Here is a 241,260-nt window from a genome sequence, read left to right on the forward strand (position 1 = left end):
GCATATAGAAATCTAGCAAGTCAGGGGAAAGTATGTTAGGGCCAAATTAATGCTACTGCTTGTGGGCGTCTTCCCACAGGCTTCTGGTTGGCCACGGTGAGAACTGCATGGGCCATTGGCCTAATCCAGTAGGCTCTCCTTGAGTTCTTATGCCCAGCTTCCATAATTCAGTTTGGGCTAAAGTGTTGATGAAGGTGAGATTCAAACCCACATGCATGAGAAGCAATGGATGAGCCAGTCATCACCTTCACCTTGTGATCATGAGGGTAAGGGACCCAAACCTGTACCTGGATGGACTCGAACCACCATTCTTCTGGTTAACAACCAGACACACTAACCAGCAGAGCCACAGAGAGCTGAAGCTGAATAGATGACAAACAGACTGATGGTTCGAGAGGCCGAACAATTTAATGTCTGAGCAAACTTGGTCACTACATTTTCACCCTGAAGCCCACATCATTTCTGAACAGAGGATTCGTTCTTTTTTAATTTAAACATTCTTCTTAGTTTAACATAGAAAAATATTACCGATTAAAATCTACTTGTGGTTCTAAAAAATTGTTTCTCTCATTGATGCAGTCTGCATTCAATTCCTGGTCAAGGAATACAGTGGTGCCTCGCAAGACAAAATTAATTCGTTCCGCGAGTTTTTTTGTCTTGTGATTTTTTTCATCTTGCGAAGCACGGTGTCGGGAAAGTTTTGGAAAAGCTTCAAAAATCACCAAAGTCTTTAAAAACCTCAAAAAAGGCTACCACACCGCGTTCTATGAGTTGCTCCTCGAAGTCAAGTCGCAACTGTATTAACGGTGTTAAGAAAAAGGAAACAAACTTGCAAGACGTTTCTGTCTTGCGAAGCAAGCCCATAGGGAAAATCGTCTTGCGAAGCAGCTCAAAAAACAAAAAACCCTTTCGTCTAGCGAGTTTTTTGTCTTGCGAGGCATTCGTCTTGCGAGGTACCACTGTATGTTTTTCTCTTTATTTACTTATTACTTGCAAATGCTTAATATAGATAGATAACAGCAATCAAGACTTCCAGCTCACCACCCATGACGCCCACAGTCTTCCCTTTTCCCTTCTTGGAGAGCGCAGCTGAACACACCCCTTGGCAAAAAGGAAGCGAGAGGAGGAAGTTGCCTTCTTAGAGGCTCCAACTCAGGACCTTCAGATTATGAAACTGACTGGCTGCTTCATACGCTAAGAAGGGGGCAGAGAGTGGCATCTCCTCCCCATTTGGGATGTGAGTATGGCAGCTCATGGAAATTCTGTTCACAAGAGGCAGAGCCAGATTTGTTAACAAATCAGGAAACCTGCTAGCGTGGCAGTTGAAGAAAAGTGAACAAAGAAACTCCATAAACAAAATTAATATAAATGGAAAGATAACAGATATGATGAAGGAAATAAGAGCAGCATTTGTAAAATATTTCTCAGAATTGTATAGGAAAGGGAAGGAAAAAGCTTTTAAAATAGAGGAATATATTAAAGGTAGTAATCTGCCAAAAATAAAAGAGGAACAAATGGTGATCTTAAACACACAAATAACTGCTCAAGAAGTGTTAGAGGCAATAAAGTGGACAAAAAAATGGCAAGTCCCCGGGTCCAGATGGATGAATGGCAAAGTATTATAAAAAATTAAGTGAACAATTGGTAAACCCATTGAAAGATGTCATGAATGAGATATTAAATACAGGTGAAATCCCAGAAACATGGAAAGAGGCTTACATTACAGTAATTCCAAAACAAGATTCAGATTTGCTGCAAATTAAAAATTAAAGGCCTATCTCATTGTTAAACAATGATTATAAATTATTTGCAAACATCTTAGCTAATAGAATGAAAAAAATATTAAATGAGTATATACATCAAGATCAGGCAGGATTTCTTCCAGGTAGACAAATGAAAGAAAATATAAGAAATATATTAAATGTGATAGAATATCTGGAGGTCAAAAATGAAAAGAAAGCAGCAATGATGTTTATAGATGCTGAAAAAGCCTTTGACAATGTTTCTTGGAATTTCATGACAAAAGTACTTGAATAAATTATTGTGGATTCAAATTTTTAAAGGGAATACAAGCAATATATTCCGAACAAAAAGCTAAATTAATTGTAAATCAGGTGATAACGGACAACTGTAAGATACAAAAAGGAACTAGACAAGGATGCCCATTATCGCCGCTGTTGTTCATTCTGGTCCTGGAAGTATTTGCTAGAAACAGAAGAGCAGACAAAGAGATCACTGGGATAAAAACGGAAAAGTGAGTTTAAATTGAAAGCATATGCTGATGATTTAGTAATTACAGTGGAAGATCCAAAAAATTCTCTCCCTAGAGTTATAGAAAAAATTCAAAAATTTGGGGAAGTGGCAGGATCTAAATTAAATAGAAACAAAACTAAGTTATGAGTAAAAAAAATCTTTCACACTGTGAACTGAATGATTGTGAGTAAACTACTTTTATATAGATTTTAATAAGACTGTTGTGTCTATTATTTTTAAGAGGGACAAGGGATCTTACCAGGAATCTTATACTGAGAGGCTCAGATGAGCCTGCAACAAGCATACCTCTGTGTGTTTAAAGGGGAATGCTACTCTGATAAGATATAGAACTTGCTAACGCAAGTTAGGAAGGATATCATCAAACAATATGTCCTCTCCTGCATCCCTGAACATTCCCACATTTTTTACCAGTCTTCTCAATCTATTTCCTGTCAGGGAATCCTTTCGCTGGACTAGGGAGTTCAACCAGGCTTTTCTCAACCATGGTTTAGTGGTCAGGATTCTGTGCCACAATTGGTGCTGAGGTCAGATTCCTAGCTGGGTTTTCTTTCTTTTTTGCTCCCTCTCCCCCTTCCAGGAGCTGAAGGTCTTTCATGTAGGGATATCGCGGAGTGGGGAGTGGGGTCCGGACGGAGCACACTTCCCCACCGGCAGGCAGCCACGTCTGCCTGCACGCGTGACCTTGGGGTGCAGGGCAAGCCCCCCCCCCCCGACAAGCCACAGCTGTCTGGTACATCGTTCCACCTATGTCTGACCTATTGCGGTCTCAAAAGTCAGCGGTGTCCTGTCTGTAAGTTTTTCCCTGAGACCTTTTGTCTCCTACGTCATACACTGTGCAAGGAGAAAATGACGCTGTGGAAACAGGTGCCAAAATAGCTTTGTACCACCCCACGATTTCGGGACGGAAGATGTGTAAAGGTCACAGCCCCAAAATGTATTTGCCTAGCTTGCATGTTTGTCTCAATAAAAAGAGGCTCCACAGGAATGGTGGTAGCTCGCTTCAGCCCACCTGTGCGCAGCTCACATTATGATCAACACCTGTATTGGGCCTTCACTTCATTTCAGGTGTATGCTCTTCATTTCAGGTGTATGCTCTTCTCCTCACACACAGGTGGAGAGGCGCATTTTCATCTGAGGGATGGAAACAAGTCCAGAGGCCAGGGCACAGTTTCTCTACTCTGGTGGTTACTGCGATCACCTCACACGCAAAAGGTCTGAAGCAGCCAGCAAATGTGATGCCCTCTGGAAGTTACTGGACTACAATCCCATCATCTCTGACCAGATGCTGGACAAGGCTGATGGGAATTGGAGTCCAGCCCCATCCAAAGGACACCACATTGGCTGTAATCCTAAACACATCTAAACAGCCGAAAGCCCCACTGAAGTCAGTGCATTCCTATTCAGGAACATAATATTTACTGGGACTGTTAAAGTGATATTGTCTCTTTAATAAATAACCTGCAGAGGGAATTCCGGGAAAGGGAAGGAAAAAGCAAATAAAACAAAATAAAACAAAATTTAAAAAACTAGCCCCATTTTTTGTCTGTTTTCTTGCTTCTGCTGATTGTGACTAGAGTGAGTCATCTCAAAAGGCCTTTGCAAAGCTGTCAAAAGAGCTCTTGAGGTGTTTGGTTTTATATCTGTCATTTTCATTTGGAGAGAAACTCCCAACTGTTCCTGTGAGGCAGATTTAGCCTCCTTAGGAGATCCTGAGGTGGATTTTATCTCCCCTCAGATAAAAGAAAGGGAGGAAGGTCTCTCCAGAGAACGAGGCTCCTGAGAACGTGTAGAGTTCAGCTCCTGAGTCAGCACAAGAAAAAGACATCTCCCCTGCTTCACAGTCCAGAGTCACCCGGATCCTCCTGGGCTCCTCACTGAGGGACAAAGGAGAGGAATCAGGGGAGGTGCAGGCTCTGTACTTACCTCTCAATTTTCCCACAGCCCAGATCCCTTCCTCATAACTTAACTCACAGAAGGTATTAATTATTCTCATGAGAAAGTCATCCTTTCTCCTCAGAGACTTCCTGGCAACCCCTACAGCCCATTCTCCCTCACTTCCCACAGTGACTTCCCAGAAATGTCTGCCTGCTGTGAATCCCTCACGTCCCAACACAGAAGGCCAGTCACTGAATCTCTCGGGATTGTCAGGCAGGGCTTGCTCTTCGTCTCCATATATCACACTTTTCCGATCCTCAGACAGGATGAGCCTGGGATGGGCTGTGTCTGGATCCAGAGTGACATTTGCTGTTGGAAAAAGAAGAGAGTCAGAATCAGCTGAGAGTCAGAGATGAACATCCTGATCCAAGAAACAGCCCAGGAACCAGATTCCCTCTCAAAGAAATGGGATTTCTTTGTATTGCATACAGAACTGGGATACTTCTCTCTTTCTTCCATACTTTTCCCACAATAAATACTTTCCTTGTTGGTTTTAAATCTTTTTTTTTAATTGCTCATAATGATATTATGAGCCTTGCCAACAAAGGTCCGTATAGTAAAAGCCATGGTTTTCCCAGTAGTGATGTATGGAAGTGAGAGCTGGACCATAAAGAAGGCTGATCGCCGAAGAATTGATGCTTTTGAATTATGGTGCTGGAGGAGACTCTTGAGAGTCCCATGGACTGCAAGAAGATCAAACCTCTCCATTCTGAAGGAAATCAGCCCTGAGCGCTCACTGGAAGGACAGATTGTGAAGCTGAGGCTCCAATACTTTGGCCACCTCATGAGAAGAGAAGACTCCCTGGAAAAGACCCTGATGTTGGGAAAGATGGAGGGCACAAGGAGAAGGGGACGACAGAGAATGAGATGGTTGGATGGTGTTCTTGAAGCTACTAGCATGAGTTTGATCAAACTGTGGGAGGCAGTGGAGGACAGAAGTGCCTGGCGTGCTCTGGTCCATGGGGTCACGAAGAGTCGGACACGACTAAACGACTAAACAACAATGATATCTTTACATCATAACTTTACATCATAAAAATATCTATCCAAAAAATGTTTGTGATTATTGTTCTTGTCCATTTTAGATCATCAAACATTACATGTACACAAAAAAGAAAAGAGGTGTAATTCAAATCATAATATTCTTCATAAATAAATGACTTCCCATCTCTTCCATTTTATTATAATAAACTTGTTGCCTGTATTTATCTATTTTCTTTTTCTTTGAAGTACTATTATTTCTATCTATCTTCATTTTAATATTGGTTATCTACAGACATTACTCAAAGGCCATTACCGTTTTCAGATTGCAGCCCTTGTTGGTTTTTAATCAGTTGTTTTCTTCTTTCTGTATTCAATGTACCAGTATTTACAATGAAACAAAACCACCTAGTGAACCTTTACTCAGCTCTTCTGTGTTTGTGAATGGGAGGGGGGAGTAGGAGAGAAGGGGACTTGCCCTCCTTAGGCATCTCTGTATGATATGGCCATTTGGGGCTCTCAGTGGGTGGGTGATGAGGGCCCCCCAGTTCAGATAAGCAGAGAACAGGCATTCACTCTTAGATGCCCTCATTATGCTTAGAGTTGGGGAGAGTGTCAGTGCAGAGACCCATCAACCTATTCTACCCAGAAGTGGATCTGCTATAAACTAAGGAAGATTAAGCTTCAGGGCCCAAAACCCCATAAAGTCCCCAGAAGTGACTTGATTCATGCATGTATATAACGTTTCTCTAATTTTCATCCCCCCCCCCAACTTGAAAACTATAAGACATAGGAAATATTTATTCACTTTTGACACTGACCTGAGATAATCCAGTACAGCAATTTTAGTCGTGTCCGACTCTTCGTGACCCCATGGACCAGAGCATGCCAGGCACTTCTGTCCTCCACTGCCTCCCGCAGTGGAGAGTTTTGACCAAACGTGATCCACCTGGAGTAGGAACCGGCAAGCCACTCCAGTATCCCTGCCAAGAAAACTCCATGGACAAAGAGATGTAGTAGCTGATAATAATTTGAAAAATTGTGGTGATCTGTCATGGAACGACCCCACTGAAGAATATAACAGTGGTTACTCAGACCTTTGCTTTGTGGTTGTCAGGTTGAATTTTACTTTTTGAAATATGGCAATCCTAGATCAAGCAGGATTGCAGAAGTTGTGCCCACACTCTGGGATGATCACTGGATCCTTGGAATACTCAGATTGGAGTATTCCAGATGGAGATGGAGCAAGTGGCTTCAGCACAAAGAGTGGCTTCCTCACTCCAGAGAAGGAGTTAAGTTTCACTTTCTCAGTTTTCAGTAACTGGGTGTTTCCCTTTCTGTAACTGATTCAGGAAGAAACTCAGTGCTGACGTGCTTTTTTAAACCTGCAGTTGCTCAACAAATCAGCTTGAAAATAAGCTGGTTAAACTGGTTCTGTTCTCTCTTTCTGTCAAGGTCATGCTGTTTATAATCAATAATAAGGCCAGAAGGAGCCTGGGTTTCGCTTCCTATCTCCTTCCTTCTGGTGTGGTGTTCTGTATATACTGTTACGGTTTAGACTTATTATAAGTTATTGTAAGTTTAAGTTAAGTCTGCTGCAACTGGATTTCTTATGGACAGTGCCAATCCTGACAAACCCCCTACTGAATGCCTGCCCCCCCCAAAAAAAATTCCTGGCTACGCCCATGTGCTTAGAGACTCAAAGAGTGAAAAACACATGGAAGAGAATGAATTTGAAGATGAACTAGAAATCATTCAAGACAAAATTAATTCACTGTCAGTGATTGGGGCCCTACACCCACCTCGGCTAGTTAGGACTCTGGAGCTAAGCAGCCAACCAATGTCCAGGCCAGGAGGCAGAGCCATAGCTGGGGTGTGTGTAGCCAGTACTTTTGCCCCGGGTGAAGCTCCCAGAGGGCACCAGTGAGGGTCGCAGCCTGTTGGCCATTTACTGTATGTGTACATAAATGTGCGTGGCAGGGTAACCAACTTGGTCTTTGACCTGGGTGACAGAAAGCCTAGTTTCACCCCTGCCAGGAGTGGAGAGCATCATCCAGTCCCCATCCTTCATATGAATTTGGGCCTCAGTCAGAAATTTACCTTTCTGAAGCTGTTGTCTGAATAAAAGAGAGTCTGAGGAAGCAAAACGATATGGAGTTTAAACGTTATACTCTTGTACAGCAATAATAATAATAGTAATTATATTTGTACCCTGCCTGTGATGGGATGGTGAGCTGCTTGTGCGTAAAATCGTAGTCCCTCAGAGTTTGTGCAACTCCACAAACCTCTGTGTGTGACAGAGCTCCTCAGACATGTCTGCTCTAGTCACTTGCAGATTCCGACAGTGGTTGTTTTCGGAAGCGCTTCCAGCATAAAAGCTCCTTAACGGAAACACGTCTTCGGGACTCACGGTGAGACAGCTTCCGGCGAGGAATGGGTCTCCCTATGGGAGCTTCTGACACCTCCCCACTGTTCTCGCTGGACGTGTCCCTGAGCCCTCCCTCTTGCTCGCTTTCCCTCAGAGATCCTCCTCTCTCCCTGCTAGTTCCTGCCTTAGCTGCTGCGTCTCTCTCAGCCTCCATGAGACTTTCCTCCAGATACCCATATCTCCCCCTGCTGGTCCCTTCTTCAGCTGTTGAGTCCCTCCCAGCCTCCGTGAGCCTCTTCCCCACCTGTTCCTCCGATGGCAGTTCCCTGACATCCACCTCCCCTCCAGGACCCCCTTCACCGCGCCCGTTCCCTCTCCTCTGGGCGGTGAGGAGGTAAAACCCCGAAAAGAATCCTCTTCATCTTCAGACGTCTCGAACACTTCCCTCCATCGGTCGCCGTTCCGGCTCGCTGAATCCTCCTCCTCCTCGGAATCTGTGAACCCCTCCAACTCTTCTTCTTCGTCGGTGGTGGCAAAGTATTCCCTCCGGAACCTCGCCACAGGCTGAGGTTTACGTGGGAACCTCTGATGAAAAGTTTCTATTAAAACCTCGTCATTGACATCCTCTGCCATGACCCAGGTGTTTTCCGACTCCGGTTCCCCTTCCCACGTTACCAAATACTCTACTTGATCTCCCTTCCACCTGGAATCGAGGATCTCCGCTACATGGTAGCTGTGTTCCCTTTCCTCCATCGCTGGTCCCCGAGTGACCCTCCCTTCTCTGTCCCCTTTATACGGTGACAGCAACGACCTGTGGAAAACTGGGTGCAGCTTCATGTGGTTCGGTAACCGGAGTCTGAAAGCCACTGGGTTGACCTGTTGCGTGACTTCAAATGGGCCCAATCTTTTGGGTCTTAACTTCTTACAACCCCCTTTGAATGGTAACCCTTGGGTTGACAGCCACACCTGGTCCCCCACCCTAATGGTTTCACCTTCTCTTCTGTTTTTGTCTGCCTGCCTCTTATATTCCTACTTGGCCCTGTCTAAGTTGAGTTGGAGCTGGCGATGGATCGCTTCCATTTCTTCTACGAACTGTTCGGCAGCTGGAACGCTCCAGTTCTCCCCTTCCCCCCCTGGGAAAGCCCGGGGATGGCACCCGTAATTAGCCAAAAAGGGGCTCATCCCCGTGGACACGTTCTCCGCATTGTTGTAGGCAAATTCCGCCAACGCCAGCTTCTCCACCCAATCATTCTCTCTGTCATTGACATAACACCTCAAATATTGCTGGAGGATGCCATTGGCTCTTTCCGCCTGCCCGTTGGTTTCAGGATGCCGGGCAGTCGAAAAATTGACCTCTACATGCAGTAAGCTCATGAGCTTCCTCCAGAACCTGTAAGTAAATTGTTTCCCTCGGTCTGAAACCACCCTCAAGGGGGCGCCATGCAACCTAAACACATTTTCTACAAACAATTTAGCGGTTTCTTCTGCCGTGACAGCATGTGAGCAGGCTATAAAGTGGGCCATGTTGGTTAACAGGTCTACCACAACCATGATGGCTGTTTTCCCTCTGGACTTTGGCAGATCAGTCATGAAATCTATTGCCACTGCTTCCCATGGTCTTTCAGGTGTGGGTAGCGGTTCTAATAACCCTGCCGGTGCCCGCCTCTCCCCCTTGGCTCGCTGGCATTGGTCACACCCTCTTACATACTCCCGCACATCTTCCCTGACCTTGGGCCACCAAAATTCCCTGGTAACCAGCCACATGGTTTTGTGTTGCCCAAAATGCCCTGCTGTGGGGCTATCGTGCAGCTGCTTGAGTACCTTCTCCCTCAAATCACCTTCAGGTATATATAACGCTCCCTTGTAATACAACGCCCCGTTTCTCTCCTCAAAACCCCCGGGTTTATCTCCCTCCCTCCTGAGACCCCTGAGTTTCTACTGGGCGTATTCATCATTCACCGTTCCCTCTACCAGTTCCCTTTGCCCCACCAATGCCGCCCCACACACCCAGCGGTCCTCTGGAATGACATGTCTTTCTTCGGGTGCTCCCTCCCCCTCCAAATATTCAGGTTTGCGTGAGAGAGCGTCCGCCCTAACGTTCTCTGGGCCTGGCACGTAACAAATCTCAAAGTTAAATTTGGAGAACTCCTGGGCCCATCTCAACTGCCGTTGGTTGAGCACTCGTGCCGTTCTCCAATACTCTAGGTTCTTGTGGTCAGTGCACACTTGCACCTTATGTTGTGCCCCAATTAGCAGGTGCCTCCATCTCCGGAAAGCCTCATGAATAGCAAGAAGTTCTCGGTCGTACACCGTGTAGTTCCTCTCGGATTTGTTCAGCTTTCGCGAAAAAAAAGCACACTGTCTCCACTCTGACTCCTCCTTCCCTGGCTGCAGAAGAAGCACCACCCCTATGGCTCTGTCTGAGGCGTCTGTTTCGACTCTCATCTTTTTTTGTAAATCCACATGCAGAAGTTGTTCCTCAGAGGCGAAGGCCCTCTTCAGTTCCTCAAAAGCTCGCTCCGCCTCCTCAGTCCAAACAAATTTCTTCTTACTGCTGAGACAGTCCGTAATGGGCGCCGTCAGGTGTGCAAAGTTTCGGATGAACTTACGATAAAAGTTCCCAAACCCTAGGAACCTCTGCACATCCTTCTTGGTTTTGGGTGTTTTCCATTCCAGCACTGCCTGGACCTTGCCGGGATCCATGGCCAATCCCTTGTCTGACAGGCGGTACCCCAGGAACTCCACCTCCTTGGTATGAAACTGACACTTCTCCAGTTTCACCCACAGCCGGTTGGCTTGCAGCCTGCTCAACACTTCTCTGACGTCTCTCACATGCTGCTCCTCATTCTCAGAATACACCAACACGTCATCTAGGAAGGCCACACAATTCTTGTAAAGCAAAGGCCCCAGTACGTGGTTCATAAACGATTGGAAGCACGCCGAGCCTGCTTGTAAGCCAAATGGCATCACGAGATATTCAAATGCCCCCAAAGGGGTGAACATGGTGGTTTTCCATTCATCCCCTTTCCTTATACGTATCAGGTTGTACGCCCCCCTTAGGTCCAGCTTTGTAAAAATCTTTCCCTTCCGCACCCTGGTCAAAATGTCGTCAATCCTGGGCATAGGGAAAGCCAAGGGTTCTGACACTGCGTTTAACCCCCTAAAGTCACACACAAGTCTCGGCTTGTCCGTGTTTATTTTATCCACAAAAAACACTGGGCTACCTCCCACTGCTCTGGACTCTCTGATGAAGCCTCTCTTCAGGTTCTTGTCAATGAACTCTCTTAGCTCCTGCATTTCTCTGTCTGACATGGCATACAACTTGCCTACTGGAAGCTGTGCCCCAGGGAGTAAATTGATTTGACAGTCAAAGGGTCTATGCGGGGGTAGTTGGTCAGCTTCCTTCTCGCTGAACACGTCGCTGAGATCTGCGTATTGTGGTGGTACCTTCACTTTCTCCATTACTTCCGTCCCTGCTAGGGTGGCTTGGGCCCCTGCTGAACCCTTTCCCCCTTTGCAGTGTTCTAAGCAATGTGCTGAACCAAAGGAAACCACTCTCTGATGCCAGCCCACCAGCGGATCATGTAACGCTAGCCAGCTCATTCCCAAAATAATAGGAGCTCCTCCCAAGGTGGCCACATTAAACGCTATCAGTTCTGTGTGCCTTGCCACCTTCATTATCATTGGGACGGTCTGCAAGCTGACTTCTCCTCCCAACAACTCCCTGCCATCAATCATGGTCACCTGCAGGGGGTTGCTTAAAGGGATAGTCTGTATCTGGTGTTCAGCTGCAAACTCTTTGCTCATGAAATTGCAGGAGCTGCCTGAGTCCAACAGCGCCTTTATCTTTAGGGGGTGTCCATTTTGCAGCTCTAGCGACACCTCTATCACTAGGGCAGGTAGAGGAGCTTCTGGCATGGGCACTTTCACTGCTCTTTGGCCTGGCTGCTGTGCCCCGACGCTGGCAACCAGGCGTTGGCTTTTACCTGCTCCGGTTTTTCCTCCTCTCTTCCCTCAACAGCTCCCACCATCCCTTGCCATTCCTTCCTCTGGGGGCAGACTCTGGCAAAGTGACCTGGCTGTTGGCAGAGATAGCATTTCCGGGCGCCTTTTCCCTCCTTCTTTCCCCCCTCACTGGGCTTTGAAACTGCGCGCGCGCGCGCTGTTCCGATTTCCATCAGCTCTGCCGGCGGGAAAGTTGTCTCTGGAATGTCTGGAATGCGGACCTCCTTCCAACGTTCCCCCTTCCCTTCCCGCCTCTCCAAAGCTCTCGCCTCCTGGCGCGCTCCTATGGTCAGCGCAGATTTAGTCAGCTGATCCATGGAATCCACCCTAGGACCCCGGGAAAGTTCGTCTTTCACAGCCGAAGCAAGGCCTTCTTCAAATAGCATTTGAATGGGTGCCGCCGATAAGTCCCACCCCAATCTGTGAACCAGCATGGTGAACTCAGTCCAGTACTCACGGACAGATCGGCTTCCCTGCTTGCAAGCCATTAGCTGTCTGCGCACCACTCCCTCCTCAATATCGCTGGAAAACATGAGATCCATTGCACGAAAGAACTTCATGGTGTCCTTTAGGACGTCATTATGCGTTGCCATCAGGGGTCTAACCCAGTCCCTCGCCCCCCTTTCCAGATGCCCAATCACAAAAGCCACTCGCGATTCCTCGTCAGGGAATTCATCAAACTGCACATTGAGGGCATATTGCATCTCTTTTCTAAAGGCATGGTAGTCCTTGGGGTCTCCCCCAAACTTCTGCACCAATCCTGGTACCTTTCTGGTGAACTGGGTGGCTCTCCCCTTCTTGTCTGCATCCTGAGCCCTTCTCTCCTCAAGCCTCGCCGTCTGCAGCGCCAGTTGGATTTCCAACGCTCGGTACCTTTCTTCCAAGCTTGGACCCGCTCCAACTCCTGCTTCTCCGGTTCCGGCTGGGTCGCTCATGATGCCTTCTCCTGCACAGGCAGCTTACAGAGACTGTCGGAATGCTGTGATGGGATGGTGAGCTGCTTGTGCGTAAAATCGTAGTCCCTCAGAGTTTGTGCAACTCCACAAACCTCTGTGTGTGACAGAGCTCCTCAGACATGTCTGCCCTAGTCACTTGCAGATTCCGACAGTGGTTGTTTTCGGAAGCGCTTCCAGCATAAAAGCTCCTTAACGGAAACACGTCTTTGGGACTCACGGTGAGACAGCTTCCGGCGAGGAATGGGTCTCCCTATGGGAGCTTCTGACACCTCCCCACTGTTCTCGCTGGACGTGTCCCTGAGCCCTCCCTCTTGCTCGCTTTCCCTCAGAGATCCTCCTCTCTCCCTGCTAGTTCCTGCCTTAGCTGCTGCGTCTCTCTCAGCCTCCATGAGACTTTCCTCCAGATACCCATATCTCCCCCTGCTGGTCCCTTCTTCAGCTGTTGAGTCCCTCCCAGCCTCCGTGAGCCTCTTCCCCACCTGTTCCTCCGATGGCAGTTCCCTGACACTGCCCATCTGACTGGGTGGCCCCACTCACTCTGGGTGGCTTCCAACATATATAAAAACATAAAACATTACAATAAATAATTACACTTCATAATGTAGCTATAGTTTCCTTAAATCAAGTAAAATATTTGGAAGTAGAACAAATATTTTAAAACAAGGAAATAATAGAAAGAACCAATGAAAATAAGTAGAACTTTAAAACTCAGCAGTGATAAACTAGACTTAAAAGCAGCAGAATAAAAATATTCAGCAAAAAAACTGATGGTCTATGAATGTAGATTCAGGTAGGTAGCCATGTTGGTCTGACGCAGTCGAAATAAATAAAATAAATAAAAAATTGTCCAGTAGCACCTTAGAGACCAACTAAGTTTGTTCTGGGTATAAGCTTTCATGTGTGTGTATCTGAAGACGTGTGCATGAACACGAAACTTATACCCAGAACAAACTTAGTTGGTCTCTAAAGTGCTACTGGACAATTCTTTAATTTTTTGGTCTATGAATGCTGTCACTAAATTTGGGGTCTATAGTGGAGGACTGGAGGGGAGGCAGCGTAACAGCAATCCTGTAAAAGGATGCAGAGGGGAGATAGAGGCAGCCTTGATAACTCCCCAAAGTAAAGTGATGAGGGATTTTGTTTAAGCCAGAATCATTAAATCTTATGAGAAACTCAGCTTGTAGAGGGAGGAATGGCAGAGCTCTCGTGCAAAAGGAATTCCTCCCCTCAAACCTTTTAAAAATCTTCCATGCTATTAAGAAACATAATTGTGCCCTTTGGGGCTCATGTGCACTTGATTTCATAATTAATTTGTGAACTCTCAGGAGATTGTGTTTGTGGCAGCCCTAGATAGGGCAGCTGTGGGTGGGTGTCTGAGGACACAGATCAGGGCTTTGCTTCACTGCTGGGAGACAAGCCTAAGGAGGAGGAGGCAAAGAGGGGAACAGGGTGGTTCAAAATGCCCTTTCACACTGCCCTTCAGAGTTTGAGAACCTCCAAAACCTCCAGCCCAGATGTACATTGAGGGGGAAAATCTTGACTTTGCACTCTGGTTCAGGCTCTTTCTCTTTGTGGCAGCCACCATTTCTTTCCTCTAACCCCCCATGCACCAGAGTGACAATGTACCGTATTTTTTGCTCTATAAGACTCACTTTTTCCCTCCTAAAAAGTAAGGGGAAATGTGTGTGCGTCTTATGGAGCGAATGCAGGCTGCGCAGCTATCCCAGAAGCCAGAACAGCAAGAGGGATTGCTGCTTTCACCGCGCAGCAATCCCTCTTGCTGTTCTGGCTTCTGAGATTCAGAATATTTTTTTTCTTGTTTTCCTCCTCCAAAAACTAGGTGCGTCTTGTGGTCTGGTGCGTCTTATAGAGCGAAAAATACGGTATATAGGGCATTCTGAGGAAAATAAGATGATGGCTGGACCACTAAGAAGGAAGGTATTATGGGAACATCCCTGTCTGCAGCAAAAACAAAATACAAGACAATGCAATACATTAAGAGACTGGCATACCCAGTTTTGGACTAATAAAATGCCCAGAATAAAATCCTCGCAGCCATTTCTCATTACTTTTGAATTGCTTCATCACATCCTCGAGCATACTATTTATATCACAGAGTTTGGAGAGCCTCTCATTCAGCTGTGGAGGGAAAGCACATGGAGCCTCCAATCTCTCTCTTTTCTCATACCTGGTCAGAAAAAAAATAATGTTAGCCCATTCAAAACCACAATTCCTAGCACAGTAAAAGAAAGGAAATGAGAAAGAGAGTTGAAAAAAGCCTATAGGGTCAGGCAGGCACAGAGGGGCTCAATTCTTCCTCACTACAGGCTCCACAGTCAGATATCTGAGGGCCAAAGCAGCAACCCCAGGCCTCTGAGTTTGCCCGCTGATGCAAAATCACAACAATCCCACCTGAGGAAAAAAACCAATCAACTTATTCCAGATTCACTAACCTCCCCTCCAAAAATACCTAAGAGAGAGAGAGTTAACAGAGGTGGGCACCTTTCTGTTGCTCACCATAGTTTGAGGAAAAACTAGTTGGACATTGAAACAGGTACTGAGCTATTCACAAGCATCTTTGAGCCACTTTCTTTTATATGCTTGACACTATGTATTGCAGAGTCAGTGAATGCAACGTGCAAGAGGCAGAGAAGAGTCTCCAGCCCTATGTGACGGGGAAGGAGGAGGCCGTGCTCTGGCCTTGATCTTTGGAAGAAGAATTAGATTGCTACAATAGCAAAGGAGAGGGCCCTATTTTTACATGTGAGAAGCTGTAGGGCAGGGGTGTCAAACTCAAATTCATCGGGGGCCACATCAACAGTTTGGTCACCCTCAAAGGGCCAGTTGTATCTGTAGGACTTTATCAAAGTTATTTTTCCTTAGGCACTGGTGTGTGTTGTCTTGAACCTATACACTATTTAATATACCTATTCCAGTACGATTTTAAATAAGAATAGAAGAAGAAATAATAATGATTTTTTTAAAAAAGATGACGAGATGGGCTTCCAGGCAGACTGGAGCTCCAACGGGGAGGAGACAGGAGCCTGTCCCAACAGAGCAGAGCAGAAGCAAATGTTGCCTCCCCCAGCCCTGCCGCCGCACTCAGGAGTCGGAGGATACGGAGCTGCAGTTTGGGCAGCAGCAGTTTCTTCCTTGCAAGGGAGCCCCAGCGCACTGCGGGCGCAGGTGGCCAGGATGTCCTGCTGGGGCCCCGAGCTGCTGCAGTTGCTCCCGGGGAGGGGGCTATCTGCCAAGTCCTCCGGCCCGGAGAAAGCCGATGTGTTGGCGTGGGGAGGGGGCGGTGTTTCGTAGCCAGGCTCCCGCAGCCAAGTTGCTGGCAGGCTCCCACTTTGCTCCAGCCGCCCAGATGCTGGCGCGGTCCTCTTCGGGGTGGGAGGCGCCCCTGCTTTGCGGTGTGGCACACCGCCCGCCCGCCCGCCTCCCTCCACCCCACTCTGCGCAGCTGAACCGGCAGCAGCTTCGCCTCTTCCAGCCCAGCGGGGGCGTGCCGCCTGCGGCAAGACCTGCGCTGGGTCCCCGCTCTCCAGTCGCCTCCGCCGTTCCCTTCCCCGCCTGCCGGCCCCGCTACTTATCCACCAGGGCGACCCCCAGCCAGCCCCTGGCCCCGCCGCCCGTGCCCCCAGCCATCTCCTCGCCAGCTGCAGCGCCGCAGTGGCCTCTTCTTGCGGCCCGAGCGAGTGAGCGAGCGGCGTCCCAAGCGTGGCTCTCGCTCCCTGCCCTCGCTGCCAGCCTCTGCGGCTCCCTCGCGGTCCAAAAGTTGCCGCGCGCGCAACCCGCCCCCTCAAGCAGCCGCGCCTGGGAGGCTTCGAGGGGCGGAGGCAGCCGGCTCCGAGCTCGGCTTCGCGGGACCGCCTCCTCCGCAGCGAGCCCCGGACTGGACCGAGCGAGCAGAAAGCCTCTTTGCCCGGTCCGCGAGGAGGCGAAAGTTGCGGGACCGGCCGGTAGGCAGCGCCGACGGGGCGCTTCGGTTGGAGCCCTGTCTGCAAGCAGGCAGGGAAGGCTGTTTGCGTGGGTCACTTTTTAGAAAGGCAGAGAGCCTCCGCCGGAGTGCGGACCCTAAAATCTGGGTCGGGACCAGTAAAAAGGATGAGAAGCTCGCTTCCTCGCCCTTGATGCCACGGGCCACATGACGAGGTCTGGCGGGCCGGATTTGGCCCGCGGGCCTTGTGTTTGACACCCGTGCTGTAGGGCATGGATAGGCAAACTAAGGCCCAGGGGCCGGATCCAGCCCAGTCGCCTTCTAAATCTGGCCCACAGACAGTCCGGGAATCAGCATGTATTTACATGAGTAGAATATGTCCTTTTATTTAAAATGCATCTCTGGGTTATTTGTGGGGCATAGGAATTCATTCTTTGTTTCCCTTCCAAAATATAGTCTGGCCCCCCACAAGGCCTGAGGGACTGTGGACTGGCCCCCTGCTGAAAAAGTTCGCTGACCCCTGCTGTAGAGTGTGGAGTCCTACCGTCTCTCCCCCAGGAGCCCCTTCTGTACCAGGTTTTATGTGTTGGGGTCCTGGACCCTTCCTGACCTCAGAGAGATGCTAATGGAAATGAGCAGGATCCACTTACTTCTGCAAGGTGCTTCTCACATCCTAGAGGGGAAAAGATAACAGCAATCACTGCCTATAAAAGGCCACACTTTGAAGGCACTTCAGACCCTGGAATGGATGCAGCCTGGTCCTCTAATCTCAGTCTGCCTGGCACACATCAAAGATTTGAGCAAGAATGGCTAAATCTTTTTTTAAAAAAATGATATTTATTAAGAGTTTAAAAATTACAGAAAAAAAGAAAAAAATAACAATAAAAAAGAAAAGAAAAAACAATAACAAAACATATAAAACATATAAAAGCAATACAATAATACAACAAAAAAGAAAAACAAAGAACAAACTAAAACAAGCATCCAATATTCCATATCTTTACCTTTCCTTTACTTGTTTCATCGACCTCCTCACATCTCCCTTTTTTTGTATTCTAGTTCAATTCACTATTCAGCAAGTTCTTCCCATCTTTCTCAATCTTTATTCTATAATTTATCTTAACGATCTAACCTTGAATTTTTTCATTTTAACCCATTATCAATCAGCTTTTACTTAATTCTTTGTTACATTTCTACTAAAACCATGTAACTTCATTCCAGCATCCTTCTAACACAAGAATGGCTAAATCAGCCAATATTGGTTTCAGTCAGTTTTTAATTTTACAATCTGAAGTTCAGTTCTCCACAATTCCACACCAGCATTTTAGTGCGAATTTCTCCCCAAAGACACCTTTGTAGCCAATTCTGTATGCAAGTTCAGATTACTTGGCTTGAGAATTTCACTAGAAAATCTAGAGAATTGCAAATGCTGGTGGATGGCTATGATTCAGTTTGCATATTGCATAAATGGCAAACAAAGCAGGTCTGAGGCAGTTTTAACTTATCAACCTGCGTTTAATTTTGTGTGCAAAAAAATCCCTCCCAACACACTTCTCATTGTGCAATTTAGACATCAGGAGGCCTACAGTTTAGTCCTTCTAGAACATTTCCCCCCAAAGCCATTTGTAGAACATCACCAAATTTCAGCCAGCCAGCTGAAACCACCTGCAGTATAAGATGCAATGAATTTTTGTGTTCAGCTGAGTTTCTTACCCCAGCAAATGTCGGTGGATTGGGGCATTACAACCCCTCATTGTTTCTTTCACAGAAAAATGTTCAGGAAAAGGTCAAGGAATTGTGAGGTGGTTGGTAGAGACCATATAATGATGGGCGATATTTCTCAAACCAATGACAGGTTTCTCAGTGGGCTTACATAAACACCCCGACCACCACAGACCATTTACATTTGTGCCAAGTTGTAAAGCTATTGCATTTTTTTATGACACTTTCATAACATTTATCATGACTGAAGTTGGCCTCAATGTCTGTCTGGAGGGCAGAAATTGAAAATCTGAATGCAGAAAGGTGGGAGTGTCAATTTGGATTAAAAATGTGATTGTGCTCAATGTTAAGGCTCACTTCTCCTTTGCTTAATTTTAATTTTGCTTAGCTCTAAGGCAGCCAGAGCAGCCTCTGGGAAGCCCACAACAGGACATGAAGGCAGCACTGCAAAAATAGAAGGCATTAGGAGAAAATCTTTGGCTAAGCACAGAACACCACATTCTATTAACAATGAGTAAGCATCTCCAGTCTGCATTAAGGGGAATAATAAACCACACCAGTTTTCTTGGCAGCTCCTGTGAAAAAGCTGAGTTCCTTTACTGCTTGTATAGAGGCACAAAAAGATTTGGAGGAAGCCCTTCTCCTGGAGTGGAGCCTTGTGCTGTTCCTCCTGAGATCTTACCTGCAGGAGTTCACTTGCTGGCTTCTGTCGTTTCTCTTCCATCTCCTGAATGATCCTCTCAAGAGAGGAGAGTTCCCTGGAGAGTCTGGCCAGCTGCTCATCCCTTCTTCTTGCAACCTCCAGCTCCACCTCTTCTATCTCCTGCAGCAGATGTTTTTCTTTCTCTTCCAGAAACTGGCGCAGTTGCCTAAACTTCTCCTCTGTCCCCTGCTTCTCTGTTTTTGTTAATTTCTGCAAGAAGCAGGTAGAAGTAAGAAACATGGAGCCCTGACTCAGGAACACACTTGCTCTGACCTCTCCACTGCTATTCCTGCTTGCTGCCTTCCAGTTTGCCTAAAGCAATGAGCTTTTTTTTCCTAGCCATGGAGGTTCCTTGCACATATTTGGACCTGGCATAATCACAGTTCTAAAATATTCAGGGAGCCTCCACGGACATTAAATGCTGCTCACTTTAGACTGAACACTTCCATAAATAGGAAGGCAACAGAAACAGAGGAAGAGGGCATAGCTAGCCTGCTCATCCCCAGAGCACCCCTATTTACTTTAAGGCTTCAGGAGGCCTGACTTTGCTAAAGATTAACAACAGAGTGCACATTTCAAAAGACCGTTCATTAACCACTTGTATGGTCCTTCAGGATATCCCAAGTACTTTATATTCAATAGAGCTGGGCTGCCTCAGGGGGAAGAAATTCAATCCAGTTTGCATTCAAAGGTGAACTTAGCTGATAGTCACTCTCCAAAAGAATACGCAGGCGGAAAAACAGCATTCATTTCAAATTAACACTCCTCTGAATGTTACTCTGGTCAGATAATGTGCACAAAAATGCACATTCGAGGGTAAAGTAGGCATTAAAATTGTTTATGAATGCAAATAACACAGAAAGGACTTTTTAAAATTCAAAATTGCATGCTGATGTGGAAAAACGGGGAGAAGCTGGTATGGGACAGATTTGCCAGTGCTTTTTCAGTCCTGACTTGATTACAGTGGTACCTTGGGTTATATATGCTTCAGGTTACAGACGCTTCAGGTTACAGACTCTGCTAACCCAGAAATAGCACCTCGGGTTAAGAACTTTGCTTCAGGATGAGAACAGAAATCGTGCTCTAGCGGTGCAACGGCAGCGGGAGGCCCCATTAGCTAAAGTGGTGCTTCAGGTTAAGAACAGTTTCAGGTTAAGACAGGACCTCCGGAATGAATTAAGTACCGTATTTTGCGCCCCATAAGACGCTCCGGCCCATAAGACGCACCTAGTTTTTTTTGGGGGGGGGGAAATAAAGAAAAAAAATTTTATTCCCCCCCCCCCCCGGTGCGGGGCTGGAAGAACCAGGTCGGGGAACAGTGGGAAGGCACGCTCTGCCTCCCCGCTGTCCCCCGAGCTTGTGGGGCTGGCGATGGGGAGAAGTGCACCAGTCCCGGGAGGGCAGGCAGCTCTGTGCCGCCATCCCGAGCGGGGTGGGACTTAGCGCCCCGCTCGGGATGGCGGCGCAGACCTGCCTGCAGTCCCGGACGGCAGGCAGCTCTGTGCCGCCATCCAGAGCGGGGCGGGACTTAGCGCCCCGCTCGGGATGGTGGCGCAGAGCTGTGCTGGTCCCAGGACCGCAGGCAGCTCTGCACGGCCACCGGGAGCGGGGCGGAGCTTAGCGCCCCGCTCCGGATGGCTGCGCAGAGCTGCGCTGGTCCCAGGACCGCAGGCAGCTCTGCCCGACCACCGGGAGCGGGGCGGAGCTTCTCCCCCGGCTCCCGGTGGCCGGGCAGAGCTGCGCTGGTCCCAGGACCGCAGGCAGCTCTGCACGGCCACCGGGAGCGGGGCGGAGCTTCTCCCCCGGCTCCCGGTGGCCGGGCAGAGCTGCGCTGGTCCCAGGACCGCAGGCAGCTCTGCGCAACCCTCGGAGCCGGTCTCCCGAGGGTTGCGCAGAGCTTCCTGAAGCCTGGAGAGCGAGAGGGGTCGGTGCGCACCGACCCCCCTCGCTCTCCAGGCTTCAGCGAAAGCCTGCATTTGCCCCATAAGACGCAGGCACATTTCCCCTTCATTTTTGGAGGGGAAAAAGTGTGTCTTATGGGGCGAAAAATACGGTACTTAACCCGAGGTACCAGTGTATTCAAATGCTTGTTCCCATCCTAGTAACAACAGGGACACCTACAAGGAGGTCTTGACTTTGCTTTTCCAGGTCTTCTCGATAGGCCAGCATTTTCTCTCTCTCTCTCCTCACAGCCTCCAGGCGGCTGCAGATCAGTCTCTAAAGAGGAAACAAAATCCCAGGTTTGATTAAGACCAAGAAAAAGAGCGGGAGGAAGGGAGTGAGGGAGGGGGAGAGAGAGAGAGAGGGAGAGGGAGAGAGAGAGAGAGAGGGAGAGGAGTCCACTTTAGAAGGCATCTGAAAGCAGCCCTGTATTGGGGTGGGGATTATGTTAAATGTTTTATTATGTTTTTATGTGTATTGAAAGCTGGGTGGGGCATAAATATCATTATTATTATGGTGGAATAGGATGACCCTATTTTCATCATAGAAATCTTGGAGGGTATGCAAGCTCCCTTTGGAACCTACCCCCACACTACTCAGGTTTCTCCTTTGCTGCCTTTTACATAATAAACAACTGATGTTTGGGCAATTGATTTAATGCAGTTTGGACTTAAGTGCTACGGAAAACGGCCCAGGAAGAATCCACCACTCTTCCCCTCATCAAGATCCACAGTGATTTCCTACCTTGTACTCTTCAGAGGCCTCCTCCAGAGGAATCACCTTGTGGTTTTCATGTTCCTTGGATCTGTCACAAACCACACAGATGGGGGCTTCATGGACTTTGCAGAAGAGTTTCAGGGTCTCCTGGTGCTTCTCACAGACCTTCCCTTCCTGAAGGGGAAGGCTGAGCTTCTTGGCTATTTCTACCACGTTGGCCAGTTGCCGGTTGGAGATGAGGCTCCTTGGCTGGACAGTTATTCTGCACTGTGGGCAGGAAGCCTCTGCCTCCAGTTTCCCCCAGCACTGGACCAAGCAAGATCGGCAGAAGTTGTGCCCACACTCTGGGATGGTCACTGGATCCTTGAAATATTCCAGGCAGATGGAGCAAGTGGCTTCATCGCACAGAGTCTGGACGGGACCACCAGAAACAGCCATACCTGCCAAAGTCCCAGTTAAGTTTTACTTTCTCAGTTTTCAGTCACTGGCTGTTCCCCTTGCTGTAAATGATTCATGAACAACTCAAGGCTGATGGGGCCTTCTTTTTAAAAAGACAGACAGGCCTCTGCAATTGCTTAACATTTTGTTGAGAAGCTTTGGTTGTCCTTTCATTGCTTTGGATTGCTTTTTAATTGTGTGTTTGTTGTTGTGCAGTGGTACCTCGGGTTACATACGCTTCAGGTTACAGACTCCGCTAACCCAGAAATAGTGCTTCAGGTTAAGAACTTTGCTTCAGGATGAGAACAGAAATCGTTCTCCAGCGGTGCAGCAGCAGCGGGAGGCCCCATTAGCCAAAGTGGTGCTTCAGGTTAAGAACAGTTTCAGGTTAAGTACGGACCTCCAGAACGAATTAAGTCCTTAACCCGAGGTACCACTGTACATTGCACTGAGGCGGCTTCCTGAACTCAGCTAAATCCTTGGCATTGTGGCGGTGCAGTCTTTGCTTCAAAAAAAATCCAAGGGTAGAGCTTTATAGCAGTTGGAGCTGCCCTGGGCTCCCCGCTTGGTCATCTTCACCAGCTGCTCAATTCCAGGGAATGGTCTAGTGGTGTTGGGCCTTCAGGTGAGGGCTGCATTTTATCCAGCGCTTGGCATCAATTAGTTTGAATAAATTTTAATGAATTTGTTCAAATCCTGGGCTCGTCCACACTTCCGCTTGTCTAATTGGTTTTCTGTTTGACCTGCAGTTTCTATCCACACATCCAAATAGTTTCCGGAAAACCTGCTCCTTATTTTTAAATAGGAGCAAATGTCAATCTGGAGGAAACCCACATTGCCATTTGCTCCGATTGAGAGCTAAAGAGCAGTTTTCCCCAGGAGAAACCAGCAGGATAACAGGCAGTGTGGGTAAGGCCATGATCTCTGAACTGCACCTGAAAGTAGCCCCCATAACTGAGGGTGAATTAATTTTGTCTTGAATGATTTCTAGTTTGCCATCAAGTTCATTCTCTTCCATGTGTTTTCACTCATAGGGACTTTTAAGTGTGAAGATCATAATTGTTTGTGGAAATAAAATGCTTTATAAAATGCTTTGATCCATGAAACTGTCACAGTTACGAGTGCCAAATAACAGAACTTCTGCACTTGGAAGCAATGAACACCTGAACTTTGGAACTCCCTTCCTGTTGATATCGGGTAGTGCCCTCTTTTTTTTTGTTTTTGTTTAGGCAATTCTAACCTGACACGTAGAAATTGAAATTAGGCTACCGCTGGATTTAATTATCATTTGAATGTTTTTGAATTCCTGTTTTCATAAATAATTTCTTTAGTATTTTAATGTTTATATTTGGGCTGTGGGTGCATGTAAACGGATTAGTTTTCTTATAATCAAGCAGTACATAAAGCTTGTAAAATCAAATGAATCATATGGACAATTCCCTTTCCCCTGTGTGTGTTTCGCTTTACTGTATATGTTTTATTGGGGCTGGATTCCACAAAGTAGGATACTGGTAGGGTTGCCATATTCCAAAGCGCAAAATCCGGGACACATTTGGGGCACCTCCCCCATCCCGCATCTCCATGGTTCACCCCCTTCCTGTTCGCCCCCTCCTCCCCTCCCCTCCCTTTGCTGTCCTTGGCCTCCTGCTCACTAGATGCTGAGTCTCTGGACAATAGGAGGCCAGAAGCCCGGTGCAAGGCCTGGTGGCCAGTGGAATTGCCACCAGACCTAGTGCGGCCAATAATAATAATAAAAGTAAAATAAACCCAAACCCAGACACTTCATGTAAACTGCAAAAATCTGCCCAGAGGGGCATGCTGCCCCCCCCCCAACAGAGGACATGTCCTGGAAAACCCAGACATATGGCAACCCTAGGTACTGGAAGAGAGGCAGTGCCATGAGTCTCACTAGCATAACAGGACTTCAGCACCTCTTCTCCCCACTGAGAGAACCACCCCCCCCCCCCCAGGGATGGTGAGGCGCATCTGTTTTGCAGGCTTTCCTTTGCCAGGCCAAATCCTCAGCTGCTGGGAAGGTGGAAGAATGAAAGTAGGACTGAAGGTGATGGAAGCTGAACCCTTTTGAGGAATATGTTCTTTATTGGGAAAGTTAAAGTGTTACTGTCTCTTTAAAAAAATAAGCTGCAGGGGGAATTCTGGGAAAGGGAAGAAAAACAATACAAAGTCTTATTTTTGTTTTATTATTTATGCTGATTGTGACTGGAATGAATCCTCCCAAAGGACCCCTCAAAAGCTGCCCAAAGGGCTCTTGAGAGGGATGTGTGTGTGTGTGTGTGTGTGTGAACACCACCCTGAGACCCCCAAGTATAGGGCGATATATAAATTCAATTACACGTGTGTGTTGTGTGTCATTCTGGTGAGGCAGATTTAGTCTCCTCAGCAGATCTCAAGGTGGGTAGAAACTGTATCCACCCGAAAGAAAGGGAGAAGGGTCTCTCCATAGAACCAGGCTCCTGAGAAAGTGTAGAGTTTGGTTCCCGAGTCAGCATTATAAAAAGACACACATCCGCCTTCATAGTCCAGAGTCACCCGGATCCTCTTGAGCTTCCCATTCAGGGACAGACGAAGGGGATTAAAGGAACTGCAGGTCTTGTGCTGACCATCTTTCAATTGTACAGCCCAGATCCCTCCCTCGGGACTTAGGGGAGATCCATTCTTGCTCACAGACTTCACAGCAACCCCTACAACCCATCCCCATCCATTTTCCACATTGACTTCCCAGAAATGTTTGCCTGCTGTGAATCCCTCACGTCCTAACACAGGAAGATAGTGGCTGCCATATGTGTCACGAGGTTTTTCTCCCAGTCTCATACTTTTCCGATCCTCAGACAGGATGTAGCTGGTTTCGGCTGTGTCTGGATCCAGAGTGACATTTGCTGTTGGGGAGATGATGAGGGAAAGAGAAGAGAGGCAGAGTCAGCTGAGAGTTGGAGATGAATATCCTGATCCAACAAGTGCCCAGACTAGATCCCTTCTCAAATAATTGGGAGTTTTTTGCATTGCATTCAGGATTGGGACCCTCCTACCCTCAACCAAGCACGTACATAGATATATATACAGTGGTGCCTCGCAAGACGAAATTAATTCGTTCCGCAAGTTTTTTCGTCTTGCGAGTTTTTCGTCTTGCGAAGCACGGTTTCCCATAGGAATGCATTGAAAATCAATCAATGCGTTCCTATGGAGACCGTCCGGGGACAGAGGGGAAGTGCCGCTCTGTCCCCTCTTTTGAAGCAAGGGGCTGCGGGGAGAAGATAGCTTCTCCCCGCCGCCCCTTGCTTCAAAAGAGGTCTGGGGACAGCGGGGAAGAAGCGCTGCACTTCCCGCTGTCCCCGGACCTGGGGCTGCGGGGAGATGATCGCTTCTCCCCGCCGCCCCTTGCTTCAAAAGAGGTCCGGGGACAGCGGGGAAGACCCGCTGTCCCCGGAGCTTGCGGGGCAAGCTTCGTTTTGCGAAGCAAGCCCATAGGGAAATTCGTCTTGCGAGGCAACTCGAAAACGAAAAAACCTTTCGTTTTGCGAGTTTTTCGTCTCGCGAGGCGTTCGTCTTGCGGGGCACCACTGTAAACCACATGTCTGAAATCCCACAGAAAAAGTCCTGAAACCATTTTGTCCCTCCCAAATTGACCTCTCATTTCTCTGCAAGGTCAAAGGAAAATGGAAAAGCCTCCCCATTGTCTTCTCCTTCACAAATCCTGTCTGAAGGGTATGTCTGTGTATGAATAGGGTGAGCCTGTGACCTGGCTCAGGAAGTATTTATCATTACAAAAGACTGGCCAGGCTCCCCAGGTAATCCAATCAAGTGACCATCAACAGGTAACCTGCCAGACAGGAGATAAACAACGCACTCAGATTTCTGTTGTGGACTGCCCTTTCTGTGATGTAGGTATGATATATCTGGGGTGGTGGTCTTGGGCTACACCCCTTCTGTGATGTAAGTATGATGTTTCTGGGGGTGGTCTTGGGACTCCAGGGCTGCCAATTTAAAATATCTATAGAAGGGCAGGCACACCTTGGTTCTGGGTCCCCCTCCTTCTCCTGCGTGTGAAGGGGGCACCCTGTTGCAGCAATTCAATAAAGATCAGGCTTACTAGCTGCTTTGCTTCTCAATATTCTCTGGTTGGCCTCTGTTATTTTCTCCTACTGATGGAGAACCTACAAAGGACTCTATAAGGGCTCTTGTGTCCCCCATAAGGGAGTAAGTGCAGATTTTTGTTTATTACACAGGCATATAAATTATTATTATGAATTATTAATCATTATTCTTTTAAAAATCATGAAAAGTGTGATTTCCAGTATATTTGGGCAGATACACTGACCAGATGTCTGGAAGCTGTGGCTGGATGGTTACGTGGGAGCCGGTTGAAGTTAAATCCTTCGAAGACAGAGGTCCTCTGGCTGGGACAGAGCGATATGGGATTGAGGGGGCAACTCCCATCTCTTGCGGGGGTGCAATTAGTGCCAGCATCGTCCGTTAAGAGTTTGGGTGTAATCTTCGATACCTCCCTCTCTATGGAGGCGCAGATTACAGCTATAACAAAGGCGGCATTTTTTCATCTCCGCCAAGCTAAGCAGTTGGCCCCTTATCTCTCTCGCCCTGACCTAGCCACTGTGATCCACGCGACGGTCACCTCCAGACTGGATTATTGTAACTCGCTCTACGTGGGGCTGCCCTTGAGACTGACCCAGAAACTCCAGCGGGTGCAGAATGCCGTGGCGAGACTCCTTATGGGGTCTTCGCTGCGAGATCACATTCATCCGGTATTATACCAGCTGCACTGGCTCCCGGTGGAGTACAGGATCAGGTTTAAGGTGCTGGTTTTAACCTTTAAAGCCCTTCACGGCCTAGGACCCTCGTACCTACGGGACCGCCTCTCCTGGTATGTCCCACAGAGAAATTTACGGTCTGCAAATAAAAACATCCTAAAGATCCCAGGCCTCAGAGAGGTTAGGCTGGCCTCAACTAGAGCCAGGGCCTTCTCAGCCGCGGCTCCAATCTGGTGGAACGCTCTGTCACAAGAGACTAGGGCCCTGCAGGACCTGACATCCTTCCGCAGGGCCTGCAAGACAGAGCTGTTCCACCAGGCCTTTGGTCAGGGCGCAGCCTGACTCCCTCCTCTGGCAATCTGCACAAAATTTTGCTTAACGGTTGCCATTAATTTGATTTAATTAATTTTATAATGAATGTTTTAGAATGTTGGACTATTTTGATTGTTGTTAGCCGCCCTGAGCCCAGCTTCGGCTGGGGAGGGCGGGATATAAATAAAATTTATTATTATTATTATTATTTATTATATGGAGGGTGTCAGCTGAGCTGGGGGTTAGGGTTGAGTTAGGAAATCCCTAACTCTGTGAGCCAGATAGAGAGGCTGAAAAGAGTGTCTCTTTTTATGCATTTTTTGCTCTTGCCTGCTTGTGATCCTAAAATTTTCTTATGCTGCTGGGCCCCACTTTTGCATGCAGACAAAGGGCTTCTTCACACCACAGTTTATGCTGTGTTTGTGGCTGCTTCTGACCCCATTTCATTTGCGTGGTCCAGGTGATATTACCCTCAAACAACATCACTTGGGGGCCATATTCGGGCCTCCATCATGTTATTGAATTGCACACGTGTATTTCTAAAGAACAGCCACTGAAATTGTTTAGCTCGTTTCTGATGCTAGTCCTACACAGAGTAGACATGTTTAAATTAATAAACCCAAGTTACGCATTTTCACTCTGTCTATACTTTGCAGCAACATAAACGAGTTCTCTCCCTCAACTGTTCCTCCTTATTGCAATTGTGCTCTTCCACAACAGGAATCTTTTTTTTAAAGATAATTAATGGCTCTTCCTCCCTTTGCTGTCCTATTTCAGACTGAAGATTTCTCCCTGACCAGCTAATTGACAAACTCTGATGACCAGCTAATTGGCAGCATTTGCAAAGCTAAGATAAGGCCTGCATATTCATGTAGTTTTGGAATGGAGTCTTTGTTTAATGCTTCTCTCTTGGATTTAATCTACTCAATAAGGCTAGTTACCTGGGGAAAACAGGAGACAATAAAAATGTAGCCAGTTACAGGCTGAGTGTGTCATGATAACTACTACTGTAACTGAAGCCTCTGTGTTCAGAGGGAGTCTCTCTCAAAGCAGGAACAGAAGTCTGTAAAGGTTGTATTTAGTAGCCAACAGACTTCACATATCTCCCTCTGTGATTTGTTTTCTAAAAGAAAACTGAATTAACCATTCTAAAGTTTTTGAGTCCTGATATCTGGAGGAGATTGTTAATGGAAGTTACAGTCATATCTCATGTTACGTCCGCTTCATGTTACGTTTTTTCAGGTTACATCCTGCGGTGACCTGGAAGTACTGGAAAGGGCTACTTCTGGGTTTCGCAGCTCGCGCATATGCACAAATTGATGTCACGCGCATGCGCAGAAGCGGTGAATCACAACCCATGTGTGTGCAGACACGTCGCTGCGGGTTGCACTCTTTTCATGTTGTGAACGGGCCTCTGGAACAGATCCCATTCGCAACCAGAGGTACCACTGTAAAACAAAAAAGTATGGCTACTCGCAAGCCTGTCCCTGAATCTCAGGTGAAGGGAGCCCGAAAGTGGCGGGAGCCATTGCCTTCCTGCCATGAATGTGGGATCCCTGGAGGCATCAGACCATCTCCAGGCAGGAACAGAATTCCTCCATCATTAGTCTCACTTTTGGGTAGTTCCTTTGTAAGTGGAGGCACTCTCCAAACACCCAGTTCTGCACTCTCAAGCCCACCACCCTCTGTTTTACATATGAGGAACCCAAACAGCAAGACTAAAGCTATTGATGGTTCCGAACTCTGCAGAACAGACTCCTTAACTCCAATGAAACACCAGACCCCTCCCGTGAAGGTGGGCCTCCAATGGAAATTTACCTTTCTGAAACTGTTGTCCGAATGACCAATTATCTGAGGAAGAAAAAGATATAAAGTTTAAGGGCTGTATCTCACAAAATTGTAGTTACAAATAATCACTTCATAAAAAAGCATATGTTGGTTCTTCATTTCACATCAAAGATTAAGTCGTAGAACAAGTAACTGGAAACAAGAAAGTTGTAGTCAGGTGAAATTAAAGTAACAGGTAAAAATCAGACATTGTAAACCATACTAGACAACAACAGAATAAAGTCATTCCAAATCCATCAATGAAATGGGGATCCATAGCAGAGGATGGGAGGGCCGGCACTGCGGTAACAGTATTTTTAAAGGATCCAGAGGAGAGCTGGAGGCAGGTTCAAAGCTGCCCCAAGTAAACAGGTGGGGGAAAGCTATTGAAACCAGAATTGTTAAAAATACTGACAGAGCAAATTTGCAGAGGAAGAATTGGCAGAAATTTGAAATCTAATTCCAAGGGTCTTGTGCAACAGGAAGTCCTGCCTCATTAAACTTCTAAAATTCTTTCAGAATGTTAACAAAATTTTTGGTAGAGGCTTTCTGGAAAAGTGTCCTTAGCTTCCCATGTGGGGCTGGATCTAATAAGAATTGCAGGATTGTGTGATGGTTGAAGCACTATGCACGGCAGCTGTGGGTGGATGTCTGAGCAGACGGCTCAGGCCTTTGTTCCACTGCTGGACCAGCCTGGGCAAGACACTGTTGGCTATTGGCCCACTCGGCAAAGGCTGACTCCTCTTCCCAAGCACTGGGGCCTGCTGCTGGTGATCTGCTCCTGGCTGGTCTTCGGTCAGTCCAGGGAGATCAATAATAAGCGACACCTCCCTCTCGAGAGATGCACACTCCCTTTCCCCTTGCATCTCAGCAGAAGAAAGACGACAGTCTGAAAGTTGTCTGACTCATTCTACTTTATTCCCGGACTGTACACTGTAGACGAGCTAGTACAAAACATGTCTGCTCTCTCAGAAACCTCTGTACAACTCACTCACTCCTCCCTTGCAGCAACAACAGGAAGGTCTCAAGTTACACTTGGTACACAGCCCTGAGAATAGCGTTGAATATCCTGTCTCACGCTCAGTCACATCATAAGAATCACATGATGTAAACAATGAGCTGCTGGTTCGCAGCTGGTGAGCACTCATATCCCAACATCCTCCCCCATATGAGGAGAATCAACAGACACTGGGTGCTTGCTGATGCCCTTTTTAATGACCTTCAGGACATTGAAACCCAAGGAAAGGCTGGGAACCTCCAAAAGGACCTCCAGATTGTGTAGACGGGAAACAAAACGTAAGGAAGGTTCCATGTAAATGAAAACTGGATGTTAGGGCTGACCCAGTGGGATTTCGTAAGGGGAAAAGTCCATGAAATAGTTTATAGGTAGGAACCAAACTCCTAAGTCATTGGTCCCAGAATGGCATGCAAGTTCTTCGCAGGGATGCCAGCACCCCCACAAAAATCTACCCCACACCTGTACCTTCAAACCCATCCTCTGGTCATTCATTGTCCATATAAAGAAACTAAATGCTACTATAGACCCAGAGCTAAGCTATTGAATGTGCTTCCAAAGTCTGCAGAACTGACTGTTTAACCACAAAGATGTACCTGTCCCCCACCCCTCCTGTGAATTGGGGTTCCTCATTGGAAATTACCTTGCTGAAGCTGTTCTCTGAATGAAAGGGAGTCTAGGGAAGAAAAAAAGATAAGAAGTGTAAGTACCACATTCTTTCATTTCAAATATGTGTTCTTGCCAAATAACACTTCATACTGCAGCATCTATCTAACCCATGATCTTTTCTCTGCCATGGTTTCTTCCTAAAACGGGTGCAGCCAACCAGCTAAAAAGCGACAGATTATCCTGATCTCTCTCCCCTCACCCTCCCTCCATGGCCTCTGCCCGAAAATGGCACCAAAGTACAAACGAGTAAAGAAGTGGGCAAACTTCAGCTGTTCAGACATCTAAATCAGGTGTGTGTGCAGCGAGATTTGACTATAATTCTTTGTGTTTGTCTAACTGAGTGTTCACGTAACAAGCAGACAGATAACGGGACTTGTGTGTACAATATAATATGAGCCTGGTGTGCTCAGGTTTTGACTTATATAACGCCCAGAATAAAATCATTGTAGTCATTATTTTATTACCTTGGAATTTCTTCATGGCAGAATCCAGAAGTTGGTCTATATCACAGAATCTGGAGGTCTTTCTCTTCAGCTTGGGAGGGAAAGTTGGCGGATTCTCCAATTTCTGTCTTTTGTCATACCTGGTGAAAGGAAACAAAATATTAGTCCGGTCAATTCCACAATTCCTGGTAAAGGAAAGAAAGCTGAGAGGAGGAAGAGAATGGTAGAGAGCCTAGAAGGACAGGCAGACACAGAGGGGAGAGATACTTCCTCGCTATGGGGTCCAAAACAGCCAAACCCCAAGCCTCCAGAAGGTGGCCAGGCCAGACAGAGAGGTAGCCTAACTCAAGAAGGAAGAAGCCTTGCCACTGCTGAGGTGTTTGTTCAGGAAGATGGTAGCCACCTATTCTGGCCCCTGCTGCCTGAGGCAACCAACACCCTCTTTGTTCCATAGCTTAGTGCAAAATCCATATTTGCCTTTTGTGTGTGTGTGTGTGCGCACACACACACTCTTTTGTTGACCACCAGCATTACGCTTTCCAATATATAACTACCTCTGTCGTAAAGGTATATATGAAAGTATTGAAAAGGTAATTCCAAAGCCTGGAAATATGAAAACCTTTCGGCCTGCCATCAAAACGTTATTGTTATTATTAAGGGAAGTGCTCAGCGGCTCCATGTGGATGTTAAAAAGCAATGGGGACAAGAAGGAAGCCTGTGGGACAACCCTGGAATGCTCCCATGGCCCTGAAATATGTCCCCCATAGAAATTCTCTTTCAGATGTTTGAAACTATTGCAGAGTGAGTAGGATGTGCAGGAGGCAGAGAAGAGCTTCCAGACCTGTTTGATAGTGGGGAGTTAGGTGCTGCTCTAAGCCTGATTCTTGGAGGGAGAACTGGGGCACAAGAAGGTCAAAAAAGAGGGCCCTGGTTTTACTTGTGAAATGCTGTAGGTCTAGTCTCTCCCACAGGAGGCAGATCTTACATACTCTCCTCTTTAATCCCTCCCGGCATGCTAACAGAAATGAGCAGGATCCACTTACCTCTGCAAGGTGCTCCTCACATCCTAGAGGGGAAAAGAGAAGGGAAATCACTGCACACCACAGGCCACACTATGAAGACCCCTCAGACCTTGGAATGGAGGAACACTCCTGCCCTTTGATGTCAGTCTCATAGCACACACACCAAAGTTTTGGGTAGGGATGGCTGAATAGTCCAATTTTCAGCAGTTGGGTAAATTGTACACTTTGCTTGGCTGGAGAACTGCCTTAGAAAGTCCAGAGAACTGCAAATGCTGACAGGTGTTTGTAATTCAGTTTGCATATCGATTTGTAAAGTGCAAATGAGGAATGATCCATCCCACGTCTATTGGATGCACAAGAGACCTGGCTTGAGGCTCCACCAATTGAGCCCCTTTATGTGCCTACTTCATGGGTAGGCAAACTAAGGCCCGGGGGCCGGATCCAGCCCAATCGCCTTCTCAATATGGCCCGTGGGCAGTCCGGGAATCAGCGTGTTTTTACGTGAGTAGAATGTGTGCTTTTATTTAAAATGCATCTCTGGATTATTTGCGGGGCATAGGAATTCGTTCATATTTTTTTTTTCAAAATATGGTCTGGCCCCCCATAATGTCTGAGGGACAGTGGACCGGCCCCCTGCTGAAAAAGTTTGCTGACCCCTGGCCTGCTTCATCTATACAAGCAGCAAAGGTCTGCAGCCATCCTTTTCCTGACGTGGAGCCTTGTGCTCTTCCTGCCACTGTCTTACCTGCAGGAATTCACTCTCTGGCTGCTGGCGTTTCTCCTGCATCTCCTGGATGAGCCTTTTCACATAGGAGAGTTCCCTGGAGAGACTGGCCAGGTGCTCTTCCCTTTTCCTTGCAATCTCCTTCTCCACCTTTTCTATCTCATTCAGCAGACATTTTTCTTGTTCGTCGATAAACTGGTGCAGTTGTCTGAACTTCTCCGCTGTCTTCTGCCTCTCAGCTTCTGTTAATTTCTACAAGGTGCGGGAAGAGAAGAAAAGCAGAGCCCTAAGTGGGGAATATGGGAACTCACGAAAACAGACGTGAGACTTCCACTTCTGACTTTTCACGGTCACAACTTCCTGCTGGTGAAGAAGCTCCCTTCAGGCATTAAAGGAAACATGGTGCTTTAGACTGGCACCTTAAACAAGTAGGAACAGGAGGTCAGAGGTGGCATGTTCATCCCCAGCACTCCCCATTTACTTTAAAGCGCCAAGATGGCTTGAGTTTCCTAAAAATTAGTAATGTGTCCATTTTTGTGGAGCGTTAGGTCAGCTGTCAGCTCAGAACTAGCAGGACAGATGGTAGAGAGGTAACTTCAGGAGGCAGAAAATGCCAGTACAGGCCTGGAAAGTGCCCAGCTTCTCCTATACCAGTGAATGAGAGCTCATGCTCATCTCAAGCCTGGTGAATTTGCCAAATAGCTCTACCTGAAAAAAATATGCAGTGAAATACAGCAATCTTCTGAAATTCACACGTCTCCAAATTTAGCCAGGTTACCCCAGTCACGTAACATTTACAAGAATAAGGGTGAAGTATGATTACAGATGAATTTATCGTTCCAAAATAAATTTATTGATATGCATTGATTAAGCTCGTAAAGTTAAGAATAAACATCGTAAGATTGTTCATGGGGTAAAAGTAACTAATATATATAACACAGTGTTAAGTTATAAAAAAAGAACAAAGGATTTTGAGCTGTGGTGGAGGGAAGTCCCAATAGTAGAAACAAGGAAAGTAGATATGAAATAGATATAACATAAAACGTACTGTTAAAAATGGAAACTTATAATTGATATTTATATAATTGATATTAATATTTCATATTCTGTATATTCTAAAATAAAAAATAGCATTAAGTTCTAAACAAAAGTTATAAGAATTCTAATGTCTCAAATATAGAATATTCATAAATGCATATATATCTAATTATATAAACCATGTGTCTGAAATAGTACAGGAGAGCAGTCCTGAAGCCATTTTGACTCTCCCAATGACCTCAAATATTCCTCTGCCCTAAGGGAGGCAAATGGAGAAAGCCTTCCCATTGTCCTTTCGCTTATAAATCCTGTCTTAAGAGCATATTTGTACATGAATAGGGTGAGCCTTTGACCTGGATTCAGGAGCTAAAGTATTAACCATCACAAAAGAATGGCCAGGCTGCCCACGTAACGCAAAACGCAACCATTATCAGGTATCCTGGCAGACAGGATTTCTGCTGTAGACCGCCTCCTATGATGTATGTATGATTTTGGGGTGGTCTTTGGCTAAGGGGGTTGGGCAATGTCAAAAGTCTTTAAAGATTCCTGCACACTTGTTCAGGGTCTTTCTGTCCTTGGGAGGAGGGGAGGGAACTCTCTTGCAAAAAATAAATAAAATATCTGCCTTGCTTTCCATTGGATCCTGCCTTCATCCATTCTCTGACCGATCAAAAGCCAAACCCCAATTTTTACATCACTAGTAACAACAGTGACACTTACAAGGAGGTCCTCACATTCCTTTTTCACGTCTTCTTGATAGGCCAGAATTCTTTCTCTCTCTCTCCTCAGAATCTCCAGGCGTCTACACATCAGTCCCTAAAAACAAACAAACCCAAAAGCTCAGGTTTGAATCAGAGAAGCAGAAGTGTTGATTGTTTATTTATTTTATTTATCACACTGATATACCATTATCTTCCAAGAATCTCAAGGTGGTATCCATGGTTCTCTTCCTCCCCATTTCATCCGCACAACAACCCTGTTGTGGCTAAGAGATGGTGACTGGCCAAGGTCACCCAGCGAGCTCCATGGCTGAGGCGGGATTTGAACCCTGTCCTCCCAGGCCAGGCGTAGGCAAACTTGGCCCTCCAGATGTTTGGGGACTACAATTCCCATCATCCCTGACCACTGGTCCTGTTAGCTAGGGATCATGGGAGTTGTAGTCCCAAAACATCTGGAGGGCCGAATTTGCCTATGCCTGTCCCAGGCTCTAGTGTAACACTCTAACCATTACGCCACACAGTTAAGCTGACCTCTTGGTGGCCTTGCTATTAGCTCTTTATCACATAAAGTGCTCTGGAACATTCTAGAATTTTTTCGAATTTAATTCATTTTATTGAGAATAAGCAGTGGTTAATGATTTTTTTTGATATATTATTATAGAAATGGTGTAGAAACTTGCATAAAATCAGTATTTATTCAGGGGGATGGACAGCCCCGTGTTTTTATAAGCAAAAATAATAATCAACGTTACAAAAGGTAGGAGCAGTGTGCAAGTTGTATTTTCCAACTAAGCTGAGAGAAGGTGATGTAGAAAAATAAAAGCAGCAAAACACATATTGAAAGCCAAATTTTGCAATTTGGTGGGGGGGGGGGGAAAGAGTTTTGCATATCTGAATTTGACACAAAATTGAAGTCCCTCCATCCCGTGTAAGCTAAGAGTTACAGAAAAGCTCCCAAGAAGAATAAAAAAAACCCAAAATCCAGAATGATTTCTTACCTTGTACTCCTTGGAAGCCTCTTTCAGAGGAATCGTCTCGTGACACACGTGCTCTTTGGATCTGTCGCACACAAGACAAATGGGGGCTCCGTCCTCCTTGCAGAAGAGTTTCAGGGGCTCCTGGTGCTTCTCACAAACCTTTTCTTTCCCTCCTTCCTCCTTCCCCTCTTCAAGACTCAGCTTCTTGGCTATATCTACCACGTTTTGCAACGGCCAGTTTGGGAGGAGGCGCCTTTCCTGAACCGTTTCTCTGCAGTGAGGGCAGAAAGCCTCTGCCTCCGACTCCCCCCAGGACTGGATCAAGCAGGACCGGCAGAAGTTGTGCCCACACTCTGGGATCATCACCGGATCCTTGAAATAATCCAGGCAGATGGAGCAAGTGGCTTCATCGCAAAGACTCTGCACGGGACTACCTCCTGCAGCAGCAGCAGCAGCCATGGCTCCCTCGCGCCAAAAAGGAAGCAAACTTCCACTTTCGCGGTTTTCAGCCAATGGGCGTTTCCCTTCCTGCAGGATCTCGGTGCTGATGGGACTTTTTTAAAAAGAAGCAGCAGACCCGCCTCTGCAGCTGCTTAATGTTTTCTCAAATAGCCTTGATTGCTTCATCATTGCCATGATTGCTTCTCTCTCCCTCCCCCCCCTTCATTAGAACTATATAGACACATAGATTTAAACATATCGTTGCGCATTGTCCTGAAATAATAAATGCTTTTATAAATAACTAAACTAAATCCTTGTCATTGTGGAGAAACAGCCTCTGCTTCAAGGCAATCCACTTCCCTGAGGGCAGTGTAGCAGTCTAGCCAGTCCAGGAACCTCTCTCTTTTTAATTTTTATTTATGCTTTTCAACTTTATACATTTCATTAATTTTACAATCATTTTAATTAACATTTCCCAATTTGACTTCCTTCGCCCTTTCTGCGGTTCCATATCTTTCTTTTTAATATCTTCTGCATATCCAAATTCACTTAATTTCCTCCTTTTAAAAATATCTACTTTAAATATATACTCTTATAAAACTGCAGGCCATTACAATCAACCTGCCAATGTTTTTACTGTTTACAATTTTATCTGTACATACTCCACAAACCATTTCCATTCTTTTATAAAAAGCTTGTTGCCTTGATTTTTTATTCTCCTGGTAAGTTTTGCCGTTTCTGCATATTCCATAAGTTTTTGTATCCATTCTTCTTTCGCTGGGACTACTTCTATTTTTGGGCAAGTAACATTCTTGCTGATGTAGTAGCATATATTAATAAGTTTGTGTACTGTTTACGCAGTTTGTACTGATGTTAGGTAACCCAACATCATGTGATGTTTTCAAGCTAGCAGCTCGCAGCTGCATTGCTTCTATATCGTAACAGTTTTTACCCTGTAATTCCTAAGAGAAAAGCTTCTGGTTCCCCCCGCAGGATTTTTTAAACATCTTTTTCAATTCATTATACAGTGGTGCCTCGCAAGACGAAATTAATTCGTTCCGCAAGTTTTTTCTTCTTGCGAGTTTTTCGTCTTGCGATGCACGGTTTCCCATAGGAATGCATTGAAAATCAATTAATGCGTTCCTAGGGAAACCGACTTCAGACCAGGTCCAGGGACAATCTGTCCCCCGACCTCTTCTGAAGGCTGGGGGGGGGGGCGAAAGTCTTTGCTCCCCCCCCCCACGGCAGCATTTTAAAATCGCCCCGGACAGCGGAGGACTTCTCCGCTGTCCGGGGCGATTTAAAAGCCCTCCCGGGAAGGCAGCCAGGGGGGGCAAAGATTTTCGCCCCCCGCCAGCCTTCCCCTCTTTTGAAGCAAGGGGCGGAGGGAAGAAGATCGCTTCTCCCCTTTGCCGCCCCTTGCTTCAAGAGGGGTCCGGGGAGAGAGAGGAAGGCGCACGCTTTTCCCTCTGTCCCCTCTTTTGAAGCAAGGGCGGCAATGGGGAGAAGATCGCTTCTCCCCTTTGCCGCCCCTTGCTGCAAGAGGGGTCCGGGGAGAGAGAGGAAGGCGCACGCTTTTCCCTCTGTCCCCTCTTTTGAAGCAAGGGGCGGCAACGGGGAGAAGATCGCTTCTCCCCTTTGCCGCCCCTTGCTTCAAAAGGGGTCGGGGGGGAGAGAGAGGAAGGCGCACGCTTTTCCCTCTGTCCCCTCTTTTGAAGCAAGGGGCGGCAACGGGGAGAAGATCGCTTCTCCCCTTTGCCGCCCCTTGCTTCAAAAGGGGTCGGGGGGGAGAGAGAGGAAGGCGCACGCTTTTCCCTCTGTCCCCTCTTTTGAAGCAAGGGGCGGCAACGGGGAGAAGATCGCTTCTCCCCTTTGCCGCCCCTTGCTTCAAAAGGGGTCGGGGGGGAGAGAGAGGAAGGCGCACGCTTTTCCCTCTGTCCCCTCTTTTGAAGCAAGGGGCGGCAACGGGGAGAAGATCGCTTCTCCCCTTTGCCGCCCCTTGCTTCAAAAGGGGTCGGGGGGGAGAGAGAGGAAGGCGCACGCTTTTCCCTCTGTCCCCTCTTTTGAAGCAAGGGGCGGCAAAGGGGAGAAGCGATCTTCTCCCCGTTGCCGCCCCTTGCTTCAAAAGAGGTCCGGGGAGAAAGGGGAAGATGCCAGCATTTTAAAAAACCTCGGGACAGCGGGGGACTTCTCCGCTGTCCGGGGCGAATTTAAAATGCTGGCGGGCGGCAGCAAAGCCTTCGCTGCCGCCCGCCAGCATTTTAAAAAACCTCGGGACAAAGGAGAAGTCCTCCGCTGTCCCGGGGTTTTTAAAAAACCTCTCCGCCCCCCGCCAGGCTTCGGAGCAGCCTTCCGAAGCCTGGCGGCGGGAGGAGGTCCGAGGACAGTGGGCAAGACGCCCTGTCCCGGAGATTTCCCTATGGGCTTTCGTCTTGCGAAGCAAGCCCATAGGGAAATTCGTTTTGCGAAGCGTCTCCAAAACGGAAAACCCTTTCGTCTAGCGGGTTTTCCGTCTTGCGAGGCGTTCGTCTTGCGGGGTACCACTGTATATCATTTCCCAGTAAGCTTTATCCTTACTACAAGACCACCACATATGATAAAAAGAAACTTGTTTCTCTTTACATTTCCACAGTCCAGGAACCTCTCTCAGCCAGCAGGGCATCTCTCTGAAGCCCACAGGTTTTCTCTTCTAGACCAGGCAGAGATCTATGTTGCTTTCCCTCAGATCTCATAGCGAGTGACACAAGGAGAGCCAGCCCAACTCAAGCACCAAAGACAACCTTGGGAGCAGTGGAAAGGAAATGGGGGAGGAGAGAAACAGTGTTCAAAATCGAAACTATTTTGCAAAAAAAAACACAGAAAAGGGGAAGCATCACTTCCTCTCATTTGCAACGAATTCATGGTGGATGCCATTGCTCTGCAGTCCAAGGTCAGTACATTTCTAGCTTAAATTGTGGGAAATGGCTGCATCCAACTTAACATGTTGGGAGTGGGCCTGCTCTGAATCACACCAGCCAGGACCAGACCCCAGGAAACCCCTCCTCATTTCCTGCCTTGGGTTGGGAAGAGATCAGCAGCCTCTCCTGTTCACTGAGAGGCCACTGCAGAGGAGGCACTGGGATGGGGGGGGGCTGTCGAGGAGGTACCAGATCTGACCTCCAAGGATGTACCACAATCATGCATTCCTTGGAGGCCAGATTTGCTGCCCCATGGATCCTGCCACCAAAGGCAGTCACCTCACCTAATATAGATCTATTAACAGAGACTTTCTGTCTCATTTCTCCTTACTGACAAAGAGAAGCTTTCACCAAAGCTGGGCTTTGTAAAATTTGACAATGTGTTTTGAAAAAGAGAAAAAGGGAAGCATGAAGTGTGTTTGCATTCTCACCCACCCTGTCAGACCTGCAGCTGAAAGGGCAGAGAGGAAATGGGTGTTATACTTGCAGGACACACCATCCTGCGGGGTGACTGTTGGCGTTTATGGCGTGAAGTCTGCCATAAACAGATTTTCCTGGCACACTTCCGACCAGATTTTGAGCAGAGGTGAAATACAGTTTGCAGCTAAGAGTGAGGCAATCGGACCTGAGTCTGGATTGATGAGCAACACATAGTTGTCTAAGCAGATTGCTTTATTGCCTGTCATTTTGCTTAATGGTTGCTATTTACAGAGACTGCTGTGGATCCCCACAGCGGAAGATCCGCTTGTATCCTCTCAGCAGATCAAAACCAAAACTCTCTCTTACTCGCACTCACATAAAGCGCTGCGAACGTCCATGACTTTGCTGTCTGATCTTTGCACCTGTGTGAACAATCCAGCTTCCCAGCCAGTGTCATCTTGCATGAAGAAACTCAGGAAGACAGTTTTCTGAAAATGAATGGCCCCAACAGTGACGGAAATCAAGCTCATCCAGGAGCAGAGTGTAAACTCTAGTTGTGGTTACATCTGTAACATAAAATAACTGTGCAGTGCTTTGGAGTCACAAGACTTGTTTTGTATTCCAGAGATCCCAGGCTGTTGGAAGTCTCACGGAAGGCAGGAGACGGATGTGACGTTACTGGTTTCCTGTTCCTTGGTTTTTCAGTTGCTCTCTGCTTTCACAGTGAGTTTAGAGTGCCAGCATCGTGCACTTTGCTTGAGACTGTATAGGGACGTTTTCAGAAAACAAACAAATCCGACATATATTAGCGCCATTTGAGTGTTAGGCAAAGGGTGGTCTTGGGCTACACCCCTTCTGTGATGTATGTATGATCTTTCTGGGGGTGGTCTTGAGCTACGGGGTAGGCAATTTCAAAGTCTATATAAGGGCTTGCACACCTTTGTCCTGGGTCCTCCTCCTCTCTTCTGCGTGTGGGGGAGCACCCTGTTGCAACAGCTTTAATAAAGATCAGGCTTATAGCCGTTTGCTTTTGTATATCTTGGTCTGGTCTCTGTTCATTTTCCAGCCAGTTTGAGCCTTAAAGGTACGCTCTCTCTGAAGGTCCAGTCTTCCTTAAGAAGGTGAACCCCTTGAAGGGACCTCTCAATATTCTTATTTCAGCCACAGTGAGCCACACTCACTCCCACAAGAGAGATTTGGAAATCTTTATTGCCCAGTGGTTTTTGCAGGTTTCTGCCCTGCTCAAGCTGCTTCTCTTTACTTTGTCATATTACAGCTTCCCTTTCTATCAACAAAGCCGCAAACTCTTCACCCACTATGGCCTCAGCACCACCATCCGTGGACATGGACCAGGACGCCTTGTGTCCCATCTGCAAGGACTACCTCACAGATCCAGTGACGTTGGACTGTGGGCACAACTATTGTCAGGGCTGCGTCACCAATTATTGCAAGATACGGGAAGAACAGGCTATGGGGCACTTGGAGTGTCCCATCTGCAGAGCCCAAATGCAGAGAGGGAGTTTCCGCCCCAATTGGCAGCTGGCAAGTATAGTAGAAAAAATTAAACTCCTGCAGTTAAATAAAGGGGGAAAGGATATGTGTGTGAAACACAAGAAGTACCTTGAACTGTTCTGCAAAGAAGATGAAAAATTGGTTTGTGTGGCTTGTGAACGATCCCCAGAACACAAATCGCACACTGTGGTACTTGAGGAAGAGGCTGCCCAGGAATACAAGGTAGGAAGTTATCTTGACACTTAGTAATGCAATCCTTTCAATTTTTTTGTGAAATATTGCAGTGTGGCTGGAAAGCAATTCCCGTGGCAATTAGATATGTTATTGTGTACAGTTAAACAGCCTGGAAACACACAGAACAACTGTAAGTTTTAAGGAGAACCCCACCACCAATAAAATGTGGTAAATTATTAAAATCCTTAATCCTGAGCTAGGTTGAAGTGATGGACATGAGGCAGGAGTTGATAAAGCAGGTGAACTGCGCACAGGTGAGCTGCATGCAAGCTGCCGGCCAGCCCTGTGGAGCCTCCTTTTATTGAGACAAATATGCAAACCAGGCAGATACATTTTGGGCTGTGACCTTTACACATCTTCCGGTCCCGAGATTGTGGGGTGGTACAAAGTTATTTTGGCACCTGTTTCCACCGCGTCATTTTCCCCTTGCACAGTGTATGACAAAGGAGACAAAAGGTCTCAGAGACAAAGGTTACAGACAGGACACCGCAGACTACTGAGACCACAAAAGGTTAGACAGTGGCAACGATGTTCAGACAGCCATGGCTTTGTCTGTGAGGGGTGTGTGTGCTCCGCACCCCAAGGTCACGCATGCAGGCAGGCTGAGGCTGCCTGCGGGTGGGGAGTGTGCTCCCTCCGGACCCCACTCCCCACTCCGCGATCATCCCTACACTAGGTGACAATGTTTTTAAAAAAGAAAGAAAGAAAAATATGCTACTAAAGAGTCAGATACCAGCCACCAGCTGGCATGGAGAGAAGACAGCACTCAAATTTCTTAAAAATACAAAAGTATATGCTGGATACAGATGTGTTAGTAAACAATCTCATTATGATTAGCAGTGAGGCCATTGGCATTTAATCCAGGACTTTCCAAAAGCTAACACATGCTGGATGAAACCTCCGAAACCTCAAGTTTCATATCCTTCCAGATCAAGCACCATAATATAAGGAGAGTCAGGCTGGGTCAGGTCAAAGGCCCATCTAGACCAGCATCCTCTTATCACAGTGGTCAGACAGCCAGGTAAGCCTTCTGGGAAGCCATTAGGTGGGACCTGAGCACAACAGCACTGCCCCCTCCTGAGGTTTCCAGTATTCAAAAGCAAATACTCTACCACACTGGAGAGTCACTGGTGTATTTACTTCTGACCCTTCAAATGAAAACCTTTTCTCCACAACATAGCAGCAACTGGGGATCAGGGGTTAGATCAGGGTGAGGAGACACAGTTCTTAGTTCTCATTAAAAAGTGTGCTTTTATGGTGCTGGAGGAGACTCTTGAGAGTCCCATGGACTGCAAGAAGATCAAACCTCTCCATTCTGCAGGAAATCAGCCCTGAGTGCTCACTGGAAGGACAGATCATGAAGCTGAGGCTCCAATACCTTGGCCACCTCATGAGAAGAGAAGACTCCCTGGAAAAGACCCTGATGTTGGGAAAGATGGAGGGCACAAGGAGAAGGGGACAACAGAGGACGAGATGGTTGGACAGTGTTGTCGAAGCTACCAGCATGAGTTTGACCAAACTGTGGGATGCAGTGGAAGACAGTAGGGCCTGGTGTGCTCTGGTCCACGGGGTCACGAAGAGTCGGACACGACTAAATGACTAAACAACAACAGCAGCCTTTGCAGATGCTACTCTCAGTCGCAATCACAATCTGAGCTTTTGTTTCCTCTTTAGGGACTGATCTGCAGCCATCTGGAGATTCTGAGGAAAGAGAGAGAAACAATTCTGGCCTATCAAGCAGACACGGAAAAAGAAAGTCAAGATCTCCTTGTAAGTGTCACTAGGAAGGGAACTTGACAAATCAAGTCAGGACTGAATAGGGATGGGCAAATCTGTTTCTCTCAGTTTCATACATTTTCATCTTAAATTCACTTCTCCACATTTCCACTTGTGTGTAGTTATTATTATTTTTAAGTCCTCATGAAAATCAATCAGCATCTTAGTGCAATTTCTGCTAACATGTTTTAAACAACTATATATAGCTTTATAAAGAGTTATATAACTTTTTGTAGACATCTGAAGGCAGATTTTCATGTTTGATGTGGCCCCCCATTTTTTGCTGGAAGCCACACAGAGTGGCTGGGGCAACTCAGTCAGATGGGTGGGGTATAAGAAAATAGTAGTATTAGTAGTAGTTGTGTGCAATTTTGCCTAGTATACACATTTTTTGCAAAGCAATTTCCCATAATATTATTCCTTTTTCTATGCCTTAATAAATGCATTTTAATGCACACTTTACCTTAGTATGTGCATTTCTGTAGTTATTACTTGGCCGAAGAACTGCATTTCAAAATTCAAAGAAATGTGAATTTCAAAAGATTGTGGAGTTTCTCTCTGCATGTTTTTCCCCATAAACTGCTAATGAGGTAATTTTGCATTTGAAGCCAAGCTGAACTGAATCTCTTCCCCATGCTCAGATCCACAGAACATAAATTAGTTGCAACCTTCTGATTAGCCTTATTGATTCTAAAAGAAATGTCTTTCTAAATGTGCACTATCTTTAATCTTTAGGAAGCTCAAGACTTTAAAGTAAGCAGAGCAGTGCTGGGGATGTGCAGGCTAGATCCGCCCCGCTTCTCCTCTGTTTCTAATAATTTACTAGTCATGAAAGAAAGGTAAAGGTAAAGGACCCCTGGACAGTTAAGTCCAGTCAAATGCGACTATCGGGTTTTGGCACTCATCTCACTTTCAGGCCGAGGGAGCTGGCGTTTGTCCACAGATAGTTTTCTGGGTCATGTGGCCAGCATGACTAAACCGTTTCTGATGCAATGGGACACCGTGATGGAAACCAGAGCGCACGAAAATGCCGTTTACCTTCCTGCCGCAGTGGTACCTATTTATCTACTTGCACTGGTGTGCTTTTGAACTGCTAGGTTGGCAGGAGCTGGGACAGAGCAACAGGAGCTCACCCTGTTGCACGGAACTTCTGATTGGCAATCCCAAGAGGCTTAGTAGCCAGTGTGAAGTGAGGGCTATTTTAGGTCTATGGAAACTCTCTGAACAATGTAGAAACCAAATTATGCCAAGTTCAGAACTGTACCAGGAACCTCCATAGATAGAAAAAAGCTCATTGCTTCCACAAGGTGGACGGCAACAGAAAGAAAGATAGATAGACTTTATTCGCATTAGCCAACGGCCATAGCAACATAAAACAAGCAATATATACAATTAAAAATACAACAATGGGTAAAAAGGACAATCATATGGCCAAGATTATCGTTCAGATAGTTGCCCTTAATCTCATTGCACCCTTGATAAACCTAGCAACCTTTGCTGTTGTCTGATCATTTTGATCTGATAAAAGAAAGAACAATGTGGCCACAGATGGGTGGCCTGGGATGGTAAGTAAGAGTGGGGTGATGATCTTATTCCTCAGATCTTTATAAAGGGGACAGGACAGGAGAACATGAGCCACTGTTTCCAGACTGCCATCTCCACAGGGGCAGAGTCGTTTCTCAGTTGGAATCTTTTGGTGTCTGCCCTCAAGTACGGCAGAGGGCATCACATCCAATCTGGCCAGTGTGAAGGCACGTCTGTATTTTGGGGTAGTTAATTGATACAAATATGCTGCCAGGAAATCAAACTGAGAAAGGGGGGGGGGGAGGAGGCATACCAGGGACAGAGTTTCTTTATAATGGCCAGATTGCTCTGTTGTTCTAAGTCCTTCAGACGCTGTCCAATTAGCCTTTTTGCTTTAAAAAAGCCCATCGTGAGAAGCTGATGTGGGTGGAGTCCGCAGGAGAGGAATTTTTGGTGCACAATTTTAGACCACACACTTTTATGGCAACAGAAATGGCAAGGAATAGGGCAGAGCCAATGTGTTCATGCCTGCTGCCTCCCCACTGTGTTTACTTTAAAACCTGAAGAAGGTGGCTTCCTTAGCAACTGAGGGCTCGTCCACACTTCCACTTGTCCTGAGTCTAGAAAGCACGAGTCCAAGCAGTTCCCCACTTGCCCCACACCTTTCCCAGTGAAAACTGCTGCTTGCTTCTAAATTCAAGCAAATGTCCAGAGAAAACCCAAATTTTAGAGGAAATGTGGATAAGCCCTTAGCATTGGTTTCATGTCTTTGAAAAAAATCAAGTGTCCTCCCAGTGGAATTTTCATAACTCTCCTCCTGATGTTGTAAAGACCGAGACCATATTCCAGACTCTTGTTGTCTTTCTTCCTGCTTCTTGCAGAAATTAACAGAAACTGAGAGGCAGAAGATAGTGGAGAAGTTCAGAAAACTGTACCGGTTTCTTGAAGAACAAGAAGTACACCTGCTGAATCAGATTGAAGAAGTGGAGAAGGAGATTGAAGGGAGAAGAGATGAGCAGCTGGCCAGACTCTCCAGGGAACACTCCTCTCTTAAAAAGCTCATCCAGGAGATGGAGGACAAGAGTCAGCAGGCAGCAAGTGAACTCCTGCAGGTAAGATGGTGGCAGGAACAGCACAAGGCTCAACTTGGGGACGAGGCTTTCTCCAAACCTTTATGTCTCTCTTGCATCTATACAAGTAGTAAAGGGACTCAGCTGATGGAGGCAGATGCACCTCCCTAGGGAGGGCCTTCCACAACTAGGGAAGACCCTGTCACAGGGCAGTGCCAACGGAGCATGCCAAGTACTGAGGGGGAAATGAAACTTATACCCATGAAGCTTTAACATTTTGTAATACATTCCTCGCCCCCCACCCATTCAGCCAGTATCATACACATCACTTTCTGTCCTTTGTGTTGCCAGGCTCATTTTGCTTTGCAAAGTACATCAACAGCTTTAATTATGCTTTCTCATATCCAGTTGTAACCCGTATTCTCCATTCTAGAGTCTTATCCACAGGTCTGGGGTGAGAACAGAGTAGTCCCTGGGGAACCTTTGCAATAACACAGCTCTGTCCCTTCCCTTTAATCAAACAACTTTGCAAGTGCATGCAACAAAGTTAATACATCTTTTTGACCTTCACGCCACATTCAATCAATCTCCTGCAGCTTTGTTGACATCTTGTCAACAAGGGTGCCCCTTCACTTGGATCCGATTGTCCAGATTTAAGGGGAATCTGCAGCGTTAAGCAGTTGTAGATCAAGGATGTCTCATGATGGAGTCTCGGAGCCCGGAGCCCTGCCTCATCAGCCACCAAACAACGATTTCCACCCCTGTCAGCCACCAGCTTGGGCATGAAAGGGCTTCTGCACCTCCTTTACATTGTAAGGGTCAAAGGGGCTCACTCCCCCCCCAACCATAAACATTTGTGTGTGCTAGGCAGACTGATACCAGAGGGCCAGAGTCCATCCATCCCAGGGCTGAAGGGGTCTCATAATGTGGCCTGTGGTGTGCAGTGAATTCCTTTCTCTTTCCCCCTCTAGGATGTGAGAAGCACCTTGCAGAGGTGAGTGGATCCTGCTCATTTATGTTAGCATCACTGGGAAAGTCCAGAAGGACAAAAAACTTGGCCCTCTGGGCTCCCAACAAAGAGACAGTAGGACTCCACCCTCTGTATCATTTCACTGGCGCACATAGGGGCCTCTCTTTTGAACTTGTAGCACTCCTATTCTCAACCCAAGAATAAGGACCAAACACTGCTTCCTCCCTCCCCCAACCACACATTGCTGGAGGCTCCTGTTGGATGTTGTATTCATTGCCTTGCTCTTCAAAAGCCATAAGGAAGGCAAAGTTGGATTTTGTTTTGAGCAATGGAACAAAGGCCTCAGGTGCTGGAGTGAGTGGTTCCCATCTTCCTGAGCCAGCACCTCAGCAGTGGGAAGGCTTAATTCTGGTTGGCCTGGGCTGCCTGCCTGTCTCACGTCGTCACCTTCTCCCCACCTGCAATGTGTCATAACCAAGGACACTGGGAACGGCCACTGACTGAAGGAATAGGCATCTCAGAGGCATACCCTTGACCACACCAGGCATGGAGAGGGGCCATGAACTGCTCTGCTTCCATGACAGACCCTGACTACCAGTGCCTCGGCGTGGCAGCATTTGCCTGAGAGGGCAGGAAGCCGTTTCTCATGAGGGCCTTTTCACCTGCTATACTTAAAACTCTTTCACTGAAGACTCTTGTGGGAGAGATAGAACAAGGCTTGCAGACACACCAGGGTCTCTGTGGGCGAGGGTCCTGGAGGATGCCCCTCAGTTTCTCCTCTGTTACCCCTTGCACAGAGCTCCTTGGAATTCCTTCCCTACTGGAAAATTTGATTTTGTTGTACATCTGTGGAAGAACTACCTCAGCCTCTGAGACCATCTGGTGCTAGAGCAAAAGTAATCTAAGCTGTCCAACCATGATACCAGCAACCTCAAGAAACAAATATTTTAACCTTGCTCAAGTCTTGCTAAGAAAGTGGCTACACTATACTTCCACACAACAGGAGAAAGTTACATTCTTTGGAGCAACCAGTGTTTTAGTTGTTCCCCTCAAGATATACCAGTTCAGTCACACTCCAGCAAACCCCCATGTACCACTCAAGTTCAGATTAAAGGTCACAGCAGCCATCTTTTTCTTCTCCACACCTTCACTGGTGACATCTAGAGAAAGGAAATGTGTGTTGTGATGTCATCGCACCCAGGATATTTCGTTCCGCTTCCTTGTAGAAATCAATGAAGTGAAGTTCGGGCAGAGAAACTGAGTATTACAATATTACCTGATGGTGTTGAATAGATGTATGTGGCCTGGGGTAGCTATTCTGGCCCTCCAGTGTTTGGCTATGAAGTCTGTAGTGACCGGAAATCTCTTCCTCTGTGCCTGCCTGCCCCTCTAGGCTTTCTACCATTTTCTTCCTCCTCTTTTTTCTTTTCCTTTACTAGGAATTATGGCTTTGAAAGTTTAACATTCTTTTTCATCAGATATGAGAGAAGAGAGAGACTGCAGAATCTACTGGCTTTCCCTCTAAAGCTAAAATGGAAGGCCTCCAGATTTTGTGATGTGAATCTCCATCTGGAGGACGTGATAAAGCAGTTCAAAGGTATTGAAGAATGGTTGCAAGGAGTTTATGCTCAGCATTATATTAGACCAACATAGAGCTTGCCAGGCGCTTACTGTATTGTATTTTGCTCTTGCTGTAGACAAGGGTAGGACCATCATACTTGTGGTCAGGCATCCCCAAACTCGGCCCTCCAGATGTTTTGGGAGTACAACTCTGATCATCCCTGACCACTGGTCCTTTTAGCTAGGGATGATGGGAGTTGTAGTCCCAAAACATCTGAAGGGCCAAGTTTGGGGGTGCCTGCTCTTGGTGGTCCAGCCATCATTGGATTTTCCTCAGAAAAAAATTATGGGGTATAAGAAATTGTGACTGCCACAAATAAAGAAAACCCACACTAGGCTGTATATTAAGGCAGGATTTCCCCCTTCTATTGTGCATCTGTTTACAATTCCTTTGAAATGAGAGCTCTGCCAGTCCTTCCTCAGCAAGCTTAGTTTCTCATGGCGTTTAACAATTCTGGCTTTAATAATTTCCCCTACCACTAAGGCTGCCTCCATCTCCCCCCTGCATCCTGTTATAGGATTGCTATTGCTTGGGCTACCCTCTGCTACGGACCCCAATTTCAGGGAGAACATTCATAGACAATCAGATTTAATGTGGGATTTTTTTTATTCTCCTGTTTTGAAGTCTCGTTTACCATTGCTGAGTTTTACAGTTTTCTTCTTAAGTTGTTAATTCTTTGTTCTACCACTTGAAATAAGGATACGACAGATTCTGTGTTGCTTTTCTATCAATACTTTATCGAGGTATAGCAGTGCAGTGTTTAAACTTGATATATTTCTTCTTCTTCTTCAGATGCTGTGTTATTCAAACTACAGTTTCAGAAAGGTAAATTTCCAATGGCGACCCAAATGCACAGGAAGGAGGGGCACTGGTATTTCTTTGGGGGTTAGATCATCTTTTCTTTAGACTTTGGAACCATCAATAGGTTAATAGCCTTATAGCAGCATTTGAGTTCTTCATATGTACATTGAATGACCAGAGGTTGGGTTTATTTTATTTTATTTTATTTTATTTTATTTATTTCATTTCATTTCACTTCATAAAATTTATACACTGCTTGTTTGTAAAACAAAAAACCAAAACCGTCTGAAACCTAGCGTGGAAATGGCCTTTTTCTGCACACTGGGTCAACATCATCATCAAGCTATCTTACTATGAGCCCAAGGTTTCATGCATCACTTTTGTTGAATTGCATTTGCCATTTTACTGCCCATTCACTCAGTTTCTGAAGCTCTTCAGTGTCTCTTTTTTGGTTCAATACAGTCATCATAACTAAAATCAGGGAGCAGCAGCATCTAAAATTACAATCATCATAATAAAATGTCTTGAGCTCCTTTTTGTAATCTCTTGGCAGTCACAACTTTGCATTCTGTCCCTGTGCACAGTTTCATTCAGGATGACATTTTGCTGGGTGCTCCACCTCTACCCTGTATGCAAATATGCTATGTTATGAGAGCAAAATCATGCATTTGCTTTTATACATATATGTTCACGGTTTACCAATTATGATTATTATTTATACAAATATTGAAGAATAGTTTCCAAACTGCTCTGGGGATGGGAGGAGGAGGAGGATGTGTGTGTGATGATACTGGCACTAGCCAATAGGCACCCACCACAGCCAAGTTTCACTAGATAAGCTACAAACTGGCAGATCCAGTTTAGGCACATCTTGTTTCAAGGCATGCGGAAATACAAATGCAGGTGTGCTTTCAGTACAATATCTGAGCTTTAAAACAACAACTGTCGAACCCAGGGAAACTTTGGCAGGCTTCAGGATAGCAAATGTGCACATAAGAAAACAACATGGAAGGAAAGTTCAGAAGTTCACAAGGCAAGAAAATCTTCTTGGTTGCTTAATTTTGCTTCTTTCCCAGATTGAAATGTGACCCTTGAGCCAGAATTAGTCATACCTCCAACTGAAGCAGAAATAGGTACAGTGGCACCTTGGTTCTTGAACGGCTTAGTTGCTGAACAAATTGGCTCCTGAAAACTACAAACTCGGAAGTAAGTGTTCCAGTTTGCGAACATTTTTTGGAAGCTGGACATCCGATGCAGCTTCCGCTTGACTGCAGGAAGCTCCTGCAGCCAATCAGAAGCCGCGCCTTGGTTTTCAAATGGTTTCGGGAGTCAAATGGACTCCCAAAATGGATTAAGTTCGAGAACCAAAGTACCACTGTAATGGGTTTGCCTCCCCAACTGTAACCTTAGTGAGGGCATTAAAGATTTTGTGGTGGTTCTCTCCTTACCTGAACTGGGGGGGGGGGCTCTCACCCCTCACATCCTTGAAGCCCCAAATGACCAATTCACACAGAGATTGTCAGATGAGGGCAAATTCCTTCCTCCCCTGCCCCTTCCAATTCCTTTCTCCTTCTCCTTCACTTAGAGCTGAATAAAGGTTTACTGGGTTATTTTGCTTCTTGGAAGATGCCTGGATTGACAACAGGGGCCCAATCCTGATTTAAAAGCCAACAAGGAATATATTTATTCTGATAAGAGTCTGGAAGAAGGGGGGAGGGTCTCAATCCTGCATGTGATGCAAAGAGGTCCCACTTCTTTGAGAGGGGTTTATTAGATCAGGATGCCCATCTCTGACTCTCGGCTGATTCTGCCTCTCTTCTCTTTTCCTTATCTTCCCTCAACAGCAAATGTCACTCTGGATCCAGACACAGCCCATGCCAGGCTCATCCTGTCCGAGGATGGGAAAAGCGTGAGAAGGAGAAACAAAAAGCCACGCCTGCCTAACAATCCTGAGAGGTTCAGCAACGGGCCTTGTGTGTTGGGATGTGAGGGATTCACAGCAGGCAGACATTTCTGGGAAGTCACTGTGGGAAGTGAGGGAGAATGGGTTGTGGGGATCGCTAGGGAGTCTGTGAGGAGAAAGGACAACTTTGCCTTTTGTCCTGAGGGAGGGATCTGGGCTGTGGAGAAGTGGGGAGGGAAGTACTTGGCCTGCACCTCCCCTGTTTCCCATCTCTCCCTGAGTGAGGAGCCCAGGAGGATCCGGGTAACTCTGGACTATGAAGGGGAACGTGTGTCTTTTTTTGACACTGCCTCAGGAGCTGAACTCTACACATTTTCAGGAGGCTCTTTTTCCGGAGAAACCCTCCTCCCTTTCTTTTATCTGTGGGGAAATAAAACCCACCTCAGGATCTCCTGAAGAAACTAAATCTGCCTCACAGGCCCAGTTGAAGTTGGGGGTGATAGGAGTTGAAGTCCAGCATCATCTCAAGAGCCACAGACCTCTCTCCCCTCTCTAACCAAAGTGAGATACCTGAACAAAGAAACGACCTTCTTTCCCCACTGTATGTATGAATGGAAAACCTAATTGTTATGTACTGAAGTTCTCACCCTGGGCCAGCAGGGGGATACTGTAGATAGTTTTCACTCAGGTCCACGTCAGTTATTTTAGGCAGGAAACCCTGGGTTGTTGTTGCTACAATGTTGACAGCCAGCTGCCTATAAAAGCAGGCCGGTTGAGCTGTTTGCTGCTCAGTTCTGTTCCAGCTTACAAAATAAAGAGCTGCTTTGGAGAAATCGCTGCGTCGTCTGCTATGTCAACCCACAACTTAACACTAATGAGAACTTATTTAATTGGTCCCCCCGCAAAAAAATACTCACACACCAGCAGCATTTTGTTTAATGATAACAACAAATTATTGAGCGCTTACCCTTATCACTTCAAATTTCTCACATCACCCCAAAGAAAAAGCCCACATCTTCCTAGTGCATAATTTAGAAATGTGGAAGCCTTGAACCCAAGTAGCAACCCTGAAATGAAAAAGCAGCTACGTTCGTGGGGGGGGGGGCACCATGGCTTTTGTTGAGATGCCTGCCCTGTTCGTGATCTGAGCTCCAGCCTCCAAGGCTTTGCTATTTCTTCAAAAATAAAACAAAATAATCATAGTGTTTTTCTTTCTTCACTCAACACACTGCTTCATGAACCTTTCTAGAAAGGAGAGCATCCCTAGGATGTAATTCCTAGTGTGGGTTTTTTTTTTTTTTTTTTTGGATGCTTACCAAAAGGAATGCAGAAGAGGGAAATCTATTTTCATAGGTTTGACCTTGGAAACTTTAGCTTAGGCACCTAGTGCACTTTACCGCTTCAGACTGCAGCAAGGAAAATCCATTTTTTGAAACGTTCCTTTATGTTAAAAAAGGCCCTGCACATAGAAACCTAGTACAATAGAGAGCAAGCTTGGCCAGAATCATTCTTCCTGATGTGCTAGATTTTTACTTGCATTGAGAGAATCAAAAAGGGCATTCCCTACCTTCAGTTTGCCCAGGACGTGGGTAGCGCTGTGGTCTAAACCACTGAATGTCTTGGGCTTGTAAGTTTGGCAGTTTGAGTCTTTTCACTGAGGGCATCCTTCCCATCCATGATAACTTCAACCTGGACCAATTTTTGAAATCTTTCTTTTTCAGCACAATCTTTATTGGTTTTTCTATTACATACTACACATCCACATATTGTATTACATTTTACATTTATACTTGTTCCTAGGAGCTGACTTCCCTCCTTCCTTCTTCTGGCTTTTTTATATCACCTCTAAATTTTTCGCATTGTCTTTATCCATTTTGTATATTGTTGTTCTTCCACATTTGTCCATAAAGTGTCTGTAAACAAATAAATCCTTCTAGATATACAATTATTATTGTTGTCTGTCTATATTCATTTACAACTACTATTAGTTACATCGGTCACATTATACGTTTTACTTCAGCCCACTCCAACAGACCCTTGAGCAGAGTAAGAGACTAGACATCCTGGCCAGGAGGACAGGGGAAGCCCCTTTTACACGGCTCTTCCTTCAGGGAGGTGCGTTTCCTTTAAACCGGGTGTATTCCTGCACAATGACAGTATTTTATTTGTTTATCACAGTATTTATAGTACTGCCAGCATTAAGAAAAATTCTTGAGTCATTTCTAGGTAGGGAAACACCCAGTGACTGAAAACTGAGAAAGTGAAACTTAGCTCGGTTCTTTGGCCCAAGGGAGCCATGGCTGCTGCTGAGAGACCCGTAAAGGATCTCTGCGATGAATCCACTTGCTCCATCTGCCTGGAGTATTTCAAGGATCCAGTGACCATCCCAGAGTGTGGGCACAACTTCTGCCGAGGCTGCCTGATCCAGTGCTGGGTGGAATCGGAGGCAGAGGCTTCCTGCCCTCAGTGCAGAAGAGCAGTCCAGCAAAATAATCTCATCCCCAACCGGCAACTGGCTAACTTTGTGGAAATAACCAAGAAGTTCAGTCTCCAAAGCGGGGAGGAGGACCAAGGAAAGGGGAGAGTTTGTCAGAAGCACCAGGAGCCCCTGAAACTTTTTTGTAAGGAGGAAGAAACCCCCATCTGCGTGGTGTGTGACAGGTCCAAGGAGCACAGACATCACGAGGTGATCCCTCTGGAGGAGGCTTCTCAAGAGTACAAGGTAGGAAATCACTCGGGATCTTGATGGGGTAAAGAGCTGTGGGTTTTCTTGGGAGGTTTTCTGTAATTCTTAGGTACAACTAGACGTGACATTAACACACCCTCCAACTGTCCCTATTTTCTAGGGACAGTCCCAGATTTACAGAAGCCATCCCAGTATCTGATTTGATCCTGGAGTGTGCTTTTTTCCTTACGACATCCCTATTTTCATTAGAAAATGGATTTTTCTGCTTTGTCCTGGATCTTAGGCAAGTGAGAAAGGAAAACGCTCAACAACCTTTTGGATGTCCTGGTTTTTGAAATATGGCATTCCTACTGGAGGGTATGCAAAAATTTCCTGAAAGCTTGTTTAAATAGCCATTGAGAAGCTTGGGGTCTCATGGGAGGTGGGTGGCACAAGTGTAATTCTTTTCTCTGTGTGCCAAAGGGGGCTTCACTTGAAATCCATATGAGGGTGCCAAAATACCAAAGATTACCAAAGTCCGTCCCTGATGCCATCCACTATTACAAAAGCTGCCCCAAGTCTTGTGAAGTTTTGTCTGACTGCCCCCACACTTGCACACTGAGGCAAAGTGATGGTAGAAAAAGGTTTATATTTCTTAACAAGTCAAAAATCTGCAAACTAAATATAGAATTTGCAGGCAGGCCTAAAACTACGCACAAATTTGTGGTTTAAAATGCAGTGACGTCACTTCAAATCACATTTGCACCTTGGTAGGCTCAGCTGGTGGAACTAGTAACCAGAGTAGGACCTGACTGCATGGGCGTAGCAGGCTAGAGAGGGAAGAAGTACACTTTTTAATGAGCTATGCTATTATGTGCTCTGTGCTATTATGAATAAAAACAAAATTCTGATTTTGTTTCAGGAGCATCTTTTTAAAAGGCCTTTTACTTTCTTTTAAAAAAACCCACTACACTTGTTTTTCTACACTAGTGCAAATATGCTCTTGTGCAATGTAATAATAACAATTCAAAGTAAAAGTAATAATAATGAAATGAAACTTCTCATAACAGCCTTGCTTTTAAAAATGTCTATCTAGAAACCTGAGGAGAAAACCCAGTTTTGGGGAGGGGGGAGCCGCTAAACCTTAAGACTCTTAATTTCAGGGTCGTGGGCTCAAGCCCCATGTTTGGCAAAAGATTCCTGCTTTTCAGGGGATTGGGCTAAAGAATGATGATGATGTTGATGATGATTTACACCCTGCCCATCTGGCTGGGTTTCCCCACACACTCTGGGTGGCTTAAAGGTAAAGGTAAAGGACCCCTGACAGTTAAGTCCAGTCGCGAATGACTCTGGGGTTGTGGCGCTCATCTCGCTTTATTGGCGGAGGGAGCCGACGTTGGTCCGCAGACAGTTTTTCCGGGTCAGGTGGCCAGCATGACTAAGCTGCTTCTGGCGAACCAGAGCAGCACACAGAAATGCCATTTACCTTCCTGCCGGAGTGGTACCTATTTATCTACTTGCACTTTGACGTGCTTTCGAACTCCTAGGTTGTGAGAAGCTAGGACCAAGCAACGGGAGCTCACCCTGTTGCAGGGATTCGAACCACCAACCTTCCGATTGATAAGCCCTAGGTTCAGTAGTTTAGACCACAGCACCACCTACGTCCCTATATAAAAGCATAGTAAAACATCAAACTTTAAAAACTTCCCGATACAGGGCTGTCCTCAGATGTCTTCTTTATCTCCTTGACATCTGACGGGAGGGTGTTCCATAGGGAGAGTGGAACCAGGAGAAGACCCTCAGAGGAGGACCTCAGTCTGGGCTGAATGATGGGGTTGGAGATGCTCCTTCAGGTATACTGGGCTGAGGCCATTTAGGGCTTTAAAGGTCAGCACCAACACTGAATTGTGCTTGGAAACGTACTGGGAGCCACTGAAGATCCTTTAGGATCTTGCATGGTCTTGGCAGCCACTCCAAGTCATCAGTCTAGCTGGATTAGTTGTAGTTTTCGAGTCACCTTCAAAGGTAGCCCCAAGTAGTGTGCATTGCAGCAGTCTAAGCGGGAGATAACCAGGGTATGCACCACTCTAGCAAGACAGTGCACAGGCAGGTAGGGTCTCAGCTGGCGTACCACATGGAGCTGGTAGACAGCTGCCCTGGACACAGAATTGACCTGTGTCTCCATGGACAGCAGTGAGTCCAAAATGACTCCCAGGCTGTGCACCTGGCTCTTCAGGGGCACTGTTACCCCACACCCACCTGTCCCCCCAAAACAGTACTTCTTAATCCTTGTGGTCTCTTCCAACTACAGTTCTATGATTCTGTGAATCTCCCAGAGCAAGTGTCAGAAACTAAAATGTACCAGAGAGATTATCAGTTAAAAAGCTAAGAGCAGAGCCACTGGGCAATAGAATGGAACATAGTGCTTGACTTCTCTTTATCTCTCTTTATTGGTCTTAGTCACAATCTGAGATTTTGTTTTCTCTTTAGGGAATAATAGGTAACTGCCTGGAGATTCTGAGGAAAGAGAAAGAAACAATTCTGAAATATGACGCAGACCTGGAGAAGGAAAGCCAAGACCTCCTTGTAAGTGTCACTATTGTTAGTAGGAAGGGAACAACTACTTGACGAATCAAGTAGGGGCTGAGGGGGGATGGGGAAATCTACTTTTGTTTCTCTCAGTTTCATATATTTCTGTCTTAAATTCACTTCTCCACATCTCCACTTCACTTATTATTTTTTTAAGTCCTCATGAAAATCCATCAGTATTTTAGTACCATTTTCTGCTAATATACATATTTTTACAGGAGGTTTTGCCCAGTATACACATATTTTGCAAAGCAGTATCCCCAAATTCCTTTTTCTAGACCATTTACCTTAATAAATACATTGTCATGCACACTTTAACCTTAGTATCTGCATTTTGTAGGCATTACCCGGCCTCTTCTTTTCTTCTTTCTATCTGCTTCTTGCAGAAATTAACAGAAACTGAGAGGCAGCAGACAGTGGAGAAATTCAGACAACTGCGCCAAATTATGGAAAAACAAGAAAAATGTCTGCTGGATGAGACAGAAGAGATGGAGAAGGAGATTGCAATGAGATGGGATGAGCACCTGGCCACACTCTTTGGAAATCTCTCCTCTCTTGAAAGTATCATCGAGGAAATGGAGGAGAAGCGCCAGAAGCCAGCGAGTGAACTCCTGCAGGTAGGATGGTGGCAGGAACAGCACAAGGCTGGAAAAGGGTGCCTGCAAACTTTTATGTGCCTCAAGTGGTAGAGAGGCTGTTTACTGAGCCTCTAGCTAGGTCTGTTCTGTACAGGAACATCTCAGAGAACAGGGATGGTTTATTTACTGGAGATTCTTGTTCAGTGCTGATTGATTAATTAATTAATTTATTATATAATATTATATTATTTATTGAATTGATATCATACCCTTCCTCCCCAAGACAGAGGCATAGGAACGTCAGGTGGTACCTGGTGCGGAAAATTTCTTGTCACCCCCCCATTGTCACCCCCCCTCCCTGCTCCACTGAATTGAATTTTCAGCCTTCACGACATAGGAAAACGGCCATTTTCGTGGAGGAGGGTCAAGATATTAACTGATATGCATGAAATTTAATATATAGCTATATAATCCCTAGTGTAGTAAGATAACACCTTTGGAGCAAGCATTTTTTAAAAAAAAGTTTTTATGAACCAACCACCCTAGTAGGGCAGTAATTGTTTCTTGATAATTTGTCACCCCCCTCCATGATGGCACCTGGGGTGACCCACCCCCGCCCCCTTCCTACGCCCCTGCCCCAAGGGGCCTCTGGCAGCAGATTACAATACAAAATCGAAAACAAAGCAAAAAGCATTTTAAAAACCATTTCAATTAAAAGCATTGAGAACAACTGCAGTTAAAGGCATTCTAAAAGCAATTACAATTTTAAAACAGACTTCCATGTCATGATGTCAAGGTTGCCAGGAGCAGTATTCTTCAGCTATCAGATGCCTGGCATATTCACATTCCTCCTGTAAGTTTTCATGCTACGGGTTCCCCCCCCATAGAATTGTAGAGTTGGAAGGGATCCCAAGGGTCATCTAGCCAACCCCCTGCAATGCAGAAATCTCAACTAAACCATGCAAACTTCTGCTTAAAAACCTCCAATGAAGGAGAGTCCACCACTGTCAGAGGGAGTCCATTCCACTGTCAAACTGCTCTTACTGTCAGGAAGTTTTTCTTGATGTTTAGTCTGAATCTCCTTTCTTCTAACTTGAAGCTATTGGTTTGAGTTCTGCCCTCCTGAGCAGAGGAAAACAAGCTTGCTCTATCTTCCATGGCATAGCCCTTTAGATATTTGAAGATGGCTACCACATCTCCTCTCAGTCTCCTTGCTTTTCTTTTTTAAATGTTTCCAGAATCAAAATGGTAAGCAGTAACTGGCTGAGATGTGAGGTTGCTGTAGGGGTATTTATGACAATATCCCAGAAAGACTACACCATGTTGGCTTATGTGTCTACTGTACAATGAAAATTATACCGGAAAAGGGTGGGACGCCACCATTTTTTGGTGAATAAAATCAGATGAATGTTCAGAAGTTAAAACCCAAAACTAGCAATGGTAAAGAAATTCCATTGGCTTTGCACTTAAAGGTGAAACCACCAAATGGGTAATAAATAGTTACAAAAATTCATACAGTATTATAAAATGAAAATAACGTAGGGGGAAAAATTAAATTGCAGAAAATTGCTTTGCAAAATGTGTGTTTAATGCAAAACCGCACATAAAAATATGTATATGTACTAAGAGAACTTGACACTAAAGTGCCAGTAACTTTTCAGAAGGGACTTTTATAAATTTCAAACTGAGAGATAACAACATTGGCTGATTCCGCCATCCCTCCCCAAAACCTTGGCATGTGCCAGGCAGACTGACATCCAAGGGCCAGGGTCTGAGGGGGTCTTCCTAGTGTGGCCTGTGGTGTGCAGTGAATTCCTTTCTCTTTTCCCCTCTAGGATGTGAGAAGCACCTTGCAGAGGTGAGTGGATCCTGCTCATTTCCATTAGCATCACTCTGTAAGGTTGGGAAAAGACCAGAAAGACAGTATATAAAACCTGGCCCTCCAACCTCCTGTTGGAGAGACTGTTGGACAAACTCCATCATTTCACTAGCACAGATAGGGGCCTCTCTTTTGAACTTGTAGCACCCCTATTCTCAACCCAAGGATCAGGCCCAAAACACTCCCTCCCCTCATCATACATGGCTGGAGGTTCTTCTCTGCCTGCCTGAAGTTCTGTTCATTGACTCTGGAAACATTTCAAACATTTAACAAATGATTTGCTCCTCCAAAGCCATAATAAAGGCAAGGCTGGATTTTCTACTGAGTGACGGAACAGAGAGGGCAAGCATGGCCCTACCAATGGGCAGAGTGTGTCTGTCGCCTCAGGCAGCAAGTGCTGCGGTGGGTGGTTCCCATTTTCCTGAGACAGCACCTCAGCAGCAGGAGGGCTTAACTCTTATTGGCCTGGGCTACCTGTTCATCTCACATAGTCACCTTCTCATCATCTACAATGCGTCACAGCCAAGGACACTGGGAAAGGGCCCTGACTGAGGGAGCAGGCAGAGAAGCAGGCACCTCAGGCCCACACCCTTGACCACACCAGGCATGGTGAGGGCCCATCCACTGCTCTGCTCCCATGACAGACCCTGACTACCACCATGGCAGCATCTGCTTGAGATGGTAGGAAGCCTCTTCTCATGAGGGCTTTTACACCTGCTATACTATATTTTGCTGAAGACTATTGTGGGGGAGATAGAACAAGGCTTGGAGACACACCAGGGGTCTATGTGGGTGAGGGTCCTGGAGGATCAGTTTCTTCTCTGTTGTCCCTTGCACAGAGCTCCTTGGATAACTTGAACTGGTTGTACACCTGTGGAAGATCTGCCTCTTTCTCTGAGAGCATGTGGTTCTACAGCAGAGGTTATCTAAATTGTCCAAGCAGGATACCAGCAGATATTATGACCTTACTCAAGTGTTGCTAAGGGAAAGTTGCAATAATTCCACGCAACCAGTGCCTTAGTTGATCCCATCAAAAACTGCCAGTCAGCAGCAAATGCTAATGTACCACTCAGGTTCAGATTAGAAGTTACAGCAGCAACCATCTTGTTTTTCTCTATACCTTCTCTGGAGACATCTAGAGAAGGGAAATGTATGTTGTGCTATCATTGCACTCAGGATAATTCGTGGCCCTCACCTGTGGAAGGCAATAAAGTGAAGTTGGAGGAGAGACATCTTGAGCATTACGATAGTACATTGTTATGTACTGAAGTTTTCACCCTGGGCCAAAAGGGGGATACTGTAGATAGTTTTCACTCATGTCCACATATGCAGATAAGGGATTGAAAGTGACGTACAGTGATTGGACAGTTACAGAAAATGGTTACTGTTGAGTTGTAGTGGAGCTCTATATAAGCAGGCTGGCTGAACCCTTCAGTTCAGTTCTGTTCTGGCCTGTGAATAAACAAGAGCTGTTTGAAGAATCGCTGTGTCATCTGATATGTTCACCCACAACTTAACATACATAATGTTTCTTATTTGAATAGAAATAAGTGGGGAGACTCAGGGATCTGCAGTTGCCTTTCTGGTCCTCAGGTGTCTGGCTGTGAAGTCTATAGTGAGGGGAAATCTCTGCCTCTGTGCCTGCCTGTCTCTCTAGAGTCTAGACATTCTACCATTTTCTCTCTCCTCTTACTTTTAAAATTTAAAATTTTAAAATTTTGCTTTTACTAGGAATTCTGGAATTGGGGGGTTAACATTCTTTTCCCCATCAGGTATGAGAGAAGAGAGAGACTGGCGAATGCACTTTCTTTCCCTCTAAAGCTAAAATGGAAGACCTGCAGATTCTGTGATACAAATCTCCTTCTGGAGGACATCGTGAAGGAATTCAAAGGTAATGAAGAATGGCGGCAAGGATTTTGTGCTGGGCATTATATTAGTCCAACACAGAGCATGCCAGGCTCTTAGGCTTTGTATTTTGCTTTTGCTGTGGACATGGGGTGGCACTATCGTACCTTCCCTCTTGGTGCTCCAGCCATCATTGTCTTTTCTCCAAAATGCCTCATATGCATTGGCACCCTGGGGCATGAGAAATTGTGCCTGTCACATGTAAAGAAAGCCTGCACCAGACTGTACAGTAAAGTCAGGATTTTTTCCTCCAATGTGCATCTGTTTACAATTACCTTTGGATGAGAGGTCTGCCTTCCTCAGCAAGCTTAGTTTCTCATTATGTTTAATCATTCTGACTTTAATTATTTCCCACACCATTTTACTTGGGGCAGATGTTAAGGCTGGGTCCATCTCCCCCCTGCATCCTGTTCCATGATTGCTATTGCTTTGGCTACCCTCTGTGCCTCCATTATGGACCCCAGTTTCAGGGAGAACATTCAGATTCAATGCTGAATATTTTTATTCTGCTATTTTTAAGTCCCATTTACCAATGTGGAGTTGTAGTTTTCTTTAATCGGTTCATCTTACATTTTTAATAATTTGTTACACAAACTCATCTTTTACCTGAAATAAGGATACAACAGATGGCATGTTAATAAATAATATTATTCTAACAATGTTTATTTGAGGTACAGCAATCTTGTGCTTAAACATTTTATCTTTTATCTTCCTCAGATGCGATGTTCTTCAAACTACAGTTTCAGAAAGGTAAATTTTTTATGGAGACCCATATTCACAGGAGGGCTGGAGAATAGTTTTCAAACTGCTCTGGGGATGGGAGGAGGAGGATATGTGTGTGGTGGTATTGGCACTAGTCAATAGGCACCCACCACAGCCAAGTTTCACTAGATACCGTATTTTTCGCTCCATAGGGCGCACCTAGTTTTTAGGGGGGGGAAATAAAGGGGGAAAATTTTATCCCCCCCCCCAGCCCCAAAGAGCAAAGCAGCCAAGGCAGCCAGCGGAATCCATCCCGCTGGCTGTCTTGGCTTCCTCTTTAGCCACGCGCAACCTCTCCAGCCGGGAGAGGCTGCGCGCGGCTTCGTTTTTAGCCGTGGGAGCTGGGGCGGGGGAAGCCCGAGCTTCCCCCGACCCCAGCCCCCAGAACAGGCAGCTATCCGCAAGCCTTCCGAGCACAGCGGGAGTTCCCACCGGGCTCCAAAGGCTTGCGGATAGCTGCCTGAAGCCCGGGGAGCACAGCGGGAGTTGGCGCTGTGCTCGCCGGGCTTCAGGCTGCAGGCTTCTATCTGCAAGCCTTCAGAGCGCTCCGAAGGCTTGCGGATTGCTGCCTGAAGCCTGGAGAGCGAGAGGGGCCGGTGCGCACCGACCCCTCTCGCTCTCCAGGCTTCAGCGAAAGCCTGCATTCGCTCCATAGGATGCACACACAGTTCCCCTTCATTTTTGGAGGGGGAAAAGTGCGTCCTATAGAGCGAAAAATGCGGTAAGCTATAAACTGGCAGATCCAGTTTAGGCACAACTTGTGAATATACAAATGCAGGTGTGTATAAAAAGGAGAAAATAACTGATTTAAAAACCAACAAGGAAGGTATTCACTGCAGGGAAAGTCTGGAAGAAGGAGAGCAGTGTCCCAAGCCTAAATGCAAGACAAGGAACCCCATTTATTTGAGAGGGAATCTGGTTCTTCCGCGTATTTCTTGGATTAGGATGTCCGTCTCTGACTCTCAGCTGATTCTACATCTTTCCCCCAACAGCAAATGTCACTCTGGATCCAGACACAGCCCATCCCAGCCTCATCCTGTCCAAGGATCGGAAAAATGTGACATTGGGAGGCAAAAAGCAAAAGCTTCCTGACAATCCTGAGAGATTCAATACCTTTCAATCTGTGTTGGGACATGAGGGATTCACAGAAGGCAGACATTTCTGGGAAGTCACTGTGGAAAGTGGTGATTGGTGGGATGTTGGGGTCGCCAGGAAGTATGTGAGACGAAGGAGTTGCTTCTCCTTAAGCCCTGAGGGAGGGTTCTGGGCTTTGGGGAATTGGGGAGGCGAGTACTGGACCCATACCTCCCTTGATTCTTCTCCTCTGTCCCTGAGTGATAAGCCCAGGAGGATCCGAGTGACTCTGGACTATGAAGGGAAGGAGGTGTCTTTTTATGATGCTGACTCAGGAGCCGAACTCTACGTGTTCTCAGGAGTCTTGTTCTATGGTGAGACCCTCATCCCTTTCTTTCGTCTGAGGGGAAATAAAACCCACCTCAGGATCTCCTGAGGAGACTAAATCTCCCTCACAGGCCCAGTTGGAGTTTGTCTCCAGACTGGACTGACTGATATAAAAATAAGCATTTACCTCTCAAGAGTAGTTTTGGCAGCAGAAATAACAAAACTGACATAAACCTCCATTTCCCAGGATCCCCTCTGCAGCTGACAGAGACAGAAACACTTTCAAGAGTCTCAATAAATAATCTTTTCCTCAAAAGGATAGCTTCCATCACCGTCAATCCTGGTTTAATTTTCTACCCTCTTTATCCCCACAAGAAATCCAGCAGCTGTTAAAATACAAACATTAATAGATGGCTAAGCACCTTGTTGTGTAGACCTCAGGAGGAAGAAAACGTTAATAATGTGTGTGAGGCAATAACTTCCAGCCCCATCTGCAAATGCAGCCTCTCCATCTCCACACTTTATCAGAGATGAATCTCACTGAATTCAGTGGGGCTTTTGGACAATTCAATATGTTTAGGGTTGCTGCATTAATCTTTTCTATATAAATGTTGGATTCCGTATATTGGGACAGCCAATTAAATGTCCTTTGGACGATGTCGAACTATAACTCCCATCCAGCAAGGCCAACAAGTCAAAGATGATGGGAGTTGTAGTCCAGCAACTTTTGAAAGGCACCAGCTTGGCTCTGCCTGCCCTATATAATTCCCATTCAGATTTCCCTCTGATTCTAAACCCCATCCTGGTTATGGGGTGCTCCCCCAAAGAGGGTCCTTTCACTACCAGGGGGATGTTACTTTTCTCGCAGGCTTTTAATAGCTATCATTTAATGCAGTTTAATTCTTATAACTATTTTGTTTCTACTCTTTCTTGTTTTTAGTGCTGCATTTATTGGTCATGATATTACGCTGCCTTTTAGGGTTCAGTGCCAGGGTTACACTAATTCTTTTGTGCCGATACAGATTTCCTGCTGATTTGCTTTTAATGAATTGCATTTGTAGTTTAATTTGTGAACTGATCAGAGTATGTGGCTAGTTAGGAGGCATAGAAATGTCAAGAAATAAAGTAAAATAAAAGCTCTGTAACTCCTTCTCAGCCTGTCAAGGGCCTCCTTCTGGACTGCTGCTGTTTTGCAGGAATATTCTGCAAGATGCCATCGATGCAATAATACTGCATTAAAAAAAGGTAAAGGACCCCTGACAGAAGTCCAGTCACGAACGACTCTGGGGTTGCAGTGTTCATCTCGCTTTACTGGCCGAGGGAGCTGACATTTGTCCACAGACAGTTTTTCCGGGTCATGTGGCCAGCATGACTTAGCCGCTTCTGGCGAAACCAGAGCAGTGCACGGAAACACCATTTACCTTCCCGCCAGAGCATTACCTATTTATCTACTTGCACTTTGATGTGCTTTCAAACTGCTAGGTTGGCAGGAGCTGGGACAGAGCAACAGGAGCTCACCCCGTCGCGGGGATATGAACCGCCGACCTTCCAATTGGCAAGCCCAAGAGGCTCAGTGGTTTACCACAGCGCCACCCACATCCCTAATACTGCATTAGTAGCAGATTTATAAGGGACCATTCTGCTTTGGGGGTTATTCTGCAATGCTTCCCCAATAATAATGAATTGTTGCCATCGGTGGGGGGGGGGCTCCCATATCCTATAATGGAGCAAATATCGTACTGTCCATCTGGCTGGGTTTCTCCAGCACTCTGGGCAGCTCCCAACAGAATATTAAAAACACGATAAAACATCAAACATTAAAAACTTCTCTAAACAGGGCTGAGATTAGTGGGGCAGAGCACCAGTCTCCCTAACAGACCGGCCCCAGTGCAGTCTGCATGGATTTCCTGATGGAGCAAGAAGGGAAGAGCAGTGATGGGCACCAGCTCCCCGACAGTCAGTGTTCATATACAGTGGTACCTTGGTTGTTGAACTTAATCCGTTCTGGGAGTCCGTTCGACTCCTGGAACCGTTCGAAAACCAAGGCACGGCTTCTGAATCGCTGCAGGAGCTTCCTGCACTCAATCGGAAGCTGCACCAGACATCTGGCTTCCAAAGAACGTTCGAAAACCAGAACACTTTGGGGGGTTTCAGTGTTCAAGAGCCAAAACCTATGAGTACCAAGGCGTTTGAGAAGCAAGGTACGACTATACTTTCAATGCTAAACAAAATGGGGGTTCTGTGGCTGGAGGTTTTCCTGCAGCCTGAGCGTTGGGTAGGTTCTGTCCCCTTCTTCCACGACCTTTGCCATCCTTGCACAAGAACCCACCCTGAAGCTGGCCCTACTCTCAAGAGTGTTGCTCTCACTGGGTCTCTCCTAGCTGAGAACTGTCTTGCTTCTCTCCCAAGCTTGATTGGATGACAGAACCGTTTCTCAGAATGGGAGCATTTGTAGATCGGCTCATCCTCATCTTTATTTGTATGCCACCTTTCCATAGCTGAAACCGTGCTCAAGGTGGCTTACAGGATGAAAACATTTACATAATTACAAACACAAGAACTGTAATTATAAACAATAGATAAGACACATCAAAAAGCACAAAAAAATTTGAACAGTTTTCACATAGTTCATAATAAGACCTGAAAATAAAGAGACAAAAGACTGATATCCATATCCAGCAGCAAAAAACCTTTCAGCACTTTGTTTGTGGTTCTTTCAGTTGGATGTGACTTTGTAAGACTTGACACAAGTCACAGTCTCCTGCTAGAGACAGACAGAATGAAATCATCAGGATAATGGAGGAATCTTGTTCCTGTGATGTTGAACCCTCCACATCTCTGCCCGCCCAGCATCCCAACAAGCACCGCTCTTATTTCCCTGCTGCAGGAATCATTTCTACAATCACAATTTCACAGTGAAGGAGGGAAATCTGCACATCACTTCCTATGTAGCCACTCGCTTTCATTATACCAAGACCAAATTGGATGCATTTTTTCCCCAGCTGACCAGCAGATGTCAGAGTTTCTCTTAAAACAAATGTCTGCCCATTCCATCTGTATTACCTGAAGAGGAATGAGGCAAAGGTCACCATTTATTGGGGGGGGGGGACGACAAGTTCAGGGCATTATCAGAAAAGCCACATGGCGGTGTGAGCTAATCTCTTTGCACACCTATGGTGTCTCCATAAAAGCTATAGGGCTACAATTCTAATCATTTATGACCACCGGTCATGATATCTTGAGCTGATAGGAATTGCCCTCTAGCAACACCTGGAAGGCAGCAGGTTGGCTGACCCTGGATTAATCCCTATCTGCTGTGACCATGTAAATAGGGGTATTTTCATCTGAGGGATGTTGGAGGGAATGGAAGCAACTCCTATTTTCCTCTTCACATGCAGCATCCCAAAAAGGGCAAATGGTGTTGGTGGTAGGAATAAGACAAGGACTCCTAGATTAAAATCCTCTCATGGTCAGAGGAATTAATGGACTGGCAACTTATCTTGTTCTTCGTTGCTTCTTCTGAACAACTCTCTGCAATAGGTGTCAATAATCACAACTGTTAGGCTTGCATAACAATCTGCCTCTGGCGTTACAAGGGTTGAGAGATAAAAACTTTAGATTTATTGCTAGGTCCTGCTTGGAAGGGACTTTAATCACACGGATGTTCTACAAACAGCATTAATGATTCCTATAAATGCCAGGTGGTTTTTTTCAGCAGATGAAACTGAAATTGCTACTCTATTTACAGGATGAATAAACAGCTGATTACCCAATTGGCCACAATACTTTTCCTTTCTTATATTTTTTGATAACTTCACATACCTCTCAAATAGTTATAGCAGGGGTCAGCAGGGCATATGTGGCCCACGAGGACCGTTTTACTGGCCCCCAAGCTGCCCCTGAACTGAACCGCCCGCTTGGTGAGTCCCCCACCCGCTGCACTAAACCAGCGCAGCGTGGCGGGGGACTTGCCAAGTGGCGCCAGAAATCGCGTCTGTGCACGCACAGATACTGGAAATCATGTCTGCGCATGTCCAGACGCCGAAAATCGCTTCTGCAAAGGCACAATTTTCAGAGTCTGGGCATGCGCAGACGCAATTTCTGGCATCGCGCTGCAGCAGTCCAGTCCATGGACAATCTCTGTGGGAGTGATCTGGCCCATGGCCGGTAAACCTTGCTGACCCCTGAGTTATAGGGCCATTCGTAATTTGTCTTTGATAAGAATCTGAAATGTTTGGTAGATGTCTTTGCACATGATCTATTTTTTTCCAGAAGACAAATGGTTTTACTGTCTTCAGTCCCTCTCCCTCCAAGATGGCAATATCACCTTCAGTGACCTCGAGAAGGTCTGCAAAAAGCTCAATTTCACAAGCAGACTGAACATGGATGAGCTGTATGATGAGAACACTACTGTACAGCCAACAGCCTTTTGAAGCATCTTCAGAAAGATGATCAATGGAAACTGCAAGGTGGGTGGCTGAATTTACAGCATCTGATCTACCAAATAAGCTGACTGCCATCTCCTACACTGTGAGCTTTCCAGCCTCAACAGGGTATGTGGAGAGCATCTTCTCCACAATGGAAAGCAATTGGACCAATGTCTGGAACCAGTGCTCTGTGAAACTGATAAAAAGTGAGCTCCTGATTTCACTCAACTGTCACCTGCTGACTTCCACTCAATTATTTTGAAGGACAGGCCACAAGGAGTGACAGAAAGTACTTGTGAGAAGGTTGAGTAGAGAGAGAGAAATATTGTTGGCTCAACACAGAGTGACTTGCTGAAGCTTTCAACAGCAACAAAGATTTCTATTATTATTATTATTAATTTCCTTTCAGTATTGTTGGAATGTTTGCAGTTACCAGTAGTTACCATCTGATTGGGATAGACACCATGTTATCATAATGTTTGGCATTACAAAGCCAAGCTATGATGTGATATTATTATTTCCTTTCAGTATTGTTGGAATGTTTGCAGTTACCAATAGTTACCATCTGATTGGGATAGACACCATGTTATCATAATTACAATGTTATCACATTACAAAGCCAAGCTATAATGTGATGTGCAATATTTTTCTTACACTTGTAAATTATAATGCTTTTGTTATTTTTTTAATTGAAGAAAGTCTTGTAAACCATGTATGTCATTGTAATTGATTGCTTTGAACTCATTTCAGAACCGGGCAAAAAACAATTTCAGTCCCCAATCCCACCCTCCATCCTGTCCTGTATTTTGCCAGAACAAAGGTGGTAACCCTGTGCCCAGATCAGGTGAACAGGAAAGCTCTTGGTACATAGCTCTTACTCCAGGGAGGAAGGTTTTCTTCAAGAAGGGTTGTTCCTCCACAATGTCAACATTTTATTTGTTTATAACAGTATTTGCACATTGATTTCTCAGGGCAGCGTTGAGGCAAACAAGAAAGGCGTGTCAGCATAAAATATATGCATTTCAGCACTGAGATCCTTAACCATTTACAGGATGAGAAACACCCAGGATATATAAACAAAGAAAGTGAAATTGACTGTGTCTTTGGTGTGAGGGAGCCATGGCTGCTTCTAGGGGTCCCGTAAACAAGAAAATCCGTCTCCAAAGCAGGGAGGGAGGAGGAATGGGGAGATATTGTGAGAAGCACCAGGAGTCCCTAAAACTCTTCTGTATGGAGGATGAAACTGTAGTCTGCCTGGTGTGTGACAAATCCAGGAAGCACAGAGATCATGAGGTGATTCCTGTGGATGAGGCTTCGGAGGACTACAAGGTAGGAAATCATTCTGGCCCTTGATGGGGAGCAGGGAAGTCTTCTTAATTCTTCTTGGGAGGTTTTCTGTAATTCTTAGGTTCAAACTAGGCATGGCATTAATTGCCAGAATGCAATTTAAATGCTTGTTGATTAAATAGCCAAGGAGAAGCCTGAGGTTTTTTTGGAGGTGGGTGGCATGAGTCTAATTCTTTCTCTCTCTGCCAGAATGCCAAAGGGGCTTCCCTTGAAATGCAAGCAGCAGGTTCAGTAACTGTTGGGACCATGACAGCGAAAGAAATTATTAAATCTTGGGGCCCCGTGGTCTCCAAGCTATGTACATAATAAAAATCTTAATTTCACTTACACAATCTCCTGTCTCTTTTTTTATGATTTTCAATTTTATACATTTCAATAATTTTACAATCATTTTAACATTTCTATACTTGACTTCCCCCTTTTTCTGCATTTCTTTAAATTTATTTTTAAATATTTTCTGCATATCCAAATTAACTTAATTTGCTCATTCATTCATTCATCTACTTTAAATATATACTCTTATAAAGCTGCAGGTTATTACAATAATCATGCCAATGCTCTTATCTGTTTACAGTTTATTTGTAAATATTCAATAAACCATTTCCATTCTGTAAAAAGTTTGTTATCTTGATTTCTTATTTTTCCAGTAAGTTATGCCATTTCTGCATGTCCCATAAGTTTTTGTATCCATTCCTTCTTTACTGGGACTTCTTTCCTGTCTTGTTTGGGCTTAGGCTGTGTACAGACTCTTTTTTTTTTAAATGATATTTATTAAAAGTTTAAAAATTACAGAAAAAAGAAAAAAGACAACAATAAGGAAGAAAAACACACACATAGGAAAGCAATACAACAATACAACAAAAAGAAACAAAGAAAAAACTAAAACACACATCCAATATTCCATATCTTTACCTTTCCTTTACTTGTTTCATCGACCTCCTCACACCTCCCTTTTTTTTTGTATTCTAGTTCAATTCACTATTTCAGCAAATTCTTCCCATCTTTCTCAATTTTTATTCTATAATTTATCTTAACAGTCTAACCTTAATTTTTTTCGTTTTAACCCATTATCAATCAGCTTTTACTTAATTCTTTGTTGCATTTCTACTAAACCCATATAGCTTCATTCTAGCATCCTTCTAACACTCATTAATTTTACAATGTTTCTGTAAGTATACTTTAATTTTTTTCCAATCTTCTTCCACCGACTCTTCTCCCTGGTCTCGGATTCTGCCAGTCATTTCCGCCAGTTCCATGTAGTCCATCAGCTTCATCTGCCATTCTTCCCTGGTGGGTAGATCTTGTGTCTTCCAATGCTTTGCAATAAGTATTCTTGCTGCTGTTGTAGCGTACATAAATAAAGTTCTATCCTTCTTTGGCACCAATTGGCCGACCATGCCCAGGAGAAAGGCCTCTGGTTTCTTCAGGAAGGTATATTTAAATACCTTTTTCATTTCATTATAGATCATCTCCCAGAATGCCCTAATCTTTGGGCATGTCCACCAAAGGTGAAAGAATGTACCTTCAGTTTCATTACATTTCCAACATTTGTTATTGGGCAGATGGTAGATTTTTGCAAGCTTGACTAGTGTTATGTACCACCTATAAATCATTTTCATTAAATTCTCTTTTAAGGCATTACATGCCGTAAACTTCATACCAGTGGTCCATAACTGTTCCCAGTCGGCCATCATAATATTATGTCCAACATCTTGTGCCCATTTAATCATAGCAGATTTCACCATTTCATCTTGAGTATTCCATTTCAACAGCAAGTTATACATTCTTGACAAATTCTTAACTTTAGGGTCTAACAATTCTGTTTCCAACTTTAATTTTTTCCACCTGGAAGCCTAGTTTTTTATCCAAGTTATATGCCTCCATTATTTGATAATAATAGAGCCACTCTCGTACTCTGTTTTTTAATTTTTCAAAGCGCTGCAGTTTTAATCTGTCACCCTCTTGTTCCAAAATTTCCCAATACTTCGGCCATTTGGCCTCCATATTGAGTTTTTTTCTGAGCCTTTCCTTCCATTGGTGACAACCATCTTGGAGTTTTATTTTCTAACAAATCCTTATATCTTATCCAGACATTAAACAGTGCTTTTCTTACAATATGGTTTTTGAACGCTTTGTGTGCTTTAACCTTATCATACCACAAATATGCATGCCGGCTGTGTACAGACTCTTGTTTACTCAGCACCCAGTGTGCTTCCACTATTGGTTTGGGAAGCTGTGCACACATGACATTAGCCCCAACCCATTGGGACCATGACACAGAAATAATGGGTTAACGGTAACCCTTGGGGACCTTCTCCTCACCCCTCAAGGCTGCTGTAATTGCTGGCCTCCAGGACAAAGTCATACTGCCAGAGAGCCACAGTGTCTCCTGTGGCTGCAGAAAGCTGTAACTCATAACTGCTGCCTGTTGTTTTTGCTGTGTTAGCAGCACTGAAGTGACCTCTCCAGAACACAAGTATGGGTCTTGTTTGTGTGGAGGTCCTGGGCTGCCCAGATAACAAGACCCACCCCTCGGCCTCATGGATGTGGTCCAAAGGAAGGCAGTACAATACTTTTGGCACCAGCTGGGCTGCAGGATTTGCTGGAAAGAGGATGTAGAAGGCGCCATCTAATCGCCTTAAGGGACTCCTGTTATGTACTGAACTTCTCACCCTGGGCCAGCAGGGGGATACTGTAGATAGTTCAGGTCCACATATGCAAATAAGGGATTGAAAGTGACGTTCAGTGATTGGATAGTTACAGAAAATGGTTACTGTTGCGTTCTCGTGGAGCTCTATATAAGCAGGCTGCCTGAACCCGTCAGTTCAGTTCTGTTCTGGCCTGTGAATAAACAAGAGCTGTTTGAAGAATCGCTGTGTCGTCTGATATGTTCACCCACAACTTAACTGCAGATTTTATTTAGGGTTTACGCCTTAGCCTTTTCTTTTCCTGAATACATCCCACAAGGTGGCGGGTACGGATTTTTGCTCAGGGTCTACCTCCAAAGGCTTTCTCACAAATGAGTATAGCTGCAAAGCAGTGGAGGTTTAGGATCAGAGTTTTCCTTCTGCTGGATGGGCTATTTTCCCTGGTTGATAAGGAAGGCTGCTGTGTAAATAATAAAAAATACTATACACATTAATTCCATGTAAACAACCTCATGTCTACTTTGGGCTTGGCTGTGTACAGATGCCTCCACTGCTGCTTTGGCAAGATATCCTGTATTTACCTTGTATCTATCACGCTGTGTTAAACATGTCACTGCAAGAGGGAGAGACAATACGCTTCTGCCCTCCGTATTGTTAATCTTGGCCCCATACAGACCACACCCAGAAGTTTGGATAGTTTTTATGTGCACAGTAGAGCAGCCATGATGGATCAAAGTGGATTACACTATGACATGTCAATAGAAGCTCCTTGGACTTTTGTTCACATTGCTCATAGAGACCTTGTCAATGTGATAAGAGCAGCCATAAAGCCAAAACAAAACTGAAAGGATTACATTTTTTACTAACTAGCACTGGAATTTACAAAGTTCCATTGGGTCGGGCACCAGTGACACATTTGGGATCAAAGCTGTTCATCACCCCACCCCAATATAGTCATTCAGAGTCTACATTTTATGTGGGTCCACCAAAAGAACAGTAAAATTAAAGGAAAACTCAATGAAAAGGTGCAGCCCCTAGATCCTGTTCAATCAATCAATCAATCAATCAATCAATCAATATTGCTATGAATTTATGGGTGCCAGATTCCCCTAAATTCCTGGATTCTGATGTGTTAAGAACCTGGGGTGATGAGTCATTAAGAAAACAAAGGAAAGGTGATGGAGTTTTAAGAAAGCAAAAGAGAGGGGGCTCTGTGCCAGACAGCAAACATTTCTCCCACATACTTGCAATGAAGGCTCATGAAGCAAAGTGGTGGTAGAAAAAGGGCTATATTTCTTAAGTGAAAAAATGTGCGAACTAAATTCATAACATACAGGTAGGCAAAAGGCTATGCACACATTTGTGGCGTAAAACACAGTGAAGTTGTTTTGAATCACATTTGCACATTTCTGGGCTCAGTTGGTAGAACTAGCAACCAGGCTCTGATCTGACTACAGGGGGTGTGTGGGTCCATCCCCCCCCCCCATACAACAAGGCAGCAGGCAGTGGGAAAAACACACATGGTCTGGTTGTGGGATGGGGGCTTGCACAATAAGGTGGCAGGGTGGTGGCCCAGGTGATCTCCCCCCAGAGGCTATGTGGAGTTTGGAACTAACAGGGTTAAAACTCACTGGTGTCCTGTATCTGGAACTGGGAGGAGCTGGGAGGAGCTCCATGCAGAGAAGTGCGTCACAGGATGTTGTTCTGACGCTCTTCAGATCTGTCTCTGCAACGGACAGAGAAGCAGCTCAACTTAGGCTGCTGTGAGAGTGCTTTTGGAAAGCACGGAGAATGGCTGAAGTTTCTGATGGTGTCTGATGGAAATTTATTGCTCTGTAAATAAAGCTACTAGAGATAAGGACGGACTGTCTCTGGACTGATTTATCCCTTTTCCTCACACGGAAGCAGGACCGCTGCTACTCTGCAATTTCTTTGGCCAGGTCAGGGTGATAGCAGAGCCTACGCCAAGGGAGCGCTGCCTGGACCCAAAGATTTATTTCTCCAAAGGTTATGGATGGTCCGCGTTTCCTGATAAGTGTGAGAAGGGAGGAAGGCTGCCAGCTGTGAGTTGCTGTGATCTCCTGCCAGGAAGGGCAGTGGGAGAATGCTGGTGATCGGAGCCAAGAGCCCAGAGAGACGGCTGCTTCGGAGGACCAGTTTGCTTGCTGGCAACTTGTGAGTACGCTTGAAGCCCTGGGGGGAGGAGATGGCTGCTCAGGCACAGCAAGGCCATGAGAGCTACCCCGGTGAAAGGCTGCATGGGGCCAATTGGGAGGCCTGGAGTAAGAGCATGCACCGCTGGCTGGCAGAAAGGAAGCTGTGGGACTGCTCCCAGGCCGATCCAGTCTTTGCCCAGTCCAGTGAGAGGTCTGCAAAAGCTTCTGAAGCAGACGTGGCTGCTCTGGAGAGAGAGCAAAGGGTGCTAGCCATTCTAAGGGCCAGCGTTGATACTTGGCTGTTGCCAAAGCTCCAAGGGAGGAAGCCCTGGGTCGCGTGGCAGGCACTGAAGATGGCATGTCAAGCCTTAGTGGGAGCCACACCAGAGGGGGCTGAGAGTTGCCCAGAGAATGCCCTATGTTTAGAGGGGGCTGGAGCTGTTTTGGGAAGCTGTGTCCGTGCTTCGACACATCTGTGTGATGGACTGTGTGCTGGAGAGGGGCTGAGAGCTGGGAAGAGGAAGGCAGTGGCAGGCTGTTCCTTAGGCAGCAGAGCACCCAAGAGTGGGGGTGCAGGCCAGACAAGCCGTTCCAAGAGCTCTGCGAAAGCCAAAGTCTCCAAGAGTTGTTTGTGCTTTGAGGCGTCGTCCAACAGCGCTGGGAAGCATCTGCTGGAAGCCCAGGCTGCCAAGGACACCAGCTGGCGTGGAATGTCAACAAAGCAGGTTCCCAGAGCCGGTTCTCAGCAGAGGCGTGAGAAAGCAGCAGGCCAGGAGGAAGACAAGGCGTCTTATCATCTCACAGCTGCGTTGGTCTGTCTGGGAAGCAGCGAAAGCCCTAGTCGGGGGGAGCCTGTGGCCATGGCAACCAGGAAGGACACTGACAGTGGGGGTGCAACCAACGCCATGGCATCTTTGGAAAACAGCCAAAGCAACAGTTTTTCTTTTGTTGTCGACAGTGGAGCTTCGCATTGCCTCGTTAACTCCAGAAAGCTCCTGAGGAACTGCAAGACAGTTAAAACTGGACGCTATGTTACGTTAGCTGATGGGTCGAAAAAACCTCTGACTGAATCTGGGTCTTTGTTTTGCTCTTTTCTAGGTTGTGAAGTGCCAGCTTATTTTGTCCCAGAACTTGCCCATTCTCTTTTGAGTGTGTCAGCATTATTGGCTATTGGAATTGATGTTCTGTTCTCAAATAATTTGTGCTCTTTTTACAGGGATGGGAAGAAGATCTACAGCGTTGAGAGGAAAGACAGGCTCTTTCTGGTGGAGCTGCCCATTGAAAATGGGGCTGGTGGGAAAATGGGGCTGGTGGAAAATGTGGCTAGTGGAGAGTCCATTGATGATGCCCAAGTGCAGTGTGCTAATGTCCCACCACACAATGATTGTATTCATCTGTGGCACAGGAAATTTGGGCACGCAGCGTGGTCGTATGTGCGGAAAGCCGCAGAGAACACAATTGGGTGTAGGTTCAAGGCATGTGACAAATACCTAGATTGTCAAGCCTGTAAGCAATCAAAGGTCACAACATGCACATACCCCAGGTCAGAGAGGAGGACCAGCAAACCCTTTGAACTGGTCCATGCAGATTTGTCAGGGCCCATGCCAACACCTTCTTTAGCTGGGTCTAAATGGGTTCTGATTCTGATTGATGATTTTTCGAAGCACACCTGGCTATTTACGCTTAAATGTAAATCAGAAGCAGCTGCACTGATCAGAGATTGGATCACAGCGGTAGAGCTGCGTTTCTCTACCAGGGTGATTTCCTTTCAATCTGATCGCGGGGGGGGGAGTTCACAGGTTCTGCGCTGCAATCGTTTTTCAAGCAGAAAGGTATCAGTCATCGTTTGACTGCCCCCTACTCTCCGCAACAGAACGGGGTGGCGGAGAGGAAGTTTCGCACTTTACAGGAATCAGCACATGCTATGTTGGCAGACTCGGGTTTGCCACAGCGCTTTTGGGCTGAAAGTTATAAGACAGCATGCTTTGTGCAGAACAGGGTGTTCAATTCAAGTGTAGGAGACACACCGTACTTTCTGCTTCATGGGAAGAAACCGAAGGTGGATTTTTTCCACATTTTCGGTTCGCAGGCTTATGTTTTGGTTCCAAAGGCCATGCGCAGAAAGGGTGAGCCAAGGTCTAGGAAGATGATCTTTGTAGGCTATGAGCCGGGTTCAAAAGCGTGGCGTTTCGCATACCCTACTGGCAACCAGTCTAAGCTGCTTATTAGCGGCAGTGCTGAGTTTTGCGAGCAGAGTGGGTGGAAACGTCTTCACGGGAACCCAGATGTTCTGTTAGACTCAGGTGATGAGGAGGAGGAGGACGAGGCTGAACCTGTTGCTGAGGCGCACGGTCAACAGCCACAGAGTCCAGAGCAGGGATCTCCAAGGCAGAGGCCCCAAACCTCTCCAAAAGGGAGTCCCAAGACCCCTCCACAGGTCTCTGTCAAGTCTGAGCCGAGGAATGAGCCATCCTCACCAGCAGAACCAGCTGTACGCCCGAAACGGCGCAGCAGGTCAGAGGGGGAGGTTTCTGACACAGGAGATGGTAGAGCTGATCCAGGTGAATCAGGCGCAGGTCCAGAATTCACGCTGAGGAGGTCAGCTAGGTCAACCAAAGGTAAGCCTCCTGAAAGGTATGAAGCCACTAGTGTTTGGGTTGGTGTGGCTAGGTGTGAGCCTGAATCCTTTGAGGATGTTCAGAAGTTGCCTCAGGAAGAAGCTAGCAAATGGCGTGAGGCGATGCAGAAGGAGATGAACTCAATGGAGTCTCTTGGTGTGTTCTCACTCACGCAGCTACCGGCTAACCAGCGAGCTGTTAGTTGTAGGTGGATTTACCGCTTGAAACCCACAGAAACGGGAGAACCACAGTACAAAGCGAGATTAGTGGCACGTGGGTTCACACAGAAAAAGGGTGTCCACTTCACAGAGGTCTATTCGCCGACCTCAAGAGCGGAGACTTTGAGAATGCTTTTAGCGATAGCAGCACAGAGAGGTTGGAAGGTGAACCATTTTGATGTAGATGTTGCCTACCTGAATTCAGATCTCCAGGAGGAGTTGTACATGCTTCCTCCTCCAGGGTTTGAAGTCAGTGAGCAAGGAGTCGTGTGGCGGTTGCACAAATCCATCTATGGATTACGCCAATCTGCCAGGAATTGGAATATGTGCCTACATGAAGCCTTAGAAGAGCTAGGTTTTAAGAGGTCTGTTGCAGACAGTTGCCTGTACCTGAAGGGGTCAGGAGAGACACAGGAAGTGATTCTTGTTTTTGTTGATGATATCTTAATGATGTCACAGACTAGTGAGCAGGTGAAGAAGTTTGCTAGGGAGCTTGGAAAGCGGTTTAAGCTGAAGCAGCTTGGGGATGTCAAATCCTACTTAGGTGTTCAAATAGCGAAGACTGAGGATGGTAGCTTTTTGCTTTGCCAGAAAGGTAAGATTGAACAGTTGCTTGAGAAGTTCAGGATGAGTGATTGTGCAGGAGTGAGAAGTCCTATGGAGATTAGTTTTGTGAAGGACAGCCAGCAAGTAGAACGCGCTGCGTTCGAAAATACTGAAGTGTTTCAGTCAGCCCTAGGGAGTTTGTTGTACTTGTCTCAGTGGAGCAGACCAGACATTGCGTTTGCTGTCAATCTGCTCAGCAGAGAAGCCTCAAACCCTAGTGTGCAAGCCTGGAATGGCATCAAGAGAGTTCTGAGGTATTTGCAGGAAACCAAAGACTTTTGTCTTAGGCTGCCAGCTCAAGGAGAAGTAAAGCTGACTTGCTTTGTGGACTCGGATTGGGCTAACTCTGAAGACCGCAAGTCAGTGTCAGGCCTAGTGGTGAAGTATGGGGACTCAGTAGTTGGGTGGAGGTCCCGGAAGCAAAGTCTCATAGCGCTTTCATCTACTGAAGCCGAGTTCAGTGCGCTATCAGATGCTTGCAGAGAGCTGGAGTTCTATGTGTGTTTGGTCAAGGAAATCTGTGGAGAGAATTGTCTACCTGTTGTGGTGCATGAAGACAATCAACCTTGCCTCAAATTGGCTGAGACGGGGCAATTCAAGGCGAGGACCAAACATTTGGACATACGTTTCCGGAATGTATGTCAGAGCGTTCATGAGGGGCTAGTTGCTCTGAAATACTGTCCCTCAACAAAGAACCTCGCTGATGGTTTCACAAAACCATTAACCTTCCAGAAGCACGAGGAGTTCTGTGAGGGTCTGTGTATGGGGAAAGAATTGTTGACTGTTGTCTCCAGATGCAGGACAAGAGGGGGTGTGGAGTTTGGAACTAACAGGGTTAAAACTCACTGGTGTCCTGTATCTGGAACTGGGAGGAGCTGGGAGGAGCTCCATGCAGAGAAGTGCGTCACAGGATGTTGTTCTGACGCTCTTCAGATCTGTCTCTGCAACGGACAGAGAAGCAGCTCAACTTAGGCTGCTGTGAGAGTGCTTTTGGAAAGCACGGAGAATGGCTGAAGTTTCTGATGGTGTCTGATGGAAATTTATTGCTCTGTAAATAAAGCTACTAGAGATAAGGACGGACTGTCTCTGGACTGATTTATCCCTTTTCCTCACACGGAAGCAGGACCGCTGCTACTCTGCAATTTCTTTGGCCAGGTCAGGGTGATAGCAGAGCCTACGCCAAGGGAGCGCTGCCTGGACCCAAAGATTTATTTCTCCAAAGGCTAGGGTGGAGGTACACACTTTTAAAAGAGAACTAAGAACTGACTCTCCTCTCCTCTGTACTATTACGATTAAAGCAAAATCCTGATTCAGCTTCCAGATAATTTTTTTTAATGCTTCTAAATTTCTTTTTAAAAAACAAAAATTAGCACAAAGAAGCTCCTATGCAATTTAATAATAATGAAAAGTAAAATAAATAATAATGAAATGAAACTCTTCATTAAAGCCTTGATTTTAAAATTTTGAGCTAAAAGCCTAGAAATTTATAGAGCATATTTCAAAAACTAGCAATTATCAGGTAAAACACTTAAGAGCAGCGACGCACCAGGAAGTAGAAGGGAGCATAACAGCCAACCAAATTCTCCCTTTCTATGTCTGTCTCAGTCACTATCTGAACTTTTTATTTTCTCTTTAGGAAAAGATCAATAGCTACCTGGAGAACCTTAGGAAAGAAAGAAAGAAAATTCTGGCCTATGAAGCAGAACTGGAAAAGGAAAGCCAAGACCTCCTTGTAAGTGTTCACTTGTAGTGTTCACTGGAAGGGAACAAGTGCTTGATGAATCACATCAGGACTGAATAGAAATGGGGAAATCTGTCGATTTCTGTTCATCTCAGTTTCATACATTTCCATCTTAAAGTCGTTTCTCCCAGTTTTGCCTTTGAATCCAAACTGAACTGAATCTTCTTCCCATGTGGCAGCTCAGATGCACAGAAGATAAGATAGTTGCAACATTCTGATTTGCTATACAGACTGTTGAAGAAATATCTCTCTAAATGTGCACTATTTTATATCTATAGGAAATTCAAGTTGACTCAGTGTATTAAAGTAAACAGAGGACTGTTGGGGATGAGCAGGCCAGCTCTGCCCTGCTTCTCTGTTTCTGTTGATTTCCTACTCATGGAAGTGTGAGGTGAGGACTCTTTTATGTCCATGGAGGCTTTCTGAACATCTTAGAAACTAAATTATGCTGGGTTCAAAAATGTACAGGCAACCTCCATGGATAGAAAAAAAATCTCCTGGCTTTAGGTTGCCACCTTCCACAAGATGGAAACAGAGCTCTTTTTTTGCAGCTGGAACTTGCCAGATCTCAGTTCCAGCACCTCTCAGGCAGGTGCCATTGCCGTTGTAATAGTAATAGTAATAACAGTAATAGTAATTAGAACAAGGGATGCATTCGTGGTGAGTTCCGGCACCTCTTTTTCTAGAAAAATAGCACTAGGTACGGAAGGCAGGAGAAATGGCAACAGAGAAGGCAGAGCCACTGTGTTCATGCCTGCTGCCTCCCTGCCATGTTTACTTTAAATTCTGAAGAAGAGGGTCTTCCTTAGCCACTGAGGGCTTGTCCACACCTCCGCTTGTTCTGAGCCTAGAAATCATGGGTCAAAGCAGTTTCCCTTTGCCCCGCTCCTTTCCCAGGGAAAACCCACTGTTTAGTTCTCAGTCAGAACCAATGTCAATCCAGAGAAAACCCAAATTTCCTGTGCAATTTCCACAACTCTCCTCCTGGTGTTGTAAAGACTGACCACACTCCAGACTCTGGTCTCCTCGTTTCCTATTTCTATCTACTGCTTGCAGAAATGTACAGCAACTGAGATGCAGAAGGCAGAGGAGAAGTTCAGAGAACTGCACCAATTTCTGCTGAATCAGATCAAAGAGGTGGAGAAAGAGATTGCAGGGAGAAGGGATGAGCACCGGGCTAGACTCTCCAGGAAACTCTCCTCTCTTGAAAGGATCATCCAGGAGATGGAGGAAAAGAGTCAGCAGCCAGCAAGTGAACTCCTGCAGGTAAGATGGTGGCAGGAATAGCCCAAGGCTCCACTCCAGGAAGATGCTGCCTTGAAATCTGAAGTGCAAGTTGTGTGAGAAGGAAAATGATAAATGGTTACTGGCTTATACAGATGCTTCAGGTTACAGACTCCACTAACCCAGAAATAGTACCTCGGGTTAAGAACTTTGCTTCAGGATGAGAACAGAAATCGTGCTCTGGTGGCGCGGCAGCAGCGGGAGGCCCCATTAGCTAAAGTGGTGCTTCAGGTTAAGAATAGTTTCAGGTTAAGAACGGACCTCCGGAACGAATTATGTTCTTAACCCAAGGTACCACTGTACTTGGGCCTGTGTTAGGGGTGAGTATGTATGAAAATATCCTAGAAAAACTACCCAATAGTTCAACTTACGTGCACATGACAAGTGCACCGGGAAGGGGTGGGATACCACAAAATTTTTTTGTGCAGCAAATTGGATGAAATTTAAGAAGTTATGGCCCAAAACTATCAATGGTGGAAAAAGTCCTTAACTTTGCACTTGAAGGTGAATCCACCAAATGGGCACTTTATAAATCAATATGCAAACAGAATCACAGACATCTGTCAACATTTGCACTTCTCTGAAATTTCCAAACAGTTCTCCAATAATGCTTACAAAAAATTCATACAAGTTCATAAAGTGAAACTAACATAAAAAGTCATTATATTACAGAAAATTGCTTTGCAAAATGTGTGTTTCAGGCAAAATTGGATATAAAAATATCTATATTAGGAGAAAGCCACACTAAAAGGCTGGTGAATTTTCAGAAGGACTTTAAAAAAATTGCAGACTGATGTGGAAATGTGGAGAGCTGAAGAGGGGGAAATAAAAAACCTGAAAGATTCAAAAATTGCCTGGCTAGGCCCTCCCTACCAAGAATATTTGTGCGTGTTGGGCAAACTGACACCAGACACCAAGAGTCCCTCCATTTCAGGGTCTGAAGGGGCTTCTTACTGTGGCCTGTGTTGTGCATTGAATTCCATTCTCTTTTTCCCTCTAGGATGTGGGAAGCACCTTGCAGAGGTGAGTGGATCCAGCTTATTTCCATTAGCATCAGTACTTAAAACCTGGCCCTCCAAGCTCCTGATGGAAAGACTTTAGGACTCCACACTCTGTAATTTCACCCACAAAGATTGGGACCTTCCTTTTGAACTTGTGGCACCCCTATTCTCCTTCCAAAGATGATTTTACTTTTGTTCCTTTTCCTTTACTAGGAATTAGTGATTTGAAAGGTTAACCTTTTCCCTCCTCAGGTGTGAGAGAACAGAGAGATCGGAGAATCAACGGGCTTTTCCTCCAGAGCTGAAGGAGGAGGCCTCCAGATTCTGTGATATGAATCTCCGTCTGGAGGAAGTCATGAAGGAATTCAAAGGTAATGACGAAAGGCTGCAAGGATTTTATGCTGGGCATTACATTAGTCTAACACAGAACATGTTAGGCTCTTACTGTATTTTGCTCTTGCTGCAGACAGGAGTGGCACCATCATACCTCCCCCCCCCCTTGGTGGTCCAGCCGTCAACTACCGTATTTTTCGCCCCATAGGACGCACTTTTTCCCCTCCAAAAATGAAGCATCGGTGCGCACCGACCCCTCTCGCTCTCCAGGCTTCAGGAAGCTATCCGCAAGCCTTGCAAGCCCGGTGGGAGTACCAGCGGGCTCACAAGGCTTGTGGGCAGCAGCCTGCAGCCCCCGCGAGTGTCTGCAAGCCTTGCGCGCCCAGCAGGAGGTCCCACCGGGTGCGCGAGGCTTAGGGCGGCAGCCTGTCGCCTGAAGCACGGGGAGCCCTCCGGAGGGCTTCCCCTGCTTCGGGCAGGTGAGTGCAAGGCTTGGGGCGGCAGCCAGGGCTGGGGGGGGGAATAATTTTTTAAAATTCATTTCCCCCCCAAAAAATGAGGTGCGTCCTATGGGCCGGTGCGCCTTATAGGACGAAAAATACGGTAATTCCCCCCAGAATGTCCCATGTACATTGGCACGCTGCAGCATTAGAAATGGTGGCTGCCACAAATAAAGAAAGTCTACACCAGACTCTATCGTAAAGTCTGGTTTTTTCCTCCAATTTTATTCGGGGGGGGGGTATTGTTTTGCTGTTTTGTTTTACTTATTTTCATGTTTTTATCCTGTATCTTACTCTGTGTACCACCCTGAGATCTTATGAAGAGCAATATATAAACCTAAGAAATAAATAATAAAATAATGTGCATCTGTTTACAATTCCCTTTGCATGAGAGCTCTGGAATCCTTCTTCAGCAAGCTTAGTTTCTCATTTTGTTTAACCATTCTGGGTTTAATTATTTTCCCCACCACTTTATTTGGTGCAGATTTGGTTGCATCCATCCGATTTAATGTTGAATATTTTTATTCTGCTTTTTAAAAGTCTTGTTTACCATTGCTGAGTTTTACAGTTTTCTTTAACTGGTTTTCCCCCTAAGTTCTTAATCATTTGTTCTACTGATTAATCTTTTACTTGAAATAAAGATAGAACAGGTGCTGTGTTACTAAGTGATATTTTTCTAACAAAATTAATTTCAGGTAGAGCAGCGTAGTGCTTAAACTTGTTATCTTTTTTCTTTCTCAGATGCTATGCTATTCAGACAACAGTTTCAGAAAGGTAAATTTCCAATGGTGACCCAAATTCACAGGAGGGATGGGGACTGGCATTTAATTGGGGTTGTACAATCTTTTCTGAAGACTTTGGAACCCTTAATACAGTGGTACCTCGGGTTACATACGCTTCAGGTTACAGACTCCACTAACCCAGAAATAGTGCTTCAGGTTAAGAACTTTGCTTCAGGATGAGAACAGAAATCGTGCTCCGGCGGCCCCATTAGCTAAAGTGGTGCTTCAGGTTAAGAACAGTTTCAGGTTAAGCATGGACCTCCGGAACGAATTAAGTACTTAACCTGAGGTACCACTGTAAGTTATTAGCCCTAAAATGGCATTTATGTTCTTCATATGTATTGTCAAATCCCCGTTTTTTCGGGCGTCGTGTTCCAGGTTAAAATACACATAAACCTGCCCCATTGCATGTCAGTTTCTGTCTCAGCTGATTTTGCCGCTCTTTTCTTCATCTTCCCCCAATAGCAAATGTCACTCTGGATCCAGACACAGCCCATTCCTGCCTCATCTTGTCCAAGGATCGGAAAAGCGTGAGATTGGCAGACAGAAAGCGAGTTGTGCCCAATAATCCTGAGAGATTCAACAACTGGCATTGTGTGCTGGGACTTGAGGAATTCACAGCAGGCGGACATTTCTGGGAGGTCAATGTGGGAAGTGGGGAAGAATGGGCTGTGGGGCTCGCCAGGAAGTCTATAGGGAGAAAGGGCCGTTTTCCCTTCAGTCCTGAGGGAGGGCTCTGGGCTCTGGAAAAGATGGAAAATGGGTACTGGGCCTGGAACCCCCCTCATAACACTCCTCTGTCCCTGAGGGAGAAGCCCAGGAGGATCCGGGTGACTCTGGACTATGAAGGGGGACGTGTGTCTTTTTCTGACGCTGACTCAGGAGCCGAACTCTACACGTTCTCAGGAGCCTCGTTCTCTGGAGAGACCCTCCTGCCTTTCTTTCGCCTGTGGGGAAATGAAACCCACCTCAAGATCTCCTGAGGAGACTAAATCTGCCTCTCAGGCCCAGCAGGAGTTTCTCTCCAGAAAAGAAGGGCTGAGATAAAACCCAACATTTACCTTAGTTGCACTTTGGGCAGCTTTTTAGGGGCCGTGTGAGAAGATAACTCTACAATCAGCAGAAATAACAAAACAGACAAAAATGGTTGCCTTTCCCTGCTTTTTATTTCCCCTTTCCAGAATTCTCTCTGCAGATTATTTCTTAAAGAGACGGTAACACTTTTAACACTCCCAATATATAATGAGTTCCTCAAAAGGGCTCAGCCTCCATCATCTGGTTTCATTTTGCCACCTTCCTTTCCCCACAAGACCCCCAGCAGCTGTTAAAATGCAAACATTCATGGATTACTAGAAATTAACTCTTTTACCCACCTCAGGAGGGAAAGCTCCTTGCTGTGTAGACCTCAGACCGGAAGAAAACACAAATAATGTCTGTGCAGCACGAACTTCAAGCCTCGTCTGCAAATACAGCCTCACCATGTCCGCTGTTCCTCAGAGTTTATCTCGCTGGATTCAGTGGGGCTTCCGGACAATTAAATTTATTTACAGTTGCTGCATTAATCTTCTATAAATGTTGGATTCTGTATATCAGAGGCAGCCAACACAATGTCCTCTGGATGGTGTTGGGCTCCCATCAGCCCCGTCCAGCAAGGCCAACTAGTCAGAGATGGTGGGAGTTGTAGTCCAGTGACTTTTGGAAGGAACCAGCTTGGCTCTGTCTGCCCTATATAATTCCCACTGAGCTTTCCCTCTGATCCCAAGCCCCACCCTGGTTATGGGATGTTTCCCCAAAGAGGGCCTTTTCAACTAGCAGGTAGATCTTCGTTTTCGCCGAGGTTTTTAAAGGCTATCATTCAATGCTGTTTAATTCTTAGAACTATTTTGTTTCCACTGTTGCCATTTTTAGCGCTGCATTTATGGTTCAAGATCTTATGCTGATTTCTATGGTTTTTGTGCCGATACAGATTTTATGCTGATTGTTTTTAATGAATTGCATTTGTTTTTAAATCTGTGAACTGACCAGATCATGTGGTTAATTAGGAGGTATAGGAATGGAGTGAAATAAAAATAAAGTGAAATAAAAGCTCCAAAACTCCCTCCCAGGCTGTCAAGGGTCTCCCTCGATTGCTGCTGTTTTGCAGGAGTATTCAGCAAGATGTCACTGACGCAATAATAGTGCATTAGTGCTGTATTTATATGGGACAATCCACATATCATTCTGCTTTAGGGGTTATTCTGCGATTCTTCCCCAATGTTAATGGTTCATTGCCATATGAAGGGGCTCCCATGTCTTTTCTGTGAACCGCCCTGAGACCTCTGGGTATAGGGCGGTATATAAATTCAAATAATAAGAATAAGAATAAGAATGGAACAAAAGCAGACACTCTGCTCTAATATTCCTGACACAGAAAGCTCTGCAACTTCTGCCTTGGACTGATAAGAAATGAAGAAATTATGAGTGTTGCACCAACAACCAGATCCCCTCTTGTGCCGCTAGACCTCTGGCCCAGAGAACCCTAGTAAAGAAAACCACATAGAGCCGGAAGCCGAACTGTCGCCTTCAGTCAGGCACACGACCGAGAAAGGGAACTAGATTTGAGGATGGCAGGATGTGGGGAGCAGGGCTTGAATAGAAATAGTGTCAGTACTTAATACCCTAACCTAACCTCTGGTTTGACAGTCAAAGTAAAGAAAGCAGGCTATGTACTGGTTGTAGGTGAAAGGCTACAATTGGATCACATCTCTCACTATCCCTGACCACTGGGGGTGATGGAGTCCAGCAATGTCTGGAATGCCACCGATTTCCCATCCCTGACCTAACAGGACAAAAGAAAGGAAAGTGGAGGTTGTTTGTCTGGAACTCACTCATACACTCCATACAGTGGTGCCTCGCAAGACGAAATTAATTCGTTCTGCAAGTTTTTTCTTCTTGCGAGTTTTTCGTCTTGTGAAGCACCATTTCCCATAGGAATGCATTGAAAATCAATTAATGCGTTCCTATGGAAACCGCTTGCCAGGCTGGCGGTGCGGAGAAGGGTTTTCTCCCCACCGCAAGCCTTCAGGACAGGTACGGGAACAGAGGGGAAGGGGCGCAGCGCTTCTCCTCTGTTCCCGGGGCTTGCGGTGAGAGGAGGGTTTTTCCTCCCCACCGCCAACATTCAGAACAGCATTCTGAATGTTGGCGGTGGGAAGGAAAACCCTCCTCCCACCGCAAGTCTTCAGGACAGCCATCCGAAGGCTGGCGTGGGGAGAAGGGCTTTCCGCCCCACCGCCAACCTTCGGAGCAGCCTTCCGAAGGCTGGCGCGGGAAGAAGGGCTTTCCGCCCCACCGCCAACCTTCGGAGCAGCCTTCCGAAGGCTGGCGCGGGGAGAAGGGCTTTCCGCCCCACCGCCAGCCTTCGGAGGAGCCTTCCGAAGGCTGGCGCGGGGAGAAGGGCTTTCCGCCCCACCGCCAACCTTCGGAGCAGCCTTCCGAAGGCTGGCGCGGGGAGAAGGGCTTTCCACCCCACCGCCAGCCTTCGGAGGAGCCTTCCGAAGGCTGGCGCGGGGAGAAGGGCTTTCCGCCCCACCGCCAGCCTTCGGAGCAGCCTTCCGAAGGCTGGCGCGGGGAGAAGGGCTTTTCTCCCCACCGCCAGCCTTCGGAGGAGCCTTCCAAAGGCTGGCGCGGGGAGAAGGGCTTTCCGCCCCACCGCCAGCCTTCGGAGGAGGTCCAAGGACAGTGGGGAAGAAGCGCTGCGCTTCCCCGCTGTCCCGGAGATTTCCCTATGGGCTTTCGTCTTGCGAAGGAAGCCCATAGGGAAATTCGTTTTGCGAAGCGCCTCCAAAACGGAAAACCCTTTCGTCTAGCGGGTTTTCCGTCTTGTGAGGCGTTCGTCTTGCGGGGTACCACTGTACTCCAAAACACCGCTTGAGGTTGGGGCGAAATGGGAGTTTTATGTCTTGGAAAGAAGGGCTTTAGGGCTCATTTTTAAGTCAGACTTGCAGTTCCTCACAGGCTGCTACTCATTTCTGAGGAGGAATTGTGTGTGGAATTGACAAGAACCATGTGGATGGTACACATCTTGAAACACTGAGTGAGAGAAGAAGAAAAAGCCAAGAAATCGCAAGCATGCATTATATACAAAATTTATTACTCATTCACACTCCCAGCTAATTTCACCCATCAGCTCTTAGTAAGTTTTAAAAAATAAATGAATTTTATTAGTATTTTCCACACAGCAACAACACGAAAGATATCAAAAAATAACAATACACAACACACAAAAATCAACATTCGGAAACAAAAACAAACAAACAACAAAACAACAAAAATAAACATCCATACCTTACAAGTTAATATTATAAACACTAAAATAACAACAAGACATTGACTTCCACCAATCCCACAGCACCTCCTTTATCTCTCATTGTGTCTTCCTGTCTTCTTTATTCTCTCTATCCTAACATCTAGATATAAATCCTTCTTTCATATCCTTTCACTTCACAAGGTTATTCCAGACTCAGCCAGATTTCTGCCCTCGAACCTTGACTTTTGAGGTATTCATTTAGGCACTCCCATTCTTTTTTTACTTCACATTTTGGTTTTTGTCTTCTTATATCTGTCAATTTGGCTAATTCTAGGTATTCTGAGAGCTTACATAGCCACTCTCCCCTAGTGGGTAACTGATTCCATTTCCAGTACTTAGCCACCAGGATTCTTGCTGCAGACGTTGCGTATAAGAAAAAATTAGTTTTTTCTTTTGGAATATCGTCATTTAAAATTCCTAAAAGGAATGCCTCTGGCCTTTTACTATATGATATTCTTAATATTTTCTTTATTTCTTCGTGGATCATGCTCCAAAATTTCCCAATTTCAGAGCATGTCCACCACATATGGTAGAAGGTTCCTTTTTGTATCTTGCATCTCCAGCACTTATTATTGTATGTTTTATTCATTTTTGCAAGCCTTTCTGGTGCCAGGTACCACCTGTGATACATTTTCATATAGTTCTCTCTTATTAGGCAACATGCTGTAAAATTTATATTTTTTGTCCATAGTCTTTCCCATACATTATATTCAATTGGGTGTCCCAGATCTTGTTCCCATTTTTAAATAGCGTCTCCTTTTTTCCTCCTTTTCTACCTTCCCATTTTGTAACAGTTTATATATTTTTGAAAGAGTCTGTTGGTTATTATATAAAATTTCTTTTTCCCATACCGAGATTTTTTTATCAAACCCCTTAAGCTTACTATCCTTCTCAAATATTGTTTTTAATTGGAAATATTCTAACCAATTCACCCCCTCTCTTTTAATTCTTCAAATTTCTTTACTGTTGGGCAATCTTTTATCTCTTCTATGAGTTCCCTATATGTTTGCCAGCTATCTTTCATGTTGCTTCTATGCAAGGCTGATGACTCTATAGGTGATAGACACCAGGGAGTTTTGGCTGTTACTATTGTTTTATTTCTTTCCCAGACTTCGAATAGGGCCTTTCTCACCAAATGATTAGTGAATCCTCTATGTGCTTTTATTTTATCGTGACCCAGGCAGCCATGCCACCCGAAAACTTTATAATGTACAGTCGTACTTCTGCTTACGTATCCCTCTGGATACATAAACTTCGGGATGCGAACGGAGCAAACCCAGAAGTATTTTTCCGGGTTCCCCTGCACATGCATGCGCAAAAGCACTCTACATGCCGTGCGCATGCACAGAAGCAATCCTCTGGTTGCGAATTCCTTGGGATGCGGCCAGACCCCTGGAACAGATCCCGTTCACAACCGGAGGTACCACTGTACAGGTTTTTTAAGCAGCATATTCAAAATTATTATTTTTTTAAGTACAGGAGAAGCACTTTTACTCCCCCTTCTTGGAAAATAATGGAGATCTTGCTAAAGGAAGGATACAGAACCTGTGGTTCTCCAGGTGCTGCTGAACTACAACTCCCATCATCCCTGACCATTAGCCATCGTGGCTGGGGGTGATGGGAGTTGAAGTCCAGCAACATCTTGAGGGCCACAGACTTCTCTCTCCTGCCTAACCAAAGAGCTACACACAATGGGATACCCAAACGAAGAAATGAGCTTTCTTTCCCTGCCATATGTATTAATGGAAAACCTAATGAAAACTTGATTAATGGAGAGGAGTTTTTCAAATGCTCATACAGTGGTACCTTGGTAGCCGAATGGAATACGTTCCGGAAGTCCGTTCGACTTCCAAAATGTTCGGGAACCAAGGCACGGCTTCTGATTGGCTGCAGGCGGAATCTGCGGAAGCCGCATTGGACGTTCGGGTTCCAAAGAACGTTCAAAAACTGGAACAATCACTTCCAGTTTTCAATCATCGGGAGCCAAAACGTTCGACTCCCAAGGCGTTTGAAAACCAAGGTATGACTGTACATTGGCAGCATTGTTCTAAATGAGAACAAATTCTTGAGCATCTACCCTTATGAAAGAGCTGTTTTCTTTTCAAATTTCACACATCACCCCAAAACAAAAGCCCACGTGGCACTATCTTCCTAGTGCAGAGTTTATAAAGGTGAAAAAGCCTTGAGCCAAGTAACAACCCTTATGGAAAACTGCACCAGATTCTATGGGGAACTAGTGTGCTAGAGGAGTCTTGGAAGGCCTATCCGCATTCACACTGTCTCATAAGAGCAGCAGGGGTACGGAATGTGTGGCCCCTCCAACTCCCATTAGCCCCAGCCAGCCAGGATAACTAATGGTCAAGGATGATAGGAGCTGGTCGTCTGACTGTATCTAGAAGGCAAAGAGGTTCCCAATCCCTGCTCCAATACTTCTGATAGAAGCTATGATCGTGGGAGGGGCTGCAACACAACTTTTGTTGAGATGCCTGCCCTGTTCATAATCCGCACTCTAGTTAGTCTCCAAGATCTTGCTACTTCTTTAAAAATGAAATAATAATAGTAGTGTTTTCCTCCCTTCGCTCGACACCCTGCACTCCCTGAAGCCTTCTAGAAAGGAGAGCATCCCTACAATATTATTCCAAGTGTGGTGCAGAAGAGGGAAATCCATTTTCATAAGCCTAAACTCTGAAACTTTAGTTTGGGTACCTGGCCTTATATATAGGCAACTCCCCATTTGCGTGTGATCGGAACATGTGTGACCACTGACATACATGCAGTTTTCAGCACTGAAAAGGGGATGGAATGGGGGCAGAGCAGACTTACACACATCCCACTGATGCACATGGGGACCAGGAACACAACTCCCACACAAACGGAGAGTTGCTTGTATACAATCATATTGAAGGAATGGGTTTCCCAAACCCAAAACTGACTGTGAAGGCAGTTTGAAACTGCACCAAAATCCCTATTTTTCCTTAGCTAAAATCCATTAAGTTGAGCTCTGAGTCAATGTATAAACAGAAACCCGGCTGTGCTCAGAGCCCTCTCCTTTATCAGCTTGTGACGGCAGGGATGACCCTGACTGCACCAGTAGAACAGAAAAGACACATTTGTACCTTATCTTAAGTGCTGACCACAAAAGACGCACAGACCTAAGTCTGGAACAAGGCCAAAGCGTGTTCTCGGAGATGACAACCTCTTCCTCCCTGATAAGAGTAGGAAGAGGAAGATCCTTTTATGGTCAGAAGTACAGGAAGGAATTCCCTTTTACGGTTAAGAATACCAGAGCAAGAACATATGTGATGTCAACCTGCGTACATAGGCTGACGTGGTTGGATTCATATGGGAAGGAGGGAGAGGGTGCCTGGAGGATATATATACTGAATGAAACTTGTCATTTCTTTGGACTTGCTGTGGACTTGATCACACAAGTGCCTTCTGCTATCCGGAGAGCAGAATAAACTCTTTCTTTGAACCAACCTTGGTGTCATTTGACTTCCTTCCTCCTGTTCCGGAGCAACGCAGACCCAATTGATGAACTCCAATAAGGCTACAATATAAGGTGGCAGAGTCTATAGGCAGCATAGAGTGCATTGTACTGCTGCCGACTGTAGCAAGAAAAAACTATTTTTCAAAATGTTCCTCCATGTTAAAAAGGCCCTGCACACAGAAACCTAGTGCATCAGGGAGCAAGCTGGGCTAGAACCATTCTTCCGCATGTGCTAGATTTTTACTTGCCCAGAGTGTTCTCATTTTAAAAAATTAAAAATGAATCTGGGAAATTAAAAATGGCAGGTCCTGCACCTTCAGTTTGAAAAGGTGCAGGCCAGTCTTTCACCACACCCAGCCACGTGCATAAGGCAGGCTATGCGCTCAGGACCACTTACCACTGCTCCTCTGCTGCGTATGTGGTTTTTAAAAACGCTGCCCAGAAAATCTTCCCATCCACGAAAAATGTTCAGCGATTCGTCAACCCATGTGGAATCCAGAAGACGCTTGCCACAGTTGTGAACCACTTCCGTGTTTTCTCTCTCTATCGGCGGTGGCTTGTTTCCACTGGCAATAATGGGGCGGAAGGCGGGGAGCCCAACAGTAGGTGGTGCCAGAGAGTCAATGACAGGCAGATCCAACTAGAATGCTAGTTCTCCCCTCTTCCTTCCTGCTGAACTCTACAAGGGACATTCTAAGACGATGGAGGCAGCCTACCGGCTGGGCCACTCCTCAGATTGGTGGCAAGTTGAGGGCAGGTGAGGTAGGGCAAACCAAAGTTGAGTCACCTCTTCTGCCAACTCTTACACCAGGAGAACCCACACTGAAGCTGGCCCTAAGCTCGGAGCACTGCTGTCACAGGGTCTCTCCCCACCATGAACCTTCTTGTGTCTATTCAGGGCGGTATTACGCGTGTAGCTTTTCCCGCACTCAGCGCAGTGATAGGGCTTCTCTCCCGTGTGGGTCCTCCGGTGCCTGATGAGGTTGGACTTCCAGCTGAAGCTCTCCCCGCACACAGAGCACCGACAGGCTTTCTCCCCGGAGTGGGCAATCTGGTGCCCCATCAGGAAAGCTCGCTGCTCGAAGCACTTCACGCAGTCTGAATCACACCGGTGTGGGTTCTCTCCCTTGTGGTTCTTCTTGTGCGTCAGGAGGTCGATCCGGTGAGAGAACCGTTTCTCGCATTGCGGACACTTGTAGATCTTCTCGCCAATGTGGGTCCTCTCGTGGGCAACCAAGTCCAAACTATCGCCAAAAGACTTCCCACAATAGGAGCACTTATACACTTTCTCTGCTTCCGGGGGCATTGTCCGGTCTTCCGGGAGGCTGATCCCGTTCTCTTGGCCTCCCTTCCTCCCCTCAGTGCTCAGGAGGTTCTCAGGAAAGGTCCTCCTGGGTGCATTTTTAGCATCTTCCCCACAAAGCAGAGCTAGGTTAGGCTTGATCTCTTGGAAGCTGTCAACCTGCTGCCGAGTCTCAGGAGCCTCCTCTACTTTGGGATCCCAAAAACACTCCCCCATGGCGATTTCCAGGGATGTCCTCCTGTGGCTCATTCGCTTAGGTGCTCCTTGCCAAAAGGTCTCCTCAGACTTGAGCGCTCCATTTCCGTTTCCTGAAACAAACAAGAGAAATGACATGAGAAGGAGAGAATGGGAAGGAGCCTTCAATTTTTGAAAAATAATAATAATTTAAAATAGTGTTCAGCTGATCAGTTGGTAAGATCAGGGGTAAGGAAACTGTGGTCCTTGTGGTAAGGTTAAAAAGCTTACTGGGAAATGATATATAATGAATTGAAAAGGATGTTTAAAATAATGTTTGTAAAAAAACAAACAACCAGAAGCTTTTCTTTTGGGAATTATAGGACAGAACTACCTAAATTGTATAGAAACTTATTCATGTATGCTACTACAGTGGCAAGAATGTTACTCGCCTCTAAATGGAAAGAAGCAGAAGTCCCAGCAAAGGAAGAGATCCCTGGCCTCTTAATTTTCCCACAATTCCCTGGAATGGGAATTGCCTCCCCTCTTGTACAGGAGTGGTCTTCTTCTCTCCTGCCCCACAATGGTAGGCGAAACCAGGGCCAATAGATGCTCGCTTAGAATCATAGAATCATAGAGTTGGAAGAGACCACAAGGGCCATCGAGTCCAACCCACTGTCTCCCACTGAGTTACAATGGCTCTTTCCCAAAGTGGTTTGTATTAAGTTTCAGTAACATAGGAGAAAAACTATTTAAACAAAACAACAATAACATTTTTTTAAAAAACCCTACCAGAGTACATATCAGTTATTGTGGGCATTACAAGAAATGTCTATTATGATATTTATGGTATCTGAAGAAGTGTGCATGCACACGAAAGCTTATACCCAGAACAAACTTAGTTGGTCTCTAAGGTGCTAATGGACAATTTTTAAATTTATTTTATCTATTATGAGCAAACCATAGGTTGTTTATGGGAATCATTTCCTCCCCGTAACAATTCCTTGACTGCCAGTTAGGAAGAGGGTGCGCTTGGTACATATCCTCTCCACAGATGGCAGGGTATTGGCCTTCTGGCTATGCGTGGACTCTTATTCAGAAAACGAGTTCACTATTAATATTTATAGGATACAAATAGCATTCCAGCAACCAATTTGTGGAATTTGCTGTCAGAAGATGTGGCAATAGCAATCAGTTTAATGACTTTAAAGGCGATCAGATAGATTAATGGAGGGAAGGACGGTTACCAAAAATCGCTATATGGAGCCTCCATGTTCAGGGACAGTGTAGCAGCAGGTGGGGGAGCAACGACAGGGAAGGACTATGGACCTGGTGCCTCCAGATAGGCCTCTGGTTGGCCACTCTGGGAAACAGGATGCCAGGCTTAGATAAGGTTTGGATCCAGCAAGGCTTTTCCAATACTCTTAAAACTTAGCATAAAGGTATGGTTTTTCGTTTTGAAAAAGGAACTGCTTCAAATAACAGCCTGGTAGCATCCCTGGAGTCACCCCTGACAACACTTACCCAATAGTAGATAGGTAGCCGTGTTGGTCTGCCATAGTCAAAATAAAAAAATTCCTTCCAGTAGCACCTTAAAGACCAACTAAGTTAGTTCTTGGTATGAGCTTTCGTGTGCATGCACACTTCTTCAGATACACTGAAACACAAGTTGCCAGATCCTTCTATATAGTGAGAAGGTGGGGAGGGGTATTACTCAGAAGGGTGGTGGGAATGGGAGATAGGCAGATAGCTGGGAGAGCCTGTTGACGACTCTTAACGACTGTAATAGGTCTTACAGGAGAAGGCAAGGGGTGAGGAGGTGAGAAATGGTTTAGTCATGTATAGTGAGATAAGAATCCAATGTCTTTGTTCAGCCCAGGTTTTTCCATATATAGAAGGATCTGGCAACTTCTGTTTCAGTGTATCTGAAGAAGTGTGCATGCACACGAAAGCTCATACCAAGAACTAACTTAGTTGGTCTTTAAGGTGCTACTGGAAGGAATTTTTTTATTTTAACACTTACCCAAGAGATTGTCCTCTCGCATCTTCACTGAGTCCATCAGATCCTTCTCCAACAAGGAGGGATTATTGTCTCCTGTAGGCCTCAATGCCTAAAAGAGAAAGAGTGCAACTCAGTACGAAGCATAGCACCTAAAAGTGGGTCTTCTCCAACATCAATCATCTCTGACACTACGAGCGGCAGGTGAAGCCTTGGTGGGAGTATCACCAAACACCACTGGGGGGTTTCTGGTTGGCCCATGACAGGGCCTTTATAGTGGTGGTTCCCTATTTGTGGACCTAGCGAGGTGCATTTGTCTCCTTCGTTATTGACTTTGGGGGGGGGGATTAAAAACACTGATATTTAACCATGCCTTCGGTGGCTGAAATGGCACACAATGAGATCTACGTTTTTTTGAATGTTTTAAATTGCTTTTAAAATCTTTTTTCTCCCCGTTATAATTGATGTGTTTTCCATCCTGGGTGTCTTCAGGAGGAAGCGTGGGATAGAGAATGAAATAATTATATTAGTAATTTCATGTGGTGTGTGCCACAAGACAAGGGAAGACCTGTTCTTTGCCATTACCCCCCCCCAATCCACACAAAGCCCTTGACTGCCCTTCACATGATCGCACCACCAGTGTAAGCAGGAGGACCTGGGATTGGGTTCTCTCTCCATCCTTCTTTAATATACAAACAGAGTAGAAGAGTAAAGGATGATTAGAAATGTAGTTCAGCAATATCCAGAGGACCACAGATTCTCCTCATCTCTGCTCAGACAAAACAGGAGTTTAGAGATCATCTCACTTTTTCTTCCGGCCTCCCTTGCATCTCCACACCAGCACTCTCCTCCTCAGACAAAACCTCTTCTTTCACATTCACAAAATACTTCGGGCTCCCTGGAGTTTCACAGCCAAGGCCTGGCAGGGTGTGATCAACGCCTTCTCCACTATGTCCATGGCTGTGGTTCATGATCCCCTTCAAAGAAGCCTGGGATTCCCTTATATCAGACACCAACGAGGACTGGGGGCAGGGAAGCCCAGAGGGAGAGGATGCTGCTATCTTCAGGAAATTCAGGAACTGGTCTTCCCATTCCAGCTGGGACCTAGAAGCGGGAGTCTGTTTGGCCTGCGGCAGACTTGCCCCACACAGAAACTGTCTCTCAGTCCCAAGTTGGACAGCAGGAGTCTCATTTTCTCCTCTTTCCATTCTCTCCCCGGGTTCATGGGCTGCTGCCAACTCCCATGCTTCCACATTCATTCCTGGCTGCAGCTCCTGGACTGGAAAAAAAGAGAGTGTAAGAGCCTGGCATCTGGATCAGGCCAATGGCCCATCGAGTTCCAACATTCTGTTCTCGCAACAACCTTCTGAGTGCAATATTGCTGTCCTCACTTATGACTGCCAGCAACTGGCATTCAGAGGCATCCTGCCTCTAACCGTGGCAGACACTGGGGTCTCAAATTTCAGTGGAGGCCTGTGCAACACCCAAAATCGGTGGCCCCCTAGCCTTCCATTCTACATCATAGCTGCAGCGCCCCTAAATCCACCTTTCCAGTAGAGGTGGAACGTAGCCAGCCTAGCTGGCAGATATTGATAGCCTTGTCTTACATGACTTTGTCTAAGCAACTTTTAAAGAAATCTAAGCTCCTTTTGTGCTCCTTTTGCCTCTCCTGAACCTTCCAACATTTGGCTTCCATTGGATGGTTCACTAATTTGGGCAATACTACCCTCCCCACCCATCATAGTATAACTTCACTGAGGAAAGTGAGCCCAGACTCTTGAGGGCTAGTACAGTCGTACCTTGGAAGTCGAATGAAATACGTTCCAGAAGTCCATTCAACTTCCAAAGTGTTCGGAAACCAAAGTGCGGCTTCTGATTGGCTGCAGGAAGCTCCTGCAGCCAATTGGAAGCTGCAGAAGCCACATTGGATGTTTGGCTTCCAAAGAATGTTCGAAAACCAAAACAATCACTTCTGGGTTTCAATAGTTTGGGAGCCGATTTGTTCAGGAGTCAAGGTGTTCGACTTCCAAGGTACAACTATACACAAACACACACACACACAATCTACACACTCTTAGCCCAATATATCCCTGTCTCTCACTCTCTATGGATCATGTCTGACCACTCTGTTTTTTTCCATTTTCCCAGTGTGGTTTTACAGTCAATTCTTCTTCCCAGGGAACCCTCAGAATTGCAGCTGTGAAAGGAACAGGTGTCTCCTAACAACTCAGAACCCTTCAAAATCACATTCTTGGGGACTCTGTGGGGGAAGCCATGACTGTTTCAAGTGGCAGGATACTGTACTGTATAGTGCATATGGGGCCAGACAGAAGGGATGGCATAGAGCCTTCTGCAGTCCTGCAACTCTGCCCACCATTGGCTGTGCCCCACACTGGCTTTTCCTATGGTGAACAAACTTTCATAGGAAAAAGATTGCCCCACCCTAGCACAGATGCATACATTTTCATTTATCTTACTCAGGTTAGGAGGGAAAGCTTGAGGGCTGAGAGGGTAGTCCACTAATCAGATCTATCATGCTTCTTTGGTCAGGTGCGACAGATGCCCACCTTGCATTTGGCCATTGAAGAGAGAATTAAAGTCTCCAAGAACAGCCCAAGAAAAGCCATTCTGATGAACTAGTGACGAGAATCAATATAACGAGAATGGCTGGAGAATGCTAAGGCTGAGTGTTATCTTGACACTTGATATGGAAAACCACAAGCTCAACCTGGCCTTGTTGACATCCTTGAGTTCCTGGCTGAGATGCAAAAGTACAGAGTGGCCCATCTAGTCTAGCATCCTATTCTCACAGTGGCCAACAGATGCCCATGGGAAGCCTGCAAGCAGGACCTAAGTGTGGCTGCACTCTTCCCTCCTGCAGTTTTCAGCAGCTGGAATACAGAAGTAAGACAATGTAGTCTTATCCTCCAGGAACTGATCTCATCCTCTTTTAAAGTCATCCAAGTTCATGGCTATTACTGCCTCTTGCAAGCTCCACAGTTTGTGTAAAGAAGTATTGGTTTGAGGTGTGTACTTAGGATGTGACATGGAAGGAAGAAGCTGGAGATCCTAGGAATGGGAACCAGCTAGAGGGGGTCTTAAGCAATAGGAACATTAGGGTTAGCACACCTTCAAAGATACTTACCCAGGGAGGCTACCATCCCATAGTTCTCTGCCATGACTTCCCAGTAGAGCACTCTTTGGCCTGGATCTAGCAGAACCCATTCCTCCTCAGTGAAACACAGGGCCACCTCTTTGAAAATCATAAGCCCCTGTTAAGAAGAAGGGCATGGAGGGAGATTCTCATTCCTCTGAAGCCGCCTTCTATCACATCACATCAATGACATGATTGAAATTATACATGGTACGGAGAGAGAAAAAGTTTCCCTCCCTCTCTCATAGCGCAAAAAATCCTGGGCAGTACCCAGGTGGGTATGGGGTGCTAGGGAAAGGGTAGCACCTCTGGTGGGGTATACATTGTGCTCCCTGTACCTAGTTCTCAAACATGACTCCTAGAAGCTGTCAGCACAAGACAGTCACTACTCCCTGGGAATGGCTTCAACTGGTCAGCTAATCCAGGTGAGGGTAGCCAATGGGTCTCAAACCCTTGGTAAGGGACTTCCCTTGCATGCGAAGACAGGCTCTGACAGGTTGAATGGATGAGACCAATAGTGAGTCCAATGGTCAAGAGGGTGGTTTCCATACGTGCTGTAGAGCGAAATGAGAGTGAGATGGGGCTTGTCAACCTGGGAAGGGAGCCCATGTAGGAGAAGGAAATCTCTGGTCCTAAACCTCCACTGCCTTGTGGGTTATCTTCAGAAGAAAAGGCTAAAGAGAAAATCCGACACAAATCCAGAGTGGAGTCTCTAAGGAGGTTGCATGGCACCTTTTATGCCTCCTTCTGAGCAACTCCCGCAGCCAAGCTGGTGCCAAACATATTGTTCTGATTTCCCTTGGACCATACCAGCAAGGTTGAGAATGGAGTCTTGTCCTAAGGGCAGCCAAGGCCTTCACACGGCCCACACTTGCACTCTGGAGATGTCACAACAAGGGACATAGCAGCCAGGAGCTCCTTTGGTGCTGCTAACGCGGTAGTTTCGAATTCACCCCCGGAGGCACACTCCATTGTCTCTCTCATGACAGCCAGATGCCAACAACAACCCCGCCCACCTAACTGCGTTGCCCCAGCCACTCTGGGCGGCTTCCAACAGGCTATAAAAACCCAGCATAGCACAGAGAACTTCGCGCTGCAGGTCTGCCTTCAACTTAGGGTGATTTGGGTGGTGGGGGGGACATTCACTCCTCTGAACTCCTTGGAGGAAAGAAGAATTAACAGCGCGAGAGAAGCAGGACCAACCCCAACCCCGCAACCCTCACAAACCTCGCAGGGCTGCAAGGAGCAAGAGCCAAACAATGCGCGCCCAGCCAGCAGCCCAACCCGGAGACCCTTGCTCCTCGTGCTAAGCCTCTGCCGAGCTTCCCGAGCAGCCCATTCTCCTGACCTGCCTTTGGCTCTCCATCTCCAGCAGCCAGACGTCATCCTCTGCCCGGGGGGGTGGGGGTGGGATTCACAATCCCAGCTCGGCAGCAAACCGGAAGGAAGAGACCGGCTGTCGTCGACGCTTCCGGCCATAAACCGCCCACCAGCTAAAGCAGAGACCACCATAGAGGCTGCTCTGGGTAGAGCGACGTCCCTATCAGGGTTGCCATGGTGAGCCGCTCTACCCTCGTTCTATCTTTATGGGTGGTTATTAAAGATACTTCCGGCTTTCCGCTCCTCCGATGCAAAATGCCGGGGGGGGGGGGAAAGCGGCTTCACCAGAGAGATGCCATGGCCTAGAGCAATTTGATTTTACGTCACGTGCTGTTGTGTTTCCAGGTCAGGAGGAGTCGGAGCTGGGCGGGGTGAGGGGAGAGCGAGATGCTTTTATACGACACTGGAGGGCCTTATGGTGGCCGAGTGGGGAAAGCTCCTGGAGTTGAAGAAGTGGGCATTTTAGCAAGTGTGGCATGGAAGACACGCTGTCCCTATTGCAATTTTCTTTTCTGCACAGATACTAAAGGTGGAGGAGCCTTTGGCAATAAGCTTTATTTTGCCTGTTTATGAATGCATATCATTGTTTTTCGCTTTTGTTTGTTTCAGCGTTATTGTTGGTTTTAATTTTCGTTGTGAGTTTGCCGGTTTGTTTTGAAAAGCGACTCATAAGTCCTAATAATATTAAAAAGTCCTGTCTTTCAACAGCGGTCAACAAGATGCCTATGAGAACCCACAAATCAAGAAACTCAGTAACAACAGCACTGTTCTCTCTACCTTTGTGTCCATAGGGAACTCGTATTCAGAGGCATACTGAGCCCCACAAACTCCCAAAATCTGCCCCAAAGGGTATGTGGGGTAAACATAGGACAGGTTTAGGGGAGTACATGGAGGGAGAAGGGCACGTTCTGTTGCACTAGTATAAATCCTTCCACTAATGTAATGAGAGACTATGCTGGATATACAAGCCATAACATTTATTGAATGTTTTTCTGTTTAGAGGCAGCAAAGGGGCTAGAACTGTTCGGAAGAAAAGTGTGGCAGTGAATTGGGCAAAACGTTTCTTTGCATGAGAGGAAAAGGACACATTCAGATTCAGGTTTTTGTCGGGAGGCAGAGAGGAAATGGTCCTAATTTGAGAAGGGAGCAACTTGGTTCTTTATTTGCATACAATTATTCAGGCTTGTTGGAAATAATGGGATTTGAATTAATCACAGCTAAATTGCCCCACTACATTTGGATGCATCTCAATACGAGTTGGATTTGAGCTGATGTACTGTGGTTGAAGGCAGCTGATTCAGGCTTCAGAATGGAAAAGCTTGGAATTAACCTTCATTTTTACGAACTTAAATAGTTTAATTATTAAAATTTAATTTCTTTGTTCATAAGTGTACAGTTATGAATACTTTATGACGTTTATAGTAGATATGTCTCCAGCTCTTATTATTAATGGAAATTGTTATGTAAGTAGATTTATGAATTTTATTTTTTTGTCTTCAAGTGTCTTTTGGTGTTCTGAATTATATGTTTAATAAGCTGGGTTTAACTTGCTTGCATTCAATTTTATTTTAACCATTTAGAAATAAAAATTGTGTGGTGCAGCTGTAAGCATTTTTACTCCAAAGCAAACTGTCCTGAGTTTAATGGGATACAGGCCTAGCAGCATGCTCTGCTATTCTCACTCTGAAACAGTTTCAGAGATCACTTTAGCTCTGCTGCTGACTTCTAGACTTAAAAAAAAAAGGTAGGTAAATTTAGAACCAGAGGACAGGTGAGACCCTCACTTCTGCCCCTAGTCTTCTACTACATCCATCCATGAACTCACGTTTGTACCTAAGTAGGGTGCTGCTCATTTGAGCAACTTGAACACTGCAAGCTTCAGAGAAAGGCAGAGATGGGGAACCTGTGGCTTTTCAGGTGCTGTTGGATTCCCAGCTCTCCTCAACCCCAGCCAGCATGCCCAATGGTCAGGGATGGTGGGAGTCATACACCTAGAGTGCCACAGGTTCCCCTGCTCTGGGTGTTGGGGACACAACTTCATAAAAGCTGCAGCAAGGAGAGCTCGGGGCATTTCCAGACTGTCACTATTTGAATGGGATTCAATTACACTGGGAGTTATTCTGCAACAAACATGCTTCCCCCCACAAAAGACCAGACTTTTTGCAGTAAGGAAAGTGACAGGGAAATGTACTGGAAAGTGTGGGATAACATTTGCTGTGGTGCAGCATTGACGAGCCAATCCACATTGCACATTTAAAGCCAGCCAAAGCTCATGATTTCCCTCAAAAAAATATTGGGAATGGTAGTTTCCACTCACAGATGTGCAATTTCTGGCACCCTTAACCAACTATGGTTCCTGGGATTTTTTTGGGCAAGTGATATGCTTTAGTTAAGATTCGTGGACTAGATGACCGTCAGGGTCTCTTCCAACTCTACAATTCTATGAAAAGCACATGGGATGCTTTAAATGTGTGGTGTTGATGTGCCTATTATCCAATCTCCCACAAACAAATCAGGATGAATGCTCAATAAACAGGCTGTCTCGAAGTGCCCTTGATTTAGCCCCACATTTTTAACTTAAAACTGCCTGGTTACAACACAGTTATTTTATGCAAGCATTTCATTAGCCCAGACGTTCTTCTGGCTGACACTATTGTTTCATCTTGGTTTTTTTGTTTTGTTTTTTAAACCCGCTGCACCGCTGCCTGTGTTTATGTTTGTTTTTATTGCATTGTTTTATATGCTGTGAGCCGGCTCTGAGCGCTGTGTTTTGTGGGGGAAGGGCGGGATATGCATTTCCCTCCTAAATAAATAAAATCAATAAAAGCCTCTCCGCTCGTTCTGCTGTAGTCATTTCTGCTGCAACAGCTTCTCCCCCAGAGATTTAAAAGCCGAGAGGGTGTTTCCTCCTCCCCCCTCCTCCTCTGGGCTTCAGACCTACTAGGAAACTATAATGGTCTGCAATATGTAATCAATAGTAAAAAAGAAATGTTCCTTAGCAGCTGCAGTCTCTGAAATGGCAGCCTCTGCACAGTGATTAACAAAAGATGTTGCTGAGCTGGAAAGGACATGGAAAAGGGCAATCAAAATTATCAAACCACTAGAGCAACTTCCCTATGAGGAAAGGTTAAGTGTGTATATGTGTGTGTGTGTGTGTGTGTATATATATATATATATATATATATGACAATTTTCTCCAAATTCCCCCTGCTTCAGATTGTTGGAAATTATTGAGGCCCACCAGTCACAAAATGGAGGCAACATTTGACATAATAATCTGGCAATTACTGTCCTCTTTTTTTTTTTTTTACTGAAATATAATCCATCTTTGAAAATGGTTGAATTCTATGCTGCACTATTTTCCTTGTGGCAAGGCGTTCCAGAGCTCACCTTTCCTCAAGTTCAGTGCAGCTGCTGGAAGTGGTAAGAGAGGAAGAGTGTTCTTGCAGTTGGGTCCTGCTTGTCAGTCTCCCAGAGGCATCAAGCCGGCCCCTATCTGGGTGCTGAAATGCACTTAGGCAGGGAGAACCAGCTGCACAAATATAGAATGGGGGGCACCTGGCTTGCCAGAAGTACCGTATTTTTTGCTCTATAAGACTCACTTTTTCCCTCCTAAAAAGTAAGGGGAAATGTGTGTGCGTCTTATGGAGCGAATGCAGGCTGCGCAGCTATCCCAGAAGCCAGAACAGCAAGAGGGATTGCTGCTTTCACTGCGCAGTGATCCCTCTTGCTGTTCTGGCTTCTGAGATTCAGAATATTTTTTTTCTTGTTTTCCTCCTCCAAAAACTAGGTGCGTCTTGTGGTCTGGTGCGTCTTATGGAGCGAAAAATACGGTACATATGAAAAGGACCTAGGAGTCTTGGTAGACCACAACTGTGATGTAGCAGCAAAAATGCTGCCGCTATTCTAGGCTGTATAAGTAACAGGACTGCACTAGTGGACGTTCGGGTTGCAAATGTGATCCGTGCGGGATGCATGTTCGCAACCTGCAGCATTCGCAACCCGCAGTGGTGTGTCTGCGCGGGTTGCGATTCGGTGCTTCTGCGCATGTGCGACCACTGAAACCTGGAAGTAACCCATTCCAGTACTTCCGGGTTTCAGTGGTCCGTAACCCAAAAAAACACAACCTGAAGCGGGTGTAACCTGAGGTATGACTGAATTACGCCTTGGTCAGACCCCACCTGGAGTCCTGTGTCCAGTTCTGAGCATCATGATTTAAGGATATTGACAAGCTGGAACATGTGGTTAACTAAGATAACCAGGGACGTGGGTGGCGCTGTGGGTTAAACCACAGAGCCTAGGACTTGCCGATCAGAAGGTCGGCGGTGCGAATCCCCACGACGGGGTGAGCTCCCGTTGCTCGGTCCCAGTTCCTGCCCACCTAGCAGTTCGAAAGCACGTCAAAGTGCAAGTAAATAGGTACCGCTCTGGCGGGAAGGTAAACAGCATTTCCATTCGCTGCTCTGGTTTGCCAGAAGCGGCTTAGTCACATGACCTGGAAGCTGTACGCCGGCTCCCTCGGCCAATAAAGCGAGATGAGCGCCGCAAGCCCAGAGTCGGTCACGACTGGACCTAATGGTCAGGGGGCCCTTTACCTTAAGATAATCAAGGGTCTGGAAATCAATTCTTATGAAGAATGGTTCAGGTGGTTGGATATGTTTAACCTGGTAAAGAGGAGACTGAAAGGAGATATAATAGCCATCTTCAAATCTCTAAAAGGTTATCATCACATGGGAGATGGAGCAAGTTTGTTTTCTCCTCTGGAGGGTAAGACCCAAACCAATTGCTTCAGGGAAGGAGATTTCGACCCTGCATTGTGGAGGACAACCCCAACACAAGTTTTAGCTAAGCCTGCGGATGGTACCAATTCTGCCACTTCATTCTGCCATCTTAAGTCTGCAAATTCATGTTTAACAACTGTGTTTTGTTACACTTTTTTTTTTTTTTTAAAGGATCAACCTCCAGCCATTTCACAGAACAAGAATGCTAGAGAAAAGAACAGTCCTAGGCAGAATTTCAGAGGCGGCCAAAAGAGAAACAGAAAATAAAACCCGTAATTCACCTTGCAACTTGAAACTGGAGCTTCTTCTCAATATGGAACAAGTCATCTTGAGATATAAAAAATAAATGGCAAAAAAGGAGGGGGAGAATTTAATGTAAAATCTACAAGTAATGCATATCCCTAATAAATTGAATTTAAGGGGTTTTTTTAATGCATTTTTACAACTACAGATTCACAAACATTCATAGGAAGGAAGCAGTGTTCACCTCTCCCCGTGCCTCTTCATGTGAACAGCAAACATGCAGACACGTCGAAGGATATAAACGGACGTGAAAGGTGGATTTAAGAATAAGTGAGGTCAAGGGAAGCTGGAGGAGGGCGGTGGGCTGATAATTTCAGGAGAGATGGTGCCGCTCAGTTTCTCCCAGCAGTACAGGCAGATTCCAAGAAAGGCGTCCATTTCATGATGCCCCATCTTTGAGAAAGGCGTCCATTTTCTGACCCCTCTTACTTCTTGTAGAAAGATGGAAGTGCGGCCATTTTCTTCTTGTGGAGGCTTGGGCAAGACCTTGTTCTGAAGTCCTAGAGAGGATGATACAGTCCCCATGCCCTTCCAGGCACTGTGTCCCCTGTTGTCATGGTACAGCAAAGCCAGGGGAGCCAGGTTCAAATGTCCCCTCATCCATGAAAGAGAAACCAATTGTGATGGAGCGCCATGTTTGTTTATTTCTTTAACTGTTTGTGTAAAGATGGGAAGGAGGGAGAGGACCCCCAGTAAGTGTCTGAGCTGATAAGTGAGTGTCTCGGGTTCAGAAAGGTTGGAGGCTACTTTTTCACAAAAAAGGGTGTTTGCAAGGGAGAGGAGCAAAATGCTGCCCCCTTCCTTGTCATTGTATTTCAAGCATTTTTCTCTCAAACCCAGCTCACTGCCAGTGAGGAAACTGCTTCAAGACAATGAGCAAGGAAAAGGGGGGCTGGGGAGGGTTCAAGGTTCGTCCCCCACACCCTCCACGTCGTGGAATGAACAACCTCTCCCTCTACCATCACAATCTTTATTCCCCTGCTTAAAAAATAAAGAAATCAGGATTGAATAAACTATACAATTAACTTCTCCCACCCCACATCTAGTTTCACTCTTACTGAGCGTCATATGGGAAGTCCCTCCTCTCCAGCCTTGTCTCCCTCACAGGGTTATCGTTAGGGCAAAAAAGGATTTCCACTCCTGCCTGCCCCCTTTTCCATTTGTATCTGGCCCTGAGCTCCTTGAAGAAGTTGCAAATTATGGGGCAGATGCTGTCGTTGTTACCTTAGCACAGGGGGACAGAACCACTGGCCTGCCAGATGTGGTTGGACTACCAGTGTGCAGGTATTCCTCATCATGTTGTTCCCAATTTATACTGAGTGCCCATGGCACTCTTCACCAACCAGGTGCCCTCCAAGGTGCTGTTGTGCTACAATTCCCACCTGCCCCAGCCAGCATAGCTAATGGGAGTTGTAGTTTAACACCACCTGGGGAACAGCCTGCCATAACTGGCCAGTCCTAGATATATGAAGAGGAGAAAAAAACAGATCAAGCTAAAACAGCCCTACTAGTGAAAGGGTGGGGGGGGGAGCAAAAAGACTACCATTATCTCTCTATCCTTCAAAATATTTATTATTTGTATTTATTTTAAAATCCCTTCCTTTACTCCTTTCTAGATCCCAAGTGCTGTGCCTGAACTTCCAGGTTGTCATTATTTGCAAGGAGGATCACAATGTGAGCAAAATCAGGGTTGTGCAATGATAGTTGATAGTTCATCTGGAGGTCTTGCACAACAAACCTACAGCGGTACCTCGCAAGACGAAAAACGCGCAAGACGAAAAACGCGCAAGACGAAAGAGTTTTCCGTTTTTTGAGTCGTTCCGCAAGACGAATTTCCCCGTGGGCTTGCTTCGCAAGACGAAACGTCTTGTGAGTTCTTGTGAGTTTGTTTCCTTTTTCTTAAAGCCGCTAAGCCGTTAATAGCCGCTAATAGCCGTGCTTCACAAGACGAAAAAACCGCAAGATGAAGAGACTCGCGGAACGGATTAATTTCGTCTTGCGAGGCACCACTGTACTTCCTTACAATAAGCAAAAGGATGGGGAAATGCTCAGGAAAGTGCGGGAAAACACTTGCCTCGATGTTACGCCATCTAGCCTCCTCGCAAACAAATCAGAATGTCGTTCTAATCTCCCTGCAAAGCAGGACGAAGGCTCAACAAACAGCTCACCTGGCAGCACCCACAAAACTTTCCCTTTCTGCCTTTGTAAGAAGACATGTCCACCTTTTGGGTGGGTGAGATCTAAATTAATTTCTCTGCTCCCAGTATGCTGCCCTGTTCTGACTTTCCTACACAAACTCGCTTTTCTTCATCTTGTATACACCTATAGGGCTTTTTTCAGCTAGAACTCTCCAGAACTCAGTTTTGGCACCTCTCAGGGGGCCACCATTGCCATTACAGTCAAACTTTGGCTCCCGACCAGCCTCGTTTTCGAATGATTCAGCTCCCGAACGCGGAAAATCTGGAAGTAAATGTTCCAGTTTTCTAATGTTTGTTGGAAGCTGAACGTCTGACGTAGCTTCTGCTTGAGTGAAGGAAGCTTCTGCAACCATTCGGAAGCCACGCCTTGGTTGTCAATCGTTTCGGAAGCTAAACAGGCTTCCAGAATGGATTACATTCGACAACCAAGGTTTGACTGTATAAGAGGCGTTCACGGTAAATTCCAGCACCTCTTTTTCTGGAAAAACAACACTATACCACAGTGAACTCTAAAAGCAGGGCAGGAGAATCTGTGGTCTTCCAGATGTTGGCGGACTCCAAGACCCATCAGCTCCAGTCAGCATAGCCAATAGTCAGGCATGATGGGAGTTGTAGTCCAATTTTACCTGGAGGGCCACTGGTTTCCCACCCCAGCATTATGTAATTTCCCCATAAAGCTCCATTCTCTTCATCCTGGAGCGGGACAGTTAAACAGTCTCCTTCCTTCCCTCCCCATCCCAGTTATTTCTGGGAGCACTACTTTATCCAGGACACGCCAATTGTCCGCTTTGGGGCAGGCCAACATGTCTGCTCATTGATGGACAGCTGTAGGCAGGCTTCAATGATGTGACATGTGGTCGAATCAAGAAGACAGCACAGAGTTTGCGCTTCTCCTCACATTCACCTCAAACTGGACCTTTGCAAGAGAGACATGTTTAGTTGCTAGTGTACAGTACATGCACGTCTGAACCGGGCCAGAGAATCACCCTTTCTCCAAGAAAAAAATGCACATGCACCAAACCTGCTTTTATAATTTTCTCCAGTACCCCCATACTAAGGTCGCATCCACACTAGGCATGGACAAATATGTCAAGTACAGTTTCTCATTTCCCCCCAATCTTAAATTCATTTCTCTGCTTTTCCACATCAGTTTGCAATTTTCTCCTCTAAAAAAAAAGTCCTCATGAAAATTCATCAGCATCTTAGCGTGAATTTCTCCTAATATATACATTTTTGCATGTAATTTTGCCTAAAACGCACATTTCCCCAAAGCAATTTCCTCTAATATAATTCATTTTATTGGTATTTTCGCTAACATGTGCATTTATATGCACACCTTACCCTAGCATATGCATTTTGTACACATTGTTTGCCTGCACGACCGCATGGCAAAATTCAGAGAAGTGCAAAGTTCAAAGGATGGCCGTGTTTTGGATCGCGCATTGTTTCAGAAGACGCAAATTAGGCAAGTTCGCCTTTAAATGCAAACTGAATCCAACCTCTCCCCCATCCCTAACCCACACAGTGCATTCAGGGCACTCTTACACCACTTTAGCAGTCCTAGAGAATCCTGGGGACCGTGGTTTGTTAAGGGTGTGGGAACTGTTCCATGAGGACAACAGCAGCCTTGACAAACTATGGTTTTCAGGACTCGAATGGTTTCTCAGCCCTGCTTCCACATTTGCTGTGTATCAGAGATGGGGAACCTGCAGCCCTCCAGAGGTTGCTGAGACTTAAACTCCCATGATGCCTGTTCACTGGCCATGCTAGCTGGGGCTGCTGGGAGTCGGAGTCCAGAACCATTTGCAGAGTCATGTTAACCCCTCCCCCCCAAAAAATCAATTCTTTAACATAACAGGGTGCTCCTAAACACATGCTAAGCCTAGCATGTTTCCAGTACCAGAACTGAACTGAGCTTACAGCCCTTCTATACCACAGTCCTTCACTACTTAGTTTTTTTTCCATTTTGGCAACCCAGGAGGTTTCTTGGGGGTTGGGTATGCTTAGCTGTAAAACAACCAGGAGTCCGAATCTACTTGTCAACCTGCTGCAACTATCACCACAATCCCAATCGACCTTCTGCCTCTATAGGAAACTTTCTCAGCCAGAGGCCACAGTCCCTTGTGGGCAGCCTCCCAGGAACTTCAAACTAGTGGCAAAGGGGTCTGGAGGGCCGCATTCTGGACCCCAGGGGCTGAGGTTCCCCACCATTGCTCTACGAAACTATAGATTCCCTTGGCTGATTAATACAACGAGTCTGGAAAGAGGCTTGAATTAGTCAGGCCAAGCAAGTGAGCAGCAGGAGCTCAACATTCCTGCATTGCAGGGGGTTAGACTAGATGACCCCTGGGGTCCCTTCCAACTCTACAATTCTATGATTCTGTGTTAAGACTAGGGGCAGGCACTTCTGCTGTGACCTTGAAAGCAGTTAAAGGTTGATCCGTCTAGCGCTTTACGTCGTATTTCTGGGTGGGGAGGGGAGCATTTGCGGTGCTCTACCAGCAACGTGGCCTTGACTATTTGGTCAGGCCCTCCTCAGAGGAGGTCAGTGCATCATGCATGCAAATATCCCCACCCACCCAGGCAGAAAAATGAAGGGCAGAGGTGAGCTTGCCCTAGATTCATTTGGGGCAGGGGGACAAAAATAGGGCCACATGTCACAGGCTAGAGGTGGTCAAACACAGTGGGACTGGGTGAATTTGTTCTCAGCCAGGTGCAGCAGAGGATCGTTTGCCTGCAAGAAACTTGTGGCGCAGTGGTTGGGTGGCAGAGGAGAATAACAGTTATACAGGTCTCCTGCCATCCCATAAAATACTTTTGCTTCTACAAATCTACACCCTGCCAGCTTTCCAATGACAAGGGAAGGAGGACAGAGTTACCAGAAGTGTTTTCAAACTACATCTTGTGGTGTGAATGGGAATGCTTGGCAATTTCTCAGAAGAGGAGAAAGGAAATGGAGGAGAAGCTGTCCTCTGAAAGGAAAGCGAGGCCACCACAATGCAACCAATATTCTCAAAACCAATGAAATGCTCATCTATAAGAGTGGGTTGGGTGTGCTGAAAGACACCGTCGGGCTTCAAGGCGGTGACAAATTTAGAGGCCCAAGAGGCCCAGGCAGGTGTTTCCATGCAAACTATGTGTGGGTGGGTGTATGTCATAATAAATTTCCCAGAATCCTCTGCAACACGCTCCCATTTTGTGGCGGTGACCGCTTCAGCGGATGAGTTGCTCTGGACAGGTTTCCATAATGTAAAGCTGCCTTGAGAGACACTGCCTTGGAAGAGCTGAATTGTTCATCTCTGTGCAGAGTCCTGCCCATCCTCCACCTTGGCCATTCTCTGCGGCAGGGATAGGGAACTTCCAGATATTGTTGACTCCCAACTCCCATTGGCCCTGGCTGACATGGCCAGCAGAGAAGGGTGATGGGAGTTGCAGTTCAGCACCAGGCAGAGGGCCCCATCCCTGACCCAAAGAGAGTCACCAGAACACAGGAAGTTCCCTTATACGGTCAACCTGCAGGTCCCTCTGGCTCAGAACTTTCTACACTGACCGTGAGCTGCTCTCTATGGTTCCAGGCACAGGATTCTCCCAGCCCTAGCTGGAGGCTGTGAGGACGGAGTCTGGAACCTTGCACATGCATAGATTGTGTACTACCAGTGAGCCATGGCCCTTCCCTTGACCTCAGGGATGGTCCGCAGAGTTTGCTAGCTGGGAATCACAGCAAGGCGGCAGGCACCATAAGAACAAACCTGCCTTTGTGCCAAGTCAGACCACAGGTCTGTCTAGCCGAATGTGCGCATCTCCCCTTAGGTCTGGGGGATGGAGGTGGGGAATGCAGCATGCACATGTGCCACACTTGCGCACTCTTCATGGGCTGTAGGCTGGGAGATCTGCACAAACCACAGGCCTAGCCATGTTGATGCCCATCACACCAGCAAGCCTTAACAGCCAGGATGAATAACCAGCCTTTGGAGGAAACTTATACCTATGGAGAGAAAAAATATACGTGTCTTCTTTCTAAATTGTAAGAGAGGTTCCGCGCCTTAATGTTATGTGTAGAGAATAAAAACGGCCCTCGAGATTACAGAAGCTAAGGCCATCCCTGATTTACAAGATTCCTGGCCGGGGCGATGGGTGAAGTGGCCCCATCAGGAGGGCCGGCCTAGTGACCAAAGCCTCTCCCCGCTCTTACGCGCATTTGTATGGCTCCTCTCCCGTGTGGACCCTCTTGTGACTTAGGAGGTGGGAGCTGGAAATGAAACACTTCCCGCACTCCAAGCACTCGTAGGGCTTCTCCCCCGTGTGTACCCGCTTATGGCTGACGAGGCGAGAGCTCGAGATGAAGCTCTTGCCGCACTCGGAGCACTCAAAAGGCTTCTCTCCCGTGTGGGTTCTCTTGTGTGTGATGAGGGAGGCTTTCTGCCGGAAGCTCTTGCCGCACCCTGAGCATATATATGGCTTCTCTCCCGTGTGGATCCGGCTGTGCGCCGTCAGGTTGGAGCTCCGGCTGAAGTTCTTGCCGCAGTCGGGGCACTTGTACGGCTTCTCGCCTGTGTGGGTCCTCTTGTGGTCGGTGAGGTGGGAGCTGCTCCCGAAGCGCTTCCCGCACTCCAAGCACTCGTAGGGCTTCTCTCCGGTGTGCACCCGGATGTGGTTGATGATCTGCGAGCAAGCGCTGAAGCTCTTCCCACACAGCGTGCACTCGTAGGGCTTCTCTCCCGTGTGGGTCCGCTTGTGGGTGATGAGGGAGGCTTTCTGGTTAAAGTTCTTGCCACAGTACGAGCAGCTGTAGGGCTTCTCTCCTGTGTGGACCCTCTTGTGCGTGATGAGCTGGGAGCTGGTGCTGAAGCTCTTCCCGCACTCGGAGCACTCGTACGGCTTCTCTCCTGTGTGGGTCCTCTCGTGGGTGATCAGGGAGGCTTTCTGGTTGAAGCTCTTCCCGCAGACCGCACACTTGTGAGGCTTCTCGGGCATGTGGGTCTCCTCGTGCCTCATGAGCTCAGAGGGGTGTGAGAACCAGGTCTCGCACACCGAGCACTTGTAGGGCTTCTCCCCAGTGTGGATCCTCTCGTGGATCACCAGGTGGGTTCTCTCGTAGAAGCTTGCCCCACAAAAGGAGCATTTGTGGGGCTTTTCAATCGGTTGCATTTCCTGATGGCCAAAGCTCTGGCAGGAGCTTTCCCCCGAGTCAGCGTGCCTGTGGGTTCCCTCCTGGGAGGAACCTTCACGTAAGCCCCTCTCGCCTTCCTCAGAAAGCTTGGCGGCCTTCCCAGGAGGGCTTTCCAGGTGACCTTCAGGCCCCTGGCGACTTTCAGTCTTCCCGTCCATCTCAAGGCCCTGGAAACCTTTCGCTTTGGCTCTTTCCAGCGATGCCCCACCAATACCCACTTGATCAGGCCGGTCAGCCTGAAAGGATGACTCCTCGTCGTCGTCATCTTGCACTTGCTCATTGCCTGTTGGAACACAAATACAGTGGTACCTCGGGTTACATACGCTTCAGGTTACAGATTCCACTAACCCAGAAATAGTACCTCGGGTTAAGAACTTTGCTTCAGGATGAGTACAGAAATTGTGCTCCGGAAGCAACGGGAGGCCCCATTAGCTAATGTGGTGCTTCAGGTTAAGAACAGTTTCAGGTTAAGAACAGACCGCTGGAATAAATTAAGTTCTTAACCCAAGGTACCACTGTAAAAGAATCGCAGTGAAGGGCCCTGCTGTATCCCCCCAGAGGCCAGTTTCCTCTTTCCCACAGTAGCCAACCCGGTACCCCTCTAGCAAGCCCACAAACAGGATGTGTGGGCAACAGCCTTATTTCCTCTTTGACCTCCCAACAAACCATGAGATTCCATTTAGCTAACACCGACCAGCTAATTCCACGACGGAATACTGTACTGCATTATTTTATTTATTCCAGCGATCACCACCCTTACTCAAAAATGAGCTCAAGGTGGCGTTTCTCCAAGGAGTTCAAGGTGGTGTACATGTTTCTCCCCCTCCTCAGTTAATCTCCACAACAACCCTGCGAGGTAGGCTAGGCTGAGAGGCAGTTAACTGGCCCAAGGTCACCCAGTGAGCTGCATGGCTGAATGGGGATTTGAATCGTGGTCCCCCAGGTTCTAGTTTGGCACTCTAACAACTCTGCTACACTTGCAAGCCAGTGAGGTGGTTTAGACTGAGAAAGAGTGATCAAGGAGACAGCAGGGGACTTCAAGTCTGATCATACCTGAGCATTGGACATATTGGCTGGGGTTGGTGAGAGTCCCTCGCCCCTGGGGTTGCAGGAATACTTACCAGACAAGGTGGCCTCCCAGTCATCCTCCTGCTTTTCCTCCAAGGGGAGCTGCATCTTCAGGACAGCTGCTGGCGAATGATCTGACATGGGAGAGTTAAATGGCTTCTCCAAGGAGCCTGACAGCTAATTTTTTAAAAAAAGAGAGAGATGCATAATAGTCAGACAAGTATAAAAAACATGAACGCTGCAGGTACAGTTACCACCAACCCCAAACCCTTAATCCAAAACAATTGCCTTATGTTCGGGTTCCTCGGACTCTTGCAGGTACCGCTCTGCCAGGGCTACGGCTCGGGTGCAAGTCTCGGGGCCCTGGTCCCTGACCCAGCTCTGCATTTCCGGAGGCAGGACCGTCAGAAACTGCTCCAAGATCAGGAATTCCAGGATCTGCTCCTTGCTGTGAGTCTCCGGCCGCAGCCACTGGTGGCAAAGTTCCCAGAGCTTGTTGCAAACCTCTCGGGGGCCCTCGGCCTCCTCGTAGCAGAAGAGGCGGAAGCGCTGCCGCCTCATCTCGACGTTGACCAGGTCCTCGTCCAGAACCTCCTCCTTCACTTTTACCGGTGACTCTCGGCTGCTCTCGTAGGCCTTGCTGGGGTCTCCACCGAGGCCTGGTGGGCTCTGGTCCATGCACTCGACCTTAGGCCACCGGCCACCTTCAGCCCCTCCCTTGAAGGAGGTCTGGAAATACTTGGTGTCTTCTCCTAGTGAGTACTGAGGTGGTTGGGGGTTCCTCCATCCCGAACGGGAGGGCTGCATCGCCTTCAAGAAGTCCTGCAACTGGGACTCCCAACAATGGTCCTCCGGCTCCCGTTTAAACTGCTGAGGCGTGGCCCCTTCCATCAACTCCCCGGTGGCCCCGACCTGAACGACATGAAGGTCTCGGGCTCCCCCCTCCAAAGTCTCCCGTGGTTCGGGTCCTGCAGGTTCCTGTTCCTCCATTTTGGTTTCCGAATCCAGCTCCTGAATGGGAAAGAGGGAAAAGTAATTTTTTTTATGTACCCCAAAAATGGGGCGGGGGGCGACCAATGAGAGCTTATGCTGAATTAAGAGCAGAAGAACAACCTTGTGTCTCAAACCCCATGGAGATGTCTTGGAGAGGGTGATGAGCAGGAATGGAAGAAGATTTGGGAGCTGGAGCAAACTGGGGGATGAGAATATAGGACCTCAGGAGGAGGACCTTGAGCTTCATGTCAGTGGCCTGCAGTGTGTATGTGGATTTGTGGTTGAAGACAAGAGATAGCCCATCCATCTCATTAAATATTCATTGATTTTTAATTGCAGGTCAGTTGCTTCTTTTATTTCTTATATATTCTTGGGTTTCATTACATCACAGCTCTAATTCCATATATTTCAGCGCATTACGACTGCTGCAACAAGGAGAAACACCAATTTCAAGCAGCAGCTCCCTATATTCCTAGCTCAGTGGTCAAGCATCTGCTTTCCAGGCCAAAAGTCCTGGGTTCAATACTGGGTATATCCAGGTAGAGCTAAGAGAAAGACCCCTAGAGAGCCTCTGCTGGTCAATGTGGACAATACTAAGCTGGATGGGCCAAGATAAGGCCACTTCCTATGTTCCTAGCTCTGTCCCATTTCAGACTTAAGTTGGGGTAGGAGGGTAGGAATTTCACATCCAAACTCTGCTTTAAGATGTCCTACGATGAACAACCCACCTCTCCCTATATCACTGGTTCCATTTGGACAATGGATCCCCATGTACCTATGGGGGGCAAGCCACTCTTTACCCTGCAGATCTTTGAACTGCCCTTGGGAATGGATTGATAACCCATAAGAACATTAAAAAATATATTAGAATTGTAGAGTTGGAAGGGGCCCCAACAGACATCTGGTCCAACCCAGGAATCTCAACACATGGTCCCCCATCCAATCTGAAACCATAGCAGACCCTGATTAGCTTTGTGAACGTGCTAGCAGTTTTATTGCTGCACCACCAGATGTGCTTAAGAAGAGCCCTGCTAGATCAAGCCATTGGCCCATCTTAGTCCTATTTCTTTCTTTCCTGTTTATTTATTTTTTTAAAAAATTTATATACCATTGTATCACAGGGGTATAGAAAGCCATAAAACCATACAGTAAAATAATGATAAAAAGCAAGTTAAAAGTTCTCATGATAACCAACCACACGCCTATGGGAAGCCTGGAAGCAGAACCCGAACACGAGAGCCCTTTCCCCTTCTGAGGTTTCCAGCAACTGCTATTCAGAAGCATTGCTTCCTCCGACTGCAGAAGGAGAACATAGTCATTCAAGTTTCTTCCAACGCTGGCAATGAGGCTCCATCCATGCCGTCCAAAGGCATTTCCACACAGCAGTTCAGTGCGAGCTCAGTGCTGCGAATGTGTGCAAGTTTTGTGCAGCATCCACACACAACATGGGATCATCAAGATGCCAGCCCATATTATTTCCACATTTAATCTGATTTTACTGTCTCTGTCGAAAACCCGCTAAGTAAAAAAACACAGAAACAGGAAATCCAGATTAAATTGGTGAGAGTGGACAAGCAAAATGTGGCACAGCGTTTCGATAACGACGTCATGTTATGTACCAGCAGTTCCAAGACCACAATAAACTGCTCTGTATAAAAACATAGCCTCCTTCAGCAGTTCCCCCTGCAGCGCAGGGGGTTGGACTAGATGATCCTTGTGGTCTCTTCCAACTCTACAATTCTGATTCTTCCCCCCCCCCCCAACCACTTGAAAACTGCTGAGAGTCTTGGCAGACAAGTTAATGGGTTTTTTCTGTCCGTTGTAGCAATTGTAATGCACTGTGCTAGATGCTGCAGGATTTTTAACTGTATTTTTATTGCTTCTTTCATTATTTAAATTGTATTTTATTTTTTGACATAGACTGCAATAGAAGGTACAATAATACATTAAAAAATACAATACAAAAGCAGCAATAAAAATACAATTAGAACTCAACATGAATATTTAACGCACTGCACCCACTGTTCACAGTTGCTGCACCCGCTGTTCTACACATACACAGCAGACCACCGGATTGAAGTCCACAGGCCACAGTCTGGTCTGGTCCTGGTCTATTCAGGGACACAGAACATAGGAACTGCCTTATAATGAATCAGATCACTGGTCCATTTAGCTCAGGGATCAGCAACCTTTTTCAGCTGTGGGCCGGTCCACTGTCCCTCAGACCCTGTGGGGGGCCGGACTATATTTTGGGGGAAGAAATGAACAAATTCCTATGCCCCACAAAGAACCCAGAGGTGCATTTTAAATAAAAGGACACATTCTGCTTATGTAAAAACACCAGGCAGGCCCCACAAATAACCCAGAGATGCATTTTAAATAAAAGGACACATTCTACTCATGTAAAAATGCGCTGATTCCCAGACCGTCCGCGGGCCGGATTTAGAAGTCAATTGGGCCGGATCCAGCCCCCGGGCCTTAGTTTGCCTACCCATGATTTAGCTCAATATTGTCTACACTGTCTGGCTGCAGCTCTCTCCCAACCCTGCCTGGAGATGCTGGGGACTGAATCTGGGACTCATGGGCACACACCACAACCTCTTTTATTGGTTACAACAAAATGCATCTTCCATGCCTAATTTAAGTAGGGGGAAGGGGATCTAGCAAGCACCAATTAAGGCCTCTGCAGAAACCTGTGTGCTCTTGGGTGCCACGTTGTCGATCCTTGAATAACAAAACAATAATGTATAAGACTATTGGAGGGATTGCTAACAGAACTTCAGCAAAGATCTAAGAACAGCAAGTTGCAAGTTTGTGTGTTTTTGTTTTAAAGAAAATTAATAAAGAATAAGGAACCTTCGGCTGCACACACACACACAATACATTTAAAGCACATCCATGACTGCCTCCCAAAGAATAATGGGAACTGTAGTTTATCTGTATACAGCCTTAGCACCAACCGAAAGGCAGAAAGAAAGGCCAGGTGAATTTTTCGTGGGAAGGGCATTCCACAATTGTGGGGCCACCACCACCAAAGGCTGCTTCTGTCATCATGGCCCATCTAATTTCACACATGGAAAAGAGCAGAGCACAGGACCTCCGAAGCTGATCCTCAGTGCCCACTGGTTCACATGGGTGCAAGCGATTACTGAGGTAACCTGGCCCCAAGCCATTCCAGGTCCTTAACAACTAATAACAGCCATTCATGAAATAAAGCTCCAAAACAAAAGCAGACAACCATTGCAGATGGAGCCACAAAACTTCAAATTTTAGGCACCAGATCTCAAGCCTGTCAGCAACATTTTGCGTCAATTGGAAGTTTATGAGGCATTGGTTTTGTCTGTTTTTTAAAGCAGCTTCACATGAATAGCATTGCTGTAATCCAGCCTGGAAGTAACCAGGACACCGATAACTGATGCCAAGGTCCATCTTAAAAGATGGAATAAATGTGTATTAAATAACGTGCTGGCTCACTTTGGCGTTGTGAGACTGACTCCCTTCCCCCTATCCTCTCCCAGGCCCCATCTGCACTATGTATTTAAAGCAGTATTATATCACTTTAAACAGTCATGGCTTCCCCCACTGAATCCTGGGAACTGTAGTTTGTTCAGGGTGCTAAGAATTGTTAGGAGACTCCTATTCAACTCACAGAGCTATAATTCCTGGAGTGGTTTAACACTCAGTTCCCCTTCCCAGGGAACTCTGGGACTTGTAAGGGGAATATGCGTCCCCCAACAACTTCCAAAGGGCCAGTGACCAACACAGACTAGCACTTTTCATCTCATCTAGCTGGCTATGTTGTCCATGGAACTCCCCGCAAGAGGATTCGAGGAGTGGGATGCTCTGTTCAGCTCATGCACTGTGCTGGCCAGCTCATGCACTATGCTTGGGCCTCGCCATCCCGTCCTCTTTGATTGCACCTGAGACACACTGCCCCACCTGCCTGGGGGGAAGATCAGTGGCAACAGGAAGCTGGTCCCCCCCACCTCCCCCCAGGCCGCTGCCCCAGGAAGCTGGTCCGCCATTATTGATCCTCTCGCGGAGCTCAGCTTCAGAGGGACTCCAGGATTCCCCGGGGCACAGTTTGGAAAGCCTCCGATTTAGGCCCTGCCTCTCGGGGTGACAGCCTGCCTCTCTCTCAGTTCTTCTGCAATAACAGTTCCTGGCGACCGTGCGAATCCAGACCACATTAAAGCACCCATGTCAAACCACATGGCATCTGGGCACACAAGTGCTCCGAGTCGAATTTTGCACACTTTTAAGTTTCTCCGAGGACACCCTGCTCCTTCCCTCCGGCATTAGTTCCCCATCTCTCTCGTCTCTCCCACTCAGCCCCCCTCCCTCTGCCACTACTTTGTACCTTGCATCCGGGTGTTCCCCCCCTTCCTTCCTTCCTTCCTTCCTTGAACTCACCCGCGCCTTGCAGCCTTTGTGTCTGCCGCAGCCCTTCGATTGCTCCCAGGTTGGGAAGCGAGATGCAAGAGGCCGTTTCTCATGTCAGACCGGAGGCGGGAGGCGGGACGAGAAGGGAAAGGGAGCCTTCCCCCCCCCTCCTCTCTCTCTGCAGCTCTCATCTCAAATTTCCACACGCCTTTCTAGGAACCAGAGCTTCATAGGTTTAACCCTCTGAACCACTCCAAGTAGGAAAAACAACAACATCAACAGAGGAGAACAATTGCAGAGGGATAGTGGCCATGTTAATCTGTTGCAGTCAAGAGGACTTGACTTGCAGTCTTTTAAAGGCCAGAAAGTGAACAGTGGCTGGAGCTTTTCTTGGACTACAAAATCACACACACACACACACACACACACACACACACACACACACACACATATAATGTTGCTTTTCTAGCCCTAGCGAAGCCCCTCTCAAATGGTTCCCCCCCCATGTAAACATCAAGGAACGAAAATTAAAACTAAAGCCTTAAAAATAAAAAGGGAACAGAGTTCGCACTCCTCCAAAAGTCCTTTTTATTGTGCATGGCTAATGTTTTGTGCCCATGATGCTATTGGGGTGTCCACACACTATTCCACTTTCAATACTGTTTACATCTTCAAAGGTTTGGAGGCAAAAACACTGCTTTATTTCTAGTCACTGCAAGTCTTGTGGCTTACTGCTGAAATCCTTTAACTTTTCATACCACCAATGTTCTGGAGTATTATTATTATTATTTTTGTCCCACTCTGGATGTGCTATAGCCCCTTAGGACAGCAATAATGTGGTAGCATTGGAGAAACATTATTTAACAAATGTTGTATTTCAAATTGCTGTAACCTGCCCGTGGGCCTTACAGTGAAGCGTTGAATAACAACAACTAATAAAGTAGAATAAATCCACCAGCAACAAATAAAGCAGAAAAAAATCAAAGCTGATACACCCTGATCAGTCACATCTGCACAATAGATTTAACACACATTTACACCACTGAATCCTGGGAAGTGTAGTTTACCCAACTCAGAGCTACAATTCCAAGCTCTTTAAAAGCTACAGGTTTTAGGATTCTTTGATGGGAAGCCATGGCTGCTTAAAATGGTATAAGAATGCTTTAAATATATTATTATTTTATTTCATTATTATTTATTAACTTTGTATACTGCCCTAGGACTTGCTGATCAGAAGGTTGGCGGTTCGAATCCCCGTGACGGGGTGAGCTTCCGTTGCTCGGTCCCTGCTCCTGTCAACCTAGCAGTTTGAAAGCATGTCAAAGTGCAAGTAGATAAATAGGTACCACTCCGGCGGGAAGGTAAACGGCGTTTCCGTGCACTGCTCTGGTTCTCCAGAAGCGGCTTAGTCATGCTCGCCACATGACCCGGAAGCTGTACACCGGCTCCCTCGGCCAGTAAAGCGAGATGAGCGCCGCAACCCCAGAGTCGGTCACGACTGGACCTAATGGTCAGGGTCCCTTTACCTTTATACTGCCCTTCATCCGAAGATCTCAGGGAGGCTCACAGCATCAAAATAAAAGATAAAACACAAAATACATAATACAAACAGGAAGAAAAACAAAACAAAACAATAACACCCCCTTTCCCTCGCCTCCAAATATATGGTGCAGAAGTGACCTCTGGGTCAAGAGCATGGTGTAGAATACACCCACAATAAAATACCAGCCCTACATTAAAAGCTATGTAGAATGTCTTCCTTGCCTGCCTGAACACCACCAGGGATATGGTGAGGACCAGGGTGTTACTGCAGAAAAGTCCTTGCTCGTGTTTTTTTTCCAAAGTGCGACACGCAAGAGGGACTTGGAAGATCCTAATTTATAGGGAGGTTCATATAGGACAGGGAAGTGGTACCCTCCAGATGTTCCTGGGCTAAATCTCCTATCATCCAATGGCCAGGGATTATGGGAGTTGAAGGGTCATAGGTTCCCAATCCCTGATATTGGAGAAACCCACAAATCTATTGCCAATCCATGAAGTGTTGTTTGGGGGTGGGGTATTACATCTTAGGGATGGGAGATTCTGGCAAAATCAGCTTTTCTCATTTTCTAATTTCCCAGACTTATATTCCGTTCTCCACATTTTCACATCTGTTTGTGGTGTGTGTGTATAGCCCTCATGAATATTCATCAGCATTTTTACTTCTCCTAATATATGTATCTTGGTATGGTGATTTTCCTAATACACACATTTTTATATAGCAATTCCCCCCCCCCCCGCAATAAATGCCTTTTTTGTATACTATTTTAACTGATATATGCATTTTACTGCACACTTTAGTCCAGTAAGTATGAATTTTTGTAGAAGTCACTTGGCTAGAGAACTGTGCTTCAAAATTAAGAGAAGTACAAATTTCAGAGTACAAATTTCAAAGGACAGTTGTGTTTCCATTTTCGTATTGTGTCAGTGTGAATTAGGTAGCTTAATATTTAAATGTGAACTGAAGCAAAGACCTCCCCTTCCCTGATTACATACCCAGACTGGTACAAGGAGAAACACTGCAAACATATACTGCATAATTACGTCCAAGCAGCAAAACTCTGAGAGGAAACACTGATTAGTCAGTTTCATGAAACAAAGTGTCTTGGTGGCCCAAGCAAACAGATTTGTTAGGAATACAGGAAATTGACATTATTACAAGGTGCACATACCAATGGTGGGCGGGGCCAGATGCAAAAGTGGGAGGAGCAGCAGATACTTATTTTTTATTATTAAACTTATATACCTCCTTCATCAAAAAATCTCAGTGTAGTTCACAAAATTAAAAATACGCGATGAAAGCTAAAATAAATATTTAAAACAAAAACAACAAAACAATAACCCCTCCACCCACCCACAAACACATTTAAGAGGCTGTAGAATATTAATCAGCCGAATTAATATTAATAGTATAGAAGGCATGTATGCTTTCTATACATAAAATTTAAGAGCCTAAGAAGAGTCCTGCTGCATCAGACCAATGGCCCAATCTAGTCCAGTATCCTGTTCTTACATTGGCTGACCAGGTGCCTGTGGGAAACCTACAAGCAGGACCTGAGGGGAACAGCACTGCCTTCTCCACTTGTGATTCCCAGCAATTGGCATTCAGAGGCATAGATCGCCTCTGACAGTCGAGGATATAGCCATCGTGTCTAGTAGCTATTAAGAGCTTTCTCCTCTGCAATATTTGTCTAATCCTCTTTTAAAATGAATCCAAGCTGAGAGAGCAAGTTCCAGAGTTTTAACAATGTACACATCAATCAGAAATTTGTATCACAGCTTTACTAAAACGACAATAAAAGGAGGAGAGACGTGTCAAAATGCATGTATACCCTCATGCTTAAGGTAAAAAAGGACTCCTGGGCGGTTAAGCGACTCTGGGGTTGCGGCGCTCATCTCGCTTTCAGGCCAAGGGAGCTGGCGTTTGTCCACAGACAGCTTTCCGGGTCATGTGGCCAGCATGACTAAACCGCTTCTGGTGCAACGGGAAGCTAGAGCACACGGAAATGCTGCTAACCTTCCCGCCGCAGCGGTACCTATTTATCTACTTGCACTGGTGTGCTTTCGAACTGATAGGTTGGCAGAAGCTTGAACAGAACAACAGGAGCTCACCACGTCACAGGGATTTGAACCGCTGACCTTCTGATCAGCAAGCCCATCGGATATGCGCCCTCATGCATATCCAGGGTTAGTCATGCTCAGAGCAGACACAACTAACGAAGGTCCATTAATTTTAGTGGGTCTACTCAGTAAAACCCAGGATCTCCACCACAGTTGTTCTGAAATGGATTCCAAATAACTTTACTGCAAGAGAGGCTGCCTTCCTTGCAATAGAAAGGTTAATTTCCATTCATTTTCTGATTCCTTGTGTTATTTTAGTAAGGGCTTGAGATCTCTGATCCCTGTACTCTGCAGGAGAGGACCTTCTGTAGTTATTACCACATCACAATATAGGAATCGGGCCTTTAGCATGTTGGTACCTGCCCTCAGAAGCCCCTTCCCCATTACAGATCAGACAAGCAAAGTCTCCATTGCCTATCGAAGACCTTCCTTTTTCAAAGAGCCTTTTAAGTGGAGATATTTATCCTATTTTCTATCGGCGTCGGATTTGAAATTGATTTTACATACAAAAGTGGTTTTTAATTGCTTTTACATATGAAAGCGTTTCTAGTTGTTGTTGTTCTCCCTTGCGTTGTTGTTTTTCATTTTAATATATAGGTCACTGTGCAATTGCTTTTATTGCTGCTGGTTTTCATTGTGAAATTGCTTCGAGGCATTTTCTGGGAAGCAATTATTAAATGGAATTTAAATAAATAATAGCAAGCGTTCTCCAACGCTACAAGCATAAAGCTGATGTTCATGAATATGGCGATGCACAGCAAAATTGACTCTATCACCTACAGGGCTGGCTTGAGGCCTTTCCCTGCCCGAGGTGGAAGGACAATATGGCGCCTTTCCTCATTTCATGCAACTAAAGTGGAAATGACTGGGGGGTCACACCACATGTTTATAACACTCTTATACCAGTTTTAACATTCATTGTGTGTCCTCCCACCCACCCACCCCTGCCAAATGTGAAAACTGTAGTTTTTTTAAGCCTGCTGTGGACTGTAGCTCTGTGAGGGGGTTCTCCTAACAACTGTCAGGACCCTGAACATAGTTCCCAAGATTCTTTGGGGGAAGCCATGACTATTGAAAGTGGGCTCAAGAGTGCTCAAATTGTATGGTGTGGATGTGACCTGGCAGTGTCCTCCACTGCACTTGAGGGCCCAGCCGCACGTACCTCCCTAAGGCATATCCTGCTGAGTCCATGATGCATGAGGGACTGTTTACTTTGGCTCAGTGTCCCCTACACTGTGCACACACATTCCCATGTCCACATTTTTACCGGACGCCAGAACTGAACCCCTTCTCTCCCTCCTACAGTGGTACCTCGCAAGACGAATGCCTCGCAAGGCGAATGCCTCGCAAGACGAAAGAGTTTTTGGTTTTTTGAGTTGCTTCGCAAGACGAATTTCCCAATGGGCTTGCTTCGCAAGACGAAAACGTCTTGCAAGTTTGTTTCCTTTTTCTTAAAACCGCATTCCTATGGGAAACCGTGCTTCGCAAGACGAAAAATTCGCAAGACGAAAAAACTCGCAGAGCGAATTAATTTCGTCTTGCGAGGCACCACTGTATTCTGAACAGAAGAGAGGTGCAAAGAGCTTTGCTCAGTGAGTGACCACAGCGGTGGCTGGTTTAGACCCCTTTCCTCATTTGACGGGGTGCCAGATTTGAGGATGGGGCACATATCCGCTCCATTTTGTGTTCCTGTCTCTCTTCCGTCTCTTTCAGCTGTGGCAGCCATTTTGTCTCACGCCACGTTCCCATGGCAGCCATCTTGTGTTATGTCATGCATCCACGACAGCCATTTTGTGACTGGTGCCCATGGTGATTTCTCAAAATTCCCAGTGTGCCCACCAGTCCCAAAAGGTTGGTGGCTCCAGATGGCACTGTGCACACCGCATACTCTCTTCTCAGCAGTGGAGGTCCTGCTCCATGATCACCTACTTTCTGAAGCCTCACACGAAGGAGAGTAGCCCTGGTTTATTATTCCTCACCAATTAAAAGCTTTTGGCAGCAGCTCCGAGTAGCTTTGCAATGCTGCCACCCCCTCACACCCCCCCCCACAATTTTGTTACCATTTTACAGACCGATTTTATTTTGCTGGCCTCTGTTACTTTTGCGATATGCTTCAGTTCTGCTGTTTTTATTGTTTTTAATGATGGATGGCTTTAATCTGTTGATTCCCTGGTGCGGGCTGCTTTGGTTTTATTTTACAAGAAAAGCAGGGCGCCAAACCATTAAATGAGATTAATAAATAATAATCTTAAAGAGTCCCTGCCAGTTATGCGCACCTCTTAAAAAGTCAGACACAGAACCTCTGCCAGGAAGAAAAGAAGCAAACCTGATACAATTCTTTAAAAAAAAAAAAAGAGTAGGGGAGGCTTGCTTAAGGCCTCCTAATGAGCTTGCATCTGAGCGGATATTTACTAGGGCACATTCCCAATTCCTAGCTTAATTTTGTGGCTGCTGTGATACACACTTGTGTGGTTCTACACTGACATTTGCCACACTTTATTCAAGAAGAACAAAGAGCCTTGTGGCACCTCAAAGACTTAATACTTTTATTATGGCACAAGCTTTTGTGAACTACAGTGTGCTTCATCGCTCTCCTGTGCTTTGGCTGAAGAGTGAAATGCAGAGGGCAACATCCGCGACTCAGTGAAAAGGCTGTGTGTCTGTGCACACGTGTGATGACTATGATCAGGCTCTCTACCAAAACCAGATATATTACACAAACATTAGCACAAGAATGGGGAATCTGTGGCCCTCCAGATGTTGCTGGATTGCAACTCCCATTATTCTGATCATTGACCACGATGGCTGGGGCTGCTGGGAGTGGGAGTCCTACACCCTACTTTAGCTATTGGAGGTGGTAGCCCAAGAAGAGCCCTGTGGAAGCACAAAGCTTGCTTCCACAGCAATACAGTTGGGTCATGGAGGCCACATTCACTTCATATGTCTCATGCACTATATGATACCATTTTAAACAGCCACGGCTTCAGAATTCTGGGCGCTTCGAGTTGTTAGGCGCCTCCCTTTTCCCATCACAATGGTATAACCATCAGGGAACTCTGAGAAGTGTAACTCCCAGCACCCTTCACAAACCACAGCTCCCAGAATTATTTGGGAGAAGCCAGCACTGTTGACAGCAGTATCATAGTAATTTAAATGTATGGTTTGAACCTTTAAGTAAAAGCATTAGAAACTTGAACCCGAAACCATAGAGATAGACAAAATCAGTTCATTTCAGTTCTATGCTCGTTTTTCTCACCTCCAGTTCTTCACATTTCCGTAGAAATCTGCCAAATTTTGTGGGGGGTGGAAATCCTAATGAAAAAGCTCGTTTTCAATGCAATTTTTCACATACTCAAATATTCACAGAGCTACCATTCCCAGAGTGGTTTTGCAATCAATCCCTCTGCCCAGGGAACTCTGGGAATTGTAGCTCCGGGAGCGGAATAGGGTGTCTCCTTAGAACTCCCAGCACCCTTAACAAATGACACCTCCCAGAATTCTTTGGGGGAAGCCATGACTGCTTAAAGTGGCATCCAAGTCCTTTAACTGTATAGGGAGAATGTGAGCACGGAGTCTTTCCCAGCCCTACCTGGAGCTGCCAGGGATTGAACCTGGGGACCTCCTGCACACCCAGCAGATACTCTGAGTTAATTACCCCTCCCTCCCTCCCTCCCTCTGCTTGTGTAATTATTTTGAGAGCTCTGCCTTGCCACATTGGCTGCTGCAGTGGTAAATCCAGCTTTCCTCCACCAGCACTTTACTGCTGTTATAATTTGTACCCTGCTATTCGGGTCATAAAATGCAGGCTGGGATTTAAAAAAAAAATAAAAAAATAGGCATAGATCTTGCTGAAAGAGGCGTATGTCTCAGGGTGTGGTGGGGAGTCTACATAGCTGGTCCGAGAAGAGGCCCTTCGCCATCCAGAATAGGGATGCAAGGGGTGGGGAGCGCAGTGTATCCTATCCTGTTTTATTTTGGGTGGGGGTTAAGAGGGAGGCATGTGCTCTGATGCATCTGGGGCCTGCTGTTTCTTTATTGGTGCGCTTAGCCTAGAGCCAGAGACTGCCTTGCTTTTTATTAATCTAATAAAAGGATTTGACAGAGCACTTCTAATATGCAGAGTGCTCCCCCCCCCCCAAATTGCTCGTCATCCCAACAAACAGCAGCTTTTATGGGTCAAAAAGCAGCAACGGGAAAAAGGCAGTCTCTCTCTCTGGCCACCCCACCTTCCCCCAGAACCAAATCCAGCCTCGGCAGCCATTAGCCACAGCTGCAAGATGAAACCTGTGGAGTCAGAGGCAATGTACTTTTGAATAAAGGTAAAGGGACCCCTGACCGTTAGGTCCAGTCGTGGCCGACTCTGGGGTTGCGGCGCTCATCTCGCTTTATTGGCCGAGGGAGCCGGCATACAGCTTCCAGGTCATGTGGCCAGCATGACTAAGCCGCTTCAGGCAAAACAAGAGCAGCACACGGAAACGTCGTTTACCTTCCTGTCGGAGTGGTACCTATTTATCTACTTGCACTTTTTGAAGTGCTTTCAAACTGCTAGGTTGGCAGGAGCAGGGACTGAGCAACGGGAGCTCACCCCGTCGCGGGGATTTGAACTGCTGACCTGATCGGCAAGCCTTAGGCTCTGTGGTTTAGACCACAGCACCACCCGCGTCCCAATTTTTTTGAATTTTTTTTTGGGTACTTTTGAATACCAGGCAACAGATGGAGAGGGAAGTCGGAAGCTGCACTCTTCAGAGCTGGACCTCTGGTCCATGTAGTTTGTGAGGTCATAACAAGAGCCCTGTCCTCATGGTGTCCAAGCAGGTGCCTCAAAAGCAAAACCTCTGTGCAACAGGGTTACCTGGCATACAGAGGCCTAGTGACCCTAGTGACAGAACACAGCCATCGTAGCAAGTACCCTCCATGAATTTGCCTAATCCTCTTTTGTAGCCACCATTGCACCTTGTGGGAGCAAAGTCCAGTTTTAACTGCGGGTTGTGTGAAGGACTTTTTTATCTGTCCTGAAATCTTCCAACATTCCACTTTATGGGGTGTCCCTGAGTTCTAGCATTATGAGTGGCAGCAGTTCTCCAGGGTTCCTGGGGTTGGACTAGAGCAGTGTTTCCTAACCGGTGTTCCGCGGCACACGAGTGTGCTGTGAGACATCGGCTGGTGTGCCGCGAGATGCCTGGAGGGAGGCGGGCGAGTCGGGCGGCGAGAGGCGGGGCGGCGGCGGCGAGGAGAGGCCGCGCCTCCTGCTGCTGCCTGGCGCTCCTCCTCGCAGCCGGCAGCGCTGCCTGGGCGCCTCCGCGCGACTCTGCCTCGCTGGGTTTGGTCTCCCAGCAGAGACGGGTCACACGCGCCCCTCCCTCCCTCCCTCAGCCTGCGCGGAGGGAGAGCCAGAGAGAGGCATCGCTCCTGCGCGGCGGGAGAGGGAGCAGCCGGAGGGCTCCCCCAAACGAGCGCATGGGACCGGAGGGGAAATCCTCTCCGAGGAGGATTGAGCGCAGCCGAGAGAAGCCTTTCGAGGAGCTGCCGTGTCCCCTGGAAACCCCCGTCCCAGCTCTGCCTGCCTGCCTGCCCAAAGCTTGGAGGTTCCCCGGCAAGGGGGAGGGGAAAAACTTTCACTTTTGTGCGTCCCTCCCGGCGTGACGCTGCGCGCTGACGTCACGGGGCGGGGCTTTAATGGTGGTGTGCCGCGAGATTTTTTTTCAGTAAACAGGTGTGCCGTTGCCCAAAAACGTTTGGGAAACACTGGACTAGAGGACCCTCAGGGTCCCTTCCAACTCTACAGTTCTATGATTCTATGACATTTCCAGCCCTGCTGCAATGTGTTATGTGTAAGGCTGCCTCTGAAGACGATTCAGAAGCTTCAGCTGGTGCAGAATTCGGCAGACAGTTTGCTCACCGGGACAAGACAGTTTGAGCGTATCACACCAATCCTGGTCTGACTGCACCAGCTGCCAATTATCTTCTAGGCCCAACTGAAAGTGCTGGTTTTGACCTATAAAGCCTTAAGCAGCTCAGTACTGCAATACCTCAGGGACCAACTCTCTCCACATAAAGCAACCCAGACTCTGCGTTCATCATCTGAGACCCTTCTTCATGTGCCTCCTTCGTGCGAGATCTGGAGGGTGGCAACACAAGAACGGGCCTTCTCTGTGGTGACTCCCCATTTGTGGAATGTTCTCCCCAGGAAGATTCGCCTGGTGCCTTCATTATATATTTTTAGGTGCCAGGCAAAAACGTTCCTCTTCAACCAGGCCTTTGGCTGATTAATATTCTACTGCCTTTTAAATGTGTCTGCAGGAAGGGGGGGCTATTGTTTTGCTGTTTTGTTTTAATTGTTTACTTGTGCTTTTACCCTGCATTTTATTTTGTAAACCACCCTGAGATCTTATGATGAAAGGCGGTAAATCAATCTAAGAAACAACAATAAATACCTGGAGATGTGGGGGATCGAACCTGGGACCTTTTGCATGGGATGCATGTGTTGTACCACTGAGCTACCTACAGCCCTTCCCCAAATATCCTTGCAAATAATTATTGGGGGCTGGCAGTCACTGATTCACAGACCCACCCTTATGACTGTGCTGCAACTCTGGCTTATTCCTGCCCCTCCTCAATTTCTCCACTGGCTACTTCTGAGGAAGAAAAGAGGCCACAGCAGGTTGCCAGCATGTAACACCTTGTCTGCAGTATTTGCAGTGGCTGCCAATCTGATACCTGCTGAGTTCAAGGTGTTGGTACTAACACATAACAGATAAGCTCAGAGATGAGGCTACCTGAGAGGCACCTGAGAGGTAACAGCAAGGGCAGGAGAGCTTCTCCTGCAAGCAGAGGCAGCCTGTCCTGTTTCGCCGCCTGAGGCAAAATGGGAAGGTGCCGCTTTGCATTCATGCCATGGACCCCGCTTGCCGCCCTCACCAAAGCCCCACTTACACGGCTGCAGCTTCTGCGTTCTGGCGAGATCATGAGAAAGCACTGCAGGAGCCTCCCCTTGTGATCTTGCAGAACTCTTGCAAGATCTTCCTAAAACCCAGAAGCCACTAGATCAGCTTCTCCTCACTTCTCTAGCATCATAGGAGCCAATTCTTAGGGGCCAAGGTCCCGTCGGCCTCCCCCCAATAAAATATTTGAGGGGGCCACCCCCCAAGTTGATGGCAATTGCTATTCAAATGTTGTCTGTGTACTGCGTCTTGCAATCTATGTGGGGTGAAGCTTATGTGCCCCCCAAAGATATTTTTTTAAGGAAAAAATATTCCAGTACTTACCGTGAACTTGTTACAGTAAATTACACTTTTAACATTTGTGGGAGAAAGGTGCCGGTACTGCACACCCTTGAATACACCCAGAAAAAAGAACTGCCCCCAAATATCTGGCAGTGGGGGCATGCCAGGGAGGCGCCCCTTGGATTCTGCTGCCTGAGGCAGCCCTGCCTGCAAGTTCCAAAAATAGACCCTGTCTAGGGAAGTTTCTAATCTTTGATGTTTTACTGTGTTTTTAATATTTTGTTGGGAGCCACTCAGAGTGGCTGGGGAAACCCAGCCAGATGGGCAGGGTATAAATATATTGTTATTGTTATAGCAGAATCCTGCTCCACAGGATTTTAGTGTGTCTTCTGCTGTCCCATGTAATAGTATTATTCTTGAGATACAACAGGCATCCGCAATCTATACTTTCTGGAAACAAACTGAAACATTTCTGTTCCAGCAAACTTTCCTAGCTGGATAAACAGACCTCGCTTAGCTGGTATTGTTTTTAAATTTATCTGCTGTTGTTTTCTGTGTTGTTTTCAGCCATTTTAGTATACTGTACAGCGCTTTGAGACACGTGTGGAAGGTGATATTATTATTACCGCTATTCAGCGGCAGAGCACAAGGTCCCACCATCTGCCAATGACACTGTTTTGCATTCTACAGAGGATAAATAACATAGGGCTCTACAGTGTGGAGTCTACACCAGGGGTGGAAACATTGGGGTGTTGCTGGACCACAACTCCCCAAAATCCCTTATCCCATCAGTATGTGCTAAAAGCTGGCTGGGACTGACAGAAGTTGAGAGTTCAACAAGATATGGAGCACCCCAGGTTTACCATCCCTGGTCTACAGAAAAGAACAAGTGGACAAAAATCTGACAACAAAATTGGCAATATCCAAAACCCTGGTGCGGGGAGGACATTTTCATCTTCCAGGACACTCTGTAACCACCATTAAAGCAATAATCCTGGAACAAAGGAACTTGAAATGGCAACTGCCATGTAAAACTTCCAAATTACAGTTCCTCAAGAGGTTCAGTTTATGGATTAGATTTGAACAAAGTCTTAGAATTCCTTGTTTTCTTTCATCATACCTCATGTGTCAATTGCCTTTCCAATGCCAGGATGCCAGTGATATCAAATTTAATTGTTTTAGGTGTTCCAAATGTTCCCCAAAAAATTTAGATTAAAAAAAATATGTTTAAACTTTTATTTAAATCTATTTTCCTCTCTTGTCGCTGTCTGCTGCCCTGAGCGGAATAGATATTTAAATGAACAAACCATTATTATTTTTCTGTGAATGGCCATGGTTAAACATCGCCCATACTCTTCTGCATTTCTGTTCCTTCTGACCTCACTATTTACAATCCCCATCTTGCACATCCCACTACCATGTGTGCCTGCGCGAGGGTGTGTTTTATGTATCACACATGCCCACATACACCTGCAACTCAGGATAAATACTTCATGCATCTGATTAAGTGGATAATATCCTACAAAAAATTATAATATGCGTAATTATGCAGCTGTCTTATATGAACTCTGTTAACAGTATAATGTATTTATGCTGTTATGTGTATTATTGGTGGTAGTAGTAGTACTAGTAGTATTATCTTTTTGGTAACAAGAAGATTCCACCTAAACATTAGGAAGAACTTCCTGACAGTAAGAGCTGTTCGACAGTGGAATTTGCTGCCAAGGAGTGTGGTGGAGTCTCCTTCTTTGGAGGTCTTTAAGCAGAGGCTTGACAACCATATGTCAGGAGTGCTCTGATGGTGTTTCCTGCTTGGCAGGGGGTTGGACTCGATGGCCCTTGTGGTCTCTTCCAACTCTATGATTCTATGAACTAAGTAATTAATACTACTAGTACTACTACCACCAATAATAGTCAGTGCTTTTTTTCTAAAAAAATGTTTAGGGGTACTCTCATTTTGACTCAAGAAAATCACCATTTTATAGTTCAAATTGAGAAAAATAAATGCAGTAAATGGACAAAAGTACAAAGATTCACAAAATGTTTAGGCATACCCCTGTGTCCTCCCAGAAAAAAAGCAGTGATAATAGTGATAATAATGTGTTAGTCCCTAAATTGCTACAAGGCTGTGTTGTTTTGCTGGGAGTCAGCTAAAGGGAAGAACAAGTAGCAGGTGATAGGAATAGCCAGGGGTGTTATTAGGGCACAGCCCAAGGGGCAGTGAGCCCCAGGTATTTTACACTGGGGGCCGAATCTCCTGCTCCTTGTCTCCTTTATTATTTAACCATATGGGGGGGGACTGGAGATGGGCAATTTTTTCTTTATGTCTTTCATTGTCCAATCTTAAGTTCTCTTTGCCAGTTTGCAATTTTCTTTTAAAGCCTTCATGAAAATTCAACAGCATTTTAGTGCAAATGTCTCCTAACATACACCCTTTTTGTGTGCAAGTTTGCCAAATATACCAAAGCTATTTCCCCTGGCATAATGCAGTTGTGTGCATCATTTTTGCCAGCATATGCATGTATATGAATGCTTTATCCCAGTGCATGCATTTCTGCACACACTACTTGACAAAAAAAACTGCTCTGCAAAATTCAGCAAAGTGTGGGTTTCAAACAACAGCCGTGTATTTCAGTTCATGCATTCTTTCGGAAAGTGAAAAATTGTTTCAGAAACATAAAATGGTAAAGTCTGAAGGGACCCTGAGGGTGGTCTAGTCCAGGGGTCTGCAACCCGTGGCTCCGGAGCCGCATGTGGCTCGTTTACACCTTTGCAGCAGCTCCGGGGCAGATACTAGCAAGGGGAGGAGGCGCATTGTGCACCCCGACACTCCCCATTGTGGCGGGCGCTGTACTGGCTGTGACGTCACATGGGGGCGGTGCGTGCGTTAGTCACGCACCGTCCCGACGTCACCTTCCCGCCCGCTGTCAGATCGCGGCTCCGGAGATATATTTGTTTTAAATGTCGCAATGGTTTTGCGGCTCCCAGTTTTTTTCCCTTCGGAAACGGGTCCAAGTGGCTCTTTTTGTCTTAAAGGTTGCAGACCCCTGGTCTAGTCCAATGCTCTGCCATGCAGAATTCTCAACACCCATGAGATTCCATCCCATCCAACCTCTGCTTAAAAACCTCCAAGAAAGGAGAGTCACAGCTCTCAACATCAGAAAGTTCTTCTTGATGGTTAGTTGGAATCTCCTTTCTTGTAACTTGAAGCCAATGATTTGAATCCTACCTCCTAAGCAGGAGGAAACAAGATTGCTCCATCTTCCACATGACAGCCCTTTCTAGATACTTGAACATGACTATCCGTCTCGTCTTTCCCAGGCTAAACATACCCAACTTCCTCAACTGTTCCTCATAAGGCTTGGTTTCCAGACCCTTGATCATCTTGGTTGCCCTTCTCTGCACATGTTCCAACCTGTCAGTATTCTTCTTAAATTATGGCGCCCAGAACTGGAAACAGTACTCCAAATGTGGTCTGACCAAGGTAGAGTAGAATGGTACTATGACTTCCCTTGATCGGGACGCTATACTTCTATAGATGCAGCCTGGAATAGTGTTAGCTTTTTTTGCTGCTGCATCACAATGCGGACTCATGTTAAGCTGGTGCTCTACTCAGACATCTAGATCCTTTTCACATGTACTACTGTTAAGCCAAGTGTCCTCCATATTTATATTTGTGAATCTGGTTCTTCCTGCCCAAGTGCAGAACTTTGTCCCTATGGAAATTCATTTTGTTAGTTTGGACCCAGTTCTGTAATCTGTTATAGTCAGACCAGAATTCAGGCCACAGCTCTCTCCCAGTTCTACCTAGACATGCCTGGAAACATCTGCATGCAAGGGAAATGCTCCACCACTGAGCTACATCCCTTCCTCAAGTTTTTAAGGTACCCAGAAACGCCCCTGGGATGAGCCACTGCCGATGTAGAATTGTCTGGCCCACACAGACCACTAGTCTATTAAGGTAATTCTTAATTTTCACGGCAGTGAGATGTGCCACTCCTGCTGAATTCAGCTCTCTCCTACCGCAGAAGTAATAAAAGATTAAAGAGCAACATGGAAAGAATTCACAAACATCCCACATCTAGAACACCCACGTAAGATGCTGCAGGGCCAATTCGACAGAGGTTGTTCCCAGCTTAGTCCCAATCCCCAGGGGGAAAGGATCTCTCTTGAAACGCAGCGTATGGATTGATATAGAAGTTCAGGCATCTCTTCTCTCAGCTTCTGAGCCCAAGAGGCACTGATTGTGTTTATTTCCCTCTTTCTTGTTACCAGACCGTGCCAGGGAGCGATTTCCTGCCTCTTTAGTTATTTATGGGATTTTTCCACAGCACTTTTCGACTTGCCTACCCAAATCCGCTTTTCCTGCCCCTGCCCCCAATCTGCCTTTTCCTCCCCATCGTTTTTTTCTCCTCCTCCTCCTCTCCACCCATCATCCCGGGTACCTTCAATTCACTGCTCTGAGACATCTTTCTCCAGCCGCTTGCAAAGATAATTCAAAATCCCAGTTGGCAAAGGCAGCAGACAGGAAGTGGCATTCATGAATGCAATCCCATTCTTCCCTCCCTTCCCTCCCAAGCCTCCTCCCTCTCTAGCAATTGCAGCTCAGTGGATTTAACCCTCAAAGAGCTGCAGAAGAGCGCCTCTAGTCTGGGAATCTGGAAGACAAGTTCTGAACATCTTCCCAGGGAATTCTTATTGGGTTTTATTTATTGCTCATCCAACTGAAAGCAGACCAAGGGAAATTGACATGCCAAAGCAGCTCTGTCTCATTAATTGCAATGGGACTTGGTTAGATGCTGCCCATCGATTGATTAATTGGAATGTATTTCCAGATCTTCCTCCCAAAGGCGGCAAAACCATCAGTGATAAAGCAATACAATTAAAAAATGGGAGAAGAACGTAGATAAAACATTGAAAACCAAATTCAAAACCTATAAACAGCGTCGCCTCCTCATGTGGCTACTCGTGGCAAAGGCAAGCACATCAGAAAGGCTGTTCACCGTCCAGAAGAGGTGGGTGAACTTTTTCGATCTGAGGGCTGCAATCCCTTCTGGGGAAGGAACGGTCACACAGAATCACAAAATTGTAGAGTTGGGAGGACCTACAAGGGCCATCTAGTCCAACCCCCTGCAATGCAGGTATCTTTTTGCCCAACGTGGGGCTTGAACCCAGAACTCTGAGATTAGGTCTCCTGCTCTAAGGACAGAGCTATCCAATTAAACATGCCAATGGAGGGTGGGGCCAGAGGCCAAAAAATAATAATTCCCCACCCCCTCCATGCAGGGAAGATGCACCGTCCCTTTGATCATGTTAGCTGCATGGTTGCATTCTGATATCGCATTACCAACATTTCCCCTATTTTCTCTCCATCAAGAACCTCTATAATCTTCCTCCTGGAGCCCAGACAAAGTACCCCCAGAGCACAAAGAGATTTGTGTGCATATGTTGGGGTGTGAGCATAAAAGAAATGTGTGTGAGAGAGAAGATGAGGAACAGAAGCTCAAAGATATGCAAGTATGAATTCTTAAAGCAGATTTGGGAACAGCTGGTGCCAGCCAAACCTGCTGGCTTTAAGGAGAAACCCACAACAACAGAAAGCAGCAGCAAAGCCATAGGTTCTAGGAGTCAGATATTTGGCTGAGAAGTCTGATGGACAAAGCATTGAAAGTGGGTTTTGTGATGCTTTAACAGTCCTATTAAGCCGGAAAGTGGATATCTTAAATGAATAGCATTTCGTGAATGGTCAATCGTATATGAACGTTCAAATAGTGTTTGCAGTGGTCTAAATGTCATATTTTGTAGAGCTGAAAGAATAAAATTTATCGCTCCCCCCTTGCAAAAGAACAGCAACGCCCATTTCTTTCAGATTCAGTTTCAGGAGAACGCCTTGGTCCAAGAACATAAAAAGAGCGTTGCTGGAGGAGGCCCATGGCCCATCTAGGCCAGTATCCTGTTCTCTCAGTTGCCAACCAGATGCATCAAAGGGAAGCAGACAGGCAGGACCTGAGTTCAAGATGGAAACCTCCTTTTCTGTGGTTTCCATCACCTGGTATATATTGCCTTCAACAGCAGAGGTAAAGCATAACCATCATGACTCATGGGCATAGCCATAATTCATGTTTGGGGGACAGGAGTTTTGTTAGGGGGGGCAGAACCAAGCTATCTGTGATGCGATTGGTCAGTTTGTTAAGTATTTTTATTTATTTACTTGATGAGGAGCAGCTGACCCCCTCCCTGCTATGCCCATGATGTGGCAGGCCAGTGGCTACTGAAAGCCTTATCCCCCATGAATTTATCTAATCTTTTACACCAGTACAGGTTGGTGATCATCCACAACAGCTCAGGGGAGCGAATTCTGTAGTTAAACTCTGCGCTGGGTGAAAAAGTACTTTCATCTGCCTAAACCTTCCAGCATTCAGCTTCGTTGGATGTGCCGGAGTTCTAGGACTGAGAGGGAGAAAATATTCTCTCTGCATAACTTTATACACCTCCATCCTGCACCTCCCTTTCCTTTTTCTCTAAATTAAAAACTTCCCAGCGGTGTTCCAGCTCGTCTCTGCTTACGTTCTGCTGGAGATGCAATAGGGATAATGCTTCTTTAAAACGTATGTTTTTTCATTGTCCTATATTGAAATAATTTTGGCAGAAGGTAACTGAAACAATCAACAGAACTGTACGGAACAACCTTACATTTACAGAGCAAAATATGTTCTTGAATTATATACCCAGCACATGGAACCTTACAAAAGGACAATAGGAGTGCCCTTACCACAGCAAAAAGACTGAAACAGTGGTACCTTGTGTTACGGACAGGATCTGTTCCGGAGGCCCGTCTGTAACATGAAATGCCTGCAACTCGAAGTGCACGCCGTGATTTGGCGCTTCTGCGCATAGCACAATTTAGGACTTCGTCACATGCGAGAGTGGCGAAACCCAGAAGTAACGTGAAAAGACGCAACATGAAGCGGACGCAACATGAGGTATGACTACTGGTGAATTGGAAAAATAAAAATGCAGCTCCCTTCTACAATTGGACTGAAGACTTATACACAAACTCACAACATATGAACAACTTGCATATAAACGCAGACATGCCATGGACAAATTCAGTCTGTTCTTACAAATACTGTAATAGGTTAAGATCTGGTGAAGAACAATAACAACCTTGCAAAAATATATAGTATTGGGTTTCCCCCTACCCCCTTTATTTTCCCTTCTACGTGGGTTGTTTCTCTTTCTCCTTTTCTCTTCTTTATTTACGTCTCATCATGTTTAGTGCACATATAATTATGTACTTTTTGAACTTTCAATAAAGGTGTTTTTTTAAAAAAAGGAAAAGGAAAACACAAAACAACTAAAAACTTCCCAGCTGTGTTCCAGCTCATCTCGGCTTACGTTCTGAAGCTTGCAGGCGAAAGATTAAAGCAACAACCCTACCCTGATTTTTTTTGGTTGCTGTTCTTTCCTCCCCGCTCCCCACAGTATCTGGCCTACAGGGGTACACTGCACCTGTAGGTGGAGGTTCTGTTTTCCCACGCGGTGGGGTGTGTGGCCCAGAGATGATCAGCTAACAAGCTCTCCCTTTGATCTGGCAGGCGTGGGAAAGGAAGGCGGGGACAGCGGTGTACATCTTGTTTACTCCTTGCTTCGGATTCCCCTCCACCCGCCGCTTCGCCTCCGATCGCCCCCTTCTCCCAAAGCCCCGACTTAACTTACCGCTCCCAAAAGGCGCTGACTCCTTTGCAGCCGCGGCTAAATTGCAAAAATAATAATAATTCCAAACTTCGGAACGACCCAAAAGGATACTCAACCAAGGGGGCGGGACAGGAAGAGGAATTATATGGAACTTTTTAAAAAACAATAATAACAACAATAATATTACTAATGTCTCCGCTTTGGCTGCGGCTTCTCTAGGCAGGAGTGCTCGGTGCTTTTAACCCATTAAGCCTGATGTAGGGAAAGTAAGCGGCAGGGCTTCCGGGTGTCCTTTTTATTGTGCGTTCATTTTTACGTTGTGAACAAACATTTCAAGCACGTTCCACGTCCCCTCCCCCGCCGCCGGAATCCTGGGAGTTGTAGTTTGTTAAGGGTGCTGGGAGTTGTAGTTCTGTGAGGTTCGAAATGCAGTTCCCAGGATTTTTTTTGGGGGGGGGAGGTGCTTTAAATGTATGGGTTCTCAGTGCAGGGTGCTTTTCAATGAAGTGATAAATAAATTTTATCAGAAATAAAATAACAAAATAAATACACGGTGTATACGCAGCCTTGGGCTCATGGTGGTATCAGAGTGGGTATGCATCATCCTGCCTTCAATACTGTTTGCACCTGCAAATAATAGAATTGTGGAGTTGGAAGGGGCACCAAGGGTCATCTAGTCCAACCCCTTGCAATGCAGGAATCCTTTTGTCCAATGTGGGGCTTGAACCCGCAACCCTGAGATTAAGAGTCTTATGCTCTACCAACTGAGCTATCCCAGTCATGTTAATAAAAACATGGTTAAGCTGTTGTGCCAGGTCCAAATGATCACATTAAGCAAATTATAAAGAATGTTTTGCGAACCATGGTTTTGCATTACATATGAATCAGGCCACCTTCACAGATGGACAGAAAAGTCCAGCGGTTTTTCGCCCCCCCCCCCCACTTTGAGGTTACAGAACTGCTGAGAAATGTCCATTTCCCTGCCACTGTGAGGTCAATAGTTCCAAATCTGTCTCAGCAGCTGCAGCCCGTGGAAAAGCAGCCTGGGCCTTATTGTGCATGCACATGCATGAGCATGAATGCGCTGTTAAGAGAGACAAGAATGAACCATTCCCCTTCTCCCTAATTTAACTATTAAAGTCCCAGAGAAAGGGCTAAACCTCGCAATTCTAGCAATTCCACGTTGACATTTTAAGTAGGCATCCTGCAACATGACAAAACAGATCAAATTGACAGAGCGGGGAGAGGTCACCCAGGGACTCATATGCAACTTCTGCTCCCATTCATGTTTTAGGATGCCTGACTGTTTTATGTGCCTTTGCCCTGAAGGAGTTAAACACAGAGAGCTGTGCCGGCTAGAGGAGCATGCAAACTTGTGACCTAAGCTGAGGCACCTTCCTGATCCACCACCTTCCTTCTTCCCTCCAGGGGTTTTTGCCTCTTGGATGGAGCCATTGGAGGCTGCAGATCTCTTCCCAGAGGTTGCAACAATGCCAAAGGTTCAAGGAGTGGGTGAGTTAACCCCCCCAGAGGCGCTGGACAGAAAGAAGGAGAAAAAACAATTAAGAGGGAGATGCCAGAGAAATCAGGAGCCGTGGGGGAAAGCTGCAGAGGGCGATGTTCCCAGATTTCCCTTTTACCGTCGCCAGCATGCCTTCTGCCTTCTGCCAGGGGCTCGGTGTGAAGCAGTCAGCTTGCAACTGCATTTATCTCCCTTGCTGCAGATAGCTGATTCTTGAATGGCAGGCTGCTGTTAAAGGCACAGGAGCAGGCCAAGCTGGTTTCCCACAGGTCAGTTGGCAGCCAGGGTTGCCAACTTATCCAGAGGAGAACCAAGTCAGGCCTGCTCCTCTGCCTTTGACAGCAATGTAATGTGGCAGAAATCAAAACAGCATGGAGGCACAGGCGAGCGTCATTGCCTGCCATTTAAAAGCACAGGAGCGGAGGTGCCTGGAAAGTTGACAACCTTAAGCATAGCAGTAACTGCACATTATGATATCATGTTCTGAGCGCACAAAGTGCTTCACGCACACGTTACCTCGACGATCCTTGCAGCTTGGAAGATGGCTGTTTCACACACACCCAATTTGGGTGTTAAAATAAGGTTCTCCACTGCATTCCCACTTCACACATGAATGGGACAGGATTGTGCGGAAACACTGGCGTCAGTTCTGGGGTTGCTGACTCTCTTGCGTTGGCAACTCTTCTGTGGTTATTGCACGGTATTAAAAAGAATCATAGAGTTGGAAGGGACCTTTAGGATCATCTAGTCCAACCCCTCAATGCAGGAATGAAGAACCTTTACCACTGAGCTACGACCTTGGTAGAGCATGAGACTCTCAATCTCAGAGTCGTGGGTTTGAGCCCCATGTTGGGTGAAAGATCCCTGCATTGCATGACCCTCACATGGCCCTTGTGGTCCCTTCCAACTCTACTTGTTATTCCATGACCCTTTCCACTAGACCAGGCGTGTCCAAAGTCCGTTTTGGGGGCCTAATCTGGCCCGTCAGTCGGTTTAATCCAGTCCCCATGGCAATTTATTTCCTGGGGTAAAATCCTAAAAAAACCCTCAACAACTTCAACCCTAAAAAAATCTCAATCCTAAAAAAAGTCAACAACTTTGGTTGGCTCTTTGGTTGGCCCTCACTGCCCTTCACTTCATCAAATCTGGCCCTCTTTGAAAAAAGTTTGGACACAACTGCCCTAGACTGTCAGAGTAAAGAAGTGCATCTTTACGAGCGAAACAGCCTTACAGATATTGTTGTTTAGTCGTTTAGTCGTGTCCAACTCTTCGTGACCCCATGAACCTGAGCACGCCAGGCATTTCTGTCTTCCACTGCCCCCCCCCCCCAGTTTGGTCCAACTCATGCTGGTAGCTTCGAGACCACTATCCAACCATCTCGTCCTCTCTCGTCCCCTTCTCCTTGTGCCCTCCATCTTTCCCAACATCAGGGTCTTTTCCAGGGAGTCTTCTCTTCTCATGAGGTGGCCAAAGTATTGGAGCCTCAGCTTCAGGATCTGTCCTTCCAGTAAGCACTCAGGGCTGATTTCCTTAAGAATGGATACGTTTGATCTTCTTGCAGTCCATGGGACTCTCAAGAGTCTCCTCCAGCACCATAATTCAAAAGCATCAATTCTTCTGCGATCAGTCTTCTTTATGGTCCAACTCTCACTTACAGATATCAGGAGCCTAAATGAGGCTTACTTCTGAACAGAACTTCAATTTCTCTATTCATTAGTTATATCCCACAGCTTCCTCCTAAAGTGCCCAGGGTGGAAAACACGTCAGTACAGTGGTACCTAGGGTTAAGAACTTAATTCGTTCCAGAGGTCCGTTCTTAACCTGAAACTGTTCTTAACCTGAAGCACCACTTTAGCTAATGGGGCCTCCCGCTGCTGCTGCGCTGCTGCTGCTCGATTTCTGTTCTCATCCTGAAGCAAAATTCTTAACCCGAGGTACTATTTCTGGGTTATCAGAATCTGTAAACTGAAGCGTCTGTAACCCAGGGTACCACTGTACCAAAACAATACAATCAAAACTTCTAGAAACTGTTAAAAAGCAGCCTTTAAAAAAAGTTAAGAACTAAAAGCAGTCGCCAACTCTCAAAACTAATATTTTCAGCCATCAAATGACTGGGTAAAGAGAAACGCTTTTCACTAATAATGAAGGAGAATGGTGCACCTCACTAGTGAGGACATTCCACAAATGGGAATGTCACCTGAGTCACCGCCAACCAGGCAGTCCGCAGTGGTGGCACCTCCACCAAGGTCTCCCCTGCAGATCGTAGCGAGATGTGAAGGATTGTGTTGTGGTGGTTGCAACCTTCCTCCCTGGAAGATTCAGGATGGAGGAAAGCACTTTTCCCTGCAGTGCTTAATTAAACTATTGCACTTGCTCCCACAGGAGACAGTGATGGGCACCCACCTAGATGGCATTAAAAGAAAATAATATTGAATTAGCTAAATTAACTGAGATAATTAGGAGAGAGCCAACCCAAAGGTATAAAAATGAATGGGGCATTTATAAAGAATATTTAATTAAACATCGTCCACAAGTGAAAACCTGGATATGTTTTGACTAAACTCCGCAAGCTGCAAGTTAGATTAAGAATACATGAGACAAAACAAAAGAAAGAAAGGAGATAAAGAATACTGAAGCAGTGATAATAATAAGAAGAGAAAGGATGGATCCTCAATGAGGAGGTTGGAAGTCATATGGACAAATTAAGAATTTGTGAATTAAGAAAAAAACTTAAACAATAGAAGTCTCTTTTAGGAATTTAAGGATTTGTATATATTGGTTTATTTGGAAATTTGTTGTTTCTTTTGTGTTTTATTTGGAATGTATAATTTTTGCTGTGTGGGAAAATAAATAAAAAGCATAAAAAAGAGGATTAGTCAAATTCCCAGAGGAAAGGGCTCTTTAATAATAATAATAATAATAATAATAATAATAATAATAATAATATATTAGGGCAGAGGGCTCTTGGGCTCAAATCCTGCTTGTATGGGGGAACAGGATGCTGGACTAGATGGGCCACTGGCCGGATCCAGCCGACTCTTCTTATGTTCTTAATGCTTTGCCCTTGATCAAGAACTGAATTTCCTTTTCAGCCCAGGAACTCCAGCCAGAAATCAAAATGGAGGAGCAGGATCCAACAGAACCAGGATCCCGGGAGAAACTGGAGACAGGCGAAAGGGAGCCTCGGGTTGTCCAAGTTGGGGCCATCAAGGAGTTCCTGGCCAGCAAAGGCCCAGCACAAGTGAAGCAGGAGCCAGAGGAAGGTTTGCAGGAGCGTTGGGAAAACCAGCAGCAGGAGTTCCTGAAGACGGTGGAATCCCCTTGCTCAGGATGGAAGCACCTCAGGTTACCTGAGCCCATCTCTGAGGCAGACACGAAGAAGTTCCAGGCCTCCTTCAAGGAAATAACTGGGGCCAGCCAATGGCCGAAAGCAGACTGGGCAACTGCAACCGTGCTGGGCCTCCGGGGAGCTCAGAAACCCAGCAGAGGGCCGGATTCTTCAGGGAAAGGGAAGGACGAGACAGTGAGCAAAGACGCCGCTGACTCAGAGACGCAACGCCAATGCTTTCGGCGCTTCTGCTATGAGGAGGCTGAGGGGCCCCGGGACGTTTGCAAGCAGCTGTGGAAGCTTTGCCACCAATGGCTGAAGCCAGAGAAACGCTCCAAGGACCAGATCCTGGAAGTGCTGATTCTGGAGCAGTTCCTGAGCATCTTGCCTCTGGAAATGCAGAGCTGGGTCGGCGAACAAGGCCCAGAGACCTGCAGCGAGGCAGTCGTCCTGGCAGAAGATTTCCTCCTGAAGTCGGAAGGGTGGGAAGGAAAGGTGAGTGTCTTAGGGTTTGGGAAACCCTGAGAGAACCCAGAAAATAGGGCAGGGATGCCGTCTATTGGCGTGAGGGGCAGAGAAATGGATGCGGCAATTCCTCAAGCTCTGGGTTTTTAAAAAATAAAATAATCTAGTTTGGCCCCAAGATAGATGGGATGGCCACATGTGTTTGCTTACGTCCAGTGTGAGGAACCTTCGGCCCTCCAGATGTGGATGAACTACAGCTGCCATTGTCCATGTACATGTGCGAGAGAATATACATAGAAGCCTGAAACAACCTTAATAACATTGCAAAATAAATTCCAAATATGTCACTGTAAATTATCATTCTTTTACTTTTCTGCACCACAATGTCCTATCAATATCCTTGTCATTAAGCCATCTGCTTAATTTGTTATCGTCCACTTTTTTTTTCAGGAGTCAGGGTTGTCAATAAGCTCATTTGTCAGCAGTCCTAATTCAGAACAGGACTCCTGGGCCCCCGGGAAGATGCAGCTTTCCATGGAAGCCAAGCAGGAGGGTGATGGAGAATCCCATTTCTTCGGTAAGAATTCACAAGACTTTTAATTGCTAGTTGTTAAAACACAAATAAAAATGCTGTGTCCTACAATGGGGTTAGAACAAAACCATCACAGAATCATAGAATTGTAGGGTTGGAAGGGGCTCAAAGGGTCATCTTTGAGAGGTGCTTTTTTGCAGTCAATAATAGTAATAAATATAATAATAATAATAATAATAATAATAATAATAATAATAATAATAATAATAATAATAATACATCTATACCCCACCCATCTGCCTGGGTTGCCCAAGCCGCTCTTGGCAGCTTCCAAGACATAAAAACGAAATAAAACATCAAACATTAATTGTAAAAATCTGATCCAATATAAAAGTCACAATAGCTTTAAAACAAACAACTTATATCAAACAAAGCAACATTCAACAATCCATCAGAATCTAATATAGTGGTACCTCTGATTATGAACGCTTCTGGGTTATGCGTTGGGTTATGAGCTCCGCTAACCCAGACGTAGTTCTCCTGGTTGCGCCCTTTGCCCTGGGATGTGAGCGGAAATCGTGTGCCAGAGGCGTGTGTGCAGCAGGAAGCACCATTAGTGAAAGCGCGTCTCAGGTTAAGAATGGTTTTGGGTTATGAACAGACCTCCGGAATGGATTCAGTTCGTAACCGGAGGTACCGCTGTAGCAAACAGTAAAATTAAACTTCAGCAAATAATAATTAAACAGTTCAACCACAGGTCAAGCGGTGTATAAATTTTATGAAATAAATATGAAATGAATAAACAAATATGGTTGAATCCCCTGCAATGCAGGAATCATTTTAAACCTCTGTTTTAAAACCTCAAACAAAGGTGAGTCCACCCTCTTCCATTGTTGAACAGCTCTTACTCTCAGAAAGTTCTTCCCGGTGTTTAGTCAGAATCTCCTTTCCTGTGACTTGAAGCCATTGGTTCCAGTCCTTCCCTCCAGAGCAGAAGGAAACAAGCCTCCTCCCTCTTCCATATGACAGCCCTTGAGATATCTGAAGATGGCTATCTTATCTCCTCTCAGCCTCCTCTTCTCCAGTCTAAAAATACCCAGCTTCTTTAACTGTCCCGTTTAATGTTTGTTTCCAGACTCTTGATCATCTTGGTTGCTCTCCTCTGCACAAAATAGGCTACAGTTCTGAGCACCCTTAACAAACTATGTTCCCCAGAATTCTTGGGGGGGGGGTGCCTCTAAAAACTGAGGGACAGAAAGTAATGGAACAGGGATGGGGAATTTCTACAAGCCTCTACAGTGGTACCTCTGGATACGAATGGGATCCGTTCTGGAGTCCCGTTCGCATCCTAAAGCGAACGCAACCCGCGTCTGTGCGTGCGCAGATCACGATTCACTGCTTCCATGCAAGGACATGACATCATTTTGACCGTCTGCGCATGCGCGAGTGGCGAAACCCGGAAGTAACGCGTTCTGTTACTTCCAGGTCACCGCTGAGCGCAACCCGAAAGCGTTCAACCTGAAGCAAATTCAACCCGAGGTATGACTGTACTTATTGTGCCATGATTTTCCTCTCCTCCCCCCCCCCTTTGAAGGTGATGGGCAAGAACAGGAGAATGAAGAGGAGACATTCCAGCTGGAAAGACCTGAGCAGACAGACCTCTGTGGAATATCCCTGGAAAGAGCCAAAGGGGATTTCTTCCAGGGGCTTGATATGGGGCTGATGCCAGGAAGTCCCCCGGCGCCGGGAGGTCCTTGGGAAAACCATCCTGGGAAGGCAGCCAATCAGGCTTATCATTACGATGAAGTGGGTGCCGGCTTAGATGAAAGTCCCTTCCAGGTGGAGATCGTCAAGCTGAAGATAAAGAAAGAGCAGTCCGAGGACAGGAGCTTCAGCCAGGCCGTGCAAATGGCCGAGAAGCCATACAAATGCTTGTATTGCGGGAAGACTTCTAACTGCAAGGCCAACCTGGTCGTGCACGAGAGGACCCACACTGGAGAAAAGCCGTACACATGCCTGGACTGTGGCAAGAGCTTCAACCGGAAGTCCACACTGGTGAGGCACAAGAGAATGCACACGGGAGAGAAGCCCTACGAGTGCGCACAGTGCGGGAGGCGCTTCAGCATCCGGTGCAACCTCATCAATCACGAGAGAATCCACACAGGCGAAAAGCCGTACAGCTGCTCCGACTGCGGGCAGAGCTTCAGCCGGAGACTGCAGCTCGTCATCCACCGGAGGACCCACACGGGCGAGACCCCCTATAGGTGCACCCAGTGTGGGAAGTGCTTTACTCGGCGCTCGTCCCTCCTGACACACGAGAGGATCCACACGGGAGAGAAACCAAACACGTGCACGGATTGCGGGAAGAGCTTCATTCAGAAAGGGTACCTTCTGATACACAGGAGAATCCACACAGGAGAGAGACCCTATCAATGTTCGTCATGTGAGCAGAGGTTTCTTAATCGAAGTGATCTGCGCAGACATGAGAAAATCCACGTGGGAGCCAATCCCCCTGGATGTTAAGAGTTGTCAGAGAGGAGGAGGCATTCAGCTGCCGAAAGGCAATATGATTCCCTCAAAGTACAAATGCAGAATTTAATTTTTTTAAAGAATGTTTCCCTTAAAAATAAAGAAAACCATAGAACTGTCATGTAAAAATTAGCAACGAAGGTGTGGTCATCTTTAACGGGATGTTGGAAATGGTTGATGCACGAAACCTGAAACTTCACATTATAAAAGGTTCCTTGCGAGGGCGGGGAAGCGTCTTCATCCCGAGGGCCGCATTCCATTGTGCACAACCTTCCAAGGGCCGCATATCCATGGTGGGCAGGGTCAGAAGCAATGGATGTAATTCTTACCTTTGTGCTGTAGGCCAGTGGTTTTCAACCAGGGTGCTGTGGCACCTGGGGTGCCTTGAATGATGGTCAGGGGTGCCACAGGCAACACTGGCCTCTGTCCCTCTCTTCTTTCCCTCCCTCCTCTGATGCCCTCTCTTGTCTCTGCTTCCCAAAGGCTTGCACAGCTGTTTATTGCAACAGCCCTGGCTATAATTGAAATTGAAATACTTTATTGTCACATGTACAACTTGTATACAGTAAGATTACATGAGCAACCCCCCACTCAGCTCTCTTAGTCTTAATTCCCCTCGTTTACTGACACCCACCCACCAAACCCGAAAGTCAGTTGACCTGTTGTTATCTTTACATTCAGCAGCCTAACAGCCCACAGATAGAAGCTGTTCTTTACCCTGTTGGTGCGAACAATCATGCTTCTATATCTTCTGCCCAAGGGCAGGAGATCAAGAAAGTGCCGGCCAGGGTGTGAATCATCCCTGAGAATTTTCCTCACTCCCCTGAGGCAACATTCTTCCGCAATGTCATCCAGTGGATTCACGGGCCAATTCCATAAGTTCCAGAAGGGAATTGTGTCTCTGAGAGGCACCTCTCTTTGGGGCAGGGGAGAAGCTTCCCAGAGGACTTCCAAGGAGAGGAGAGGAGGCTGAGGGAACAATCCACAAGGGAGAGTGTTCAAAAAAGGGTGAGAGGCTGCCAGCTCTGCAGACAAGGGGTGACATAACTGGGCTCCTGAGCCCCACATATGTTGTTGGCACCCTCCCAAATCTCATTTGGCTCAGCCAGTATGGCCATTGGCCAGGGATGATGTCATTTGTAGTCCAGCAACACCTGCAAAGCTACAGGCTCCCCATCCTTGTCACAGAGTCAGAGGTTACAAACATACCATACAGTCAAAGTAGTATGATACCACTTGAAACAATCATCTCTTCCCTCAAAGCATTATGGGACCTGTAGCTTGTTTGCTGAGAGCTACACAGAGTGGTTTAACAATTGAGCCAAAATTCCTCAGATACCAGGAACCTGTGGCCCTCTATATTTTTTATTTTATTTTACTGCTAGTCCCACCATGCCTGACCATCATACTGGTTCCGGCTGATGGGAGTTGGAGTCCAACAACACTGGACTACAGGTTCCTCCACTCCTGGAATTATGCAAAAATACCCATCCCAGAAAAAGGTCTATAGCATTAAAATCTGCATTACTATCTGAGGTCACATCCTAAGGAGTCTAATTATACAGTGGTACCTCGGGTTACATACGCTTCAGGTTACAGACGCTTCAGGTTAGTACCTTGGGTTAAGACCTTTGCTACAGGATGAGAACAGAAATCGTGCTCTGGCGGCACGGCAGCAGCAGGAGGCCCCATTAGCTAAAGTGGTGCTTCAGGTTAAGAACAGTTTCAGGTTAAGAACGGACCTCTGGAACGAATTAAGTACTTAACCCAAGGTACCACTGTAGTGGAGATTTTAATGAGTGTTCCACTAATGGTATTAACCCAAGATGGAACCCAGCGCTTACTGCTTTTAAGTTTTTGAAATGAGTCAGAAAGGTAAAGGACAATATTTACTCTGTGCCCCTAATTTACTTTTTCTTTAGCTTCTATACCAGGGGAAGGAGGCCTGTGGCCCTCCAGATGTTTTTGGGCTCAAACTACCATCGTTCCTGATGCATTGGCCACGCTGTCTGAGGCTGATCCTGCCCTCTTTTATTATTGTTCCTGTGTATTTTATTGAAACACGCAGGACCATTGTAAAAAGTTCCAATAAAAATAAAAATTATTTTTTTAAAAGCCCCCCCACTTTTTTGGGTGGAAAAATCTATCTCCTCTATCCCGGAATCTTCCTCATTTCCTTAGGATGCCCCTATTTTCATCAGAGAAATGTTGCAGTCAGTGATAATTAGAGCCTCAATATATACTAAATAGGCACACCTTTAACCTTTTACAGCAGAAGATTGGTGAGAATTGCTGAGATGGTTGTATTAATTCTTGTGATGGAACAGGGGTCCATTTGCAACTGATAATTGATTGTGGAAGGTATGTGATGGAAGTAATGGAGGGGGGATGTTGATCGGCTTTATTTCTCTGTGTAAAACAACTAATAAAAAAGCCTCAAAATAGAGAAAATAAAGCATCCTCTGAATGAGAATCAAGCCATGGTCTTGGCAGTGAGGGCACCAAATCCTAACCCAGGGGTCTGCAACCCGCGGCTCCAGAGCCGCATGTGGCTCTTTTACACCTTTGCTGCGGCTCCGGGGCGGATACTAGCGAGGGGAAGAGGCGCATTGTGCGCCCCGACACTCCCCACTGTGGCGGGCGCTGTACTGGCTGTGACGTTGCAAGGGGGCGGTGCGTGCGTTCGTCCCGACGTCACCTTCCCGCCCGCTGTCAGATCGCGGCTCTGGAGATATATTTGTTTTAAATGTCGCAATGGTTTTGCAGCTCCCAGGTGTTTTTTTCCTTTGGAAACGGGTCCAAGTGGCTCTTTTTGTCTTAAAGGTTGCAGACCCCTGTCCTAACCACTAGACCACCAGGAAGAATGGCAAGATAGAGGCCTCCTTTAACCAAATTTATTTCTGAATCCCTCAATGTGACCTATAGAACACGAACCACAGCAAAGCCATTGCTCCTTCTCCCTGGCAAAAAGATTCCCTGACCGGGAATCGAACCCGGGCCGCGGCGGTGAAAGCGCCAAATCCTGACCACTAGACCATCAGGGACAGATGGTGAAGGTGCTTCTCATCCCTCCCTTCCTTCACCTGATGAGCCTTATTCTTTTTTCAAAGTGTAATTTGCTCTGCTCACGCACAGGGGCTTACCTCGGCCTTCACTCATACCCTCTCACACCTGAAGCAACAATCCTGTCCCTACATTCACAAGACTGACACCCAGAGCCTCCCGCTGAATCTTTTGCTCAGAGAGAAGAGGTCTACACACCCTTTGCAAAATACAAAAAAGCAAAACAAAGAGAACTGCAAGCTGCCTTCTCTGAGGCTTGAACTCAGGACCTTCAGATTATGAGACTGACGGGCTGCCTACTGCGCTAATAAGGCTACATAGACATATGCCTGAGCACATTTTCTGTAGAAACCCAGCCCAAGCGTGGCTACAAGGCGGTGCGGCTGCAAGAGCTTCACTTCCAGGAGAGAGCAAGCCTTTTCCTTGGCCAGAAATTAACCCTGTTAGAGCACCGAGTCCTGAAAACTGCACCACCAGGGTCTTCTTCATGCCACCATGTGAGATTCCAAATTTCATTACTCCCATTTCAGCTTCTCAGAAATGAAAGTATTTGTAAAGGGAAGGTCGAGAGGGACACATCGCTCCAAAATCCTTGGGGGCTATTCAAAATGGCAATAATAAAAAAACTCGGCTGGAATGTGTACCCCAGATCAGGAAAGGTACTGTCGAGTCCTAGAGGATGCCAGTGTGGTTGATGAGCAGAGTCAAGGAAGCTATTAGGGTCAAGGAGGCTTCTTACAGAAAATGGAAGCCTGGACCAACTGAAGGGAACAAAAAGGGAAACAAACTTTGGCAAAAGAAAATGCAAGCAGGCAAGAAGGGGTGCACAGCAAGAACCTGAGGGCAAAATTTACACATTTATATTGCGCGTGAGAAGATCTGGGGAGCTGCCGGACACTTTCCTGCAGGCTTCCTTCTCTGGGTAGAAAGCAAATCTTTGCTAGTTGCATCAGTGGTGTAGAGGCATCATACAAGGTTCCCAACCTTGTGACCTGGGTTCGAGTCCCAGCTGGTGCAATCCTTCTCCTGCTTTTTATTAATTTACAGTGGTACCTCGGGTTAAGAACTTAATCCGTTCCGGAGGTCCGTTCTTAACCTGAAACCGTTCTTAACCTGAAGCACCACTTTAGCTAATGGGGCCTCCCGCTGCTGCCGTACGATTTCTGTTCTCATCCTGAAGCAAAGTTATTAACCCGAGGTAATATTTCTGGGTTAGCGGAGTCTGTAACCTGAAGCGTATGTAACCTGAAGCGTATGTAACCTGAGGTACCACTGTATTCCATTTCAATCCGTATTTCTTCCCAAAAGAGACATTCACCTCACATGTGCAAGGTCCGCAGTCAGAAACTAGGAGGAATATGTCCCTTTCTTCCTAGTACCATATTTCTACCATATTACCACAGCAATACAATAAAAACAAAACATAAGGGCTTCAGTCAAGAACCTCAACATTTTCAATTGAGGGATTATCCACACTTCCTTTTGTGCCTCAGCTCCCCCCCCCCCCCGGAAAACCTGCTTTTTAGCACTCAGTCGGAGGGAACAGCAATTCCAGTTTTCCTCAGATTGATATTTGTTCCAAGCTATTGCTCTTGGAACGGAGTGGGGCAAAGGGAAAACTACTCAGACCCGTGCTTTCTAGACACAGCACAAGTAGTGTGGACCTCAGACTAGGAAATATATTTAACCAAACAGCTTTTAAAATAGCCAAGTTTTTCCTTAGTCCCTTAAATCAATTTTCTGTAAGGGAATCCGTTTGCCAGACAGGAGTTGTTGTTTATATTGAAAAGGCATTTGCAGAGGGACTGGACCTCCACAGAGTGTTCTGCCTGGCCTAGCAAGTGAAGTTTTTTTGCTCCCTATCCATCTCCAGGGAGGTGAAGATCTTACTGAGGTGGGATCTTACGCTCAAGCTTGGGGGAATTGCACAATAAAGGCGTGTTTTCAGCTGGGGGAAGAAGCAAAGACACAGAGCAGGGCACAGTTTCTGTAGTGTAGTGGTTATCATGTTCGCCTCACACGCGAAAGGTCCCCGGTTCGAAACCGGGCAGAAACATACCTGTTATTTTTGTAGGATATTTTTCCTCAGAATCGTGCTCACAGCAGCAAATAGCACTAATGCAAGGATTTTTTTTTTTAAATACTGCAAAACAGCAATAAAATATCGCTGAAGCAGGGAGGAGAACCATTGCTCCCCTGGATGAACTATAACCCCCAGATTCCCACTTTCATTTTTTTAAAAAGAGTCAGTTGCATTTGTACAAGCTGAGACATGAAGTCAAAGCAATGGGCTCCATTTTTATCAATTCTGGTGTAAGAGAAACTCGCTTGCTCCTTCCTTTGAAACTTTTAACTTTGCACCCCATTGGAAAACCCATGGGTGCCCCTGCTGCCACTGACAGAGGGCGCATGGCAAGGGTGTCTCATGATGATGTTGGGACCAGGGCTGCCCTAAGACCCTGTCCTACCTGAGGGTGGGGCCTTCCGGAACAGATTGGGGGAGAGGAAATGGAAGTACTGTTGCAGCAGAATGCCAAGGGCGCTTCAATCAATACAACTCTTAGCATTTTGAAACACGTTACACAGGTGTAACGGGGGAGGGGATCGTGACAGGGATGTCATAGTCCCTTGTTTTACTGTCTGGAACAGCGTGACCTTGAGATACTCAAAACAATATTTGCATAAGAAATGAATCTTCTAGAATCTTCCAGCACTTTCCAGTTTCTGCCCTCAGACTTTAGTCATGACAGAGGGAGCCAGACAAGGACCTGTCAGAGGCCAGGGTCCTCACCCCCACTCGGTCAGGAAGTTCACAGCTTGACTTGGGCCACTAATACTCCCTCTCAGCTAACCCAACTCACACAAGTTGTGAGGATAAAACGATGAAGTGCAGGGGAAAGAGGCAAACCAAAACATATACACTGGGCTGAATTCAATGACCCCATTCTGCTAGTGCAGAGCTTTCCAAACTGTGTCAGCTGGAAAGGGGCTAGTTTAACCTCTGGTTTGCTAGTACAGTGGTACCTTAGGTTAAGAACTTAATTCATTCTGGAGGTCTGTTCTTAACCTGAAACTGTTCTTAACCTGAAGCACCACTTTAGCTAATGGGGCCTCCTGCTGCTCCTGCGCAGCCGCTGCACGATTTCTGTTCTCATCCTGAAGCAAAGTTCTTAACCCAAGGTAATATTTCTGGGTTAGCAGAGTCTGTAACCTGAAGCGTATGTAACCTGAAGCGTATGTAACCCGAGGTAGCACTGTAAAACTGAATTGCTGCCGTGTCGTGAAATGATGCGTGTCTAAAAAGAGTGTTGCCAACATGAAAAGTTTGGAAAGCTCTGTGCTACTGGAAAACCGCCCTATCCCATCTCCCCCAAATACACCCTGGAGTGTTAAGAGAACCCCCAGATCAGCGTTTGGGGGGTGGGAGAAGGGATATTGTTCCGCAGGGGAGCAGAAATTCTTACACTGACAGAACAATCTCTGTAGCTGTACACTGAATTGCACCCATGGCTTCAAGTTCTTTGGAGTGGGGTCGAGGAGGGTTATCCATTTGTTTGGTCCTTCTTTTTATTTTGCATTTTGTGTTCTTATCTTGTATTTTTATGCTTTGAACCACCCTGAGATAAAGGACAGCATGCAAATTTGATGCATAAATAAAATTTGAAGGGAAGGTGGAATAGAAATGAAACCTTAGATCAAACCACCATGACCTTTCATAATTATTCATTTATTTACATATTTTTATCCCACCTTCTGATTGGAAAAAAGGTTTTGTAGAAAGGCAGAAGCCCCATCATGAATACATATTAAAACAATACGAAATAATATGTAATATAATCAGCAGATCCCAATGTCCATCTTTCTCCCCACCCCCCTTTGTCCCTGATATCAATCTTCACCCACCCTGGTGGGGAAGGGGGGTGCCCCATTTTGGGGTTTGACTCAAGTCCCAAAATGTCTTAGGCCAGCCCTGATGCTTATTGTGGCGTTTGCCCGTTCTTTTTAAAATGTCTGTACAGGGGGAGAGAAAGAGTTAACAGGTAGACCAATAGAAAATCCAGAGGCTGAGCCTACCTGTTTATAAAAGGGCTTAGCCAGAGGTTTGAGTTGGTTGGTTGGGAAAGGCAGTTGGGAAAGCAGTTGACAGACAGTTGGAAATAGAGAGACAGTTAGTGCAGTTGGTTCTTGTGTGAGGGGAGGCAGAAGAGAGGCAGGATAAAATAAGACTAAGAAGGTACAGTAACAACGTTTTGAATGCAGTTCAAGTTTATTTGTGTTTGCACTAAACTACACTCTTCTTTGTTAACTTAAGAACCTGACTGAGACTAAGTGATTTACCGGGAGAACCTGGTTGGTGGCAGCGGATTAGTGGTGTTTGGGTTAATAGTTTGTGAGCTCTGAACGCCACACTTATTGAGATGTTTTCCTTCACTTATGACTACATAAAAGTTTATTATGTTTTCGTTTTTATGTAAATTCTTTGGTGATGCAAGCCACCTTGAGCATGGCTTAAAAATAGGAAGGCAGCATACGAATAAATGAAGATAATGATTATCTCCAGGTAAGGCTAGGAGTCTGGAACCCTGGAGAACTGCTGCCAGTTAAGAGCAGACACCACTGAGCTCCATCATTATTATTATTATTATTATTATTATTATTATTATTATTATTATTATTTATTTATTTGTTCCTTTTTTCAAAAAATGAAACTCAAAAGAACCTTCCAAAATCTGAACACTAAAAACATGGATAAAAGCAGCCTAAAATATGCAAATAGTATAGAATTTCTTTGGAATTTCTTTCTGGGTGAGGACCTAGAGGCCGAGAGGCAGGGTGTCAGAAGGAAAATGATTGAATATTGATTTTTATATATAGATTAGTAATTTTGTATTAATGTAACATTTTTATATGTTGCCTAAGATGGTTGAGAGTAAAGCAATGGCACTTGCAATAAGTTATCTGAACCACTGAGGTGGTAGAGAGGCAGCCTGTTCTTCCCTCACTGATTCTTCCTTAGGTCACTCCCTGTAGAGTGTTATTTTCCCAGGCTTTCCTTCATTCTTCTTCAATCAGTTAGTGTTTGATCTTCCTTTCGATAACCATGATGGACACATGTAAGCTTGTACTTAGAATGGCTTTGTTTGCAAGGAGTATTAAATCTTATGTTTCTTTGTTCTTTCAACCAACAGCATTACCCAAGTATTTGTTTCTGCGTTCTGCAGCAATATAATCCCAAACTCTAATAAAAATACCTTATTTCCCTCTACGTTGGAATGGAATTATTCCAGTGACTATATAAGCTCACAGACAGGATTGAAAAATGTTTTTAAGATGACTGGTGCTCATTTTGAAGCCAGTTCCAAAGCTTTGGTCACCAGTCCTGCAGAAGAGGTAGATTTACATATATGAAGACCAACAGAGGGTCATGGGAGATGCCTTAAAGACAAAAGCCATCTTTGTGAGGAGGATGCAGAGTCACAGATGCAGGAACTGTATACTTAAAGACTGCATACGCAACCATACATTTAAAGAACATGACTCCCCCAAAAGAATCCTGGGAACTATAGTTTGTCAAGGTTGCTGGGAACTGTAGCTCTATGAGGTTAAGCTGGAATATTTGGCGGGAATTATGTGCTTTAAATATACAGTGGTACCTTGGGTTAAGTACTTAATTCATTCCGGAGATCCGTTCTTAACCTGAAGCACCACTTTAGCTAATGGGGCCTCCCGCTGCCGCCGCGCCATCGAAGCACGATTTCTGTTCTCATGCTGAAGCAAAGTTCTTAACCCAAGGTACTATTTCTGGGTTAGCGGAGTATGTAACCTGTAGCATAGGTAACCTGAGGTACCACTGTATGTTGTATATGGAGCTCAACTTCTCCCGTCAAACAAAGACTTCTGAAGGTGTTCTTTCAAAGGTCCTCTTTCTATATGTTTTCCCTAATACAGCTGTACCTTGGTTGATGAACGCCTTGTGACTTGAATGTTTTGGCTCCCAAATGCTGCAAATCCAGAAGTGAGTGTTCCAGTTTGCGAACATTCTTTGGAACCCGAATGTCCGACATGGCTTCCACGGCTTCTGACGGAAGTCGCGCCTTGGTTTACAAACATTTTGGAAGTTGAACGGACTCCCGGAACGGATTCCGTTTGACTTCCAAGGTACCACTGTATCCAGAACAGCAGCCTTTTTCAACCTGGTGTCAGGTGTTTTGGGTTACAACTCATCAGCCCCAGTCAGCCCAGCTGGATGGTGCCAACTTTATGAAGGCTCCAGTGCAGTTTGGAGTTCCAAGGATGTTTTCTGTACTGTAATTTCCAATTCTACACCATTACCCCCAGCCATCATGAAAAACCCCAGCGGTTACATCTGAACAGGTAAAGGTTTAAAATAGCTGTTGACCACAGACTGGGAGGAGTGACTGGTATTATGTAGGGAGTTCAGAACGGCTGTAGGTCTTCAAGGATACCACTGCAGAAATTCGAAATGTTCTCCTCTCCCATCTAAATCACTCTACACCTGTTAGACCACAGACCCAGGGCCAATGAGAAGAAGAGTTTGGATTTGGTATCCTGCTTTATCACTACCCGAAGGAGTCTCAAAGCGGCTAACATTCTCCTTTCCCTTCCTCCCCCACAACACTCTGTGAGGTGAGTGGGGCTGAGAAACTTCAAAGAAGTGTGACTAGCCCAAGGTCACCCAGCAGCTGCATGTGGAGGAGCGGGGAAGCGAACCCGGTTCCCCAGATTACGAGTCCACCACTCTTAACCACTACACCACACGGGCCCACAATGAGCAACTGCAAACACTGAGACTCTGTGTAAGGCAATGTTGGCTGTTCACGTGCCATCCTCAAAACATACATTTATTCCATAGCAGGGGGGAAAAGAGAATGCATCATGTACAAGAAGCTGTATTATTGCACTAATCACTCACCATTGGCCCATCTAACTTAGTATTGTCCACATTGACTGGCAGCAGCTTTCTAGGGATTCAGACAGATTTCCAGAACTACCTGGAAATACCAGAGAATGAACCTTGGTTCCCCTGCATGCAAGACATACTCTACCACTGAGCTATGGCCACTGTTCCAAGACAGAGAGAGAACAACAACAACAAATCCATGGGTGGCTATTTAGACATTTCCTGAAACACGTTTCCCTTTCCATTATCACCCCATTCCAGTGACATTACATTATGTTCCCCTCAGTTCTCTGGGTCTTATGCCAAACTCTTCCTTAGGACGTGAATATCCCTAGGATGCCTCTCCCGGGTGGATTTTCATGTGCCTATGAAAAACAGAGGAGCTACAAAACCTTTTCTCGCACACCAAGCACTCGTACGGCTTTTCTCCCGTGTGGATCCTCTCGTGCACAACAAGGTTGGATTTCTTACTGAAGCTTTTTTCACAGTACGAGCATTGGTGGGGCTTTTCTCCCGTGTGCACAATGGTGTGTTTTCGAAGGTGAGAGCTGGAGACGAAGCTTTTCCCGCACTCAGAGCAGCCGTACGGTCTCTCCCCGGTGTGGGTCCTCTCGTGTATGACGAGGCGTGATCTCTGGCTGAAGCTTTGCCCGCAGTCCAGGCAGTGATACGGCTTCTCTCCGGTGTGCGTCCTTCTATGGGTCTTCAGCTGGAAGCTGGTCCTGAAGCTCTTCCCGCACTCGGTGCACTCGTACGGCTTCTCTCCCGTGTGCGTTCTCTTGTGTTTGATAAGGGAGGCGATCTCCCTGAAGCTGTTGCCGCAGTCGGAGCACTCGTGCGGTTTCTCGCCCGTGTGGGTCCTTTTGTGAATCACGAGCTGGAAGCTGATCCGGAAGCTTTTCCCGCACTCGGAGCACTCGTACGGCTTCTCTCCCGTGTGGGTCCTCTCGTGTTTCACCAGAGAGGCTCTCTCGCTGAAGCCTTTGCCGCAGTCGGAGCACTTGTGCGGCTTCTCGCCGGTGTGCGTCCTCTTGTGGAGTTTAAGGTGGCAGCTGATCCTGAAGGTTTTCCCGCAGTCAGGACATTCATAGGGCTTCTCTCCTGTGTGGGTCCTCTCGTGTTTAATGAGGGCGCCCCTCTCAATAAAGCTCTTGCCACAGTCTGAACATTTGTGGGGCTTTTCTCCTGTGTGGATTCTCAGGTGCTTAACAAGTATCCCCTTTTCGCCAAAGGCTTTTCCGCACTCTGTACACTCATACGGCTTCTCCCCTGTGTGTGAACGCTCGTGTTTGATCAGGGTGGATTTTGCATTGAAGCTTTTGCCACAACTCGGGCATTTGTACGGCTTCTCCCCCGTGTGGATTCTCTTGTGTTTAACAAGGTTTGTTCTCCAGCTGAAGCTTTTCCCGCACTCGGAGCAGATGTATGCTTTCCCTCCGGCGGGGGTCCTCTCGTGGGGAAGCAGGGATGCTTTGCTGCTATTAGAGATTTTTCCACAGTGCGTGTATTTATGCAGTTTATCTTTTGCTCGTATTTGCTGACCCTCAGGCAGATCAATGTCCAGGTGACATTGCTGTCCACTGTTGGAACTCGTCTTTTTCCTAAATGGGAAGGTCGTTTCATAAAAGTTTTGGCCCTCTTCCCCATACAGGAAGCCTTGCTCTACGCTCTTTCCCAAGTGCCAGTCTATCCCCTGTTGACTTCCAGACTTTTCTTCCATCCCAGGCCCCCAGAAAAACATTCCTTCAGCTCTTTCCAACGGTGTGCCACAGGCATCCATGTCCCCAGGTTTTTCCGGCTCAAAGGTCTCTTCCTCGTTCTTCAGTACCTGACCATCATATTCTGAAACGAAAGAGACCCACTTATTTATTTAAAGTATCGTAAGAACTCATAAATCATGCAACATAATGTAGCAACTCAGAGTACTCCCTTTCAGGATTCTAGTCACTCCAATCCACCCCCCTTCCACCCCGCACGATCCATAAACTTTCCATGACCATGGCTCAGTCCTCATTAGGCGGTTCGGGAATTCCACACACCCCACACACATAATATCATCAAATTGTAGAGTTGGAAGGGACCCTATGGATCATCTAGTCCAACCCCCTGCAATACAGGAATATGCCACTCTCCCAAATGGGGATTGAACTGGCAACCTTGGCATTATCAGCATCATGGTCTAACAAACTGAGCTATCTTCACATTTAGATTCCCTCTTCCAATAGTTCTTCAAATCTTCAGGGTCAGGCCCAAGTTCACAGACACTTTCCCCTTGTGTGTGGATGGTGCCATTTTGGCTACCTAAATAATCAGTACCTGAAGAACTGAGATTATCAATTATATTACGATTACTGCTGAGGAACGTGTTAAGATGAAGGAACATTTGGCAAACCCTCACCGTGATCAACTCCCACCCAGAAAGGACGTGTGGATCCAGAATTGGCCTCCACAGTCACTTACGGACTCACTGTTAAGACCGTGTTCATGGAAGACAATCCTTCTCAGCTATGAGTGATCGCCAGAGAAGACTATTTTTATTGTTGGAGAATTGAGATCATCGTCATTATTGTTTGCAAACCGCTGCTGGCATATAACATCTTGCACTATCTACAGAGGCTTCAAGAAGATCCCTGAGAGGTATTTAGGCTGGTTGAGCTAGCCCTGCTTCAAATCCTTACCCGCTGAGCTTGCCTCCCAGTCATATTCTTGCTTGACCTCCAGGGGGAGCTGCAACTTTACAATGTCCAATGGATCTTCCTCCGATTTCGGGGATTTTACAGTCACAACATCAAGGGGCCCTGGCGCCTGAAACAGAAAATGGAGACATGGTTAAGGCACAACAAAATGCTTGCAAGGATTAATGCTTTGGTCTACTTTCCACTCCCTCTACATTTAGCTCCCCCTTGCCAAGCTAGCCAGCTCAACAGAAGAAAAGATAAAGAGGCTCAATTCCCTAATCCGTCTAAAGTTGTGAAGGCAGGAAATGTCTCCACGTAGGTATCTCCAGGTTGTGTGCAGGTCTATCTTTCCTAGGGCAACAGGATGGCCAGTGGTCAGGGATGCATCACAGCTCTCCAGATAGACAACCTGCCTGTCTGACCCAGGTATTTGCCAGTTTGGGGCTCTGTCAAGGTTCAAACAGCCCCTGTGCCTTTACGCAGCAGTTTATCTGCAGCAATTAGCAGAAGGTTCATTTCCATGCCATGAAACCAAGGAAGCTGCAGCTGCCGATTTCCACAGAGCAAATCGCTCTTGGCTCTTGAAAGCACAGCAGGCCACACTGCTTCTCTCCACCACCACCACCCATCTAGCTGACAGCCACCAGACCCAAGCACCTGGCTGCCCTGGCATCACCCATTGACACCTGCTCTAGAATCAGCAGCTCTTGAGATCTTCCCCTTGGCATCCACCCTTCTCCACATCTACAGATAGCCCAGAGGAAGCTGCCTTGTACTGAGCCAGATCATTGGTCCATCTAGCTCACTAATGTCTACACTGACTGGCTCTCCAGGGTTTCAGGTGAGTTTCTTTCCTAACCCTACCTGGAGATGCCAGAGATTGAACCTGGGACCTTCTGAATGCAAGGCAGATGCTCCTCTAGTGAGCTATCCCCCTTCCCTAAGTTTCTGAAGTCATCTGAATACCTCTTGCAGCCCATCAGCATCCTGGTAACAAAACTGATGGAAGTGCTGGGGTTGGTCCTCCACGTCAGCTTCCTCCTCCAGTATCTCTTCCTTCACTTTCACACAAGAGTCCAGGTTTTCATGGGCCTCTCCACACACATCAAGATGGATTTGAGCCGTACCCTCTCCTCCTGGCCCCTGCATGACGTCAGCGGCTCTCTTCAAGGAGAACTGACATTCCATTGTGTCATCCTCTGGCCATGGATCAGGCTGCTGGGAGCTGCTCCTCTCTTGTGGGGGTGACTCTACCGTCTTTAGGAAATGCTGCCACTGGCTCTCCCAGCGTTGCTGCAGCCCCTCCTCGGGCTCCTGCTTAACTTGTGGAGGGCCTTCCCCAGTCAGAAACTCATGGACAGTCCCAACCCGGACAACATGGCCGTCTCCGTCTTCTTCCACTGAGCTGTCTTCTGGTTTGGTTGCAGAAGGTTCCTCTTCCTCCATCTTTATTCCTAGCTGTGCTTCCAGGACTAAAAAATAAATTAAGGCTTGTTTACAACAATCTGCCACAATTGGGGGGGGGGGGAAATACCCTGACAGTGGGAAATGAGATAACCAAAACATGAGAAATAGCATATATGGTAAAATTGACAGAGCTTGTTGGAAGGAAAGCAACATTATCTTTGTTTTATGGGGAAATGTATATTTATAAACTATTAGGTGCAATAAAATACAGGAAAATGCAAAGCTATATACTTTTGTTGGGGTCTGTAAGTCAGTAACATGAACAATTATTTTTGGAATTTGTTTGCCATTCTTACAGTCTGTTTTTATTGTGTGTGCATCTTCTCTTACTGATATTGCACTTTGATACTGCTTCTTCAGTGATAACAAGATGCAAAAAGAAAAAAGGAGCTTTAATGAGTGCACAGTGCAATTTTTAAATTATTGTTTTATTCTCTACAAACACTGATATTTATATGCAATGCGATAGTGATCTAAATCTATCATAAAGGTATAAAAGTTGCATGCAAAATATAATATTAGGACAGGTTCTTACAGTCAACAAATATTTGCACAGTGCAGCAATAAATAATGAGTGGATAATTAAAAGGACAATACAACAATTAGAGCTTTTGTAACATGGTAAGAGTGGAATTCAATAGCACTAAGCAGGGTTTGCCTATCCTGAATCTTCCAACATTCAGCTACATTAGAAGGCCCCAAATTCTACTATTATGAGGGAGAAAAACATATGCCTGTTTGCTTTCTCTACACCATGAACAATCTTACAAACCTCTACCATCCCTCACATCCATTACTTGCCTTTTTTCTAAACTAAACAGCCCCAAACATTGTAAGCGTTACTCAGTATCGGAGGCAGGGAGGAGGCAACCCCTAACAAGCTTTCCAGTTGACCACATGAAGAACAGGGTGCAGGAGTAGATGGGCCTTTTATGTTTGGTCAGATCCATCAGGGCAACTCTCATGTTGTCAAGCACAGCAAAGCAGCTCACTGCACCTTAAACAAATCAACAAATGCCTGCAATAAATTTGGCCACCTTTTAAGGTGCCACATGACATCCTGCTGTTCTTGCTCCAACAGATTGTCATGTGGCAATGAATCCCACAGGTTCTGGGTAGCTCCACAGAGCGTTCTGTGCCTGATTTCACCAAGGGCAATCTATTTGCTGGAAGCGGAGGCAGCTTCCCTCAGAAGAAATATGCGATGGGGTCTTGCTAGGGGGTTGGATTGCATGACCCTTGAGGGTCCCTTCCAACTCTACAATTATTCTCTGGTGACACCAGCCTTGGTGGACCTGGCGCATATTCCAGATGTGGGTGGGCTCCAGCTCCTTTGGGTACCAGCCAATGGAAAATCTGGAGGGAACTGGGTTTCCCTCCAGAGATCTAGGGCATGTGGGGCTTTGAAGGAAAGAACCAGCACCTTGACATTAACCTAGAAACAGGTTTGCCCATGCCCTTGATTGGGCTGTTTAGGGCAGGGGTAGGCAACCTAATGCCAGATGTGGCCCAATCGACTTCTCAATCCGGCCCGCGGACAGTCCGGGAATCAGCGTTTTTTTACATGAGTAGGATGTGTGCTTTTATTTAAAATGCATCTCTGGGTTATTTGTGGGGTCTGCCTGGTGTTTTTACATGAGTAGAATGTGTGCTTTTATTTAAAATGCATCTCTGGGTTATTTGTGGGCCATAGGAATTCGTTCATTTCCCCTCCAAAAATATAGTCCGGCCCCCCACATGGTCTGATGGACAGTGGACCGGCACCCTGCTGAAAAAGGTTGCTGACCCCTGGTTTTGGGTGAGGGAAGGAGCAATAAAGGGGCCTCATCTATATGCACAGCAACATTTGCACCCTTTTGATCTGGAAGTGCCTCTCTCTCTCTCTCTGCAGCCATGGATTTTGGCCCCCCCCCCCTTGTAGCTATGGCTCTATCCCCTCCCCCTTGCTGCTCCTGCACCCAGGCATCCATTCGGCTTCGACTCACCTGCTCCCAGCAGCCCTTGCAAGGCACCCTGAGGCCCTCTGCTGCAGCCTCCCAAACTCCTCCACGTTTCTCAGAGAAAGGGGAGGGGGCAGGAAGGTGGCTTCTCTTGCCACACCTCCCCCTTCCTCCGCTTCTGTGGACGCTCTAAGCGCCAGGGCTCTGTGCGTTTAACCCCATGAGTCCCTCTGAGAGAGAGAGAGAGAGAGAGAGAGAGAGAGAGAGAGAGAGGAGCCAACTCCTAGGGACCGAAGTCCATTCACCAATAAAATATTTGACAGGGCTGCCCCCCCCCAAGTTGATAGGCATTGCCATTCAAACGTTTTGTGATTATGTGGCGTAAGCTTACCTCCCCCCCCCCCCCCCGCCAATATTTTATTTAAGTTGGAGAGAGATGGCTAACCTGCCTGGAAAATATGCAAAAACATAAAGAGCAGCCTTGCAGAATCAGACCACAAGGTCCCAGCTAGTTCAGTAAGAAATGCTTACAATGGAACGGTCTCCGTTTGGAGGTTGTGGACTCTCCTTTCTTGAAGGTGTTTAAGCAGAGGTTTGATGACCACCTGTGAGGGATGCTTTAGTTGCTATTCCAGCATTGCAAGGGGTTGGACTGCATGATCCTTGGGGTCCCTTCCAATTCGTTCTTCTGCTTTGCTACAGTCAACGATCCCCCCTCTTCTCCCCCCACCCCACTATTCTGGGGGTTCTCCTGCCCCTCTAACCGTTTTGGGGAGGGGACCTCAATGAGCTTGTGGGAACTCTTATTGCACTGCCTTCTGCTATTGTTCAGGGGCAGCTGAATATGGCTCTTTCCCCAAAAATCTTAAAAATAATCAGCTCAGTGCTTAATTGTGCAGGATCTCTGGTAGTTTTTATCAGGTTTTCTTGGGTAAAATGTTCCTGATCTTTATAGCTTACAATAAATTTGTGTTTCCCAAACTTTTCACAGCCAGAGGCTGCTCAAAAGGCTTAATCTTGTGACTGAAAATAGACAGGCCCGTAGCAGTGATTCACTCAAGAGGTGCAAATGAGACATACTATATGGCAGTTTGCCATTCATTGCTTTGAGGCATTGTCTTGTCACCACAGGTAACCCTTTGGAAACCTCTCTTTTTAGGACTGTTTAGTGCAGAGGCCAGGACTAGGAACTTTTCCCCAGCCCCGAAGGGCCGCATTCTGTTCTGCGCAACCCTCCGAGGGCCATATCCCAGTGATGAGTGGAGGCGACAACCAAATGCAGCAAAGAATGTAATTTTCCCCCTTTGTACGGTAGGCTGCTTTCTACACACACTTGCACACCCCTCACCACCCCCAATTCAGGCAAGGAAGAAACAAAACTGTTTTATTTCTCGTTATCTGATACTTCTCTAACTTGGACTGCATGTAGTCCAGCATTTAAACCACATGGCTTCCTCAAAATCCTGGGCTCTATAATTCACTCTGGGGTGTATGGGGTGTTAGGGGAAGGGCAATACCTCTGGCGGGGGACACGTCATGCTCCTCCTGAGGTAGCTTGTCCACCTTTGGTCCCCACCCTGCACTCAGCTCTCTTGTGGCTCCTAGAAGCGGTCAACATGTGACAGTGGCCACACCCTGGGGAACAGCTTCAACTGCCCAGCTAAACCAGGTGAGGGGAGCCAATGGGTCTCAAACCCTCAGTGAATAAGGGGCTTCCCCTGCATGTGAAGACAGGCTCTGGTGGACTGGGCAGACCAGACCAAGAGTGGGTCCAATGGTCAAGAAAGCGATTTCTGCATGTGCTGTACAGGGAAGTGAGGGGCAGGCGGGGCTCGTCAACCTGGGGAAGGAGCCCATCGAGGAGAAGGTAAACTCTGATCCTAAACCTCCACTGATTTACCGCTATACCCATTAATAAGAAGAGCTTTTGGAGTAAACCCTGAGGAGCAATCCATACCCATCGCCTTGCAGGACATTTTTGGGAGATAAAAAGGCTAAGGAGTAAACTCTACACAAATCCAGAGTGGAGCCCCTAAGGCCTTGTACGCCTCCTTCCGACAACTCCTGTGGCCAATCTGGTGCAAAATGCCTTGCTCTGAATGATCGCACCTGACCCACATTGGAACAAGCTGCTCACAGCTGACAACGGTTGGAGGGAGTCAAGAGGAAGTGAAGGGCTCCAGTGCAGGAAACAGACAAGAGACCTCGAAGGAAAGACAGGAATCTGTTTATTAGAGGCCCAACATGCTTCCAATAGTTTCCTCAGAGGAACTGCTGAGAACAGTCTTATAAACACCGCCTTCATTTCCTCAAAGCAGCCAATCCCAGACCCCGGAATCATACAGAGAAGCAGCTGGGAGACTCTGCTCTGGCCAAGTGCTTTGGTATAGTGTCAAGACTAGGACTGGAGGCATTGGGGATCACAATTCCTCCTCTGCCACAGAACTCCCTGTGCGACCTTGAGCTACTCATTCTCAACTCTGTCTAACCTACTTCACAATGCTGTTTTGTGAAGGGACGAAGGAAGGGACAGCAGCGTAATATAAATAATACAGGTATTCTAAAAACGAGCCTTTATTTCTCTCTCACAGTGGACCAGGGCTTCCTTCAAGACCTAGGAAGGTGCCCGTTATCTACAGTTTATTATTTGGGGCAGGGTTTGTGATGAACCTTTGCGCAATCCTCACGTATAGAGCTGGCTCGTGTGTACCCGTTTATGTTTCTTAAGGTCGGAGCTCGAAACGAAGCTTTTGGGGCACTCGGAGCACTCGTAGGGCTTCTCCCCCGTGTGGGTGCGCTGGTGGGTGATGAGGTTGGCCTTGACGCTGAAGCTTTTGCCGCAGTAGGGGCAGCTGTAGGGCTTCTCCCCCGTGTGCCTGCGCTGGTGTTGCACGAGGTGCGCCAGCTGGCTGAAGTTGTTGCCGCAGTACGAGCAGTTGTACGGCTTCTCGCCGGTGTGCACCCGTTTGTGCGTGAGCAGCCGAGAGTTCGTCACAAAGCACTTCCCGCACTCGGAGCAGGGGTACGGCTTCTCGCCCGTGTGCGTCTTCTTGTGGATGTTGAGGTTCCCCTTCTGGCTGAAGCTCTTGCCGCACTCAAAGCACTGGTGCGGCTTCCCCACTTGCTCGGCCCGCTCGCGGTTCGGGAAGGCCGCGCGCCAGGGGACCCTCTCGACGCTGCACGCAGAGCCTTTCGCTGCCTTCTCTCCCTTCTGCGCCCGCCAGCTGTCGGCGCTCAGGTGATGGAACTGCTGCCGCCAGTCGCCGCCTGCGCCCCCTCGCTTCTTGGTCTTCCACCGGCAGACCCCCTCCTGGCTCTCGCGGAGGCCTTCGTCGCGCCGCAGCGTGGAGAGGCACTTGTGGGGCTGCTCCCTGCCACGCTGCGGGCACTTGCGGGCTTGCTCCCCACCAGGGGCTCTCTCGCGCATGGCCAAGCACGTCCTCTTGTGAGAGCGCTCCCCGCAGGACGGGCATCGACGCGGCTTGTCCACCGTTTGTGTCTTCTGGTTCTTCAGGAAGCTGAGGCGCAGGCCGTTTTCGGAGCCTGCCTTCGTCCTCTTCTGCCGGAGAACTTCCTCTTGGAGGCTCCTCTCCCGCAAGCCTTTGTCGCTCTCGGCTTGCTTTGAAGCCTTCCCGGGGATGTTTTCCCGGCCGTTCCCGAGAATTGCTTCCATGTCAGGACCTTGGAGGTAGGCCCCTTTACCGCCTCGGTCCAGCGCCAGCCCCCACTCGGTAAGCCTGGGTTTCTCTAGAAGCGATTCCTCCTTCTCCAGGTTCTCCTGCCCATGCTCTTCGTGTTCTGAAAGAAGCAAATAATCATGACAACGGTTATGCACAACAGTTGGTGGTTTGTTCGCTTAACTTCCAGCCCGCCTGTCAGCCGACAAGCTCTCCAAGTTGCTTATGTCCACACCGAATTGTCTTAACCACTGCAAGCTACTCTTTCTGATAACGACCCCTTGTGTGCAGATGCAAGGACCCACATTTGAAGGATGAGTACAGTGCAAATACATAGGACTGTGGGAGGGTGACCCATTGAACATGGCAGAACTTATTTCTGAGTTAACATGCCAAAGGTTGCACTCTGAATTGGGTGGCTGTGTTGTGTGTTTCTGTGATATGTAAGCTTCCTGGAGCAGATTGCATCCCAAAAGGCAGCCTGTAAATGATTTCATAAATAAATAAACCAACTCTGGGCTTCACCTCATCTCCATCCAGTTGAGTTGCTGCAGCATGCTGGGATGATGATGATGATGATAATAATAATAATAATAATAATAATAATAATAATAATAATAATATAGCGATAAAACATCAAACATTAAAAACTTCCCTAAACAGGGCTGCCTTCTTCTAAAAGTCACATAGTTTATTGTTTATTTCCTTGACATCTGATGGGAGGGCATTCCACAGAGTGGGTGCCACTACCAAGAAGGCCCTCTGCCTGGTTCCCTGTAGCCTCACTTCTCGCAGGGAGGGAACCGCCAGAAGGCCCTCAGAGCTGGACCTCAGTGTCTGGGCTCAACGATGGGGGTGGAGACGCTCCTTCAGGTATACTGGGCCGAGGCCATTTAGGGCTTTAAAGGTCAGCACCAACACTTTGAATTGTGCTCGGAAACGTACCGGGAGCCAGAGGAGGTTGAAAGCACCAATAGGAGCACCAGATTCCCTCCACCGGCATGTTTGCACTGTGCCAAACTTGCTACCATCCTGACTCTCCTCCGTCTCTCTGTCCCAGTCTGCTGCAGCAACTCAGCCGCACCAAACTGCTGTCAGCAGCCATCTTTGCTAGTGCTCATCACCCCATCATGGGGTGGCAGATTTTGATGCAAAACTATGTGACATGTGAAACAGATCTCCCTTTGGAGCCTAGTTTTGCATTAATACTTGAACCCAGAACTCTGAACCACAACCTTACCCAGCAGAACGGCCTCCTCCTCTTCCTCTTCCTCCTCCTCCTCCTCTTCATCATCATCATCGTCCTCCTCTTCGTTCTCTGTAGAGAGCTGCATCTCCACAGTCTCCAACGGATCCTGCTCTGATGTTGGTGAATTAACAAACGCCTCTTCCACTAGACCGGACACCTGGAATACAAGCATCCCTGTTACTCAAGAGCCGGATGGAAGGCTACGGCTTAGCAGGTAGAGCATGTGCTTTGTGTGCAGCAGGTCGCGGGTTCAATTCCCGACAACTCCAGTTAGCACTGGGGAAGGAGTGTCTCCACCCCGGCTGGAGAGGCTGTGCAAGGCTAAAGAGGGATGGATCGCGCTTGCTGCCTTGGCTTCTTTAGCCTTGCGCAGCCTCCCCCGGCTGGAGAGGCTGCACAAGGCTAAAGAGGAAGCCAAGGCAGCGAGCGGGATGGATCGCGCTCGCTGCCTTGCCTTCTTTAGCCACGCTTCTTTAGCCACGCTGGAGAGGTTTAGCTCCCGGCTGGAGAGGTTGCAGAAGCCAAGACAACCAGCGGGATGGATCCCACTCGCTGTCTTGGCTTCTTTGCTCTTTGGGGCTGGGGGGGGGTTGAAACCTGGGCTTCCCCCGCAGCCCCGAGAAGCTCTGGGAGAAGTGGACAGGCTGCTCTTTGGGGCTGGGGGGGGGGAATAATTTTTTTCCCTTGATCTCCTCCTCTAAAAACTAGGTGCGTCCTATAGAGCGAAAAATACGGTATTTAACCCAACATGGGGCTCGAACCCACAACCCAGTGATTAAGAGTCTTGTGCTCTGCGCACTCAGCTACCCTAGGTCTGAGCTATCAAACAGTCTCGGATTCCTGAACATGCTTAGTTTTCACCGGCGCTGGGAGGAGTGGGTGAATAAATTTTATTATTTCGGTCACAGACCAGTTCCAGCCCAGATACAATATCAAGGAAGTCATAAAACACGATAGGGATACATTTGAATTTGCAATTAGGTATAACAGGAACAATACAGATATAGCAACAGTTAAAAATATATAAATTAAAACTTAGTCACTAACATAAAGCCTAAAATTATCATTTAAAACCTTAATCATTATGATAGTACAGCTTGTTCCCTAAGTTTTATGGCAATTGCACAGAATTTGGCTACCCTTAACGTGATCTCAGGATCCTTGTCCTCTACCAGGGATTTTAGACACTGAAGTTCGGGCAGAATCTGAGACCAGGGAGAAGAGTCGGTGGAAGAAGATTGGAAGAAATTTAAAGACTATCTACAGAAATATTGTAAAATTAATGAATGTTAGAATGATGTTGGATAGAAATTAAGTGGTTTTCAGCTGTAATACTATAAGGGAATATGAAAAATGGATTATTTATAGGTAAAAATTTAACGTTACAATATTTTAAGATTAAAGACTAGGATAAACAAAGAGGGTAAGGATTTGCTGAACCAACAAACCGAACTGGAATACAAAAAAGGGAGGCGTGAGGACATCCGGGAAACAAGCTAATGAAAAATAAGTAATGGAAAGATTGAGTTGTTTTTAACCATTTTTATTTTGTATTTTCTTCTTTTTTATTTTTATTTTGTAATATTTTGAAAATCTTAATAAATATCTTATAATAAAAAAAGACACTGAAGTTCAGATTCATTTGGAGATTTTTGCATAGCAGGGGTAATAAATACCAAGCGTATAACCCCATAGAGACAGTGTAACAAGGCATGAGAGACAGTTTCTACCTCCATCAAGCCGCAGGGGCAGACTCGTTTCGCGTATGGTTTACCCTCAAATCTGCCCTGCAATAAGGCAGATGCCAGCACATTGAACCTAGCGAGGGTAAATGACTGTCTGTATTTAGGTATTTGTAATTTTGACAAATAATTTGCTGGGGTGGGTGTCTCTTGTTCCTTTAGTGCATGTCTGTTTTGAAGTTTTGAAGTTTGCACATTTTGGGGCTCTGTCCTCTTAGAAATCCCTCTTGTATCTCAGTGGCCCGGTTTGGCTCCCTTCCTCTCAGCACCTCTGCCTGCAAGCGGGAGGGAGAGATACGAAAGCCTCGCCACAGCCTGACCTTGGGGCACGCTGCCAGTCTAAGAACATAAGAAGATTGTTGCCGGGCCACCCTATCCTGTCTGGGACAGTGGCCAGGCAGGTGCCTCTCGACCCGGATCTGACCGTTACATCTCTTCCCAGTCTGAGCAACTTCTCTTATCCTTCAGTCCACGGGGAGCCTCTCATTTCAGCGCCATGACATTAATCAACCGGGTTATTATCCCAAGAGGGTGAGGAACTGAGTCTGGTCAGTGGGCCAGAGCCTGTTCTCTCCCGCTCTGCCCCCCACTAAAGACCACCAGTCGACAATCAAAGGATCCGCTGTAATTTCCGATCCCTAATGCCACTGGTCCCAGCTGATTCTCTGGGCTTCGGTTATGCAAGGCTCTCTTCAATCCCCAACACTCAGTAGATGCTTACAGAGAGTCCTGTGCTGTGCTCTAACGTCCCAACACTCAGCTGATAGCTGGGGTTTCAAAGCACCTTACAGAGAGATTTGCAGGGGCCGCAGATGTGCAAACCCCCTTTTTCGGGCACAGCCGTGATTTCACCTGACGTCAGGTGGGTTCAGATTTGCTGAAACACGAAGAAGACTGGTGGGGCTAATTAGGCCCATGGACCACAGATTCTTCGCCTCTGGGTGTCACAGATTGGCTGGATGCAGAGGAATTGGTGGGAGGAACTAGCAAGGTAGCCCCCTGGGGGAAAAGGCTCAGAGTCTGGGGAGTAGTGGTGGGACAATGATGAGCGGTCAGAGGGAGAAGAGGGAAAAGACTGGAAAGTGGAGGTGTTGGAAGTTGAAGAGGTAACAGGGAGAGTCTGTGGCAGAGAGAAGCCCAGAAGTGGAAGCAGGAGAGCGGGAAAGGGGGGACAGACTGGTGAAGGAACCATGGGGGTCTCGCCCTCCTGCTGCATCAATGTCCCCCTTCCCCCTGGTCTCCCAGAACCAGAAGAGGCATGAAAAAAGGAAGGAGCAGAGACAGGCACATTGGCATAGTCTCAGATTGCTTGGGAAGGGCCAGGTGGAGGAGGAGACTTAGTCTTAGGCAGCTGTGGGAACCAGGCAGAGGGCCTTCTCAGTAGTGGTGCCAGCCCTGTGGAACAACCTCCCATCAGAAGTCAAGGAAATAAACAATTATCTGACTTTTAGAAGACATCTGAAGGCAGCCCTGTTTAGGGAAGTTTTTAACGTTTGATGTTTTATCATGTTTTTAATATTCTGTTGGGAACCGCCCAGAGTGGCTAGAGAAACCCAGTCAGATGGGCGGGGTATAAATAATGAATTATTATTATTATTATTATTATTATTATTATTATTATTATTATTATTATTATTATTATTATTATTGGAAGGCAGGGACCCTTAATCTCCACAACTGCCTCACAGGGACAATAACTACCAGGAAGAGTTGCTGTGCTAATGGCTGGCACTCCTGAGCCAAGCTTGTTTCTCCTAATAAACTTCCCTTTCTCCGTGTGATTTATTGCTGACCCACTCCTGGCATCTGTTCCTGACACTGGGTTCTCCATTACTCTGGCCCTGCCCCAACTGCACCTTCAAGCAAAGCTCCCCCTCCTACCTTTTGTTCGTGACTCTCAGCCTCTTGCAGCTTCAAGAGGAAGCTTTCGGCCAGGGCCAGCGCCTGGGTGCAGGTGGCCGGGCCGCCTTTGCAGACCCAGATCTGCATCTCCAAGGGCAGGATGGTCAGGAACTGCTCCAGGATCACCAGGTCCACAATCTGCTCCTTGGTGTGCCTCTCCGGCATGAGCCACTGGCGGCAGAGTTCACGGAGCTGGCTCAGGACTCTCCGGGGCCCCTCAATCTCCTGATAGCAGAAGTGGCGGAAGTGCTGGCGGTGGATCTCCAAGCAGTCAGCATCGTCCTCATCTGGAATCGGTCCTTTCAACGCCCTGGAAACTTCCGAGCCTTCGTAGGCCTCTTCTCGTGCTCCCCGGCCAAGAACGGGCAAGGTCTGCATCGCAATGGCGGACCCTCCTCTGGGCAGCTGGCCGCAATCTTTCCTTGCTTGGTAGGTGGCCTTAAATTCCTTCCTCTCCTCCGTGGACACGGGTTCGAATAACCGCGACGGCCTCCACACAGAGTAAGGAGACGGTGCTGACTTTGAGCCCTTTTGCTGTTCCTGAGTCTCCTGATGCTGTCGCAGCCCCTCAGACTGTGGGGAAGCTGCCCCAGTCGAAATCTCCTTGGCGGGGGGCCCTTGGGAGTCACAAGGGTCTCTTTCAGCCTGCTTTCCTCTTGGTCCCAGTCCCAGCAAGTTACAGTCTGCCATCGCTTCTTCCTGGCTGTGTGCCACCTGAGCAGGAGCATAAATTCATGATTGATACGGTTATTATTGGGCTGCTTCCAATGAGCACCAAGCAAACGTCTCATGTGTGCAAGGATTTTGGCTTGTGCAGCAGAACAGGTGCAATTTATTATTATTATTATTATTATTATTATTATTATTATTATTATTATTATTTATTATAAAATATTAAAAACACAATAACAAAACATTTAAAATGCAATAGGGTGCAGAAGCTTCTCTACCCACTATTGTCTCTCTTCATAAATTTAAAATAACGTAAGGGTGCTGTGGTATTTTTCTCACTTCAGAACCACTCTCTAAGCCAAGGAACCCCTGGCTCCAGATGTTGCTCAACCGAAACTCCCAACATCCCTGGCCATACTAGCTCGGGCTGCTGGGAGTTGTAGTTCAGCAACAGCACACCTGCTTTAGGCCATGAATGGGGAACATAAAGTATTAGTATTATTATCATTATTTATATCCTGCCTCCCCCCCCCCCCGACTGAAACTCAAGGCAACTTACAGTGGTACCTTTGGATACAAATTTAATTCGTTCCGAGGGTCTGTGCACACCCTGAAACATTCGTATCCAGAGGTGCCTGTTCTACACAGGTGTGTGCGGCGGTAGCCCGCCTCTGCGCATGCAGCCGGTGGTAGCCCACTTCTGCGTAGGCGCAACCGCCGAAAGCCTTCCCATTACGTCCGGGTTCACCGCGTGCGTATCCTGAAGAATACACAACGAGGGCGGTACATAACCCGAGGTTCCACTGTACACAAATTATAACACAGACAAAACATAAAAAATAATAGCTGAAAAGCAACTAAGCTGTAAGAGAATTAAACCAATATACAAACAGATCTATTAAAATACAGAGAGTAAAACAGCACAGCAGTATTTTAAAACCCTTTCCTGGGGGGGAAAAACCAGCCAGTCTCAGACTATATGGAGATGGCGGAAATGACTGGCAGAATCCGAGACCAGGGAGAAGAGTCGGTGGAAGAAGATTGGAGGAAATTTAAAATTTATTTGCAGAAATATTGTAAATTTTTTGAATGTTGACGACATTGAAATGAATTGAAGGGGCTCTAGCAACAAGGTAAAAAGTATAAGGGGACTAGAATCATAGAATCATAGAGTTGGAAGAGACCACAAGGGCCATTGAGTCCAACCCCCTGCCAAGCAGGAAACAATAGATCATGAATTTGCTGAACTAAATTTAAAAGGGATACAATAATGGGAGACGTGAGGAAGTCAGGAAAATAAGTTAACCTAAAGTGGAGAGATTAAGAAAGAGAGAAATTTTGTTTTTCTTTTATATGTGTTTTTTCTTCTTTTTGTGTTTAATGTTTGTATTTTTGTATTTTGTATTTTTGTGTTTTTGTATTTGTTTTGCATTTGCCTTTTGTGTTTTCTAAACTTTTCTACTGTTAAAACCTAATAAAATATTATAAAAAAACAACAACCAGCCAGTCTCTGAGAGCCTGTTGGAATAAGAAGGTCTTCACTTGCCTGCAAGAAGACAAGTCAAGGACAGAGCAAGTTTAGCTTCTCTAGGGAGCTCCAAAGTCTAGGAGCCGCCACCAAAAAGGCCTCCTCAGGTTGTTTATATCCATTCTACCGGGTTTTGATGCTATGTTTTAATAAAATAACATGTTTTAATGAAGCCTGGCTCCTTCATCCTTTAGGCACCAGGTGAAAATGCTTTTCTTCAACTGACTAACTTTGACTGACTAACTTTCTATGGCTTTTTAAATGTGTGTGAGAGAGGGGGGTTATTGGTTTGTTTTTGTTCTATTATGTATTATATATTTTGTGTTCTCATTTTGTCCTTTTATGCTGTGAACCGCCTTGTGGTCTTCGGATGAATGGCAGTGTACAAATTTAATTGATTAATAATAATGATAATATTTTTTGTTAACCTACCTAAGCTGCAATCCTATACATGCTAATCAGGCTCAAATCCTATCCTCACTTACCTGGGAGTAAGCTAAGCCCCACTGAATTTAATGGGTAGGTGTGTATAGTTATTGTGGCATAAACCCACTCCTGCCCGCATGAAATTATGTCACGATAAACGTGCTTGTTGCAGTTACTGTAGCTTTAACAGACTGAAGTGCAGTCTCCGAAATGCTGTAAATACATGCCTGTGGAGAGAAATCCTATACAGTGGTGCCCCGCAAGACGAAATTAATTCGTTCCGCAAGTTTTGTCGTCTAACGAATTTTTCGTCTTGCGAATCACGAAATCCCATAGGAATGCATTGAAAATCAATTAATGCGTTCCTATGGTCAAAAAAAGTCCAAACAAAGCCAAATTTGGTACAACAGTTTATTAACTGCTCTTTAAAGTCACACATACTGTAAAGAGCAGTTCAAAAATTGAAGGGAAAATAAATTAACTTTATAAACAAAACATGTCTTTGTTTTTAGACAAAGGAAACAAAGCCGCGAGACGTTTTCGTCTTGCGAAGCAAGCCCATAGGGAAATTTCGTCTTGCGAGGCAAATCGAAAACGGAAAAACCTTTCGTCTAGCGAGTTTTTTGTCTTGCGAGGCATTCGTCTTGCGAGGTACCACTGTACATGCCTACTCAGAATTAAGTCAAACAGATAAATGTCTAAAATTTCAGATTAAGTTCTACCTCTCTGGGCACAGAGAAATTGTGTCTATATTCTCAATTGCAGGAGAGGGGGTAAAATTCATTTTGGTGGATTACTTTCAATACCTGCATTTTCTGTTTCAAGTTATATGTCTCTGACAGCACAATCCTACTCAGAAGGTAAGCCCCAGTAAGTTCAGCAGGACTTGCTCCCAGGCAAATATGTATAGGATAGCAAATTAAGTTACCTCTAAATCAGAGGTTCTGAAACAATGGTCCATAGACCATTTAGGTGGTCTGTGGATTTGTGGTTGAAATATTCCACTGCATGAAATATGTATATTGTTTTTTAGTTGTTGTTTTACTTGCTTCTTGTAGTTCTTACACTGTATTTTATTGCATTAGAATTTGAATGCCATGGAATCCTAACTGTAACTGCTCCAAATTATATTGTTGCCCCCCCTTAAAAAAACAGAATTATTTGTGCAATTGCTGTGCTTAAATATCCACTATTTCTGTGCAAGGGATGTCCTGCCTACATGACTTCTATGGCCCTAAAACAGCCTCACTAGGTCCAGGGATCACCAGTCGCCCCTGGTTATACTGAATGTTTATTTGCTTTATCTTGTTTTGACCTATTTTAATATTCTTGGCAAGCTAGCTGCAATCTTACACCCACTAATTATGCTGCATTAAAACCACTGGCCATAAGCGGACTCACTTCTGACCAGAAGCGCCCGGCAAGTGTGGGCTTGTGGGATCAACTTTGTCTTCAGTAAAACCCTAAGATCCCTCACCTGGATCCTGGTGCAAAAGATTACATCCAGTACTTGTCTTACTCAGATTAGACCCACTGAAATTAGCAGACATGCCTAATTTAAGTCTATGAATTTCCGTCAACTCTGAACAGAACTTTTTTGTTAGCCATTGGAATCAAAGGCTTTTAAGCCCCAATAATTTGCACGGAATACCAGAAATGACCCAACAGAGCTCTCCACAAAAACAAACTCCTGTTTATCCCAAAGTTTATTCATCTCAGTTTTATACTTTAGGACTGGGAGATGAGTTTTGCTGTCGCTATTGTTGGGAATCGGAAATATTTGCTCCTCTACTGCAGATCACCCCAACATCCACCAGCAGTGCCAGATCTATCTTCTTTTGTGCTTGGCTTTACATTGTGAAACCGTTTACTGGGGTGATCCTTTATTTTTCTGCTCCTATTCTGAATTAAACCACTGTCCCTATTGATTCCTTTTCGGTGAGAGTCCGAGGATTTGACCGCCGCGGCTTCAGAGTCTCAGACTCAGGACCCGGAACAGCCTTAGGCTTCAGATCCCCACTGAACGACCTTGGGGCCAGACGCCGCCTGTTTAGCCTGGCCTCCCTCGCAGGGTTGTTGTTGTTGTTGTCGTCGTTGTGAGGGCGGAGAAGTTTCCTTGCGCTCCGCGGAAAAGCAGGATGACAAAAGAATTATAAATGGGACCCGACAATGGATAAATAAATCCGTCGCAGCCCATTATTATTATTATTTTGGAGGGGGGTGGAAAGAGAGAAGCAAAAATCCTTTCGTCTCTCCACTTCCCCCACTCTAGGTGACTGGGCACCTGCCTCCTCGCAAGTAAAGCTGCGGGGAGTTCCGCAGGATCTGCTCCCGGGAAAAAACGCGCTTGCATTGTAAGGATTGCGCCGGAAAGCCTCCAAAAGAGGACGGCGTGGGGGGTCATTTCCTGAAGCCTCCACAAGCCCCCCCCCATTCAATACTGACCCTTTCCCCCCTCCCCCCACTTTCTCCGGACCCTCCCCCGGCCGCCTCCCACTCACCTCCTCCCCCGCAAAGCCTCTCTCGCAAGCGCAACTTTCTCCCGGGAACCGACGTGCCGCCCGCCTCCTCTCGATGCGGAGCAGGCGTACAAAAGGCAGTTTCTCCCCGGGAAAAGAAAGGCTGCAGGACAGGAAGGGGACTTACCCTTCCCACCCACGACACCCTCCCCGCACCCGCCACCAGATCCCTGGACCTCTCTAGGCAAGAAGAGCTCTGTGCGTTTAACCCCTTGAGAGGGGAGGGCGGAAAAGAGCTCGCTCCGCTGGCGGCGCATAAGGCGCCTCCAAGAGCAGCCGGGAGAGGATGCCTGGTATATGCATTCTCCGGGGGATCCACCTCGGATCCAGCCTCTTCCGAATATTTCCGCAAATGGCTCCCTGCAAAGCTTCTCCTCCTCCAGCGCAGCTGCTCGGGGTCTCTCCTTTGGGGAAGGATGATACACCACCCAATGTAGTGCTGCCCGACTCTGGCCGGCAGCAGCTAAGCCAGGGATTGAAGGGAAGGAAAACCCTCAGCCACTGAGCTTCGGTCCCTCCGCAGGAAAAACATAGGGAGCTGATTGGTGCCAAGTCAGAAAGCTTGGGTGCAACTAGCTCAGTGGTGTCGACACAGGCCGGCAGCAGGTCTCCAGAGTTTGACAAGAAACATCCTGGAAATGCCACTGAGAATTGAATGTGGGACCTGTTCAAATGCTCTCACTGAGCTGTGAACCCAGTTCCTCACCACCACCACCACCACCAAACTGGGGTCTTAAACAGGCTTACGTTTCCTTATACTGAGTATCCCTTTTTCCCCGGGTGCACCATCCTCGTTTTCTGTTCTCCCTTCCCAGCTGCCAGTCAGCATCATTCTGCACCTGAGCAGGTTCAGTCTTCATTGGGCTGATTTCTTGCCCCCACCCCCCACCCCCAGGATGTGTATGTGTGTTTTAGACTCTGCCATAAGGGTTTTTCCTTTTTTTAAAAAACTGCATTTCAGTAAATCTTGCAAAAAAACTAAGGCTGCTGATATCACTTTATACCGCTCTGGCCTCCTTCCAGATGAAGGGAGGGATATAAAGAAGTAAGTACGCTGGGAAATTAATATAATACATTAAAAATATTATTTATTAAATTTACATACTGGTTTTGACCTTTAAAGCCCTTCATGGCCTAGGACCCTTGTATCTACGGCACCGCCTCTCCCAGTATGCCCCACGGAGGACCTTAAGGTCCATAAATAGCAACACCCTAATGGTCCCGGGCCCTAAGGAAGTTAGATTAGCCTCAACCAGAGCCAGGGTCTTTTCAACTCTGGCTCCGGCCTGGTGGAAGGCTCTGTCTCATGAGACCAGGGCCCTGCAGGATCTGATTTCTTTCCTCAGGGCCGGTAAGACAGAGTTGTTCCGCCTGGCCTTTGGCTTGGAGCCAATTTGATTCCCTCCCTCCCTCTCTTTTTTCTTTTCCTTTCTCCTCCTGCGATGAGGCTACATTTTAATATTTTAATGTTTCAATATTTTAATGTTGTATTTTAATTTTGTTTTTAAGTTGTATTCCTTTAACTTGTTTTTATTATTGCTTGTAAGCCGCTCTGAGCCCGGCCTTGGCTGGGGAGGGCGGGGCATAAATAAAAAATATTATTATTATTATTATTATTATTATTATTATTATTATTATTATTATTATTATATACCACCCTTCATCCAAAGAGCTCAGTATAAAAACCCAATAGTATTAGAACACTAACAGCAGCAGCATATAATTGCATATCAGACAGGTGCCTTCACTGTTGTCTTTTTGGTGTCTGCTGTTTCAACAAACTATAAAATCTGTTATCCCTCTTGGATTTGAATGTGTGTCCTGTTTTAAATCATTTTTACAGTCATACCTCGGGGTTTTTAAAACAATTAAAAAATCAAGCAGCATATAAATTTTATGAAGTATAAATTAAAAAATATGAACTTGCCCAGTGTCAAACCGTCTCAGGGGTGTCTAAAACCTAAGAGAAAACTTGCATTTCAGGGAGAATATCTTTTCCCTTAGGCATACTTATTTCCTACATGCAGACACTTTAAATATTTCTTTTTTTTTAACACACAATTTTCAAACTTATTATTTATTTAAAGATTTCTCACAATGAATATTTGTTTGAATAAGGAATCTGAAAACTCCAGAACTGACCAAACACCTCACAATTTAATAAGCACGTCACAAAACTGAAGCTGTGGTCAGGTGAGACGTCAAGACTTCGGGGGACATAATAAAGTAGAAGCTACAAAAGGAGTGAAAAAGAAATGGGGAATTAACAGTGTGCCTTAAAGAGAAAAAGGCACACCGACCTTAAATACATTGTGTGCACAAATCCATAAAGGAGGCACACCCATAATACTAACTGACAAATAGCAGCACCTCAATGAACTCAAAGACAGTGTGTGGAAGTGGACAAACTGAAATGTTCAGTTTCCATAAAGGAAAACAAACAATATAACTTAGAAATCTACAGCTAATACACAGACATGGCCCTCCTAGCTAATCCCAGCCTACTAGCTTAGAACAAGTAAAAAAGAAAGAACAGAAATATATGTATAAAATAGCTATACAGTGGTACCTCGGGTTACATACGCTTCAGGTTACATACGCTTCAGGCTAGACTCCGCTAACCCAGAAATATTATCTCAGGTTAAGAACTTTGCTTCAGGTTGAGAACAGAAATCGTGCTCCGACGGCGCAGCGGCAGCAGGAGGCCCCATTAGCTAAAGTGGTGTTTCAGGTTAAGAACAGTTTCAGGTTAAGTACAGACCACTTAACCTGAGGTACCACTGTATTAAAAACATGACAAATTCTGAAATGTCCCTTTCTGTCACACTGAAACAGCTCTCCCCATGCCACCCTCTGGATAATATAAATCCACAGAGTTGCGACAATATTGGCGCTAAATGATGCACAAGGGTTTGGGGCCTGTCACGTTTTTATTATTATTTTTAGACACCAACCACATATTTCAGGTGCCAAATGTCACATTTCCAATAGGCCAGAATGTACATTATCTATTCTAGTGAGTCATGAAAATAAGGAAACATCAAGTGAAGCTGTGATCCTCTTCAGAAACTTGCATCTTTTCCTCTGGTGCAGGGATGGGGAACCTGACAAGAGCTTCCACATGGGGGTTCCCCTCGGCCTCAGAAATCCGTTATTATTTTATTATTTTAGCCCATTAAAACCAGAACCTTTGGCTCTCACTGTTATACGTGACTGAGGCAGACTGGTATTGCAAAGGACACAGGCCTGACAGCATCTCCACTTTGTTCGGGCCTAGCAAGGCTGCCCTCCTGGTTGAACGCTACCGGGTTCGGCAAGTGCCGGGCTATACACGACGCTTTCCACGATGGCCGAGCGCTTCCCCCTGTGGACTTTTTTATGCTTCGTGAGGTCCGAGCTCGAAATGAAGCACTTCCCGCACTCAAAGCACGCATAGGGCTTCTCCCCGGTGTGGGTCCTCTGGTGCGTAATGAGGGACGACTTCCGGTTGAAGCACTTGCCGCAGTCCGAGCACTTGTGCGGCTTCTCTCCCGTGTGGATGATGTTGTGGTTCAGGAGGTTGGAGCTGGTACTGAAGCTCTTCCCGCACTGGAAGCACTGGTAGAGGTTCTCGCCCGTGTGGGTCCTCTTGTGCGTGATGAGGGGCGCTTTCGCGTTGAAGCTCTTCCCGCAGTCGGAGCACGTGTAGGGCTTCTCGCCCGTGTGGGTCCTCTCGTGGATGATGAGGTGCGTCCTCTGGCTGAAGCTCTGCCCGCAGTAGGAGCACTTGTACGGCCGCTCCCCCGTGTGCACCCTCTTGTGCATCATCAGGTTCGTCCTGGTGCCAAAGCCTTTCCCGCACTCCGAGCACTCGTAGGGTTTCTCTCCCGTGTGGATCCTCTTGTGCGCGATGAGCGAGGCGATCTGGTTGAAGCTCCGGCCGCACTCCGAGCAGTGGTACGGCTTCTCGCCCGTGTGCACCCTCTTGTGCCGCAGGAGCTGGGAGCTGTTGCCGAAGCTCTTCCCGCACTCGGGGCACTCGTACGGCTTCTCGCCCGTGTGGGTCCTCTCGTGCGTGATGAGGGACGACTTCCAGTGGAAGCTCTTCCCGCACTCGGAGCACTTGTGCGGCTTCTCACCCGTGTGGACGATGTTGTGGTAGATCAGGTTGGAGCTGGTGGTGAAGCACTTCCCGCACTCGGAGCACACGTAGGGCTTCTCTCCCGTGTGCGTCCCCTTGTGCTTCAGGAGGGCAGCCTTGGTGCCGAAGCTCTTGCCGCACTCTGAGCATGGGTAGGGTTTTGCTACGGCTACGGAGGTCCCCTGGTGTGGAGCAAGGGATACGCCATTCTTGAAGGTCTTCCCACACCGGGGGCAGATGTAAAACTCTTCCTCCGTTTGTGATTTCTGGTTCGTGGGGATGTCAAAGACCTCGCAGAGATTTCCGCACTCGGTGCACTTCTTTTTGCTCCTCAGCATCCCTTTGTTAGCTGTGCTTTCGTGCGAGCTTCCATTACCTCCTTCACAAAGCAAGGCCTTCTCTGCTTCCTTCCCGGCATGGTTTCCCTGGAGACTTCTTGGTTCTGGCTGACACTCAGGCGCTGCCTCTCCCTCAACATGAAACAGGGGGAAATCCCCTTTGGCTCTTCCCAACGATGTCTCATTGAGTTCCACAGGTTGTGGATCTCCCTCTTTTGTCTCCATTTGATCCTCGCCTGGCAGAATAAAGGGAGTCTCATGAGTCACAGTGCATCATAATGAAACAGTCTGCAACAACCAGCTATGTTCCAGATGTTTTAGGACTACAATTCCTATCAGCAACTGTGCTGGGGGTACGTTGATGGGAGTCATAGTCCAAAATATATGGAGGGCACCTGGTTGAGGAAGGCTGCATCAGAAAGCCAATAATGGTATAGTTCTTAAGGGTGTCAGACCTGGACTGGGGAGATCTAAGTTCAAACTCAAGGGGAGACTTTGAGCCAGTCATTTATTTTGAGTCTGATCTACCTAATAAGGTAGTTCTGATTGTTTTTTAAGTGGGGGAGAGGGAGAGGGAGAACGATGTACACAATCCTGCTGTGTCTTGGTACGCAATGTCAGTAAAACAATAGTACTTAATTTAGAATGTTCAAAAATTTTTGTATATTTTGTTGTTATTTTTACAACCGCCCTGTAAGGTAGGTCAGCGTCGTTTGCCACTGGTTTTCCTCTTCCTGCTGACTGGAGCTGCTTTAATCCTTAGCTTTTAAATTGGTATTCTGTTTTTTTAAAACCTCTTCTTGATCTTTACAGTTTGTAATGTTTTACTTTTATGTAAGCTTCCTGTAGGAAATGCTGTTGATACGACTGAGTAAAAACACACACCAAGGTTGTATGTGGGAGTAAGCCCCATTGAGCTTGGTGGTGCTTACCTTTGAGTAGACCTGCACAGGACTGCACTGTAGATAAATAAATAAATAAAAGCGCTCCTTGTTCGGGATTCCAGACTTCTCGGTCTGCCCCTATCTTGTGGCAATAATTTGTTTTAAATTGCTTTTTATGTTTCATTTTCCGTTGCTGTGACCAGCTCTGCAACCTTATGGTGAAGGGCAGGTAAACAAATCAGCATTCCCATAGCCACTGAACTAGAAGAAGAGTTTGGATTTCATATCCCGCTTTATCACTACCTGAAGGAGCCTCAAAGCGGCTAACATTCTCCTTTCCCTTCCTCCCCCACAACAAACACTCTGTGAGGTGAGTGGGGCTGAGAGACTTCAGAGAAGTGTGACTAGCCCAAGGTCACCCAGCAGCTGCATGTGGAGGAGCGGAGACGCGAACCCGGTTCACCAGATTACGAGTCTATCGCTCTTAACCACTACACCACACTGGCTCTCTAGATGGACCATTGTCCAGTTTGTGGACTCCTATTCCATTCCATTCTCCCTCTCCATGTTTTTTCTTTGTCTCACCCTGCCCGCAGTCTGCTAGCCTTCCTTACATACTCACTGAGCATGCTCAGTCCTCACTGAGTTGTTTCTCCTCTCGCCTTGTTTCGAGTCCTTTTCTCCCTCCCCTCCCCCCCCACCGCAAACTTTGCAAACCTTGGTGTACCTGCCAGCCAATCCACCTGCCCTGAGTCTGAGTTATGCCATTTTGACTACAACAGGATCCACGCCTGGGAGAAGGGCTTTGCCCTTAGTGCACAAGACGTCTTTCCGACAACAATTTAAGAAGGCTGTTGACAAGCTGGAATGTGTGCAGAGGAAGGCAATGAAGATCATAGCTGTCAACTTTTCCCTTTTCTTGCGAGGAATCCTATTCGGAATAAGGGAATTTCCCTTTAAAAAAGGGAAATGTTGACAGCTATGGTGAATAATAATGATAATAATAATAATAATTTATTATTTATACCCCGCCCATCTGGCTGGGCCTCCCCGGCCACTCTGGGCGGCTTCCATAAAAACCAAAAATACAATAAAATATCACCCGTTAAAAACTTCCCTGAACAGGGCTGCCTTAAGATGTCTCCTGAATGTCAGGTAGTTGTTTATCGCTTTGACATCTGCTGGAAGGGCGTTCCACAGGGCGGGCGCCACTACCGAGAAGGCCCTCTGCCTGGTTCCCTGTAGCTTTGCTTCTCGCAGGGAGGGAACCGCCAGAAGGCCCTCGGCGCTGGACCTCAGCGTCCGGGCAGAATGATGGGGGTGGAGACGCTCCTTCAGGTATACTGGACCGAGGCCGTTTAGGGCTTTAAAGGTCAGCACCAACACTTTGAATTGTGCTCGGAAACGTACTGAGAGCCAATGTAGGTCTTTCAAGACCGGTGTTATATGGTCTCGGCGGCTGCCCCCAGTCACCAGTCTAGCTGCCGCGTTCTGGATTAGTTGTAGTTTCTGAGTCACCTTCAAAGGTAGCCCCACGTAGAGTGCATTGCAGTAGTCCAAGCGGGAGATAACCAGAGCATGCACCACTCTGGCGAGACAGTCCGCAGGCAGATAGGGTCTCAGCCTACGTACCAGATGGAGCTGGTAAACAGCTGCCCTGGACACAGATTTGACCTGTGCCTCCATGGACAGCTGTGAGTCCAAAATGACTCCCAGGCTGCGCACCTGGTCCTTCAGGGGCACAGTTACCCCATTCAGGACCAGGGAATCCTCCACACCTGCCCGCCTCCTGTCCCCCAAAAACAGTACTTCTGTCTTGTCAGGATTCAACCTCAATCTGTTAGCCGCCATCCATCCTCCAACCGCCTCCAGACACTCACACAGGACCTTCACCGCCTTCACTGGTTCTGATTTAAAAGAGAGGTAGAGCTGGGTATCATCCGCATACTGATGAACACCCAGCCCAAACCTCCTGATGATCTCTCCCAGCGGCCGCATGTAGATGTTGAAAAGCATGGGGGAGAGGACAGAACCCTGAAGCACCCCACAAGTGAGAGCCCAGGGGTCTGAACACTCATCCCCCACCACCACTTTCTGAACACGGCCCAGGAGGAAGGAGCGGAACCACTGTATAACAGTGCCCCCAGCTCCCAGCCCCTCAAGACGGTCCAGAAGGATGCTATGGTCGATGGTATCGAACGCCGCTGAGAGATCCAGCAGAACTAGGAAACAGCTCTCACCTTTGTCCCTAGCCCGCCGGAGATCATCAACCAGTGCGACCAAGGCAGTTTCAGTCCCATGATGAGGCCTGAATCCCGACTGGAAGGGATCCAAAGATGTTCAAGGGTCTGGAAGCTAAGCCTGATGAGGAGCGCTTGAAGGAGCTGGGTATGTTTAGACTGGAAAAGAGGAGACTGAGAGGAGATATGATAGCCATCTTCAAATATCTTAAGGGCTGTCACATGGAAGATGCTTGTTTTCTCCTGCTCTGGAGGGTGCTTGTTTTCTCCTGCTGTTGAACCAATGGCCTCAAGTTGCAAGAAATGAGATTCCAACTAAATGTCCGGGAAAACAGCAGTGGAACGGTCTCCCTCGGGTTATGGTGGACTCTCTTTCCTTGGAAGTTTCTAAACAGAGGCTGGATGGCCATCTATCATGAATGCTTTAGCTGAGATTCCTGCATTGCAGGGGGGTGGAATAGAAGACCCTTGGGGTCTCTTCAAACTTTAAGATTCTATGATTCTATGATTCTAACAGCACCTGCTTTAGGCTCAAGCACTTACCCAGTAAGATGGCCTCCCGATCGCTCCTTTGCTTGGCATCTGAGGCAAATTGCAGCTTCCCCAGGTCCAACATATCCTGTGCCGGCACTGTGGTGTTATCAGCCATGTCTTCCAGAGGCTCTGACATCTGGAGTGGAAATGTGAGAACAGTTTTAAGATGCAAAGAGAATTTGACCGGGGGAGTGGGGAGGACCAGAGATCCCAGTGAAGTGAGTTTTCTCTACCCATCACTACCCAAGCAGTGCTGGATCCAGAAAACAGCAACTGCACCCCAAGCCCCAGTCTATCACAGAGAGACAGGGTTTGTACTGCCTTGGCCTCTCACAATACCAAACACAGCCCCTTACACATGTCCGTATTTCACTGGACGCAAAAAGTGGACATCCTCTCCCTTTCATTCTGAACAGAGGAGAGGTGCAAAGAGCTTCTGGCTGGTTATCCACTGGTGCAAATGGTTTAAAGGTAGGCATGCCCACATTTTGGGGGGCCCATCTCTTTTTCTGCTCTTTTAGATGCATAGCTGTCAACTTTTCCCTTTTCTTGCGAGGCATCCTATTCGGAATAAGGGAGTTTCCCTTAAAAAAAGGGAAATGTTGACAGCTATGTTTAGATGTGGCAGCCATTCTGTATTACACTATAATCCCAAACGGAAGCCATTTTGTTATGCTATGCACCCGGCAGCAGCGATTTTGTGACTGGTGCCCACGACGCTTTCTCGAATTTCCGAATATGCCCGCTGGCCCCCACAAAAGGTTGGTGGCCTCTGGGCTGCAGGTTGACCTGAGCCCTTCTAGATCACAATTCCAACCCAACCCCAACCTCAGGGAAAAAGCAGCCCAACACAGACATTCCAAGGCAGCCTGCAGCTCTCCCTCTCCCTGGCTCTTTTGGCAGGAGTGCTTGGTGGGCATCCCTCCGCCTCTGGCTGCCTCATTAAGAAGTCCTCTGCCAGGGCCACCGCTTCAGAACAGGTCTCTGGGCCGCTCTCCCGGACCCAGTTCTGCATCGCCAGAGGCAGGATGGTCAGGAACTGCTCCAGGATCACCAGCTCTAGGATCTGCTCCTTGGTGTGTCTCTCGGGCCTCAGCCACTGGCGGCAAAGCTCCCAGAGCTGGTTGAAGGCCTTTCGCGGCCCCTCGGCCTCCTGGTAACAGAACTGCCTGAACCGCTGGTGCAGTGTCTCGGAGCTGAGGGCCTCCCCGTCCAGGACCTCTTCCTTCACTTTCACAGCAAAGTCCAGGCTTTTGTAGGCCTTGCAGGTTTCATCATCAGGACCTGCCGCGGTTTGGGTTGCGTATTCCCGGCTAGGCCAGTGGTAAGCCTCAGCTGCTCTGGAGGCTGGGATTTCTTTGGCGCCAGGCCCTGACCAGGGGCGTAAGTTTGTCCATGTTGAACGAGAGGGCTGTGGCGCGCCCAGGAACTCTGACCACTGGGTTCCCCAGCCTTGCTGCAGCAACCCCTCTTCTAGTTCCTGCTTAACGCCTTGCGGTGGTGCCTGAGCCACAGACTTGGTGGTGCTCTCCCCGTGGACATCACAGGCTCTTCCTACCTCCTCCAATCTCCTCCCAGCTTGCTTGGGTCCTGCAAGGTCTTGCTCCTCCATGTTGAAATCTTGGCAGCAGCTCTGGAAAAGAAATCCAGTATTAAAATGAAGTGGGGCAGTGCAATGTTGAGAAAAACCATATCCCCGAACAATTATAGAGGACCGTTGTAGTGTACCTATAATAGCAGGGGAGAAGAACCCCAGGCCTCAATGAGGCTGGAGATGGGAATGTGAGTCTACTTAGAAATTAGTGTACTGTGTAAAGGTAAAATTTGACACTCATAAGGTAGCACAGAAAGGAATGCAGCCCTCAAGCTGATTGCAGACCACCACTGCTACATCTCTCCTTCAAAGTAGCATTGAGCTAATCATAAAGATGTACTGATCTACTTATCCCCACAGAATTTAGTATGGTCCTGTGTCTGGAGTGTGCCGCTTGAGACTGTGGGCGAGGCCTCACATCAGGGAATGCTCACTCTTACAAGAACAAATAAGCACATCCCTGCACACAGAAAGCTAGTGCATCAGGGATAAGTGTTCTAGCCTTGCCTTCTCGCTGACATATTAGCTTTCTAAGTGCAGGGATTTTTTTCTTTGCTGAATAGCTGCCTTTTGAAGTGCTTGGGGCTCCCTTGGTTTTATTTGCACAACCATGTTGCAAGATGGGGTCAGGTGAGAAAGAGAGGGGGCGAGAAAATGGATGGCCTCAGAATACCCAGAGAACTTCATGGACGGTCAGGGGTGCAAACCCAAAGGTTTAGTTGCCACAAAAGTGTGCTTCACATGTTCTTGCGGACAAATCAGAAAGGCAAACTAAAGGTCAGAGATGATGATGGGAGTTGAGAGTCCAGCAACACCCAGCAAACTACTACTTCCCCATCCCTGAGGCTTTAAACACCATACATTTAAAGCACGCAGCTCCCTCATGCCAAAGATTCCCGGGAACCATAGTATACCCCTACAGGCCTACAATTCCCAGCATCTAAAATTACTGTTCCCATGATTCTTTGGAGGAAGTCCTGTGATTCAAAGGCGTGGTGCGTTTGCAAGCTAGCCAAGTTACAGACAGGACAATGGTTTGGCTTGTTTAAAGGAAACGTCCCTATTGCCTTCTGCTCTCCAACCGATGAGCTACACGCACAGAGACCCTAAAAGGACTCTTGGCTTCTTTCCACCACCCACTCCGCCACCTATTCAATGGCCCTTATGTTTTTCCAAAAAACAAATATTTCCTTCCACTGCTCCTAGTCTGGACAAGGCGGCGGCTGCGGTCGTGGATCAGCTGCAGAGGCGGACTAAAGAGGGATGGTTTCTCTAGTCTATTTGCATTTCTGCAAAATGGGAAGGTGGGGAAGCCCACTACCTCTCCCCCAAATTTCCTGCTGCTGCCTGTTCCCCAATTGGCTCCCTCTATTCCATTGGAGATCCCCTCCCCCCCCCCAAAAAACCCCTCGCTTCTTAACTCACTTCTCCAGTTATGCTGCAGCTGTGGCAATCTGTACTCCAAAATGCAATCAATATATTATATTTTTTTAAAAACAAAATGCATGCAAAAGGCTGTTTCTTCTTCCCAGCCAGCTAGGAGAAGGGGGGGGGGGCAGGAAGAAGAATGCATTTGCAGCTTCAAATGAATTCCCTTTTTCTGGCCCTGTCTAGGAGTCACAGCTCTGTGACATTAACCCCTTGAAGCCCCTGCAACACGAGGGGGACGAATGGGCGGAAAGATCCTGCACAGAATGCAAATAGCTGGGGGCGTAAAGCAGAAGGGGGGGGGGAATCCTGGTTTCCGAAAGGTGCTGAGGATGCATCTATCTGGAACCCATGTCTTCTTCAGCCCTAGAAGAAGACTGTTTTCAGGCAGTTACAATACAAGAAAGTATTGTAACACTTTAAAAGAGTACCTTAACAGTTTTCAAGGACATTGATTCTCCCTAAGAACCTTGGGAACCGTAGTTTGTTAAGGGCGCTGGGAATTCTAGCTCTGAGGGGTGGACTACAGTTCCCAGGATTCTTTGGGAGTAGTCCTGTCCTTAAGATGTATGGGTCACCTAAGGTCCTCTCCAGATGTCCTTTTCCTTGTGCATTTGTGCTCATGATGCTATCAGGGTTGTTTCAATACTGTTTACATGTGCAAACATTTTGGGGTAGACACACTGCTTCGTTTCCAATCTGTGCATGTACCCAGTGCTTTTTTGCTGGGGGTACGCATACCCCTAAAGTTTGGCCTCATTGAGGGACAGTATTTCAATATGAGCAGAAAAATGAGAGTACCCCTAAACCTACTTTTTTAAAGAAAAAAAGCACTGCATGTACCATAACTTCCTGCTGAAGTCTTCTAACTTTTCACAGAACAAACGTTCTGGTATTTTTTTTATGGCCTGCTTTTGTTGTGCTAGAATAGTGCAGGAGTGCCCCTTCTGGCAGCAATAATGCGATAGCATAATAAAGCGGAATGATGTTCAGTATAAATCAGCCACCAAATGCACTATCATTGTACCAGTGACATTTTGCAAAAGCACAATTGCAGAAACCCCACCACCATGCTGAAGGGGCCCTAACAAATTTGCTGTGGCATATGGTTTCACAGATTCAAGCCCACTTCATCAGATGCATGAAATAAGGTATGGAAGTCCTTGTTCCCCTAATTCCTGGCCCTGGTAAATCAGTGCCCATATTTTGAGGAAATACCTTTGAACAATTTTCTTTAAAAATGCTTTGCTAGCTTTTCTTCCTCTTCCTCTTGTGTGTCCCGCTCCATCCCAACCAACTGCTTACATGCAAAATGGTGCTGAATGCATTTTGCATTTCAGTCAAAGGTCACTTCCACAGTACACATTTAAAGCACTTCTAACAGCTTCACCCACAAAAACCTGGAATGTTGCATGCTGAAGGTGGTGAGAGTTGTTAGAATACCCCTCAACAGAGCCGTAATTCCCAGCACCCAAGGGGGGAAAAACAGACTCCACGTTTGCAGAAGGGGGAAGCCATGACTGCTTAAAACTTACAGGGTGGGTGCCTCCTAACACAGAGATCAAGTTCACCAAGGTTTTGCCACAACAAAACTGCCAAAATTTCACAGGACTGCTAGGCTTTTTATATGTATGCACTGGCTCTTACACATGCACACAAGATTTTAAGTACAGTGGTACCTCGGGTTACATACGCTTCAGGTTACAGACGCTTCAGGTTAGACTCCGCTACCCCAGAAATTGTACCTCGGGTTAAGAACTTTGCTTCAGGATGAGAACAGAAATTGTGCAGCGGCATCGGGAGGCCCCATTAGCTAAAGTAGTACCTCAGGTTAGGAACAGTTTCAGGTTAAGAATGGACCTCCAGAACGAATTAAGTTCTTAACCCGAGGTACCACTGTACTTTTTTTTAGTGTATGCATTCTTTTTCAGGATTGCTATATAGTATTTATACTTGCACACCAGTCTGTGAACAGAGTCTCTGCCACTCCCCCCCCCAAAAAAAAAGTGGTTTGGTGGAGTCTTGTGCAACAAGCCCACCCCCCAAAGAAAAGTTGGGACTTTTTGCAATAAGGAAAATGATGAGTTTCCCCAACGCACTGGTAAGTGTGGGGTAACCCTTGCTTTGACACATCATCTTACCTGCCGGCAAACAAATCAGAATGAATGCTCCATAAACAGGGTGTCTGGAAGCAGCCTTCAACTGCAGACACCCTATGTATTCAAAGCCGCCCCGAATCCAGGGAACTGTAGTTCCACTCCCCACAGAACTACAATTCCCAGCGCCTTTAAACTACTTTCCAAGATTCATTGGGGGGAAAGCCATGTGTTTTAAATATATAGTGTGTTAGCAGCCCGAGTCTTCTGCCCATCTGTCTTCTTGCTCCCATCCCTTCGCTCTGTGGTGCCTTCGGGGCAAGAGTACGGGCAGATGTCCAGGGCCGCCACTCAGCAGAATGAGGAGGGCCCCCCAAGGCAGCAGGGCTGGCAGATGGAGTTTGTGTGCAAGGACAGACATTAATCTTTGCGAATGTATCCTAGTTTGGCATAGGCCTTTAAGTGCAACCTGAGAATACCATTCTACTTCCAAGAAAAGAGGGGTCAGTGCAATTCAAAGCACAGTGGTACCTCGCAAGACGAATGCCTCGCAAGACAAAAAACTCGCTAGACGAAAGGGTTTTTTGTTTTTTGAGCTGCTTCACAAGACGATTTTCCCTATGGGCCTGCTTCGCAAGACGAAAACGTCTTGCAAGTTTGTTTCCTTTTTCTTAACACCGTTAATACAGTTGCGACTTGACTTCGAGGAGCAACTCATAGAACGCAGTGTACATAGTAGCCTTTTTTGAGGTTTTTAAAGACTTTGGTGATTTTTGAAGCTTTTCCAAAACTTCTTTTGCAGCCATTTGGTAAGTTAAGCTTTTAAAACTTTTTGGGGGGGTTTTGGATTTTGGGTTGGGGTGTTTGGAATTCAAGGACTTGGTGTTGGGAAGGGGTTTGCAAGAATCTGGAAGCTTGTGTGTTTTTTTTCCTGAATTTTTATGATTTTCTGTGACCATTGGGCCACTGCTGTTTTTTTAAAAAAATTCTGGATTTGAATGTCTGTGTGCTGGGTGGCTGGGGGAACAGTTGGGGAGGGGTTTGCAAGAATCTGGAAGCTTGTGGTTTTTTTCTGCATTTTTATGATTTTCTGTGACCATTGGGCCACTCTGCTGTTTTTTTAAAAAATATTCTGGGTTTGAATTTTGAAATGCTCTTTACAGTATGTGTGACTTTAAAGAGCACTTAATAAACTCTTGTTGTACCAAATTTGGCTTTGTTTGGACTTTTTTTGACCATAGGAACGCATTAATTGATTTTCAATGCATTCCTATGGGAAACCGTGCTTCGCAAGACGAAAAATTCGCTAGACGAAAAAATTTGCGGGACGAATTAATTTCGTCTTGCAAAGCACCACTGTACTTGTGTACCTCAGACCTCCTACAGTTGAATAATGGTTAGTATATTCAGGATGTGATAGTTTCTGTCCTCCTCTCAGGTCTTAACTGACAGATAAGAGGGTAAATTTGTCTGACAAATTAGTTTCTCTTTTGTAACCCTTAAATGATTCTTATTAATGTTCTCCACCATCACAGCATAATGTTTACCTATAGTCTGGTCAGTAAATTGATAGCAGTGGTTCAGAAAATGAGATAGAATAAACTGCATTTATATGTTGTGTCTTCTGTTTCTTTCTTTTTAAAGCACCACTCAAAGGGTATACCTTCTATGGAGCTTAAATATTGAGGTGGACCTTAACTTTATTTGCTGTTGGCGCTAAGGGGCAAATCTGATTATTTTTTATGTTGATGGTTTCTTGCTTTTTTTTGGTGCTTTTGAGGGAAAGGGGGGTGGTTACCTGTTTTATTGCAAGCATAAAACTTTTATATTCACTGCGTTTCACACAATTTGTAAAACTACTCCACAATGAACTTTCCCCCCATTTTCCCAAAATTTCTATTTTTTCTGGGGGGAAACAGGGGGAAAACATTTTTTTCTCATGGCTTCAAAATTTCCGGAAATTTTACCTCTCTAATTACGATACATACACAGATACCCACACAACAAAGCAGTAACTCAAATTCCTCTTTATCAATGATTATTCAAAGTGGCTTACAAATAAAGGTTAAAGACAATATAAAGCAACTAATAAATGCAAAAATTCATCAGAGGAGCTGGTCTAATGGTACAAGACAGGAGCTGGTAAAATGACCCAAATCCCTTCCCAGCAGGAGACACACACAAACAGCCACCCCTAACAATAAAAAAATGAGCTACAGGGAGGAATGGATCAACAACCACCCTCAAATCCCACCTTTTCTATGAGGCCTTTGGCTTAACCCTCTAGTTCCCATGCCCTACTTAGCCTAAAACTAAGGATCATGCAATCGAAACAACCACATATTGCTTCCTTCTTGACCAGCAGAGGCCACTCAATCGAGATGAATGGGGCAGTGCCACACCAACCTCAATTTTTGGCCTGGGGATTCAATGAGCACAGTGTCCAGGCTTGGCAGAACCTCTTGAGGCAGGGGCATTCTGCACCGTGGTGCAGCTGCAAAAAAGGCTCTGCTCTTAACAGAGGTCTGCTGAACTTTGTTTGGCAGCAGTACATAGAGTGGGGCCTTAGATGTTGAAGAGCGTGAGCAGGGCACATAAACAGAAGGTGGTGGTCCTTAAGATGCACAGCTCCCAGGCCAGTTAAGGCCAGCGCCTGTGATTTGAACCCTTTTCACTTCATCGCAGCCCTGCTTATATCCTCAGGCCCACCCTTATGGCTGTTTCTCGGTGTGGACTTTCTTATGTTTACGAAGACCCGTGAGACCGCAGAACCTTTTCTCGCACTCCAGGCATTTGTACGGTTTTTCCCCTGTGTGGGTCCTCTTATGAGCTTTCAGCAAGGTGCTGGACCGGAAGCTGAGGTCGCATTCTGGGCACTTGAAGGGCTTTTCTCCCGTGTGGATTCTCTCGTGTTTAATGAGGTTGGTCCTCCGGCTTAAGCTCTGCCCGCAGTAGGAGCACTTGTAGGGTTTCTCTCCCGTGTGGGTCCTTTTGTGAACGTTGAAGACCGAGCTGTTTCTGAAGCTCTCCCCACAGTCGGTGCATTTGTAGGGCTTCTCTCCGGTGTGGGTCCTCTCGTGCACCACGAGGTGCGGCCTTCGGCTGAAGCTCTGGCCGCAGTCGGAGCACTGGTACGGCTTCTCTCCCGAGTGGATCCGCTTGTGGGTGATGAGCTGGGAGCTGGTGCTGAAGCTCTTGCCGCACTCTGAGCACTGGTACGGCTTCTCTCCCGTGTGGGTCCTCTGGTGGATGACAAGGGTGGCCTTCTGGTTGAAGCTTTTGTCACAGTCGGCGCACTTGTAGGGCTTCTCCCCCGTGTGGGTCCTCTCGTGCCTCAGGAGGTTTGAGTGCTGGGAGAACGACCTCCCGCAGTTCAGGCATTCGTACGGTTTCTCTCCGGTGTGGGTCCTCTCATGAATCGACAGGTGGGATTTGTTCTGGAAACTCTCCCTGCAGTATGTGCATTTGTATGGCCTCTCCCTCACCTGCTGCTTCTGATTCTCCAGGAGATCAAAGATCTGGCGGATTCCGTGCTGGAAGGTATTCTGGTTCAAGCCCCTGTTGCCTTTCTTGCGTTGCCCCGATGGTATTGCCGCCTTCCTCGGGTGCTTGTCCCGGCGATTTTCTTGCCCCTCCTGGCTTCCAGGTCTCTTGTCGACTTCAGGATCCTGGAATAAATCTCCCTTGGCTCTTTCTGGGGATACTCCAGCCACAACTACTTGCTCAACTGTTTCCTCTTCAAAGATCCCTTCTGCATCTTCCAGTTCATGCCTGTCATCTGTTGAAAGAAATAAGAGAATCAAGAAATGAGAGAGAAGATTCTGAATACCATGATTTAGAATGGGAAAGGTCCTAACTCAATGGTAGAGCATCTGCCCTGAATGCAGATGACCCCACGTTCAATCCCCAGCATCACCAGCTAAGAAGCTTCGTAGTCAAAGGACTCAAACCTAAATCTTGACCCAGCAAGTCGATCTCATCTGCTTCCTCCTTGACCTCTGTGCAAATCTGCATTTCAGCAGTGTCTGAGGAATCCTCCTCTGACGCGGGCGAATGAATGGCCACATTTGTGAAAGGCCCCCATATCTGAAACCGAAGAACAACAAAAGATTTAGAACTGTAGATGTTAAATCTGTATTATTTGTTTTATTAGTCACTTTAAAAACTCATTAGCCACTTTTACAAAAAGGAACTCAAAGTGACTTACCAAAAATAGCACATAGGTCACCTACATAAAACTAAATCAGTACAGTGGACCCTCAGGTTACACTTCGGGTAACGTAATCCTTGGGTTGCAGAAGCGGCAAACCCGAAAGTGGGTTTGCCGCTCGCGCATGTGCAGAAGCGCTCTGCGGCGCCGCATGCATAGACGCAATCCTCCGGTTACGAAGATTTTGAGATACGGCCAGGCCTCCGGAATGAATCCCGTTCGTAACCAGAGGTTCCACTGTAAAAGCAAAAAAATCACTCCCACTGCGGGAGGCTACAGATTATAAAAAGGCTTGGCTGAAGAGAAACATTTTTGCCTGCACCTAAAGAAATATAGTGATATTGCCAGACACGTGTAGCCGGGGAGACTGTTACATAAGCACTGAGCCACCACTAAGAAGACCCAGTCTCATGCTGACACTCTCCACATCTCCCTCTCTGAGTGGGCACATCGACACAGGCCTTGGATTATGAAAGCAGAGTCTAGGTTGGATCATGATACGATTATTGCTGCGTATACAGATATTGCACTGTACTGTTTATGTATATTCAGGCTGCACTATTAGCATTGCCATACAACTGGATTTTCCCTGACATAACCGGGATACTGCAGTCAGCAGCAGTGTCCGAGTGGAAATCGGGAAAATGTCTGGGGAAATCCGGACATATGGCAACCCATATTGGCATAGCTCAAAAATGGCATTTTGCCCAAAAAACTCAACAGCTTTTCTGTCTGGATTTTCAGTTTGAAATATGGCAGCCCTACCCACCATCCACCAGCTCATTATGCAAAAAATCACTTCTCTTTACACAGAGAGTTATACCCAAGCTTCGCTGCACACTTGGCTGATTCAGATATGTGAACAGATGGAGTTTGCCCACTTCCCTGCTTGTTTGTACTTTTGCTGGAGTAGAAACCATGGCGAAAGAAATCGGACTAATCAGGGAGCAGCAGACAAACCAGTTTTTCCTTTGCCCCTCTTTTGCTGGTTGGCTGCAGCCATTTTAGGAAGAAGGTATGGTGGGAACACACATTAGAAATGCTCCCACAAGAAATAATGAAAATTGTCAGCTCATTATGCGAATGTTCACCTAAAGGATGATTTCCTGGGAAGCGCATTGTGTTCGGAAAGCGGGACCTATGTGTAGTTGGATTTTCTTCATCTCAAATTGTTGAAAGGGAAGTGCTGGGTGGGATCCCATGGACAGTAATACTAAAAGGAAAGGGAGTTCATGATGGCTGGGAGTTTGTTAAGAGGGAGATACTAAAAGCACAACATCAGGCAATACCAATGAGACAGAAACATGGAAGGTGCCTAAAGAAGCCAGGGTGGCTATCTAAAGAACTTTTAACTGAGTTAAGATTAAAAAAGGATGTGTACAAAAAATGGAAAAGGGGGGAAACCACCAAAGAGGAATTCAAACAAATAGCCAGCACGTGTAGACACAAAGTCAGAAAAGCTAAAGCACAGAATGAACTCAGGCTTGCTAGAGAGGTTAAAAGCAACAAAAAAGGCTTCTATGGGTATGTTCGTAGCAAAAGGAAGAACAAAGAAACAGTGGGGTCACTCAGAGGAGAAGATGGTGAAATGCAAACAGGGGACACAGAAAGGGCTGAACTTCTCAATGCCTTCTTTGCCTCAGTCTTCTCCGATAAGGAAAACAATGCCCGACCTGAAGAATTTGGAGCAAATGATTCAGCAAAGGAAACACAGCCCAGAATAACTAAGGAGATAGTACAAGAATACTTGGCCAGTTTAGATGTATTCAAGTCTCCAGGGCCAGATGAACTGCATCCAAGAGTATTAAAAGAACTGGCAGATGTGATCTCAGAACCACTGGCAGTCATCTTTGAGAATTCCTGGAGAACAGGCGAAGTCCCGGCAGACTGGAGGAGGGCAAATGTTGTCCCTATTTTCAAAAAGGGGAAAAGAGAGGACCCAAATAATTACCGCCCAGTCAGTCTGACATCAATACCAGGGAAGATTCTGGAGCAGATCATTAAGCAAACAGTCTGTGCGCACCTAGAAAGGAATGCTGTGATCACCAATAGTCAGCATGGATTTCTGAAAAATAAGTCATGTCAGACTAACCTGATCTCGTTTTTTGACAGAATTACAAGCCTGGTAGATGAAGGGAATGCAGTGGATGTAGCCTACCTTGATTTCAGCAAGGCATTTGACAAGGTGCCCCATGATATTCTTGTAAAGAAACTGGTAAAATGCGGTCTTGACTATGCTACCACTCAGTGGATTTGTAACTGGCTGACTGACCGATCCCAAAGAGTGCTCATCAATGGTTCCTCTTCATCCTGGAGAAGAGTGACTAGCGGGGTGCCACAGGGTTCTGTCTTGGGCCCGGTCTTATTCAACATCTTTATCAACGACTTGGATGATGGACTCAAGGGCATCCTAATCAAATTTGCAGATGACACCAAACTGGGAGGGGTGGCTAACACCCCAGAGGACAGGATCACACTTCAAAACGACCTTGACAGATTAGATAACTGGGCCAAAACAAACAAGATGAATTTTAACAGGGAGAAATGTAAAGTATTGCACTTGGGCAAAAAAAATGAGAGGCACAAATACAAGATGGGGGACACCTGGCTTGAGAGCAGTACATGTGAAAAGGATCTAGGAGTCTTGGTTGACCACAAACTTGACATGAGCCAACAGTGTGACGCGGCAGCTAAAAAAGCCAATGCAATCTTGGGCTGCATCAATAGGAGTATAGCATCTAGATCAAGGGAAGTAATAGTGCCACTGTATTCTGCTCTGGTCAGACCTCACCTGGAGTACTGTGTCCAGTTCTGGGCACCACAGTTCAAGAAGGACACTGACAAACTGGAACGCGTCCAGAGGAGGGCAACCAAAATGGTCAAAGGCCTGGAAACGATGCCTTATGAGGAACGGCTAAGGGAGCTGGGCATGTTTAGCCTGGAGAAGAGGAGGTTAAGGGGTGATATGATAGCCATGTTCAAATATATAAAAGGATGTCACATAGAGGAAGGAGAAAGGTTGTTTTCTGCTGCTCAAGAGAAGCGGACACGGAGCAATGGATTCAAACTACAAGAAAGAAGATTCCACCTAAACATTCGGAAGAACTTCCTGACAGTAAGAGCTGTTCGACAGTGGAATTTGCTGCCAAGGAGTGTGGTGGAGTCTCCTACTTTGGAGGTCTTTAAGCAGAGGCTTGACAACCATATGTCAGGAGTGCTCTGATGGTGTTTCCTGCTTGGCAGGGGGTTGGACTCGATGGCCCTTGTGGTCTCTTCCAACTCTATGATTCTATGATTCTATGATTCTATGATTCTGTGTTTTATTCTATATTTATGTTCTTGGATTTTTTAACATGTAAACCAATTCAATGTAAACTGCTTCAAGATCTATTGATAGTGAATGGCTTAAATAACATAAAATAGTTTCCTCCACATAAAATGGAATTTGGAGCAGATAGGAATGGAATGACTGAAAAGTAGTATCAGGTATGAGGAACCTTTTGTCTTCCAGACTCCTGTCATCCCTGGCTTTTGGTCATGCTTGCTGGGGTTGTTTGTAATTTAGGGTTAATTTGATTAGCATGAAAGTCAACTAGCCAAGAGGGGGACAGGTGGAGTTATTACTTAGCAACCAGGCAGTGGCATTATCTTTAGTGAGACAGCACATGCTCTGGTTGGCTGTGCAGTTCCAAGGGAGTTTTACCTCTATATGTTTGACTGAATGTCTCCCGGCACTCTGTACAAGGCCCAAACTGAAACACAAAACCTCTGTTTCCTTTCTCCTCAAATTATACACCATTTTGTTCAGTATACTTAGTAAAGTGTTATCAAGACTTTTCTCTCTGGACACAGTCTGTGTTATTGAACTGTGTTTACCAAGACACGTTTCCAGACCAACTTTTCCACACTCATAGACGACCCATAGGTCAATTCGCTCAACCTTTGTTCACCTTTTCCTCTGGCCTCTCGGCCTCGCGAGGCTTCAGCAAGAAATCTTCCGCAAGGTCCACCGCCTGGGTACAGGTCTCTGGGCCCCATTCCCGGACCCAGCACTGCATCTCCAGGGGCAGGACGGTCAGGAACTGCTCCAAGGTCACCAACTCCAGGATCTGCTCCTTGGTGTGCCTCTCAGGCATCAGCCACTGGTGGCAGAGCTCCCGGAGTTGTCTCAAGGCCTCTCGGGGCCCCTCGGTCTCCTGGTAGCCGAAATGCCGGAAGCGAAGACATCGAATCTCCAAGCTGAGAGTTTCCTCATCCAGAATCTCCTCCTTCACTTTCACAAAAGGATCCAGCCTTTGATGGGCCCCGCGGGCTTCTCGACGGGACGCACCCTCTCCTGTTGGCCACCGGCTGGTGTCAATGACAGCCTTGAAGGAGGCCTGGAAGTCATTAGCATCATCCAGCCGCGGCTGGGATTGAAAGAGCCGCGAGGGTTTTGATCTTGAACGCATAGACCATTTGGACTTCAGGAACCCCTGCTGTGGAGTTTTCTGGTGGGGCCCCTTGTTTAGCTCATGCTTAATTATTCCCGGGGTTGTCTCAGCTGGAAACTCCCTGGCAGTCCCAGTTTGGACAGCACGGGAGCCTTTTCCTCTCATTTCTGATCTCTTTGCTGGATTGGGTCCTGGCAGGTCCTGCTCCTCCATTTTTATTCCTGGCAGCAGTGTCTGAGGAAAAATAAAATAAAATTGAAATACAGTGGTACCTCTGGATGCGAACGGGATCCGTTCCGGAGCCCCATTTGCATCCTGAAGTGAATGCAACCCGCGTCTGTGCGTGCAAGGGTCACCACTTCCATGAATGCGTGTGACATCATTTTGAGCGTCTGCGCATGCGCGAGCAGCGAAACCTGGAAGTAACGCGCTCCATTACTTCCGGGTCACCGCGGAGCGTAACCTGAAAACACTCAACCTGAAGGATATTTAACCAGCGGTATGACTGTATGTGTGAAAGGTTTTGTATGCTTATAGCAAAATCTTGGCATCCTAAGATAAGTTAGGTCTCCTCCAGACCACCTATTTACTGAGCATTCATCCCAATTTGTTTGTGAGGCAGTAATATGACAGCAAGCATTCTCTCTGATTTGCTTGTGTAGTGTTTTTTATACATCTCCCTGTTAATCATTTCTTTATCCCACACTATTCGGTGCATTTTCCTCATTTCCCTAACCACTATAAATCTCCTTCTCTTTTTTTATTGCACTAGGACAAGATTGTGCTTTAAGTCACTTTAATTATACAAACTAAGGGCCCCTCTAATATTGAGGTTTGTATGTGTGTTCCACCACAGGTCAATGATGCAAGAATAGCAGCCATATGTATCAAGGCTTGTGTTTGTCTACCCCTATCTTTTCTTATTTTATTTTTCAGCATTTCTTTTTGCAAATATACCAAAAAGAAAGAAAAGGATAATGAACCATTGCTGACACCGATGATAAAAATAGTCCATCAGTCCTAAAGTAAACACATAGATTAACAGAGGCAGTCCATATATCCAAGGTATCTAAAAGACATAAACTATTATAAGCTCCCCTTTCAAAATGAATTTTATCAGTCTGGTATATCATGAGCCTGGGACTCTCCCTCCCACAGCTGCACACTTCCCTTTGTGTATTAGCAAGGGAACACAGGGTGAGAGCAAACATCAGCATCTCAGAACAGAATCATTTTCTAACTGTTTAATGGGAGTATTTGCATAATCATGGGTGACAGGCGACTTCACAGAAAAGCCACACAAAAGTTGAAATGCATCTTCTGAAATGACAGGACATTGGAAGCCACAAATGGCCCCCATCTCGCTCAGTCTATAGCAGGGGTAGGAAGCCTCAGGCCTGAGGGCCAAATACCCTCCTGTCTGGCCCTTAGGTCTCTCCCCCAGGCCACACCCTCCCTCCAAGTTGCATACTTCTTCAACCCTGTCCACGCCCTTCATAGGTGCTTTCAGAGCACCTATGAGTGCTGTGAAACAGAGTCATCCGTGTCCTTAGTGTTGATGATAGTCTTACCCCCCCCATTGAATTTGCCAAATCCTCTTTTAAATCCATCCTCTTTAACCACGCATTTGGTTGATCCGATTTACATCCTATGCCCTTTTAAAATGTGGGGGTTTGGGGGGGTAATGGGTTGCTGTTTTTATTTTTTATTAGGTATTTTGTGGTTTTATATCTTGATTTTATTCTGTGAACTGCCCTGAGACCCCGGGGTATAGGGTGGTATATAAATTCTATTATTGTTGTTAATAATAATAACTCGGTGCCCATCACTATTTCTTGCGGCAGTGAACTCCATAGTTCAATTACATGCTGCATAGTTCAATTACATGCTCCTTCCTTTTGTCTGCCCTGCATCTCTCACCGCTCAGCTTCACTGCTTGGCCCCGAGTTCTGGTTTCATGAAAGGCGGAGTAAAACGTCTCTCGAGCCACTTCCTCCCAAACGCCGTGCCTAATTTGATGCACCCCTTTCCCGGCTCTCCATTTACTCCCTCCGCCCCCCAAATGCTGCACCCTTTCATCACTGGGGAAACTGCTCCAACCCCCTTGGATCCTTCCTGGCTGCCCTTTTCTGAGCCTTTCCCAGCTTTTCTCAGCAGAAGGCCCCCGGGAGAGCTGCTTGCAGGGCAGACCCTGAGCAGAAACAGGCAAAGAGCCCGAAGGAAGCGTCTCCATTAACTTCTCGCTCTCCCCTCCGCCATCTCCCAACTCACCTTTGCGGGCAACCTCGGCTAATCTCCAATTCCGATGCCCAAGCCCGGACCATCGAGACGCGCAGGAACAGGAAGCGCGGAGCATTCCTACGCTTCCGGGTCTTGTCTAGGCAACCGGTTGCCGTTTCCTTAACCCTTTGAGGAATGTCACCCTGCGGAGATGCGAAAGGGAGACGGCGCAACGCTGCGCTGTGAAAACATTGTTGCTGGTGTGCTTTGAGACAAGAAGTGCTCTCTGCACGTGCCCGTAATAGTTATTTTAGCAGGATTTTCCCATTTCTGGAGGAAATGGGGGCGTGGCAGGCTGGGAGTGTTGCAAGCGTGGACTTATATACTTCCCTGTTTTTGTATGTAATTTGTCGTTGTAATGGTTAATGTGTGTTTATAATTGCATTTTCTATCGCTGTAACCCGCCATGGGCAATGCCCTTTCCCCCCCAAGAATGAGATCCCAAGGGTTAAATCGGCAGAGCTGCATTTTTACAGAGAGGCTTGGACATCTGGGAAGAAATCTACCTTTTCCTGTAGGTGGTAGGAAACTCGGTGGTTTGTGGGGCTTCCTTCCCTTTCGTGGGGTTTTTAAAATAGATATATTTATAAATATTGCTAGCCTCTGGGCAGTTTGGGCTGCAGAGATTTCTTGAAAAGGAGGTTGCATCACCAAGGCGTCGGCTGGCTGGTGCAGGGAAAGAGAGAGAGAAAAGAGGTGCGTTGATGGAGATGGAGGAGGAAGGGGGCGGTTGGGGAAAAGGAGAAGCTCTCCCTGCAGAGGAGGAATCTGAAATGACACAGGAGAAGCGAAGACCCGGCAGTGCGAAGGGGAAAACTGCTAACAGCACCCTGATCTCCTTCCCCGCCTGCCTGCCTGCCACCCACCAGAATGCAAACCGAGGGGGGAGAAGGGGACTAGGTCCCCAGCTCTGAAACAGAATGAAGCCCAATCTCAGGATATGTTTTGGATGGAAATAAATAAATCATTATGGAATGTCAGTCTGACTCTCAGAAATCGAAACAAATTGTCGTGTAGCCGACTAAATTATTCTTATCAAAATTAACGGGCCAAAATGAGTCACGTCAGTTAATTTCAGTAGGTCAGCTCTCAGTAGAAATAACTGTGGGATACCACCCCAAGTTAAGAAATCAACCATGAATACATATATATCTTTAAAGTGTCACTTAAAAAATATCTGTGTATTGTGTTCTTCATAGATTTAGCATCCTTGCATGTACAGTGGTCAACTTATTTTGCAGGACATTGCTCCCATGTTTCTACTAGCAGCTTGCTCTGTTTACGACTGTGTGGAGAGCCTGCGGCCCTCCTCCAGATCAGTGCTGGTCCGTCAGCAAAGCCAGGGATGATGGGAGTTGTAGTTTGGCAACATCTGGAGGGCTATAGCTACCCAGCCTCTGGTCTATACATACATTTGTACTGATTTGTTTAAGATGTTTGTAAATGGTCCACACACATAAAATATCAAAGTGCTGCACAGCAGGTACAACAAAACCTAAGTTCCCATGAAAACACTAGCCTTTGTCGTTGTACTTATATGTTGTTTGAATTTCATTCATGTTTTTTATGGTGCTGCCCCGTAACCTTTTGACAAAATTTGACAAATTTTCCCTTTATTTGGGAAAATTATAATGGAACAAATATACCTGCTTATTTCAAAAACTTTTTGAGGGAGGCTGCAGTGCTTTTTCTCTGGGAAATGGAGAATTTGGTTTGGGTTCGATGCCCGGAGAGCTGTGCTCGGGTCGTGACCCTGGTGAAGGATTTCCTGCTGAGGCAGCAGGAGAATGAAAGATGGGGAGCTCAGGTGAAGAGGTGTGCAAGCCCCAAAGCTTTTGCAGTACAGTCGTACCTTGGTTGTTGAATATAATCCATTCCAGAACTCTGTTCGACTTCTGAAAACGGTTGAAAACCAAGACACGGTTTCCGATTGGCTGCAGGCGCTTCCTTCACTCAATTGGAAGCTGCAGAAGCCGTGTTGGACATTCAGGTTCCCAAGAACATTCGAAAACCAGAAGACTTCTGGGTTTTCGGAGTTTGGAAGTCAAAACGTACAGGTACCAAGGTGTTCGAGAACCAAGGTACAGCTGTACTGTATTGAAAGTGGGTTTGTGTGTGACTGCCCTGATAGCATAATGAGCGCAAATAATATTGAATGCAGAATAAAAACATCTGGTCGTATACTGCCTCTGAAGCTAGAGGTTCCATTTACCTATGAGTAGCAGCCATGTTAGCCTCCATTGAAAAATAGGCCCATCCTGCTTTTCAGTTTTCTATTTCAATTCATACTGTGATAGCATTAGGTGGGAGAAGTGTGTCTTTTGGGGTTGTCTTTAAAATACCCCACACCTTTCTGTTTCTAAGCCTTTCTGCTCCTTTCTGACTCATGATTCTTAATGTTTAACTGCAGGCAGTGACCACAAACCTTTCTGATACCAAGCTGCCTCCCTCAGACACTGAGCAGGAGCAGAACTTGAAAGCAGGAGAAAGATGAGGTAAGGATTTATTTTCCCCAGGCACTTAATTTTTAAAACGAGAGGTGATGGAGCTTTAGATTACCTAGATGTTCCACTGTGCCCACTTAGGACAGGAGCGGAGACGTTTTTCAGCTCAAGGGCCACATTCTCTCATGAGACACCATATTTTTCGCCCCATAAGACGCACCTGACCATAAGACGCACCTAGTTTTTAGAAGGGGTATGCAAGAAAAAAAAATAATTTAAAGAAGCGCTGAGCCGAGTCTGTATGCATCCCAGGCTCTGCTCAGCGCTCCCTTTCATGAGCCGCGTGCAGCGCTTGCAGGCTTTTCCCCAGGAGGGAGAAGGGCAATTGCCCCACCTTGTAGAAAAGCCCGCAGGAGCCGCGCACCCTTTAAAGAGCGCACGGCTCTTGCGGGCTTTTCCCCGAGGAGGGAGAAGGGACTGACTGGCCGCGTCAGTCCCTTCTCCCTCCTTGGGGAAAAGCTCGCAAGAGCCACGCGGAGCGTGTGCGCGGCTCTCAGGGGCTTTTCTAGCCTGCTTCCTGCCTGCATTTGCTCCATAAGACACACACACATTTCCCCTTACTTTTTAGGAGGGAAAAAGTGTGTCTTATGAAGTGAAAAATACGGTATCTCTAGGTGAGGCCACAGGCAAAAGTGGGCAGATCAGTGAAATTAACCCTTACATCTTCTGTAGTAGACTACATTCCAACTCTGCAGGGGGCAGATAATTCTTTTCATAACTCTGCACCAGGCAAGTAGAGGGGTGCATTCAGCAATGTAAAAACCTTGGTGGGGTGGGGACAGAGAAGAGTGGGAGACTTCCCAAGGCTGGATAGAGAGGCCTGGACAGCCACATTTAATTCTTGGTTCCTAAGGTTCCCCACTCCTCCGTTAGGAATTCTTGATATATAGAGAAGCCATCTGCACATGTTCAGGGATGCTCTTATCAGGGGGTGTGCATACTGCACCGAGAACACTTGAAATCTGCTAACCTGCATGAACTGGACAAGCTAATGTTACATTCTTTTTATTTTCATATGATCAGCAATGCTTTATTATTTTTCAGTAACTTTTATTAGGTTTTCCTCACCATGAGGGAAGGCATAGGGCTGTTCAAGACTCTATGAAAAGAAAATTTAGGTGCATCAACAGGAACCATACACAGCATTTCAATTGTAGTTACACCATAATTGCATTGTGCTATTGGCAGCTTTATTTTTTGATCTCTCTCTGAAAGATTCCTAATGCAAGTTCTGCTTTTTGTGCTGCGCTGATGCTTCCATGCATGTGCTGCTGGGCTCTACTCTAGGGGTTGGACAGAACATGTGGTTCTCCAGTTTTTGCTGGGCTTCAATTCTGATCTTCCCAGGCTATTGACCATGTTGACTGGGGCTGATGGTTACTGGAATTCAACACCATCCAGAGGGAGGCATGTTAGTTGTTCTTGGCTTTTTGTCATGATAAATTAGTTAGTCTTCAAGGCGACCCCAAGCTCTTTGGGGCCCTTCGTTATTTAATTCCATGGCTGAAGGTTTCATTAGCTGCAACACCACAAAGCTCAAGGATTGGATTCATGACATCAAGGTTTTCTGCTTCTCTCAGCAGGTGATGGAAAGCTGAGTGAGAAGAAGAATGAGGGCCAGCTCAGCCTGGAAGAATCTGAGGCAGACGGAGCAGCCCTTGGAGGAGACAACTGGGACATCCATGAGATGGTAGAAACATCTGGAAGTTGCCAGGACTCAGGTGGGCACGGGAAACAGAAGGACATCCCTGTTCCTCCTTATGACCAGGAAGACAAGCCTAATAACTGCTTAGCCCTCGTGGTGCATGAGAGGTCCCACACTGGCAAGAAACCATTCACCTGCCTGGACTGCGGGAAGAACTTCCACCGGAGGTCGGGTCTTTTGGCACACGAGAGGATGCACATGGGAGAGAAGCTGTACAAATGCACAGAGTTTGGGAAGAGTTTGAGCCAGAGCTCGAGTCTTTTCGCCCATGAGGGGACCCATACGGGAGAGAAGCCATATCTGTGCACCAAGTGCGGGGAAAACTGTGAATGCACACATTTGTGTTTTACTGCAATGCCAAGGAGGAAAGACCTCAGCAATGCTCTTCGATAAGCAATTGTTGCTGCCCACGAAACTGGGAAGGGTTATAAGGCCATCTCCAAACAATTTAAAGTCCATCATTCTACAATCAGAAAGATTATTCAGAAGTGAAAAACATTCCAGACAGTTGCCAACCTTCCCAGGAGTGGACTTCCCAGCAAATTCACCCCAAGGTCAGACCGTGCAATGCTCAGAGAAATTGCAAAAAACCCAAGAGTTACATCTCAGGCTCTACAGGCCTCAGTTAGCATGTTAAATGTTAAAGTTCATGACAGTACAATCAGAAAAAGTCTGAATATGCTGGGAAGGGTTGTCAGGAGAAAGCCTCTTCCCTCTAAATAGAACATGGCAGCAAAGCTTAGGTTTGCAAAGTTGCATCTGAACAAATCACCAGACTTCTGGAACAACGTCCTTTGGACACACAAGACCAAAGTGGTGATGTTTAGCCATAATGCACAGTGCCATGTTTGACGAAAACCAAACACAGCATATCAGCACAAACAACAGGCGTGCTGATAGAGGCGTGCTGATAGATGTCAGGCGTGGTGATAGAGGGTTGGTGATTTGGGCTTGCAGCCACAGGACCTGGGAACCTTGCAGTCATTGAGTTGACCACGAACTTCTCTGTATACCAAAGTATCTTAGATTCAATTGGGAGGCCATCTGCCTGACAGCTAAAGCTTGGTCAAAACTGGGTTATGCAACAGGACAATGATCCCAAGCACACCAGTAAATCTTCAACAGAATGACTGAAAAAGAAAAGAATCAAGGTGTTGCTACGGCCCTCTCAAAGCCCAGACTTTGACCCAATTGAAATGCTGTGGTGGGACCTTAAGAGAGCTGTTCATAAACAAATGCCAGCAAACCCCAATGAGCTGAAGCAACGTGAAGAAGAATGGGCCAAAATTCATCCACAACAATGAGAGAGATGGATAAAGAATTACTTCATGTTATTGCTGATAAAGGTGGTTCTCCAAGCTGTTGAATCAAAGGTGTACTTAGTTTTTCACACATGGCTTCTACATCTTGGCTTTATTTCTGTTAAATAAATCACAATGCGGCGTATTATGTGCTGTTCTTCCCCTGAGGTTGTATTTACCGTATTTTTTGCTCCATAACACTCACTTTTTTCCTCCTAGAAAGTAAGGGGAAATGTCTGTGCGTGTTATGGAGCGAATGCCTGCGGGTGGCGGGGGGATCTGCTGCAGTCGTGAGCAGAGGATCCATGGTTCCCCTTCCTTCCCTCCTCCGTGGCTCGCTTTGCTTGCTTTGAAACAGCAAAGCGGGAGAAGAGCCACTGAGTGGGGAGAAGAGAGGGACAGAGAGCCTGGTTACAAAGCACAGATCCACATGGATCCTCAGGATTTTTGCACTGGGTCCCAGTCTGATTACATATGAAGCACCAAAGGTTTTCCACTCCTGGTAGAAGAGAGTGTTGTTCTGAGGAAGAGGGAAACATTCGGGGGTGGGGGTGGGGAGGTGGACCAGTTGGTCTCGTGGTCCCTTCCAACTCTTATCATTCTATGATTCCCATAGAAGGATCCTATTTGGGAGGGGGGGGGATGAATGGCTAGGGTTCAGTAGGAAAGGGAATGCAAATAAACTCCAGGTACCATAATGCCATGATACAAATCGATGATGGGACCACATTTGGAATCCTGTGTACAGTTCTGGCTGGCTCACCCCAAAAAGGATATTGTAGAGTTGGAAAAGCTTCAGAAAAGGGCCACCAAAATGATTGAGGGGATAAAGTGAGCTCCCCTTCCCATGAGGAAACATTGGGACTTTTTAGTTTAGAGAACAGGTGAGAAAGAGGCAACATGATAGAAGTGTCAAAATTATGCATGTTATGGAGAAGGTGAATAAAGGTTTCTGCCTTGTAACACTAGCACTTGAAGACTTCCAATTAAGCTCAAGGTTGGAAGATTCAGGACAGATAAGAGAAAGTAGAAATTTAGCCGCACACGCGTTGCGGGGGGAGGTGGGGAGGAGCAGGCAGGCAAAAAGAAGTAGAAATTCACATGCTGCATTGTTAATCTTTGGAACTCACTCCCACAGGAGGCAGTGAGGAACACTATCCTAAATAGTTTAAACAGTGCTTACTCCCCCCTAAAAAAGTGTTTAGGGGTACTCTCATTTTCCTACTCATATTGAAATACTGCCCCTCAATGAGGCCCAACTTAGATTTACAAAATGTTTAGGGATATGTATCCCCCCCCAGACAAAAAGCACCGGTTTAAAAAGAGGGTTAGACATATTGATGGAGGAGAGGGCTCCCTATGGGTGTTAGCTATGATGGTTGTGCTCTGCCTCCACAGTTAAAGGCAGTAATTCTTCTGAACCCCACTTGATGGAAACTGCAGGAGGGGAGAGGTCTCTTCTGCTCAAATCCTGCTTGTGGGTTTCCCACAGGCATCTTGTCAGCCACTGTGAGGGCAAAATGCTGAACTAGGTGAGCCACTGACCTGATCCAGCAGGCTCTTATGTTCTTATTTCTGACTTTGAAATAAGTAACTCGAGACAACTCTGGATGGAACTGTTTATTGAGCATCCATCCTGATTTGCTTCATTAATGTCTTCCTGTTAATAATGATTCAGTCATCCCATAATTTTCAGTGCCTTTCCCCTTCACTTTCCTAACTCCCCAAAGTCTCTTAAATGTAACGACGTGGATTTCTTGTGCTAAACTGGTAGCATCTTGGTAAAAAGCTCTGCTTTTTGCAAGCGATTGTAGGCCTTCTCTTCAAAGGAATGATGTGACCTTGTGATATTTGCAATCTTCTGAATAGACCCAAATATTTACTGTCTGAATGAATACATCTCTCTCTGTGTTGCAATGAAATACACAAAACTTTTTTTTTTTAAAGAAAGGCGTTGGGGGGGGGGGCAGGAGAAAGAGAGAAGCTGCACCGGTCTAACTCCTGCCTGCAACCCAAAGGACCACAGCAGCAGCCGTTCAAGAGATCGGGGTGTGTGGCTGCAAAGACCCTCTCCTTTCCTCCCCAATGGAGGCCTGAAGCCGTTTTGTCCCTTCTTTCCCCGTGAATGAGATCCCAAGGGTTAAATCAACAGAGCTGCATTTGCACAGAGAGGCCTGGACAGCTGTGAAGGAAGCTGCCCATGGCCTTTTCCTGCAGGCGATAGTAAACTTGGTGGTTTGTGGGGCTTCCTACCCCTTCGTGGATTTTAAATATATACGTTTATTTAAATATATATATATTTAAAATATTGCTAGCCTCTGGGCAACTTGGACTGCAGAGATTTCTTGAAAAGGAAGTTGCATCACCAAGGCGGCGGCTGGCTGGTGCAGGGAAAGAGAAAGAGGTGCGTTGATGGAGGTAGAGGAGGAAAGGGGCGGTTGGGGGAAAGGAGAAACTCTCCCTGCAGAGGAGGCGTTTGAAATGACACAGGAGAAGGCAGTGCGAAAGGGGAAACCGCCAACAACACCCTGCATCTCCTTCCCCTCCTGCCTTCCTGCCACCCACCAGAATGCAGACCGAGGAGGGAGAAGGGGACTAGGTCCGCAGCTCTGAAACAAAAGGGTTTTTCTACCCAACTGCATTATTCTCACCGAAATTAACAGGCTAGCTCTTAGAAGAAGTAACTCTGGGATGCCATCCCTAGTTGGTATTTGGCTTCATAATAAATTCAACAATGAATTCTGCATCATTCAGAGAGAGAGAGAGATCTTTATGGATTTAGCATTCTTGCATATAGTGTGACCTATTTATTTTACAGCTTAGCTCCTGTGCTTCTAACAGAAGCTTGCTGTTGTGATAGGAATTTTATGGTCTTAGATATATAGTAATGTTCATAACTGCACATACATAGATCAGTACAGGAAGGCAAACCTGGAACCATTTTGATTCCTAAACTGACCAAATCCCTTCTCTGCAAGGTTAAAAATGGAAAAGCCTCCCCATTGTCTCTTCCTTTAATCTGTGTTTGAATAAGGTGTGAGCCTGTGACCTGGCCCAGGAAATAAGTATTTTAGCATTACAAAAGAATGGCCAGGCTTCCCCAGAAAATCCAATCAAGGAACCTGCTAGACAGGAGATAAACAAGGAGAAGAGAAAAACAACATTTAAATTTCTGTGATGTAGGTGGGATGTATCTGAGGGGTGGTCTTAGGTCACACCCCTTCTGTGATGTATGCATAATGTTTCTGGGGGTGGTCCTGATCTAGAGAAGGGGAATTTCAAAAGTCTTTATAAGGCCTTGCAGGCTATTGTTCTGGGTCCTCTTCCTCTCCTGCGTGTGAGGGGGGTACCCTGTTGCAACAGATCAATAAAGATCAAGCTTACTAGCTGCTTTGCTTCTCAATATTCTCTGGTTGGCCTCTGTTATTTTCTCCTACCAATAGGGAACCTATGTAAGGACTCTATATGGGCTCTTGGATACCCCATAAGGGAAAAGGGCATATTTTTATTTACAACAGATGGCGACCACGCACGAAGGGACTTTTGGTTACCCGGATTCTGGGAGGAGGAAGGACTGGTTATCCAGCGCGCACCAGGCAGTTTGCCAGGAGGAATAACCAGTCTTCCATCGGTCCCAGGGTCTGGCAATAACTTGGAGTTCAGCGAGGCTAACCAGGGGAAGCAAAGCTTGATCAGGCCGGCCTTAAACAACCAGTCAAGAGATCCCGGGATCACCAGGACAGCGCTTGCGAAGTGAGTATGAGTAGGAAAAATGGGTAGTGGGGTGGGATTCTGCAAACCACAGCAAACCTATACTTCTCAAATCCTTACTTCTTTCCTCACTTTAACTCTTGAAAAAATTGCCTTCTACTCCTTTCTGTCCCCTCGATCTCAACACCAGCCTTAGCCCTTCGGAGTATGCCCAGGCAAAGGTTGTGTGTGATTTCTTCCACTTAACTCTGTATGCCAACCTATTCCTTCGGAGTTTTGCCCAGAAAGGTTGTGCAATTTCTTCTGCACTGAAAACTATAATTCCCAAAACTATAACTCCCAGGTGTAGCCGCACCTCTGCCATGGCGATCTTTGTTAGAGATGACCTGTGAGCGGAGAAAGCAAGGGCACCTGATTCCTTTCCTTCTTTGTCATTTCTGAGTCTCAATCTGGCATTGCAAGTGTGCAAGCGTTCAGTAGGGACTCTGAGTTAGATTGTAAAAGGCAGGGAGGTTGCTGTGAGTTGTAGAATAGAGATTAAGTGAGGTATCCCCAGGTTTTTCCCCTCGGAGATTTGTCCAGGTATCCCCAGGTTTTTTCCCTCGGATCCCCAGGTTTTTCCCTCGGAGATTTGTCCAGGTATTCCCAGGTTTTTTCCCTTGGATCCCCAAGTTTTCCCATCGGAGATTTGTCCAGGTATCCCCAAGTTTTTTTTGTCCAGGTTTCCCCTTTTCCGGACCCTTCGGAGTTTTGCCCAGGTCCAAAACCCTTTTAATTGAAAATGGGTGCACCTCAGTCAAAAGAAAAATAGTCCCCAGACCCCTGGCGTGAAAGAAGCCCAGTTGGTGCTTACTTCCCGCCTGGACTCTGACAGTCCCCTTCAATTGCAAGTATACCTGTGTTCCAGTCTAAGTTAACCTAATGTTTCTGCTGCAAAAGCCTAGTTGAGCCAACTGCTCTCTCAAGCTAAGATGCAGTGTATGTATTTCATTAAGCATATGCCTATGAAAGTATGGTGTTCCTTCTAAGAAAAATATCTGAGTCCAGTTTTAACTTTGATCTGGTTGGACAGAAGAGTTATTGTAAGGCTCCTGATATCAGTCTCTATAAGACGTCCTGGCCTCTTTTCTTAGAAAATGTCCCCCCTTGTTTCATTCTGTCTCTTTCAGGGTTTTTTCCCTTTCTCCTTCTCATTCTGTGCCAGGTAAATTTACTCCCGAGTAAGCTTCCTTTAAAGGAAACTGCAAAGGGGGGGGGCATAAATTAGGCTTACTATTCCTCTGCAAGTTCAGGAAAAATTGTTCACTCTTGTATTCCTTTTAAATCAAATCTATGGCTGTTTAAACTTTGCTTTATAAAAGATCCTCTCCCTATCTTAGGAAAAATGTTAACTTCAATCTTCTTTTAAAGATAATTTCTATAGGAATTTTCACTCTTTAGTCTAAGGAAGTAAACACTCACTCAAACTAGCTTCAAGATCTGTATAGAATTGGGTACTTTTATTTTCCTTTTCCTTAGTACATGATAGGCGCATGGTTTGTGATAGGCGCATGGCTTGTGATCTCTTCCCCAGTTGTGTCTGTGTACATAAGTATGTGTGTGTTTCTGGTAGTACAAATCTTGCTATGAACCCTGTATTTTAGGGTTGGACTAGATGACCCCAGGGTCCCTTTCAACTCTCCCAATTTGTGGCTGTGTGGAAGACCATGTGTCTGCAAGCATTGGAGGGTAATTCTTAAATTCTGGTGTGGTAATGGAGTTGAAATTCAGCCTAGCTTTGCTTTTTAGTTTTAAAGGTGAGAGGTAAAAGCCATGATGTTTTGAAGCACAACTGGTAATATCAAGCATTTGAGTGATTACAGTATTTATCATTTTGTCTACTATTTTTTTTTAATCAAACTTAAAAGTCAATTCAAAGTTTAAGCACATACAAATGAATAATCAAGTACAATTAGCCTTGGACATTCCTGTAAATTAAGGCGCAGAAAATAATATTAATAATAATAATAATAATTTTTTGTCTGCAAATGGTAAGGCTGAAATGACTGAGAATGTTAAAAAATCCTATGAATTCTAACGCTCTGGCCATTTTTACTCATAAATAAGAGAGCGGTTGATTGTTCCGCGAATGGCCAGAGGGATATTAGCCCTTTCCTGTACATAAAGGAAGCTTGGGCTGAATGGTGAATACTTGAATTGCTGAGTTTCTCTTTTTTGTTTTAAAATCTAACCCTATTTTAAAAAACCACTCCTTACCTGGCCATTTTTACTCATAAATAAGAGAGCGGTTGATTGTTCCGCGAATGACCAGATAAAATGACCAATAATGATAGCCCTTTCCTGTACATAAAGGAAGCTTGGGCTGAAATTGCTAGCTTTGGTGAATTCTTAAATTGCTGAGTTTCTCTTTTTTGTTGTTTTAAAATCTAACCCTATTTTTAAAATCTACTCCTTACCTTTCCCTTCCTTATTCTAATTGAGCCAAAAGATGCAACATTTTCAATGGTATAAAAGGTTTGCTGAGACATGAACTCTGCACATGCACAGAGGCTAGATCAGCTTACAAAAGAGAGAGAGAGAGAAAGGAGGGGGGGATGAGAAGGTTTGGAGAGCCTGAAACCTATACAAATTTCCTTATGTAAAACTTGGGAGCCATTGAGGGAAATCATCCTTAATGTGTTTTGCTCCAGGAAGACAATAGTTAAGTACTTGACATGCCAAATTCTTTTCACAGGTAAATATCAAAGCACTCCCACTGTGAGTTCCTCTCTTGAGTAGTTTCTCCCCCCCCCCCAATGGGATTTAAATTTCATAAGTTTTTTTTGTGTGTGTGTGTGTGTGTATGTGTATATGCCTATGCATTTTAGGAATAGCATTTCCTGACAGACCTCTCACATGAAATAATTTTCCCTTTTAACAGAGTGTCCCTTCTTTTCTCCCACAGCACAAATGATAATGAAGGGATGCAAACAGTGATTTAAATACTCTATAAAAAGTAAATGCATTTGTTTTTCCTTTTGTCTTTCTTCACTTAAAGCCAAACAGTCACTTTCTTTCTGTTCAGCAAAACAAGTCTGAATCCCTGCTACATTAGTTGATTTCCTTCTATCTCTTTGTGGCTTTGACACTTTAAGTTACAAATAATCTGTTTTCATTTATTTAATCAGTTTCTCCATGATGTCTATGAAGTTAATCGAAGCACAACCAAACATTGTTTGAGCATTTCTTACTAATTCTGTCATTTTGGCTAGTGCAAGGTACCTGCACAACTTTAAAATTGCCATTCATTTTTTTATTGGTATTAACTCATTTCCCAGTATTAACATTACAGCTGATGTTGTCACATCAAGAAACACTCTTTTATTTTCATTTGGGATGTTAGAATGCCAAAACAGATTACTTCAGGTTGCTTATTAATTGTGTGTCTTAGCATTTATTTATTTTTGGTTCCTCATAGGTCATTTGTGTGTGTGTGTTTTACTTTGGGGACATGTTCATCACATGTTGAAAGTCAGTTTCATGAAGTTCTTTTATTGGATAGCACATGGTGAATTTTAAGTTTTCCCCATTGTTTTCCCTTTTTCCCCCCAGTCCAGTAGTAATCTGTGTGGTTTTGATAATATCTTTGTACTATTTAATAATAGTTATTTTCTGAATCTGATGTTTTTGTCTCAAGTCCATTTTCATCTAACTGGTAATTAATTTTTTGCTTTCTTTTTATTTTTTAACCTTTGTATTTTTACAGTTCTCTTTCTCTACATGTGGAGTAATTTTTTATTTTTAATATGAAAAGAACAACAACAACAAAAATTAAGTGAAGGAAAGCAAACAAACTTAGCAGATAATAACAGTAATTATATGGAAATGTGATAATGAATAAAATGTTTCATCCACTAAGATTGTTATTATTTGCAGCTTCCCATGGAAACTGGAGGACATCCTTTTTGCCTTTTGCCCCTTTCTTGTCTAACTGTGTTTAAGTCTCCCCAAAACCCTGCCCCCTTACAGGATATCACTTCTACAGATGTGCAATGATGAAAAGCAGCAACAACCCCTCAACTCAGTTCTTCACTATCACAAGACCAGAGTTTTCAAAGTGCCCACAGCTATCTCTTTCAAAGGCTATAGACTGACGGGGGGGGGGGGGGCTGACAAAGGGGGGAGGAGTTGAATTGCAAGGACATTTTTTCACTTGAACCTCAAGCCTCTGCTCCAGGATTCAAAAGATACATACGTAAAAGATCGCAATTGTGTCAAGATATGCAACAGATATTTAATTATTTTGTTTTGTATTATGTGTTATTATGTAAGAATGTTGAAATGTGTCTGACAGTGTGATTTCCACAAAGGGGGGCAATTTTTTTTCCTGTGTGTAACTGTTTTTATGTTTAATGTCTTATTGCTTACACACCAATGGAGAATTCTCATGCATTTTATACTTTCTAATAGCTCACACTATTGTGTAGTCCAATGTTTAGATCAATTTATAACCACATTGTTCCACCTGGCACTCTGCCAACTTTCCCTATCCATTTTAATATGTGTTAAACCTCTTTTTGCCAATGACAAACTTCTGGACCCATAAAACACCAGGTACATGAAGGTGGATATGCTTTGGTTTAGCAGGAATGATTCCTTATAGACTTAAATTGACTTATTTGGACAACTGCCCTTGTTAAGAATGGTTTTCTTTTAACAGATTGGTTTGAAGACTTGAGAACCATGGGGCAAGATAAATTCAAATTGGACTCAGTTTGAATTGGGCAAGTGTATCCAGGCTGCAATTAGCTTTTTGGTCCTTTAAGTGCAAGTGAGCAACTTCTCATGAGCCCAAGACCACAGCCTATAATAAAATCCCATAGCTAAAGGCCAAGGCGAAGACCTCTCCCTCACGAGATGCCCAAAACCTGTGCCAGCTATGGTGAATGCCAGGCGACATGGTTAAATGAAAGCCCTGAGGGGATTCAACAGACAAGATGTGTTGCTGTAGCACTATGTCAGTGTGAGACCACAGAAGAGCTACCTTGACACCTGAGAACACTAAAATGGTGGGGGGGAAGCAAACTGCACTTTTCAGTCATTAGTGGACCTTACCTTCCTGCTAGGTGTAAAGCATAGAACACTATTGAGTAAATGGTCTCTCCCAAAGTGTTAGAATGCCACAAGCAATTTAGTAGCAAAACGCAACATGTGTTATTTTTATATGATATATTCATACAAAGACATCCATTTACAACATACGATGTTATTATTTGTGGGGCAAAAATTTTTAAGAAAAATTCTAGCCCCAGAGGGGGGAATATTGTGATAGGAATTTTATGGTCTTAGATATATAGTAATGTTCATAACTGCACATACATAGATCAGTACAGGAAGGCAAACCTGGAACCATTTTGATTCCTAAACTGACCAAATCCCTTCTCTGCAAGGTTAAAAATGGAAAAGCCTCCCCATTGTCTCTTCCTTTAATCTGTGTTTGAATAAGGTGTGAGCCTGTGACCTGGCCCAGGAAATAAGTATTTTAGCATTACAAAAGAATGGCCAGGCTTCCCCAGAAAATCCAATCAAGGAACCTGCTAGACAGGAGATAAACAAGGAGAAGAGAAAAACAACATTTAAATTTCTGTGATGTAGGTGGGATGTATCTGAGGGGTGGTCTTAGGTCACACCCCTTCTGTGATGTATGCATAATGTTTCTGGGGGTGGTCCTGATCTAGAGAAGGGGAATTTCAAAAGTCTTTATAAGGCCTTGCAGGCTATTGTTCTGGGTCCTCTTCCTCTCCTGCGTGTGAGGGGGGTACCCTGTTGCAACAGATCAATAAAGATCAAGCTTACTAGCTGCTTTGCTTCTCAATATTCTCTGGTTGGCCTCTGTTATTTTCTCCTACCAATAGGGAACCTATGTAAGGACTCTATATGGGCTCTTGGATACCCCATAAGGGAAAAGGGCATATTTTTATTTACAACACTGTGGAGAATATCTTACAGTGAAGGAGGGTGGAGAGCCTGGGGCCCTCCTCCAGATCAGCCCCAGCAAGCAAAGCCAGAGATTATGGGAGTTGCAGTCTGGCAACATCTAGAGGGCCATAGTTACCCAAGCCTTGATCTATACATAGGTATTTATTTGTTTAAATGTTTGTAGAAAGTCCACACATATAAAATATCAAAGTGGTGCGCAGCAAGTGCTATAAAACCTAAGATCCCATGAAAACACTGCTAAATGATTGTAAATATGTCTTTGCCATTGTATTTATATATCGCTTGCATTTCATTTGCGCTGACGCTGCCCCTGTCAGTTTTTGACAAAGGGCACTCTGGAAATAAAAGAAACAATTTCACCTGCTTGTTTCAGAACGCTTTTGAGTGACACCGCAGCGATTTTTCTGTGAAATGGAGAACTGGGTTCAGGATCGAGGGCCAGAGATCTGTGCTCAGGTCGTGGCCCTGGCAGAGGATTTCCTACTGAGGCAGCAGGAGAATGAGAGATGGAGCGTGCAGGTGAGAGGGAAGGAATTCACTCTCCATGGATGCTTGTCTCACACCTACATTGCAGTTTCTGAAGTTTTGCGGGGGGGGGGGGATTCTATCAGGGTCCCACCAAGATTGGTGGGGATTTTTTTGGTGGGGAGGGGGGCAAGTGTATTCTGTAATATGTCATTGGACTTACCCACACTATATATTTCTAGCACTTTTATACTACTCTAATTGTCAGGGTTTCCCCTAAAGACTCCTGGGAATTGTAGTTTGTTAAGGCAGGGGTAACCCAGCTGGATGGGCGATATATAAGTAATAAATTACTGTGTTGTTATAAGGGTGTTGAGAATTGTTAGGAGAAACCCCTCTGATCCCCCTCACAGAACTACAATTTCCAGAGTTCCTTTGGAGAGAGGATTGACTGTAAAAGCTCTTGAAATCTGTAGTGTGGGTGTGCCCATTGATGCAAAAATGGTGTATTAATGATGGATTCGTACTGGACCATCCATCGTTCTGCTTTATAAACTGTTCTGTGATCCTTCCACAATGTTACTGCATTATTGCTGTGTGGAGCGGGACTCTTGCACTGTAAAAAGTGGGACCCAGAAACCCACACTGGAACATATGTGGTATAAAAACTTACAGGAGTTCAGCAGGAAGCTACAGGACATGCACTGATTGGAAACGAAGAAGCATGCCTGCCCCAAACTTTCACTGTACTGTATTGAAACTGGGATTGTGTGTGACTGCCCTAAGACCATAATGAGTGCAAGTCAAGGACCTCTATATAACAGTCCATTGCTTAGACAGAATTGCTCAGGACTTTCAGGGATTAAAGGCACGTCAGATTTGGCTGCCTCAAAACAATTAACTAAATCAGCATCTTCTTTCTGTTTTTGGGCAAAACTATGTTTTTTATAAAAGGAACCAGAAGGGCTTCATTTCTCCCCTCAGAGATCTGTTCCTCAGCTCTGTCTCCTTTGGCAACAGTAGCATTCCCCTCAGCATGGGGTGACTGTTTACCCCCCTTTGAGCGAGTAACTACGAAAGAACTCTGTACATGCTCTAAGAGATCCCATCTGACCAGCACAGTAATCTGATCAGCAGTAGGAATCTCCGCAGAAATAGCAACCCGCCACTTCCCTGACCAATCTTGGAACTTAACATGGATTTCTGCAACTGGTAATACCTCAGGGTGTTTCAAAATTCCTTTTTGAAACCAGTGTGGTGTAGTGGTTAAGAGCGGTAGTCTTGTAATCTGGGGAACCGGGTTCGCGTCTCTGCTCCTCCACATGCAGCTGCTGGGTGACCTTGGGCCAGTCACACTTCTCTGAAGTCTCTCAGCCCCACTCACCTCACAGAGTGTTTGTTGTGGGGGAGGAAGGGAAAGGAGATTGTTAGCCGCTTTGAGACTCCTAAAGGGGAGTGAAAGGCGGGATATCAAATCTAAACTCTTCTTCTTCTTCTAATCACATAACTTTTCCTGGAATTATTTTGGTGGGACAGATTATCTCTGGGTGGACAATAGTGACTTGCGAACTTGTATCTTTTAACCCTAGAAATCTCCTCCCTTCAATCCAAATATTTTCCCCAGCATTTTTCAAAAGAAGATTGTCTTGTTTAATAGTGTAGCAATGTGCCACTTTAGCCTCCACCACTTCAGCAGGCTTCAGCCTATCCTGACTAGCTTGGCTCTCCTCAGCTGCTTTGATACAATAGGTTTTTTCCGGAGGGCTAATATTGACAGACTTTTACCCTCCAGCTCTACAATTAAAACTTTTGTGGCCAAATTTTCCACATCCCCAGCATTTCAGTTCTTTGGGATTTGTATAATTTGTTTCCCACCCTTTCTCCTCAGTGAGACTGGTGTTTGCTTGGGCCTTGTCATTTTGCCCTTTTGACAATGGCCTATTTCCCTTGTCTGTCTCTGAAGATGGGTTTCCCTTTGCCTGTTGGAATTTATTTCTGTTAGTCCCCCACACTTTCCTGCCAAAACTTGGTTCATCAAAACTTGGTCCCTTATTTCATTTATTTGGTCAGCTAAGTTAGTAGCTTCTTGAAGTGATTGTGGGTGTCTTTCCTTTATAAGATATTTTAATTGGCCATTTATCGGTTCATAAAATTGTTCCAGAGCAAACACTTCTCTGATTTTTGGAACAGAGTCTGCCCTCTCCACTTTGTGAGGTAGTTTGAGATTTTAGCCCCAAGCTGAGCGTATGTCTCCTCCTTCACTTTAGTCACACTTTTAAATTTCTTTCTCAGTTGTTCTGAGGTAATCCCAAACCTGGTGTATATTAGTTGCTTAAACATATCAAATTTTTTGGATTGGTCCTCTGTCATTTGAGCATAAATTTCAACTAATGCCCCACTTATCCTGGCTCTAAGTATCTTCATCTTATCTTCATCTTTCACTTGAAAATCTTGACAAGCTCTTTCAAAAGATATAATAAAAGCCTCAGGGCTATCTTTTCCCTTAAACTCAGGAAAACGCTTTAAATCTACCTTCACTTGAGTTTGACTACTGGTGTTATTACTATTATTTTGATTCTCCATAGCTGCTAATTCCAGTTTCCTCATCTCCAGCTGAAATTGCATTCTTTCACTCTCCTGCTCAGCCCTAATTCTTTCGCTCTCAGCTTTAATTCTTTCTAATTCCAATTTATATTGTTCTAACTTCCACTTTTCAAAGTCTTCAGAGAATTTTGGACCTCCTGCCTCAGGTTGAATATTAGTTACATTTTCTAAACTCTGCTCTTCCCTCTGAGGATTTCCATTCTCCTCTCCTTCAGAACTTTCATAAGTTGTTTCCCTCACTGGGTTTCTTATCTTTTTGGGTGGCATATTGTGTGAGTGAGAATTATCAGTAAATTAACAAAATAAGAGAAATTTCCTCTCAGTACTGTTCCTTTTGGTTAGGCTTCTCTCAAGACTCTGGTCCCAAAGTTCTGCTATGGGTTTTCTCTCTAACCCTTCAAGCTTTACTTCCTCTGACCACGAGCCTAAACCCTCTACCAGAACCAACCCACAGACTTATCCTCCCTCTTCTTTCTCCAACTCTCAACTCTCAACTGACTTCCACACAACTCCAACTCTCACTCTAACTCCTCCCCTTGGGTTCCCACTGGCCAATCACTTCACACTCATTTAACCCATTCCTTATGACCCACCTAGGAGGCAAACGCCACACCCTCCTCTGCACACATTCCAGTTTGTCAACATCCTTCTTAAATTGTGGCGCCCAGAATTGGGCACAGTACTCCCAAGTGTTGTCTGACTAAGGAAGAGTAGAGCAGTACTATTATTTCCCTTGATCTGGACACTATACTTCTGTTGATGCAGCCTAGAATAGCATTAGCTTTTTTTGCTGCTGCATCACACTGCTGGCTTATGTTAAGCTTGTGGTCCACCAAGATCCCTAGATCCTTTTCACATGTACTGCTAGCAAGCCAGGTGTCCCCCAATCTATATTTGTGCATCTGGTTCTCCTGCCTAAGTGTAGAACTTTACATTTGTCCCTATTGAAATTCATTTCTTAGCTTGCGCCCAGTTCTCCAATCTGTTATGGTCATTTTGAATTCCGATTCTGTCTTCTGCAGCATTAGCTACCCCTTCCAGTTTGGTGTCATCTGCAAATTTGATGAGTATCCCCTCAATTCCTTCATCCAAGTCATTTATAAAGACATTGAACAACAACAGGCCCAGGACAGGACCCTGCGGTACCCCACTTGTGTCACTTTTTTCCCAGGATGAGAAGGAACCGTTAATGAGTACTCTTTGGGTTCGGTTAGTCAACCAGCTACAAATCCACCTAACAGTTACCTCGTTCAACCTACATTTTACCAGCTTCTTCGCGAGAATATCATGGGGGACTTTGTCAGAAGCCTTACTGAAATCAAGATACACTATGTCCACAGTATTTCCCTGATCCACCAACTATGTAATTACATCAAAAAATAAATCAGATTGGTCTGTCAAGAACAATCATCATGATAGTTCCCTTAGCTATGTCCCCCACAAGAGAGCCCAAAGCTATTCCTCCAAGGAAAGTCCAAAATTCAAGCAAGGACCCCCTAAAAACATGTTGTTGTTGTTTAGTTATTTAGTTGTGTCCGACTCTTCTCGACCCCATGGACCAGAGCATGCCAGGCACTCCTGTCTTCCACTGCCTCCCGCAGTTTGGTCAAACTCATGCTGGTAGCTTCGAGAACACTGTCCAACCATCTCGTCCTCTGTCTTCCCCTTCTCCTTGTGCCCTCAATCTTTCCCAACATCAGGGTCTTTTCCTTTTCTTATTGTAGTCTCAGCTTCACGATCTGTCCTTCCAGTGAGCACTCAGGGCTGATTTCCTTAAGAATGGATAGGTTTGATCTTCTTGCAGTCCATGGGACTCTCAAGAGTCTCCTCCAGCACCATAATTCAGAAGCATCAATTCTTCGGTGATCAGCCTTCTTTATGGTCCAGCTCTCACTTCCATACACTACTGGGAAACCCTAAAAACATATCCCCCCCAAACAACAACCCCCCAAACTCTCAATTCTTAGAAAGTAAAATTTTAAAATGAAGAGGGGTGGGGGCCTTGATAGGAGCCAATGGGGTATCAGTGGATGCCATAACACACCTTGAAGATCTTGGTTCCAAAATATTGGAAACAGCTGGAACAGAGGGATTAATATCTAAAATTTGACTAAAACACCTCTGTTTCTACATGCGAATAGCCCTGCTGGATCAGAGAAAAGTTCTACTCAGTACAGCATCCTGTTTCGTCAACCAGACACCACACTTTTTGTTGCTTTGAAGCTGCAGGATTCGGAAACTGGTATACTGCCCCTGAAGCTGGAGGTTCCATATGCAGCAGCCATGTTTGTCCCCACTGAAAAATATGACCTATCCCACTTTTCAGTTTTGTATTTTGATTCATACTGTGATAGCATTAGATGGGAGAAGTGTATCATTTGGGGTCACGATTATTCATGTAAAAAGTTGCCTTAAAAAACAACCACACATTCTGTTTCTAAGCCTTTCTGCTCCTTTCTGACTCACGTTTATTAATGTTTAACTGCAGGCATTGGCCACAGACCTTTCTGATACTGAGCTGCCTCCCTCAGACACTGAGCAGGAGCAGAGCTTAAAGCAGGAAGATGAGGACACGGTTTCACTCGGTAAGGATTTATTTAATTCCATGCCTGAAGGTTTCATTAGCTGCAACACCATAAAGCTCAAGGGTTGGATTCATCACTTCAAGGTTTTCTGCTTCTCTCAGCAGGTGATGGAAAGGTGAGTGAGATTGAGGAGGACGACAGCCTTGTGCAGGAAGATTCTGAGGCAGACGGCGCTTCTCTTGGAGGAGACAATTGGGGCATCCTTGAGACCGGAGAAACATCTGGAAGCCGCCAGGGCTCAGATGGCCACAAGAAACAGAAGGACATCCCTATTCCGCCTTATGACCAGGACCCCTGGGATCTGAAAGAGCCCAGGATCCGGGCAAGGATCTACAACTATGGGGGGTTGAAGATGTGCATGGACTGTGGGAAAACCTTCAAGCAGAGCTCGAGTTTGTACAGGCACCGGAGACTTCACACTGGAGAGAAACCGTATGGCTGCCCAGAGTGTGGCAAAAGTTTCAGCCGGAAGTCCCACCTCATTGCACACGAGAGAACCCACACAGGGGAGAAGCCCTACGACTGCGCAGAGTGCGGCAAGAGCTTCAGCCGGAAGTCCCACCTAATCACGCATGAGAGGATCCACACAGGGGAGAAGCCGTACAAATGTGGGGAGTGTGGGAAATGCTTCAGCCAGAGCTCAGCCCTCGTGGCTCATGAGAGGTCCCACACCGGTGAGAAACCCTTCACCTGCCCGGACTGCGGGAAGAACTTCCACCGGAGGTCGGGCCTTTCGGCGCACGAGAGGACCCACACGGGGGAGAAGCCGTACAAATGCACAGAATGTGGGAAGAGTTTCAGCCAGAGCTCGGGCCTTTTGGCCCATGAGAGGACCCATACTGGAGAGAAGCCGTACCGGTGCACCGAGTGCGGGAAAAGCTTTTGCGAACGCACAGCTCTCGTTAGACATTTGAGAACCCACACGGGGGAGAAACCATACACGTGCGCAGAGTGTGGGAAGAGCTTCAGCCAGAGCTCGGGTCTCCTGGCACACGAGCGCACCCACACAGGAGAGAAACCGTACAAATGCTCTGACTGTGGGAAGAGCTTTGGGCACCGCTCTGACCTTCTACGACATCAGAGAATCCTCAAAAGAGGGAAGCCATATAAATGCTCTGAGTGCGGGAAATGTTTTGGCCGGGGCTCCGATCTCCTCCAGCACCAGCAAATCCACACAGGGGAGAAGCCATATAAATGCTCCCACTGTGGGAAGTGTTTCAGCTGGCGGTCAAATCTTATTAAGCATGAGAGAATCCACACAAAGGTGAAAACTTACAAATGCGCAGCCTGAGTGCTACGTCTTCTGTCTTAGGACATGAAAGAATCCACACAGACTGGTTGTGGTAATAAGGCTCCAGCTGTGGAAATCGCAGAAAGTGTTCCTGGCTGAATGTCAATAAATGTGATTTTTGGTGGGGGAGGGGGAGGATCTAAAGGAAAGTGGGGAAGAAGAGAAACCCTCATTGGAGGAGCAGCTTCAGTCCTGGGTTGTGTGTTATTAGAAGTCAGAGAATCTATGCTGGAGAAAGGAATGTATCCTTTGCCCTGGCTAACCTGGAATTTCCCATACATATCTCCCAATGGTGTAATTTCCAAAGAGTCTGGTACAGTTGCTGAAAACAGTAGTAGAATTGCAAAACTGGTAGTAATTGTCGACCCCAGCTCTTAAAATTCTGTTCCAAGTCCTAGTTTAGAAATGTTCTTGATACAACATATTTTAATAAGAATGGTGGGAAAATTCCACTACTGTACTGTATACCCATATATATATATACACACACACCTCCTTTTCTTGTTGACAGCAATCCTTTTCGGTCCCAAATTGCTTAGGATATTGTTTCCTGAGGTAGAATTCAGAGTGCTCCAAAACATCCAAACAGTAGCTTGATGTGAAGAAGTGTATTGGTTGGCGGGGGAAATGGGTGAGAGATTTGGGAATCAGGACCATTCTGGATGTGGAAATGGATGGAGTGTTTAAGATCAGTTGTGGTAACACTGTGGAAAACCCAAGCACTCTTCTACTGAAGGGGGGAAATCTTCATAACGCTAACCCTTCTTGTTACCAGGGGTTGGACAACCCCAGCAGAGTGGCTCTTCAAGACTTTATGCCTAGCCCTTGGAACATTCACCCTCTGCAGCCGCACTTGTTACAGACCCTGCTCTGCATTTTCCTCGAGTGTTTTCACGTGTCCTTGAACTCTGACCATGACTCTTGCTTGCCTAGACGGAGGATACAGAGAGGGAGGGTGCAGATGGAAGACATTGCTCATTTACGTTGCAAAGATAACACTGCTGTTTACCCAGATGCATCCAGTGTGTCACTCTTTGGGGGGAGGGATCCAACTGCCTACAGTTAATTTAGGTTTGCACAATGAAAGTTGATTTAAGCACTCTGGTGCCCGAGAACAGGAAACCCATGTCTTTAAATTTTAAGAAAGAGACTTTGGTGAGTTAGGAAAGTGAAGAGGAAAGGGGCTGAAAATTGTGGGATTGAATCATTAACAGGAAGACATTAATGAAGCAGATCAGGACAAATGCTCATTGTCATCTAGCCCCTGTTATTAAATCCAGAGTAAAAAATAAGAACATATGAAATGCCTGCAGGATCAGGCCAGTGGGCCATCTAGTTCAGCATCTTGCCCTCACAGTGGCTGACAAGATGCCTGTGGGAAACCAGCAAGCAGGATTTGAGAAGAGCACTCTCCTGTGGTTTCCCCCAACTGGTGTTCAGTGTTTTTCCAACTGTGGAGACAGAGCACAGCCATAATAACAGCCCTAGGGATCCCCCTCCTCCATGAATTTGTCTAATCTTCTTTTAAAACCATTTAAGACTGGCCATCACTGCCTCCTGTGGGAGGGAGTTCCATAGGTTAACTATGCGCCGTGTGAATAAGTACTTTTATCTGTCCTGAATCTTCCAATCTTGAGGTTCAAGTGCTAGTGTTACAAGGCAGAAGCTTTTCTCTATTCACCTTCTCCATGCCATGCTTCATTTTTAAACTTCTATCATGTTGCCTCTTTCTCCTGCTCTCTAAACTAAAAAGTCCCAACTTTCTTCCTTGGAAGTGGGGCTCATCCCATCCCCTCAATCATTTTGGCCCTTTTCTGAAGCTTTTCCAACTCTTCAATATCCTTTTTGAAGCGAGCCAACTAGAACTGTACACAGGATTCCAAATGTGGTCCCATCATTGATTTGCATAATGGCATTATGATACCTGGAGTTTATTTCCAATCCCTTTCCTAGTGAACTCTTAGCATGGAATTTGCCTTTCTCACGGGCACCACACACAGTATCAACAACTTCATCAAGCTTTTTACTAGGCCCGAAGGTCTCATTTGTGGTCTGTCACCACCAGTTCCGACCCCATGGGTGTGTATGTGAAATTCCTGAGAACACCACCCTTCTCTGAGATGCTCATTCTCCCTGACAGTGGGGAGCTATAATCATGAGAGTGGGGCACAGCTATAACATCCCAGAAGGCCTTATATACCAACCTCTTAGCCTCTCTTAGCTTTTCCGGCTAAGAGTTGTTGCCTCAAGGCAACAAACATGTTCCTGGAGAGTCAGGAACTCGTTGCACCTCAGACACAGCCATGACTTCTGTTTAAGAAGCAAGATAGTCATACATGTGACAGGCACTGCAAAATATTTTAGATTTTTTTGGGGGCCCAGAGGCGCATTTGGAAATCACAAGGAACTGCTACGGCAGCACAAAATACCTATGTCCTAAAAGAAAACTGGAGATGCTCAGGCACCACCACCCTTCAAACACTCCAAAACCTGGATACAAAAAAATGTCACACGCAGAGAGGAAGGGAGAGCCCTCAACAAAACGAAGGATAAAATGCCAAAAGGGCAATATTTCTCAATAATAATGATAGTAATTTAAAAATTGAGACAGGCAGGGAGCATTGGCAGTAGTGATACAGTGGTATCTGAGAGTGCTGTGGCGCTCACAGGTGCCACAATGATCCAATATGTATTTATTTTTATTTGTGATCCTCCTTTCACCACAAGGTCCCAGCACAGAACACAACAATGTAAAATGCAGTATTTTGTCTTTCTATTCTGACTGGTAGTGGCTCTTCAAAGTTTCTGATGGGGCTCTCCACCCTACTTGGCAGATGCTGGGAAATGAACCTGGTACCTTGGTGTTCTAACCACAGAACTATATCCTCTGTTACCTCTCCCCCCATGGGCCCATTTGTATTCGGTATCCTTACAAACGATACAAGTGGGATCCATGGGAGATAGACAGGGCTGCTGCCCGGTTAGGTGAGTGAAAGAGAAAGATATCATTATATACATATATATCTCATTAACGTTTAATTGCTTTTTAAACATTGTGCCCCCCCTTTTAGCTGCTTCTATTTATCTGTTTCTATTTTATCAATAAACTGCCTTGAGTTCCTGTTAGTGAAAAATAAATAAATATTATAATAATGAGGAGGAAGAATTTTTCTGAAAGAGTTTTGCGGAGGGAAGAGGGAAGGAAGATCTATGCGTCTATTCACCTAGAAGTCAGCTTTCTTACATGCCCTTTGCCGTAAGGTCCTAGGGCAGGTTACAGTGACAGAAAAGGCAATTATAAAAACAGATACTGTACGAGAAATTACATATAAAAACAGGGAAGTACATAAATCCACGCTTGCAACACTCCCAGCCTGCCACGCCCCCATTTCCTCCAGCACCTATAAAAATTTGTAAACGCTGAAAGAGTTAATCACAGAGAGCTGTTGGAGCCTAGAAAGGCCCATGGAGGGGCGAGCCGGTAGAAGGTGGGACTTCTGGCAAGTAGAGCGGAGATTGTCGGGTTTTCCTTCCTTGGGGCAATGGGTCGAGTGTGCGCGGAGTTTCAATTCCTAGAAGGGCCGGCAATGCAAATGCTGCAAACAGCAGGTGAGTTGAAACGGGGGAGAATGAGAGATCGGGGTTCAGGGGCAGGAGAAATTGAGCAAGCTTGGGGGAAAAGAGAGACTCCCCATCCGGGGTTTTCATTGCAGCTGTTCCCAGGAGAGCGTCCTCCGTGTCGCTCATCCCGCCTAGGGCTGTGCAGAAAAAGGGAGAGGGGAGAAGAGGACGCAGTTCAGAGATTTGGGGTCGGGAAGAGGTCAGGATGGATGCAGCCTTGTTCCGGACGGGCGAAGGGAAGGACCTATTCAGACTGGCATTCAGTACTACGGCGAGATGTGGCCATGGGTCACAAATCGAAAACGGGTTGGAAAAGGGGAGGTCCCGGAGCACAAGGCTGCTAGCAGTGGTGTGGCTATCTATGCACCAGAAGAGCTGGAAGGGGAACCCCGAGGGTCATCTAGTCCGACCCCCCTGCAGTGCAGGAATCCTGCCCACAGCCATCCCTAGGTGGGCTCGAACTGCCAACCTTCTGGATTCATTGCGCCTCTTGAGGGCTCAGTTGGCCACTGTAGGAAACGGGATTCTGGGCTAGACGATCCTGCGGGGTTCTTCTTGTGTTTTGATTCTCATAGGCAGCAAAGGGAAGAATCTCACCAGGGACCAGGGGTGCAGGTGCTCTATGGTTGCCATTGTGGCAATTATACTTTACCCAGTTGTGAGGCAAGTTTTCCCCAGGATGTTTGACCCTTTTTAATAGTTCTCTTTTCCCTCCTAGAAATACAACAACAAAAACAACCATGCAAGGCATAGTTTAAAAATAGCATATGATTTTTACCTGGTGTACTTGCTCTTGTCAGATTGAATGTACAAGGCAGGCAGGTGATACCTATGTTACTGAAACATATGAATATGTATTCGAGACTAATAGTTATCTGAGGCAGACAAAAAACAGCATAACAGAGTGTACTTGATGCTCTAAGAGTTAAGTCTCCCTCAACTGTTGACAACTAACAAAAAACTGCCTCAGACGTATGACATCACAAGATTCTACAGCATTAACCTTTTGCATAGTATTTTGAATGCACCATTCCCACAGGCATGGGGGCCCCTGCTAAAGGTGTAGCCTCGTTGGGGATGAAGTGTGTGGTGGGAAGGGGGGTAGTGGTATCTCATAACTTATGTTATTAACCAAGTCCAACTTCCACTCCAATGGTTTTCCTAAACCCTTACTGCTGTCACCATTTAATAGCACTTACACCTTTTACCTCCTTAACTTACCAATAACCCTGGTAACTGTGGGATGTAGGCATGGTAAGACGCCAACCAAATAGAGTTACTATGTTTAACAAAGATAATTAGGTTTATTATGTGGTTACTTTGATTTGGTACTGTCTCTTTAAATGACCATGCTCTTTGTTGCTGTCACATGAAATGCCAACAGCTTATTTTACACGAGAGCAAGACAGCTTTGAGGAAGCAGTTACCCTCCTAAAATTATTTTGCCAGATTGCCCTTATCAGTAACTGACTCCTTGTCAGTTAAACCTCACTAACAGTATAAGTGAGGGCTTTTGTGGAAGCCCCCGTTTCAACTCTCTACTCACCTATTGATGCACAAGTCTGTTTTTGCTATCCTGTCTGGGAATCTCCCTTGGCTCCCATACCAGATGTTAGATCCTAGCGTCCTAAACTGCCTCAGGTATCCCCCCCCCCAGCAAGTCTTCAGCAGCTCTGCCTTCCTCTCAGCCTTCCTTCCTTCTCTTCCTCATCTGTCTTCTTCTGGCCATTCTCTGCCAGCACCAACTAACTAACTCTGACCAGCTTCCAACCACATATATATACTCTTTTCTAGCCCCTTTGATCTAACCCCAGCCAATCATGTTATCTAACTGAGAATTCTAAAGCTGCAGCCACCAATCAGAGTATGCATGCATTCTATCCTTCATTTGCATCCTGAGAATTCAAACTCAGCTGTCAGTTAAGGAATGCCAGTGTCAGTTACAATTAAACCAACTTTCACCTGACCAGAAAGAAGACTTCCCCCGTCAAACACATTGCAATGTATATTATAATACAGCTGACAGAATACATGACACATTACCCATTAAAACAAAGTTCAAATGCACAGGATTTCTTCACAACCTGTGAGAACGCATTCTCAGTGGCAACTCCACATTTGTGGAATTGTCCCTAGTGAGGCATACTTGTCTCCCTCACTATTAACTTTGAGGAGGCATTTGATGGCTGAAATATACTGTTCCTGGCCACCTTGAAATAATTAACTAGAAGGACATTGGACTGCTTTTAAACGTTTCTAGGTGTTTTTAATTATTGTTAAATGATTTCAATCTGTTATTTTATTTTATTTTTAATTATAATTGTCAGGGGTTTAGGAGCAGAGGCACGGGCAAGGGAGGAAACAGAGAGCGAAGGGGAGGAGGCAGAAGAAAAGATGAGTGATGACGACGACCCGAGATCTCCTAGTCTTTCCAGTGAATCAGAGGATTCACAGAAAGGAGCACCAGTGGCCAGGGCAAGGGGGGCACCCCAGGAAGATAGAGCCAGAAGGGACTCAGGGGGGAGCAGCTGGAAATCGGGACCAGCGTCACCGCCAGGAAGCAGGGAAGAGGAAGGGAGCCAGGGGGGAAGCGCTGGCAGCTCACCACAGGAGGGAGGGCATGAGTCAGGAGTGGCCACACCTCCATCGGGGAGCGAAGAAACGGTTAAGAGGAAGGTGGAAGGTTGGGCGCGCGCGCCAAGTTCAAATGCAGAGGAAGGCGGCGCAGTAAGCAGCCCCGAAAGGGAACCAGGTCCTAAAGCCCGGCGCAAGGAGGCAGGAGGGTCCGGGTCAGCGTCAGAAGAATCCCGGAAGGAGGAGGACCCGGGGGGTAGAGGGACCCAGAGGAGGACAGTCAGGCGGAAAAGGTGGAGCAAGGCTAGGATATTAAGTTGGTGCTCACGGGGCGGAGACTCAGACGGAGCTTCGCCGATCTAGCTACTAGACGTAGAGTTTGCGCGCAGCAGCGTGAGAATGGAAACTGTAATTCAATAAAGACTTTTACTTAATGATCGCTGGCTAGCGTGATCCTCTGTGAGCTAGGATCTTCAAGCAGCTCTGACAGTAAGCTCCGTCTCTCCATTGTGGGCATCTACAGCCTCGAGGAGGGGAGAGAAACAGGTGCCTACTAGCGAGCTCACGAACGGCAGACGACATGACGGCTGAGCAGCAGATAGAGGACCTCAGAAAAGCAGTGGCACAACTGAACGCCGAGGTTCTCGCATCCAGGAAGAGAGAGGAGGAGGCAGCTGCCGCCTGCAGGGATCTCCAGGTCAGGTTAGACGTGCTGACACAGCAGACACCCCGGCAGGAGGGAATTGGGTTGGCGAGACGGACAGGCGGGCTGGTCTCTCACTTCGATGGGAACCTGCAACAGTATCCCAACTTTAGAGCCGACGTACTGTGCGCACTGCAACTGCTGCATAAAGACTTTAGAGATGAACAAGAGAGAGTGGGGTTCATCATGTCCCATCTGCATGGGGATGCGAAAGCATGGCTACGCAATTTATGGAGAGATAAGGATCCGGCGCTCCAGAATGCGGATGCCTTTATTAAAGCGATGGATGGGTGCTTTTTATCAAGTATTGACGTGGATCTTGCACGGAAGGAGGTGCATGGGCTGAGACAAGGGAGGGCCAGCGTCAGGCAGTATCATGCCCGCTTTTTCGCCTTGGTCAGTGCCCTGGAATGGGACAGAGATTCGGCTCCTGTAAGAGACCTCTTTTGGGAGGGGCTGCACAACTCGATTAAAGATGAGATCGCGAGGGGGGAGAGACCCCGAACCACCCAGGAGGTCGTTCAGAGGGCAATGGCAGTGGGGGTGAGGCTGGAAGGACGTCCGTGGAGCAAGGACGAAGGGCGTGGAGGGCGCGAACCAGCCGGGGGCCCCTCCTTCCTTCCCAGAGAAGCAGCGCGGGCGCAATCCACGCCTCCGCCAGGAGGAGGAGCCGAACCTATGGAGGTTGGAGGTGCAAGGGCTCAGTCAGCAACCAGAGCCCTAGCACCGGCAGCAGTGAAAGCGAAGCCTCCTAGAGGGAACAGGAAGTGTTACGTCTGTGAGGAACCAGGGCATATGGCAAAAGAGTGTCCCCAGAGGCCCCACAAGCTCACTGCAGCCTCAGCAATGGTGACTGCAGCAACGCAGCAAGGAGGACCACAGCAGGGAAACGACGCAGTCTGGCTGGAGGAAGAGGCACTGGGGCCCAGCCAGACGTGTTAGTGACGCAGTCCCCAGAGATTTTACAGCCCGTGAACCCCCTCCCGCCCAAACCAGTAGTGAGGCTCACAGCATCTCTCCAGCTGCCCAATGGAATCACCATAGACGTGCCAATCACCATTGACTCAGGCAGCAATGCAGACTTTATAGGGCAGGACTTTGTCGACAGGCACGCTGTGCAGTTGCTGCCGGCCACACTGCCCCTGCAGGTTGTCACGGTGGATGGCAGGGAGCTGCTCGGGGGGCAAGTGGTGAAGCAGACACCACCAATGGTGATGCGACTTGGGAATCACAGAGAAATCATCAGCTTCAACGTCACTCAACTATCTGACACGCCCGTTGTATTGGGCATGAGTTGGCTGGACAAGCACAGCCCAACGATGGCTTGGTACCAGAGGCAGCTGACCTTCGGCTCTTCCTTTTGTGCTGAACACTGCATCGTGCCCAGGCAGGAAGGAGAGGAAGAGGAGTCACAGCTGCTGCTAGGCACGCTGCAAGCGATTCCCCACAAGTACGCTGAATTTTTGGAAGTTTTCTGCGAGAAGGAGGCAGACAGGCTACCCCCTCACAGACCATATGACTGCAAAATTGACCTGCTGCCGGGGGCGGCGCTGCCTAAAGGGAGACTGTATTCCATGTCAGAGGACGAACTGCAAGAACTCAAGGAGTTCATTGATCATAATTTGCAGCGCGGCTTCATCCGGGAGTCCAAGGCAGTGGGGGGCAGTCCCGTATTCTTTGTTAAGAAGCGGGACACGCCCCAAAAGAGACTCGTAGTGGATTACAGGATTTTGAACAGTGTGACTAGGCCATCGGACTTCCCCATGCCCCGAATTGACGACCTCCTCGCAAAGGTACGGAAGGGCAGAGTGTTCACCAAGTTGGACCTGCGGGGGGCGTACAACCTCATTCGCATGCGGGAGGGTGATGAGTGGAAGACAGCCATGTTCACGCCACTGGGGACCTACGAATATAGAGTTATGCCTTTTGGATTGCAAAATGGCTCCCACGTTTTTCAAGCATTTATGCATCACGTGTTGGCGGGACTTCTCTACAAGACGTGCGTCTGTTTCTTAGATGACATCCTGATCTTTTCGGAGTCGCAGCAGGAGCATGACAAACACGTCAAGGAAGTGCTGAGCAGGCTAAAGCAACATAGGCTCTACGCCAAGCTGGAGAAGTGCCAATTTGACGTGCCGGAGGTGGATTTTCTGGGCTACAAGCTGTCTGACAAGGGGCTCGCCATGGACAGCGCCAAGGTTCGAGCGGTGTTGGATTGGAAGAGCCCGCGCAACCGGAAGGAGGTCCAACGGTTTGTCGGCTTTGCGAACTTCTATCGCAAGTTTATCAAGGGCTTCGCGATGCAGACGGCGGCCATCACTGACACGCTTAGCTCCAAGAAAAAGAAGTTCATTTGGACAGAGCAGGCGGAGCAGTCCTTTCAGGCACTCAAGCGTCTCTTCGCGTCGGAAGAGCAGCTGCTTCATGTCAACCCCAGCAAGCCGATGAGGGTGGAGACAGACGCTTCGGACAGAGCCGTGGGGGCGGTCCTGCTGCAGAAAGACCCGCAGGGGGTGTGGCGACCGGGAGCGTTTTACTCCAGGAAGCTCAGCAAGTCCGAGCAGAACTACACCATATGGGACAGGGAGTTGCTGGCCATTCACGCAGCGTTCAAGGCGTGGAGGCACTTTCTGATCGGCGCCAAGCACACGGTGCAGGTTTGCACGGACCACAAGAATCTAGAGCACTGGCGCACGGCACAGTTCCTGAATCAGAGGCAGATACGTTGGGCTGAGTTCTTTGCGAACTTCGACTTCCGAATAGAGTATGTCCCGGGGGACACCAACATCATGGCAGACGCTCTCTCCCGTAAGCCACAGTATCTGGAGGACGCAACACCAGCGGCCGCCATGCACATCTTCGCACCGACAGTGTGGCCGTGCGCCGCGGCGACCGTGGACCTAGAGGCGGTGCGACGAGCGTTGCAGGGGGACTCCTTCGCACGAGCAAAGATGGCAGAGGTGCAAAGGGGCAAGGCAGCGGCCGACGGTTTCCAGCTAAGAGATGGATTGCTCATCCGTAAAGGGGCCATCTACGTGCCGGGAGACGAACTTCGAGCCAAGGTGCTGCAGCAGCTGCACGACGCGCCCACGGCCGGGCACTTTGGCAAGGAGAAGACGGTGGAATTAGTAGCCAGGGATTTCTGGTGGCCTGGAATGAGAGGGGAGGTCGCAGACTACGTGGCGAGGTGTGACACCTGCCAGAGGGCCAAACCAGTGCACAAACCGCCAGCCGGACTGTTGGAACCGCTGCAAACTCCGGTCGAACCTTGGGAAAGGGTGGCCCTGGACTTTGTCACGGATCTGCCCAGCTCAAGGGGCAAGACGGCAGTGCTGGTGGTGGTGGACCTGTTTTCCAAGATGGCCCATTTCATTCCGTGTGCTAAGGTGGCCACGGCGGAGCAAACCGCCAAACTGTTCATAGACCACGTGTTCAAGGTTCACGGTCTGCCACGGTCTATTCTGTCCGACCGGGGGCGGCAGTTCATCTCGAATTTCTGGCAGAAGCTGATGGGCTTCCTGAACGTCAAGATCAACCTGGCGTCGGCGAGACACCCGCAGACCAACGGGCAAGCGGAGCGGGTCAATGCCATCATGCAGCAGTACCTGAGATGTTATGCAAATCAACAGCCTGCGACGTGGGTGGATTACCTGCCGCTTGCCGAGTTCGCCTACAACAACACGAAGCACGTGTCCACGGGGGTCACGCCGTTCTTCGCCAACAACGGGAGGCACCCCAGAACCTTCCCGGGACTGGAAAGAATGGGGGAGGGGGAGCCGCAGACAGCAGATGCGTTCGCGTCAGAGCTGCAGGAAGTCCACGATCAGCTGAGGCGCCACCTGGAGCTGGCCAAGCACGCATACAAGGTACAAGCAGACAAGCACAGAAGGGTTGGAGAAGAGCTCCACGTGGGAGACTGGGTTTGGTTAGCAGCCCACGCAGTGCCGGCCAGGTCGTTGGCCAAGAAGAAACTAGGGCATAAGCAACTGGGGCCCTACCAAGTCGAAGAGCAGGTCAACCCGGTAGCTTTCAGACTGGCACTTCCGGAGGGTTCCAGGATGCATCCGGTATTCCACAGATCGGTGCTCACTCCCTACAAGGCACCGCACAGGTTCCAGGAACCCGGAACGGCGCCGAGTCCGGCCAGAGACAGAACAGGGCACGCGGGAGTGGCACAGAAGGAGCGCATCAACGAAGTCACGGAGATTTTGGACTCCAGATGGGGGGAAGAGGGGGTAGAATACTTTCTCGCCAAGGAGGGCACCCCAGCCAGTGCGAACAGCTGGGTGCCGGGCTACGCCTTAGACGAACCTCTGCTCAAAGACGAGTTTCATGCCCTCTTCCCACATAGACCTATGCCAGCAGACTTTTTCGACGACTGGCTTTTCACGCCCACGCTTTCGGCCAGCACGTTCCGGGGGTTCGACTCGGACGAGGAACCGACACGAGACGTCCGTTCCCCGGAGGGGTCACCCTCGGGATCCGCCTCAGAACCCTCGTATTGGTGGGACGATAGGCCAGAGGAGCAGTTCCGCAGAAAGTGGCTGGAATGCTCAGGACGAGCAACGCCGCCAGGAGGAAGTGAGGGAGAGACGGACATGGACATTTTCGGGGACGACCCTGGTTTCGAGCACGGCGGCACAGAGATGGAAGCGGAGGTGACCGTCGTCGACGAGAGCAGGGAGGAAGAACCGGAAGACTTCAGATGGAGGCCCGCCACGGGAAGCGACCGATATCCGACGTTCGTCCCTTTGCAACAGCAGCCCCCAGCTCCAGCACCGGAAGGAGGGGAGGGGGGAATGGGGGGCTTCGAGGGGGGGATGGATGTCAGGGGTTTAGGAGCAGAGGCACGGGCAAGGGAGGAAACAGAGAGCGAAGGGGAGGAGGCAGAAGAAAAGATGAGTGATGACGACGACCCGAGATCTCCTAGTCTTTCCAGTGAATCAGAGGATTCACAGAAAGGAGCACCAGTGGCCAGGGCAAGGGGGGCACCCCAGGAAGATAGAGCCAGAAGGGACTCAGGGGGGAGCAGCTGGAAATCGGGACCAGCGTCACCGCCAGGAAGCAGGGAAGAGGAAGGGAGCCAGGGGGGAAGCGCTGGCAGCTCACCACAGGAGGGAGGGCATGAGTCAGGAGTGGCCACACCTCCATCGGGGAGCGAAGAAACGGTTAAGAGGAAGGTGGAAGGTTGGGCGCGCGCGCCAAGTTCAAATGCAGAGGAAGGCGGCGCAGTAAGCAGCCCCGAAAGGGAACCAGGTCCTAAAGCCCGGCGCAAGGAGGCAGGAGGGTCCGGGTCAGCGTCAGAAGAATCCCGGAAGGAGGAGGACCCGGGGGGTAGAGGGACCCAGAGGAGGACAGTCAGGCGGAAAAGGTGGAGCAAGGCTAGGATATTAAGTTGGTGCTCACGGGGCGGAGACTCAGACGGAGCTTCGCCGATCTAGCTACTAGACGTAGAGTTTGCGCGCAGCAGCGTGAGAATGGAAACTGTAATTCAATAAAGACTTTTACTTAATGATCGCTGGCTAGCGTGATCCTCTGTGAGCTAGGATCTTCAAGCAGCTCTGACAATAATGTTTTCCCATTTTGCTTTTTGCTGCCCTGGGCACTTTTGGGAGGAACGAGGAGATGGAAGCTGCCTTAGACCAAGTCAAATCATTGGTCTATCTTGCTCATTATTGTCTACACTGAGTGGCAGCTACTGCCCGGGGTTTCAGACAGGTGATATTCCTAGCAGCGATCTTTTGCATGCAAGGCCTCTTCTCCATCACTGAGTTATGGCCCCAGTTGTATCCTGATGCATTGATTAATACATGGGACTGTTTGGTTTTCTTGTGCTTTGCCCTTTCCACAGCTGGAGGTAGAGCGAGAAATAAAAATGAAGGACCAGGATCTTGAAAGAGCTTGAAGTCGGAAGGCAAAGTCTCATTTCCTGACAGCTGGGACCAGAGGAGAATTTGTAACTCGGCCGCTTCTGCGGCATATTAAGCAAGATCTGGAGGGGGAGCGTTTACGGAACTGGGATGTTCGGTGGGAAGCGTATTTGAAGACAATGGAGTCTCCACTGGTCCCCCATTCAAGGGAGAATAGGAAGCCATTCCAGGGCTCCCTTGTTGCAGTAGCTGATGACACCCACGGGACTGAAGGAAAGGAAGCAAGCCTGTGTCAAGCCCAAGAAGCCTCAGGAAACCTCTATTCTCTTGTGAAAGTGAAGGAAGAGGTTGTGGACAAGGGCGCCATCATCCAGTTCTGCTACCAGGAGGCTGAGGAACCTCGCCAGGTACGCAGTGTTGGACATGATCAGTGCTTTCTCCTGGTTTGAGAGGGCTCTTGGTCAAATGTTCTCTGGTGGACTCGCTTGTAGGACCCCTCTTGAATCAGGCCAAAGTCCTGAATTTTATTACAGTCCTCTGGCTTTTGTGCTCACAGTGGCCCTGCAGATACTTCTGGGAATCCCACAAGCAGGTTATGAACACAGCAGCTCTCTTCCCACACTGGTGGGCCTCATATTTCTTACCAGACAGATTCTGGTGCTAGCTGTGATACCGCTATTGTCAGAGGCCGTTGTATTCTGAATCGCTAGAATTCACGGGGGGGGGGGGGAGATAGGACTCTTCTTATGTTCTTAGATGTGCCTTAAGTGGCTGCTTCTGCAAGAGATAAAGTGTGGCTGATTTCCCTGGTAGGGAGGCTCAGCAGTTTTGGTGCTAGGAGTCAGAGGAACCAACCCCCACGACAGGTTGCCAAGATAAGACAAGGGAAAGTCCTTACCATCTGCTTTTATTCAATATTTACAAAGAGAGGCTTGGGAATGCAGCCTGTTGGTGTTGTCCTGAGTGACTTTCCTTCCCCTTTTCCTCCCTCTTCCTCATTCCTCATCTCTTTTACAGGTGACGCTAAGGGCCCTTTCTACTGAGCCCTTTGTTCTCCTACTTTTATGGCTTGCTGGGTTCTGGGAGATGGTGGGTTTGGAATGCTTTCTAGTGATAATGTGTCAGCCAGCTGCTCCAGCTATGCCTCCTCCTCCTCTCCCATTGGTTCCCAACTTTCCCCCTTATCTTCCTCTGAGCTGTGACCTCCCTCAAACCCCTGTTGTAATTCTGAACTGTCTTCTTCTCTGGAAGGGTCAGGCTGGGGAGGTGGTCTCCACCACTCCTCCTCTGCCCAGTCCCTGACAAAAGGACCTCTCATGATGACGGCACGCATAGTGGGGCTCGTGACATCCCTTCCCTCCCTACAGCCCCCCGCATGCCACCCCCAAAATTAGTGCCAGAAGGTTGGTGTGCCCTTTGGTACAGTATGGGAGGCAGCTGCTGTGTGGGGTGGTGGGATGAGGAGAATCAGCAAAAGATTGCCCTCCTTGTTCTGCTGACAGGTGCCTCTGCAGGATCAAATAGCCTCCTTCTGTTGGCATGAGAGACAGCACTAGACTTAGCGTATTGGGAGTTCCACGATTGGCAACCTTTGAATTACACGTGATCTGTGCTCTTTATGAGCTTGCAGAGACTACTTCCTTGGAGGTTTTTAAGCAGATGTTGGGTGGCCATCTATCATTGATGCTTTAGCGGAGATTCCTGCATTGGACTACAGGAGGTCCCTACCAACTCTACAATTCTCTGATTCTATCTCATGGTGATATCATTCTCCTCTTACTGTTTTCAGGGACCCAAGCCTTTAAACAATGTGGCTGTTAATCTCCCCAAGTCAAAGCAGGTACCATTAGACATAGTGAAGGTGGAACCCACCATGGAAGTCGAGCAGGAAGCTGACAGGCAGGCCAACTTGCTAGGTAAGTGTTACTGTCTGAACAGTTGAGCCCAGATGAAGGGCACCTGCTGTGGCCTTCCAAATGCTGTTGGGTCTCCAGCTCCCTTCTGCTGCAGCCACTGCAGCCAGTGACCAGGGATGAAGGGAGTTGGAGTCCAGCAAGTTCTGGAAGGCAGCTGGTTCCGCATCCCTGTTTGGGTGTTTCAGGCCTGGTTCTGACACAGACACTTCCGGACAAAGTAACAGCAACCAGTGCTATTCCCCCCAGTAAAGGCGTAATATGTGCATGTCCAATTTCTCCTCTCGATAACCTGGCCACAGCTTCTGGACCAGCCACAAGGGAAACCCCCATTGCAGTCGTCCAGCTGTGAGGTTCAATCTAATAATAATAATAATAATAATAATAATAATAATAATAATAATAATAATAATAATAATAATAATTAATAATAATAATAATAATAATAATAATAAATAAATAATTTATTTTTACCCCACCCATCTGACTGGGTTTCCCCAGCCACTCTGGATGACTTCCAACAAAATATTAAAAATTCAATAAAACATCAGACATTAAAAGCTTCCCTAAAGAGGCTGCCTTCGGATGTCTTCTAAAAGTCAGATAGTTATTTATTTCCTTGACATCTGAAGGGTGGGCGCCACAACTGTGTAGCTAAAGCACACAAATGAAATAAAGACTCTTTTCATTTCTAGCATGGAAGAATGAGGAGACAGAAGAATCTGAACTCTCAAGCCTTGGAAGAAGATGCTTGGGCACAACCCAAGAGAGAGACTTCCAGATTGCTGAGCCAGAAGAGACCCCTGGATGTCAGCTGGACCCAGAAGAATACTGTGGGAAGCATCCAGAGAAGGCAGCCGAAGAGGTGTCTTTCTGTGAGAGGGGTGATAGAGGACTGTCTCAAAGTACCTTCCAAAATGGAAGCCACAGCAGGCATAGGAGGAAAATGAGAGCCACTGAGGGCAGCAGAAATCTCCGCCAAAACACTGGCTCCCTTGAAAGTATGGAAAGGGAGGGCAAGCCTTATGCATGTGTTTACTGCGGGAGAAGTTTCAACGAGAGTTCGTCGTTAATTATACACCAAAGAGCCCACGAGGGAGAGAGGCCCTACAGATGTTCAGATTGCGGGGAAAGCTTTGCAGAGAGAGGAGACTTTAGGAAGCACACTTTGGCTCACATGGATGATAAGCCATACGAATGCTCGTACTGCGGGAAAGGTTTCCACAGCAACTCTCACCTCCGAGCACATACGAGAATCCACACTGGGGAGAAACCCTTTGACTGCACTCACTGCGGAAAGACTTTCGGCACCAGCTCCCATCTGAAGAGGCACGTTCGGGTGCACACCGGGGAGAGCCCTTTCACGTGCGCCGAGTGCGGGAAAAGCTTCACTCAGAAGCCGTCCCTTATTAAACACAAGAGAACCCACACGGGAGAGAAGCCTTACGAATGCCCTGAGTGCGGCAAGAGCTACCGAGATAGCTCTTGCCTGCTGAGGCACATCAGGGCCCACACGGGCGAGAAACCCTATCAGTGCTCACGGTGCGAGAACCGGTTCATCCAGAAGTCAGATCTCATCCGGCACGAGGGGACGCACACCGGAGAGAAACCATATGAGTGCTCGGTGTGCGGGAAAGCCTTCGGTCAGAAAGGGTCACTTGTGAAACACGAGGGCATGCACACAGGGAAGAATCTCTATGAATGCTTGGACTGTGGGAAGAGCTTCAGCCGGAAACAATCTCTGGTTAGGCACAAGAGGACTCATGCAGGAGAAAGACCGTACAAATGCACTGTTTGCGGCAAAGGTTTCAGCACTGGTGCTTACCTGGCAATACATGAAAGAGTACATACTGGGGAGAAGCCATACAGGTGCTTGGAGTGCGGGAAAAGCTTCTGCCGGAAACCATCCCTTGTTACGCACAAGAGAAGCCATACGGAAGAGAAGCCGAATGGCTGCTCGATGTAAGGCCTCAACTGCACCAGGCCTTTAAAGCAATTGAACGGTTTCACCACAAAAAATCCCTGGAACTGTAGTTTGTGAAGGGTGCTGAAAGCTTTTAGGAGGCCCCTAATTCTCCTTGCAGGCCTCAGATTCCCAGAGTGGCTTTAAAAACAGGTCCCTTTTCCCAGGGAACTCTGGGAATTGTAGCTCTGTGAGGGGAATCTCTAGCAACTCTCAGTCAGCACCCTTAATAGTTTCCAGGGTTCTTTGGGGGAAACCGTGGCTCCCAAAGAGGAATAAGAGTGCTTTAAATGTCTGTGGCCTAAAGTTGAGATTGGAATCCATGGCCCTCCAGATGGTGTTGGACTCCCATTTCTATCGGCTACGCTGGCTGGAGCCAAGGGGAGATGGGAGGCCGTGTGCCTCTGAATGGCAGTTGCCAGGAATCGCAGGTGGGAAGAGTGCTGCTGTTCTCAGGTCCGGCTTGAGGGCTTCCCAAGGAAATCTGGTTGGTCCCCCTGAGAACAGGATGCTGGACTAAATGGGCCTTTGGTCTCATCCAGCAGGGCTGTTACGTCCTCATGAGTTGGGGGACTCCCTATTTCAGCTTCTAAGGGGTGGGAGGAGTTTCAGTTTCATTCCAGAGCCCATGGAACACAAAAATAACCACCTGGGAAGAGGGCTGAGTTAATAAACGTGTCCCGAGGGAGAGACAGTTCTGTTGTCCGATCAGTTTCTGTAGCTGTCAGAAAATTCACATTTATTTCACCAAGTGGGCCAAAGCCCTTCCTGAGCAGGAATAATATTGGGTACTGAAAATTGAAGGGATTTAAAATAGGAAAGAACCCCCCTGGATGTGAGAATATCCCCATCTGGGCAGATCACATTGGAAATAAGCCAGACAGGAGGCATCACGGTTCAAATACACATACTAGTAATGGGAAAGAAGTTGAGGAGGGCATGTAGCGGGACCAGTGAGGGGTGTGGCCTGGGAGAAGGGGTGTGGTCTCAGTGGCATTCCAAGGGTCATACAGGGAGACCTGGCTGGAAGGCCAAAGTTTGTCCCTGGCTCTGGGGTTCCACATCCCTGGCCACTGATCCTGCTAGCTGGGGATGATGGAAGTTGTAGCCCCAAAACAGCTGGAGACTCTAGTTGGGGAAACCCTGATTTAGATTCTCTGCTATCAGTGTACCCTCAAAATTTCACTGGGCTTCTCTCAATCTCAATCTCTGTGTGTGTCTCCATCTTGATAGTTCTATTGTCCTCCAATTGCCCTTTCCTTCTTTCTAATCTTCTCCTATTTAGTACACTCCAGAAGTTCTCAGATTACAACTCCCAGCATCCCTGATTACTGGCCATGCTGGCTGGGGATGATGGGAGTTGGAGACTAAACATAGGCTGTTTTCAAATCCACTACAGTGGTACCTCGAGTAAAGTACTTAATTCGTTCCGGAGATCCGTTCTTAACCTGAAACTGTTCTTAACCTGAAGCACCGCTTTAGCTAATGGGGGCTCCTGCGGCCACCGTTCCGCCAGAGCACGATTTCTGTTCTCATCTTGAAGCAAAGTTCTTAACCTGAGGTACTATTTCTGGGTTAGCGGAGTCTGTAACCTGAAGCGTATGTAACCTGAAGCATTTTTAACCCAAGGTACCAATGTATCGCTTTCTTAGCAACGTTGCTCTCTCCTGATTTCTCAAGGCTTGAAATGTCATAGCACACCACTCCGGCGCCAATCGTTCTCCTGTTTACACTTCAGCTGATATTTGGGGCCTGCAGATGCATGGAATGTGCTAGAACACGAAATGCCTCTCCAGGGCAGCTGCCAGCTCTCGATTAATAATCAACAGAATATATTGCTAAAGTTTACCTATTTTCGTCTACCCAGACCACCTTTCAGGTCTAGGTCCCAGCAGGCAACTGAACAAACCAAATGTTAAAAATAATAATACTTAAGTTACCACTTTGCCATAACAGCCTTGCAAGAGACGTTGACCATGAGACTAGCTCCCTCTCCCCCTGCCAGCTCTGGCCAGGGATGAGTGAGGTAGCCGTGCACCAGAACCAGCGTGGCCTAGTGGTTAGTGCAGTGGTTCTCAAAAGGATGTGGCAAACCACACTGGTGTGGCAGGAAAGGGTGGCAAGTGTGGTGGGAATATTCAAGGACAGTCAAAGAAACATTTAAACTTTTCATGGTAGTATAAAATATAAAGAACAGACTATAAAGAACACACAATGCTGTTTTTAATTGAGCAGAAATATGTTTTGAGTGACCAGTTTTGACATATTTTTATTCTGAAAGTGGGGGTTGGTCACTGAAAAGTTTGAGAACCACTGGATTAGAGTGTTTGACTGGGAGATGGTTCAAATCACCACTCGGCCATGAAGCTCTCTGGGTGACCGTGGGTCAGTCACTTCATCTCAGCCTAGCCCAGTGGTTTTCAACCAGTGTGCCGTGGCACCCTGGAGTGCCTTGAATGATGCTCAGAGGTGCTGTGGGCAACACTGCCTCTGTCTCTCTTTCTTTCCCTCCTTCCTCAGATGCCCTCTGGAGTCTCTGCCTCCCAAAGGCTTGCACAGCTGTTTGTTGCAGCAGCCTGGCTACAAGCTCCCCAGGCGAATAGTGCCTCAGGGGCTGGCCAGGGGGTGCTTCCTAGGCACCTGTAGGGCACTGTGAGAAGCCACCTCTCTTTAGGGGCAGGGCAGGCGCAGCTCAAAGACAAAAGGTGGCAGCTATAGCTGCCCAGAGGACTCCCAAGGAGAGGGGAGAAGAGAGGAGGCTGAGGCAACACTCCACAAGGGAGGATTCAAAAAGGGGTGAGAGGCTGCCAGCTCTACAGGCAAGAGGTGACACAAATGGGCTCCTGAGCCCCACAGGGGTGCTGCAGAAATATGTAATTGGTCAAGGGAGCCATGAACCCAAAAAAGTTGAAAACCTCTGGCTCCATGGCCAGACTGCCTCTGTGGCTGGGTGAGGCAGTCACCTCAGGTGACAGGCTGGGGGGCAGCTAGGAAAGGTGGCAGTCCAGCCCCACAAGTGTGTGCTGCTTGCTGCCTCCTATGTTTGTTGCCCTCTTTCTCCATCACCCCTTGTTCCTCTCCAACCTCTTTTTTTTCTCCCTTGCTCCCTTCAGCATAGGGACGTGGGTAGCGCTGTGGGTTAAACCACAGCACCTAGGACTCGCTGATCAGAAGCAGGTCGGCGGTTTGAATCCCTGCGACGGGGCGAGCTCCCGTTGCTCAGTCCCTGTTCCTGCCAACCTAGCAGTTCGAAAGCACATCAAAGTGCAAGTAGATAAATAGGTACCGCTCCGGCAGGAAGGTAAACGGTGTTTCTGTGCACTGCTCTGGTTCGCCAGAAGCGGCTTAGTCAGGCTGGCCACATGACCCGGAAGCTGTACGCCGGCTCCCTTGGCCAATAAAGCAAGATGAGCGCCGCAACCCCAGAGTCGGCCACGACTGGACCTAATGGTCAGGGGTCCCTTTACCTTTTTACCTTCAGCATGCCAGGGCTTCCCTGGGCCACTGTCAGTTGCCTCAGGTGGTGGTAAAAGGAGGAGCAGCCACCATGCCTACCTCACAGGGTCATTGTGGGGATTAGAGGAGGCGGAGAACTCTGCACACCACCTCCTTGAGCCTCTGGGCAAGATAGACACAATAAATAAATAAAATTATCGCCGCCCTGTAGACACCTATGCCCAGATGTTGCTATACTGCAGCTCCCATCCCTAACCATTGGACTCTGCTGGCTGGGAGTGATGGGAGTTGGGATCCCAGCGACACTTACAGGACACAACATGGGCTATCTCCGATCTAGGATATCCCCGTGTTTGCGTTTGCAGAACGATTTCTCTACAATATACCTGTTCCGGATCAGTCTCTTGTATTCCAGGTGTGATCAAAGTGAGCTTTAAAACAAGAAAAAGAAATATTGGAAAGGTTTCAGTAAACATGCTGGTGAAAAACCTGCAATGCTGTTGGACACCAACTCCTGTGATTCCATAAGGACATAGGAAGACACTTCTGGGTCAGTGCAATGGCATCCTGGTCTCAGAGGCCAACCAGGGGCCTGTGGGAAACCTAAAGGCGGGACTAAGCCCCAAAGCCCTCTCTCTTGCTGTGGCTTCCAGCAACTGGTATTCAGAATCATTGCTACTGGCAGATCACAGCCAGTCCTGGCAGGTAGCTGTCCTTCCTGTAATCTGTCCTGAATCTGTAAAGTGAGAATCACAGAATTCTAGAGTTGGAAGGGAGCCTTGGGGTCATTTAGTCCAACCCGCTGCAATGCAGGGTTATACAGCTGTCCCATATGAGGATCAAACCTGCAAACTTGGTATTATCAGCACCAAAGTAACCAACTGAGCTATCCAGGACCAAGTTTTTCTTTGTTCACTTTCTTTCTTTTGTATATTATTTCATAGAATTTATATATTGTAGGGAGGGGGGTGGACACCTCATACTGCTTTACATTAAAAATAAAAATATCACTTAATTTATTTTTTTACAACCATAATGTAATACATACAGAAAAGTTAAAGCCACAATAGAATAAAGCACATTAACACTCATGCAAGCTTCCTCTGCAGCTGTCTTATTTCCTGTCCATGGTCAGGATGAGAGCTGTAATCCAACACTCTCTCAAGGGCCAGATGTTTCCCTGATCTAAGAAA

At 46.6% G+C, this 241,260-nt stretch overlaps 13 protein-coding genes and 3 long non-coding RNA genes across 24 annotated transcripts; 7 read left to right on the top strand and 9 right to left on the bottom strand.

Moving 5' to 3' along the window:
- Positions 1–1,771: 1,771 nt before the first annotated feature.
- LOC308580766 (zinc finger protein RFP-like) lies at positions 1,772–36,022 on the bottom strand. 3 transcript variants are annotated; one of them, XM_081182914.1, is made up of 8 exons: positions 35,532–35,984; positions 34,535–34,630; positions 32,798–33,028; positions 32,074–32,096; positions 31,052–31,170; positions 30,562–30,594; positions 28,895–28,927; positions 1,772–4,518 (listed from the first exon to the last, which is right to left on the bottom strand). In XM_081182914.1, the coding sequence occupies exons 1-8, from the start codon at positions 35,967–35,969 to the stop codon at positions 3,974–3,976; spliced, it is 1,518 nt and encodes a 505-aa protein (XP_081039040.1). In that variant the 5' UTR covers positions 35,970–35,984; the 3' UTR covers positions 1,772–3,973. The 3 variants fall into 3 exon arrangements, with proteins under 3 accessions (XP_081039040.1, XP_081039041.1, XP_081039042.1); XM_081182916.1 differs by lacking the exon at positions 1,772–4,518 and adding an exon at positions 24,166–24,877 and having other exon boundaries at positions 35,532–36,022; XM_081182915.1 differs by lacking the exons at positions 28,895–28,927; positions 30,562–30,594; positions 31,052–31,170; ... (2 more) ...; positions 34,535–34,630; positions 35,532–35,984 and adding exons at positions 7,291–7,323; positions 14,532–14,707; positions 17,110–17,132; ... (1 more) ...; positions 21,006–21,101; positions 21,570–21,995.
- Positions 36,023–38,824: 2,802 nt separating this feature from the next.
- On the top strand, positions 38,825–51,566 carry LOC308580681 (tripartite motif-containing protein 10-like). Its single transcript, XM_081182693.1, has 9 exons — positions 38,825–38,880; positions 39,954–40,051; positions 40,605–41,062; positions 42,749–42,844; positions 45,256–45,486; positions 46,416–46,438; positions 47,893–48,011; positions 48,828–48,860; positions 50,681–51,566. Exons 1-9 carry the CDS (start codon positions 38,858–38,860, stop codon positions 51,193–51,195), a joined length of 1,596 nt encoding a protein of 531 aa, XP_081038819.1. The 5' UTR covers positions 38,825–38,857; the 3' UTR covers positions 51,196–51,566.
- A 1,132-nt stretch (positions 51,567–52,698) lies between these two features.
- Positions 52,699–62,715, top strand: LOC308580814 (zinc finger protein RFP-like). The gene is made up of 7 exons (XM_081183006.1): positions 52,699–53,461; positions 55,895–55,990; positions 56,380–56,610; positions 58,407–58,429; positions 60,223–60,341; positions 61,073–61,105; positions 62,110–62,715. The coding sequence occupies exons 1-7, from the start codon at positions 53,036–53,038 to the stop codon at positions 62,625–62,627; spliced, it is 1,446 nt and encodes a 481-aa protein (XP_081039132.1). The 5' UTR covers positions 52,699–53,035; the 3' UTR covers positions 62,628–62,715.
- A 4,799-nt stretch (positions 62,716–67,514) lies between these two features.
- LOC308580925 (zinc finger protein RFP-like) lies at positions 67,515–84,277 on the top strand. Its single transcript, XM_081183231.1, has 7 exons — positions 67,515–68,274; positions 78,175–78,270; positions 79,336–79,545; positions 80,564–80,586; positions 80,817–80,935; positions 82,139–82,171; positions 82,645–84,277. Exons 1-7 carry the CDS (start codon positions 68,065–68,067, stop codon positions 83,160–83,162), a joined length of 1,209 nt encoding a protein of 402 aa, XP_081039357.1. The 5' UTR covers positions 67,515–68,064; the 3' UTR covers positions 83,163–84,277.
- Positions 84,278–86,654: 2,377 nt separating this feature from the next.
- Positions 86,655–98,187, bottom strand: LOC308580769 (uncharacterized protein). Of its 2 annotated transcripts, none has more exons than XM_081182921.1 (5): positions 98,000–98,187; positions 96,639–96,765; positions 94,300–94,772; positions 93,518–93,605; positions 86,655–91,628 (listed from the first exon to the last, which is right to left on the bottom strand). In XM_081182921.1, exons 2-5 carry the CDS (start codon positions 96,757–96,759, stop codon positions 90,820–90,822), a joined length of 1,491 nt encoding a protein of 496 aa, XP_081039047.1. In that variant the 5' UTR covers positions 96,760–96,765; positions 98,000–98,187; the 3' UTR covers positions 86,655–90,819. The 2 variants fall into 2 exon arrangements, with proteins under 2 accessions (XP_081039047.1, XP_081039046.1); XM_081182920.1 differs by having other exon boundaries at positions 97,996–98,187.
- Positions 98,188–98,378: 191 nt separating this feature from the next.
- LOC308581341 lies at positions 98,379–100,864 on the top strand. Its single transcript, XR_014004990.1, has 2 exons — positions 98,379–98,876; positions 99,028–100,864. It is a non-coding gene; the product is annotated as an uncharacterized lncRNA (long non-coding RNA).
- Positions 100,865–103,217: 2,353 nt separating this feature from the next.
- Positions 103,218–106,354, bottom strand: LOC308581289. The gene is made up of 2 exons (XR_014004933.1): positions 105,135–106,354; positions 103,218–104,861 (listed from the first exon to the last, which is right to left on the bottom strand). It is a non-coding gene; the product is annotated as an uncharacterized lncRNA (long non-coding RNA).
- A 67-nt stretch (positions 106,355–106,421) lies between these two features.
- On the bottom strand, positions 106,422–135,771 carry LOC308580505 (uncharacterized protein). 3 transcript variants are annotated; one of them, XM_081182234.1, is made up of 4 exons: positions 135,526–135,771; positions 111,836–112,558; positions 111,601–111,724; positions 106,422–110,762 (listed from the first exon to the last, which is right to left on the bottom strand). In XM_081182234.1, the coding sequence occupies exons 2-4, from the start codon at positions 112,535–112,537 to the stop codon at positions 109,498–109,500; spliced, it is 2,091 nt and encodes a 696-aa protein (XP_081038360.1). In that variant the 5' UTR covers positions 112,538–112,558; positions 135,526–135,771; the 3' UTR covers positions 106,422–109,497. The 3 variants fall into 3 exon arrangements, with proteins under 3 accessions (XP_081038360.1, XP_081038358.1, XP_081038359.1); XM_081182232.1 differs by lacking the exon at positions 135,526–135,771 and adding an exon at positions 132,252–132,373; XM_081182233.1 differs by lacking the exon at positions 135,526–135,771 and adding an exon at positions 116,954–117,098.
- Positions 135,772–136,883: 1,112 nt separating this feature from the next.
- LOC308580614 (uncharacterized protein) lies at positions 136,884–144,012 on the top strand. Its single transcript, XM_081182527.1, has 4 exons — positions 136,884–137,016; positions 140,119–140,849; positions 141,270–141,396; positions 142,946–144,012. The coding sequence occupies exons 1-4, from the start codon at positions 136,950–136,952 to the stop codon at positions 143,872–143,874; spliced, it is 1,854 nt and encodes a 617-aa protein (XP_081038653.1). The 5' UTR covers positions 136,884–136,949; the 3' UTR covers positions 143,875–144,012.
- A 9,744-nt stretch (positions 144,013–153,756) lies between these two features.
- LOC308580513 (uncharacterized protein) lies at positions 153,757–160,146 on the bottom strand. Its single transcript, XM_081182246.1, has 4 exons — positions 159,996–160,146; positions 157,510–158,015; positions 156,544–156,670; positions 153,757–155,707 (listed from the first exon to the last, which is right to left on the bottom strand). The coding sequence occupies exons 2-4, from the start codon at positions 157,987–157,989 to the stop codon at positions 154,197–154,199; spliced, it is 2,118 nt and encodes a 705-aa protein (XP_081038372.1). The 5' UTR covers positions 157,990–158,015; positions 159,996–160,146; the 3' UTR covers positions 153,757–154,196.
- Positions 160,147–162,161: 2,015 nt separating this feature from the next.
- On the bottom strand, positions 162,162–173,802 carry LOC308580557 (uncharacterized protein). Its single transcript, XM_081182379.1, has 4 exons — positions 173,648–173,802; positions 168,500–169,234; positions 164,868–165,033; positions 162,162–163,748 (listed from the first exon to the last, which is right to left on the bottom strand). Exons 2-4 carry the CDS (start codon positions 169,208–169,210, stop codon positions 162,634–162,636), a joined length of 1,992 nt encoding a protein of 663 aa, XP_081038505.1. The 5' UTR covers positions 169,211–169,234; positions 173,648–173,802; the 3' UTR covers positions 162,162–162,633.
- Positions 173,803–176,576: 2,774 nt separating this feature from the next.
- LOC308580461 (uncharacterized protein) lies at positions 176,577–185,025 on the bottom strand. 2 transcript variants are annotated; one of them, XM_081182140.1, is made up of 4 exons: positions 184,801–185,025; positions 182,638–183,414; positions 181,791–181,917; positions 176,577–178,359 (listed from the first exon to the last, which is right to left on the bottom strand). In XM_081182140.1, exons 2-4 carry the CDS (start codon positions 183,391–183,393, stop codon positions 176,939–176,941), a joined length of 2,304 nt encoding a protein of 767 aa, XP_081038266.1. In that variant the 5' UTR covers positions 183,394–183,414; positions 184,801–185,025; the 3' UTR covers positions 176,577–176,938. The 2 variants fall into 2 exon arrangements, with proteins under 2 accessions (XP_081038266.1, XP_081038267.1); XM_081182141.1 differs by having other exon boundaries at positions 183,340–183,414; positions 184,801–185,013.
- A 3,886-nt stretch (positions 185,026–188,911) lies between these two features.
- On the bottom strand, positions 188,912–197,908 carry LOC308580596 (uncharacterized protein). Its single transcript, XM_081182487.1, has 4 exons — positions 197,814–197,908; positions 195,060–195,776; positions 190,850–190,985; positions 188,912–190,677 (listed from the first exon to the last, which is right to left on the bottom strand). The coding sequence occupies exons 2-4, from the start codon at positions 195,753–195,755 to the stop codon at positions 189,611–189,613; spliced, it is 1,899 nt and encodes a 632-aa protein (XP_081038613.1). The 5' UTR covers positions 195,756–195,776; positions 197,814–197,908; the 3' UTR covers positions 188,912–189,610.
- Positions 197,909–203,987: 6,079 nt separating this feature from the next.
- Positions 203,988–220,364, top strand: LOC308580850 (uncharacterized protein). Of its 2 annotated transcripts, none has more exons than XM_081183078.1 (4): positions 203,988–205,736; positions 213,396–213,541; positions 218,580–218,676; positions 218,778–220,364. In XM_081183078.1, the coding sequence occupies exons 2-4, from the start codon at positions 213,434–213,436 to the stop codon at positions 219,965–219,967; spliced, it is 1,395 nt and encodes a 464-aa protein (XP_081039204.1). In that variant the 5' UTR covers positions 203,988–205,736; positions 213,396–213,433; the 3' UTR covers positions 219,968–220,364. The 2 variants fall into 2 exon arrangements, with proteins under 2 accessions (XP_081039204.1, XP_081039205.1); XM_081183079.1 differs by having other exon boundaries at positions 218,781–220,364.
- Positions 220,365–220,560: 196 nt separating this feature from the next.
- On the bottom strand, positions 220,561–225,903 carry LOC308581294. The gene is made up of 4 exons (XR_014004937.1): positions 225,135–225,903; positions 224,367–224,425; positions 223,192–223,231; positions 220,561–220,896 (listed from the first exon to the last, which is right to left on the bottom strand). It is a non-coding gene; the product is annotated as an uncharacterized lncRNA (long non-coding RNA).
- LOC308580722 (uncharacterized protein) lies at positions 223,278–237,305 on the top strand. Of its 2 annotated transcripts, none has more exons than XM_081182801.1 (4): positions 223,278–223,576; positions 232,717–233,142; positions 234,525–234,651; positions 235,344–237,305. In XM_081182801.1, exons 2-4 carry the CDS (start codon positions 232,915–232,917, stop codon positions 236,612–236,614), a joined length of 1,626 nt encoding a protein of 541 aa, XP_081038927.1. In that variant the 5' UTR covers positions 223,278–223,576; positions 232,717–232,914; the 3' UTR covers positions 236,615–237,305. The 2 variants fall into 2 exon arrangements, with proteins under 2 accessions (XP_081038927.1, XP_081038928.1); XM_081182802.1 differs by lacking the exon at positions 223,278–223,576 and adding an exon at positions 224,367–224,842.
- Positions 237,306–241,260: the final 3,955 nt, after the last annotated feature.

The sequence above is a fragment of the Podarcis bocagei genome (assembly GCF_964188305.1).
Source record: "Podarcis bocagei genome assembly, chromosome: 2".
Classification (NCBI taxonomy): Eukaryota; Metazoa; Chordata; class Lepidosauria; order Squamata; family Lacertidae; genus Podarcis; species Podarcis bocagei.

Bases quoted from the DNA above. Each gene is read 5' to 3' on its own strand.
- LOC308580766 (XM_081182914.1), bottom strand. From the start codon at position 35,969: ATGGCTGCTGCTGCTGCTGCAGGAGGTAGTCCCGTGCAGAGTCTTTGC. The intron at 31,171-32,073 runs GTAAGTGGATCC...TCCTTTCACCAG, and splicing joins GTGAGGAGCACCTTGCAGAG to GTATGACAAAAGACAGAAAT. The intron at 30,595-31,051 runs GTAATAAAATAA...TTTCTTCCCTAG, and splicing joins TGCCATGAAGAAATTCCAAG to ACTCCCTTTCATTCAGAGAA.
- LOC308580681 (XM_081182693.1), top strand. From the start codon at position 38,858: ATGCCATTGCTCTGCAGTCCAAG. The intron at 38,881-39,953 runs GTCAGTACATTT...TTTGTATTCCAG, and splicing joins CCATTGCTCTGCAGTCCAAG to AGATCCCAGGCTGTTGGAAG. The intron at 40,052-40,604 runs GTGAGTTTAGAG...GTCATATTACAG, and splicing joins AGTTGCTCTCTGCTTTCACA to CTTCCCTTTCTATCAACAAA.
- LOC308580814 (XM_081183006.1), top strand. From the start codon at position 53,036: ATGGCTGCTGCTGAGAGACCCGTAAAGGATCTCTGCGATGAATCCACT. The intron at 53,462-55,894 runs GTAGGAAATCAC...TTTTCTCTTTAG, and splicing joins AGGCTTCTCAAGAGTACAAG to GGAATAATAGGTAACTGCCT. The intron at 55,991-56,379 runs GTAAGTGTCACT...TGCTTCTTGCAG, and splicing joins AGGAAAGCCAAGACCTCCTT to AAATTAACAGAAACTGAGAG.
- LOC308580925 (XM_081183231.1), top strand. From the start codon at position 68,065: ATGGCTGCTTCTAGGGGTCCCGTAAACAAGAAAATCCGTCTCCAAAGC. The intron at 79,546-80,563 runs GTAAGATGGTGG...TTTTCCCTCTAG, and splicing joins CAGCAAGTGAACTCCTGCAG to GATGTGGGAAGCACCTTGCA. The intron at 80,587-80,816 runs GTGAGTGGATCC...TTCCCTCCTCAG, and splicing joins GTGGGAAGCACCTTGCAGAG to GTGTGAGAGAACAGAGAGAT.
- LOC308580769 (XM_081182920.1), bottom strand. The intron at 94,773-96,638 runs GTAAGTATCTTT...CTTTTTTTCCAG, and splicing joins TGGGATGGTAGCCTCCCTGG to TCCAGGAGCTGCAGCCAGGA. The intron at 93,606-94,299 runs GTGAGATGATCT...TTTCTCTTTTAG, and splicing joins AAGGGAGGCCGGAAGAAAAA to GCATTGAGGCCTACAGGAGA.
- LOC308580505 (XM_081182232.1), bottom strand. From the start codon at position 132,275: ATGTCTCAGAGCAGTGAATTGAAG. The intron at 111,725-111,835 runs GCAATTGTTTTG...TTAAAAAATTAG, and splicing joins CCGAGGAACCCGAACATAAG to CTGTCAGGCTCCTTGGAGAA. The intron at 110,763-111,600 runs GTAAGTATTCCT...GTGTTCCAACAG, and splicing joins CTGGGAGGCCACCTTGTCTG to GCAATGAGCAAGTGCAAGAT.
- LOC308580614 (XM_081182527.1), top strand. From the start codon at position 136,950: ATGGAGCCATTGGAGGCTGCAGATCTCTTCCCAGAGGTTGCAACAATG. The intron at 140,850-141,269 runs GTGAGTGTCTTA...TTTTTTTTTCAG, and splicing joins CGGAAGGGTGGGAAGGAAAG to GAGTCAGGGTTGTCAATAAG. The intron at 141,397-142,945 runs GTAAGAATTCAC...CCCCCTTTGAAG, and splicing joins TGGAGAATCCCATTTCTTCG to GTGATGGGCAAGAACAGGAG.
- LOC308580513 (XM_081182246.1), bottom strand. From the start codon at position 157,989: ATGGAGGAAGAGGAACCTTCTGCAACCAAACCAGAAGACAGCTCAGTG. The intron at 156,671-157,509 runs GTATTCAGATGA...TTTCTGTTTCAG, and splicing joins ATGCTGATGGGCTGCAAGAG to GCGCCAGGGCCCCTTGATGT. The intron at 155,708-156,543 runs GTAAGGATTTGA...CTTTCGTTTCAG, and splicing joins CTGGGAGGCAAGCTCAGCGG to AATATGATGGTCAGGTACTG.
- LOC308580557 (XM_081182379.1), bottom strand. From the start codon at position 169,210: ATGGCAGACTGTAACTTGCTGGGACTGGGACCAAGAGGAAAGCAGGCT. The intron at 165,034-168,499 runs GTAGGAGGGGGA...CTTGTATTCCAG, and splicing joins CTGAGAGTCACGAACAAAAG to GTGTCCGGTCTAGTGGAAGA. The intron at 163,749-164,867 runs GTAAGGTTGTGG...TGCTTCTTTCAG, and splicing joins GGAGGAGGCCGTTCTGCTGG to AACACGAAGAGCATGGGCAG.
- LOC308580461 (XM_081182140.1), bottom strand. From the start codon at position 183,393: ATGGAGGAGCAAGACCTTGCAGGACCCAAGCAAGCTGGGAGGAGATTG. The intron at 181,918-182,637 runs GTCTGTGTTGGG...TTTCCACTCCAG, and splicing joins GCTGCAGGCTGCCTTGGAAT to ATGTCAGAGCCTCTGGAAGA. The intron at 178,360-181,790 runs GTAAGTGCTTGA...TTATTCTGCCAG, and splicing joins TCGGGAGGCCATCTTACTGG to GCGAGGATCAAATGGAGACA.
- LOC308580596 (XM_081182487.1), bottom strand. From the start codon at position 195,755: ATGGAGGAGCAGGACCTGCCAGGACCCAATCCAGCAAAGAGATCAGAA. The intron at 190,986-195,059 runs GTGAACAAAGGT...CTTCGGTTTCAG, and splicing joins CCGAGAGGCCAGAGGAAAAG to ATATGGGGGCCTTTCACAAA. The intron at 190,678-190,849 runs GTTTGAGTCCTT...TTCTTTCAACAG, and splicing joins CTTGCTGGGTCAAGATTTAG to ATGACAGGCATGAACTGGAA.
- LOC308580850 (XM_081183078.1), top strand. From the start codon at position 213,434: ATGGAGAACTGGGTTCAGGATCGAGGGCCAGAGATCTGTGCTCAGGTC. The intron at 213,542-218,579 runs GTGAGAGGGAAG...GTTTAACTGCAG, and splicing joins ATGAGAGATGGAGCGTGCAG to GCATTGGCCACAGACCTTTC. The intron at 218,677-218,777 runs GTAAGGATTTAT...TGCTTCTCTCAG, and splicing joins TGAGGACACGGTTTCACTCG to CAGGTGATGGAAAGGTGAGT.
- LOC308580722 (XM_081182801.1), top strand. From the start codon at position 232,915: ATGGAGTCTCCACTGGTCCCCCATTCAAGGGAGAATAGGAAGCCATTC. The intron at 233,143-234,524 runs GTACGCAGTGTT...TACTGTTTTCAG, and splicing joins AGGCTGAGGAACCTCGCCAG to GGACCCAAGCCTTTAAACAA. The intron at 234,652-235,343 runs GTAAGTGTTACT...TTTCATTTCTAG, and splicing joins CAGGCAGGCCAACTTGCTAG to CATGGAAGAATGAGGAGACA.